The sequence below is a fragment of the Pseudoliparis swirei genome, chromosome 12 (assembly GCF_029220125.1).
Source record: "Pseudoliparis swirei isolate HS2019 ecotype Mariana Trench chromosome 12, NWPU_hadal_v1, whole genome shotgun sequence".
Taxonomy (NCBI): Eukaryota; Metazoa; Chordata; class Actinopteri; order Perciformes; family Liparidae; genus Pseudoliparis; species Pseudoliparis swirei.
Window position 1 is genome coordinate 10,148,670 of NC_079399.1, and position 243,793 is coordinate 10,392,462.

A 243,793-nucleotide genomic window follows, 5' to 3' on the forward strand; every position below is an offset into this window, starting at 1 on the left:
TTCAACAACAACTAAGACATACAGAACATGAGCACACCTGGCTTTGAATGGATGGAACTGCAGAAATTAAAGAAGCTATTGAGAAAGAACTTCCAAAAAAACCTCAGCAGAAAGAGAGACAATTAGATTAGTAACCATAAGTAGTGACCATAAATACACAAAAATAAACAAACATACAAACAAACAAACTGTGACACTTGCGAACAATATCTAGAAAAGAAAACAATTTTACACTTATATTTATCCCCTTGGGGAAATTTTTCTCTGCATCTGACCCATCCTTAGTTATTGAGGAGCAGTGAGCTGCAGTGAAGCGCCCGGGGAGCAACTGGGGGTTCAGTGTCTTGATCAAGGACACTTCGACATGCAACTAATGGGGAGACGCGGATCGAACCGGGTACCTTGCGTACCACTTATCTCCATGAGCTACAGCCACACTAGCAGTCATCAGAATTCAAACATAAAGCTTAAAGACAGTGAATAGTTGTAACAGTTTAGCTCCATACATTCCTTTTTTACCTTCGCATTGAAAATGCCGGAAGGTTATGTTTTGATCGCCGTGTATTTATTTATTTATTTATTTATTTATTTATTTGTATGCGTGTTATTCGCAAAACTCAAAAAGTATTGAACCGAATCGCATGCAATTTGGTGGGATGATTGTTTATTATCCGGGGACCAGTTGATTAGATTTTGGGATCGATCGGGTCAAAGTCAAAGGTCATGAACAGGTCAAAATCTTTCGCAAAACTCAAAAAGTATTGAACCGAATCGCATGAAATTTGGTGGGATGATTGTTTATTATCCGGGGACCATTTGATTAGATTGTGGGATCGATCGGGTCAAAGGTCAAGGTCAAAGGTCATGAACAGGTCAAATCTTCTTGAATCACATGGAATTTGTTGGGATGATTGGTTATTATCCGGGGACCATTTGATTAGATTTTGGGATCGATCGGGTCAAAGGTCAAGGTCATGAAAAGGTCAAAATCTTCTTTTTACCATAGCACGGTCAATTTTTATCCAATTGGCATGCAACTAATGCCAACATGTTCATAACTCAATGCCCAATCTTGTGATATGCGAAGGTATGCGCTCTACCGAGTGCCCGTTCTAGTTATTAGTTGTTTTCATCCTTTCTCACTAACTATCATGTCATTCCAGATCCTGCTTCCCATCTCGTCAGTCCAACTCCCTTCACCTGCCTCTGATCACTCCCTCGTTAGTCCCTCATTACCTTCACCTGGTCTTCATGCCCATCTCACCTGTTGCCCATTCCCTCATTAGTCCCCGTCTACTTAACTTCCCTCACTTGCACTTGTCCTCTGCCAGATTGTCTTGTGTTCTTCTTGACCAAGCCCTCCAGTGTTACAAAGTGTATTATTTATCTGTTCCCGTCTGTTTTGTTCCTGCCGGTACTTGGAGTAAAGTTAATTATTTTCCAGTTCTGTCTCCTGAGTCGTGCATTTGGGTCCACCTTAATACTCCCGTGACAATAGTACTATCATAGATTATTTGAAGAACCATTCTAATGTTATGATCTCTTAGCGGTACACTTTGGTTTGTGTGTTACACAGACCAAAAGCCACCCAAGACACTTTACCCCATAAACTCCTAAACTGCTATGTGAGACAACTCCAAAAGCAGATTCAAATAAATATGGTAAAAATGAGAGAGAAAAAACAAGAGATTAGGAAACATAAAGCCATCTCGGTATGACAGAGAAAAATACCTCAAAGAACAAACATTGTCGATTTAGCGACAACAAATATGTGCTTTGTTTTTTGCAAAGCTGGTGCCAACACACTTTGATGGAGTCACAGCCATAATGTGGATGTGAAGGATGACAACTTGTCTGCCAGAGAGACAGAGAGAGAGATCGGGTCACGGTGGGTGAACAATAATTGAGTCTGTAGCCAAAGCTTGTGGAGGATGAAAAGGATTTAGATAAAGTCTTTAAGAATCAAATGATCTCAAAAGAAAAAGCTTGTAATCGCTGTGAAGTGCTCCTTGGTAAAATACCAAAGAAAACAATTTCACATTCAAATGAACAATATCACATTTTATGCAGAAGGTTGACTTCACAGAGCAAAATATAGAAGTAAATAGATGCACTCTACAGTTAATATATGCATTCAACTTCACTGTTTCAGTATTTTTACATATATATTCCACTAAATTATATGACAATAAAAATATTGCGGCGTACAGTCCTAATGGGATTCGCAACAAATCACCCCTGTGGCGCAATCTATCAGTCAGCTCTGCAAAAATGCATATGTTGTGAAGCCTGTTGTTTATCCCCAGGCTCCTTAAAAATTCAATCATGTTTTGCAGCTCCCAAGGTGGGAGAGAAAAAATAGATATGGAAAATCATATTTTATGGTTTCCTGGGAGGAAATCCGTCCCAATTCTCAATATGTTCCAGAAATCGGTGTTGGCTGCTGCTGAAAAATAAACGGCTCTATTGGCAGCAGACACACTACGTCCCTCCCGTTCTCATAAAAAGACACCAGCTCGTGCTCTAAAGTAAATGCAGATGATTATAGCACCAGGAATGTGATGCCAAGACACCATTGATCTGGCATATGTGAAGCTTTAGCAATGGTCGATCATAGTTGCTGTCCACTGAGGGTAATTCATGAGGGCCATATTTATCTGATAACATCACAATCAATACAATTTATCATTCTCAGACAATTATAATACGAGCCAATGCTATCCATGCTGTAAGAGCCTGGATTCATTACAACTTCAATCAGTAAGCCTATGAAATGTACCTCAATCAATTCAATGATATGGGGATATGTTGATGGAAAAAGGTGATCGAATATGATAACTCATAAGCAGAAAGTCAAATTGACTGGAATCCTGTTTTCAGTCAGTAAGAGAAACAGATCTCAGGCACATAAACAAACAAATATGTAAGTTACTTGTTGATGATTAAAGTTAATTATCATCTTGGTGTTTATGGGTGAATGAACACACCATAATGGTAGAAATAGTAGTACATTTATGAACTTTTATTCAATGGTTTATTATCTGTTTAGCTTCTTTTCTTTCTTGTCTTTTTACATTGACGTTCAAATCTGATTTGGATAAAGATTTTAAAGAATCCTCTTGAGCCTGGCTCAGCTTCTGACAGCGGTTTGAAATAATCAAATGCTTAAGCTTTCTAGAAGCAATACAATGTAGGTTGTGTAAACATTTCTTTAAAAAAAACACAGTCTGGACATTGCATTTGAAATATTTAAAGATCTAAAAAAATATATTCAATAGAAATGTCTCCTCTAGTCAAACAACGGCTACTTTTTAAAAGTCGTGTCTGCTTTGGATGCAAAAAATATCATAGCGTCATGTTCCATATCACATTATTACCTTCCAAATCTTATCCATAACTTGAATTAGTCTTATAGAGTACAGAGCAACGTGTTGTTCAGCTCTGAGCTGCCATATGGAGAACAGAGATGCGGGTTTATGACATAGTATTTTAGTAAGAATTCTCTTAACATCGGCTTAGATAAAGTAAATCGTCAGTCATCCCTTAAATCTTTCATAAACGATCCGATTATGTAGCAGCACGAGCCCATAACCCATCTGATTACTTAAATCAGATGGGTTTAAATGCCTGACTCCCCCTGGGGAAAACAACGCGGGAAACAAACTTTGCTCTACTCAATATGTTAGGCATCAGATATTAGTTTAAAAGAAACGTATAAGTCAGAGAAAAAGATTGGAGAGACTGCTGCCCAATTGGTGCCTCCTCTTTAACATCAATTTGAAGAGAGCAAGGTACAGCGGATGCTCTGCTGTGTGAGTTTCTAAGAGGAGAGGGGGAGGACAGACATCTGGATACAGTGTCTTTTAGCCTGAAGAGACCATAATAATAATAATAATAGTCATACGCTGTAAATCATCCCATAGGGGTCTGAGTGTCCATTTGCACCAAGCTCTCTTTCTCCCCATGGAGTAATGAAGTCAGTGGGCCAGGGTCCTGATGGCCCCCCTCTGTTCCAGGACAGTAGCTGTGCTCTCGCACTGAAGCCCTGAGCAGGATCTCTTTATTCCGCTTGGATCCTCTTCTCTTTGCAGACAGCTGCTGCCCTGCTTGGCTTTCTCATTCTGTGCCTATGATTGCCCCCTCTGCTTAAAGCCTGTGCCACTTTCCTCAGAAGGCTATTTGAATCCATTCCACCTTGAATAATGTTGCAGGTCAAAGCTCTGCGTGGAGGCCCACAGTTTGAAAATGGTTCGTTCTGCAGGTCTGACTTCGGTTTCAAGCACTTCAGTAAAATGGTTCATTTGGACATGCTACATGTACAGCAGATATGGTCTAAATGACACACATTGAGACCTTTCTTGCAAAGTATTTCTCATCCTGTGTTTTTAGCATTCGGTTTGGACACCTCGTGCAGTAATTGAACCTGTTACATCAGCATGGCCCATTAAACATTACTCAGGCCGGCATGCAACTCATCAGCAGCAGTGGAGAGAATGTTGAAAAAGTGATGACGCAACGTGTTGCATTTATCATAAACACAATGATTCAGAGGGAAAAGTGCAGGTTATATAATCCATGTTATGAATTCTGCACCAGGCAGACATACATTTTTACATTTAATGACATACATTCTGTAAGACGTCAAGACGACCCTCATTAAAGCTCTCGTCCATGATCATTAGTGAATGTGTAGCTGGTAATGGATGTGGCTCTGTACTCGTTAGGCAACCTGGTGTCCATCCGTCAGGATTTCACAGGTAACTGTGTTCATTAAGAGCAGATAAGCTCCGGAAAGAAAGAAGGTTCACAGGCAGACAAAGGTTCTCCTCTTCACACAACCATACGAGGGGTTTAATGGGTTTTTGCTTCTCTCATAGTTAACAGTAGTTTAAACTACTGTTAACATTTGTAACTTGTTTATGAGCATTTGTCGAGACAAACACAGATGACAGGACAAGTGGTGACACTGGTGAGTCTGGTGCACACAGACATGGACGGACAGGAAGAGCAGTCATGAGGAGATGCAGTCATTCTTTTCAGTCCCGTTCGTCCTGTATTGTCCGGCCCAGATGCAGTGATAGAGACACAGAGCTCCTCTCCTGCATAATCAGCACCTCCAGACACTCTCTGCCGAAAATGTTTTCCCTAATCTCTCATTTTGTGATCGTCAGAGTGCACACCACTTCTCCCTTCCCTCTTCCTATCTCATGCAGTTTGCTTCTATAGTCGTCAGCCGAGGGGCCCGGCTGTTGATGGTCCTCCGGTAACTCTTAACATTTACACGCTCCTTGCAGACGTCTGTGTGATTATAAGTTCCAGATGTGACAGCAGTGGACAATATGTGTCTCTGTTTTTCAATATGTGTGTATTTTGTTGTGTGTGTGTGTGTGTGTGTGTTGCGTGAATGGAAAAGGAAATGGGCAAAATTCAATAGCTATGCTGTAGATGACCTTTCCAATAAAAGCATTCCTTTTTCAGGCCGAGGCGGGATAAGCAATTCATCCAGTCAGCTGCAATGAAGCAAACTTAAAGTTTAACTGTGACTTTAAGTTTACTTTTAGCCTGCAGGTAAACATGAACTCAATCTCTGTGCGACCAAGCTTAAACACAATGTACATTCGCGCACACACACACATACACACACACACACATGGTTATTTTATGGACCAAAATAATGTAAAACCTGCTATGCTATATTAGGTCAATATATTAAACTTAGCTCATGTCCTTTTCCAAGCCGACCTGCAGGAGGGTTTGTTACGTGGAACCATTGGAGAAGGAAACATTTAACTTTTTCGAAAAGGGCAGGCACTTAAAAAAATACTTGGCTGGTGATTGGATGAACCATCCATCTATCAAACTCTTGCACAGCCAGATGAGAAAAAGCCAAAAGATCATTTCCTGTGGGAAAAACCTTTCAGTGCATCTTCTTTACTATTCTTTCAGTGAAGGAATACTTTCCAGTTCTGACTAGCTGATGCTATTGCAGCGTCTACACTCGGCTCCTTGAAAGCTGCCATTGTTGTTTTGAATTGAGTGAAGAATTGAGTGAAGATTTGGGACCTAAAGCCCAGTGGAAACCTTCAGGTTCCACCTGCTGCATTGGAGAAGTGGGGGATTACCAAATAACTGTAACTCTCACATACTTTCACTTGATTTAGTCTAAAAATTAATGTTGAATAATATAAGATAAACCCAGCAGGGAGATCCAGTTGTTGAAGCAGCACAAAGACAGCAATCAAATAGATAAATAGGTAAATAAAACAAATATGCAAATCATAATAAGTATTTCAAACTAGAATAAGAATATGGCTCCAGTTTCCCTTCAAAATGTTTCATTCTATTTATGAAATCTTTACCAGCTATTATCTCCATACCTCACTTCATTTCAGGTCAAAATATACTTAAAATATGGTGCATGTCAAATAATATATTTACCGTAGGATAATGTCATTGGCTTATGATTATTAATGCATTATTCGCTTGATTAATTGTTGCAGCGGGTAAAGTTTGATCTTAAATTAGCTTATAATTAGCTTATATTAATATTTGTGTTTATTTGTCGATTTCAAAGTTTAATAAGTTAAAAGTATATTATTTCCTTCTGTGATGTATTGGACTATAATTATTAAGTTATATAAAATGGAAAAACTCAAATAAAATGTACGGTAGACTTGTGATCTACTTTACTTAATCTCCTTCCTGTCTACACAGGGCCGGTGGCGGCAGCCAGAGAGTAGAGACCTATCACATTAGATTATTAACCCAGGAGGTGTTGGATGTCTCAGAAACATTATAGACTTAATTTAAATTTGTGCACGTATGCTACTGTGTGTGTGTGTATCAGCGTGCAAATTCAATTTCCCCATAATTTCCCCATCACGACACAAACGATTCCAATAACTTATTCATGGGATTTAATGGAGGCCATCTATCTCACTCTAAATTGGATACAAATTGCAGTTGAGGATTCCTGAAGGAAAGAACAAAACTGATATTGCACTTTGCATTTTATAAACTCTCAACTTTTAGTGTACCTTTTTATAACAGGCATTGGATTTTTTCAACAAAGTGACAAAAAAACCGGCTTTCACACATAAAACAAGTGAAATACATTTTTCTTATTTCAGAGGATAAAAATGTCACAATAACTGAGTGTACCATGCAAAAGCGGCAAATAAAGAAATTGAAATGGGTATTGAGTGATAAATGACTTTTATGAACCTCTGTCAGTGCCGGTCAATAAGGGCACATCAACGGCCATTGGAAAATATATTTATTAATTCATTATAAGTTTAAAATGAGCTTTAGCTACTCGTGATAGAATCAAACGCACACGCCGTGTCTCAACTAGTCAGCGCACATAAAGGAAGTATTGGCCGGGATATCCGCTGGTTACGAGTCTTACGACATGACCCTAGAAACATAACCACTCGCCCCCTGAGGTCAGAGCTGCTCCGAGGTTGCTGTCAGTCAGCCCAAAATGTCTAGAAAAGTTAATTGTAACGGTTATTATTTAGAGCCACATTTAGAGGAAGTCAAAAGGACAAAAGTCACTTAAAAATTAGAAATGACCAATAAAAAATGTCACATTCAATATATAAATATTATAATATCATAGGGTATTAAACAAATCACTTGAATTGGCTGTTATCACAATATTCTAATTTTCTGAGACAGTCCTGTATTATGTTTAATTTATCAGGTGACTTTGGGAAAGAGTTTTCGAAGTGAGGGCACAAATGTCTGCGCTCAGCTGATACCGATACCGAGCCCCGGGCTTTGGGTTCCAGCCTGTGCTCAGTACCGCTCCGATGTCGGTGTTTAATTAATAATCTCCACGCCTCACTGTGTGGATGTGACTTCTTTTATGTGTACGGCAACATCTGGGTCTATATTAACATTCATTTCCTCACTTAGAAATAAATAAATAATGAATACTTATATGTAAACGTAATGGATTGTTATTAATTGAAATAATGGTGTCCGATACCAGATCAGCCTAATAGCCGATCCAGCTGTTTGAGTCAGTATTTGACCTAAAGCTGGTATCAGTACTGGTGCGTTGACCCGATGACTGGGACTGTTATACTGCGTCTGGGATTAGAGATGAACAGAAGTTATCTACTCTAGAGATGTTGTGAGGGTGTGGTTACTCTTTAAATCATTGTTCTTTAACAACGCTGCCACAAATATTAAGGCCAGAGAAGTCAATGCATATTTGTACCTTCAGTAATTTATAATGTTTGGAAGACCAAAAATGTTGAACAGCACTTTTCAGGCAGGACATTTTTTGAAATGTGATGAATTCTTCTCCTGGCTTCATGTCATTGACGCTTCATGCCAACTAAGAGATAAATACCTAATAAGCAAATGCTGGATCCTTATAGTGAAGAAGAATGTAATTTGTATTGATTTATTCTTGTTATTAACAGTAGTCCAGCATCAACAAAACCTGAAACTGATCCCTTGCAGATAAATTGTTCATTAAAGAAAAGCGCTCAGGAAATACAAAAATAAAAAGGATATATACAGAACAGGCAATATGAGGCCCTGATGTATTTTGGCCCTCTTCCATGGAAGTAAACTGGATTGTAAAGGCAAGCCTGTGCCTTGGGCTCTCGCTCCAAAGCTGCCACTGGCCTCCACATTTGTAATGAGTAGTTGAGCCGGATACTCAGATGGAATGAGTATCCGGTGTATAGATAATGTACTCTTACGAGCAAGAGTATCATACGATTAAAATGTGTCAATATCCGTACTCGCTCCCTTCCTGCGCAGAGTTCACTGCAGTTCAGCTGCGCCTCACACACACACACACACACACACACACAAATACGCACACACTGCTTCTAAACCGGTTAGTTTTCTTTCATTGGATTTGTCTCGTTCCTTCCTCAGTTTGTAAAATATCTAAAGCCAGCAGAGTTACTTGGAGAAGTTGGTGCAGTTACGGCTCACGACTTCTTCTACGGGTTAAAATAGAACAAAGTTGCAAGAATGAATACATATTTCCATGTGGGATCACCAAAATGAGCAGTGCCTGTTTGCATTAATTACCCAGCTTTACAACCTCAGTTTGTTTATAAGAAATTACAGTTGCAGTCCCCACTATGTAACACGAAGAAGAAGAAGAAGAAGAAGAAATGTATAGAAATACTAATTAGGAAGTCGATTACCATAGCAAAGCTTCAAAATATTTGGGTCAGCCTTACTTTAAAGACAGATTAAAAACACTGATCTGAAGCTCTATTTCATAAATATTAATACATATACCAACTTCAGATCAATTATCCAATCCAATCCAATCCAATTTATTTATATAGCACATATTAAAAACAGAGGGTTTAACGAAGTGCTTCACAGTAAGCATAGCATAATAATAAAATATAATATTACAGTAGTAGATAAAAGGCATACAAACAAAATAGAGAGAAATCAATACAAAACATAGCTCAAACTGACTCGAAAGCGAGGGAAAAGAGGTGGGTCTTCAGGCGGGACTTAAAGGTTTGGAGGGTGGGCGACAATTTGACCTGGGGGGGCAGGTCGTTCCAGAGCCTGGGGGCTACTGCTGAGAAGGCCCGGTCTCCTCTGGTAATTTTCTTAGTTTTAGGGACTACTAGGAGGAGCTGGTCAGCCGATCTCAGACCCCTTGAGGGGGTGTACACCTGTATGAGGTCAGAGATGTACTGAGGCCAGCCCATTAAGCGCTTTAAAACAAACAATAAAATCTTAAAATGAACTCTAAAGTGGACAGGAAGCCAATGGAGGGAAGACAGGACTGGAGTGATGTGATCGTACTTGCGGGTTCCTGTAAGCAACCGAGCCGGAGCGTTTTGCACGCGCTGCAGGCGGCCAGCAAAGTCTTGTTTAAGCCGGCATAAAGTGCATTACAGTAATCTAAACGCGTAGAAACAAATGCATGAATTACACGCTCAAAATCAGAAGCGGATAAAACCGGTTTAATTTTGGACAGCAGCCTCAGGTGATAAAACTGGACTTAACCACAGAGTTTATCTGTTTATCTAATTTAAAAGCACTGTCGATTTTAACGCCCAGATTAGAGACCATGGGTTTTGCATACTGTTGCAGGAACCCAGGTCAATGGAGGGGACATCGCCATTTGGTCCAAACACAATTACCTCCGTTTTACTCTCATTTATGTTTAAAAAGTGTCGCGCCATCCAGGCCTTTATGTCATTGAGACAGTCAACCAGGGGCGTCAGAGAGCAGGTGCGTTTCTTTAGGGGTATGTATATTTGGGAGTCGTCCGCATAAAGGTGGTAGGAGACGCCATGTTTTCTAAAAATGAGCCCAAGGGGGAGAAGGTATAAGGAAAATAAAATGGGCCCTAAAATGGAACCTTGGGGAACTCCACAGGATAGGGGGGCAGAAGACGATGCGAAGTCACCAAGCCTAACAGAGAAAGATCGCTGGGACAGGTAGGACCTGAACCACTCTAAGGCAGTGCCCCTGATACCCACACAGTGCTCTAGGCGAGAGATAAGGATGGAATGGTCAATCGTATCAAAAGCAGCTGTGAGGTCTAAGAGCATTAAGATAGCAGAGTCACCAGAGTCTGTAGTGACCAGGAGGTCATTGAACACTCTTAGAAGGGCAGACTCAGTACTGTGAAGCGCTTTAAAACCGGATTGAAACATATCGAAAATATTGTGTGCATGTATGAAAGACTGCAGCTGTAAGAGTACGACTTTCTCCAATATTTTTGAAATAAAAGGAAGTTTCGAGATGGGTCTGTAGTTAGCGAAGACAGAAGTGTCCAGATTTGTTTTTTAACAGAGGTACCACAACCGCTTGTTTGAAATAAACTGGCACAGAACCGGACTCTAGGCTGCTATTTATAATAGTATGGACATTAGAACCAATAGTGTCCCATATCTCTTTGAAAAGTCGAGGAGGGACTGGGTCTGTGGGACAAGACGATGGCCTCAATTTAGCAACAATATCACAGAGAGATGACAACGACACTGGTCCAAACTGTTGGAAGACAGCGCATATGATATCAATGGAGGGGTCGAAAGAAGGTGGTGAGATACTGGCTCTAATAGTGGAGATCTTGTCAATGAAATAGCAGAGGAATTTTTCACATACCTCAGTTGAAGCTTCAATACAAGTGAGTAAAGGAGAGTTTAGCATCGCATCAATGGTTTTAAAAAGAACACGAGGTTTGTTTAAATTACTAGAGATAATCTTAGAAAAGTAACTCATCTTTTCCAACTTTACAATGCTCTGATACTTTCTCCAGCTTTCTTTCAAAATGTCACGAGTTACATGAAGCTTGTCTTTCTTCCACCTACGCTCAGCCTGCCGGCATTCACGCCTAGCAGCGCGAGTGACGTCATTAAGCCAGGGTTCGGATTTAGGTCTGGGGCGCATGAGTTTCAGGGGAGCAACAATGTCAAGAGCTCCAGTGCAGGAAGAGAGAAAGGCTGAGGTTAATTGCTCAGTGTCCAAGGAGTCAGAGGACATAGTATCAGACTGGGCTAGGTTTAGAAATGCAGGAGAGAAACTAGCAGCAGTGGAAGGTTTCATCATACGGCCGTAACGGACAGGAGCGCACGGTTTAACCGTTTCACAAGCAAGACTCACATCAAATAATACAGGCATATGATCAGAGAAAAAGGCGCCACAAATCTCCAGGTTGAGAACAGGCAAACCATAAGATAAAACAAGATCAAGTGTATGTCCGTGTTCCTGCGTGGGGCCAGACACAGACTGCACAAGATTGAAAGAATCAACAAGGTCTAAAAAGTCCTTTGCCATAGGTTTGTCGGGGCAACACACATGAATATTAAAATCCCCAACAATAAGAACACGATCATATTTTGGCATAATTTCAGCCAAGAAATCGGAGAAAACATTTAAAAATCCCTTATTGTATTTGGGAGGTCGATAGACCACAGTACACAGCACTGTATGAGCGCGACCAAGCTCGAACATGCTCAGTTCAAAGCTGCCAGGTGAGAATGTCAGTGAAATCTGCTGGCATTTATAGTCACTCTTAAAAACAGTTGCCATACCTCCACCTCGGCCTGACGTCCGCGGAGAGTTAAAATAACAGCAGTGCTGCGGTACAAGTTCGGTGAACGCGCTGGACTCACCAATACTGAGCCATGTCTCAGTCACGAAGAGGAAGTCCAAGCCCTTGGACGTGAAGAAATCCTTTAGGACAAAAGTCTTATTAGTCAGCGATCTTGCGTTGACCAGGCCAAACCTGGTAGGGGCTGGCAGATTGGCGGCGTTAGAGGTCCGGGGAGCCCGACACAGAGACCTCAGGTTATGCGGATTAACTCCGCGGCAGCGGGGACGAGAGGAGCAGGTCCCGCGGTGCAGGAAAGCCACATCCGGGTCGACGGCAGGTACCAGCCAGGCGTCGACAGGGTCCAGGAAACGCCTCGGAAAAGGGAGACGAGGAGCTGAAGAAGCCCTCATTCTCACCAGTCGACCACTGCGTTTTCCCCGGCGGCGGTGGCGTTTACAGCGTGTAGGTGGAGCCGGGGTGCGGCACAGGTAAACCAGTCCCCCCGATAAAAACGGAGGCAACGTTCCATCTCCACCACGAGTAGTCCTTGCCGGATTAGCGGCAGAGAATCGGAGGTCCAGCAGTGTTTGGCGATTATACACCAGCAGAGAGTTGACGTTTTGCATCAAAAAAGACAGAAACAGTACAAAAACACACAACATCGGCAGACGGCAGGCCACACACACTGGCGCCATCTTCCTGATCTACAGTGTACGGTAAAAGCAGAGCTGACTGTCGTAACACTTTAATGTCATTGTCAGTCTTAAAACAACTTTTGCTTTAAGCCCCGCCTTCACTTTCGAGTGTGGATACTGTTATTGACAGTAACAGGTAATGGGGTACCTGCTCATCACATTGAGGCTCTGACAATAGATGGTTTATTATAGTGTGGCTATCTAGAGTTAAACAATAGTTTGAAAGCACTATCAACTAAATATAATCATCAACACACAGAAAGTACATCTTGTATTCAGACACATGTGCCATGATGGTTGCTTTTTATCTTGTCCCTTGTTTTATCAACGCGCGTCTTTAAATGTGAATGTAAGACGAGTCGAGTGCTTCGGTCCTGCTCCCACTTGGCTGGTTTGCTTTGGAGCTTTGTGAGTGAAGTGCTCCTGGACAATAACACTGGTATACTAAACCAATCCTATCTTCTCTTCATGCATACAATGTTACCCTCATATGTGGGTGTGCTGTGTCCTTGTGCATTCAAGCAGAGGATAGATAAGAATCTTATTTCAGAGAGAAACAGATGTAGCACATGCCACTATAATTCACGTCCGTCAGTCTGCTGTGCAACGTTAGCATGTGCTATGGTCAGACCTATTCATGGTCAGTACCCAAGGAGCTCCGAGGTACTTATGTAAACATGTAGATAAAGAAGGTCCCACATACTCATTCACTCTCACACACACACACACACGCACACAACTAAAAACAATGTTCACACCAGCCAACCATGACAAGCCGATATGTCATCTTGGGAGAGCAAAGAAAAGGCATTCAATATGTCTGTGCCTTGAGTCTTTGTGTGTCCAAACATGAATATTATAAATGGGTTTGGTCATGTTGGTGTGTGAACGAAGCAAAAGCCTCGCTCAGTGTACTGTAGAATGTGTGTTTGTATGTGTATATTGTATGTGTGTCCGTGCATTCTCCTGTTTTTCAATCTCCGTTCTTTATTATTTGGCATTAAATGTCAAACGTTATGACAAAAAAAACCATGATCGTTACACAGCTGGGCATTCAATAAAAGCTATCCTTTCCATCCTAGAATATCAGGTGATAGATAACCTGCTGGGAGAGACCGTCATTGAGGATTAGCGCAGATCAGTGTCAGCTGCTTGTCTGATTGAATTCAACTGGGCTTTCAGATGAATACTGTTTTCTTGGGTAAACAGTGATTTGTACAGTCTCAGACAAAGATAATCCTGTGCATAGGGAGGGATTAGCCTGAATCAATAATGACCTCATGTATGGCAACTGGAATCCGCCTCACAGAGCTGTCCGGGGGCATTTCTCACGGTTTTGTTTTGAAATCAAGGGTAAGAGCTTTCAGGATGCAAAGGCAAATCTGTGATTTATTGCGGAAGAAAGGAAGAGGTTACCCAACAGGAGAACTCACAATCTGATTTACACGTTCAAGCATCGTTTTTCACTTGTCTTTTCTTTCAAGTTCGTTCCAGAATTGCATACTGTCCCGCTTGTTGTCTGGCATCCAGTGACACTAAATATATTCCTCTCATTTACTCAACACTAAAGCCCAGTCGGTGACGCATCGCTCTCACAGGTCTGGCCAACTAATCGATTCACTTGTCAATCAAAATGTAAAAGCTTAGTCATAGTAGGATGTTTTTTATCATACATTTTCAAAGCTTTTTTGTCGTCTTTTGGCCAAAGCACATTGAACTCTTTGCTTGATTTGTTGTTGTGTCATTGTTTAGGAAATAAGGGAGACGGATGAACCTCCTGGGGCCTCCTGGATGAGACGAAGATACAGGTCGTTTAGGCGTTTCTGCCAATTTGGATTTAATACAATAAATAAACTTGAAAAACGTACATAGTCAGATGGCTTGTGTCAACTATCAGATGTCTTGTGTCAACTATCAGATGTCTTGTGTCAACTATCGGTCGATGGCACTTGTGAAAATTATAGGATGGCCGTCTCATTTTGACCAGCTTTCAGAGCTTACTCATTTAGTTTCACTAAAATCCACATATTCTTGCCCTGCTGATAGCTTGTCTTAAAGAAAAAGGTTTAACTGATTTAGATTTAGATTGAATGGACCTAGTAGTAGAGGAAACATGCTGACCTCCTGTTTCTTTGAGGCATAGAAACTATGCACCACATTGCACCTTTAAGAATGGCCTTGAACAAAGACAATCAGATATACCGATTGTCTCCTCTGTGTTTTTATTCATGCATGCAAGAGCAAGATGAAGGCATGAGGAAGAAAAGAGCAAATGGCAGCAAGTGAGGCAGAAAATGAAAGTGTTTGAATAATAGAAAATGAATTGAAGTGATGGAATCAATGCAAAACATGAGAGAAATATGGAAGAATCAACACAATTTCCACTGATATGTGATTTTAAAAAGGTGGTGGTAGGAAGTGAAACAGGAAGTGAAAGAGGTAGAGACTGATTCATCTAGAGGACGGATATGGACCATTAGGTGATTGTTGCAATGTGAGGCTCTCATGGCCGGCCATTTATCTGCAATCCTTTACCCAGCAGTAGTTTTGAACACAAAGGCCGTCTCTGCTGAATACCTCCAGAAACACATGTGCACACATCGATTACATGGCGCAGGCACCATTATCCTTTTCTCTTCCTCTCAGTCTCTCACTCGAGCTGTCTCAAGGTCATCATCAATTTTTGTTTCCTTCCTGCTTTGCTATTGGTGTTTCTTCCACGCATTGTGATAATTAACAATTAACCTTTAATCGAATATGCTTGTCGGAGCTCACACTTAACATGTCCATTAGTTTCATGTCGGTGCCCAGCTGATATTAGGCCGCACACACTTAATATCTCCCATAATCCAAAGTCCACAAAGTCTGACCTTCGAGCTATTGAACAGATGATTAACCTTTATGCCCATTTAGCCTCTGGTTTGCTTCATTACTTCATGAAATTTTAATTACAAAGCTGAAATCATGTTCCGAGAACCCTCCCTAGAACTCCATATCTAAGCTCTCCCTTGAAGACTATCAGCTAATGTGCTAATTGAATCCATCCACACGTTTTGTCTTGGTTTGCGAGCTACTAGGGACAAGAAAACGTGTTCGCTGGAGTTAAAGGAATGTCAGTTCAAACTTTTGTCTGAGAAATCTCCTGGCACCCAAAAACATGTCAAGAAAACCTCTTGGCCATCAATATTTGTCATTTTGTGAAATCCCCAATGTGAAAGGTTTTGCATTATGGCTGTTCAGTGGCAGCAGGAGCCATTAATAAACACATCTTCAAGCCTCTATGCTGCTTCAGGATCCAGAGCTCGACATGGAATTCGCCAAAGCAGATGTTGTTTGCAATACTTAATGGAAAGACTTAACACATCTCCCAGAGAAGAACTAACAAACCCCAAAGCTGTAGACCTGGACAATATTCAGGCGCACGACACACAGCTGAACTGAAAAGCTCTGCGCTGCATCAAAGCACACAACCTATAAGCGAATGCGACCGCATTGACATTTGTATTAATTCAGATAACACAGCGAGGCAGTGTGTCATTGTATTCACACAGGGGCACACTGCTGATCATGGGGCAGGAAACAGGTTTCTCGTATATTTAGCAGCACTTTATCTTTTCGCTAGTCAGCAGGAAACAGAGGAGGCGAGGTTGGCATGACTGATTCAGCGGATGCCGTGTACAGCGCTTGCTTTGTTCACCTGAACAAGGTGTTGTGTCATCCCTGGCTTCTTCCTGTGAAAGGATAACCTGCTTTTCAACCGCAATCTGTATCACACAAAGAGGCCTGATTCCCAGCTAATTGTGTTAAGACTACAGCAATAGAAAGAGGCTACGAGGAAATTTAGAGAGGGCCTGAAGCCGGATTGGTTTCAGCTATATTTCAACATTTGCCAAGAGTGAGAAGTGGGGCAACACTTTCCCTGGCAACTCATGTCATCCATGAATAATAGAGTACAGAGTACAGGGAGCAAGGAGATGATAGTAGGAAACTGAGATTCAAACCATTGAGAAATTCATTTTGGAAGCTGTTATCGCACAAAAAAAGTTGCGTGTCACAGGACTTTGATACTATAATACCTGCCTAAAGTATTGATATAGACCATATAACAAAACCGCAGCAAACACCTAAAACACGATGAATTGTTATAGAATAATACATTACAGATCATGGATCATTTAAAATCTCTTTTTTTCTTGAATGCATTTTGCTGCCCTTTCCGGTCACGAGGGCAAAGTTTACACAAGACCCGAGAGCTGGCACACGGCGGTGCACTAAAAACATGAAGTATTGCTTTGTTGCGAGCAATGTCGGGTTGAAATCCTACCGTGGTGTTGTTCAGCTTACTGCGAGATGCAGCGATTAAAACCAAGAGTCGGAGAGCTGCGAGTCAGGAAAAGTCTCCACGCTGCGAGGCTAAATCATGCAGCGTGAGATGTGGCAGGCCTTCAGCGCTCTGCGTCGGAGTTCCTATGTGAAAACCATATTTGTTGTGAATTACAGCACACTAGTAATGCTCTGAAGAATGATGTATGTGTTGTAGTATTGATGTAATGTACTGAGGAAGGTCACACAGAAACTGGTATTGAAAAGAATGCAGCTTTTTATGAATTACAGACTGTCTAAAGAAAAGGGACTTCAGATTCTATCTGATGGAAAAATTAGACGTGCAGAATTATGGAAAATATATGCAATGCATTGAGATGCATCAAGAATTGTTGGACCTTATCAAACCGTGTGGCGAGGCCAGTAAAGATTCACCTTTCTTTACCTCGACGGCTATATGCGGCGAGTAGAAGCGACACATCTACGTAACTCATAGATACATTCTGATTAAAACTGTCATCCCTAAAGTATCTTTACTAAGAAAAAGGGGTATTGCATCATATATTATATCATTATTATATCTGTTTTAATGACAGGGAATTTAACTTTTCTTTTACTATTATTGGTATATCGTGCAACACTAGTGCATTTTCAGAACCCCCCCCACACACACACACACACACACACACACACCTTAGGAGGGAGATACTGTCGTCCAGTACTGAATCCCTGAGATCAGGGACCTCAACTAAATCAGTTCATATGAGCACTGAATTCATAACAAGTTGTCCTTCAGCTGCCATACGACAGCGCAGATGGCGTAACTCGAGGAGGCCATGGCGAGCAAATGTAGCAGGCCGTTCCAGCCCAGTGATACGACAGACTTTGAGTTTATTAAGAAGAAACCAAGCCATGAGTGCATTTAAAAATGTCATGTTTTGGACATCAACAATATAGCGTCAAAATGCAAGAGTAAAGTAGCATGTTTTCAACATTTCAACCTTCAGAGGGCAGTATTTCACAGTGTATTGCTAAATGTGGGAATTATTCCCAGATGGAGAATCGCTCCCCTAAATGCAAGGCACTAACCGGTTAATGATCAGTTCATGAGGGTCGGACATCATCAGGACAATACATTCTAAATCAGCATCCCGGGTTGGGATGTAAGAAATTAAATGAGGGCGAACATGGAGGAATACAGAATATAAAGAGGGTTAGCAGCTCAGGTTGCAGAAGGAGGCAGAATCACTTCCAACCGGCAGCCAATTAGAGGAAATGAAAACAACTCAGGCCGATGATGGATAGGTCCTGTATAGACGAGCAGATAATTGAAAGCATTGCTCCTTTAGTTATGATCTCAAACTGGCACAGAAGGCTGTCTCTGTGTCATCTTACAGAGTGTGCCATAAAGCCTTGATTATGAGTGAGGAATCATAAGTTATTCAGTATTCAGTTATTCACAGTAGAACTGATTACGATGGGCTGAATCAAAAGTGTCTGTCACCAGCTGACAGCTTGATTCTCTGTATCTTTATTTCCTCTTTTGCTTCAGCTAACTTATTCTTTCCGTAGACTCATTGCTATTTGACTTTCTGTTTTTCTTTCTGCCCACGTGTTCTTCTCATTGTTTCTTTAATGGAACTGTGAAGTCAGCAAGTTGTTTCTCAACAGCCTTGAGGACCATTATGCTTTGTCACGCGTAGTCAGATGAGCTCATTGAGAAGCATCGTCTTTTTGATGAATTTATAAAGAAATTGCAACTTTGTACACATTCAGCTTCACACACACAAGTCAAGTGAGCAAATCAAACCACTCAAATAAAACTACTGCCGCTGCCATTATCCACTGGCGTGGTGGTGGTGCTCCTTTGACACATGACATCTCCCCTTCCGCCTATCAACCTGCCAGCTGAATGTGACAGGTTCTCTAAAGGCCTCAGTGAGCTGCGTTTTGATCGTCAGCTCCCCGTTTGTCAAAAGGAAAATGATGTGCAGATTCTAAAAATAATTTTGGGGGAAATCTGAGTCCCATGCAGCCTCTTCTAGCACGTTCCCTGGTCATGTGAAGGAGCCAGATACTCGCAGTGTCCTTAGTGCTGTCGTCACACATCAACTTTCAGACTGCAACTGTATGAATAAAGACTCCTGCTTCTTGCTCACATGTCGGATGTTGCAGATTAATGATGAAATCGATATTAGAGGATTAAGGAGACGATCGCCTCGTGCCGATGTCTCTGCTGATGTATTTATTAATTTACTGGGTCAAAATGTTATGAATTGTAAAGAAATCCGGATTCAATTTCTTCCTAATTACATAGATATATATATTACATTTAGAACTAAAATATAATATGATCACCTATAATAGAATATAAAACAACTTTACGGCCTGCCGTCTGCCCTCTCCTCTTCCAAAGTGATGGAGTCACGTAATGGGGCGGTCGACGAGGCGAGAGTACAACGACCAGCACGAGAAACCTCTCGACTTAACACAGGTGTATTAATCAGTGGTGCCTCTACGCGATGGGATGCAAACAGACAACGCTTTTTTTTCTGTCACAAATCCAACTTTTAGTTTGACCGCAGTTCGCCGCAGCTTTGTGTGTTTCTGGCTTTAATCTTATGGAAAGGCTTACATTCTGATATTAAATATTAACCATATACCGGAGATGATTTAACGCCGAGTAGAAGTTGTTGTATCTTGGAATTCATCTCCAGGGGCTCTGGTGGGAGTGAACTGAGCCCAACCATCTCGGGTACCGACAGTCAAATACAATGATGATAGGAAGAGGGATGTCCATGATCAATCCCTTATTGGTTGATTGCTGTCAATAATTTAACCGCCTATGCATCAGGAAGGTATTTGTAAGCGTTTTTTAGACTAAAATGTTGTATGCAAGTAGTAAACTCAGTGAAAGATAAATTAAGCTGGAGGTCATACGTTGGCAGTCTCCCCCCCCCCCCCCCCCCCCCGACCCACTCCTGTAAAACCAATGTCTTCCTGCATTTTGTTCCATAAAGATGATAAACATTGTGTAAAGCCAGGGTTTCAGTCATTCTCTTTCAGGGCGTTTGATGAAATGATAAAACACCTGCGGGCACAAATAGCGTGCCAAAAGTTCAGCCTCATTCAAACATCGGAAAATCATCTGCATACCAAACAACTATCGCTATGCAAAGGAGATTAAAAAGCACCTGCAGTACCCCAAACATATTTGCAATGTCCTCTCTAATGTCTGAATATGAAACAACTGTCATATTTCTCTTCAGGGGCCCATCTGAAATTCAACCTGTCACTCGGTGGATACGACAACATATATTACTCTCAACATATTATTGTCAACCGGGCTCTGAGCAGCATGGCCAAGGGCCATCTTTTAATAATTCAGTGTTTTCTTATTCACAATTTGCAGGCTTGTGGCAGACTGTTGTTGTGCGTCAGCCGCACAGGTGTGATGAGTGTGGATCAGCTTTTGGCAGATGGTTTGTCGTGAAAGTAAAGGCAGGAGGAAAAACACATCCGACGACTTTCTGTCTCAAACTGCAATCTTTTGGCACAAAATGGTGAATACTGTGGTTATTATTTATCATTATTATTGTCCTATATGCAAAACATGACAACAAATCATTCGATATTTGCCATGAATATTTCAGCCAATTGAAAAGGTCCATCAGACTTCATTGGCGCCTGTGGTCTGTGTTTACAAGTGGCCTGATTGGTTCATAGCGGCATTGTGGCAGCAGGGCTCTAAACATCACGACCTGTCAGCCGCTAATGGCCCATGCTGTAATGCGGCTGGGAAGAGGCCGAGGGATTCCCTGCACACCTTCCACCGCTCGAATTTCAGACACACTGATTTGGGTTGTCTGCCTTCATCAGTCCTCGGCCCTGACGAGGCATCGTGGAAGAGGAGTGGGGAATTCTGCCCGAGAAAGCTTGGAACAGGAATGTTGGCTTTGCGAGTGCATGTGTAGAGGATCTGAGCTTGTGTATTTGTATTCGCCAGATGTGGCTGTGATACATGTGTACAGATGGGTGATTATTGTTATCATATGGATGAGGGCAAATGACTGCAATAAGACAATCAAGCGGCAGCAAGGCAACTCATAACTCGGCCGTGTGACAATAATATCGAACGACTTATTGTACGATGTAGGGACATGACCGGAATCATTTATGCCGACCTCGACATTACCCGTTATGTTTACATGCATGTTGGTTTACATGACAGGATGCCAGAAAAAAAACAAATTAAATGTTAATTGCCCCGGCAAAATTTTTTCTTAAAATCCCAATAATACAGCTTATTGGAATTATTTCTGGGAAAATATATTGTCCAACCAAATTAGCTATCAAGACAAGCCTTACTGATAACTTCTGTAAATAGGGAATCAAGGATAAATTAGTACAAATAAAAAATTAAATTCGGAAAAATAAATGTAAAGTTCAAACTGGGCTGTTTACCAGAAGAGGGTGAGAACTTGAAATCTGCGGATGCAGTGTGCCGTACTAACGCTGGCTCTACATGAAGTACATAAAAGTGATTGACGGAAGTATACTTAATATATCAGGTTTCGCTCTCTATTTCATTTCTTTAAAGCCCACAGAGGAACATGCTGATACGGGACAAATGCCCAGAATATTCCCTGAAGCATCCAACATTTAAAGTCCAAGTCGATGCCCTGCCAGGAGAAGGTCCTCCTGTGGAGTTAGATACTTAAAATTAATCGTCAGAGAGCTAAAATTATGCTAATGCTAACTCACCATGCACACACAGCATATTCTGGAGATCTGGACTGTACTGAGAACAATAAACTTCAGCAGATAAGTACTGCAAGGGAATTATTAAAGCCGGGAGGTTCATTAAGACACAAGTTTAACTCAAGTTCGTATGAGCTGGAACATTCACATCGAGGAGCACTGTGTACGCATAACAGATTCAACTGCTAACATAATAGCAGTAATAAAAAAAGACGCTGCCTGGTATTCTCCTGATCGGTTTTTCCTTCTCCCGTCTTGGTTGCCTTGTTCTCATCGCTCCCTCTTCCCCTGACTCTGGAGTCCAGCCTGTATAGTGTATACCATGCCGGACAGGTCCCGCCTCCCCATCCTCAACATCTGCTCCCCGTCCTCTGTCCCTCTTGCCAGGGGCAGCGAGCCGCCAAGACCCCGCCCCACCGGCTATGTTGCTGCCTGCCAAGCTCCGATCAAAGCGGACAGCTGTCAGACGGATCTCCACGCCAACCAGCATTGATGCATGAATGAGAAAAGGGCTGTGGAAGGGAAATAACTAACCATCAGCACCATCAGCACCACCGCGTCATCCAGAAAAGCAGGTTGGGAGCCTGGAGGAATCGATGTGGTCTGTTTTTACCCCACGAAATAGAATTATCAGATGACAGATGGTGATGCTCGCAGGAGTTCAAGGACATTAAAGAGATGTGATACTGTGGGTTGTCCTCCGTGAGAGCCTGTTGTGTGTTTGTACTCTGCATGTGGAGCACAGAGAGGCTCAGGGTAAATGTTTCAAAGAGGGCACCTAGACTGAAGAGGACTCAGGGTGTTACAATAGATGGAGAATAGGGAAGATATTCACTGCACTCGACGTTTTGTTAAGTTTAAGCATTTTCAAATATGTGCCCTTGATAGGCATCCACGAGGGTACTTCCATGCAATAAATACAATTCTGATTCTGATTCTGATAGTTACTTACTTGTGCTTGCATGTGTATTTGGTGAAGTCGTAAAAACCGCAAAGCAGAATCCGTTGTTAGAAATGTGGAGTTGAAAGAAACCAGAGGAGCTGCTGTCGGCTTGTTGGGTTTCATCGAAGTAAAGTCAAATTAAATTAGCACAGCGGTTCCAGACATGCATACACGCGTCTAAGCTGCCTGAGCAAACATAGTTTGGGCACGACCGAGTTGAATAAAATATTAAGCAGTCAATTTAAATTGTATAAATAAATTAGTTCTTACACAACAAACCAACATATAAAGGCGACTGTGACTCGTTCGTGAATCCATGAACAGTTGTCAGAAGTTACTACACAATGAACACCAACCTTGGTTTATGGAAGGAAATGAAATTGTTGCCGTTTGCACTTCAAAATGTTTTTTTTTAATTTCAATTAATTTTGTAATTACTAAATAAAAAATAAATTTATAATACTGCTGGGGCGCAAAACCACCAAAAGGGGGGGCAGGATATGGGCTGTGCCACTGTTACACTTTTAGAAAAAACAACAAAAAAGCCAACAACAACACCGAGGGTGGTGGTGGCGAGCACTGCAAGAACCGATATATATATATATATATATATGTTATAGGTGAAATTTTTTTTTTTGATCATAGCAGCTTCAGCCTCGACCCTTTCGGTCAGCCGCTTTCTTCTTTTGTTGAATTCTGATTGTTGTATATTTTGCTGATCGAAATGAACTAAACTAAACTAAACTAAGGGGTTAAATAGGGCCCCATTTGTGAACCCACAGAACCAAACCCACCCCGGGATGGGGTGTAGGAGTAATCACACGAGGTGATTCTCGCCAAACCGTCCCACCCCGTTGGGGAGGTAGGCGATTCATAATCATACTCGCCTATGAATCGCTCCTCCCGTGTAGGCGATTCTGAACCGCCTATCGCCCACCGCTCCTGTGAGATTCACAAATCCCTGCTGCTTTGCTGGAAATCACTTCTACTTATAGACTCTGGTCCGGGGCTCCGTGACGTCACGAGCACCAAAGCGCTTAGATGTCATGTGACAATGTTTCCATGGTGACGGACAAGGCCACGGAGATCCAAGGCACTGACAAGTAGTGACTTCCACCAGACAACCTGGTTATATGTACGTATGTACATGTTGTGTATGTATATAAGTACTTATGCGATTACATACTACTGTTTATATCTGTCAGGGGACACAACATGTAAACTATCTAATCTTTCATGGAACAATGTAATTCTCAGGCAGGTTACTGATGCCACAATGGTGCTAAAACGCTAGCTCGCGATTCTTAATTAACTGTCTTCTCCTTAACTACTACACACTTAATAACTATCAAAATATAGCACCGCCGAAGTGAGCGAACATAACTTGTTTGTTTAAGACAAGAATTACGGCGCCAGTCATGGAAAACCCGCTACTGCCCCTACTGGCGAACACAAGTATCGCCCTGCAGCTCCTTCAGGTGAAAGCAGGATAAGGAGGTGAAATAAGGATGATGGGGGCAAGGTACTAACACACTACAATACAATAACAATTCTGATAACAATATTTGCCCTTAAAATATCCAGGGTGCCACTTATGTATATATGTTCTTATGTGTGTGCGTATATATGTATGTATGAATGTATATATAAATATATACTTATGTGTGTGTATGTATGTACATCTATGTATATATGTTTACCATTTTAATTTCCTTTTACACCGAGGGACAATATTTGCCATTAAAATATCCAGGGTGCCACTTATGTATATATGTACTTATGTGTGTGCATATATATGTATGTGTGAATGTATATGTATGTATATATATATATGTGTGTGTATGTATGTATGTACATCTATGTATATATGTTTACCATTTTAATTCCCTTTTACACCGAGTCAGGCCTGTACACCAAGTCCATTGTTCCTGCGAACACTCGCAGCAGAAGACGCTACGCCAGGTTCACGAACTCTGTACCGGACTCTGGCAACAGGAATACAGCCAGGAAACCACATGGGGACCCCACTGGACCACTGCCAAGGGGGACTTGGGACCACTAAGGACCAGTGGAGGGCTGAACAGGAGCCGGAGCGAGCTGCATACAATTCATAATACAATACAGCAAAGAAATTAATAAGAAAGTCGTAACAAAGCCATAGAATAGTTGGGAGAAAAGTGATATGTGAAAAAAAAGAACAAATATAGTACATCCTAAAAAGTCATAGAAAATCTTTAGTAAAGTTCACCATATAAAGGCATCAACAAGTCATCATAAATTAATTGATTAAGAGAAAAGTAATAGTTTAGTAAGTCAAAGTAGTCAGAAAAGAGTATCACATGAAGTCACAAAATAAATTATAGTTTAAATTTGAATTTAAAATGTTTGCTTTCAATATTCAACGACATCAAACGCACCACAGAGATGTCTCCGTTTGTATAACATTCATTTTGCCGCATATCTAGAGAAGAGGAAGAGGGAGAATAACACCACCTTTATTAACAAGCGACACAACAGAGAGTTACATGTATAATACACAATAATATCCTTAAAACCAATGTAAAGATTGAGAACCTGTGACCCACTAGAAGAGGAGGCGGCGCGTCTATTTCTGTATTTCCCCTTTTCTTTTGGGACCAAGCTGAAGCCTCTTCAGTCGTCGTGCACCTGCAACCGTCTACACCAGGGGTCCCCAAACTTTTTCCTGTGAGGGCCACATAACTTTTCCCTTCTCTGATGGGGGCCGGGGTCAGTTTGTAACAGAAAAAGTGTGACGATCGCAGGGGTGCCTAAATGTAAACATTTATTGTTTTCCAGAAAGCCACACATAACCAAATATTAATAACCCTTTCCGGGATCTTCACACGTTCTATTTGACAGCGGCTAGTCTAGGATTTGCGTGGCCAGACTGAAAAGAAGAAAAAAAGCGTCTCTGGTATTTTTCAGGGGGCCGGGCCAAATGTGGAGGCGGGCCGTATCCGCTAGTTTGGGGACCACTGTACTAAATGGATCTTAACCAATATTAATTTCTTCAACTTTTTGATTCAGGTTGCAGCCGAGCTTACACCCTCAAGCCAAACACACCTCATAGTCCGTTACTATTTGGATAGTTGGTGTGTGACGACCACGACAGCCACGTGAGGCTGCAGGACGCTGTTGGTCGAGTTGGTTTTGGTATCTTCTGTCAACAAGCTTCTTCTTCACTAGGGCTGCGCTGCTCTGCAGCCGAGCCTGACCTTTGATCTCCAGGGAATTTCACATCCTTTGTTATTGTATAATTCTTAAACTTGATAATTGTGTTTCTGTCGAACTGCAGAACACTAATCTTTGCTCAGACTGCACCTCGCTGGAGCTCGACAGTTTAATGCACTAATTCCCAGAGAGCTCCGTCTGGCCAGGATTAAAATACTTTGGAAATATGGCTGATAAATCATGCAATCTCGTTTCATATGAGCACGTTAGATTGTTCCAGTAATTAAACCAAATGCTCCTTCACATAGACCTATATTGTCACATTAATATTTATAACAATACCAGTCCACTTCTTTCTATAATGGGATCCAGCGAGCAATAAGTTCACATCTCTCTTGTGTATGCTAGTTTGTTACTTAAACTTTTTTGCCTTTACAAACAAGCTGATTATTTAAGTGCATTATAGAAATGGGAGTGGCCGCCTAATTAAAGCACCTCAGGGAGCCCAGAGGAGGATATGAGTCAGACCCAATTAGGGTGCACTTCCACTTTGTGTTATTGAAGTGTGTTATAGGAGGATGATAGATGGTAGGGAGTGATATTAAGACACAACCTGGCATGCATAAGGAACTACTTTCATTTGTGTTATATTTGCACAGGTGCCACAACAACACAAAATATTGAAACAATCAAAGGATTGATAGATCACTTTTTGACATGGTTACAACTCGGTATTGGCTATACAGTTAAAAGTAGGGAAACGTCCCATTTGTGGTCTAATAACTGGAGCCCGAGTTCAGACAATTTCCTGTCGGGACATATTGAACTCTGACAGATTGCTCAAATGATCAGATTTTACATCTTAAAATGACTTTTCCTGTGAGATTTCATTAATAACAAGCGACAGCAAGGCCAAGGGAAACCACGTTAAATGTCTTTAATCGAACATTGCACAACCTTTGAGAATAATCAATGCATGCAGCCACCAGAGAGGAATGCTGCTCATTTGAGAAGAGAAAAAAAATAAGCGGCAAAAAGGCCAATTACCTTTCATCCTTCATCCTCAGGAGCAGCTCGGCATGTTCAGAGTGAACATATAATAATGATACAAACCCTCAAATAGTAAAGCTGCGGTCCTGGCTGGATGACACTGGAGAGTTGGCAGTAATGAGGCCCGAATTCCTGGATAGCAGGTGTGGGTGTACGTCCTGCTTATAACAACACTTCAAGGAGTGGAATTACATTTCTGATCAGTGTTTATGAAATTATATCAAGTGATTAATCTATATTTACTTCAATTTACAGCCTCAATCTACAATTACAGTCCCAACAATTAGATGAACTGAAGTAATACAGAGGGGAGACGCACTTGTTATAAAATTTTTATTTAGAATAAAACGTAGCCATATTACACGTAGTGTGGTCAATCTACTTTAAATACCTCAGGAGGAGCGACACAGTTCTGCTATGGTACTGTCCATCATGATTGGAATCATTAAACATCATCATTAGTCGACAGTCAGAGGAGGTTATAGTCGTGTTGTTCAGTCGCACAAGTTTTACAGGATAGCATGTAGCACAACAACACGACGCAGTGAGGGACCAGTGCTCGTGGGCCAGTGGGAAAGCAACACCAGATAAAGTAATATTGGTCATAGCGTGCGGCTCGCTTCATCAGGCCACAGACCCGTTGTGGTACAGTAACAGCTTTTCTCTTCTTTTTTTACTTGGCATCTCCTCGTTGCAGTGTAAACCAGTACGCTGACGCTTAGAGAGCTACACCAGGTTGTTCTTGTCCTGTAAATGATCAAAACTGTGTCTATGAGTCGGAGGTAGCAAGGCAATCGTGGCTTTCCTCTGATTTCTGAACATATATCTTTAAAACGAAAGAAGATTATTCCAAATAATGACGGCGGGCCTCTTACAAACCCAACTTCAGGACAACTTTAGATTAAAATCTTTATTTTCCAAACCTTCACTCTTTTATACACAAACCCACTTTCATTGATCATCTCTGATATCTTGTCTTCCACACGTGGAATGACAAACTGTATAGGCACAGGAGGGGTAACGTTTACATCGACAAATCGCAGTGGACACAAAGTCGCGTTAAAGGGGAACTTGACATCGAGCATGCTACGAGATCGACTTTCGAAACAAAACGGAGGCTTGAAAAGTGACAGTCTTCACAACAATAATCCTTTTGGCCACTATATATTATTACCCAGGAACTGTGCGTGCTCCCAAACATGGAAACCTGTGGCTACTTCCATTGACAAAAACAAAAAAAATGCAAGTGGGGACTGGAGGGCACGAAGCAGTGGAACGACAACACGTGTAACAGTTTGATTCCCAGTGAGGGCAGAACTCAAACCACCCTCTGGAAAAACAAAAAAATAAGCTTTTTTTTTTTTTTACTATACAAAGTCCTTATACTCATCTGCATATCTAAACAAATCACTGACAAATGTTGAACCACGTTCAGGTACAATCTACAGTTCAGAAAATGTACAGTTTGCATAGTACAAGACAAGGTGGCAAAAGTAGTTAAGTTGTCTGGTCCTGTACGCGTCTTTGGGATCGGGGGGGAGGAGGGGGGATTGTTTGTTTGAGAATGGTCCTGTCTCCTCCAACACTGTGCACACACACACTCACATTTGTGCACACACACACACACACACACACACACTCACACGGCATCCTCTGTGGTGACTGTCCTCACATTACCTGCAAAAGAGAGAAAACAAATCTGAAATCATCACGTCGGATCAGACATCCAAAGAGAGAGCTTTCAAAAACACAACGGGGCAGCAGGTGACAGGTGTGTGTTAGTCCTCCTGTCTTTTTTATTGATAGCGAAGGAGGTGAAACCGCCTCATTTCTTCTCGTCGAGACGTCTCTGTGTGGACTTATCAGATGTCATCGGGTTTGAAAGCTGACTGCAGTCCCTCGAGCCAGTGACTGTGCATTAGGAGCTCGGTGTGGAGGAAAGGGAGGAGGTGGCCGTGGATGACGGAGGGGAGACTTTACAAAACACAGCTGTCTTCCCAGAAGCAGAATTAGGCACTCAAACCTGTTCACCCATGCCTTTGTGTGAAAACCAATATAAAGTGTATTGCACCGTGTTCGCCAAGGACAATGAAACAAAAAAGTGAAAAGTGAAAGGATGATTCCACTAAATACCAGTAAAAGAAGACCGAGGAGATGTAAAAAGTATGGCTCACTTCATCTCCCGAGTTCACGGAGTACATATTGGCTTTATAAGAGTCATGCTGAACTTGACTTCACTTCAATTTAGACGCGTTAAATGCTGAAAATCTGAAGAGGAAGTAGAAATAAGGCAACGTATGCGTCGGGTAAAAGCCACCACTAATAAATTAACAGAAAATGAGAACATAACTGGCTGGAAAAGGTATTATCTGTGTGTTGAGAAACAAGCCGAGCAGTAAAGATACAGTGAGAGAAAGTAGAGAATGGGGGAGGCGAGAAGCACCAGAGGGGGTAACACATGGCAGTGGGAAGAGCTCAGTGGCAACGGTTTTTAACAACACCCGTGTCCCAAAATGCACCTTGGTTCTCGACTGTGGGGAATGAGAGGAGCCTCTAATAGCGCTCCGGAGAGATCCAATAGTTGTCTCTTTCTCACCGGCCACCAGATGTGGAGGGCTGAGGCAGGTGAGCGCCACCTAGGGGGTTGCCGTGGCGACCGCCGCTGTAATCACCTCTAGAAATGTAGCCTTGCTCAAAGTTCCCTCACCTTTGTCCAATTACTCAAACTCGTGAAAACACACATGGGAGAGCAGAACGCAGCTCACACACGAGCTGCAGGTACAGACTCACAGAAGGATTGTGGAGGAACCTCGACTTACCTGCGGTCTTGAGGAGAGGCTTGAAGCTGTGGGAGACAGAGCAAAGAGAGAGGAGTTTAACGCCTGGATTCCCCACTTCATATCCGTTTGAATTATCAGCCCGCCACATGTTCACGCACACACTCGTCTGTGCCGCCTCGGAGCCGCGCAGTAACATAATGCTCATCATGCCGGAGCGTCTACTCGGAGATTAGAATGGATTTTTAACTAAAGCCCTCATAGGAGTTTTGATTCTTAAAATGCGAATGCATTTTAAAGTCAGTGAGCTTTAACTCGCTTTTATTCAAACCCTTTTCGTTTATTTCCCTCTTTGATGAACATTCCCAGAGGTGGATATTCCTTCAGATTTAGCTCTACAGAGTGATGAGCGCCGAAGGTTTTTCCTGTTCGTATAGAATAACACATCTGAATGATAACCAACGGAACCCTGAGGCTGTCATTCAAATCTGTGTGTTTGAGCAAAGCAACCAGCATGCACTGCACACACCTTGATAAGTATAGGAAAAGCCCGCTCCATAGACCGCTCTAGAGACCACTCTATAGACCACTCCATAGACCACTCTGTATACCACTCTATAGACCACTCTATAGACCACTCCAGAGACCACTCTATAGAACACTCTAGAGACCACTCTAGAGACCACTCCAGAGACCACTCCAGAGACCACTCCAGAGACCACTCTATAGACCACTCTAGAGACCACTCCATAGACCACTCCATAGACCACTCTATAGACCACTCTAGAGACCACTCTATAGACCACTCTAGAGACCACTCCATAGACCACTCCATAGACCACTCTAGAGACCACTCTATAGACCACTCTATAGACCACTCCAGAGACCACTCTATAGACCACTCTATAGACCACTCCAGAGACCACTCTAGAGACCACTCTATAGACCACTCTAGAGACCACTCCAGAGACCACTCCAGAGACCACTCTATAGACCACTCCAGAGACCACTCTATAGACCACTCTATAGACCACTCTAGAGACCACTCTATAGACCACTCTATAGACCACTCCAGAGACCACTCTATAGACCACTCCAGAGACCACTCTATAGACCACTCTATAGACCACTCTATAGACCACTCTATAGACCACTCCAGAGACCACTCTAGAGACCACTCCAGAGACCACTCCAGAGACCACTCTATAGACCACTCCAGAGACCACTCTATAGACCACTCTATAGACCACTCCAGAGACCACTCTGTATACCGCTCTATAGACCACTCTATAGACCACTCCAGAGACCACTCCAGAGACCACTCTATAGACCACTCTATAGACCACTCTATAGACCACTCCAGAGACCACTCCAGAGACCACTCTATAGACCACTCAAGAGACCACTCTAGAGACCACTCTGTAGACCACTCTATAGAACACTCTATAGAACACTCTATAGACCACTCTATAGACCACTCTATAGACCCCTATATAGACCACTCTATAGACCACTCTATAGACCACTCTATAGAACACTCTATAGAACACTCTATAGACCACTCCATAGACCACTCTATAGACCCCTATATAGACCACTCTATAGACCACTCCATAGACCACTCTATAGACCACTCTGTATACCGCTCTATAGACCACTCAAGAGACCACTCTAGAGACCACTCCATAGACCACTCTATATGCCACTTGTCAATACAGGACAAGACATTTTGTATTCAGGGGTGCAGATATGAGCACAGCTGCTCCACAGCCGTCATTTACAACCCAATAACAAACAGACGTACATCCACATCAACACAATGACAGCATGAGGTAAAGAAACTCAAGCAGATGCAGCGCCGCAGCCATGAGAGGTGGGGACGGAGGGCAGAGGAGACAAAGGGATCAACACAAGCTACAGAGAGGAAGTAAAGGAGACAATTCGATGCTCAATGATGAGTCAAAATGAAAAAGTAGATTATGTTTCCTTGCCTCAGGACAGTAGCACCGTCTCCCGGCCTCAATTTCCTGTTTCCATTTAATTTATTGTCGCTGCAACGTACACGATGAACCTCATCGAGGATGACGAAGTACGAACGTGGATAAACAAAATAAACTACTCGATGAATTTTGAAATGGGATTTTTGATTTTCAAGTCATCGATCTGAGATTTTATGAGATGTATGTGAATGAAATCTATAGATTCCAATTTAATATTGATTTAATAATAACATCATAAATGTAACATAAAAGTAGAGAAGGTTTAAGCTTAAAACTGACTTTATTTTTTATTTAATGATTAGTCCATTAAATCAATTAATAGGAAGTTAATCAGGTCGGGCTGGTCAATATAATGACAACATATGTATATCAGGATGTGAAACTAGATATCGATTTAGGAAATGATTATAAGGCATAAGTGTCGTATTATCCTGGTTAATTACTGTTAATTGATGTCATTTTCTGAATTTACAAGTTTCCTTTACCCAATCAGTCATCATATCAGCATTACTGATGACATATTAAAATGTGTTATCTCATTAATATTTTGTGAAACAATATCATTGCAATATCAATGTTGAGGTATTTGGTCAATAAAATCTTGATATTAGATTTCTTTCCATATTGCTCAGCCCTAAAATTAGACTCAGCAAATATTTTGATAACTGATCAATCAGCTCAGTTTAGTTGCAAACCCAAAAGTCAAACATTCTACTTCCAGCTTTTCAATTATGAGGATTTGCTGCTTTAATTAGTCATGTTGGTATCTTAAGATTGTGAACTGTTGGTAGAGCTAAACAAGTAATCTGAAGGTGTAATGTCGGATTTTAGGAGGTTTTTCTATTATTTTTGACTTTTAAAAAACACATTTAGAGGAAAACAAGACTGCTGTATAAGGAGGGTAACAACCTCTCATTCACACATCTGGTCGGCTTACATTATGTCTCACCAGATTCCTTGTGGTGAAGCACACATTTGCCTACAGAGGCAGAGCAGACATGTGGGAGAGAGGATGAGGAGGAGGAAGAGGAAGAGGAGGAGGAAGAGGAGGAAACTTACGACTGCATGCAGGGAAGGAGTTGTTAATCTGCTCCATAACATCTGCCAGGTCAGAGCTGCTGTGGTGGGAATCTAGCAACTCATCTGAACACACACACAAACACATTTACTCCAGATGTACTTCGATATGGTTCCATACCACATTGAGCAACAGCGTCGGAGCAATATTCCTGCTCCATCCCGTTCTTAAACTCCATGTCATCACATATCAACATCAATGGGAATTATTGTCAGAAGTAAACACGTCTTTTTAAGCTCCAGTGTCTCACCTGAGTTTTCAGTAAGTGGCCCTCCATCTTGCACAGTTGGAGAGGAAACTCCATTCACCTTCAAGTCCATCTCCGGCTGAGAGAGAATCAGAAAAAGAAAACTCCATTATTATCACGTAACCATTCCGTTTGACAACTTCAACATTAACTGAGCTTCACGGCGCCAGGCGGAGACGAGGGAAGACCAGAGGTCGGCCCGATGAGACGGTTGCTGTGTGCATAAAACACGCCTCTGCTCGTTTCCCCCGACTAGTTCAGTGTGCCGCGGTGCCAATCCCATCACAGGACCCCAAAGGACATTCAAATAGTGTTCTCGCTCTTTGTGGTTCTAGGCCGATGGGAACGGATAATCTAGATTAATCCAGCAATGTTTATATTCACTGCATTTTGACCAGGCTCGTCTGTGAAAGATGGTGTCACTGTTCTTTTGGTTTCTTTGACTATTCAGTGTCGTCTGCACTATCATTTTAGGATAACTATTGTGCCCCAAGATGCCCTGAGTATCAATGAAAAGACCACTTCAGGCCTGCATACGGAGATACACTGATGGTGTTCATTCTTTACCAGACAAATTAAGCTTGAAGTTCTGGGTGATAGCAACGGTGTGATGACAGAAATGTGAAGAAAAAAAAAGATATATCCCACTGACAGTAAAGAAAATAACTAGTTATTCTGAAAAACATAACCAAACAGTATCTCGAACTATCAATTAGAGATAATGATTGTGTGAGTAAAATTGGGGGGAGGGTGATCAGATGGTGACGCTCCACTGCTCTGATGCACAGAAGAGGAACGCTTGATGTCTGCTGACATTTACGGCAGACTCCCAAACTCCCCTCAGCTTTTCAACTGCAACTCAAAGATGCCCACCTCCCCTCCCTCGTCACCCCTCTCCTTATTCTTCTCCTCCGCCTCCTGGTGCCGCCGGCGTCAGTAAAGGCCAACATGTTGGAAACGTCTCCCGAGCGCAGCCGGCGTCTTGAGGCCGGTCTGAGAAGAGCTGAGGTCGGGGCTTTGGTCCGCCTTCAGGAGGAGGGGGGATTTAGTGCGTGTCATCAAGCTGGCTGGGTTTGTTATTCTGCAGCTCGGCAGTCGTGACGCAAAGACATGTGGACGTATTGTCACGACTCCTGGGACTTAAATGTCAGAAAAGTTCATATTCAGTGTGGGGGGGGGGGGTTAGTGGATGCAGGTCGTTGTCTGATGGTAATCAGCATCGCACTCCCTTCACTTCACGAACGCCATCGACTCACAGGAGGTGATGACACACAGCGTCTTACTGAGCTCACATGGTAGACGTTACTCCGCTTTTTATAGATTATGCCATATTAATGCTCAGAATGTCGTATTATTGCTCCTTCAATTTCTTAGTAATAATAAATCAATGATACAATACATGATCATCGTACACTGACAGGGGCCATAATAATGCTTCACGAGAACGTGACACTTTTAATGACGTTTTTTCTACAACACATCTAAAAATCTGCCGAGTCACGTCAGCCGCCGTCCTCAGGCCGTATTAGTGGTGAGTTATGACTTTGCCTCTACAGAGCCGCCGCTACCAGAGACCGTATTGCTCCATCAGATTTGTTTGGCTTGAGGATCGTGTGTTTCTCACTTTGCACAGACAATCCTTCCTCAGTGAGCAATTAGGCATAAATAAATCAGCAAGTTAATGATAGAAGGACTATTGACAACTGCTGGACGCCTGTGTGGAATGGAAATGATGTGATTAGGATCTAATCTGAGCGTTGATGACCAGATTATTCATTATTCACAGGCACAAAAACGGGCTAGCAAGTTTACAGACAAATATGTGTGGACATCTATGTGGAGGCTAATGGGGGCAGAATTACATCTTTATGGTGATGATCATTTAAATGACTGAAAGAATATTGTTTATTGAATCAGCAATGCACTTCTGTGATGTTTTCTTCTATGTCGTGAGTGGCACTGAAGCTGATGTGTGTGTGAGTGAGTCTGAACTGTGAGCACTGCTCTCCAACAATACGCCTCATGAACTTCACAAGGAACCAATATATTGATTGCATTTACTCTTGATGAGCATACACCAACATTACGACTAGACCAGCAGCTAGAAGGATCAGTAATCATTATTATTATAGGGGCAGTACTTTCAAATGCCACATACTTTATGCTGACAATAGCATTAAGTATGTAATAAAGAATCCTTAATTATTCAACATGTATGTTGTTTTCTGTCTGCTAAGCACATAAATAACAACCTCTCTTTCTGCAAATGGCCACTTCACAGCCTTTCTACCGCTCAGTCACAACCTGTGGTTTCTTTTGGAGAAAACTGGCCAACAGACGTGTGGAAGTGTTCCTTCACCTGGTGGAGGAGCTGTCGGAGGCGGTGGAGCTGGGACTCCAGCTGTTTGTTGTGTTCCTCCAGGATGTGCATGCGGCCCTCCAGCCGGCCCTTGTGTTGTCGCAGCAGCTTGGCCTCCGCTAGAAGATCAGCCTCATCGGGATGGGCAAAAGAACCCTCGGAGTCCCAGGGGCTTCCAGCAGGGGCCCCTCGCTGGCCGTGCTGCTCCTTTAGCTGCTCGTACTCCTTCTGCAGGCTCCTGGGGAAGAAGGGTTACAAACACGGCTCAGATCTGGAACACGCAGTGGTCAGAGAAGTATTCATATCATCACTGTGAGGAAAAGCAGCAACACAACAATGTGAAGACACAGCTTTACAAGTAAAATCCTGCAATCTAAATGCGACTCATGTAGAAATGAGGAGGTCGTGTCAGCGAAAGATCTGCAAAAGAAAAAGGTCGAAGTATTTGTTCAGCAGAAAGACGGCAGCTATAAAAGTTATACTATTATTACTATAATTATGATTGGATGATTACTATTGATGCATTAATGTGTATTAATATGTCACATTTAAAATTGATTTTAATTACAGTAGTTTACAGCATCTCGGTTATGTTCACATGTTTTAAATGTAAAATCTTTATCTGTAAATTCATTATTAACTCCAGCTTTCAGATAAATGTAGTGGAGTTCTCTGAATTTCATGATGTGTGTTGTGGTATCCCTCTGTGCTGCGTCATCATCCTATGCACCAACCGTTTCCTCTTTGTGTGGGGGGAATTATCTATTTGTTTAATTAATCTACTTGTGCATTTGTATTTGTATTTTCTTCTTTGTCCTAACTTGTTGTGTAATTTTCTGTAATGATTAATGTAGTGTGCTCTGCATGTTCCCTTGCATTATAAACATATTTAGAAAATATCAAAATGAAATAATATAAATGAATGCAACACAGAGCCCCATCATCACGATCAAAACAAGGAGTGTGGTGTGTTCCCCTGGTGACTGGCCGAGGACCAACACCGTATCTACTGACTGATTGACTCTTTTCTTTTGTTGACAACACACGGCCTCCATCACACACGCACCGCCTCACCAGGAGCCACCAGATCCTCGGACCATATTTCTCAAAAGAATCAAATTCAATAAAATCCAAAGGCTTATCTCTATTGTGATCCTTAAAAAAACCCATCTGCTCTGTTTACTTCTCTATGTGTCGTCTATCTCAAGGTCACGGTGGAGGTTACCGTCATCCTCCCCACACACAGCACTCAGTGCAAAGGGGAAGGACGTTGCTGACGCTCAGTGCTAAGTTCAGTCTGTAAACATGTGTGTGTGCTTTACTGGATGAACATGAACATAGGCGTCAGTGTGTGCATGCTCGTGTCTACTCGACAGGAAGTTCATGCTCATGCTTCGGTCACTCAACTGTAGGTACAGCATCTGTGCAGGCATTTGACTTCATGTACTATATAACGCATAAATAAGCAATACCTCATGTTATGTGTGCATGCACAGTCTGCTTGTACATACAGTATATGTAGTAACTTATACATTATTTCCTTATGCTTTATAAGGGTCCATGTTATAATATTGTGCATGCCTGTTTAGTACTAAGACCTGTGTTGTATTCCTGGGAGCCTCGTATAAATAGATCAGAGGACGTGTGTTCCTGGGAGTCGGGCTTTTATGCTATTATTAGATATCTTCGCCATGATCTTCATATAAAGCTCTTCCTTTTTAATCAGGTTGCAACGGCTAGACCTGGATGGCTTCCTGTGCTACTTTCTAAAGAATATCTATTCTTGTTTTTAAAATAAAATATTATTTTGTATCACTGAAAGACTCTGGAGCTGAGTGTTGGAAATCTCCGTTCACAGTGTGATGCCACACACAAGTACCACACAGTCATGTTTACCTCTGCTTTGTGCTGAGATGGACAAACACAAAGTCCCCCCCACACACACACACACACACCAAATCTCTTTCACTGTGCAGAACCATAAGCCGCAGTGATTTACTTAAGTTGGCATTCAAGAACCTGTCAGTAAAGCCCTCTCTCTCTCCGAGTGCCTGTTTATGTGTGTAATCAGTGTTAAATCACTCCAGTCAAGCCACTGGCTTTGCAAAAGTGCCACGACAACAATAGATTGCAGAGTGACTATGTCTCCAGTCCCCAAGCCGTCTCCATTTACTCATCAAAGCGGGGAGGGAGTTGTTGTGTGAGACGGACTGGGGGTCCGGGAGTTGTGTGGGTGTTTATGTACTGGACTGTGATGATGAGCACGTGAACTCAAATGACACCAGGAAGCTCAACGATGACATGATGGCGGGTCGGGCGACCTCTTATGCCACTGGATCCTCGCTTCCACGGCCTTACCTCTGCTCCTCCTCCAGCCGGGCGACGATCCGCTCCAGCTCGCCGCGCTCCTCCCTCTCAACGGCCTGCAGGATCTGGGCCGGGCTCTGGGGCTGACTGCAGGGGGAGCCCTCCCCCCCCAGCGTCTGGCAGTACTGGAGGATCAGCGCATGCTCGTCGTCCCTGTGGAGGCGAGTTCGGAGAGGTTTGTGATGAGCGAGGAGCCCAGACATCTTGTTCCTGTTAGTCAGCTGTTCAATTGGGGAGGAAAGACTCTGTGCACTTCAACAGAGGTATGATGAATCACTTATTGAAAATCATTGTGTTTGGAAATATCTAGGAATGGATGCCTAGACATGATCGTATAACACAGTGATGCTCTACAAACTGCAGAACACTTTATACCCGTTTATACCTCAGGTAATTAGGTTTTGGAAGGCGCTACGCATAATATACGTTAATTTTTTTTTTTTTTAAAGCGGTTTAATAATAATCAAGTCACTCGATGCTAATTTAATTTTCAAAGAAGATAAACTTCCTTCTGATTAATTACACTCCATTATTATACGGCTTAAACGTATGTCAATGTGTTTCTAGTTCCGGTCTGCTATTTAAAACAAACTAAAACCTATACTGCATGAATGGATATTACAGATTACAGCTGGGGAACATCGTGGGGAAATGGACCTTTTGTTTTCAGCGTTTATTAATTATCTTTTTTCAAGAGGAAAAAAGTAATCTCACTGTAGAAACGTCAGCTTCAAAAGAGCCTAATCTAAAAATAGAGCGTGCGTGCTGCTGTGATAGGCATGATCTTTAGCCGCGCTGGGAGCTCCACAACCCACGGTGCCTCCACTATCTGATCACTGCAATAAGGGAGGGCTGCGTGGAGATGGAGGGAGCAGAGAAGAGGAGAAGCCTGGCAGACAGATGGAGAGATGTGGAAGGGAGAGGAGGAGAAATGGCTGCTGTTGTGTATGTGTATGCGTGTGTCAATCTCTTTACGCGTTATCTCGGTAATCTGAAAGGCGTTGGCAGGTCTTGCCAGAGCTCAGCTGCCACCTTCATTTTGAAAAGACCTGAGCCTTGAACACTAAACCCTGACATTCACAAAAACACAAAAAGGAAGATTATTATTTAATAATCCTTTCAATTTCTAGAGCGACTTTAATTTCCAGTCAGTTCGACAGGTCAAAATGAAGTGAAGATGCATGGCGCCTCAACGTACGGCTTCCCATCTCGATTTTAACATTTGTATTCATGGTCCCAGCTTCTTAATATCCAGCAGTGCTGTCATTCAATGACGTTAACATCCTGTGGTTATGCAATATTAAAATGAATGTATCTGACATATGATGGGCTAGTACTTTCAAATGAAGTTAGAAATAAAGAATTACAACCTGAGATATTTCTGCAGCTCTGACCATTGTTTCTGTTGGTTATGACAACAGAACACAATCCAACCATGACAGAAACACAGGTGTGCAGATCATAAACTAACCAACAATACGACCAGATGGTCAAAAAGATTTCATATGAAAGTGAAACAATGACCAATGAGCTGAAATGATCCATCACTGCACAGAGAACAGGGTCCGTGGAAGTGTGGTTTACACTTTGTCATTTGCAAGTGCCTTCATCACTTCACTTCATCAAGTGTTGACTGTAAAAAATAAATGTTATTTTTGAAAGTATCGACGAGAAAAGACATAAATCGTGGAGGCCATTTTCGACAAACAGTTTGGGTAAACATGGTGCTGTTTGGAGTCACATGACTGCTTGTGGTGCTACTCCAGTGGACTCTTGAGCGATGAACAATGATACTAAAACATATAGTAACGCCACCCTTTAAACAATAGGCAGGTGATTTCGTTAAGTTGGTGCAACTTTCTTTCCATCCCTAATAGTAATGACCAACGAGCGGTGTCTTATTGGCTCTCCGCGTTGTGCAGTCGGCTGTTTCAATGACAGAACGCTGCCTTGACCTCTAAGAGCTGAACCCTCTGCTGTACTTTAAGTCATAACTCAATCAGTGACATCCAGGCAGGAACTCTTGGCACCTTTTAAAATAAGCCGTGACTCGCTATGAACTTGGTTCAGACTCTTATCGAGGCCAGACCATAACTCAGAGCATAATCCCTGAATATAATGAGTAAGTTAATTAAATACACCCTGGAGAGCAAGCTGGAAAACTGAAATGTTTTAAGTTTTTACACGAGACACCCTTGATTTTCACCAAAGGAGACGATCAATGAGTATTGAGAAAATATTCAGAATGCTATTATCGCCGCATGTAGAACACCAGAGGGATGAATAGGAAGCTTTCTCTTTCTCAGAGACGACAGTCATTATACTAGTTTACGACCCAGGACTGGGGCGACCGGACAGATATGAAAGGTACACAGAATGAGGCTTTCACCTCTTTTCACATAAATAGAACAATATACCAAGCCAGTCATTGTACCAGAAGAAAAAATTTCTTTTATCATTCTCCAGCCTAAGCTCCCTGTATGATTTGAGGCATATATTTAGAAAGTCATTTTGTTTTTAGGACAGGATTTGCATCAAGTTTAACCTTTTCATATCGTTTACTAGAAAGAAAGGCACAAAGGATGAAAGAGAGACTAATTCAACTTTTTATATAAGGAACCCATCCACTCTCAATTATAGACATTACATTGTTATTCCACTGCTTCTTTATCTCGTGTAACCAGTAGCTCTTCCTTTACTTCTTTTTTGAGAGGTTTTTCATCCAGTCTTTGGATTACACATCTAACTTTTATAGTATTTCTGAAAGGTCTAAACAGAACATCCGGCATGTGGCTGCAGACATACAGTATTTACGTAGTTATCCATTCATTCACTATCTCAGAGGGAAGCCATGCAACATTCAGCAATAAACCAACACACACATTTGAAATGTGGATATGCTGCATCAAGCGGGACGGGGATGATGAATAATGGCTGAGTTCTTGTGGAGAAACTTGACCATTAGTGTGTGCTGGGTGACGGGACCGCAGTCCTGCACAAATGGAGTGAGAAATTAGTCGTGGCCCTGGCAACAGGAAGCTGCAGCAGGACATTATGAGTGGCAGCGGGAGCCCAGAGGACAGCAGGAAGGGGATCGTTACATGCAGAGATGGGCACGACAGGAAACTAACAACATGCTCTGGAAGATTGGGAGGAAGAGGAAGTGCAGTGAAAGGATATAAGAATGTGCATAATGTGATGCCGAGGATATTTGCGACATTGTGAATTGTGAATACGAGTGTGGTGCTTGGTGAGGTTGAGCGGGGACTTGGCTTCGGGTACTTCCCCAGTCTCATCTATCCAACTAGTGTCCGGGCCCTGAGCCCTGCTGAACCATCACAAAGCAAGCCTCTCCTCTCAAGCTGAAGAACACGATCTCCAGCCTCAACCGAGCTCAGGGAGACATGATGAGGGATAAAGACGAGTCTTTCATTCCCTCTCTGGCGAGATGTTTAAACCTCCCTCCCTGTGGGACTTCCACATTTTTGGACTGATCACAGTAAAGTCCAGGCGTATTGTTTATGAGCAGGGCTTCAAAAAGAAAAAAGTCTTTCAATGTTCACCTCTGTGCTTATTGTTCAATCTGAAGGTTTCCAGGGCCCAGAGGTAAAACATGAGAACTAAAAATGATGAAAAGATGAGATGAAATAGGGGAGGAGGCGGAGGATGATTAAAGGAGGTTAAAAAAGAATGCGCTAGAGAAATTAAAAGGAGGACAGACAGAAATAAAAGGGCAACACATCAAAAGACAAGAAAAAAGGGACAGTACTGGGAGAAGAAATTAAAAATAATTTTAACAAAATTAAAAAAAATGATTATTATTAAAACTGTAAAGGGAGAGATAACCAAACAAAAAGCTGGGCTCCTGTGTGACGTCCGGAGGCATCGATGACGACATTGTGCTTCGCTGGAGGTCAGAGAAAATGGCCAACATTGACTCCCTAATCAAGGATTCTCTTTTAGATAAAAGCAAGAGGACACAAATTATACAAGCACTGAAACCACGAACACACACACACATTTTATCTCTAGAGCTTTCTCACATACACACACACTAATTATTGATATCACTGCACAGCTGGCAGCGAGTCCAAATCAGTGTTTGCTGGCCACGAGCGATCAGAAAATACAAGCCAAAAGCCAAACACGCATGTAATTGGCAAACGCAGTCATCCATGCGACACTGTGCATGTTTTCAGAAGCTCAAACACCGCCAGGAAGGCACCTTCTACTATCGCGCCAAGCACGGGTATCATGTCTGTGCGGGCGTGTGTGTGCGTGTGTGCGTGTGTGTTTATGTCCTCCACACAAACAACCAGATGGAGCGGGGTAATAGACAATGAGGCTTGGGTGAAATCAGCTGCAGGCGGAAAAGAATAAATCTTAGAAAAAGAGCGAAAAGAGAGTCAACCACTCCAAAGCGAAAGCATGGAAGAGGAAGGACTCAGCTGAGGAGTCTGATAACACAATGTACCGCCACCTCTTGAGAAAAGATAGGACTGAGAGGGCTGTTTTACTTTGGTGCGATCTACAAAGCACAATAGTGCTGGAAAGTAGCACTTGATGGACATGTTGCTGTATAAAGATTTCTTTTAAATCAGCTCATCCTTCCTTCACAAATATTGCAAGTGACATTTCAGTGAGCGTTATCAAATATTTAACACGGCTGACTTGCAAATACCTCGAATGTAGCGTGCTGTAATTATGACTATAAGCACCAATTGTCCTTTTGAAGATCTCGACATTTTGGTCTCTGTAAAGATTAAGTGCAGGACTCCACTCTAAAATGTTAATTGCCCTGGACACAACCAACAAATAATAACCAACAACAGCAAACAAATTGGATTTTGTTCCAATTTCTGCCTCATTAGTGTGTATTGTATCCTAGGCCATAAGTGTTTTTTTATTGAGAGCATTGTTGTTGAGCAAATGTGGGTTGATTAGATTAAAAAAGGATGTTTATATGTTTCTTAAAATGTGACATATGTGGTATGCACACAGGTGCTATACTCGACTGTGCTGATAAGTAGAAAGAACATTCTTGTCAAGGATGTGTGCTGGTAAAACGCAGGTCAAGTGTTTGAGAATGAACATTTTAAGTAAGAGTATTCTTCTCTTTGCATAGTGCACTTGTTCCTGCACAGTTACATTGAGGCTGTTGTTTTGCAGTAAAGCCGAATGAAAATCTTCCAGAAGTGAAACTGACGTGAAAGTGAGTGAAAGCACAAGAACTATGATTATGTTCTAAATGTGCCCTGGTGGGTGTATTTTTCCCCTGTTCTGCTAAAGCCATTAGCCTTCATCAAACCATCGTCTCCCTCACGTCGTTAGCTCTCCACACACACACACACACACACACACACACACACGTGTGTACGTGTGTTGTTTCAGAGCCGGCAGAGATAATGGCTTCTCCTCTTAAATAAGCCCCGAGTACAAAGCACAAAAGACCAAGGCGGAGGGCGAATAATGTGTTAGTCCCTCGTTACGAAAGCTTGGAGAGGAAAATAAATCCATCTTCTCCTCGTGCCCACCGACACATTTTGTCTTTCCTCTGCCGTCGTCGCATCAGATGAAGAGCAAAGAGAGCTTTTGGGGGCTTCAATAGAACACTTAGTTTCTGAAAGCGCTCTCCTCCTCGCTGTGGTTGGAGGAAGGTACACATCAGGCACATCAGCAGGGGGTGCAACCTACAACATGCTTCATTTCATCTCCACTCACGATCCTCAAAGGTTTTAACCGTCCCCCCGTGTGCCTTTTCAAGTCTGTGATGCACCTTTTTTTAAAGAATTTTTTTAATTTGAAAATCTCCAAACTAGTTTTTTCTTTCCTCTATATGCTACACAGGGAATCACTTATCTCTCTCCCGGTGGACACGTTACAACAGTACGTTTGTGTAAGAAGAAACATTTCATTTTGGGCTTTGTGCTACTACTCTGCATCAGTTACATCGTCAAGCACAAATAAAACGTATTTCCAAAAGGACAATGGTGATCTATGATCTGGGAACTCTTGTGATCGACACCTGTCTTATCTAAGCAGGCAATCAGAACGGAAAGTAATTTCCTCCAAAGACCAGAACAAAGTGAAAAGTGTGTGCCTATGTGTGTACTCATGTCTGAACACACACATTAGTGTGACCATGAGCTCAAAGGGCGTTTGAACCTCAAGAGCTCATTTCCCCGATTAGGATCTCACTTAGGTTAAGGGAAAAATAGATCCTTCAACTCAAATGGCCTGCAGGAGACACACACACACACATGCATGCACGCACGCACACGCACACACACACGCTTCAGTATGGAAGAAACTTCAGAGATCGTGCACCTAATGAGCTTTCCACCCATTTTTGGTGATTTCTTCTTTGCCATGTCTGGATCTCCTTTGATCAAAGATAACTGATCGTTATCAGAGATCCTGAGACCAATCACTCTCACTCTCCCTTCCCATTGTTGGCACTCTAATCCATTACATTTCTCCTAAAGCCGTTTCCTTCACATTGAATTAAACCACTTCACATCGTCTTTTTCCTCTCAATCCTCACTTCCTTTGCTCTCTCAAAACCACCCAGTCTCTCTCTTGATTTCTTTTCAGCCATGCTGGAAGCCACATTATTATTTCTTTGGCTGGTTGTAATACTCTAAAAGCGGTGGAGGCAATATGTTGGGCTGCCCTGATAGGTTACCAGGGCACAGCAAGATGTCACCATGTTGTTGGTGGGACGCATTAATCATCGGGAGGAAGATTTTCTGATATGTACTGTGTATATGAACATAATTAAAATGGATGAATGTCTACGGCTTTTGAAGACGGACATCTGTGAAACAATCATTGAAGGAAACATAGAAATTCATTTTAAAAAAGTAAAAGACCAGTGGTAACTTACATGCTGCCTGTGGCTGAGCTGCTGTCTGTGGGCAGCGAGCCGTTGGAGCGCTCCATCTGGGCCAACCTGAGAAACAAACCATCATCAGTGGTTGACACTTAAATCACCAGTTAAAGCAGACGGTTAGACGCTGACATCATCTCATCAAGATGCAGAGCAACGATGTCAAAAAATTCGGATCTCAACGCCACAGGACCACACCAGTAGAAATTTAAAAGAATGTCAGCGAGATGACGAATGTCTAGTATGTGTGCACACAACCATATATTTTGAGATGATTAGCAGAGATGTGTGAGTATGCGTGTGTGTGAGTGTGTGGGTGTGTGTAAGAAGCCATGCTAATGAAGCTGGGTCCTTAGATCTAAGCCTGTATTTCTATTTACTGAATGGAGCCGGGAGGCAGCAGCGTTGTGCAGCAACTCGATCCACTAAACTTTAGGATGAAATTGAACTGTGCATAGAGGGAGATATGTAAAGTTATTAAACCACTGGTGAAACCTCATCACGGTGTGCATTTCTCCATGCAAATCTATAAGCTACGCTATAATCTACAATGTCAGCGTCTATATTTCAGTAAAAATTGTAATTCACAAGGCTCATGTCTGTGTCATTGCTGATAAAACAATGCAAGCAGAAACGCTGAGTCAAGCTTAATGGTGTGTGACAAATGAAAGGTGACCGGGCAGCGCGACAGCAGAAGAGCCTTCAGGATTAAAGCGTTTTATGGAAGGATGCCGAGTTCTGGTTGACCAAAGTAACCCTTGTTCCCTTAAGAGAAGATACGTTTTGACCAGATTAGAGATTCATTCCAGGGGATTAATGGGATTTAGGATACTTTGAGATCCTAATGATGAGAGAACATCAGACATGACCGGTGTTCAGTCTGCTGGTGATGAGTAACTGCAGATCACATGCTGTGTACATGAATGGCACGTACACAGCAGGATCTGAAGGAGGCGGCACAATGACATTCATCTGACCTTTAATGTGTCCAATCACCATAACATGCACAATGTTCAGAAGTGCATATAATAGTGTGTATCTTCACTAACACAAAAGTATGCAATAGTCTAATGAAACATAATGACACTTATCATCACAGCATATGTCCACTGTACTCACAGTTTATATATATATATATATATATATATATATATATATATATATATATAACATGTAACATGGTTCATTGATAAATACTGGAACCTAGATAGATAGAACATTGTTTCATAGTGTTATGAGAATAAATAGCAAACATCTCCTCAAGAAGCAACTAATGAAAACCTCCGACATAATTAGTATTTGTATGATTGCCTGAAAGCTTTTCAGTCAAAAGTAACCCTTTTACAATGCATAATATATTCTACTCCATTTATAAATGTCATATTTCATCACTTCGACGACTATCCAGTTATCTCACGACTCAGTCGGGTTGAGCATTGTTAGGTTGTAATAGTTTATTTTGATAACATGTGCAGAGGTCTTATGCTTTAAATTAATACATATAGAAAGATATTGTAATAGAAAATATTAGGGAGAATATTGATATTGTTATTAATGTATTATGAAGCATAGGGGTAATGTTTACTCTATGCAAATGTAAATGGCAAGAATTAATGTATGGATAGATAGATAGATAGATAGATATATACTTTATTAATCCCCAAGGGGAAATTTGTCGAGTCAGTAGCAGCAACACACAAGAATAAAAAAAACAAAACACAAAATATAAGAAGGGTTAGGGTGATCTGGCAAGAGGTGAACTGTTGTAGAGCCTCATAGCCGTCGGCAGGAATGTTCTCCTGTATCTCTCCTTGTGGCAGCGGAGCGTGAGGAGACGTCTGGAGAAAGTACTCCTCTGTCCCTGTAGGAGGTGGTGGAGAGGGTGGTCCGGGTTGTCCAATATGGACACCAGTTTCTTCAACGACCTCCTCTCCACCACCTGTTCCAGGTGCTCCAGCTGGCAGCCGATGATGGAGCCAGCCTTCCTAACCAGTTTGTTAAGACGGCTGGTGTCACCGGCTCTGATGCTGCTCCCGCAGCAGACAATGGCAAAGTGCAGCACACTGGCCACAACCGACTGGTAGAATAACTCCAGCATCTTGCTGCACACGTTGAAGGATCGAAGCTTTCTCAGGAAAAAGAGACGACTCATCCCCTTCTTGTACACAGCGTTGATGTTGGCCTTCCAGTTCAGTCGGCTGTCGATGGAGACGCCCAGGTACTTGTACTCCTCCACCATGTCCACGTCCACTCCCAGGACACTCAGAGGTGTAGGAGCTCTTCCTCCTGAAGTCCACCACCATCTCTCTGGTCTTGGCCACGTTCAGCCGCAGGTGGTTCTCATCGGCCCACTTTACAAAGTCACTCACCACTGCCCTGTACTCCTCCTCCCGTCCATCCCTAATACACCCGACCACTGCAGAATCATCAGAGTACTTCTGCAGATGGCATGACTCCGTGTTGTACTGGAAGTCACTGGTGTACAGGGTGAAGAGGAAGGGAGACAGTAAACCGCCACTACTGAAACAAGCAGCCGTTGGCACAGCGCTTCCTCTAACGGGTGATATTTAAAGGTTCATGTATGTTACATGAGAGTGACTGTATGTTATTTTGACGAAGCCGGTTGGAATCCGTGAAGTGACTTACAATAATAGACGGGACTTTTATTGTGAAAATACTTGTTTCGTGACTTGACCGGAAGTGACGTTTTGACCCGGGGTTCAGTGACATTCGACCCCCCCATTGTTCTAGCGGGACTTTGACCCAACCAGAAGGTGTTAAAGGCTGGACTCACCTTTGAGAGTGAGGATTGGCTGATTTTGAGACTAATACTCTGTACTGGAGAAATAGCTTTCTCTTTCGTCGCGGCCCCGTGTGCTTCAGGCTGGACCTGAGGAGCCTGGACCTTCACGGAGACCATGATCGTGAGGCCTTGATTGTTTTGTTTACTTTTCTTGCCATTAAATATTGTTAACTTAATTCACGCGCGTCCGGAAGCCTGTTTTCCATCATTTGTGAAGTGCCCAGTTTCAGAATACCCTTATAGCATCAACATCCTGTCTGCATTTATTTTAACAGTCCAAGAAATATTATTGTTGAAGGGGAGAGCTCTTTGGGAGGAAAAAGTCATGATAGGTGATTTTTTTTAACATAATCTAATCTAAAACGGTCTTTTAAAAGTAAATTTCTCATTCTATAATGAAGCTTTTTAAATGTGCTACATTTAAATGCAGTTAGCAGCTATTTATGTGTGTGGGATGTGGCTGGGCATGATGATGATTGGGCAATGCAATGCGTACCTGCTGGCATACTGCTCTATCCGGGAGTGGGTGTCGTCATGAGAGAGCTGAGGTGACTGGGACAGCCTGGAAATGAATGGGGGTGATGGAGATGAATGAGATTCTGCATGCTCACACAACCTCATTAACAGAGTCACAGGCACACGCACACGCTTGCACGTGCACAACCTAATTCAGAACATCACCGAGATAACAAATCTGATGATTCTAGAGAGAGAAATAGGAGGGCGGGATGATCTACGGAGCAGTTGGATGGTTTTTGACAGCCGCTGCTGGGATGAGAAACCGAATGCTAGTTGGATGCTTTAGGGAAGAGGAGGTGACGGCGAGGAGAAAGTGGGTGAGTTTTTTTTTCCGGTTGCATGTTCAACCAGTGGATCAGGCAGGCGAGTAGGCAGGAAACATGCAGTGCAGTCATGGTTTAGTTGGATTGAGAACTTTAAGGGGGAGGTGAGTGAGGAGAGAAGGGAGCAAAAGGTGTCATTAAAAAGCATTCCGGTCCGGAGAGGAGGTGTTGTCGCTGGTGGCGTAGATACTCACTCATACTGCTCCGGACACATGCTGATGAGGGTGACGGGACTGTAAGAGAATCGGAGGGAGGGAGGGAGGAAGGGGGGGAGGGGGGGGGTTTAGGTACCACAAAATGTTTCAGGTTCCAAAACACAGCAGGTGGAAGGAGAAGTGGAAGGAAATGTCTGTGCAACATCTGGACTCCACCCAGAGCAAATGCATGTAAAACAGTCACCAATATATACACCACATGTGGTTATGATTATCCCCTCTGACAGTCTCTAAAACCTGCATCGCAATAGACTTGGAAGGAAGCCTGTTGATTGATTGGTCAGTTTTGATGGGTGAAGATGAGCATGTGGTCAGCAAACGGTGATATACCCGGTCGTGTGTATGAAGGCACGCACAGGAAAGGATTGATGGTGTCAGTTGGCTTTGTCGCAGTCGCATAGATTTCATTCAAATGTTGTCTTTTCAAAGCTCCTGCTGCATAGAGGTTGATATGGACCAAATGGGATCTCATTTATTTCCAGTAGGATTTACTGAAATAACATGCCAGCAAAAAACCTACAGAACCTATTTTGCAGTTCATTTTCTGTTGAGTATGTTATACAAAGATGTATTCGCTGCAGAAGAACTCAGGAAATGAAGCTGCTGTTAATTAGAGATTTTGGAAAAATGTCACAAACAAGGATGCTAGAGGCATGAAATCTTTTTAAGTTACTGGTTCCTAGTCCATGATAATTGCAGCTGTTAGAGCATAACATGTTATTTGTAATCAAAGCTCTTATCTCAAGAATACAAAGGAATGTATCTTTTTCACAGAGAAGGCTTGATAGAAATTGGCAGGATATGGTGGAGCTTGACATTATTTTGCCTCGCGCTTTTATCCCCACATTGAAGCAGTGGATTTAGAAGGAGACGTGTGTCTTGGTGCTTATGTTCCTCCCAGCGCTGCAGCCAGAGTGGTCACACTTCTGTAGCTACGAGGCAAATTAGAAATACTGCGAGGAAGAAAAAGAGAAGAGATCGGGGTCGGCAGGGCAGACCGAGCTAACTGTTCAGAGCCTGTGGCGCTGCATTTTTACACGCCCCCGCCAACGTCTTTGCTCGAGGGAAAAGTCAGTCTGCTCATTTTGTTTTGCAGGAGAGGGATTTCCATCTTTGCCAAAAATGTATAGCTTTTGTAAGTTGCTTCCCTTCACCCGGCATTAAAATGACACACATGAAAAATCAGTTGAAGGTAGAAAATACCAGGTACTGACAGAGAGGGAGAATAAATTGGAAATGAGGCATCAGGGAAAGGTGACTAAAGGAAAAAGAAGGAGGGGAGAAATCCCATCAACAGAGACTAAAGGAGTATTTGGGTCCTGACAAATTTGGCTGCTGTAAAAGCTGTGTTTTTATGGAAGGTTGTTTGTGACTGTTGTAATACAACAACAGAGAGCAGAACAAACTTCATAATAGATCACTATTAGTCAATCTATAAGGAATGGTTCATTGTATTGCCCCGATCTAAAAGAAAGTTGCTTTCCAGAGAGAATGTGGCCGGTGACAAGTTTAACTGTCTGGAAATAGTAAATCGTATCGCTAAAGGTCTCATTTACTTATGTAGGTCACATAGAGGCATTCAAATTCAATTTAGACTGTTTCCTAAACAGTTCAAAGTGCCTCACAATACCTTTAAGAAAACTAAGAGCTGCTGGTTTTCATCTCTTTACCTATTTGTAAAAATACTGAAAGGTTTAGTTCAACCTGCTGTGGTAGTTGCCCTGTCACCGTTAGCACTGCTTCCCCGTGTTCTACTTGTCCTCCTTTTTGTGTGTCATGGATAAAAGACGACGAGCGCTGTTGACACCTCGAGCTGTTTGTCAGGTAGACGGTTGACTAGAGTACACGCGTTTCATGTGGCGCCTCCACACGAAGATGCTGCATCTCACGACCTCAAGGCACAACTCCACCATCAGATCACTTGGAAACAAAAAGGTTGTGCTTTCACCTTAAACTGATTTACTTGGGCTACATAGGTATATACATGTAATACACATGGATACATTAACTATTATTTTTATGATGTAATGAAAAAATGTGCTGACAACAGAACATTTAAAACATTTTTTTTCTTTTCTTTCTGTAACCATAACAACATTTTTTGGTTGCAACTGGATAATTTTTCATGAGCCTCTGCGAGGCCCAATGCAGCAGAGCCTCGTCTCCTGGTTCGGGTTGTGAGGTGTAACAGGCAAGACTGAGTGGGAAACTATGAGAGTGGTTCTGTCACATTATCAAACATAGCTGTGACAAATTAAAATCCCATCTGCCCTGAAAAGAAGCAAAGGTATAAGTGAGAGGGGAGAGAGGAGGTGGTGCTTTGCTCTCTCAAGGGTGGACAGAAACAAGAGAGGATGGAATTAAAAAGAGGAAAGATACCACAGTGGGAAAGAAAAAAGACAGCGAGTGAGAGCATCTCATTTTCTCTTCTGCTGCTATGGTATATTATACATTTTTTTATCTTAGACGTTCACTTTGTTAGGACCAATGAAGCCTGACAATGCATTCAAATAGTGTATTTATAATATTTCTAAATATTATACACAGCAAGAGGAACTGTAAAAGTTGAAATGTTTAGGTGTGATATTCAGGATGATGCGAGCAGTACATTTTCTTTAAATTTCCTGATTTATCAGATTTGTATTAGAGACAAATAAAACATGTTACATATACTATACAACACATTGGGAGAGACCACCTTTTTATTACCGCAAAGATGAAAGCAAATGTTATGTTTATCTAATCAGGATAATTCCAGAATTTTAAGCAGCGACCTTTATCCAATTACAGAAATATCCATATCAAATTCTGACACATATTCATTTTAGTGACATAGAGAAGTCAAGAGCCACTAAAGTGAGTTGAAAATGAATGCTGAGTGTTTCATAACACTGATCCTATGTTTGAGCCACATCTTATAGGCAGTCCAAAGGTTTAGGCTTATATCAACACAAGCTGTGCGCTAGGTATTTGAGCCTGTTGCAACATGTGGAAAGCCCAGAGAGTTCAGAGGAGGAATCCAGTCCAGTAAGAGAGATGGGAATATGATCACCATGATAAAATGGTCCTACGTTTCTTGAGTCCACATTCCCTTCTGACTTTTTTGGAAAAGATCTTTGCATTTTGCAATAATTCCTCCAACCGTTAGAGGCATTTATCAAGCAGGCATCCCTGCAGGAGTCATTTTTCAGAGAGGAGGGGAAGTAAGAATGGAGCAAGGTGGGAGATGAGGGGGAGGACAGGCAAGGGTGGGAGGGATGAAGGAGGGGGTGCAATCCATCTGAGAAGTGACTATGTACAACTGGATGTTGAGGAAAATCTATCTCGAGTGAACCGAGTCATTGTGAACGCACGCACAGACGACTTGAAGAGTTGTTGGTGCTAACGTGATGCAAAACTAGGTTGTCGAAAAGTACGAGAACCCGAGTGGGAAATGTGTGACAGGCAGAGAAAAGGAATGGATAAATGAAATGAAGAAAGAAAACACTAAAGCATGTACAAAAGAGTCTCGGAGCACACGGAGCCAGTGGGCTGGTATTCGCAAGAGCCCAAACTCAGAGTCACACTTCGATGGGGGGGGGGGTGAGGCGCCCGCATGAAGCGTCTGCATTATGTGGGCCGAGTTAAATGGCTCTCCGGGGGGATTTAAGGCTGGCAGGAACAGGGACATAAATCAGGCGTACTCACTGGGCAGGTGGTGCACAGAGAAGATCTACAGTGTAACGACGGCACTGGTAATGACTGTAGCGACAGGTAAATAAACACATAAACTGAGTGTGTGTGTCTGTGTGTGTGTGTTTGTGTGTGTCAGGCCACAGACTTCTCATAACCGGTGACCAAACAGCTCCATATTCACGACGTTACATAACCAAAGAGAACATCCCCGTTACTGTGACTTTAGAACCGCTGTATAACATTGCGATGCATGATAGACGTGGATTCTGTTTCAGTCAACCTGCAGATGAGAGCTTTTTAATGGACTTCAGCTCACCACATGTGAGTGTTACTTACGTTTCCATGTTGTCGCCCTCTAGAACCGTCTGGACCGGTAGGTAACCGAGCCGAGGATGTTTGGCGAAGTACTTCTTCGATCGGAATTTGTTCTTCAGCACTTTGGTGAAATCACGCATGTCTTCACCTGACGTCGTCTACAGAATGAGGGAGAGAGTAGAAATGAGAGAAAAAAGTTTGGTATTTATTGCATTGTGTGTCTGTTGTGCACAAAACAGCAGCATATGCATTTGTGTGGAAGAGAATAAGTTTTCTTAATTAGATACTTAGTAAAGGTGTTCCTCGTGCAGAAGCCGTTTCTGCCTTGCAAGCAAACAACAAATGAACACAACAGTGTGACCGGAGGGGAAGACGATCCCTTCACAGAGGATTGAGACCCCACACACACACACACACACACACACACACACACACACACACACACACACACACACACACACACACACACACACACACACACACACACACACACACACACACACACACACACACACACACACACACACACACACACACACACACACACACACACACACACACACACACACACACACACACACACACACAATTGAGTTCACTTGGCTTACTAACTAATCCACACAGTTTAAGATGGTAGCTTGAGCGAACGAATAGCAATTACTGAACAATAATACTAAAGACGGAGACTAATTTATTATATTTGAGTGCGTTTCTCCTTTTGTGTGGTTTACTGCCTTTTTCAGTGTGACAGTGTAGTAATGGACAGAAAACAACGAAGGGAGGGAGAGCAAATGGGTGTTTGTGAAACAAAAGCCATAAGAATCTAGTCGGACATGTTGAAGTGTGTGCATCATAACCACACCAACCAGGAGCTCTCTGACGGATTGTGACAATAAAATGACTAAAACCACCGGCCACCAGACAACATCTACACTGGAAATTTAAACGTATTGAAGGTACAGTAATCCATACAGCATAGCACCAAATGTAGCTACTTCAGCACTGAAAGTTCCCATTGGAACGATGAAAATGTCACTCCCATAAAAATGAAAACCTAATAATAAAAAAAAGCAATATTGTGGCCATGAAGTACACGGTACGCAGAAAAAGAGCGAAGGAATCTTATTAGACTCACAAACGCTGCTATCGGTCTTTAAATCCCTGCAAAATCTGTCTTTTGGCGAATCATTATTCGATATGGACTCAATAATATCAAAGGTATGAAACTGAAACACAATTAAGGGAGAAGGGTAATATAATTACATACGCTGCCGATATTTTCAGAAGAAACAAACAAACAAACGGTTCAAGGATTCAAAATGTCACAGTAAGTGGATTGAGATGGGGTTTCATTTCATTTTATAGATTTGGGTCTTGGACACATCGAGCCGCTTGGAACTGAGAGTGGTGATGTGCTTTCCTCCTCGTCTACAGTGCAGCTCAATAAAGCTCTGTTCAGCCGCAGTGATAAATAACAGCAAGTGTCTCAAGATATAAAAACTTTTCAGCGGGATTCAAATGAAAGCTTTTTCTATGTTTTTCTTGCTTTTCTTCTCCAGACATTTCAGTAATAATCTCATTGTATTTAAGGTCAGTTTGAATAGAAAATAAGCTGTTGCACCCGTCTTTGATGTTTGACACCGCGAAGAAGGCCGTCCTCAATAAGTTGCTCGTATGTGGCTCCATGCAGTAGATTCACTGATACTGTTTATTTAGATTTTTCTTTTAACGTTTATTGGCCATTAACTGAATTAATCAATTGAATTAACCTTAACTGTACTTTAGGGTTGTTTGGGTTTTTTATTAGTTGCAGGAATTGGGAATACCAGTCGGGCCTTTACAGTCCAGATACCTGGGCTTTGAGTATCGGCCGATACTGAGCACTGATCTGAGACCAGTTTTTATTTATTACCCTGGCTAGAATGGGCTCAATCTCTTATGTGTAAGGCAACATCAGGCTTAACTTAAACATCCCTTTCCTAACTTTGTAAAACGAAATTTTGTAAAACGACCGATATCCAATCAAGCTATCCGAGTCAGTATCGGACCAATATCTGAGATCAGTATGGGTCCACCATCCCTGAGTGACAGACTTTCCTCTTATGGGAATCCACTGCATGATTTTAAGAAGTGGCACTAAAGAATGATGAATGGCAGAAGGAATTGCATTTATAAAGTGCCTTTAAAGTCTTCCAACCACTCTGCTTACATTAAAAGTCAACATTTACCATTTCATCGACATGCATGAATGCAGACTGGAGCAGCCGGGCATCGAACCATCAGTCTTCCGCTTCCTGGACCACCCGCTTTTACTCCTGAGCCACAGCTGCCCAAGTTGAGGGGAAATGTAGAATCCTCTCTCAAGTCAGGGTTTATTTGCTCCCTTCCGGTAAAGCAGCCAGTAAACACCTGAGTGATGACTGGACCTGATAGCTGCGTAATCATCTTTAACCGCCATTCTAAGTGTTGGTTGCTGCAGCACAAATAAAGTCCAGCAGTTGCTTTGTCATGCAACTGCTGGGCCTCTTAACTCAGGGAAGAGTGGTCACGACTCCCGACAGCTACTCTCCGAAAGTCAATATCTATCCCAATTGCAACATTTCAAAAGAAAATTAAAAGACAGAAATAAGAACCGTCTCCACTTCAGTCGCTCAAAGATGGACGTTAAGCAATATTGAAACGAGTTGGCCCACAAGTGTGCGATCCTAATTGAGGGAGAGGGCAATGTTCAATTTCGCCAAGCTCCCTTTTCTAATATTCTTCTCTCTGCGTAGTAGTTAAGTCGAATATTGCTTTCCGGCAGAAATCATTAAAAGACCTCAGAGAGCCAAAAGCATTTTACCATGTGTTCATGGCGGGAGGGTTGGTTGTTGAACATGTTTGAGAAATCAACTGCATGGGAAGTAGGATGTAGAGGTGTCAGGAGGCATGTCAACTGGCTTCATCTGAAATAAATCTGTTCTACCCTTGGAATGCTGAATATGAAACACCTTCACAACAACACAGTGAGGCTGAATGGTTTTCTGAGAATTGACTCCTTTGACCTCAGAGTCCTGACGGGCCTCGTGGGCTGTCTCACCGAAAACAATCGACCATAAAAAGGTTTGAGTGATGGATTAATGAGTTCGAAGGTTTAGAAGACCTCCAAAAAATACACGGCTCTATGTTTTATCACAAGTAAGGACTTTACTACTTGTGAAAGTCATCTTATCCTTTCTTGACACTCTATTTAAGACAGGGTTCATGCACATGTTGAACAATGGATTTCCATGCCCTTTCCATGACTTTAAACCAAATCTCCATGACCAAACATGATGTGAAATCTCAGTGTATACATGAATGAGAGACAATAGTGTGATTAAAAGAATAAATATTTATATAAATCTTTATTCTTTTAAGTAAACTGTGAAAATGAACATGAGAATATTAAAAATGTCCATGACTTCTCCAAAACTTTTGGGATCAAATTTTTTTTAAAGGACTTTTCCAGGCCTGGAAATAACCATTTTTAAATTCCATGACTTTTCCAGGTTCCACAGGTTTCCACAATCACGATGTGTACTCTTAACAGGTACCCTGTTAAGAGTACACATCGTGATTGTGTTACACATGTGCAGTGCATGTTAACTTGCACATATTCGAACAAAACCCTCAGTTTGTGGTTTTACAGCGTAATGATGCTCGTGATCTTCTCACGAGATGTTCGTCAATCACATATGGGTGAAATATTCAGCTGTCAAATAACAATGTGTGAATGTGCCTTCATTAAAACGGATAAGTGAGGAGTGTGAGCAAGTGGAAGAGAGATAGCGTGCGAGATGGGCTGCTGAACGACGTGTGTGTTGCTCCCTCACCGGCGTGCAGTACTCCACCATGGGGTAGTTGAGCTTGTGGCCCTTGGCGGTGCGCCCGGAGAAGAAGCAGCTCTGACACACGTCGTAGTTGAAATGCTTCAGACTGCGATACCTAGAGACAGAGAGAGAGCCAGAGACAGAAAGAGAGAGAGAAACAGAGAAAAAGAGAGAGAGAGAGAGAGAGCGAGAGGAGGTGTGGAAAGGAAAAAAACACAAAAGTGAGAGAAGTTAAGTTTAGCAGTTGTGTGGGAGGATGCAACTTGTGTGAGATGGAACTTGTGTGTGAGCGCCTGTGCAGCCCAACACCACGATACATCATTCTCCAGGCTCCAATGAAGTCTCCCGGGGAGCTGTCGAAATACCACGTTACTCCCCCACAATCCTCCACACACACACACACACACACACACACAGCCTTCTCAATATGCTGACAGTGTGACAGACGGTTGGATTTCCACAGAAACACAACACCAGTCAGGATGTTGTTCTCCGCAGCAGCTGTAGCCACAAGGCCATTTAACAGCTCAATCGAGACAGGACCCATTCAAACATGAAAGCCTAAGTCTTTAATCTTTCCCTCTTCTCCTGCTCTCCCAAGGTTAGCTGACTGATGAGCTACGAGAGACCGCCATATATCAAAAGTAGCAACAGCGCCATTACATACTGACATGAAGCATATTACTATGAAGAGGGGGCATTAATTCACCTTCACAGCTGGAGGTGCCGAGACAGCCCTCACACATTTGATGAATGGACGCTCCTGTATTGTCTGGCTTCATTAGGGGACAGACTCTTGTTCATAATGACTTCATATTTAGTTCCTTATGTGAACATACACTTTGTGCAGAATCTGTCAATGTATGATCAATTCAAGCCGTGTTTGAAATGGGAACAAAGGAGTTAGGGACATCAATACAAATAGTAAAAATAACAATGTTACAACCGAGTCTGGTTTGTGAGATGTTGCATTCAGCTCATTGTGGCTTACTTGTTATTGTGACAGCCTCTCAGACATATTGTTGGTTCTATTTTGATGTTTAATCTGCACGACACAAATATGTTGATCATTTTCTTCTCAGTAAAATCATAATTTAATTGTCTGCAAATGAATCCTGCAGCTGTCAAAAGGTAAACACGGTGTGTAGAAAACACATTTTGGAATAGCGAGATTCATTTGTTACATGTACCCCTGGTTGGAAATCACTGATTTAACCCTCCTGTTACTTTAGGGTCAATTTGACCCCATTCAATGTTTAATGTCGGTGTTCTTTGGGGTCAATTTGACCCCAGGCTGTTTTTCACTGTGTCAAACATATAAGAAATATCAACTTTTTTATATATTTAAAGGGCTATTTAGGTAGTCAACAAACAAACATAAAGTACCTCACACTTAAACTTGGGAAACGATATTGATTCTAATAATTTTCTGGAGGTTTTAATTGCTGGGGTCAAATTGACCCCGAGGGTAAAATGTATTAGTAAATGTTAAGGTAACAGGAGGGTTAAATTATGACAATAAGAGGATATATGACCAAAGAAATATAACTGCTATCAAAAATAAAAGGCCAACATCTACCTTTCTATTATTATTATTACTCAAATTAACACCAGAAAGGTCTTTTTTCTCATTGACATTTTGTAAAAGAAGCCATTACATTGTAATTATTGTTGGCAGGTCCAACACTGAAAGTAAGTACACAAATGTAGCGCATGTTCAGGAGAAGCTTGCTTTAATAATGGTGCATATTGAATGTGGCTCTGACGATCCCACCAATTTGTGGAGGTTGAGTTGACATTTATCAAATGTAAGCATATCTGCCGACACTTTACGCTGCTTGAGTTATTGGCTGATCCCATGTACCATGCTAGTTTGAAAACTACAACTACTTGCGAGGAGAGAAAAATGAAATCTACAAAATGCCTGCTGTGCATTTTCCTCCTCCTTTCTCGCCGCCATTCCCTCTATTGCTCCCTCTCATCGATCAATGACAGAACTTGGCGGACGTGTGCTTCATCAAATGTCTGACTGTATTTCTCTTTTTGCTGGCAAAGCAAGGAATTGAGGGGACAATCCAGCAACCCGACATCACTTGGCATAGTGTTACACATACAGCCACGGAAAAAACATTTTCCCTGCACAACTGGTCAGTGGAAAAACTAATAGTATGATAAAGTGACTCCAGCTGTTGAACAGCAACACATCTTTGCTCACCTGTTGTTACAGCGCAAGTCCAAGATACGATCAGGAATCAGCTGAAACAAAGGCAGCTGTGTGTGTGTGTGTGTGTGTGTGTGTGTGTGTGTGTGTGTGTGTCCGTCACAGTATCAGAGGGTGGTCTGGTATGGATTATTGCCAGCCAATCAGCTCTTTGTGAACTTTGTGAATGTTGAAGTGCACCGCACATGTGTGTGTGTGTGTGTGTGTGTGTGTGTGTGTGTGTGTGTGTGTGTGTGTGTGTGTGTTGCAGCCTTTGTGAGGATGTGTGTATGTTTCCTTGCAAACCACCGGTGGTATTTAGTCAGTGGTGTATCAGCTGTTGACATTTAGGTAAATGCCTGCCCTCTAGAGCAGATCTGCCCTTTCTGTGTAACAGGAGAGAACAACATGGAACACTGCCACATCTAGTGTTTGTGTGTGAGGCCCGTCACATTTTGCAGACTTGTCTCTATAGTGTGTGTGTGTGTGTGTGTGTGTACCTGAAGCCAACAATAGGACACTCCTTGCAGATGTTACACTTGGCCTGATGTTTCGCCGTCTCCGCAGCAGCCACTCTGTGCAGGACAGGAAGCCAAACCATGGACTGGGGTTCCAGACGCATCCAATCAACAAACTGCCGAGGCTCCAGCTCCACCTTATTGGTCACCTGGGTGTAAAAGGAGAAGAGGCCGAGAGTTAGCAGCATTCCAATCAAAAGTTCAGTTCATGGTTTCTATTAAACACCCCACAAAGCTGTTAAAGTGTGAGGACACTTTGTGTCATGAAAGAGAAATCTCCACAACATCATTCACATTAATGGAAAACAGGCTGTAACTCTTCGCTTGTTACTGAAGGCCTAATAAAGATGCAGATCAATTTAAGATGACTGTACATATAGAAACGACAATTCCCTCAGGCACATTGCAACCTTGAATTGTGGCCCAAGATCAAATAACTTTTACGAGCTCTATATTCAGGTCCATTGTTTGAAATATCAAACAATAAACATTGATATTGCTCCGTACAAGTAGCCGTAAAACGCAACCCAAATCTCCCACCTGCTGCTCGAAACTTTTGGAGATGTTAATGTTTTTCCAACCTACACTGGCTCAGTGTTACATCTATTGTTTTTAATAGTCTGGGTGTGAAACAATATCGATGCTTCTCCTAGAACAAACAGCTAAAGAACAAGTGCCCACGTTCCTCCAACATTTGTACCTTTTAAAAACAACCAATTCATCAATAAGAAGAAACACGACAAGATTTCTTTTTTCACAAATTCTACTTCAGGAGATAATTTGCTCGACTGCAGATTATAATGAGCTCATTGGAAAAACCAACACAGGCTGATAAACTTTGACGTGGCTGTTGTTCCCGCGAAACAATCAAAGACGACCTTTCCATCAGCCCTGACACACAAAAAGGGCAGCAGATGGAGCAGAGGGCTGAATGCATTTGTAACCGAAGGAGAAATAATCAGGAGGAACAGAGTAAGTGTGTATGTATGTACGTGTGTGTGTGTGTGTGTGTGTGTGTGTGTGTTTCCTGATCCCTTCACAAGGATTATGGTGTGCAAGACTATAAATGTCTCAATATTCTTAACATATCCTCCTGAAAATAAATTCAAGCAGCACAACAAGCTCCAGGAACTGGAAGCACATTCAAACATTGAAATTGGAATCAGGGATTGGCTCACTTATTCAATATCTGCAGTTGGTTCGCAGTTACAACATTCACCAGTGAGCTTTAATTTGTCATAGGATGAATGTGTTGAAAGCACAATAATATGTCAAGCACCAACAAGATGTATTCAGATGTGTGCTCTTCTTCACTGATGAAAAAGTTCAAATTTGCAAACTTCAGACTGTAATTCATGAGGTAGGTTCTTGCACAGCTGCCTTTGTTTAGACAACATTGATCATACAGTATGTTGATGACTAACAATAGGCATCAGTTCTGAAACTGCGGTACCGTACCGTGTACCCAGGCCTGAAGATCGTCTGGGTAAATGCATTTCAGGTCATCAATCGCTGATTATCTTTAATGTTCAGTGAATATAATGGACATTTCAAAAAGTTGAAGACCATCAAATTAATTGTTAATTAAGTGTGGGTTCTTTCAGATGAGTTGAAGGGCATACTATAACTTACTTGTGTAAGTTACTGGTAGAAAAATGAGAACACTTACAATTAAACATCCATCCTGAAGACCTCTCAAATCATCTTTACAGCCTTCACCCTTTCATTTGACCTTCCCCTGCACGACCAGAGCACGTTTCTGTCTCTCCTTTCCCAATACGATAGTTTCATCATCTCCTCCTGTCCCGCCTTCGTGTCATCCAACGGCAGAATTATAGCATTTACAGATTAATTACTGCAGGAGAGATGGCTGAAAGGATGGCGAGATGGATGGATGGATAAACGAACGAGAGTGACAAAGGAACAGCGAATGAGGCCATATTTATGGCTGCGCACCTCGTTCATCACCGGCCCATTAAAACAAATGGACTGGGTGACTGCAGTGTCACTGGCAGGGCAGACAGGAGCATACCTGCAAACTCATGAGGGGTGAAAAAGGTGACAACGGGGGGGGTGCAGGTGACTTTTTTTGTTTTTTGTCACCACATCCACGTTGTTTGAAGCCTCAAAGCTTTTAGAACCACAACTACAGTCATTTTATTGTTCTGACCACAAATCTAAATAATGATAATAAACAGTTTAAGACCAAAAGGTTCTCCGCTCTGACTCAGCCCTATAATGATAGTAATAACAAATATACATTGTCATTATATTTAATATGGTTAAAGTCATTCATGAACCAACGTCCTTTTTTTTTTTGCCTGAACAGTCCTCATGGACTTCTCCCTGAATCTGTTCTGTCTCTACCTGTTTGTCACGATACTCATATTATAACTTCTATACATATTACATACCTGCCATAAATATCATGATACCCGATACCAGAATTCAATACACCATACAAACAATATGGTACCATAATTACGAGACTGGTATATTTATCTATAATAGTAATAAATAAAACATTTGTATGGTTCACTTTTTACCAACTTTTTCAACACTTAACAAATGACAGTAATATGAGTATTCATACAGCCAGATATGAATGAAACTACATGGTTCCATCATAGCATTGATGATACACTATGAGGCCGTTAGTCTCTGACCAGATGATACACAGTTCATCAGGATGAGCAGCTGGAGAGTTACAGAACTTTACAGACTGACACATTTCACTTCTGGCATCTTTTTATTTTTTAAGCCGAAGTCTCTAAAGCTGCGCCACTTCTCTCGCTGTGAGCTGCGCAGCGCAGTGTGCGCAGACAGCTCGACACGGAGCAGCGCGTGCGCTCTGATCGCTCTCTTAATGAAGTATCGATACTAAAAATATGCCAAATCACATTGTGTTTAACGTACGGGTACTTTGTTAGCATCGCTACACCGTGCAGCGTGACAGGAGTAGATGTAGCGGACTAACATTCAAGCTAACCTGAACCCCCAAACGCTGTGGACATCTGAACGCTGATTGGCCGAGACGCGACACGTCCATCAAAGATGTTTTATTGCGAAGAGCAACACTTCACACTTTTCTCCGCGTCTCACTGCAATCTCAACGGCAGCGGGCCAGGTGACCCCCCCCCCCAAAAAAAAAAAAACTCTTCGGATCTCCACGATTCACGTGGATGACCTATTTTGAGTTCAAAACGGTGAATTTCACCGAAAGGTGACAAGTTTGCAGGTATGCAGGAGGCTCGGCTTCCATGTGTGTGTGTTTAATAAAAGAGAGAGAGGGACTGTGGGTGACGGGCCTACCTGCCAACTTGGTTTGATAATTGAATGATTAATAAGCTCCTGAACGACAGATGGCACATCAATCCCTGATCAAGTCGGTGCACATGCGCATGCTCACCTCTCCGTGTTGCATGTCTATGTAATTCAGAGAATTCATTGTTGGAAGGATGTTTTTTTCTCATTATTTTGAGAAGAAAAGACAAACAGATATAAAGTTCAAAACAGCCTCACTCTGCGATGTTGAGAGGCGTGTGACATTTATAGCTTCCCAATTTTAATGTTTGGCTTCCATTTATGACATGCGAAGCCCGAGCCAGGGAAGGAAAAGTGAGAAAAATGAACCGGGCGATCCCCGGGGGATAAAGACGTCATTAAATGCCAGTAACGTCGGAGATAAACCAGAGGAAAGTGGTTAGCTGGCTGCTGTAAAACACGAGAGGACGGCCGGCAGAAGACTGGAAGCCATCTGAGGCTTCATGGTTGGTCAGCAGAGCTTAAATATTGAAGCACTTTTACAGGATTGAGAAAGACACGGAGGAGTCCGGGGTGCTTAATGACAATTAACTTTGGGAAGATGCACCGAAACTTAATCTCTTACATCCTGATTACCTGCCACAAACTATTACCAGTAATGTGACTCTACACTGACTACTTTGAGCTACCTTTGGTGACTGTGACTCCAAAACTTGTTCGCGTACATAAAGCCAGACAAACACACGTTTACGAGCCAGTGCAGAGTTTTTGGCAGAGACCGCTGAAGCTTTGTTACAATACAGCGGAACAGAAACAACACGACATATCACCTTTTCGAAGAGTTCAGCTTTTTTAACACTGTATCACATAGATTTGTATTCATGTCAAAACAGAGTGTGACAAGCAGGGTTTTATTTGAAAAAAAGTCTTCTTGGGATAAAAGTGGAATACAAGCCATTGTTTTTGTTGCCATGTATTTCAGCTGCAGTCACCTGATCCGTTTGTAACAGATACAAAACTGCAAACTCTGAGCCCGGGGAAGTTCTTCCATTCTGTACAACATATTAAACACCTGAATATGTGGATATGCTCTTCAGTGTTGTGCCCTCGTGGTTCTGGTGCAACATGGTCATCATTAACTAGCAATGAGCTGCGTTGGTGCTGCAACTATGATTTCCTTTAGCAATTAAGCTGCTAATTATTGTCTTCATTGAGAAGCTTGGTCTATAAAATGCCATAAAATCATAATTGTTTGACCAACAGTCCAAAAATCCTAAACTACTGACGGAGGGCGAAGAAAACCAGCAAGTATTCACATTTGTGAGGTTTGAAGCAGGATGTTGTTGTTGTTTTTGGAGCATTTTACAATTGAATTTGATGATTAAATTCAATTATCAAAATAGCTTTTAGTTAATACATTTAAATCATCTTTTTTAGTTTTATATCGCAATTTATTTCTCTTCCTCATGATCTATCAGGTATTAAGACTATTAAGTGAGGATGTATGCCAGATGTGTGTATACTGACGTGTATGAGTTCAGGGCCCACGACATGCTTGTGTGTGTGTCTGTGTGTGAACTTACGTGCTGGAAGCAGCTGCGGACACTGGGTTCGATGTTGGAGCCTCCGAAGGCGGCCACCTCCCCGAGCTGCCTCGGCACCTGGATGGCTTCATGGAGCAGCAGACCGAGCTGCCTCTGGTCACATGTGTCACCTGCTGACGCTACCTGGCTGAAGAGGTCTGAGGAGTGGGGGGAGGGGAGAGACAAGAAAGAGGGAGTGAGTGAAAGAGTCAACGCGTGGATGTGGGTGATATTTAGAATAAAAGATATCGGTATAAATAGATGAAGAGGGAGAAAGTGTGACATAATAGCACAGAGTGGGAGGGAAAGTGTGACTGTGTGTATGTATGGGTGGGCGGTGGTAGTGAGGACACAGAATAAATCAGAGAAGAGACGCATATTTAATCCAACTGTTTTAATTCTTGCATGCCAGATTCATCCTCCTCTAATCTCTCTCTCTGTCTCTCTTTCTCTTTCTCTCCATCCTTCCAACTCTCCCCCACACCATCCCAGAGATTGACAGAGCTGTTACTGGATATGGATGCCTGCCCGGTGACATGCTGGCTCCGGGCAGTTAACACCTTATATTTCAGATGAAGTTCTGGAACATCTCCAGGGCTTCATGCAAAAACTGAGCAAACTGAGCAAAGAGAGCAGAGATGATAATCCATTGAAGGAGGAGAGGGGGAGTGAGGGAAATGAAGGGCATGAAACGTCTTTCTGCTCCGCTTGCAGTCGGCTTTGATCGCTGTGTGACGACTGGCCCCGATGCCAGCTCCTGTTAAGTGTGTGTGTGTGTTTGTGTGTGTGGTACATACAAATGCCAGCAATGACGCATGTTTGTGACCCGCTTCCGACACACACCCCTCGAGTTGTCTGACTGATCAACGCCCACGTCTCCAACTCACGACCTCTGCCACAAAATCACATTTGACATGCACAGCTGACGCAAAAAGAGTGTGGGATGGCATCACGCCCGGTTTAGTGCACGTGTGTGTTGCACCGCAGCGACATGCATCGGACTGGCAGCAAAAGAGACTCCCAAAAGAGTAAAGGAAGAACGACGCAATCAAGCATGGTTGATACCCTTCTCCGGCTAATAGAAACTGCCAGTGGAACGAATGGGCTCAGGAATGCACTGGCAAGAGACAGGGAGGAGGAAGACAAAGAGGGAAAGGAGGATGAAGAAAAGAGGAAAAGTAAGAGTAAGTAAGACAGGACAGAAGACAAAGGGGCACTGTCGGATGGATGAACAATGGCGTGAGCAGTGACAGCAGTGGAAGATAGACAGAGAGAGATAAAGAACCAGAAACAAAGAGCAGGAAGCCAGGGTGACATTCTCCTCCCAGTGCAGCGAGCCTCTGTTCACGCTTTGCTAATCCTCAAAAATAAATCAGAATAGAAAATTAAATAAAGAACAAGGGAAACGCGTAGGAGGTCTCTCATGCAATTAGACGACCCGCTCTCCTGCTACTCTCTTTCGCTTTCTCCCTGTGCGTTTGATTAACACAGTTGGGATTGCAGCTTTGCAGCTGGAAGAGTAAAAGATGGACTCGCCGCAGACCGGCCTGGACAGAGCGCCGGGGAGCAGCGCACGTTCACATTGGTACTTACGTTTGTATTTGTCCTCCAGGTGTCCCTTGGAGAGAGAGAGCAAACCGATCTTCATGGACAGGACGCGGATCTTTCCACTGCGGCCACTGCAGGGACCCAGAGAGTGGCAATGAGACAGTGTTATATATTGTGTGTGGATATTTGTGTAAAAACAATATGTTTATGCGTGTTCAGTTCAATTCAAATCTGAATTATACGCAACAGCAGTGATGGAAAAGTATCAAGTGCTTGAAAAGAGGATTCTTCAAATGTGTGTGCTTTTGGACTTCTATCATCGTGGGTGAGAGCTGGTGCGATTATTATTCCATTCTCTGAAAACTAAAAACTGCCATCGGTATGCCAAATAATGCACTTGCCTGGGCACATTGCATGTTGACATTGCCATATCATCATATGTATACATGATCGTGTAACTCCGTATAACATAATCATTCTGCCACCAACGCAGATGGATTTACAAACGCCAGAGCAGAGTGATGATGAACTGCATCAGTTCTTCCACTTTCATCTGATTGTAGACATTCCACACGCTGCATTTCAAAGCGCATGTTTACATGTGTACACAAACTCGTTATTATACCAACCCTGATTGAAATGATTGGTTACATTTTCAAAAAGCCGAGGAGGCAGGTGGCGAACGGTTTTGTCATAATCCGTGACAAATCGAGAAAAGAAAGCGGCTGGTGCATAATCCTCCGTCCTAAATGCGACACAGATGGCGTACGTACGTGTCGTAAACGTTGAGCAGCCAGTTGAGACACATGTCGACGCAGAGCGGCACGTTGACCAGGTCTTTGTGCTCCTGCTCCAGGCCGTCGTAGATGGACGTCAGGCAGTTGATGACGTCGGGGACGGACAGCAGCTGATTGTTGTTGGTGAGCTTGTGCTGCTCGAAGGTGTTCTGGGCCACGCTGAGGTCCAACAGATCCACTGCAGAGGAGAGATGGAGGGGAAGAGAAGGAGAGGAAAGTGAAGAAGAGAGGAGAAAAGAGGAAGGTTAACGAGAACAAAGAGAAGGAACATAGAAAAAGGGGTTTTGTAAAAGCGGTGGTTAGAACCATGAGTAACCTTTCCGACTTGTTCAATGGGGCTCTCAGCAGCGGCACATACTTTTCTAAAAACGTCAAATCTGAAGAGGATCGAGGAGCTGAAAATGGCACAGACTATATTCATAGAGGCACTTGTAAACTGCTTGACTGATGTTTTGTCCAGAATAGTTAAAAACAACTGACAACTGTGAAAGTCTGCAGGGAGTACAGACACACAGCAGGCAGATCAGTGTGGAGAAATATGAATATCGGGGAGAAATCGCAACAGAAAAAGACAAACGAGGAAAAATTGTCAGACTTTGAGTCGAGTTTTCTTGTCATTGAATTTGTTGGCTATACCTTTAGAGACAAAGGAAAATATGTGATGTATTAATATCAATATCTCAATTAAACTTCCATCGTCTTCGATAATGCAGCTTTCGCTGATGTATCTCGACAGTAGAATATTTAAGAAAACCGGCTCAGAAAAACTGTCTCCAGGTGTTGATCTCAGTTCAACACCTGGAGACAGCAGTGCAAAAGAAAACACAGGAGCAAATTCACAAAAAGGATTGCACGGGTTTTGCAGCTGCTAAACCTGCACAATCAAAACAAAAAGAAACCACATATTTCTCAAAGCAGACGAAAAGGATGAAATGCATCCTGTGCTGCCAAGAAATGTTGCATCTCGGTGCTCTTTGCATTTATTTTAATTCGGTAATGGGAATACATTTAGCAGAAAATTGTCCCCTTTCAATGCAAATTTGCCTCATTGAAAAAGGTCCAATTGGACTATTGTGTCATGAAAAAGAAATGGATAAAGCTGTACTCCATTTCATTATTGGAAAACATGAGGAAAAAAAGGACTGAAAAATAAGGATATTATAAAAATGAATAAAGCATTGTTTTCTATCCTCTCCCTCCTTTTCCAAATCCTGGGCTCTCCCCCTCACAGCCACTGCCCAAGGCCTCAAGCACATTCATACTTTGCCATATATATTATATTCATATATTTGCAATCAGAAGCAAAAGAAGGGCAAATACCACTTTATGGGGTTGCTGGCGCTGTAATATTAGCGCCATACAGTAAATTGGAGCATGAGACGGGGCAGGTACTGGTTGCAAATGATGCACATTACCTGGTGCTGTCAGCGGCCGTAATCCATTCTCTTGTTGTGTGTTTAATTAGCGGTTAAATAACAGGATTCAGGGGTTACAATTCAATATATTCCCATACATTATTGGAGGCATGGTGATACATTTCAAATGTAATTAGAAAAAATGTCATAATATGACAAACATTTGCACAACATTGGAGTAAAGAAAGGTAACTTCTTTACGCAATCAGAACAGTGGGATCTGCGTTTGTATTCATCACAGTCTCTGTAATGCAATGTGAGGTAAATCATTCATATTTGCCTCTATTAATTAAGTGCTTGCAGGATTTTTTGTTCAACCAATTAAGTATATTTAAAGAGTTAAACAGAATGTATATTGTTTCATAATATTCACAGAACCCTCTATTGATCTGTATGAATCTCTCCCTCTGACTCTTTTCCACAAACATTTAGACTCCCTCACCTAGAGGCTGCATCCCGCTCACCTTCACTCCTCACCTTCACTCCTCATTTGCCCTGTTGCATGCTCCCTGCAAAGCCCTCGACGGCTCCTTCCCTTACGTTACCTCCCGGTCCCCAGAGAGCAGTCATTAGTGTGGTGTATCCGCGTGGAGCTGTCACAGCAGTGCAGCCAACGCTGTCAGAAAGCAAAACATTGCCTCCGTCTGGCTTTTTCCCTTCACACGCCGATAGGAAACTCTGAGATATGAGAGGCTGTGACAAGTTAGCGAGATGCCACGCGAGCTTATTTGTGCTGTACCAGCCCCCTGGCACAGACTTAACCCAATTAGACGATTGATATAAACCCTGTCATGTGTGAGTGTTGTAAATGTGTGTAAATGTGTGTGTGAGAGGGAATGACACAAAAACATTAATGCAAGCACACAAAGTTCTCCAAGCAAAAATTTCACATGAACCCAGGCTAATATCTAATAACTACTGACTGTTCTGCTGTGTGGATGTGCTGGCGTGTGTGTGCGTGCATGTGTGAAAGTGTGAATGTGTGACTGTTCTAATCTAATGAATGAAATTGAATTGCCCAAAGTCGAAATCACTCAGGCTAAAGCGTTCCCATCAGAAACACGCGCATGGGATCAGAGAGCCAATATGAGATAGCCAGCTAAAACCTCCGAATCCCTCAAACTCATTTACAACCAACTAATACAAAAACATTGTTGATACCCACGGTTATACACACACACACACACACACAGTCTGTGTTCCATCACACCGTCGACAGCTGGATGACAGTCAAACTCTGTCAACATTATTACACTGCGCTGAGAACGAGTAGCTGCTGTCGTGCCGGATGACTCCGCATGCACCTGCAGTGTGTGCGTGTATGTGTTTTGTTCATGGGCTTGAAAGCCACCTGAGACTGTAGGTTATCGCTGCCTTTATCAAAGCTTTCATTATAAACGAGAAGACAGCAGCTCTTTTGTTGAGACATTTCTTTTGGGGGACGAAGCAAAGCCGAATAAAACCCCACCTGCGCACACCAAATGAGGCTATGCTCAACAGGTTTCACACGATCACCAGCTGTGACTGTGCATGGTCAGAATCATGCCCATACATACACACACTGCGTGTCATTTTAAAGCCAAAATATCCTTGGCTTCTGCACTGTTCTGGCACAGCAGCTGGCAGAGCGTCAAATCATGACTGCAGCGCCTCGCTGCACTCGGACTTCAAAAGAAACAAATCACGACTGCAGGTACGACGGTGTGTTCAAGTGTACGCGCGCCTTACTTACAGCACAGTGCTTTCTGGAGTCTGCGGATCTTCATGGCTGTTCGGTATGCGGAGAATCTGACGTTGTTCAAGTCCGCTGCAGACGGGGAACAGACACCGAGGTGAAAGGCGTACAGACGAGAAGCAAACGGAAGCAGGAAATCACAACCCTGAGAAACATAAGCCGACCTTCGGTCTTCAAGGACAGACGACTTTTTTGTTAGTTATTGTCTATGGAGATGACTGGGGGAGGTGGACGGCGGGCTCATGTGGACTGTGTAATTAGGTTAGTGAGTTCTGTCTCGGAGGAGCTCGGTGCTATTTGTTGAGCTCGTGGCCTACAGCGTATTACTGATCCGGCTGCTCATTAAAGAACGGTCGTACTGCCCCCCCCCCCCCCCCACCGGGACAGACACGCACATATGGAATTTGTGGGATTGTCCTGATTGACAGGGATATTGTTTCTGGACAGATATATTACAGTTGAATGTTTTTTTATTACTTAAAAATACTTGGAGCACCAGAGAATGAAATAAAACTATTGACTTGATAATAATCAAGGTAACTAGATTAGTAATTAGATAAACTTCCCCTTTATCTCGATGTTTGAATCGATATTATTCAAGATACTGCAGATGCTAAGCGATCGTGTGCGTTTCTTACCTAGCGACTGGTAGAGCTCCGTCATCTTCGGATGGTCCCAACAGGTTGTCTGTGTCTGGTGACTGAAACACAACAATAGCAGAGGACCGTTAGTTTGAGAAACGCAAAGAACACACAAGAAGAACAGGAGCCACTGACACACACACACTGAACTCCTCTCATCACCACAGCATCGTTCTTTTCAACCACCATAGGACATAAATATAAGGGGACCTAGTCTCAACTCCCTGTTTGCATCAGACAGAATCCTCATAAATACACACACACACAAAACAACAAACCAAATCTACTGAAAAACCACAGCTCTAAAAATAAATAGAAAAGGCTGAGCGACAACTGATCAAACATGGTTGACTTCACTCGAAGGACAGCAAAGAATCGGACTTTTCTCAAGCTGCGGCTGCCAGTCCGTGCATGGAGTTGAGCTCTGCCGGTCGGGCTGCAGCTGTGTGCGTGTGTGTGTGTGTGTGTGTGTGTGTGTGTGCGTGCGTGTATGTGTGTGTGTGTGTGTGTGTGTGTTTCATCTGTCTGTCAGAGAACGCACTCAGATCTGTGTGGAATGTTTGAGAAGATTTCTGGAAGACATTTTTGGAAATAAAAGTCTGTTTTTAAATGCAGAGGCTCCCTTGACAGGCAGCAGGAAGTGGAGTGGAGCGCCGACAGTAAAGTGAGATGGCGGCGTGGACGACCGGAGACCTTCTCCTGCACAGACCTCTTCAGAGCCCTTTCAAAGGCATCGTTTAGGCCCGGCTCTTCCGGTGCTGATGACAGGTACACATGAAGGAGGCTGGATTTCCAAGCCATAATTGGCCAAAAATTAATGGCAAAAAATCTTTTTGCCAGTGAAGTGTAGAAGGATACATTAGGGACCCAAGAGAAACACGATCAATTGGCGACAGGCACAAAAAATCTGTATCGAATTTATGTCAACACACACACACGGTATTGAGCATCACGAAAAGATGAGAGAGCCTGCGCTTTCATCCACAACTCGTGAATGTCATAATGATTCCGCCTGGGTTCCCCGGTTCAACAGTACTCAACGCTTTGCCTTCAATGGAATCCCTTTGTAATGCCTAAGCAATCTTTTTGTTGTCCTGTCAGAAGAAAAATATCTTACTGTTGACACATTTAATACAAAGCTGCTGCAGGTTTGATAACACAGCAAGAAACAGTGTGAGGCGAGAGGAGAATATTAAAGAGCACGGGACAAACACAGATTCATTAGGAGACATTTTAAAGCTACTTGGAAATTACAGAAGTACATCCTCATTGAACCGCAACCCAGTGTGACGTCTTCTCAATCAAAACTTGCTTTCATATCAGTAATTTGGTTTGAATTAAGACTGGTTTAGTGTAGTTCTTTAGTCAACTACAGAGTCTAGTTGACAGCTTTCATCCCAGCTCAAACTAAGCGGCCAATTATTTGATTGTACAAGCAACAGAAAATAAATAAACAGCATTTTTTCTCCGTTTTATATGATTGAAAATGTAACATCAGAGTTGTATACTTTATATTTGCCCTGCATATTAAAATAATATTGTGTCCGTAAAATGTCCTTTAATCAGGAGCACGGGTTCTCCAGATGTTTCAGGGGGCAGGGAACTGTGAGCTTCTGGGGACTTTTTGCCCGCATGTGTGACATTTTCCTTCATAAAAAGTAATTTAATGACCTCTCAAAGTAAGCATCAACAAATCAAATGAGGTCACCAAAGGCAACACTGCGGCAGGCGGAGCAGGAAGGATAAAAATGTGTGTTGCCAGAAGGGCGCTGTTCGGGTGTGAAAAAAAAGATGTTTATCTGATGAACATCCGGCAGAAGTGCACGGTCAGACCCTCTCAGGCCAACAGTTCATCATGATAACAAGTAAGCTTTTAAAAAATAATCTATATTTCCTCTGATGTTTTTCGGGGTAGCGTCGCCATTTATCGCTGCTTCCAACAGAAGTGCTTTTGCTCATTACTCACTTCTCTGCTGCCTCATAATTAACCATATCCGCAAATGTCCCCGCAACTAGTGACTATGCCTATCTCTGCAAAAGCACAATAAAAAAAAATCACAAACTGCCAATTCCCCACGGCCCAAGAGGTGGACGTATCCCATCAACACGTCGTCTCCAAACCCTTCTGCACTACACCCTGTGTCTCCTGACAGCTTGTCATTGTTTCACACCCAGAATAACCACGAGTGTGCAGATGAAGGACTACTTGTTTATCTGGATATCAAAAGAGAATTAGTGAAACATCCGAGCAAGAGAAAGATTTTGAAACTTATTTTAACCGGTGACAGCAACCTGCCAGAATTCTCCCAAAGTGTCGGTGACAAGTCAGAAGAGGCTGCGGTTACCACCTGACATCTCCTGTCTTTCACGTCTCCTCCTCTGCTCACATACAATAAAACCCAGCCTCCCAATGTTATCAGCATACTGCTGTTGACATACAGTTTAAAATGCTTTAATTCTTCTTTCCACAAACTGTCACCTCCATAACAAAGAGATGCATCAAGTCCACAAGGATGTCCGTTTGTTTCTGTCCAACCCATCCCACGAAAGGTTTCCTGAACAAAAACACTTTGCAGAGATGCAGTCTCGCTATATTTCCCCCCACTTGGCATACAAGGGGCGTGTGGTGTGAGCCCTCCCCTGAAGTGCCAGAGTGGGTGAAATGGGACAGCATGCGAGGTTGCCAGCATGAGATGTCGGGCACAGAAGTTTTGCAAAGCCATTTGATTTCCCCCTAATACGTCGCCCAAACGCATCACAACAGGAGGTGGACATGCCGCAGCTTCCATCAGGAGAAAAGAGGCAGAGAATGAGAGCAGATGGAAGCGGAAACAAGGATTGGTTTGGGGTAATAAATGTGTCAGAGACTGATGCAGGTGTCCCAAGAATGCCACGGCACTGAAAGCGACCTGTGATTAGTCCTGGAGATGGATTTAGAGTTCACTTTCCAAGCTGCAAATGAAGTGGATGTGCATGAGTGTGCAGCAGCCTGCATGGATATACAGGACTGTCTCAGAAAATTAGAATATTGTGATAAAGTTCTTTATTTTCTGTAATGCAATTAAAAAAACAAAAATGTCATGCATTCTGGATTCATTACAAATCAACTGAAATATTGCAAGCCTTTTATTCTTTTAATATTGCTGATTATGGTTTACAGCTTAAGAAAACTCTAAAATCCTATCTCATAAAATTTGAATATTTCCTCAGACCAAGTAAAAAAAAAATTTATAACAGCAAAACAAAATCAAACATTTGAAAATGTGTTTCCAGGTGTTTCGAGTTAATTAGACGATTCAAGTGATTTGTTTAATACCCTACTAGTATACTTTTTCATGATATTCTAATATTTAGAAATAGGATATTTGAGTTTTCTTAAGCTGTAAGCCATAATCAGCAATATTAAAAGAATAAAAGGCTTGCAATATTTCAGTTGATTTGTAATGAATCCAGAATGCATGACATTTGTTTTTTTAATTGCATTACAGAAAATAAAGAACTTTATCACAATATTCTAATTTTCTGAGACAGTCCTGTATGTGTTTGAGGGAGGATCAGTGAGGGCAGTGTACAGCACAGTCGACTATCTTCATTTTAGTATGAAACAAAAACCACACATTGAGGACATAACCGAAAAGGGATTGATCCTTTTCTTCCTGTTTCTGAGAATCAATTTAATGTGAAAAGGGCCCGGCAGAAGAAAGCAACACATGGTGCGTGTTCACTATGATTGCTGTGTATGTTTGATTGTTGAGTTTGAGCTCGTTTCTGGTTGCTGTTCATACAGTATGCATATTTGGATGCGTGTGCAAGCGTTTACTTGCCACTGAGAAGATGGGAATCTCATGCATGCGTGTGTATTGGTTGACGCGAATACCCTCGTGCACATGTGCTTTGTCTGTGCGAGTGGGCGGGTGCAGGTGCAGGTTCATTGGCGAAGCACCTCTGTGATCACAGGCTGTTGTTGATGCTAAAGTTAGAAGCCTGTCCTCCGAGTCGTTGCCCGTCTCTGGCTTTCATGTGACGCCCCTCTGGTGCCGAGCTGCACTTCAACACAGTGCAGGTGTCTTTATCGTCTGTCTGAAAACATTTGATCTTGACCTCCTTCCAAATGTACTGTTTTAATTAGCTGTATCATTTGGGATACCAGCTTTCCAGAAACTCTGAAACGCACCACCGAGCTAAAGTCTTCAAAAACAGTCCCAAATGTACACCACCGGATTGTAATTTAATGTTTTCAATCTTAAATCTAAAGTCGCTACAAGTTTAATTTCGATCACTAAACATAAATTGATGCAGAAAATATTTCTTTAAATCTCTTTAAAGACCGGTAGGGATATGTTTTAGCTTTTATGGTGGATTGTTCTGTGAGCAATGGCACAGGGGGGATTTGTTTTAATGTCTACTATTTAACTGATCCGGTGACATCTTATCTCCGGGCAAAAGGAGATTTAAGGGAGTCCTGAAAATGACCATCCTAAATCCTAAAGTTAAACAGTAACAGTGTCCAACAGAAACCAGAAAGAAAAACGATGACAGCATAACTGAAAAATAAGGGTACATTTAAGTTTGGTGAGTCAGCAGTTTACTGACGGTTACATGACTTCTGGATAATAAGGTCCTTCAAACTTTGAGAACTGTCGTTCGCTGAACCACGGAGAAGCTGGCTTGTTTGCCAGCGACACAGATATTCTCTCCACCTGCTTTAACAGAAAGCCGCCGGTTGGGCTTGCAAGACGTCAAGCGAAAGTTGTTATATTCACGATTACAACTGTGTGAAAGGCTGCCCAGGGATTCAGCTGGTATTCATCAATTCAAAAGGAAGTGCAAATTAGACTGAATGACAAATGTGGGGTGGAATTTTAACACACACACACACACACACACAAGCTAATGGGCAGAACGAACTTTTAATTGTGAGTAATATAAATGATGTACGTGCATAGAATGCACATGGAACAATGGCTAGCTGAACACTCGTGGGTGATGTATGTGCGAGGTCACTAGAGGTCAGAAAGGGTATGGGAAAAGGTTGAAAAACATTAGATAGAAAAAGATAATAAGCTATTTCACAGTCAGCTATGAACATTGAAATGCAAAATAAAAAATCAACTATCTGCACCATATTACCCACATTTACTCTACCTAGAGGGGGATGTAGCAGATGGAAATCTACTTCTCAAACCATTTACCTTCCAAAGAAGCCATTTAAAATCAAAGATCATATGAATATTCAGTATAATAGGGCTTATTCTGATAGAATTAACCTGCATTTTTATAAAATCTTCTATGGTAGCTGGAATCTCAATTATAGGGCAGCAGTTCCCGGCCTGGGGATCAAGACTCCAACTGCAGTCACACATTAGTCAAAAGATGTTCTGTTCCTCCAGAACCTTCGCTTTTATTTAAAAATACAATCGGAGACAAGAAAATCACTCTTCAATTTAAGTGCTCACAACTCAAAGACCTTCCCCCGGTGAAGACACATAGACAATGCATTGGTTGAAAAGGTCACGCACACAAAACACATTTGAAACCATTACTAAAGATGAAAGGTATGAATGCAGCATTTTTACAGACAATACCCTGACTGCTCCACCTGGAATACCAATCCCTAGAGAACAATCACTGTCACTCACACACTAATGTACACACACACACAGACATGTACACACACACACACACACAGACATGTACACAAAGGCGGAGTAATAAGACACGCAAAGATGGCTTTCGAAAGCCATTTTCCGACACTTACTTGATGTAATATGGAACCTTGTTCTGAGATACGGCACGTTGCCAGGGGAGCTGGACAGAAGCTGTAGACAGAGAGAGAAAGAAAAAGATTAAGAGAAGAAGTCAAGAAAGACAAAAAGACAGGCAGTCAAAATGGAAAAAAACATCTTAATAAGCATTGCACAGTTTTACTAATGACATACAATCATCCATTTAGTGTTTGGGGCTTGACTTGAATATAAATCTCATGTCTAACACTTCCATAATAAGAATAAAAAGGGGACAATAGGGCCTGAAAGGACAAATACATTAAACAATAGAGAAAGATACTGTTGAGAAAAAGGTTTATGTTAAACTTCATGGAAAGGAAACAATAAATAGTGATAGACAAAGGACATGTTAAACATGGCACGCTGATACATCTTTCAAATGAGCGAGATATAAGACTTTAGAAGCTCTTAAGGGAAATTCAAGGCAGAAATGTTGCTTGATTTATTGCTTTCCCACTTTCCCTCCTCCTTGACACAGCTCTAAGCTGAGATAGAGAGATGAAAACACAGTAGGAGAAAGAGATTAAGCGAGATTGGGAGATGTACGAGATGGAAAGACAAGATAATAACGCAGTACTTTATTGATCCCCGAGGGAATATTAAACTACAAGTGTAATGAGAGCGAATACGTGATGGAGTAGATAGTGTCATAGATAGCGCCAGGAAGATGAAAGAAGAGACGGAGTTCTGCTCAGCTCTCAGCAGGGCTTACTGGGTACATTCTTGTCTATGGGTGACATGGCACGGCGGGCCGAGATTACCACCCGCCTCTGAATCACACACCGTCCATTGTATCTCTGTCTGACAGCCAGCAGAGCAAATGGAGAGGGGCAGAAAGAACACTAATGGCCAGATGATCATGGTAAATGACATTAGAAAGAGAAACGCAGGGGGAGAGAGTCTGGCTGATTTGTTTAATGTTCACACTTGTGCATTTATTTTCTCTCTCTAAAGCTCTGTCTCCAACTCTCTCCGTTACTCTCTCTCTCTGCTAATGACCACTCTGAAGAGCGGGAAAGCGAAAGGGAGACAGTGGAGAGCTGTAATTAAGCCGTGCATTATTCAGGAGTGAAGTGCCTCGTCTGCAAACTGTGTGTGTGGCTGTGAGTGGCTGTGAGTGTGAGTGTGAGCGTGCGAGTGTGCGTGTGTGTGTGTGTGTGTGCGTGCATCCACACACATATTCCCGAGCATGCATGACTGGGAAAGCATATGGCCGAAGATTAGAAGATGGGACATGGAGAAATCAGGGGGATATAAAACAGTGTAACTGAGTGGAAACAAACAGAGTCCCCCCCCCCCCCGCCCATATCTTTCTCATTCTCCACTGGCCTTGAACTTACTGGAGAGGAAATGTTGAGAGGACGGGCCGAAGTCTCTGTGGGCTTCTTGAAGCAGCTTCAGTCTGTCCTCCACCGCCACCTGCAAGACAGACAGACGGAAGAGAAGACAGTGAGTTGAGGGCCTGAAAGTTGTCCTTTAGAAAGAGAGCGTCAAGGTGGCTGGACTTGGCCTAATGTTTAGAAAACATTCAACTGCTGTGCAATTAAGCTGAAAGTAGAGTTGCTGGAGGAAGTTTATTTTTCTTTTAGAGGTCTAAACATATACTGCATCATATCTTGAGTCTCTAACTAATATACTCGGTTATTTACTCGTGTATAGCCGTTTAGCAATGTGTATAGCATCTATAAATTATATAGCACAGTTCAAATCACTTTAACTAACTGAACTGAACCAGTTTGCTCCAACAACTCATTATATTGTTTCTATCCCGGAGACCCGAGGGAGCTAACACACAGTGTGATTACATACACACTGGTATCCTGGTGACACCCTACCTACACCAGAGCATCAGCAGCAGTCCTCCATCAATATTAACAAAGGAAGTAACATAACCACGGAGCATTCAGAAGTGTCGGAAAAGGGAGGAAAGAAAGTTCTCAAGGTCATGGATGCGAGCCATTACTTGGCCGGTGTGGATAGCTGCATTGATGACTCCACACACTCGCTCCCGTAGCCTTGTGAAAACTGTGTCCTGACCTCTCAGGCTGTGCACCTGTGCCCTCTGAGGCGGTGGTGGTGTTGCTTTGCTCCATGAGGCTGACAAGCAAAACAGTATTGGCAGACTGTAATATTAACACACACACACACAACCCTCAGGTGGTATGGCAGCCAGACTACAGCTGTCCACACAGGGATCTTGGAACTGGGCATAGAAGGGCCAACAGCTCAGTGTCTTTCTGGCCACTAATGGCTTGACGGCAACTGCCCCACAGAGAGGAAGATGGGAGCTGTCTGCATATGAAAAGCAATCCTCAACCTGCACAGCCAGATCTGGCTCGTTAGTAAAGCTGCCGCCTTCCTGCAGACTGAAAGAAAATGAAAGTGAACGGACAACAGAGAGAAGTGTGCAGACCACTGAAACTTTGCTCTCCTCTGACTCAGTATTTTTGAGAGTTATTTTCATGCTCCAGGCAGAAGGACTGTAAGTGAGTTTCTGTCCAGTACAGGAGAAATATCACAAGGCCACGAATTAGCCCAGCTACCCAGTGTCGCACTTTAAAAAGGCTTGACTTAAGGTTTCCATCCAAGGTTTCACTTTTTTCTCAACAAATATCCCTTTTCCTGCCCCAACTCATTTATCTACAGCAACAATGCCGCATGACTGCACAAGAGAAAAGCCTCAAAGGAAGTGTGTAAAAGTTTCCATCACATTGTCTTTGAAATCCCGGTCCATCGTTGGCTGCTTGGTGTCCTTTGACTTGATGCCATCTCAGCTGGGCGGTGTGACCTGCATTCACTTCTACCGCCACCGAGGAACACAGGCATCACCGGCCAGCTGAGCTCGGTCAAGGTCCCCAAAAGCGGAAAGGGTCAGTGAATAAGGAGGAAAATACTTTCACGTCACCTTTCTCTGCAACTGTACGATAGATTTAGAAACGATGCGTCACCCAAAGAAAAACAGAGCCAGATGAGGACACGAGCGTAAACAAATTACCTAGAGAGGGACAGTGGACTTCGCTTTATGGGGAGAACGTGTCTGAAAGAAGTGACACAACTCAGGCGCTCGTCGTTTTGAATTGCAGACTGAACCGAGGGGATTCCACTCCCCAATTACAAAACCGACATCACTTCTCCTCTCTTTTCTTCTGATGACTCGTAAACACGCCACACAACTTTTCCTCTCGGGCTGAGCCACGCTGCACTCTGACAGACAACACAGCGAGTCCCCCAGCGGATCCCGTCAAGACACTCAGGTGCCTGGAGATCCGACAATGTGACTGGTGTTCTGTGAGAATAGTGGCCATTGATGTGCAGAGACAAAGTGTTGCAGTGAGCACTGGGCTGCGTTTAATAAAAACAGGTACACAGGTAGAGGGATGACTCTCAGTCTCCTGTGTGTCTGGCTGACAGGAAGGGGAATCAGCACACACACACACACACACACACACAGCGAGAGAGAACAGAGAGAGAGAGAGAGAGAGAGACAAAGACAGACAGATAAGATAAAAACCTGATTGCAGATTGTAGGAGAATAGAGGAAGTGAAAGATAGAGGATCAAGATGTATTGAAAGCAGCATTCATTTAGGCAAGCGGGGACAAGATGCTGCAGCATGAAAAGGGGAAGAGAAGCCAAGAGAAAGGAAGAAAGATATCCGTGTCTGCTACAATGTCTGCATAGGATTTTCGGAGGATTTCAGTTACCTGTAGTAGTTTCCATCTAATGTTGAGCTGGTCCAGTTGTCTGGAGGCAGTGGAGGACAGCTGGATGTCCAACGGCGTCAGCTCTGCAGAAAGCTCGTTGACGATTCGTACGTCCTGACTTAACGGGGCGATCTCCTCTCTGAAGGTCTGAACACAAAGTTTACAGAGTGACATTTTTGTTATTGGAACCGTATTAGTTTTATTATTATAAACGTAGGTTGTTTAATTACTTTAATCGTGTGATGTTTGTGCTTTCACAAGCAATAATTGACTTTCTGATGCATAGAACGTTGGTTATTTTCTGTTTTTCCAAATTGCTGTTTAACTTTTCCTTGGATGCTGTGTTGAACTCATGACGTCAAATTGGAGATAAACCAAGTTTTCAAATATGTTTTGTTGTGCTATAATAACCATTTTAAGTCTCAACTATAATATCAATATAAACGTGATGCCTAGCTACTTTGTGTGTGTCAGATACTGTGGACATGTGTTTCCGATGTTCCCAGATAGATTTATTCAGAGTGGATGCTTACATGATGAGGATATTAAGACTGTCCAAACCACAACAGATTATAATTTCATGTTGACTATTTTACTGCCACCATTTCTCATTGACCACGACATTTATTTATTGTTGACAGTTTATGAAGTCGTCTTTCTGCCTGTGAACTAAATGTGCTGCTTGCTTTTTGTGTCCTGGTGTCGTTGGGAAAAGACACCCTCACACATGAGTGACAAACACGACTCATCAAACCCAGTGGCATTTTGCTCTGTAAAGAAAAATGTGGGAAGTGGAAAATGAGAAAGGAGAATTCACAGACACGTCTCACTCGTGTTATTGTCGACTTATTTCCTGGATGTGTAGTTTCGGCTCATAATACTGAATCAAACCCCAATTGACAACAACGACTTCACTGTTAAACCAGTTGGTCTTATATGAGATCCTGCAAGAAAGACTGCATCAATTATCCATGTTGATTCAGTTCTGAAACCTTAATGATGAACAGAGGGGTGGAGCGTGTAAATCCTGACATGATGTCTTGATGATGAAAGGGCTTTGGCAGTCGTGCCGTCAGTCTGACTCACCACGGTCTTGTCGATGTGGTCCTGCAGAGAGTCGATGAGCAGATCCCCCACAGGCTGCCAGGTGACCTTAGCCTCCTCTGCCCGGGTCAGCCGCAGGTCGAGCTGGTCCATGGAGCTCTGCAGGTCCTGGAGTCGCTCCAAGGCTCGCTCCACCTGACTCTGCCAGCCACTCATGTGTCCCTTCAGACGCTCCCATCGCTCCCTCACCTCGCCCGTCTGCTTGCGGATGGCCCGGGCCAACCCTCGAGCCTTCTCCTCTGGGGTGAGGTCTGGAGGAAGAGAAGAGAAAAGACAGGTTAGGAAAGAAGCTTTTTTTTTCCTGACAAAGACGGTTTAAATGACTCGTTAATATATACTTAGGCTCCATACCACTACATGGTAGGCAGGAATATCTTTCTACAATCTTTAAAATATAATCTCCTCCACCAAAAATGAAACCTATGGAAATCCTTTCATCGAATTTAGAACATTTAAAGTCATTCAATATTCTGATCAAATGTTTTCATATATGTTCTTTTATATACAAGTTACGATTCAAAGAATAGACACATTCTCCAGTCAGTCTTTATAAGATATAGGGGTTATACAAATGTTTTCTTCCTGTACACTACTTTCCTTTCGATTTATTTTAGCTTGCGGAATAAGGAAAGGAAATGTCAACAGGAGAAGGGAGAAGAGAAGGACAAGAGATGATACAAAACAAGGATGTCAATAACAGTGAGGGGGAAGTGAAGGCAGCCAAAGCATGAAGAAACTAAAGGAAATAAAAAGGGTGAGAGCCACAGAGAGAGGAAAATATGTGTGAAATATCAAAGGCTGCAGACAGAAAGGGAATTTGGCAGGAGAGAAAACTACTCCCCAAATACCCATGTTAACAAGAAAGAAAGCTGAGTGGCTTTTATGAGAATTGAAAACAAGCCATCAACAATAAATGTCAATTTAGTGGCAGAGACAAAACTCAATTACTCAACGACATAATGTAAGACGACAGAAGTTGTTTGACTTTGTTGCAGTGTCACTTTACAAAAGCCCATCTCCACTGGTAAAACGACAAGCACAGCATCCCAATTTAGATCAGCTTTCGATCTATTTATACAATGAGGCGGCGCTTTGATATCCGTATCAAAGATCATAGACAACAAGCCTATCAGAAGGCACTCTGAAATCTTACCACACCCCTACACAGCAACTTGGGGAGTTTAATTATTTACACAGTGGAGTTTTAGATGGAAGAGAAATGTGCTGACTTAACCACAACTTCAATGGAGCATCCGACAGAGACAGAGAGGGAATGCTGAATGAGTCTGTGCATATTTTATTGTCGGATATAGATATTGGCATTACTACTTGCTCAGACTTTAGTGAATGGTGTTTTAAAAGCACTTAACCTCAAAACTAGCCCAAATAAGTGCACGTGTTTAAAGACAACCAGACAGAGTGCTTTTTGTTACAGGATGTACTGAGTCATGTTGATCTGGTACTCTGTGCTGATTAACAAGAAGTCTATGATGATATTCTGATGACCCAGGGTTAGGGTGAGACACTAAATATGTAACTGTAACATATAGAGCACCATTTTTACCCTCCGCCATTTTCACACACAAAAAATGGATTGTCCATAGCATGTTCACTTTCAGGTAACAATCCCACAATGCAATAAGTTACATTTTATAGAGGCATTAATTAGAGTTGGGCAACACTACACAACACAGAATCCACACCACAGTGTATACCACGGAGTGTCTAATACATATAAGGGATTATGTAGAGACTTTCTTATGGAGAGTGTAAACATGCCTGTTTTTGGCTGCATGGTCTTGCGTGGCTCTCCGGGACCCTCGATGGGCTGGTCAGCCAGAAACATCCGGGCTTGATCCAACGTACTGATCACCAAGTACTCGCGCTCCTTCAATTCGGACCGTACTACCTGCAGGAGAAATGCAAAGCAATGGGTTGAAGTGCGCTAGGAAAAAAGTTAGTGTTACTAAAAACATCAAAAAAGGACTAATTGAAAAGTGTGTTATCCAGTAAACCTTTTGTGCAGTCATAGAAGACAGAACAAGCCATCTCAATGAGAAAGAAAGTGCATTTGAGAAACGGATAATTCATTTATTCCCTTTGCAGGTACGTGTATGTTTATCTCTTTATCTCGTCTTAGGGGCAACAGCGGTCGTCCATTAATTAGAGGATCGGCAGGCTGTTTCTGCAGTGTATAAATGGTGAGATAGTCCTGATGGACAGGTGGCACTTTGCATGGCAGCCCCTGCTATCAGTGTATGAATGGGTGTGAATGGAAAAAAAGTGGTTGGAAGAATAGAAAAGCGCCATACAAGTACAGTCCATTCACCATTCATCTGCACCAGTGAACTCCAAATGAACCTTCGGAACAAGGTGTCGTATCCAGATTGCTGCCCCCCCCCCCCCCCTCCACACACACACACTTAAATACCTCCAATCAACCAAATCTGTTTAAATCTGCTCTAACTTTCCTTTTCTTCCAAATGAGACACTTATGATTTCCTCGCACTCACTCGTATGGCAAATTGCAGAGTCTTTCCTCATTAAGGGCGAAGGCGAGAGATAAAAGCCAGAGAGCAGCTATGTCGGGGGGGGGGGGGGCAGCGGCAGAGAGAACGCGGTAAACAGAGCGCCGATTTAAAGGAGAAGGAAAGGGCAAATAGGGCATTTCTTTGGGGTCGCTAGGAAATTAGCTGAGTGATCTGCAGAGTAAAGTGAGATGCTTGGAGCTAATCATCATGACAAGTGATACCACATATCGCAGCCATCTTCTCACACTGCGATACACACATTACGACACATGTAGCCATCTACACACACTCCAAGTCCTCATGAAAAGTCAAAGAAATAAGAAATGTCACCTTTCTTAACCTCGTGTCAAGGAGTCATCCTCGCCACAGCCGGATTTAAAGCATGCCGTGTAACGATATAATTATTCTGGCTTTAACACAAGTGTGACCCCTGGGGAACTTCATTGCCTATCGGAGTGTGAGATTGCTTTGTGAGGAGGCAATGTAGTCGAAGACGCTGCGAGGAAAGTTGATTAGATTGGACCACTCGCCTTGATAAAGCCTCACACTTGTCGGACTCATCAAACGGACGAGTGCGGCTAAAATGAGACGGCAAAAATTCAGTTTTGTAGTCATGCATACGACATTGACTGAGCGGCAGACGTCAGACATGCTGGGTTCATTGGGATCGTGTATTCAGTACCATCTGGAGAGTTGAAACGATGTGTGGGAGGAAATAGCAGGGTAGGAGGATGGGAAGTAACAGTCTGCGGCTCTCGGGCCTTGGAGATTCAAGATTCAAGATTCAAGATGTTTTATTTGTCACATACACACACAGGGTGTGCAGTGAAATGAAAGTGGCAATGCTCAGCAGGAATGTGCAAGGGCAACAAGTACTTTTTGTTCTGGTTTTAAAATAACAAAGCTAATTTCAGGGAGTGAGTTGCTGTCGAGGTAAGTTTAGACCAGTGCGATGACATTTTCAAAACAGCGTCCTGTGGACTAAAGTAGCCTCGCGTTGAAATGGAGCATCCAGCTGAAGACCAATTAAATCACACCTGCTAATAAAGGAAGCATAAGGGCACTCAGAGAGCGGACCTTGAGAGATGAACGAGAGGTGATTGAAGAAGAGGAAAAGAGGTGTGTGTAGAGTCCAGATAAAAAAAAGGAGGGTGGGAGCCAAGCGGCCAGGACAACTACATTGGGCTTTGAAAGGGATCACATTGACAGTATTTGCATAATAACATGTAAAATACCCCGATATCAATATTTTTGTTCCTGCAAATCACAGATAGCGGCGCATGTGAGCGCTACAACATCCCTGTTGGATAAACTGGAGACGCCCGATTACAACCGGATAAAAAAAAGAAACTCAAATGGCTGCTGCTGCGAAAATATTTACCGACTTTGACTTTTTGTGTGTAGTTAGTATCATGATTCACAGATCAAAGAGTACATTGCAAAATCTCAGAACTATCTAAGGCTACAACAACAAATATATATATATATATTATAAGGGAAGGGGGAGTAAGGGGATAACAACAGACAAGGAGGGAGAGTGATGCCATGCTCTGCACAGGTAGACATCACTCTGCATTTTCCTCACAGCAAATAGCTGTCTACTGCTAAATCAACATTCTGATGTTAAATACAGCTTTTCTAGTAGTGTGACAATGATATAAAAACCATATCACACAGCCCTAGTTTGATAAATGCGGTGTTATTGAAACTATTCCAATAGATGTTGAAATGTATGACAGTATATCATCGTTTACAGTGAAGTGGCACTTAGATAGCACTTACTTATGGTACTTTTGTAGTTCGACTATGTTGAGGAAATGTTACTTCCTGTATTCTTGTTGTTCTTAGTTTGTACTCTAGGTTGAAATGCACTTATTGTAAGTCGCTTTGGATAAAAGCGTCTGCTAAATGACATGTAATGTAATGTAAAGTGGTTTCAAAGAGACACAGAAGGCTGGAACAGTGGCAACAACAAGTCATTCCCTCTGTTAGAGACAGCCTCTGTCTGCCATCCAGCCACTGGGTATCCGGGCAGTTCAGCCAGACGACCTCTCCAGAGACCTTTCCCCAACACTCAAACAAATCTTTTGAGAGATATTTCACACCTGCACTCACATTATCAGAAAGACAAACAAGAGCACACTTCAGAGTATGATTGCATGAACGTAAATTTCAAACAGATGCAGAGCTTTAAGGCTGAATAAATGTTTTAATCAAACCCCAGGTGGCCTGTGAGTGGTCGTCTATGTCAAAGATAAAAAGGACCACATGTCTTTCCGATGTTCAATATGGTTTCGGCCGCTGTGAATTGTGAAGACCAGAAGAAGACGGGGCTTCTGTCAATCCCACATTACTTGATGAGTTTCTGTGACCTTGGTTGTGTGTGCTTCGTGGGTATAAAAATGATTGTGTCCATGTCTGTGATTGTGTGTTGCCGTAGTAACACAGCAAACTCTGATCACCGTGTGCCCTGTGCTGCGGTGGAGATAAGATGCCATCGCAACGCCGCTACTTTCCGAGCTGTGCCAAACATCCCTCTTTTCCGCTCTCAAAACCCTGCAAGCTCAGCCTCGCCGCAATATTGCCGCACCCCTAATCTTCAGGAGGAAAATAAGCCTCCGGAAAGGAACACTACAATATCCCAGATGTGAATATCAGAACAGGAAGCGACTGAGGCTCAAGGAGCCTTCGAAGAAATACAAAATGTTCAAGAAATTCTTAATAAAAATAAATGTAAAGAGTTTTTTTTTTAATGTATTTTTTAGTGAAGGCAAAACTTGTAGTCTGACCCGATTTCAATTCACAACAGAATTCAGTGATATGTTTATTTGACAACGTTGCTGCCACTTTAATGATCTTTCGAAGGAATTTATTCAAACGAAGATACAGCGTCTGTTGCTTCTGGCAACAAGTATTATATTCAATTCCCAATGCAAATTCTTAACATGAAAACATGACATATTTTTGTAATTTGTCGTCACAGTGATTAATGAATGTCTTTGTTGACTTGTTGTTTCACATGTTGTCTATGGCCTAAATGTACTGGTGTGTTAGTGATTTAAGGGCAGTGGAGGAACAGCCCTGTCTATACTCTGTTTCTAGGTATGACTTATCTTTCTTTTTAGTTGCTTCACTGTGAGTTATGTCTGCCATGCTGGACAGGTGTGGTGGAATTGGTTTTGAAAATGCATTTGCTAAAAGAGCCGCACACTGTAGCTGTAGATGAGGCTGATGAGAGGAGTGAGAATTAATCAAAACAGCCACGCTGCGGGGCAGCGCCACCAAAACAACGAGCTGAAAGACACGAAAATGCCCCGTTGAGGTAAAAGGAACTTCAGATTCAGGTGATAAATATCTGTGTTTTTTTTACAGTGAGCGACCGCATTCACATACATGTATTGCTTTTAGCCGTTAAGACAAATATATTGATCATAGCAGCGTTGATGGTTTGTGCTGCTGAGCAGGGAGACGCACCTTCAGGACACAAGTCTGCCATCACAATGCAAAGAAGAAACAATAAAAAGTTACTCAAAATAAGGCAATTGAGTATTTATAAATAGCCGTCCTGTCCTGAGAGATAAGGGTCCAGGCCGGCACTTTAATTCATTCCATTTCCATTCTCATTTACCACGTCTCTGTTCAGGTACAAATGATGCTCATCAATCACGCTGGCACAATGATTAAAATAGGTTCTCTAGCGGAGTATTAGACCCTCCTCACTTTCAAATGCGTAATGGTGCCCTGCTTAAGCATATTATGCATATTAAGAGACTGTTAAAGAAACCAAGTTAAATACAATTAAATTGTTTGCTTAGTTATTCCCTCTGAAACATTTGGAGAAGCATTTTAAAAGACTTAATTGTCCTAACAATATAGACAAGAAGCCGACTGTTGCTGCACGATCAGAGTTGTCGAAAATACCCACAAGCCCTCGGTGCCTTGTTCCCGTTTCTTAAAGCTGTTCATTTAAGAGAGAGATTGATGAGTTTAATCAGCTGGATGCTGACAGAGGCTTTTTATTGGATAATTGAATGTGCAATTAATAAAGGCAATTATGGCCATTTTAGCAAAGAAAAACACAGACACAAATCAATACAGAGTAAGAAGCACAAAGTCTATGAAGTAAGACAGGACAACGCCTTTACCTCTCTCTCTGTCTCACACACACGTTGTAAATTCCTCCTCCGAGTTGCCAAATAAACAGAAAGGCTTCCAGGCAGAATCTAATGCAATGTTGTGTTAGAAACTGAATATCCTGAAAATAGACAGGAGCAAGTGCCCCATGTTTCTACCTCTAATAACTTTTTTTCTTCCACACATAAACCCCTTTCCTCCTCTGTCTGTCCATCACTCCCTTCAACGGTTCGGACAACCGCTCTCTCGTGTTTTTCTCCCCTCTGATTCCTTAATAACAGCAATATCAGTTGCTCTCTGTTGGGCTGAGTGGCTCAGCCTTCCCTTCATATTTATTTAAGTCTCCCAGAAAGAAAGAGTGGAAACAGACAGGTTTTTCCACTTAGCCCTCCGTACCTATAGATACCTATTCCCATATAGCCATGCACTTTCCCCCCATCGCACTGACCGAGTAGCCTTGTATCACTGAGTGAAGTGTGAGCGCAGGGGTATAGCATACATGTGTGTGTGCCGGTGTAAGCAAGTAATAGAGCATGACATGTTCAAAGGCCCAGCTCTTTGTGCTGCTCAGCCCCCTCATCCCTTTCAGGGTCGGCGAGACCCCCAGGCCAATCTAGTAAGAATATAGTCAAAATAAAAAGCGAGCCTTCAACTCCCCCGTTCCATTATTTCCTATTCCAGCGCTCTCAAAGCTGGAGACGAACAAGGAAACGGAGAGAGAGGACAGAGTGAGAGAAATACTGTAAAGAAAGGGGATACAATGGAAAGGGAGAGCAACTGCAGGACGGACACCACGGAGGAGAAAACGAGTTAGCCGAGCTGAGAGAGGGCAATGAGAAAAGGGAGGTGAAAGTAGAGATGCAGGAAGATTGTATTCTCCTGCAGTTATTATGTGCTCGCAGTCCGATTCCTTATTTAATGGACCTACACTGATCTGCTGGGTTGAGGCCTGTCTCTGTTTTCTGTCAGTTTCTGAGAACAAGATACAGAGCGACATCTCAGACCTCGTTTTGATTAACCTGGGCATTTGTTTGCCTCGTGGCTCAAAACATAGACAGAACTGAAGTCCTTTATTCTAGGTCTGGCAGGAGTATCGCTCTTTCTTCCCATAACCCTAAGCATGAACATGTTCCTTTTAAATTCATACATCTTTTCTTCTCAGGCTGAATATATAATGGGAGCAATATTATTGTATTTTTTCTCCCTGAATACATTATATTGACATGGTGTGGGATTTTCCTAGAACAGCGTAGTTTAATAATATAAGATTTTAGCCATTCTTTTGTAAAGGACTACTCTTTTACATAATCAGTTCAGCTCTTGAATGATGATTCTCCATTAATTCATTTAAAGTATACACTTAGCAGGCATTATATCCACCAAGAAATTGATTGTCTGCCCATGCAAAGAGCCCCACTCTGTCTCTATAATCGCTACGTTATCTGTCAATGTTTGGTCTTTGAAATTAAAGGGTGTAAAAAATTACATTTTTCTGATGTTGAAGCCTTAGTGCCCCATTTCTTTGTTGGGGGTGAGGATGAGGATTAATATTCTTCAGGTTTCTAGACTTTTAAATGTCAAATCTTTTCTTATTTCCCTTATTACATGTTCTTCCCCTTCCATTTATTAGTATCGAAGAGTGATTGATTTCCCTCCTTCCGATAAAGGACATATCTTATTTCAGCTTTTTGCAAAACTGATAGTGTTTCTGTGTGCAAAATTGCTTTATTAGTTTTGACTAGTATAGAAGCGACCAAAATGAAATAAAGAGGATGTGATGTCAAATCTAGTTACATCAAAATGTAGAAATTGCGCTTAGAATTGTCAGTCAAACTCTAATAGCACCGCACACGTCCTTAAAGCAGATACTCTCTTATCAGGAGACGCACACAAATGGAAATGTTGTGTCGTCAGTTTTGTAAGTGTGTAAGCATCATAGATGAATCCTCTCCTTAAAGTCATATTAATTCTCAAATTCCTCGAGCCACCGGCTCACTTGCTATCTTTCGTTTCTTTGGTTCTGCCATATTTGGTCATCTGTGGAAAAACTTCCTTGATTTCTTTTGTTTTGTGGAGAATCTGCCTTGTTGAAGCCAGTAGACCACCTAGTAGTGACCCTAAAAGAACTACACTACACTCAAGTGCAGGTTTCATGTGTGGGCTATTTTCAAGATATTTTTAGAATATGAAATGTTCCAGGGGCCGAACTTTGGAGACCCCTGATATACCCACATGTGATGGATGTGTGTCCCAGAGGGTGAGAGGCTGTCGATCCGTCCGTGTGTGGTTGTGACGCTTCGCCTACTCACAACAGCACGTGTATTAACTCTCGAAGGCATAAAGTAGGAAAATAATAGCGTTGAGAACGGTGTGAAGAGCGACGTCAACAGCGGCAGCGGCCGGCAGACTGGGAGTTAACGGTGGCCACAGGGTGAGCCGTCTATCGGAAGGCAATTACACTCCAATGCACCATCACAAAAACCAGCGGTTACAATAAACAATACAGTGGGGAACACGGAGGACAAATAGCAGTATAGACAACGGTGTGAATGGGTCGGCACAGAAAGATATTGATCTTGTTAGAATAAATGATAGTGTGGCATAAGAGAGACAAATAACAATATTTCTAGGAATGACACAGAACACTTATCGTGTCGTCGGGATTTTGATATTGGTCTTGAACTCTGCATTGACACGAGCGCTGTGCATGTCGACTGCCGAGTGACCAGAACAACACTGGTTATTAACCATGGAGAGGTAAAACATCCCGCTGTGGATCTGCTCGACTGCTGCAATCTGTACTTCTTCCAAGTGTACTGCAGTCAGCGTGCTGACCAGCCTCATGTAAATGATGTCGGGGTGATTACAGCCACTGCTTTACAGTAACAGGATCTTCTTGTGGTCTCAGTGGGGACGGTGTGCCAGTTGTGTAGACAACATACAGTGACTGAATGAACATGAACACTTGCACCGGCACTATAAAATACTGTTCAGCTCCCTGGATTATCATCTTTGCGCCGGATCATTACAGAGTAGAGGTAGAGGACAAGATTAGACTAATCCAGCGTTGTATTGCCTCGTCTAGTCTGGGAAGTCATTCTCAATTAAGCAGGACGGCACAGGGTGGTTAAGATGAATGAAGGCGTAATTCAATTTAAGTGATGCAGTCAAATATAATTAAGTCCTAGTAATGTTATGAACCTGATGGTTATTTATATTCTTAAAGACTTAAAGGCACTGCAAACCCACTCAGGTATGTTTATGTATTCTGCCTCATAAAAGCTGCTCAGTTGAGGTAAGTCTGTATGCACCAAGGAGCCTTTAAGAAAGGTCAGATGAGGCAAGAAGAGTTAAACTCCTTATTACCCATTAAAGTAGGGTTTTTTAATGAATGGTTACAACATGCTAAAAACCTATATAGCAGAAATGATATATCTTCTGTGAAAAACTCAAACCTTTAAGAAACTTGGAGAAAACAAAGTGGGACGAGGAATAATGAATCTCATACAGAGTGGCGGGTGCGTTGCCTGTGGCGACGGAGCCTACCGTGCAGTGGTTCTGCTGTTGCAGCAGCGTTGGCACATCTCCTCCAATTGGCATCTGCTTGGCCAGCTCCTCATCCTTCATGCAGATCCATCTCCACAGCTCCTCCAGGAGGCCCAGCAGACGAGACCAGCGCTCAGCACTCGCCTCCAGGTGGGCCCTGCCAACAAACACAATCCGCTCACTCTATTATTATCCTGTGTGCATTTTAAACTCAGTCTTGTTCAGACATATACATTTATACAGAAGTAATGGCACATACTCTTTTATTTTTGAGAAACTGATTAGATAAAGAAAAGAGCGCAGCTCACCTGGTATGGAGCTAAAAATCGGTGTAAAATCATTGTTGTATAACGAGCTCTTGCTCGACCTTCTTCAAAGTGAGAACCAGGTAACTGATTATTTAAAAGGGTTTATAGCTTGTGCAAATATAATCAACAAGAAATCAATGAAAAAGCCTTTGTACTACAAAAAGCCTGTAAAAACCTGATCCCTGACCGCTCGAGTGGGAGATTATATTCATAAAGGGGAACACAGTTAGACGCTAATTGTGTGGGTGGTAGCATGCAAGCAATATGTGTTGATAAGCACTTTAGTTTTCCTCCTCTGCTCTAGGCATAATGTTTTTGAACATTGTGTACAGAGACCTCCCTTTGCCGCTCGCTGAGTTAGCCATAATTACACATGTACTGCAATTAAGGCATAATGGGTTATATACAATCAACAAACCTGCTACCTCGTCTCTCACCGTCCATTTCTCTCTCGCCTGTCCTCTGTGGAGCATGTCCAGCAATTATGTCTGCACTGCTCGACCTTGACCCAAGAACTTTCCAGGGAAGAATCTTCCCCTGCACCTCTGGTTTCTTTCCCCTCCTCAGCCTCTCTAACCCTTCCCCTTCCCTTTGCCCCTGAAGCTTTGTCGTGCTCCTCTGCTGCTTCTCTCCATCTTCCCTCCTCCTCGTTGTCTCCATCTCCATCTGGCCCCGTCAACTTCAATTTCACCTTCATCATCTTCACCCTCTGCATCGCCAACCGTATATATTTATGCCGAGGTTGCAGCTGACACGGCATTGTCTCCGTCCTCAGATGTTTACGTCGCCACTGTGGCAGCTATGATGTCCATTTGGATCTCCTCCATGTGCTTCATGGCGGACATGTGGAGCACAGCAGCTACTGTATCCGCACAGCTGACAGGAAACAACAACCTATTTGAATATTCCACAACATGCAATATGTCACATGTGCTTTTCCATGAATCCAAGACATGTGAGCGGAGTGTAGGGAATACGCCAGTCAACAGGGTGGGAGATGTATTATTAGTTAAATGCGGAGGTAAGTGTAAGTTAAGAGTTGAACGTTAGTGTTTGTTGGACTATTTTCTTCTTCCCAGGGTTGAGGGCAGAACACTGAAATCCGAGCTGCCTGACTACAAACACTGGAGCAAGCACAAGTATGCGATGAGGTTTTACTGACCGGATGTTGGCAGATTTGGCCTTCAGGTCACTCCAGCGTTGGTTCATGTCATCCAGTCGATGTTGGAGGAACACAGCTTCATCCGAGCTGCCCAGAGCCTTGACCATCTTCGACTTGTTCCCTTCCACATTCTTGTAGATGTCATTGTGGGCATCGATCTCAGCCTGGATGTCCTGCAAATACACAGACAAATGAAAGAAGTGTCAAAAGTGAACATTTATTGAGGGAAATTGAAGTCTCTGAGAAAATTCACAGTCAAGAGCAATCAGTCAGGCAAGTTTATTACAAAATCATCCAAAAGATGGACATCAGAGTATTCTCGGCTGTAACAGCCTTCAACAGTATTCAAGAACCGAAAATAACGTTGTATTTTATCTTAACAGCTTGAGGAAGTTCACAGCGAGCACACAGCATATCCGGGGGGCGGAGAGTTTTATGAAATGTCCTCAAGGTATTTTCTGACATATTTAGCATCTACCCTTTCACTGACTTCAAGGCCGACCCGGACCACAAGCAAATCCCCAGGCAATGTTGGCCTCCATGTGATTGCTTCATTAGGTTAAACCAGGGCTTCACCCAATCAAGCTTAGTTAATTTTATGCTGGGATACAGTTTGCAATAGTGTGTTGCAGTGCTATTCCAAAACAATGTGATCGCGTGTGTGTGCGGCTGCAAGATGGGACAAAGTACAATGTTCCCATGTATACAAGTGTCCTTAACAAGGCTGCACTATTACACAACCACATCTCAAAGGGTATGTGAGTGTTTGTGTGTGAGGGTGGAACCACAGGAGGGGATGACGCAAGAAGAGGATCCTGTCAAATGTTTTATTTTTAGATGTGTGAAACTGCTCCATTTTCTCCTCTCTCTCTTGGTAGTGGGGCTCCCTTCAGATCAACCCATTTGAACTTCAGCTGTATCATATGGATGAGCATTACTCTGCCTGCAGCAGAGACAGATTTGCAAAAGTGAAGAAAGGAGTGTCGATAAGAGCAGTGTAATTAGACATATAGCATATAGAATGGTAATAACAAATATTGTGCTCATTGAGTGTGAAACAACCCCTCTTTAGTTCCTGCAGTTGTTGCTTGTGTATCCATCTCGTCGTTGGATTACAGATTGGAAATGACTGAAATCCATCAAACTTTTCATTTTACAATTCCTGTAAAACTGCTGTATCTAGGGAAATGAAATGCATATTTCTGCACTGTTTTCTCGTAGCCTCTGCGATATGATAATGAATATACATCACCAACAGAGGTTTTTAAAAGGCTATTAAGAGTGTTTAGTTTGCCAATGTGCCTGGATAAAATGACAAATCACACACATAGCAATATACTTATGGAGATAACATATATTAGAGGCAACATAACGTGGAAACCAACCCCTCTTCCCCCCATTATCACACCGATATAGACACAAACATCCCCATCAGCAAGGGATTCAAGGCTATTAAATGAAGGCTGAGACAACACGAGATGTATGGTGTAAGTAACTGGAGCTGCAATGCTGGAGAATCATGTTTGTGTTGAGCCTTTCGGAAAGTGCAGCCTAGGATGCACTGATCTGACTTTTTCAACTCCAATACTGAAAGCGATGTCTGGAGTTTTAGTATAGATACCGAGTACCAATCCAATACCTGTGTTTAATTAAAATAAGCTTTGTGGAAGTGACCCTTCTTTTATTTGAAAGGCAACATCAAGCTCCTTTTTCATCATTACTTTCCAACTTTGTAAAAAAACATGTAACAAATAGATAGATATAAATGCACTGAATTATTATTCATGAAAATAATGGTATCCGGTACAGATGGGCATATCACCTGTACCAGATCCAGCAATTTGAGTCAGTATTGGACCGATATCTTTATTTTTATCGTTGCATCTCATTTTACTGTGCATGTATTGATATGACGCTGGGAATTCTCTATTTTAACGTCCTTAAAGGGATCGAGGACATGGCGCAGCACATTGGAGACGGAGTGGATGCAGGTCCGGTGCACATAACAACATGTGGTACAGTCAGTGGACCGTGTGAACACCGCTCAGCTTCTCTCTAAACGGTGTAAAAACAAAACAATGGGCAAAATACAATCCAGCTACAGTAAAACCAGACTACTCTCAAAACAACCATCAATTACCACAGTCATCCGTGGCAGCGCACCGCAACTCACTGAATGCCAATAGCCGTTTCACAAAGGATGAAGCAAATGCCTCCGCTGTGATCTGCAAGGATAATCACCCGCTGGCTTATTTTACACAAATCAAATGCCTCTTAAAGGTTATAGAAGAGAGGAAGAGACAGCAAGCAGAAGGAGAAAGAGACAGTCAGAAAGACGGAGAGAACGCCAGATGTATAGGAAAAGAAAGACAGAAGGACAGACAGAGTGACAGACAGTCGTTCTGTCACTTCGCCAGCTGGCCGTGTTTCAAGTCATTACCCAAGTGCTTCCCTTTCGTTTTTCTTTGCACTTCTACTTCCACTAGAAGTACTACTGGCTACACACAGACCAGCAGATACTCTCACATGCACAGAGGGCAGACAGAGGCACATATTCTCATTTACAAAGCTCCCTTTAAATTTCATTTCACCCACTGAAGGACTACTTTGAGCCAGTGGTTTACGTACGTCAGTGTGTGTCCTGGGGCGCTTTAAGTGTGGTGATGGATCACTTATTGTCTCTTTCTCTTTAACACACGCACACAGAACAGAAGACATTTGTGTGCCACAGGTCACCGTGTCAGCTACAAAAAAATCTCTGTTGACATTCTATGATTTATTTATGAGTTATTAATAGAAACGTACTCAATATGGCGTATTCAGTCCGGGCTAAGGATTTAAAATGCACGTCAATAATTTAAGGCTAATCGTAAAGATACTAAAGACAGTGGAAACATGATATATCAGCACAACATAAAAAGCACACATGTACATTTTCCAAACAGACAGCTTCTGAATCAACTGAACCATTACTTCAGGGAGGGAAATTGAAAGGTTAATGGGTTCTGAATCGTGTGCACACTTTAATGAGTGATAAAGATTTGTTGGCAGGGGGCTGGTTGGAGCACATATAAGATGTGACCGACTCTCCTACGGTAACTGAGGTAATACTGAAGAAAAAAAGCCTTAAACACACAATTAAGCCGTGGCTGAAGTTAATTACACCCCAACAAAATGACCCTTTGATGATTATTTTGCCCAGAATAAGTCATTCACATTGACCAACAACAAGGACCCTGACTGGGCAAAGCCATGTTTGTCTTTAGCCCTCAATAAACACACTTACTGTAAAGGTTTGCTTGGACAAATTAGACCTAATTCAAGGCTATGGGTCTCATTCGATACTAATTCTCTCTCTGCACGGTAGCGTTCTCTAATACCTAGCAAAGCAGACTAGAACAGATCATTCCATTGTAATGAGTGCAATAATGACCGTTGAGACCTTATAAAGCAGACTACATTAGGTCCACAGCCACACACACAAGGGGAGATGGAGAATCAATGGTGACTGTGTTTGTATTCATGGTGTTAAATACTTAAAAGCTACTGTGAGACTGAGATCAAGCTGTCATCAGAAATGCATCCCACGATCAGTAAATATATACCTGTTCAAGCTTTCTGAGCATCTCCTGCAAGCTGAAGTTCAAGCCAATCATATTGGAGCGTGTGCACAGACTCCTCCCGCTCCTTCCAGAGTCTACATGTTCTCCCCTTTCAAACAGGTGGAAGGTCGGCAAGGAGTCAGCACAGGTTGGTAAGTCCTCCAGCGGTTTTGGTCAAAACAGATACCTTCAAGGCTTGGATCAATATTATATCCAAAGGTCGAACAAACTTGAATCCAACCACAGAGAAACCCGGCTGTTGGTAAGAATTCAAGAGCAAGAGGGTCAAATCCGGGTCGCAGTCGCAAAATAGGCAATTCACACACCCCTCGGCAGCACCTGGGCATGCGTAGCGGTGTGTGTGCTCGCCCAATCCCGCCACATGTTCGTAGCATCCTCTTTGGAAAGGCAGCAGGGCTGAGAGTTGGGGTGACAGCTACCCTGCAGTCATGCTTCAGAGCTGGAATTAGGAATAACGGGAAGATTGGTGCCACTGGAGGTTTGACAAAGTCGAGGCTGGAGGCTGACAGCTGATTTCCTCTGGCCAGGAACGGGGCACTACGACTGGGAGAGAAATCCAACAACTCTTGGGTGGACGTCTGCAAAAGGGATACCGGTTTGTGTCTTGAGGGCCGGGCCGGCTGATGAAGATCTCCCGATGGCCGAGGACAGGTCTGGCTCTCTCCTTCAACTTTGCTTCTGGGCATGAAGAAAGCTGTTTACAAGATGTCCGGCAGTCCAACCCAGAGCAGGGCTGTGGGATTTTCTCTCAATTACTTGGATAAAAGGCACTCTATTCCTGCGAGTCACACTACTCTACACACCTCAAGAGGAGCAGCACAAAGAGGCACATGGTTTGCCTTCTCGTTCTCCTGAGAAAAAAGTAACGGGCTCAAAGAGACAGTCACCTTAGTGTCTGCCTCACGACCCACCCCTCAGGTCTCCAGCCCCGGTCTGGCCTCACTCTATCACACCCTGTTAATCACTTCCATGACTGGGCCAGTTAGTCAAAGAATGCCTTCTTCTTCTGGAGCCACGTGTTCGCAAGGAGCTGCCTCAAGACTTGGCATCCCGATCCCGTGTTGGTAGCCGGACTCGCCAGCCGATTATCTTCTCTTTACCTCTTGAGAGGGAGGAGAGGTCGATTCGTTGGTTATCCTGTTTGCTCTCAACCCCTCCGGAACGAGGAAACTTCCTTAAAAAGTTATGTTTCTTCTTTGGCTTTTTGTTCCTTTCGGGGGTCACAAGCTCTCAGGCTGATGTCCACATCCCTCTCTCCTCTTCTTCTGTTGCTCTCGCTCTCTCTGCCCACTGGCCCCACTCTTTCACACAGCTGTATTATTTTGATCAGTATCCTCCCTTTCCCCCTCCTCTGCCTACCTCTCTCGCTCTCTCTCTCTCTCTCTCCTAAACTAACTCAACACACTACACACCCACCCACTTCCTGAGGCGTGTATGGGCAGAGAGCATGATATAGAGAGGAACGTTTAGAGTAAACTGTATATGTAATTGATATGGAATGCAGTGGTTACAAAAGGATTACAATGTAAGAACGGCTAAAAGTTAGAAGTCAAGTGTGTGCAAGTGGAAAAAAAGAAAGAAAAGTGTCTCTGGGAGGGTTAAGAGAAAGAACGTGAGGGCAGAGGAACAAGTGAACAAAGCTCCACCAGTGAACTCTTCTACCCATCTGTCTCAGGGGGGATGACAATCTGGCTGTTTTGTAAAAAGAATAAAAGATAGGGCAGACCTAACCTTCTGTACAGAGGACATTTTTCATGCATTTTAATCAATGTTCAACACCTTTTTTTGACAGCTCCAGGAACTACTGAACTACTAAAGCAGTTACAGTTCAGGTCCCATCATTTGAAAACCACCAGCCTGAAGACGACTGCCTTACGATTCCTACTACAGAACAAAGTGGATGAATAACATGTTTGGAGAGGCTTGTGTACGGGCTGTCCTCTGTAGGGCTATGCAATAGAGATGCAGGTATTACATTTAAAATGCATTCCATATATCAAACCTGTATGCGGAAGTCTTTGTGTTTAAGTGTGTGTTGGCATCTTGAACAGCAGGGTAGACATGTGGTGTTCATCAAAGACTCGCAGACAGATGGCTGTCGAGTGAGAAAAAAAGAAAAGACACAATACAATGTTGCATATTCATAAGAGAAAGACTTTGAAGTGCGCTGAGCCGATTAAAAATATTGACATACTCGAGGCCCTTAAGCAGCTTTTTAAATCAACGCAGACAAATATATACTATTTGAGGGCTTTTCAGCAAAGGATGTGCAATTACCTGTGGGAATTGCCACATTTGACAAGCATAACTAATTCAACAATGAATGGAAACTGAGATTAAGTAGAACAAAAGAGATGAAACAACCACTTTGATGGCATTTTTGGCTTACCAAAGGTTTTGAACTTCGTGCAAGCAACTTCTATCATTCACAAAAACAGCCACTTATTAAGATTGCAAACACGCACATATGTGGAGCTTAAAGCAGGAGACTGTGGGGTTAACGCTGGGTAACATTACTAAACTAAACGGATTAGGACCATTACAGGGGTAAGAATGGAACGGTTCCAATCCCTCAGGAGAGGAGTAAAAAAATGGACTGATTGAGGAGCGAGAAGCAGCGACGACAAGAACTGAGGAGTAACACGTATACCGGGGGAAATAAATAGTAAAAGTCATCAGTGAAGAAATCATGAGATAAGAAAGAGAGAGTGATGAAGAGTTGAGAGAGACAGAGAGAAAATCAAAAGATGGCGGGGAGAAAGAGATTTATTTGAGGTATATTGGCCGATAATTAATTGCCACTAAGAATCGGAGCTAAGAAAGGGGAGAAGAGGAAAGAAAATGTTGAGATATTTAATTGGAAACTCAACCAATTATACTATGTAAAATCAGGATAACAGAGGGAAAGAACAAAGATCTGAGTGTAACATGTTGTACAGGTCAGCTCAGTCAAAAGCGTCATCTCCATCCCAGATGTGGCTGCTGCATCAGGGCTGTGACTCACTCAGACGTCGTGGCCTTTGAATCTGACAGAAAGCAAACCTTTAAAGCTGTCTAAATCAATATTCCTATTGATGCCGTTAATAGACACATTGGACAAATAGTTCAGGTTGAGTGTGATGCCTTTATGTAAAAAATAAATATAGAAAAAGGAAGGCCACTTACACGAACAACAGCCTCAGATGCAGCTTACCTTTGGCTTTCAAAAAGATAACCGCCAAAAGGGAAAATGTAAACGAGTCAAAGAGCAACAGCAGAAAGCCAGGAAGAGAAGAGTGTAGCTGTCTCCAATTATGTCAAGAGGGAGCAGAGGCCATACTGTCTAAATAAAGTTGGGCAACCATACCGCAGGACCGCAAACAGAGCACATTATTCCCACAGTGAACAAACACAAATATGGCCGCATGAACACAGATACACAAATACACCCAGAGCCCGACGAGAGGACCTGTCGGCCACAGCGGAGGCTATTCCCCAGTCGGATCACTTGAGATTCATCCAATCCCGTGTAATCCAGACTTCCTACATCTACAATGTATAATGCCAGACAGAAATCTATATAGTGGCAGCATTCCACTATAATTCTCACAAATAGGCCACATCCGATGAAATCACTTCCTGTGCCCCAAGGTTATCACTGACACTCCTCTTCCTGTTAGGAGGGCAGCACCCATCTGGGCAGATTAGGGCCCCGACTGTGTTTGTATACACAGTTTGTGGATGTGTGTGTGTGTGTGTGTGTGTGTGTGTCACTGGCAGACAGAGGAGCTGGAGCAGTTCTAGTTGGCTGCTGCTCTGGCGGTACAACAAGCCCGTTAAACTGTGGCTCAAATCACAGCAGGTTTGTCTAAATGAAAAAGCTCTTCATGTATGTAATAGGGGCATTAGTGCTCTTTAATCAAATGTGTATACACACTTCTATTGCAACACTTCACAGGTCTTTAAAATTAAGTGGCACTTCAATTTCAACACTCAAGAATGTAATCCTTTATTTTATTCAACATGATTACAGAGCGAATAGTAGCTTCAGTCGTCACAACCTGAACACAAGGTTAGTGCAGCTCTCTGTTTGAGTGGTCAGTAGGAGGAAGAATAATGGAGGGAAATAGTGATCAATAGTGTGTGTGCCTCAACCGCATGATGTTTCCACATGCTGTGGAAAGGACCATCTGACATACCTATTCTGAGACACACACACACATATATACATGTACTGTATATATATATACATACACATATATATATATATATATATATATATACACAGTACATACATATATATATATATATATACATAAACTACACATATGTATACACATATATACACACACATATATATATATATACATTCACATACACAAACATACATAAATACATAAATGACAAAGGCTGTCCATATGACTCAAATAAAGGACTTACTGTCTAAATCTTAAGTTTTGTACATCAACACAACTACAGATCTAAACAAGAGTGAGTAGAGTGTGATGGAAATGGGCACAACGCTGACCGCAAACTTAAAAAAATAAAGCATTTCCCTGAGTCTGCACACTTTATTGTGCACATGAGATTGACAGAGTTGCCACTACAGGAGACAACTGGAGTCAAAGGTCACACGCATCATAAATCACTTTTTCCAGGGATCCAATAATGGAACACGAATCATCCTTGTAATCATTGTGAAAAAGGACATCCTGAAATGTATATGTAACTCCTGAATGGGGAAATTAAAATCGATTAGGAGCGCAGTGTACTGTTGCCCAATAATCAGCTATTGATTCTGTTGGCTCTGCTGTGTTTTTGCGCGTCTACAAAACACTTGAGCCCTTAAGACTGAGGTGAGGTTGAGAGGCTCTTGGAGACTAATCCTTTACAAGAGATGACCACAGTGGCTTCGGGGTAGTGTGCATGAGACCGACCAGCACTGACAAATACATTGTGTTGCTTGTGACTGTGTAGTGTTTTATTCCTAAAGGTTTCGCCAGATGAATGATTTGAATGTAAACTAGCAGCAGTAGAAAGTGTTGATTTTGTATCAAGAATAACTTAAATATGTAGGAGTTTCCTAAAATACAATGTAAAGTAATCTCTCTCTCAATCACACATGAGTGTGTGGCGGTGTCTGTACCTGCAGAGACCTCGTCCTCTTCCTGTATTTCCATATCCATATTTTGCTACGTGCAAGACGTGAAACAAAAAGTCCAAATAGCGAGGCAAAAAGCAGAGCAGACACAGCTCGTTCTAAAATGAAAGTGAACGTGGCGCTGGTTCTCACTGGTTGGCGGGCACCCCGAACCGAACCACAGCCAGGGGGCCGTTGAGCCGGGGAGAAGAGTTCAACTTCGACTGCTGTGTTTACAAACCACAACAAAGCAATCCTACTTACTCCGTCATTCATAAAGCTCATATAGCGCTGATGAGGCTGTTGGAAAAGGGAAAGTAAATCACTATAGGAAGATATAACGGAGACAAAATCACAATCAGCAATGCTGGACTGCAAACACAAACCGAGAAGTAATGCAAATACGTTGAATGCCCTTTCCTGGAATAATGCCGTAAACAGTATCAAAACGAGGTTAGATTTCATAATAATCTTAGGTGTTGAAACTTTTAACAGTTTAAAAACTCAAACTGAGGTCTCCAAAATGACAGGAAATAATGAATTCCTGGATAACACACCCTTTTAGGCAAAAAGATTTCCACTCCCTGCATTTTAAATCTGCTGAATGGATTGGATTATAAAAGCAGAGGCCCGCTGAGCTCTTATCAGCCTGCTCTTCACTCGTGTTCAAAGATGACAATTGCCTCTTTCCTTTTATCACTGCTTTACTCCAGCAAGGCATGTCTTCCCCTTTCTCCCCAGTCCTCAAAACTATTTGAAGTGGTGTGGCTCATGGGAACAGAAGCTCTTGACCGTGGTAGGTGGTCCGTCAGCGAGCAGGAAGCAATAAAAATGTCTCGCTGACGGGATTGCTTCTGCCGTCTCCGCGGCGGGCGGCGATAGGAGGCGGCCACCTGCTGCGTTGGATGGGGGGGAACGGGACCTTGAAAGTGTATGTGACTGCAGCAATTAGACTGTCGAGCTAACTGCGCTGTTCCCACTGGGTAGCGTCAAAAATAAATGAACCATCACGCATCATAACTAAGAGTTGGAAGAGGATAAACAGAAGCTACAACACATCAATAACAATATATTTTGCCACACAATCTCAATTTAACCCAAACACACAGAGGGTCGAAAGAAAATTAAGAAAATGACTAGTTCTGTCAATTTACGAAAATAAAATAAAAAGAAACGGCAATGGTATTTGGCCTGGCATGAAACAAGAGAAACTGAAGGAGATCGATATATAATAAAGATGAATGAAATAAAACAGGAATGGAGAAAAAGTGAGAAAGAAAGATGAAGCGTTTAACTATGACAGGATGACCTCACCTTATTGGGTTATTTTTCAATCATTTGAATGGTTCGTTTTGGGACCAGAGAAAACAGATGGATGCATAACAGGTAGTGTGGGAAAGGGCGTGTTCCTCCACTGCCCGCCCCCCCCACATACACAAACACACACACACAAAAACAATCCACTGTCGTGTCTGATAACAGCGCCAAAGTCCACCTGGTACTCATACACTTTCCTGTGAACTCTCATATTCATCAACATCCCCACCCACACATCCTCTTTCATATATCCACCCTGTATAAACTCAATATGGGTTTAAAAAGAGGAGAATGTATTCATTCATTATTAATTCTGCCCTGCGTTTGCCCCTCAACGTACACTGCATCTTTGCCTTCAAGCGACAAACAAGAGGAAAAACAAAAGCACCATTCCGCGATAAAAATAGGAAGACCTTGAAGTCTGGACACTGCTCTGCACGTGTTGTTTACAAATGCCTTTTGAATTGACGTTAAAGACGAGCTGTGGCGAGTCTGAGATCTTTCATTGAGCTCACATTGTTCTCTGGAGGGCAAGAGTTACCCAGTCGTAGAGACCCTGCGGCTAAAGGTTCAGCTTTGAGCGTGAAGAGATAAAACAATCGGACCGTTTCCGTGCACCCCTCCGTTCTGCCTCAGTCTCCGTTTAGTGAAAAGTACCATGTCGATGTAATCAAGCACTCACAACAGCGGAGAGAGAACAAGCAGCGGCGATTTCATGTCAGATGATTCCCGTTTCCATGACCTGAAAATCAAACGGCACAGGGGTGTGTGTGCCAGATGCTACAGACACAGTTCCTGTCCGGACCCACGGGGACGATCCACGGGGTGGGACTCACCACAGCAGTGCAGCTGAGGAGGAAAGTTTCCAACCACCAACTGCTACGATGAACACTCATTCCTAGGGACTTTAGGGAATAGCTGTACACAAGAAAATAGTCGATGGAACTGGGTTTGTATCAAAGACTTAAAAAAATAACAACAAACGATTGGGGATGCTTGGCGGTCTGAAGGTTAAAGGCACTGACCATGAACAGCAACAATCACAGTTAAAGGCAATACAGAAACAAACTGTCTTTTTTAAATACATGTGAAGTTGTAGAGGACACTGAAGAGGTATTCAGGGAGACTTTTTTGACCAGGTAAAAAAACGGTCAGAGAGAGACGGAGGAGGAGAGACTCAGAGGAGAAACACCAAACAAACACTCTGCCTGACACACATCACACACCCTGTTGGATAATAGTTGGATAATATAATATATAATATAATGCTGGGGGCATCAGTTGCTTGGTCTGCCCACTGTACTGTTATTTTAACGTTACTTTGAGGAAAAAAACAATGATATGTTTTACAGCTTTTACATTCCTCCCCTCCCACCTCTCTGCTTCTCCACCCGAACCCCTCATATAAACTGCTCACGGCTGCTTTTTTCTCTTTGTCTCTCTCCTCCTGCCTCTGTTAACTCCAGCTCTTCCCTTTCCCTCCCTCTCTCCTCTCTTCTCAGCACCTGTATTTCATTCAACTCAACTGTACTCTCCTCCTTCCCAGTTAGTTTATTGCTCAGGCAAGGCGAGTGACCTCCTCAGGTCCCCCTCTAACCACAACAACTGGCTGGCGGTTGGCTCATTACTTCCTGGAGTGTTTACTGTAGGAAAGCCGTCTCGGTCTACATCACTGTGTTTTCTGTCATGCTGAGATACATAACTTCACCCATCATTCAAGCAACACTCTGGTTTCAGGTTCTGTCTTCATGTGTCCTCCTCCCTCAGCTTCTCTCTTCAAGTATCGCTCTCTACTTGTTGACACCGCATGCTGCCGCTTCTGACCGCAAGCTCGTAACCATTTGCTAGTGTGTGAAATTTCTCATGTTATGGTCTGTAATCCCTAATATCCAGTGTACCAATCAGCTTTAGAATAGTTTTTACGCTAAACTGATTGCATATTGCACAAAAGGCTATCCTTAAACTTTGGATTTCTAAAGAAAGATTGGTACAAGGGGATTTTGGAAGTTCTCCCTCTGGAAAAGTTGACCCACACCCTGCATGACAATGTCAAGAGATTTGTCAAAATATGGAAACCGGTCTTCGACATGGTGGACCCCTCCGGGATGGACTTTGCCCTGCCAGATTAAAAACACCGATGCTGACCTGATTTGATGATATAACCTTAAATATGTACTTATGTTAGACTGGTGGTGTGCGAATGTGTTATTTGCTGTGGTTTTTCGAATTATTTTGTATCTATTTTTTGGTCTGTTTTTTGTTGTTCCTTACCCTTTTATTCCTCCTTTCCCCTTGTATTGTATCCTTAAAGTCCTGTCTTGTGGATTTGTAAAATCAAAATAAATATATATATTTTTTAAAAGAATAGTTTTTTCTTTTGTACCTTAGTATAAACTGCTTCAAACGTATACGACTTCAGTTCCGTGTTCAGTCTGCCCCTGAGAATCCATTACAAGTGTTGATGAGTGTCACTCGCGTACTCTCCGCTCTGAAGATGGTTTGCACAGTGCAACATTTTAGTACATGACGTGGACACCTGAGCTCAATTTGCTTCCTCTGTACAAACACTGAGACACTTTAACTCCACTGGGTATACGGTGAGAATAAGAAAATTGAAAGGAGAGCGTGTGTCCTGTGTTCCCAATGGGGTTTCTCTCTAAGCTCTTCATCTCTAGAGATGCATGTCTCCTTTTCATCGGTTACAAAAGCAATGTTCTCTCGTGTCACCATAAAAATATAATCCTTAAATAAATCATCTTTTCCTATGTTTTTCCCCATCTCACAGGTCTTGGTGGTTCCCTATTGACTTTTACAAAAGACAGAAATTGGGGGAATAACTCCAGTTCATGTCATATTCTGTGTCTTTATGACCTTATCAGGTTTCTCTCCGGGGGATCAGATCCAGCTCTACGATTGTAAACCTTGAAGTCAGGATGACACGCTCTACTCCAAACCCGACTGTACTACTACTCCCTCCAGAGGAGGAATCAGGACCACTTGAAATAACTTTTTTTTGTTTCACTTTTCAGCAGCATGCACACTTTCACTAGAGTTTGAGAGGCGTCTTCTAACAACACCAGGTGTCTCAGGGCTCTGCTGTCACTGGCAGTCTCCAGCAGATTTCATGAGCTCCCAACACAAAAAATCTACCAACAAGCACAAAAGAAATGCCCATGGTGTTCAAAAGTCTGAGTACGAATCTCCAACGCTGTCCGTCATACTGGTTGGCCAATTACTGAGATATGTTACATTTAGTAAATATAATTAAGCCTCAGCACTCCTTCACAGATCATAATAAACTCCTTTTGTCAGACTGAGATACAGGCCGACGCAGATGTTATTAAATCTATTCAAAGATGCATGCCGTTAAATATTTCTGTGTGCAGTAGAGATGCTTTATCACCTCACATGAACATTAAATGATCTCAATTATTCATCACAGTGATTAGCTTGAGTCTTGACTCCATATTGTACACAACTTGTTCCTGAGACTAATGAGACGGACTCTGTCACGTCACTGAGGCTCAAACTGAGGTCACTGGGCTGGAATGAGTCCTCACATTAGTTCGGTACCCCCAACATTGTAACCGCCTACATACTCTAATCAAGAAGATGAGGCCAAACGTCAGTGATGTGGCCCATTGCAGATCATTAAGGGCCACGAGGGGCCAAAAGAAAGGGTGAGACAGGTCGTCATTAATCTGACAACCAATCAGTTTTAACCCAGTGAGGGATGGCAGTTGAAAACAAGCAGGTGTCAATGTAACAGTGGAATAGTGTCATACTGTGTCACTATAGGTTTATGTGAACATTATCTTTTAATTGTTCGAAGAGTTGTATCTTAGTGTGCTATGTTTATGTGATGTTGTTTTGGAGCAATATACACAGAAAGTATCTCAACATGCTCAAGTTATGGAATATATATATACAAGTGTGTGCAGCCATCATTCCCTTCAATGACATCACACCAACACAAACAAGAACACACACAGCTGATCGAATGCGTTCTTTCTGGTCCCGTTGTGCCGGGTCTATCAAGGACAAGCAAGGGGAAGACACAAACATCCCAGATGTCAGATCAGTATGGCAGCATGCATTCATCCGACACCCAATTCATTCAGATGACGAGCTGTGATGCAACATGCATCTAGTCTGGAACAATATCATCTGTCATCTGTTGTAAGGGTTTCTTCACAGACATTTGTCATTATTTGAACTCCTGAGGAAAAGGAATGTTTGGGGTTTTATAACAAAACAGCGCAGTAGCCATTCAAGGTTAAAAAAGAAAGTTGAAAAAGATAGTCTGAAAGAAAAAGGACGTTCTTTCAAAATGACATGAACTATTAAACCCCTGGATATGGCCGTGAACCAGGATACGACACCAACAACAGCTTTACTATGTTACGGCACTTTGAAAGAAATTGGATGTTCATTATTACAATATCTCTTGTCTTTATATTCTATAGTGGATGGCCACCCATTTTCATACGGCACTTTGAAAGAAATTGGATGTTCATTATTACAATATCTCTTGTCTTTATATTCTATAGTGGATGGCCACCCATTTTCATATGAGGAGAAGCACACATGTTCATGGCTGTACATGAAATCATGAAATGAGCCACAACTACTCATTTCATTCCACCCACTTATTTTCGGTGACAATCTGCCTTTACACAATCAAATTTGAGGAGAAACGGTCAGGCTGTACATGAGATCTGGAGGGGCCACACATTGGTTGACGGGGCCAATTACAGAGGATTTGCCTTTTCTGTGTACAAGCACACCAAGACTGATGGCATGACATAAATCTGTTCTAAAGTTACATGCGTCGTCATCAGAAGTTACACAACCCTTTGAGTAATCAATGAGGAGAAGTTCACTCCTTCCCTGTCCTCACAAAGTTCATGCTGTTCCACGAATAAGAAACCCGACATCGTCCATCTTTGTTGTTTCCAAACACCTCAGAGTGGAAATCAGGGCACATTGCACCCAAACAGGTCATGGTGACAGCTTTGAACTTGCACTTGCAAGTCTACCAGAGGGTTACGCAAGTTCACCTGGGAAGGTGGGGAGAGCGACGTGAAGATCAGAGGGACAGTGTGTGGCCTGGAGAGACTGACATTACCTTTTCACCTCGATTTGTACTGAAGGAAATCGTTTTGAGCCCGTACGAAAAAATACACTCCCCGTAGTTTGACTCGTCTGTGCCTCTTCTCTTCCTCGGACTTCTCGACTGATCAAACAAAAGCTACAATCTGAGGAGTGATGTCGCGAGATGAGTGAGACTCTTCAGAGCAAACTAAATTCAATTGCTCTAATTAGACGAATAAACACAGATAATGAGTGTGCAAAAAGCGAGATTGGAGGGGAGAGAGAGAGAGAGAGAGAGAGAGAGAGAGAGAGGTGTGTGCTAAAAGTAAAACAAGGTGTTGGAGTTTGTGTGCGCGCGGCAGAGTGTGTGTGAGCATGTGCGGTTGCGCGGGCACACCCTTGAAACATTGCGGAGTATGCCTGCTACCTAAAAGAAGTTAATGAACAAACAACAGCTGCTGCCATCACTGAGGAGCCGGAGCATGAGGAGTGGGAGGGGAGATGAGAGAGACGAGGAGAACTGCTTGTGCTCATCTGGGCCTCTGTGTTGCCTGCCATGGCTCGGAGCCTCACATGAAGAGGGGGGGTGGGTCGGGTGAGAACAGGGGCAGACACGCTCAGACTGGGCCAGCCCCGCTGAGGTTTCGCTGCACACTCCTCAAAGGAGACACAAGTGTTATGCGAGCGTGCCTGGTGACTTCAAAGCCACGGATGGATGCGAATGTACATGTTAAACATCTTTCTGCATGCCTGGGAGATCTGTGTGAGTCATGCTGGATCAAGAGGTGACATGATGAAGTGAGGCCAGCGATGCAGGCTTTGAATGGACAGGAGAATAATGAGGCAGTGAGCATAACTTTCAGAAGCCACATGCTTTGTAAATATAGTACATGACCTATTACATATTAGGAGTCTCAATAGATGACCAACTGATTCGTAAATCAGCCCAGCCGATGACCCCAAATTGTTTTTTTATGGAAAAACACTACATTAAAGTGTTACATGTCCTCATTTCTGCCTCCACTTTGGTCCTCACTTCTCACCATTACTCATCACTTGAGGTAAATGTTCTTGGTCAGTTTCCCAGAAGCAGAGAAAAATCCATGAGCAGACGCACGAGCAGGAACTTTGAGTTCATTATTGCATCTCAACTATATATTGATGTAGTGTTATTCCTGGCCTGTTAAACATATTGTGCGTGTTGACGCAAAGCATATTTACCAATCACTACAGAAATGAAAAGCAAAGCACTAGACTACTGGGATTCAGAGCAACCATGAACAAAAAGCAGTAGTTTTATTATATAATAGATTTTTTAATTTTGTTTGCACATCGGCTTTTGCTGTATTTGCTAAATGGATTCACATTAATGCAGTCACGTCTCATTAACCGGCGGGAACAGTGGAGTTCTGTTACCAGGCAACCTAACTCAACGTCGTCATGTGTTTCCACTCACTTTATCAGTTTAAAGTTGAGATTAAATGAACAAATACGTTTTTTTTTTATCGTTTTAGATCACATCCCAGGCCACATTATGCACCTATTAAACATTTTTAAGCAAAATAAATTAAATTATTCCGTTTGGCTGGGGACTAAATCACAGTCCAGAAGTTAAAGATGCTCAAACATCTATTTCACTGGGAGTTCAAGGCACCAGCAGAGCTGCTCAGTTAACATTACAAAGGTTGTTGTTGCTACTGATGATTCGACTGAGATTCTATAACCCATCTACAAATTATATCCACTTTCAAAACTGTGGGCAAGCGCCTCCATTCATTGAAGCTTCATTCATTATTTTTTTGACATCCAAAGGTGACATAGCTAGTAAAGAGAGATGAATCGGAGAAGCCAAAGGGACCAAAACAGGGTTCAAATGAGTAAATGTTGGACTGGATCTCCAGAAGCAGCAACGACACACATTAAAAAACAGACTTTAATGGGAAATCTGTGTTTCTCTGGTTTGTTTTGGAGTCTACTATTACAACTTAGTGGTCACGATCACTTTGTGAAGCTTTAAAGTCCAAACAAGCCAAAGTTGGATCTCTGCATCAAACCTTTAAAAGTATTTCAGATGTGTCAAAATTCAAAATGAATGCTGTGCTGTTAACTGAGACGAGGATTAAGACCAACAGATAAAAAGTGACAGAAAAGAAAAGAAGAAGCTGACATCCGTGCTCTCTCAGATGTTCTTTTTGCGTATTCACACACACACACATGCATAGTTGCATCCACATGTGCACACACGCACATATTTATGCCGTCTTCTTTATAATCTGTAAGTGCTGCCTTTGATCTGCCGAGATGAGGAGACACATAATCAAAATCAGCATAAGCAAGAGATGAAAGGCCTGTTCAATTATGGTGAACTAAAGTGATCCTTGAAATATGCAGTTGTTCATAAAACACTTGTACACATTAGTTTGATACGCTGCAAAAAGTCCATATGCCAACACAGACATAGAGAGGCAGTTTGACACAGTATTAATATATATATAAATCTATCTATATATATATATATATATATTTAGAATCCTCTACTCACACAGTAATGTCCTTGGTTATGCTTAACCACAGCCTCCATCCCACCATACAACACATTACCAGAACACATTTCCTCAGAGATTCTTAAAAATACTGAAAACATGAATCCAGTAGGTCATTTGGGTCTACCACATTACTTAGAGTGTTGTTGTCTGTAGTTAACTTTATGTTGGTGGCATCAGTTGTATGATCATTTGAATGGATTGGTCTTCATTCAAATGGTTTGTGTGGATTACTTGTTAGCGTGTCTAATCATTGAGGTTTCTGCTGAACATGGAGATGCTTTAAATAGAGCAAAAAGCTGACTTGCCAATGACAACTGACTCAGCCCCGTTTTTAAAGGACATTTTTTATTTAGTGATCCCGAAGCACCAAAACATAGCAAGTTTCTTCAAAGCAAGGAAGTTTGCATCTTATTTTTGCTCTGAATACCATATAAATATCATCTATGATGCAAACTAAATCATGACGTCCGCACGCTAACAAAATAACCGACCGATATTGCCATCTCTCTAACCATAGAGATATAAAAACATGCAATGAATTAAACAGTTGAACTGGTGGGTAGTGGTTATACTCAAGGCATAACCTCATTTACTGAGAGCTCCTTCCAGTGGAGGCAATCAAATGACCTTTCATGTCGTCTAAAAGTTCAAACAGCGACGCGAAGCTCTTAAATGTAAAACACCCTAATAAATGCATCAGCATGTCTCATGCAGTCATGTTGAAATGGCAGTAATATCCATCTTGGGTAAGTGCAAGATGATCACAAAGATCCATTTTCATGCCTACAATTTGCATCCGTTTAGTGCTTGCGGGCGTGAGTGTCAGCAGCTGCTCACCTTTTAGTCCCCAATTAACCCTTCGCTAACCCACTGTACATTTAGCAGCTGCATTAGGAAGAAGAAAAGGGAAGAGCGTGACTGATTCAAAAGGAAAATACTGTTCCATTTTTGTTTGTGGACTTGATGGATTCAGTCGCCTCCAACAGACGGTTGGAAACAACAGAAGCCAGAACTTTATTCAGCCAACACTGATAAAACAGCAACAAAGTAAAACCATAAGCACTGAGGCTGCAGTGGCTGCAATATGAATTAATTTTTATCACACACATAATCAGTGAGATGGAACCTAAAGAGAATGAAATGCCAAGTCCAGAGTTACTGAGTAATATGAGGTGATTATTCATCTGTGGGAGGTCTGTTTTAATATTCTCCAACTATCTACTCGTGCTGAGCAAATAAGTGTTGAAATCCACTTCACAGATTCATTTCATGTTAATATAAAACTGAAGACATAGTGGGTCTGTAGTTCTGCTAAAGGTGTTTGTCCACAATGTCCAGCAGCTGAGGTTTTCCTCAATATACCGTGAACCATAAAGGGTCGGTCTGCTTCATATGATTAGAAATGAGTTTTTACAGTGGAAACAGCCGCACAGCTCCATGTGCATATGTGTACTTTATATTAGCATATGCCTGTTCCTGGCTGGCAGTACTTAAATAATAATAATAATAATACAGTTCCCCTTGTTTTAATGAAGCCTGCATTGTTTAGCTGTCCACCCTGATGATAGCAGCCCCTGTAATGGAGCCTAGTATGTGGCTGATATCCTATTTTTCCAGGCTAAAAATAATGAAAAAATAACATGCTTTGAAGAATCCAGGACATCCTGATAATAGATGTGTACCATTACGAATCTTCCAAGCTCACAACAACAATTCCATTCAATGGGCGATGGCCTTAAACCGATTTCGCTAAAAACAGAAAGAAGATTGAGCACAAAAGAATGTCCATGTGAAAAGAAAGGAAAAAAAATGTATTGTAACCAAATTCAAGGTTCTAATACTGCTCTTAGTTTCCACATTATTCTCCCTCCGCCACCATGACAGTCATCAGACCCGCATGGAGGGTAACGGCGGGATGTGATTTACGCCTCGTGTCTCGCTGTTAGTTCACTTAACCCTGACTGGGAGAGTTGTGATGCCGTAAATTAATGGGCTTAACGCCCAATCTCTAAATCACGTCGCAAGCAAAGTCCAAGCCGCATGCACACACAGCTTCACATATCATCTGACATTCATCTTACTCGACTTGACCACTTCTCCGTGACACTGCCCTCTTTGGACACATTAAGATTCTCCACATTACCACAAAGCTAATAGCAGCCCGTGCTGTGAGCTTAGAAACATACAGGTACATGCAGGCATGTGCCCAGACATTTTGGGGGGCAGGTGCTCAAACCAAAAAAAAGGGCACCCAATGCTAAAAAAAAATTCTGACAGAGTTGAAGCATTAGCAGCAATACACTGATGATGCAATACATCCTCGACCTGCGTTTCCTCTGGGCAGCATCAGACCACTAGCTTACATTTTCTTTATGAATAAAGATGAATTATTATATAGCAACAACAGTACAAGCGTTCTGATTGGCTAATGGGCGTCATGCCAGCCACGTATCGCCCTCCTCGCTGGTCTGATACGGATCCGTATTGCCCTCTGACGTCATTTTCAAAATGAGCGATATTGATAGACATCAACAGCCAAGAGCAGTGGTCCTCAAACTAAGGCCCACGGGCCGGATACGGCCCGCCTCCACATTTGGCCCGGCCCTCTGAACAAGAGAGGCCTTATGATTTTTTTTCAGTCTGGCCACGAAAATCCTAGACTAGCCCCTGTTAAATAGAACGGAATAAGAATTATCTCTCTCTCCTCTCCTCTCTCTTCTCTCTCCCTCTCTCTCTCTCTCTCTCTCTCTCTCTCTCTATTCTCTAAACATAACTAACGTTATTTATTTCTTCCTACGTGGCTGTGATGCACTGCTCACTTATACAATCGTAATCGCCGAAATGGATATGAACGGGGGCTTGAAGATCTCCAGCAATATGTTTGTGAATGTGTGACGAATCTGGTGAGCGAGACAGAGCCCCGCTGCAGATGTGAAGAGAACACAACACACGCACGCGTAGGGAAACCAGTAGGTTTGAAAACCAGTAGGGGTGTAACACCAGCGCCTGACGAAAAAAAGTCACTTGCGCTCCCCCCCCCCCCCCCATCATGAAGGAGTTATGCTTAGGACACCAACATGGTTAGCAGCGGTACTGGACATGGACTTTAAAAGCAGTGTATATGGTTTGGCACGGGCATATTTTGAGTTCTGATATTGGGCTGGTTTTAATTGGCCATTGGGCTGGTTTTGTCACACAGACCTGGCAACCCTGCGGCGCTCACGAGCCCCCCCTCCTCTCCCTCCCCCCGCCGCGCTCCTCCCTCCTCCACTTCCTCCTCCGCGCAGGTCTCCTCGCGCCACCAAACGGGTGCACCTCCTTTCCCTCTGACCCGCAGCACCAGACACACATTCGGGGCTAATGACGTCTTTTTATAAAAATATGTGTTTCTTCATGTGTGATGTGTAGTGCTCACTTGTACAATCGTAAATAAATGTGACATGTGGCTTCAAGAGCTCCAGCAATATGTTCATCATTGTTTTGTGGATAGAACATTACTAGTATTCCATTCTTCCTGTTGTTCAGTGTTCGCAATGTTTCTAATCTCTGTTCACAGTACCATCGTCATTATATACTCGTCACGAAAGTCAATTAGTTGTTGTCGGTATTGTGTGGCTGTTGCGTTGCGAACAAGCATCGCTAAACATGTTTCAAAGTGTAAATATCCGAACAAGGTAACCAGTTGTTTCAGATCCCCTCCGCCAAACTGTTCCATGAAACAAAAGATGTGACGTAATGGTTGAATATATCAATTACTTGAGTTGAAACTAATATCTGGTGGCGCAGCGCACAGACTGCGCGGCTTAGAGTGCAGTCTCATTTTGCGTGACAGAGATCGAAACCAGGTCGGGCGATCTTTTTATTTTTATTTTTTATTAAATGTATTTCTTCCTACGTGGCTGTGATGCACTGCTCACTTATACAATCGTAATCGCCGAAATGGATATGAACGGAGGCTTGAAGATCTCCAGCAATATGTTTGTGAATGTGTGACGAATCTGGTGAGCGAGACAGAGCCCCGCTGCAGATGTGAAGAGAACACAACACACGCACGCGTAGGGAAACCAGTAGGTTTGAAAACCAGTAGGGGTGTAACACCGGCACCGGAGCTTTGCGGCGCGCACGAGAGACGGAAATCGGAGTCGTGTTAACGCGACACGTAGAGACAGAATGACGACCAACAACAGACGTATTGGAAGCTCATTCTGCACATGCGTTAAATGCGGTAAAAAAATTTAACTAATTAATCCTGTAATTTAATCATAACGCGTTATTTTTCACAGCACTAATATATATATATATATATGGTTCTTTGAAATAAGTTTTTTTGAGAAATCATAGGTTAGGGCACTTATAAGCTAGATAGCTTCAGCCTCGACCCTTTCGGTCAGCCACTTTCTTCTTTTGTTGAATTCTGATTGTTGTATATTTTGCTGATCGAAATAAACTAAACTAAACTAAAATAAACTAAACTAAACTAAACTAAGGGGTTAAAAGGGCCACATTTGTGAACCCACAGAACCAAACCCACCCCGGGATGGGGTGTAGGAGTAATCACACGAGGTGATTCTCGCCAAACCGTCCCACCCCGTTGGGGAGGTAGGCGATTCATAATCAGACTCGCCGATGAATCGCTCCTCCCGTGTAGGCGATTCTGAACCGCCTATCGCCCACCGCTCCTGTGAGATTCACAAATCCCTGCTGCTTTGCTGGAAATCACTTCTACTTATAGACTCTGGTCCGGGGCTCCGTGACGTCACTAGCACCAAAGTGCTTAGATGTCACGTGACAATGTTTCCATGGTGACGGACAAGGTCGCGGAGATCGAAGGCACTGCGCGGATGTGTCGGCGTGTACGTGCTGATCTGGAGTCAGTTTGGTAGGATTTGGGTATAAATTAATTATTTCATTTAAAATATGGATTTTTATTTAAAGATATTAATGTAATTTGCATGCAAAATAGGTCTACCCGAACCAGCGGACAAAAAATTCAACCCGCGGCAACAATTCAAAAGTAGCCCAATTCCGCGGGAAAACCGCGGACCTGGCAACACTGGCCGCGGAGCATGTCGGGGCGAAATTCTCACAATAACTCAAATAAATGCCCCGCCGGATGATAAATTAAATTATTAAATATACACTTTTATTAATCCCCAAGGGGAAATTAGTTCTCTGCATTTAACCCATCCTTAGTTATTAAGGAGCAGTGGGCTGCAGTGATGCGCCCGGGAAGCAACTGGGGGTTCAGTGCCTTGCTCAAGGACACTTCGACTTGCAACTAATGGGGAGAGCGGGGATCGAACCCACAACCTCGCGGTTGCAGGACGGCCCTCTTACCCCACTGAGCTACAGCCGCCCAACACATTTGGGGGGACTTGATGACAGAGAGGGTAACTTTTATTCTTAAATACGGATGAATAAAAAAAATGTTTCTCCAGCAAAAAGGGCACTTTTCTCATCCAGGGCAAAGGGGCTGGTGCTTGAGCACCACTAGGGCTCTATCTGTGCACGTGCCTGGGTACATGTACTAAATGCACTGCGCCAGTGTGATGGTCAGCGTCACAGAGCTTCTATTCCAGTGAAGTCCGTATTCATTTGAATTTAAATGAGGCGCTCTAAAGCTTTCGGACAATTGCAGCGAGGCTCATTTCTCTCCACTCGTTTACATATTGTGGTCCTAAAGAATCAAAAGGTTCAGCACTGCAGCACAGTCAGTGCGTTTACATGATGGTATAATTCGAATCTTGCTTTAGTCGGACTATGCTATCTTTTGGGGGATCTGCTGTTATCCCGATATACATGGCAGTGAGTAATTCGAATCATTGGCCTTTGAAAGCATGTCATATCCGATACGATAGGTGGCGCTGTTTTCATTACAACTCGTGGTGATACAGCCATTTCCGCTTGACCTCTTCACCACCACCAACAACAACCACCAACAACAACAACAACATTTCGAGAAAGAACCATGAACTTTAGTATGTTCAACTCCTTCAATACATGAAGCATAAATTCTGTCTGCTCTTCGGTCCAGAATGTGTGGCTCTTGTGTTCTCCAGAGCGTTGTTTGCAGCGCCGCCGCTCCCATAGCGCACGACGCGCTGCGCGTAGGGCACCAAGTCCTGAGGGCTCCACAAAATAGGCAACTAAAAAAATCCTCATAGTTATAATCATTATAATGCCGATATTATTTCAGTCTAGAAATAGTAGGCGCCTTTTAGGCATGTATATCACAAAACAGGCAGAACAAGAGATATATTTAATCGCTCAGCACCCCGTTAACACTTCTCGGGTCGCATCGCTCTGCCGTGATGCGCCGACACATCCGCGCACACAGACCCGATCTCAGGGGGCATCATGAGGAGTTCTGCTTAGGGCACCAACATGGTGAGCAGCGGGACTGGTTGTTTGTTTGTTTTCTGCCAGCCAGGTTGCCGGCAGTGACAATTTATCGTCACTTTCGACTTCCGGGTCACGACATGGGAGGGAGGGGGGAGGAGGGCGGCGGGATCTGGAGCATGCGCAAAGACGCAAAGTCCAGTTCCGAATCGAATTCAGAGTTACATGCCGCGAGAGTCGAATTATCAACTGGATCGGACCGAGCTATCCAGGGTGTTAATCGGACCGAAGTCGGACCGCACATAGTCCGACTAAGGTGTTTACATGAAACGGATAATTCGATTTCAGTCCGACTAAGCCAATAATTCGATTGCATGTAAACGCACTGACTGAGGCCAAATTACAAGCTCCCAGCTCCACCTGTGAACACACATTAGGAAGAAAATCATCCAGACAGGGAGCATATTGTTTGTTAGGCAGTGTCTACTGTGTGCAATTACAAGACTTTTAGAATCAATCAATTCAAATAAAGCAAGAGCTGGCAACTCTAATGTTGAGAGGCACTCAGGAAAAAGAGACTATTAGCAACACATGCTAATTTGCTATGACCTCCAAAGTGCCTGGCACAAGAGACAAGGACATGGCACGAGGGAAAAGGGAATATGTGAAAAAATAAGAAATAGCTGCATCGATGATCTTCCACTTATTCTGCCCTCAGGCACCAAAACCTTTGTTTTTGTTTTCATGGACTCAGATACAATTTATTATTTAATTTATGTGCAGCAACTAAGTAAAACATGGTGAGGGGAAGGAAGACGAGAAGCCTGTGACCTAATTACAACTCTGGCTGAAAAGCACATGCAGGTGACTGTTTTGCTGGCTTCAGCAGGAAAGATGAGGACGTACAGCAGAAGGTCATCATAAGAAAATGTACCTTTGCTTGACACGATCTAAAAAGATGCAGTTCATGGAGCGTGTGTTGCCTTCCTGCAGGAGCACAATGCGAGTGCGATTCATTTTAATGGGTCATTTCTCCTCCTTTTAGTGCATTTTACTCAGATGACCGGTTCATCGTGTAGAAATGTGATTGGCCCAGCTGTGACACGAATAGAGAGGTACATCCTTGCGGTCGATGGAGGGAGCCGACCTCATGTCCGAAGACTTAATAACGTCTGTGCCAGTTGAATATGAAAGTCTCAGGGCACTGCTACAAAAACCACATAGGGCAATTAAGGAAATACTTCAACTACTCACATCATGTTACCTTGAATTATGAAGAAAATGTTGGTTCCAAGGTGAACGGGAGATTAAAAAACAGACAGAAGTCATGATGAATTGGAGTAAATGCTTTCCTGAACATGCAACGGTTTGCATACATTGTGTAGAAAAGATGTTGAGTAATTCTGATCCTGTAAAATACAGTGAGATGAACTCAAGGCACGAACACAAACATAACCACTTTGGTCACTGCCTTGTGTATAGATTTAGTTTCGTCTGTATATTTAGTATTAGTATTTAGTATTGTTATTGTGTTTTATTTGTATCTTTTATTTTCTATTAATGCTCTAATGTGCACCCGCTGCTGTGATCATGAAATGTCCCCACTGTGGGACTAATAAAGGATTATCTTATTTTATCCACCATAAGCATGGAATTGCTGCAATGACTTCTGTATGCTGATATGTAAATGTTTACTTCCAACTAAACTGAGGTAACATCACATATACACTTCAACCTTTCCGATAATATTCCTGTAATTTGTCTAAAATGAGGTTCTGAATCCATAAACAGGCAGTAAGTGCATCGACGGCTTTTCTAATACAGATTACAGTGGTTTCGAGTTAACACTCAGAGATTCATAGATCAGATGTTCTCACCCAATATAAAATGCAACAAAAATGTTAATAAAGTTAATACACAAATCAATTGCCCTGTTAACAGCTTGATGGTAATGCATTTCTAATATTAATCAATAAGCATGGAAATTGATTTGTACCCCCCTCAGTGTGTAGAAAACAAGCAGACACCATCCATCTCATCTAAAATATGAAAATCACCATGTTAGCAAGTCACCCACCAACAGAAATATGCAGCACATAATATTATCATGAAGGTCATCTCATAAAACTAGACTGCATCAATTAAACTAAATGCCACAGAGAAGCAACACGGCAAACCATCTCAGCACTCAACCTTCAACATCAATAAAAAAAATGTAAGATAACCTCGGCTGCAATGAAGAAGAACATAAAATCATAATTGTTCCTCTTGATATCATAACAACAATCCTGTACTGAGCGAGGGATACGTTGATGAGCTGGAAGGTACCTCTAAGGATGGAGAGCAGGAATAAAACAAAAATCTTTCGCAGGAAAGTTGCTCTCTTCGAGAACTGCATGTCTTTGTACAGTCTGAAAATGTTCCTCGTATATTTCGTTGTAGGAGTGAAGCAACAATGAGTCACCATTGCAAAATGAACCAATGACACATGCCACTTATAATACGCTAAAATCAGTTCAACTCAAACTAAATGACACGTTCTCGTTCTAATTATTTTATTTCAGAAACATATTGCTACGAATTGATCCACTTTCAGTACTTGAAAAACATTGAAACGGTGGCTTCCTGTTTGTATCAGCAGTGTTGTTGTTTCTTTGTGAGGGAATGGGCCGTTTGAGATGCATCCACTTATGACGAGAAAAACATTGGAGATGTTGCTGACGGCATTTAAATCACATTTGGAAGTCAGATTCAATCACAGGAGTTTCCAAACAACACATCTCAGTGCATCACAGACATAGCCCTCATGAATAGGAAATACATGTAAAATCAAGTTAACATGAATGTATTAGTTTCTTTGATAAACTGAAAGTGTGTGTATTTTATCAAATATAGCTAAAATGAATAATGAAATTACTGATTTCCTTTGACTATCTTTTTTTTTTTTTTTTAAAGCCCTTTAAGCGACGACTATCCAGGATATATATTCACCACTTTAGTAATCCCAGTGCATCATGGCCTGAAACCATTTAATCATTATAAAAGGAAGCAGCCACTTATAAATGTCAGTTCAGCCTTAACAAGGCACTCGGTACAGTGCGGTGGAGGCAGGGAAGAGGAAAAAATACAATTGAAATTGGGAGTTGGAGACAGTGTGTGTGTGTGTGTGTGTGTGTGTGTGTGTGTGTGTGTGTGGCGTCTTAACTGTGCAGCTAATCAGCGTTACAATCACAAACACCAGTCAGCACCTCCAGCGTTAAAGCCATTTATCAATGTAGTCTGCTCGGTGACTAACTGGAAAAACTGTGTGTGTGTGTGTGTGACTGTGTGTGCGTGTGTGCATTGGTTAATTGAAGGATACTCGTGAACTGAGCAATTAGGTGAAGAGTGACATGCCTATGGAAAGGTCGGAGCCCTACATGGATTTCCCACCGAGCTTAAGGGGCCTGTCAGTTCTCGTATATAAACGGAAACAAGTGGGCTGAGACAAAGGAAAAGTGGAATCGCACACATACTCCCTCTTTAAAGGCACCGGGGCACATCAGGCCATTCCCAAAAAAACTTCTACGAAAAATGGGAATGAGTAGACAGAGACGAAATGGAGAAAAACTGCTCCGTGTTATTGCTCTGAACTTAAATTGGAAAATAGAAATGAATAAAATCCACGATAGCCTGGGAAAAACTGAGTTATACCACAGACATAGCCGGAGGCCATCTTCCATTACGGCGGCTATTTGTCCCCTCCAATTCAGCCCCTTAATACTCGCAGTTTCCAGAAGCAATTCAGCAACACAGAACATCATCCCAATATCCTTCACACTGCTGGGAAAATACAATCCTAGTGTTGGGAGCCATTCAATCAGACTTACATCTGTTTCAATTGATGAAAGGGCACGGCGGCAGCAACATCGCCTGCAATGCCCAAGAGAGCTTTGGCTGGACATTAAGATTCAGCGTGAATTCACATCAGAGTTCTAACTGCATTGTTTTTACGGCTCTTTTGTATTATTGTATTTGTGTACAAGCAACACAGAGCCACCTCATTAATTTCCATTCTAATCTTGCAAATCAGTCCCTTCACACAATCATCCGCTGAGTGTTCATACACACAACAATGGGGAGAGCAGCGGGAAGCGTTTACAACTCCTGCTGAACACACTGGCTGAGCAGCAGAGTTTCTAACAACCACTGAAACCACTGCCAGCCAGGTTAATCATAATTGAAGGCATTATCATATCTGTAGCAGAGATTTTAATGGCTGGGAATGAACAATGGACACCCTCTTGAAGCCAGAATATAAATGAGCACCAACGCTGACTCCCCTCTCTAAAATACTTTACTGCCGGTCTGGCCTTTCTTTCAGCTTGACTGGCATTCGTCATAAAAATGGAAACGTTCCTATATTTATTTGGCTTATAAATCACTTTCCTTTGATTGAATCTATGCACTCAGGTCTTCTTTACTGAGCATTCTGGACCCTGTGCCATGTCTTGCAGGTTATTCCGATTAGCCTCCGTCTGTGCCATTAGGGACCGGTCGGCATTGTAGTTATTGCCAGTAATGCTTTCCGATAAGATAAAAGTCAAACAATCACAGCCTGTCTCAGCGTCGTCTTACTTTAACCTAACCTCAAACTAAATCACGCAAGTGCAAGCGACATCATGCTGGTTTATGTTGTTGTGCGTGAGTCGATGCTGTCATGCCAACGAGCATCAATATGCTGAGGAACAGGAGTAAACACACGAGACCTGGAAGGACCGGTAAAGAGGGTCAGTGTACGAAGTACGCAGTGCTTCATGTGGAAGATAAGATGACATGTCGTCTTCATTCATTATTTTTCCTTTTCGTTGCCTCTGCCCACTCGGCGGTCCTTTTTCTCTTCCGGCCAGGGACACTGTCATGGCAACCAGCATTAGCAGTTGTGGCTGTATATTATTATAGTATGTACACCTCTACACAATGAAGTCCACACGTAACGCGAGCAGTCTTTTCCTACAAAGACGAGTTGTTTTGCGATGGAGGAGGACACAACTACCCTCTTTGTTTACTGACGGTAGATGCTTTGGTAAACAATGCTCTTAAAAAATATATGAATTAGGTTTTTCTAAAAGTCTAAATGTCAAAACACTCAAGTGAAAGAGCGAACAAATATTTAAGAGAACACTGGGGAAGGGAGGAAAGCTGCAAATAATTAGAATACTTCAAACAGAGCAACAACAAACATCATCAGCATGATTCCCAAAGCATGTACTTTAAGGTAGCCACGACGCCAAATTCAGAAAGCTACTTCTGCCCATCTTGAGACAGTAAGCTCAACGAGCTGGAAAGTTAAAAGTATAATTAATACCGTTGCTAACAAGAACCTGAGTGGTAGCTTTGCTGCAGAGTTAGTGGCGAGCACAGCGACGCTCCAGGGCACCGATTCATCTTCCTGACAAACAGAGGAAGACAGATAGACTGTGAAAGTGAAGCCGCTGTGAGTACAAAAAGGGCCTAACGATAGAATTTAGACTGGATGTAATATTTATGTTGCTGTACGTGGGAGAATGGGAATGGAGCACCATGGCTGCAAATGTGGAGGAGAGTTTCAGAGTGGCGTGTGCTGGAGATAACGGGGACCGGTGAGGGGGCATTCAGACTTGGACCAAATAACGATTAAAACTGATACGGTCTTAAAGTCCAAGACTTGAATGTGGCTTGCAATTGGTGTAACATACTTAGTATTTTCTTGTGACAGCATTTTCAGATAGTTGATGCAAGTTTATGTTTTTTGCAAGTGTTGCCGTTTCCTTTGAAAGTTCAGCTATTTCCGCTCATTTTCTCACCATGACATTCTTGTTTTTCTCAATAAAACACTGTTGCTGCTGCAAATATAACACTTGACCTCCTGTGTGCCGACTCTGGAGGCTAAGAGCTTGACTGCTTACGTTCTAGAGGATTAGAAAGCATATTTCATACCGAAGATAATGTCAAAAGCTATCGCTTATTCGCTTGTTAGAGATATATCTCAAGTATACGCTGTGTAACCATTATTGTTTTCCGCTAGCTTCACTCGAGTGATAACCTAAATGTTCGACATTGTGTAATGTGAGATAACAGCCGTACCTTTATCCACACCACGATTGTTATGATTAGTCAATAAGCACAACTGATAACTTCATTTCGTCCTCACTTTCTAATGGCAATTCAAACTTTGAGAAAAAAAACTGCCAGCTCAGCTAATATCCAGGCACCGAGGTTGAGATTAAGTAGTAAATGTGATGACGTCCAGTGAAGGTGTGTGTGTGTGTGTGTGTGTGTGTGTGTGTGTGTGTGTGTGTTTTATGAGCCGCATCCCCTCCGTGAGTTGGGTACTCTCTTCGTGAGAGGGGGCATTTGGCAGAGAGGTGTGAGGACGTCCAAACTGAGTTACGGTCTCACACATGGGCGGTGCGGAGGGAAACTAGACAGTCAGACACCAGTGATGTCACAGGGAAGGTCACCAGGAGGAAGGAGAGTGCCAGATGGGTTGAGCATGCCTGTCGATTGCCCTGTCAATCATTTGGTTGCCATGCCACTGTCTGGCAGGGCGGGGCCTAAAATGGGCTATAAATAGAGCAAGGCAGGATGGTAAGAGCACAGAGGACAATCACGACACATCAGCCAGGGGTGGAGGTGTCTTCCTGCGCACGTGCGTGTGTGTGTGTGTATTTTCCCAGAGAGGTTAGTAGTAATTAATGGTCACTCTACAGGATAGAAAACATCAATACAAAATTAAATCTTGATGAACTACCACAATGCAATGAACTTGAGGGCACACACACACAAAAATTAACCCAAACCGTGACCCACTTCTTAATTAATAATATACCCAAATAGAGGAATAGTTCACACTTCATTTGAAATTTGGAGGCTTCCTTTGATTTTTTCACAGAACACACACACACACACACACACACACACACACACACACACAGAGACTGACCACGCCTCAGCTAAGAGCAGGCTTCAGTAATCGGACCCGAACCCGACGCGTCCAGGCGACGGATCGTGTGTTGGGATGGTTTTGTTGCGTAAAGCTTTTGGATAGATTATTTTCTAATTGAATTCAATATGAAAATGATCTTCCTTTTCTCTGCGAATCGATGCGAGTAATGTGTTGCAAATGGATACACAATGCCCATCGGGAAGCAGCGAGCGCCAATGCGGTTGATCAGAGCAGACGGCACTAAAAGCCTCTTCAGTGGAGCGTTTATCTTCCTCCACAACTCCTCCACTTAAAGAGCAGTTTGGACTTTTGACCAGTTCAACTGAGAAAGACATCGAGTTTACAGGCCACATTCCCAATACGGGGAAAAGGCATGGTTGATCTATTAATTGTTACGGCAGATTATTTGAGCTCCTTTTGTGATACATGCTGTTGACTAATATTTGTGTATTGCCACTAAACCTGTTGCTCATCAGCTCGTACAAGTTGTTCTATTGCTGAGGTCAGTTTAGGTATTTGAGTTTGAGTTTAGTTTAATTCGATCAGCAAAATATACAACAATCAGAATTCAACAAAAGAAGAAAGTGGCTGACCGATATATATATATACATATATACACATACATACATACACATATACATAAAACAAAACAAACAAACCAGAATTTCAAGAACTTGTCCCAATTAACCGTGACTTATTATGCTTCATCAATGCTGTTACGTCTATACTTCTCCAGTCATGTCTTTACATTTTTTCTTAAATATCACCAGATTTTTACTTTCGTTGATGTCATCAGTTAAAATATTCCACTGTTTCACCCCACTATTTACACTCAAGGTTCTCAAAACCATGACACACACATAAATCTCTAGTTTTACAAGTGAACACAAAGCATCCTTTGCATTCAGAAAGATCCATCAGTGTTACAGGAAAGGAAACACACACACACACACACACACACACACACACACAGACTTCCCTCTGTCTACCGTCTCCAGCATGCAGGGTTCTTCAAGGGCACTCCGCAGTGAGTCTCAGAGAGATGATCTAATTACTGCCATCAGTAACATCTAATTGAAGCATGAAACGATTTGCTCTGGTGCTAACTGTGCTAACCTATTTTAGGATTTTAGAGCGCAAAAACACAAATACGCCAGAGGGAGGGAGGGAGCATGCGAACTGGCCCATCAGAGGGCGTATCATTTGCCCCTTCAACCTCATAAACAAACACACGGCGGCTGTAAGAGGCGTAGGGGAACGAAGCCCCTTCCCGACCATCTTAACCTCCGCCCCTCTTCTAATTAACAATCGTTTTAATCCTCCTTGAATGCAGAAGACAATTGCACAATTTGTCCGCGTGTTTGTGTGCGTGATGCACGCAGAGGGTCCCTCACACCGTTCACCAGCTTAGTCGAGCTACTCCTCGCCAAGCGTTGCCCACAGCGACCAAAGGTAATTGCTTTTTAATTAAGCCCCCGGTGCTAATCCCAATGATATTTAGCAGGCACGAACTGGCACACAAACTCAAGCTGCGCTGAAGGCGGGACGGAGATCAGATGAGGGAGACGTTCAACACGACCTACCTGGGTGTAAAATGCACACATGTGTAATAGGCTTTGCTGGTATTTTTTTTTTTCCAGCAGTGGTAAGCAAGGCAGTTGGTGGAAATGAAGTCGATGTACTGAAGCAATAAATGAATTTTCACCACATGTCCAATCCAAGAATATGCTTCGACTGAAAATGAGCACTTGGATCGATCCAGCATGCGTGTGTGTGTGTGTGTCGTTTCTCCAGTGACCCTTGAATCAACCCTGCAAACCTCAAAGATGTAAAAAAGAAATTGTACACGTGTCTCTACCATTTCTTCCTCGCTCAGGTTTCCCATCTTTCCGACTCTTTCTCCATGTCAAATTCACACTTCTACTTCCTGTCACAATATCCCTCTTCTTTTATTTCCCATCCTTCTACTAGCGTCATGTTCCGTCTTTCCTCATTTCAGTTCTTTTCCCACTTCCTGTTCCTTTTTTACGGCGGAGCTGGACTCATCCCCTCCGGGTGACGAGTGAAAATGCCCCTCTTTTCAGACATTTGGCTGATAACTATGAAATGTGCTGAACTAATGAACACCCACACTTGCAGCCATGTCGTGAATCTAATTTGATTCCTCGTCACGTCTTACCGGCGAGGAATGTTCTTTGATGTCTCTGGTCCGATGTGTGAAGGTACCTCTCAGGCGGAGTTAACGCTGATGTTGGACCGTCTTTCTCAAAAATGTTCGCTGCTCACACTGATCCGTTTGCTGTCATCTCTGATCCCTCGCTCAACTTTCTTGAATCTCACACATTTGATAGAGCCGTCTCGTGTCTAATCATATAACCACGATGTGTGGAGAGGACATTTCTGATTTTGAGTGTCTTTTTAGCTTTGCGCACAAACTTTATGTCAACAGCTGGAACTCCTTTGGGCAAAGTTAAGAAATTATACTAAATGTAACATGCTGACTACAGATCATATGACTCTGGCTCCTCTTGCAGGCTGTACCCTCCTGCAGATTACAAACTATATATAGGACGATTTATCTTTAATCTCCCTGTGATTTAACAGAGGAAACATTTTCAGTAACCCTTAGTTTTTGCGCACCACTGTATTTACTATCTCCTGCTTTAAGCAACGGACACTGCTCTTTCCTTCAACACTATACCTTCTAATAGGTAATATGTGTTCTGTTGTACTTCTTCTGTATCTCTTTTTGCTCGTTTGATCCCCCGACTATCTTCATATCTTTTTTCCTCTTCATTTAGGCCCCAAGTCAGGGGTCTCTCCATGACAGAAACATGTAAGCTCAAATTTTAATTGAATTTTGTTCAACAAAGTATTCAGAAGATTGACTAAGTGATGTCTTCTTGGATTAATTGTGGACATATTTCTTAATTGTATCATTAACCTGCAGATATTTACATTCTCTCATTCACTCTAAAGAGGCTGCAGAAGCAAAACTGACACATACACAACCTCGAGCGGGTAAGGGGGATCCCATATGATGTGGGAGTGGGCATTTCAGTGAGTTTCAGTGATGGAAACTGGCCCCCAAAGGATCTGACCGTGCATAATTAGATGTTGCAGTGTCAGAGAAAGCATTTGATCAATGTTTCATTAGCATGTAATGATCTGCTTCATAAGCGGGATGTCAAAGCATGTTCAAGAAGCATGGTGGAAGCCATCCGGCTAAAACTTGAGGAAGAGATGGGCCGAGGGTTTTCGAAGGATGGGAGGAGAAGAGGGAAAGCATGAATGATTTAAGAGTGACATGCAAAGAGCGGATGACGACATAAATGGAAAGAGGATGAGCTTCCTGGTTTACTGAGGGATGGGTTTATAACAGCCGAATAGGTAAAAGACAGGTAAAGCCAGGCGAGAGTTTGGCTTCATACTTTTCAGCTAAATAAATGATTTAACATAAAACATTACACTCAGAAACAGCTAAACAAAGACTTTCACTCCGACGTGAATACAAGATGTTAAGAGTGGTAAATCACTCAAATGTGCCACAAAACAGAGGATATTCAAAATGGTTTTGTCACCACAGAAATAAAATGGCAAACCACTGAGACATAGAAGGAGGAAACTTGACTCTCAGCAAATATGCCACTTCTTTTCAAAGAATTAATTACCCTCGACATGAGAGAAAAAATGGGCAGAACAAATGGAGAAAAAAGGAGGAATGTAACAGGAAGTAACGGCGAGAGGATGAAAAAAGTAAATGATTTCTAGGTCAAATCTGCATAATAATGAATAGGTCAATACTCTTCTTATCATTACTCTGGCCTAATGTTAACAAGTGTGTGTGCGCGTGTGAGTGTTCGTGTGTGTGTATACACACCACAATAACTCCAATTTGAAACTGATCTCTCTCAGCACCACGGAGGTACGGAGGCTCACGTACTGAGAGGGAACACGATATGGACAGTGAGTCAGCACTGAGTTTGTGTGCTTACCATAGATATTGGCAAGGAGGGACACCGGTGGGCTGAGGAGCCCAGGCCTTGTCCCCCGTAGATTGATCGTCATGCCAGGGATAGAAGAATGATTGCACCCCTCGTTTTATTTCCCCCATTTAGGCTGACACCAAACTCTGTGTGGCAAACCGTCTGGGCGATGTAAGAGGTGTGTGTGTGTGTGTGTGTGTGTGGGGGGGGGGGTTGGGAAGGTCAGAGACTTCAAGCTGGCAACATCACCGCTTCCTGCCTCTCAGCCTCTCTCTCGGTCAACGTGTCCCCGTCTCTTTTTCTTTTTAATGCCAGCCTCTCTGTACTTTCAATTTACATTCATTTTTACAGCGATTCTCCTCCAGAGGGAGAGGTGGTCATGGCCGGCAGGAGAGAAAAGAAAGGAAGGCAAAAACCTTGCGATGGAGTTGAATGGAGTTGAATGCTATGTGCCTTTTGTCCACAGAGCCTGAGGGGCATCGTTATCTCCATCCTGTCTCAACGTGGTGTGATCTGGCTCTGGAAGTTTGGGCCGGCCATAGATCATGATGTCCGGTGAGTCAGAGAGTTTGGGACAAATCTGCTGTCTGCAGACAAACAAGTGTTGTTGTATTGGACTTCAATACATTTAGTGCACACCTGAAATGTGTCTGTAGTACATTATGTATAGCATTGATTACTTTGTCTTGTTTAAATATTTGTTATAACTTTGACAGTTTGACACTATGACAGTTAATGTATGGCTGTGTGCGATGAGTTTGGATTTAAAAGTGATTTACAGGATGCAACTACTTCATAAGTGAGTTTTTCACAATGCTGTTTGTATACGAACTAAACAAATTAGATACAATGAGTAAATTAATTAATTTCAGGGGTGCTTATCATGATATTTCTAAACTTTCGGGAGAGCCAGGCAATCTGTTTCTGTTTCTCTCCGTTTTCAGTCTTCAGGTCTTGAGCTAAGAGGCAATTAGCTTAGCATAAATAATTCCAGTAAAAATCAAGCTCTACTTGCCAAAGGGCTGCATCCATTAGCCCACACTCTCTCTCATGTAATAATTAATTATACTAAATAGTTATCATCAACATTATCCAATGAGGGAAACAAATATAATTGTGTTTACTTAATCGAGCAATGGAGTGTGAAACAATATTCATGCACCCATAAAACTACTTTCTGCTGTCACCCTGACCGTCGCATGTTGAGGGGCTGGCGGTTCCAGAGCTTCCAGCACCCTCAAATTCCATCTTACGATAAACCACTCATGCATTAGCAGGTTTAGCTTGCTGCTGCCTGAAAGCCACTAATGGAATTGTGTGCACAAAATCCATCGCCCACGTGCAAATACTGGCTCAATAAATGGGTTTACTGGATATTGGGAGACAAAAGGAAAGAGACAGAGACAGAGAGAGTTTGAAAGACTTTCTCTCCATTTATATTTGCATCTAATAATACAGTTTATTGCAGCTTTCATCTAATCCCAGGATGACATTTGTCAATCACATTGTGAATTTCTCCTCCATCAAACAGTCACTTGCTACAGAAATGCCCATTGACAGGACAGCAGCTTAGCTCTGGGCTGTGTCCATGATTTAAGTGCTTTTTCAAATCACCACTACTGCCATTATCAGGTCCGTCTGCGGTGATTTACATATAATGTTGATCGGGGGTAGAATTTTCTTTTATTGTCCTTGCTCTCACCCAATATTGTCTTGATGAATGTAAGTTATCTACATTTATCTGTAAACATATCACTCCCCGTGTCTGGGACTCATCCCACTAGCTTGCTGTGGAGTGAGTGAGTGAGCGAGCGAGCGAGCGTGTGTGTGTGTGTATACTTGTGGCTGAGCGATTGCGCATGTGTGTGCGAGATAGAACAGAATGCATTATGGGCATGCGTGTCCGTACACTAAATTTGTCTAAGCGTCCGTGAAATAAATAGAAATCTGTGATTTGAGTGCGAGCCAGGTAACAGTGGGAGGAGTGGGGGCGAGATCCGGCTGCACCTGAGGCTCCAACTGTTCATGCTAACGCTTGCTAATAACCCACAGGACCACGTTGAAGCTCAAGGACGAGGAGGTCAGACAGCTGGGCTGCATGCCCATGCCTGAGTCACCTGTCCTGGGGTAAGAGTGAGCCACAAGCAAAGGTGGATGGAGTGTGGAGGCCAAAGGCCAACGCCTTTGCCAGAAAAACAATAGGAAAGAGAAGGCATGACGACGATCCGTCAATGCTTTGGGGCTGTTTCTGAAGTGGGTCTTGGCTGGAAACACTCACACACACAGCAGGAGCCAATGCCACAGTAATGAGAGTAGGAGGACACTCCTCAGGAGGGAGGTGGGTCCTTCAGCCAATTCGCAGCTAGTGATTACAGACAGAGAGGCAGAGCACAGCAAAAGGGAGGAGATGGGATGAGCCTTGGTTTGCCTCAGTGTCAGCCAACCAGGCATGCTCCTCAGAAGTGCTCTGAACCAGAACACTACTCACGTCACCGATCTGCATGCATGCAAAGAAGAAGCGGGAACACTGGAGAAGAAGGACCACGAGGTGCGTGAACGTGAAAAGAAACAATCAGGACGGTACAACGATTCACATTTCAGGAATTAAGCTGGTGTGTTCAACGGTAGTGAAGGTGGTTCTGTGTGTGGCATAAATACACGATGAGAACACGCACATAAACAAAGCCTTAGGGAGCAGCACTGTGTAAAATATCACTAATTAAACAGCTCATTAAACAGTATTGCTTTGAATTTGAATGCTGGAAAAAATAAATACAAATAATAGATGCAATTCTAAAAACGGCTGAATGGCTTCTGCTTGCAAAGTCTGCTAAGTGCAGTATTGTACATCACATAATGGATGCTGTCTGTTATTAATGAATGCTGTTAAAGGGGCACACAAACACCCAAAAGCTTCCAGCGAAACACGATTAACACGAGGAAAAAAATAAAAATGTGTTGGTTACGACTCAGGAGACTTTATAAAGTTCCCATCGCTCATAGCTTGGTGGACTGGCACAGCGGTCACCCTGCTTCATCCTGCCAGTTGAGAGGACCAATATGATGGCGGTCATTAAGTTTTAGAAGATAAGCTTGGCTTTGCGGCTTAATTAAACTGCCGACCGTAAAATAAAGCCTGCATGTACTAAAAAAAACTGGTCATTGACATGGTCAGACAGATCTGCTGATGATTATTGATATGCTGATGTCCAGGATGGTCCATGATGGTCCAGGATGGACGCTTTTCATAACTTCTCTAGTTATTTCTCTTAGTGGTTGTATATCATTGAAATCAATTATTAGAGGGGCCACTAGTTTATTAAAGTTGGCTCAAGTACTTCTCATCCTGAGTACAGCCATGTGGGCTGTTCCAGGCGCCGTCCTGAAGCAGGAAGAATAGCCCGAGAGAGTGAGCCTCGACCAAATCCATCACGCAGAAGTCACTGTTCCAGTCTGGCAGCCAGTGAGCGCGCCCCAGGGAGGCAGGACAAGCCCAGCATTACTGATTCCCCCAAGGGAAGGCCAAACGAAGCTGGAATGACTGATGCGACCCAGGGGAGGGTAATCGAGTGTGGAATGACTGATGCCTTCCAGCAGGGACGCAAACCAGGAAGGTGTAACCTAAGGATGCCGATCGCAGCCAAATAAGCGTGTTTACACATTTAACGAGAAACAAGAAAACCGAAGTGTTGAATGTGCAGATTTTGTACACCTGCAGGGCAGCAGGAAAGATCTGATTTCACTTGTTCTCCCCAGAATTGGTTAAATAAGCAGAAACAAGCAAAGCATCAACAAGATAAATAACTGAGACTGAGCAAGAAGAAGAAAGTATTGATGCCTAAAGATCCGTTTATTTCTCCCACCCGCACAAAGGGCACTAAATTGACCTGTATTCATAGAAAGTAAACTGACAGACAACCAAACACATGCACTAGGGGGGGAAAGGGTGGAGCCCTAACGAGCGCTGGATTCATGGATTAAAGATGGATTAAAGATAGATTAAGTCCAACCAGCACATGTTTGTTGGAGCATGATTGAAGCTGGCACGTAATCAGAACCTGGTCGGATGCATTAGTCTCTCACACTGTCAAATCTCAACAGCTGGTCCCCTCTGCCCTCTTAACGAGAGCGGGCCAATGTTACGCAATGAAGATCAGCATCCAATGGTGATCGACAGTGGTAGAAAACGAGCACCACAGAGCAGCAAGCGCTTCCTCTGAGGGGAAATCGACAGAGCAAAAAGATACAACCAGTTTATTTTTTTCTTCATTAAACTTAAAGAACATAACTCCCGATAACTCTTTTCTAATTAATTTGCTGTGTGTGATTTTAGCTACGTCATTTATTTGAGAGAGTAAATCCTTCATTACGGCCGTTATGTGGAAAACTCTCCTCAGTCGTGTGAGGAATGCGGCTCTCCTTTCAGCAGGAGATCTCGTCAGGAAGCCGGAGACGACACACTCACTCAAAACCAGCACATGCTCGGCTCTACCTTGTTAGTTTGTTTACGCCGGCACCGCCACAGTCAAGACTCACTTCAGAACAGACAATCCACACACACACACACACACACACACACACACACACACACACACACACACACACACACACACACACACACACACACACACACACACACACACACACACACACACACACACACACACACACACACACACACACACACACACACACACACACACACACAGTATTTGTTATGCAGAAAAAGTCCTCATGTCGGTTTATATTCATAGATATATCTGCTGGGAGGCAAACCCAAACAGGCGTCACATTAGTAGAAAGAGTCTTAAAAACTAATTAAAACGCCTCAAGCAGACTGAAAGTTTCATTAAAAAAAAAAGAAGGGTAAAAATGAATTTCCAAGAATCGACCTCGCACATGTTGAAACTTCAAACTAAATTCCATCCAATTTAGTCAAAGGAAAGGAAGAAAAAACTAAACCAAAAACTCAGTCCTCCAGCCGCTCTCTCTCTCTCGTGGAGTCCACGTACCTTGCAGAGTTTCTGGTAGCGCGGCGAGGAGATGGCCATCCTCTGGAGTCTGTGTAGGAAGACCACCACTTTCTGGAGGGAGGTCCGGACCATGGCCATCATCTTAGGACTGCTACAACTCTGCAGCAGCCTGTTCCTGGTACGCATGCTAGCGCTGCCCTACCCGCTCATATTGTTCTCCCTCTCCTCCCGAGCCCGCCGACCAGACCCCAGCCAAGCTGACGTGATGCGCGCACACACACACACACATGCACAGAGAGAGAGAAAGAGAAACACACACACACACTTACAAGCGTACTCAACTCAGCATGCCCCCTGTTTTGTCACACACCCACTACACAGCCTCAGTTATCCCTCTCTCTCTATCTCGCTCTCTTTATAAACTGTCACTCTCACACAACTCTCAGAATGCACACTCACACACACACACACACACACACGATGATGCAGCCGAGCGGGACAAGACGAGACACTCACTTTATCCTCCACGCGGACATTCTCACGCGCCCCCCCACCCCCCTCCCCCGACTGCAGAGCCAGAAGAGAATCAAACAAATCACTTGAGACGGCAGAGTCGGAGGAGGAGGGTGACGAAGAAAAAAAGAAATGAAGAAGACAAAGAACGAGAGGGGGAGAAAAAAAGAATTAAGAGGGAGAGAAGAGTGGAAAGTGCCGACAAGCGGGCTGGAGAGGAGAAGAAGGAAAGCACGAGTTGAACTGGACGAGGAGGAAAGCTGATTGCACGCGGTTCACTTTTTACTGCCAATGATCCGGAGAGAGATGGAGAGGAAGAGGGACACAGGACTCCTTTTGGATCAGAGAGAGAGAGAGAGAGCGAGAGCAGGAGAGAGAGAGAGAGAGAGACGGAGAGCCGGATCAAAAGCAGCAGTGGAAGGAAAGATAAACACTGCCTCTGCCGTGAAGGCAGAACGACATTACGCAAGACAACCAGCGGATCAATGAGCGAGAGACAGGCAGAGAGAGAGAGCGTGCAACAGAGAGAGAGAAAAGAGAGAGCGCAACAGAGAGAGAGAGAGAGAAAAGAGAGCGTGCAACAGAGAGAGAGAAAAGAGAGAGAGCGCAACAGAGAGAGAGAGAGAGAAAAGAGAGAGCGCAACAGAGAGAGAGAGAGAGAAAAAAGAGAGCGCAACAGAGAGAGAGAGAGAAAAGAGAGCGCAACAGAGAGAGAGAGAGAGAGAAAAAAGAGAGCGCAACAGAGAGAGAGAGAGAAAAGAGAGCGCAACAGAGAGAGAGAGAGAGAAAAGAGAGAGCGCAACAGAGAGAGAGAGAGAGAGAAAAGAGAGAGCACAACAGAGAGAGAGGGCAACTGAGCGAAAACTTGGTGCACAAATGAGATGCACACATACACACACAGGCACACACACAGGCACACACACACACTAAATAAATAGAGTTACGGAGAGAGAGGAATTATTTTTACCGGCCAGGTTCCTGGAAGTAAACGTCTCATTCATTTTCTGCCTTGGCAACGTCAGAGACTCGGGCAGACATGAGCTCTCCTGGTTTACAAACCCAAATTACAAAACTGTTACTTAAAAAGAGATAAAGAGCATTTGGGAGACATCCAATCGCAGTTTAAGAGTTTAAGTTTCGGACGTGTGTGCGACTGCTTTGCTTTCAGATTAAGGGTCGATTCGAAGGGATTCAGAAAATTTCCAGTTGCAACAGCGATGCATTCAAAGCCCGTTCTCCATTTGGCAGCCGAGGCTCATTGGTATTGTTGTGTTTAAAGACATCTGCCTGACCAAACTATATTTATCACAAAGTGCATAGCTTTTATTTGCATCTCACTTTAAAAATACAATCTACGTGTTTGTTTCTATGTTGACAAATACTGAAGATTTGATTAAGAAAGGAAGATACAACGGGGGAAAACAAATATTTCAGACTCCAGCAGCTCCTCCTATATTGCAACCGTGGGGTCTATGTGTGTGTGAGAGAGAGAGAGAAAGATAGAGAGAGAGAAAGAGAGAGAAAGAGAGAGAGAGCACGTGTGGCCCAAATTCAAATTTCAAAAGATTAACTGAGAGGGAGAGATGGAGGCCTTACTGGAAAACTGTAGATAAATGATGATGAAAAAGAAAAGTGGGAGGAAAATAGAGCAGCAGGAGAGAAGGTAAGAGGGCGAGGGCAAGAGAAGATAAGATAAGAGGCTTTTAGGCAACTGTTATCGATGCGGAATAAATCTGAGTACCGGAGAGATGACATCAAGGGGCGGGAGGAGAAACAGAGAGCCACGTAAGAGCAGCGAGAGGTGACCAACGGTGCGTCCATAGGGGGCGCTAGGGCGCCGCCCCGCTTAAAATTTTGAGATGGGAAAAAAAAAAAAAAAAAAATCCTGTCAAAAAACATTATATGCCAAATCATTTAAATAGTAAATATACCTTGTTGACGCGCTAAATGTGTGTGGGAGACCGTCAGCCTGTCAACAACCACTTATCGCCACTCATTATCACCGAGAGAAGCCCCTCCCCTTTTTCGGGACACTGGCTCAATGTGTGTGTAGCGCGAGCAAACATTTCAGTCGTTTCGGCAAGGACGGCTTCTCATTGGCGGATGAAACGTGAATCTTGGGGCACAAAAATGTGCGCTCATTGGCCAATGACATCGTTTTATTATTTCACGTGACTGGACTATTCGGCAGATCAGAGACGTATCGTTCCCTCAGCCAGAGAGCTCCACGGAGCTACGGGAGCAGGTTGCTAACGGAGCTGTCAGCTGGTGCTCAGTGAGTAATGCACTGTTTAGTTTCCCCTGTCTGTTGTTCCAAAGTCCTGGGACTGAAACTCTCTGGACTACAACGGGGTGAGGGATCTAAAGAGCTGCAGACAAGTGTAAAGCACGAATCTTGCCGCAGTTATCTAGCTAACAGCATGAAGCTAACTCGCTAACAGCATGAAGCTAACCCTGTTTGCAGAGCAGCAGAAGGAGACCGAACTGGCATCGAAAACACAACGAAGAAGTTCTGAAAAACAGACACATTCCCTCAAGAATAATGGAAACAGGCTGGTTACAGACATGATTGACTTTAACCAGAGAGTTATTGAGAAGTTTGACCACTTTAAAGAGAGGAGGCTACTTGTCTTTACAGTAGTGGGTCTGCTCTGTCACCCAATGTAACATGTGATCTCTTTCTGACTCTATTCTGCTCTGAACCTCTTTCATGTGAGGGTGAAACTCTTTTATTTTGCAAACCTCTGAAACCCAACCCAATGTTCCTTAAAGCTGCTCTGAACCTCTCATGCCCAAAGTTACAGTGTGTTGATAGTTGTTATTGGACCGTGTTGAGCACGGTGTGTTCTTTAAATAAAGCTTTGTTTTTTACAATATTCTACTCAAAACCTCTTTTCTTCTCATTGTTGAGTGCTATTTAAACTGCGCCCCCCCCCCAAAAAAAAAATTCATGTTAAACACCGACGGGTCCCGGTAACTACGGCTCGTGCATTTAAAATGAGCACACACTGGCACACAAATGCAAACGGGGGCTTTCAGTGCAGCATTATGGGATGCATTACAGCACTCGGTCCCCGCTCGCCTGGTCTCTTTATGCAGAGGAAGAGACTCCGAGGCGGAGGGAGAAATAAACACAAACAAATTCCTTTAAACCAACATGCAGCTTACCTGCGTAGCCAGCTAGAGTAATCAGCATTTACCGTAAGGCTCGTGCACAGACACACACACACACACACACACAGACACACACACACACACACACGCAGTCACTAAGAGAGGGTCTCATCATGAGCTTACTGGAGAGCTCTGTTTAGTTAAGGTTTTACTTGCTACAGCATCCACTCACAAGGTATCAACTCAGTTTTAAGATGTCGTAGTAATGCTCACATTGCTATGGTCCACACACACACACACACACACCATGAGTTTGATAAAAGCAGGTCCTCCAGCTGTGTGCACCTCTGCACTTCTCTGCTGATGCCATTATTACAAGACCTTCCAGCATGTGTGCACGTGCCAGGTGTGGTGTGATGGGGGGGGGGGGGGGCTTATATAAGATAAACCACACATACCGGCTCCAGGGAGAGTTAGGAGAAATGAATGAATGTACTAGGAGATGACAGAATTTGTCAGAGGTCTTCTTTGTTATGGTTGTATTGAACTATTACAGATAATTAATGAAGACGGCTTTGTGACAAAATTGGATTTACACATAATGTGTTCAATCACACTTCCACTCAGTAAATTATACCCCATTGTACAACACATGCAATTTAAATATTGCATGTACTTTAATGAAGGATTGTAACCAGATTACCCACATGCAACTCAAATGCATAGAACAGTATTACAGCGACGGATCTGTCTAAAAATGTGTTTTAACTTAAAGTATTTATTCTATGAGAGTCTAAAAGCAAACGTAATAATGGAATAGTTACAGTATTCACTTTTCTTGCTGAAGGTTAAAGAGAAGGTCGATCACACCGTCATGTTCTTTCATGGGCAGTAAGTCGTGGCTGGAGCCAGGAGGTCGATCAACTGGCTTAGCTTTGCACAAACAGTAGTTAGCGTAAAGATAGAGTAAAACAGGAGAGGAATACAAATCATCTCATTCATAGAAATACAGGTAATCATTGAGTACCAGTTTATTTAATGTCAATCCCACGTCTCAGTTGAGAGTTGATGAATATCCATTCAGCCTCGATGTTTTCAGGAAGTTTCAGTCAATGTGCCACATTTGTATTCGTCACTGCTCCTAAAACCACTAACCAACTGTTAGGTTGAATATAAAAACGGAAATCAGAACGATAATGACTCTTGGACAAATATTGTGATTAAAGAAACCAGACACTTATCGGTGGCAGAGCAATCATGTGAGTTAATGAAAGGGTTGTGGACACACACACAACTCTCCACGTCAACACACATCCTCAAAGGCTCAAAGGTTGATTTATCATTCCACTTTCTACACACGAGTACCTTCCATAAATCTTTACTCCAACGGAGACGGAGCGATGGAAAACATTTAAATAAAAAAAGAGTATGCGGTGACCAACTCAAGAAGATCTGATATGTTAATGCGCCAGAGATATTAAACTAAACTGTTGCATAATTTACATTTTTCTTGATTACTTTAACCACTTTGAAAGGGCTTAAAATGAGAGATCAGGTTTGACACAACAAATAAAGATCACTGTAACGGACAGATGAAGGTGATAATAATAAGAACCATGTTTTCAAATAGTCAGAATTGTATTAGACCAAATCCAAACAGAGCTTAACAATGAGCTGCACACATCTGTTTGCCTGCACCCATACCAAGATAATAAATCCTCAGAAATCTTTGGAGCCATTCATGCAGTGTTTCAGCGTCATTTTTCTCTATAACCATGGCCTGCTTTTAACTAATTGGATACTGGAACTGGGAGTGAGTGAACTGTGGCATTCAAGACAATGAAACCAAAAAGTGTTATTGGCCTTAAGCTTTCGTTTTCTAAAAGATGTACGACACTGCAGACATTTCTCAGGGCCGAGGAGTTTATCCAAAGACCAAGAGGAAGCTGCGATACACACGCATTAACCAAATCTTTGATGTCTCGAAAGAAGGTTGTGCAAATGACAGCCCCTCAGCGTACCATCCCAAAAAAGGTGAGGACGCAACTGACAGGTGGGGGCAACATTTCTAAAAACGTTTCATCCGTTGTACGGGTGAGGTGGAACGATTTGGGGATTAAAACGTTACATAAAGCATGAGGTGATGTGTGTCAAAAGATCCCTGAAGGGAGTTCTGGGTAAATGGCAAGATGGTGGGAGGAAGAGCAAGCAAACACACACACATCACACACACACACATACATACACAGGCACTGAATTCCTAAGCAGTAAGAGACAAGAGGATCGATCAATGAGCAGCACTCAATGCATACATGCACTCACACGCCCTCTGAATGCCCTCTCATTCACACACCTTAAACCAGCCACTTACAAATGGATGCACTCATACCACACACACACACACACACACACACACACATCTGCCTCAGTCCTATTCGTGAAGGATGCCCTAATGGAGGATGACACTGAGATAACAGGCTAGCAGCTGTGCACAGATTCCACACACACACACACACACACACACACACACACACACACACACACAAAGTGTCTCTATCTGTTCATAGCCCTACCTCTAGTTGTCGCCTCAGCTCTTTCACATGGGCGGAGTCCTGCGACAGGTCTTCCCTCTGGGAGGCGTCGGCCAGAACGTTGACCGTAGTCTCGGCCTCCTGGAGCCATTTGAGGAAGGACTCCAGCTCCCTGAGAGACATCTGCAGGCCCTTGAGCTCACTGTCCAGATGGGCATGGCGGTCACTTGCCCTGCGAATCAATAACGATGAATCATCCACGTGAGTTGTGAGTTCAACCACTGAAGCAGGTAGTGCGCGATTAAATTCTGGCAGCAATAGCAACCCCTCATGCAAACACAATCAAACTGCAGGTAAACAGGTGAGTGTGTGTGTTCACCTGTTATTGATGCTGTTCCAGGCAGTGTTGTGCTTATCTGTGACCTCTTTGATCCTCCTGGTGTCGTCGATAGAATACTCCCGCAAAAGATGATTGGACAGCTCGTTGAAGCCAACAACTGTAGCCTGGCCTCGGCCCAGGTCTTGGAGGAACGCCTATCAAACAATCACACGGTGGCATCAGGATCATCATGACTGGAAAAGTTACAAATGTGACTGAACAAGTATGTGTCACTGGGAAGGGCCCTGTTGGCACTGCCTGTTGGCTCGGTATCAGCTTTAGTTAATGACCTTTTCTACAAACTTTATAAAAATCTAATTAAACTTCCGGCACTGAAAACTCAAAGACATTTGTTATTCTGCTGCTCAGCAATCTGACATTGTTATTTTAACCTCTACTTAATCAAGCAGGTTACATAAGACCCAACTGTTATTCATGAGGCCATATCATTATTTCCAATTTAGCATTAGCACATAAGTCATCCAGATTTGACCCCTATGCTCCTGTTCTTTTAACAAAAAGGTACACATCACTATTTTAAATGGATGATTACTCATCATTACAAAAGCCCAGAAACCCAGAGTAGATAGCCGTGTGTCTAACCTGCTGCATTGTATTAAACTCAGTTGCCCTCTAGTGGTTGGTTCTTGCAATGCGTCCGACACACTCACGAGGCAGAATTTGTTTCCAGAAACTCTCGGACAAGTCATCCTCTCAAATTAAAATGATGGATGATGTAGAGTACCGAGGTTATAGAGGATTTATTCATTCCCTCCTTGCACAGACCTATACAGTCGTTAAGGGACCTCGAACGATTATATAAAAGTAAAGTTTGGTTGAGTTTAAGATGTTTCTCTCAATTAGGAAAGCGAGCAGACAAATTCCCTGCAGTATGCTTCTCGTCTACCGTAATGACGCAGATATGGAATCACAAGTGACCAACGGAGGGACGGACGCCCAGAGGACGTGGAGAGAAAGTCTAGCAATGACACGTGTCCCTAACCTTGTTGTCAGCAAGCTGTTTGGTCAGGGGGTCGCTCGACTGCTGAAGGAGGTTGTGGAAGCGTCCTTCGTTGTGCCCAATTAGAGCGTGCGCCTCCTTCCTCTGCTCCTCCCACTGGTTGCTGTGGCCAATCATGTTATCAAGCTGCTGAAGCCGCACCTCGACACCATGCTGAGTGCTGTCCCACTGGCTGCGTACCTTCTCCACTTGAGACAGAGACACACGCCGTCACAAAAACAGAAAGTAACGACAGCCCCGACACGACATTGTTTTTGTTTACTTTGGGAGCGGCTAATCCGTTATAAACTGCTTTCGACATACGTTTCTCCGTAATGGATGTGCGAACGTCCAGATTAGAGGTCTTGTTCTTAATGTTCTGTGCCAGCGTGAAAATGTCCTCGAGCTGAGGGTGACGCTGTTCCAGGTCTCTCTTCGTCACCTGCCAAGGACGAGGCACAAAAACACACACCGTCACGCAAAGTGGAGCGCCCATAGGATTTGATCTACTCTCCCATTAATAAGCGTTCACCACACAAACACATCCTCGTCTGTCCTCTCTGCTCCCCGTTTCTCACCTGAAGACGTCCCATCGTCACCCTGATCTCCTCCGTGTCCCCCACGGTGACGATGTTCGACTTGAGCATCTGTGTGATGAGGAGAAGCCAGTCTGCCAGTTCGGTGGCCGTCTCGTTGAGGTCGGTGGGCGCCACGGTGTCTGGTGTGTGCGGGCTTTGGTGGTGAGGCTCCTCGCTGACCATGCTGGCCATCTGCACGGCTGAGGGGACGGCAGACACTGGAGCGGGGACGAAGGAAAGGCAGGTGATGTTGACGTATAGAGCTTCTTTACGAGGAAATGATGCAATGAACATCCATGAACAAGATGTTAGAGCGAGAGAGGAGGTGCTTCTGTCAAATGGCTCTCACAGGATTGTGGCATCTCACTAAATCATGATGAATGAGGCATCCGGGTTTGTTTTAGTGCTCAGGATGTTGTTGCTCACCTCCTATTTGTTATTTTATCCTGCATTTTCATGCACCAGATTAAGCCAAGCCTATAAGGAATTTGATATCTGCCACCTGAGAAGTTATTACCTTTAATACGAGTACATATTAATATGTTTTTCGCCTCCTTTTAATGATCCAATATCGAATTGTTTCTGTCTCATTAAGGCTTAATACTTAAATGGGACTGCATTCAATGTTTATCGATTTACCGCTGATTATTTATAAAAACAGAGCTAGGGATACAGAAATTAGACAAATCATGAGTTCAAATAGGTGCAGTCCGAGATAACTTTACCAAGCTGCTGGTGCTGGACGACATGTTGGTGCTGTTTCCATGGGGAGACGGGTTGCTGCAGAGCTTCCCTCAGTCGACCATCCAGAGCTTTCCAATCCCCTGCCAGCTCCTCTACCTTCCCCTGTCAGCATGAATCCATAGAGGGGAATGTATAATTAATGACAAATCATTAACTACAGGAAAACAAGTGCATCAGCTTTTAATAGGACAGCCAATTAAACTTGTGGCATCTTAACAAGCAATATGGCATACTTCTATGTAATAATTAGCAGTGTGTCATTATTAAATCATATTGCTCTGCAAACTGGGACCTTTTCCTGAGGCAACAGCTGCTGGTGTCTCTGTAGCTCTATAGAATGAGCCAACAGGTCCTCCAGGTCCTTCTTCCTGTCCTTCATGGAGGCGTCCAGAGCCTACAACGGGAAAGAACTCGTTTTAAGTACAAGATTTACGTTTGTGATAAAAAACGCTTTCCAGTGATGTTCGGTGTCGGGATTCTTGTGATGTAATCAGATGATCTACCTGCGCTTGGCCAGGGCTCAAGCCTCTGGTCATGATGGTCTGGTGTGTGACAACGACCCAGTCAGTGAGCCTGTTCATCCTGTCCTGGAACTGGGCATGACTCTGCAGGTTGGTCTCCAACTCCTTGACTTTGTCCATCAACTCATGTGTCACCTGCAGAGGAAAGAAGGTGAATCAAACATGAGTAAAAGCGAGAGGAGAAAATGTCAAACGCCAAATGAAGACAACGGGGAGGACATGACTTGTTGCAGCTGGCATAGTGTTGTGAAACATGGTCAATATTTCAGTATTACAATGTTTAGAGTATAAAGTTACTTTCACTTTTCCCCCAATACAAAAACTTGGGAAGACGAGGCAGAACAATATCCTTATGAAAAGTTCGTACCCTGCTCCAGCTGAGGTTGATGGCTCTCAGTTTGCCAACATGCTGGTCTCTGCTTTGAAGGCTCACACTTGGACTGGCCAGGATCTGAGGAGCGTGCTTGTTCACCCATCCGAGACGTTCATTCTGTGCATCCATTTCCTCGGCAAGGACCTGCAAGGGAAAAAGCACTGACCATTAATCGCATAAAGATGGACTGATTTGTTGGTGAAATAAATAAAGAGAAATCAAGAAGTAACACTGTGAAGGTCAGCAGTAGCACATAGAGTTCTTCCATAAAGCCACAGAACATCTTTCTTCCTACTCTTTACAAAGGAAAGATCTGGTTGAGGTTGTTGTCAGGAAGAAATCAAGACCGAAAACACTGCGTGATTGTATTTTGTTCAAAAAAACGGTGTTGTTCAAATCAAGAGATGTGAGTCTATATATTTACTGGTTTTGTTTGTGGTTGAGATACAGAGAGCAAATAAAGGTGAAAAGGACAAAGGAAAAAAACAGCGCTGGCAATAAAAATTGCTGAATCTTCCAGCTCTGGAGCAGAAACAGAAGTCCCCGTGCTCCCATGAATCACACCAACATGAGCATGTTTGGGCCTCTGTGTACCTTGAGTTCTCTGAGGTCGCTGTCGGTGGCAGTGACGGGTAAGGAACTGACAGCGTTTTCTGCCTGCTCCAACCACACAGCCAACGCCTCGCGTCTCCTCACCAGCTCTGACAGGGCCGGGTCCCCTCTAACCAGTCTACAAACACACACACACACACACACATTATTTACTCAGATTAGGATCTCCATTTCCTGCAGGTCGCAGGACTATTCCTAGAATTTACATTTAAATGACTGCTATAGACTGATTGGCCACACTGATAACGTTAACCTGGCAAACACTGATAAAGAAACAAAGACTGTCTGTGATGGAGAGAGACCTCTCTTCTACATTATACTATAAAAACAAATATTATACAGTCAAGACACAGCAATGATATTTATCATCTATCAAAATGCACATTTGACCACATCCTTCTTAATCTTTTCCATCCATTGGGTAAGTCGTATCCTGTGTGTTTGACCAAGTATACATTACCTGCGCTGTCTCTCAAGGACATGGCGGTTGACAGCTCTCCAACGCTGACTTAGGGTATCTAGCTTCTCCTCAAGCAGAGGTCCATCAGGGGAGGACAGCTGCCCAATTATCTGCTCCCCGGTGCGGGTCAGTTCAGCCAGGACGGGCTGGTGGCTGACAAGACCCTCCTCCAGCTCCTAAAACACATAGAAAAGAAAGAGAGCATGAGCACAAAAAAAAGTGTGTTCAATAAAACAGCGTAAGCCGATTCTCTCGGGTCCAAATCCCCAGCTCAAGTCGGTCTCTCCAAACAAATCTCTGATTGACAAGGAGGCATGACTTGTGGCACATCAAGATTTAAGCTGCTAAATCTCTACTTCCACCAAGAGAGAGTTAACTTGCTAAGACAGACCCCTAAAGCAAGCTGAGCGATTGTGATGTCCGCTAAAGGGCGACTCAGCTAATTGATCTCCCGATGCCCATCCACTTGATCCCTCACATCAATCTCAGCAACTGTGAAAACGTGTAAAAGAGCAAGACAAATGGAGTGGAGCTCAAACTTTACAAATGACACCGCTAAAGTTGTTCATGGCAATAGTGCAGCAGCTCTAGAAAACCTAATTCTAAACCATGAAAACTAAATAAACGTGTTGAAATCAAACAAAGCTAAATGAGACGCCTTCTTAGTTCACCTCTCACTCTGCAAAATGGAGAAGTAGATAGGCAGTGTGTTTGTTTATTATATACTCATTTCCCCCTCGTGGAACAAACTGTAATTATCTCTGGTTTAACGTTTCCAAACATCTTCTTTCTAATATATCAAACAATTTACTAGTGCACCCTGGGAAGGTAATAATCTTGCTTTACGCTTGGAAGCATACTGCATGGGATATTGTGAGTCTATATTTGATTTATTAATGTTATAATGACAACGTTGGAAAACCATGAAAGTTTTCTATGATGAAAAAAGATATGCAAGAACGTATAAAACTCTTAGTGAGGTCTTTGTGGTGGTGTGAAGAAATGTGAAGATCATGGGAAAAGATCCCAGTATGCATGTAAATTCAGGCCATCACACACACTTGCACGAAACACACACATGCAGGTGCTCCGTCACTCTCCACCGACCTCTTGGTGTCGTCGTGCAGAGTTCAGGTCCAGCTGTCCATCAGGGCCAAGGCTCTCTGACAGCAGCGCCTCTGTATCGGTCAGCCACTGGTTCAGGTCATTCTTGTCACAGTGGAACTGCCTCCACTCCTCTACAGCGCGGTCAAAACTCCTGCAGCAGAACAAACACACACACACACAATGTTTGTATGGTAAACATAATAAAGTAGAAGGACTGATAATAAGGGGGGGGAACTAACTACCCCCTGTTACATACATCTATAATGAAGTATGTAACAGGGAATCTGACAAACAAAGGGAAAGTGTGTAAGACTTGCTGGTATCCAAGTGTGTGTGGTTGCAGATTGCAACTAACGGATTACTACTTTGGGACATTGAGGCAAGATGAGCCGCCACATGCAAAACCGTAGTAACGCCTTTTGCTTCGCTCAGAGGCAACATTACCATAATTACACTACTTCTATTCCTGACAATAGATCCCCCAAAATGCTGAACACTGTCCCTTTAAAGAAATCTCATCATATGGCAAACATTGGTTGACATGTGAAACATTTGTAGAGGAAACTATTTATGCGAGACTAATCATCCAACACACACAATAAAATCCCAACACCGTGGAAGTTTAATTCACATGGATATCAAGCATCATTTTATATTCATTCGACTACTTGAACTGAAAGCTCAGTTCATTTTGAGGTTTCTGGCTTTAATTGCTCCGAAAGAAATATGACAAGTATTTTCTTCTTTAATCTTGTTTGGGAGCGAGAGGGTTAAATATAGACCGGGATGAGAGATTATTGAATTCTGATCTCTCACGGTACAATTTAGTTTGACCACTGGGAAATTTCTTGATTTATGATGAGGAAAAATGACACAGTTGACCTCTATTAAACACTGGAACGTATCATAATAGTCAGGAACCCCTGACAGCACAGGAAAGTTCACAGAGATGTGATTGAATAAATCAGCATGAACAGACCGATTACTTAAAATGCCCAATATAAAAAAACAGATATTTATCGCATTGATGGTCTGCATGAGGGCTATTCCCTCTTACAGCTCCGCTCGGAGCACAACCAATCTGATGAGAGGGACAAAGTGTGGGAATTAGTTTTGGATGAGCAATTTTACAAAATAAACTTCATTCTTTAGATGTTTGTGATGCCCAAAGGTTATTGTGATTGCAGCCACAGTGTTTTAGCTTTTGTGTGCATTCTTCAAAATTAGCTGACGAGTTAATTCTATCATTCGCACATCCTGTACTCAGCAAATGAAGACTGTTTACGCCAAAGGAATTGTTTTAGTGGTAGTCAAGGTCACCCAGTGTGTGTGTGTGTGTGTGTGTGTCAGTAGTTAATGAGTGAGTGAAAATGTGAATAGGCATGAGATTGTTTATGCCCGAGGAATCGTGTTGATAGTAATCAAGGTCAGAGTGTGTGCCTTGGTCTCTCTCTTTATCGGTTCCTGCTGTCTCCTGACTAGCGGACAGCTGGCATTTAATGTCCCTGCAGCTTCGACAACATTTCCTGACACACACATTCATTTGAAAATAGAAGTTTGTTCCCGTCTCCAAAGTCGCACGTTTTCTTCAGGTATGATTCTACACATCATTTCTAGTCGGTGAATGTATGTACAGTGTGATATGTTGCGTGTGTGAAGATGGCGCACGCACCCGTTGCGGTGGTTGTACATGCGGTTGAGGCGGTCCCACTCGGCGTTGAGCTGCGTGAGGCCGTCTCCGATCTGGGCAACCTCAGCAGGGGACGCATCGCAAACGGCGTCCGGCTGTCGCTCGTGGATCCATGTGACCCGCTCACCAACACGCTCCAGATTCTCTTTGATATTCTAGAAAAAGACAAAGAGGACAGTGCAGCACCGTGAGAACGTGAAGGGGCGAGAAATGTCCACACATGTCAGAGTTCTTAAGACCAGAACATTTTGTTTTCTAAATCCCCCCCCACAGGGGGCAGAACGAGTCAATCATTTCACTACAAATAGTCCATTAACTTGACCTTTTGTGTTTCTTTCCTGTTAATTTTGTAAAACATGTTAAACAAAAGCTAAAACAATATCGAGTAATTGTTTTGACGTTTACAATGACAATCTTTGGCAACACACCCTCAGTGTGTCCTCCTGGCTGGAAAATTCTTCGTAGAGCCCGCCGCAGAGCTCAGAGGAGTTCAGAAGCAACTCGTTGTCGGCCATGGCCAGGAGCACTTTGTTGATGTCCAACAGGTAGTCGGAGGGACTCAGTGAGGCAGCGCTGCAACGCTCCACTGAAGACATCTCCTACACCGCAGGAGAGCAGGAAACCAATCAGAGCCGAAGGGAGTGACAGAAGGAAACTGTATTCACACATATTGTGCCACCTTATAATATAGAACGTCACACTCTGCTCAATTAACACTAAAGTCAAGACAACCAAGCAAAACACGCAGCGTGGTCATGAAAGTGACATCTGAGTTTGTGTCTGTGTACAGACCATGTGCTTATCCATGTGCGAGTCCCTCACTTCGGCTCTTATCTGCTCGGTGAAGATGTGAGGAGACGACTCCGCGGAGAGTTCGGCCTGCCGGACTCGGTGCACCCTTAATTCCTAAAACAGGCAAACAAACACACACTGACTTGAGAGCTGCATTTTCTTAGAATAAAAAAACATTCCCAAATAAATCTGGTTTATGGAAGAGACAACATATTGTTCATGCTTCTTACCCTGTGAGCAGAATATTGGCTCTGCAGCCGGAGCAGTAGGAGCCTCAACTCCTCCCGCTGGCCTTCGTCGGAGGTTTGCTGCAGCAGTTCGTCTCCTCTTCTCAACAAGTGTTCCACGCTGGCTTTCTCCTCATCCATCTGGTGCAGAGAGGCAGATAACATGAAGAGTTCAAAAGGCTGCAATTCAAATCCAACTTAATTGCAGATTATTTTTTTGTAAACCACAAAATTTCAGTTGCCGTAAGTAACAACGTACACACCAGAAGCTGATATCAGCTGTTAGTTGCTCGCTTGCTTCACAAGCAACACATTGTTCAGAATGGAGACCATGCAGACGCTTCTCAGGAAAATACTGTTTCAAACACTCAGAGCTTCCCGACTGGAGTAATGACCTTGCTTTGGACTGGTCAGGTCTGTTCAGGCTGTGTGTTTTACGTCATAAACCTTGATAACAGAGTGAATTCCGGACTTGTTAGGCCTTGAAATGCCCAATCAAAGCTGGTTTTATCAGGTGGCAGCTTTATATAGCCTGTAACCTCACATGTTAATCATAGAAAATCCCATAGAACTTCAGAAAGAGAATAATAGGAAACCTGGGGCAATGTTCTGTGCACGTTTTCAAATATCTGTGGAAAATAGCTGGAGATGGCAAACCGTAATACTAAATCTTGGCCGGACAATAGATAGAGAGCCCTTTTCCTTATCCACAACACGACAACATGTGATCAATTTGAAAAAGCTATTACTGCTTTCCTGCCATATGCCTCGTGTATGTGTACATATACATCTCATGATATTAACATCAATATGATTCTGAGTAGGTTCTATGAGAATTTTAGAAAACAAAAAGGAACTTGTGCAGGAGGTGACCTTGTTTACCTCGTCGTCATCCAGGATGGTTGTTGCGTCATGCTGCTGCTGCAGCGCCCTCAGCGTGCCCTGCAGCACAGCCTGAAGGTCCGTCACCTCACTGAAGACCAGAGTCTGACTCCGACTCTCTTTACGGATCTCCTGGCTGCGAATGACCTGATGACAAAGTCAAATACACGTAACTACCTGATTGCATGCTTCAGTATTAACAGAGTGTTCCGCTGTGGTAAAATCTGTGATAATACACAGACTCAGACTAAAGTCTTGCAGTAGTGTCACTCAAAGGCCGCTGTATGTAGTTTGGATGAAATCTTTGTACCTGCCGAGGTATCTGCTGGTTCAACTCAACACCAGCTGATTCCAGACTTGTCATCATCTGAATGCAAAAAACAGACAAGAAGCCGATGAAGTGGCTGTACCAACTATACCACATGCTTTCCATTGCACAGTTAAACCTCTTACGGTAGAGCAGAAGTTCATTTTACACTGTTTTGTTCATTAGTAAATGCGTTATACAATATTGGCTTCTTTTATGCAGTGTTTCTAGGTTGCATGCAGGGCTTTTGTACCTTGGCAGTTTTGATGTGTTGGGAGACTTTGTCGAAGTTATAGTTGAGATCAGCCAGTTTGGGCTCCACCACGTCTCGGCAGGCGGGCCCCCTGCTGGTCATCAGGATGATGGCCTGGTCCCTCACGTTGTCCACACGCAGGCTGATGTCCTCCAGCTCCTCGAGCATGCGCTGCAGACAAACCACATAACAACTCAAATTAGTTTATGCCATCCGTCCTTCTCTCAGACCGGATGGCAGTGTAGCCTTGGTACAGAACAAAGAGCTGAGCACAGCATGTTCTGATCAAGGGTAGCAGGGCCACGCCGCAGCGGATATTGAGTGGAGACCTTCTCGTCAAGGACAGCGGTAAAATTATTTCATACAACTGTAAGATAAATTATTTTACGCTACGGCAAAAAAAGACTCTTTCCACATTTTCTCACTGTGTTCTTTCCACCGTACTTCAACAAACCTCTCGCTTTCACTCTTTCCTTTTGCAAGTGAAGCATGGTGAAGTTGGGCAAAAATGGTCCATTCATGAATGATTTATTATAACCTTGCTACTCCTTTCATGAAGAAACACATTCAAACCATCTATATACTACAAGAAAGTCATTTAAGCTCAGCAAATTCTTACATATTTTCACAGGTACAATCTAATAACTTTGCAATGATAGTATATGGAATATATATCTCCTTTGTACAGGGTGTGCTCTATCCTCCCTTTATTGAAAGTGACGCTTCTCTCTCTCGCTGTGAAAACCTCCTGCCTCACCTTCACCACCTTCTCCCTCTCCTTCGAGGCGAGCCGCTCCGCCTCGTCCAGGTGGATCTGGGTCTGGTAGAGCCAGGTGCTGATGTGAGCCAAGTTCTCGTCAAAGATTTCCACTTCATTCTGGTGACTCTGCTCTCATACAATAGAAAATGAGAGCACAAAGTTTCCATTAGAAAATAAAGAGGTAAAGGTGCCCCTGTGTTTTCATCTCAAACAAAGACGTTTGAAAGAGTCTCTGAGGGTTCCTTTACCTTTATATGACTTGCTGCAATGCACAATTACAAGAAGAAAAACGTCAAATACTATATACAGGACTGTCTCAGAAAATTAGAATATTGTGATAAAGTTCTTTATTTTCTGTAATGCAATTAAAAAAACAAAAATGTCATGCATTCTGGATTCATTACAAATCAACTGAAATATTGCAAGCCTTTTATTCTTTTAATATTGCTGATTATGGCTTACAGCTTAAGAAAACTCTAAAATCCTATCTCATAAAATTTGAATATTTCCTCAGACCAAGTAAAAAGATTTATAACAGCAAAACAAAATCAAACATTTGAAAATGTGTTTCCAGGTGTTTCGAGTTAATTAGACGATTCAAGTGATTTGTTTAATACCCTACTAGTATACTTTTCCATGATATTCTAATATTTAGAGATAGGATATTTGAGTTTTCTTAAGCTGTAATCAGCAATATTAAAAGAATAAAAGGCTTGCAATATTTCATTGATTTGTAATGAATCCAGAATGCATGACATTTTTGTTTTTTAATTGCACAAAAATAAATAACTATATATATATATATTATATTGAATAGGTGATTTGCATGTCCTTGTTTTGTTCTTGATTTCCAGGTGTATTTCTTTACCAGACTTAGACAGTAATAATGAGGAATTGTTTATTTGGGTTATAAAGGGCGGCTTTAGCTCAGTGGGGTAAGAGGGCCGTCCTGCAACCGCAGGGTTGTGGGTTCGATCCCCGCTCTCCCCATTAGTTGCAAGTCGAAGTGTCCTTGAGCAAGGCACTGAACCCCCAGTTGCTTCAGCGCTTCACCGCAGCCCACTGCTCCTTAATAACTAAGGATGGGTTAAATGCAGAGAACTAATTTCCCCTTGGGGATTAATAAAAGTGTATATTCTAAAGAAATAACCCTGTAATGCCTTTTGGTAATTTAATAATTTAGTACTGAATTTCAAAACCAAAACTGAAACTATTCCAGGACATTGGATGTGTATTCTAATTGAAAAAATAATTCTCAATAACATGTCATACTAGAAGGCCTAAGACATAAATACATTGTGTTCGCCTTTGTTCATTTGCAAATGATGGCAAATAAAAATAGAGTTTAAGCATAAAACCATAAAAAGCAGGTGGGAGTTGTGACTTACTCAGAGAACATAAAATAAAGAACACAGCAGCTCTTTGTTCACGAAGCCTTACTGTATGAAATAAGTGCACTCACCAGCACAACACTGAGCCAGTCCTCGGTCCAGGTGCGGACACGCCCCCAGGCTTCATTGAGGCCACAGAGTTTGTCCTCCAGCGGAGCCTCGCTGCCCTCCACCAGAGTCTGCAGGCCAGCACTGGTCTCCCTCAAGCTGGACAGCTCCCCCTTACGGCTCTCTGACTCCTTCAGCAGACCCTGAGGGAACAATTCAGTCGACAGTCATCATGTGACGAGTATTGTCATATCAGCTAGCTGTGCACACAGTCATGCTTACCAAAAATAAGGCATGAATCAAGTCAATATTCATATTTTCAACTGCACATACATTTGAAAAGCTGAACATGTGTATATGTTGAAGTGCATTTCGAGACTTGAAGAATCTTTCTAAACATTTAAATGTCCTGTACTGTAAACCTGTGCCACCGCTTCTATTTTATTCCTGTAGCTGAATCTTTTGTGAGGGTCAAGAACAGGTCGGTTCAGTGAGTGGCATCGTAGTGACGTCCTTTTTACTGAATTGGGATCTCAGAGAGAGAATAAGGTGGATGAACCCTCTTCAACACAGAAGCACTCAACAGCCTGTTTTCAGGAGCGTCTCACCGTTGCAGCGCTCCACCTGCTGGCCACAAGTAGAAACATTGAGCAAGGGCTCTGATGAAATGTTTGGACTGCTACTCACATTAGCCCACGCTACTTCAGCATCGATGTCAGCTGGCATGTCTCCGCAGCTGTTCTTCTGCTGGAGCTCGGCCTCAGACGTGGTCAGCCACTCCTCCAGGGCGGCGCTCTCTTTTTGGAACTTTTGAGACAGCGACAAAGCTTTTTCCAGATCCTGCTTGCCCTCCGTTACCTGTCAAGGCAGGGAGACAAAAGGTTTCTCTTGAATTGGTCTCAGAAATATGGAATATTACTTAAAATCCAACATGAGCTGCATTCAGAACAAGGAGAATGAAATCTAAAGAAGTGACCTGCGCCCCCAGGTCATTGTAGAGCAGTTTGAGAGCAGTGAGCTGTTCGTCCATCGCCTTGGGGTTCTCCGTCTGCTGTTTCTGCACAATCTGTCGACCGGTTTTTATCACCGTCTCCACCTCCAGCTTCACCTCACTCAACAACTTGTATAGTTTCTACGATAAAAAAAAGAAAAACAGAAAGGACAACGAGCCTATGAGGTCGCTAGGCTGACAGATATGTGTGTTTACGTATGGCCCGTAATGGGCACACAGAACAGTTCACACACAATCTGTGACGAATCAAACACTCGTGCTTTGAGACGTGGAGAAAGCTCTCACCATGCAACCACTGAGGTGGGACTGGAGTTTTTCCGGATCCACGTCCATGGCATCCAGAATGTGAAGCTCGTCCTTGGCACCGTCCAGAACTCTCTTACAGTCCAACATGCGCTGCTCAAAGTTAGCCGGCTTCTGGAATAGCTGGTACTTAGTGGATATCTCTCTCAGTTTCCTCTGCAGTGGGTTATGGGAGAGATATAGTTATACATCTGTGTCACTACACAGATAACACACACACACGCCTTACCATGCTGCCAACATTGTTTCTGTCACTGCTTTAAACATGTCAGTATTCATGGTATTCCAAGCTGATATGACTTCATGCCGTTCCTGATGTTCCCCAGTAGAGGTCAGTGTTACCTGTAGCTGGTCCAGCATAGTCCCACCTCGAGCAGCTTTGCCATCAGCGGTGGTGGGAGGCAAGTTGGCCACGTTCCTCTTCCTCATCTCCTCCACTGTCAGCTCGTGGGCTGCAATCTCTGCCCCGATGGTCTGAAGGACCAGCGGGAACAAACACAAACACCATGAGTACATGTGCACTCACACAGACAGCCCAGACTGATGCTGTTAGAGATGAATGACCTTCCAAAGCATCTGTGGACAACCTGATGTGTACGAGTGAATATATCACAGCAACACTTTGTATTAATATTGTACTCCTATTCCATGGGCCTCTAGGTGAAGGAGGGCCTTCCGGACAAGAGAGATGACACTGCACGAAGGAAGATTCATCAAGTTCGGATGCTTTCTTGAGTTTCACGTCTTGTCTGGGAACTGTGCGTGAGTGTGTAATGTACCTGTGCCTCCTGTGTGAGCTGGATGGCGTCGATACGGTCAGTGAGGTAGGACGTGAGCGTTTGGTCCAGCTGGCTCAGAGACTCCTGAAGTGTTTGGAGCGCCTGCTCGTTCTCCTTCAGAGTCTGCAGCTGCTGCTCGAGGCTGACCTGCCGGCTGACCGCCTGGAAGGGGATACGTACAGTGTGTAATGTGAACATCGCACAATTTCAATATCAAGCAATTATGGGGACATGTGCGTCTTAGAAATATTGCCGGAAAAGGCTGATTATAAGCTGCTATATTCACATATTAACGATATACTCGGTAACATGAATACGACAACAAAATATGAAGGAAAAAAAAGTGTTGTATCTAAGTCGTAATAATGCAAAGAGTACATAAAATGATTAAAGAGTTGTATAAATATACTGTGTCCTAAGTGCAACAATTATAAAATACAGTTTGTGCTTTTAGAAACAAAAATATAGTGAATTTGACTATCACAATATGATAAAAGCTAAATGTTGTCTGTATCATATCAATGTAAATCTCAATATACATTCACTGGTGACAATTACCTACAAACAACCAACGGATGTTTGGCAAAAATTATATGGTTGCATATTTGCGAAGGATGCATTCCAATAACAAATCTCTACAGTAAAATAAAGTGCATATGTCTGAATTTGGTGAAAACAAAATCCAAACAAAAGACATGATGGATGCCTTCTTTCTACAGTAACACACGCACACGTGCATCACACATTGTCTTCCACACAAAGCCGAGGTCCTGACCTGGTGGTTGAGTTGCTCGTAGCAGGAATTGAAGGCCTCTAGTTTCTCACTAATGAGTTCGTCCAGAATGCCCCCGTCTACCAGCGTCTGACCCAGCTCTCTGATTTGCGTCCGGTTGTCCCCGGGGTGGCGAAGCGCGCTCTCCAAACCCTGGTGGCGAGTGACGAGATGGACAAGGTGGTAAAGTTATGAGCAAATCGTTATAAAAAACAAGCAAAAAAGAAAAATATAAATATTCCATAAAACGCACCATCGTGCCTCTTAACCCTTGTGTTGCCTTCGGGTCATTTTGACCCGAATCAATATTACACCCTCCCCCCGCCTTAGGATTAATTTGACCCCATTCAATGTTTAATGTCGGTGTTCTTTCGGTCGTCAACAAACAAACATAAAGTGCCTCACACTTAAACTTGGAAAACAATATGAATTCTAATAATTTTCTGGAGGTTTTAATTGCTGGCGTCAAATTGAACCCAAAGGGTAAAATATGTTAGTAAATATAAAGGTAACAGGAGGGTGAAACATTGAATCGGGTCAAAATGACCCAAAGGCGGGGGGAGGGTGTAATATTGATTCGGGTCAAAATGACCCTAAGGCAACACAAGGGTTAAAGAATGAGATCATGAAATGGAGAGAAAGATAAAAAGACTAACGGTCTATTCGAAGATGACCGATGAATTTAATGTGATTGCAGCGTGTGTGTTTGTACCTCCAGAGCTTCATTCACGGCCTCACTGCTCTCTGGTAAGTTCTCAGTCGCTTGAACCTTCTCCCCCAGCGTGTTGAGCCAGATCTGCTCCATCTCCAGATACTGAAGCAGCTCCATCCAACAGGACCAGACCTCCTACACACAAACATTGAAGTAAAGCTGTGCACAGCCAGATAACATGTGACTACAAAGTGACGGCTGTGTTACGCATGGCCTCGCTTACAGTCTTAAAGGTCAATATGAATAAAAAAAGTAATTAGGCAGCAAAGTTTTGCGGACAAAGAGAGAATAGTGACAAATGGACTTCAGGCAAAGAGTATACGCAAACATAAACACAGACCTGCAGTCTGGGGGATGATAATCTAAAACTGCCCCAAACTATGGCTTTACACTAACAGATGAGCTCTTAATATCAGAACAATTGCCCTTCCAGCTGCTCCTGCTCTTTGCATGAAAATGAACAAAAAGGAGCCAGAGAAAGGACACATCGTGTAAACAAACATGTCATTCCAATACTGAACCATGGGAGTTGCACGTTAGCGGCCAAATTGGGGCATTCGTGCATAGAATTATGATTGTATTCTCATTTCCATGGGAATATGTGTGACCGGAGTTTTTTACACTGGAAAAAACTCACTAAAAGCCAACTTAAATCTACAATAACCAGGTGCTTCTTATTCTTCTCTATTTTTTACAACAAAAAAAGCATAGGTCGACATCTCTTTTGACTGAAGCCAGTAGACTTCATCAGTCAGACAGACATCAGGACATCACACACACACATTACCTCCAGAGTGTGACACTTGCTCTTGAAGCGGTCACAGAGCTTGTGGTAGTTGGCGAGAACCCCCTTGAGCTCAGAGGTCAGCTCCTCTGAAGCGCCTCGACCAGGGGGCGATATTCTGGCCACCAGCATGTTGATGCTGTCCTTCAGGATCTTCACCTTCACCTCCTTCTGCAGCACATCCTCTTTAGCCCTCTGAGAGGTGAGAGGACCATGGTGACAGTTACAGAGGAAGACACTTAGACCCACATTCAAATTAAACAGTGACATTTGATTTCCCAAAGTTTTGCAAAAGTTCCTAACCAAGCATCCACCCCCCCCACCTTCATCTCCTCCAGCGACGCTTCCAGCTCCTCAGGACTCTTGTATTCAAAGTCTCTCATAAGAAACTCCTCATCGACCTGGGTCATCCATTCCTGCATCTCCGCCAAGTCCTTCCTCAGGTTCACCTGCCTCTCCCGACTCTCTGCCACGCGCTCCTGATGTTTCAGCAGCTGGAGTCACATCATCTTTCTCATCAAAACGAGACACTAAAATCTCACTGAAATGATGTGAACGAATCCAGGCGTACACATACAACCGGACGCCTTATTTCTTCCAAACATGAACTGCAGGACATAACAGCACACAATGCAAACAAGAGAGAAGTCATTCCTCACCTGTTGGCCCAGCGTGTCCCATTTACTCCGACACTCGTCCAGCGTATCCTGACCCCACTTGGCGAGCCCTGGGACTGCTACCGACTGCACAGCGCTCACATTCTCTCCCATCTGCCTCAATGAACCTTCCACCGACTCCAACTCAGTCACATACTCCTTGTGAGCAGAAACAAAGAAAGATAAAGAGTGAAACTTCAAATCCAGCCTCAGTCTTCACATGAAACAACTCTTTACCATTAGAATGTCAACATGTGTACAATAGTGTTTTCATATTTCGCATTGTCCCCTAACCTTGCACTGGTTAAGCTCTTCCTGTAGACTCTCTTTGTTGCCCAAACCTCTAGCATCAGGAGACAACAGCTCCTGAACCGCATCCAACCACCGCTCGACATCCGCCGATCGCACCTGACGACAACAGCAAACAAATGTATCGCAAACATTAAAGTTAAGACAAAATACACTCATAGGCTTTCTATGTGACTGATTACAGCGACTTTACCTGATTATCCTTCATGCTACCCAGGATGCACTGCAGTGTGCCCAGCTCCTCACGGGCCCTGGAGGAGAGTTGACTCCATCTTTGTAGTTCTGTAGTATCAGAAGCGTGCTGTGTTTGCTCAATCTCCAGACACAGGCCCTGAGGGGAACGAGAGATCCGGCTTTAAGGGACACGTCTAAGCTCCGTGTGATGGGCGGCCATGGGAACGCTTTTTGTTCGTGAAGCAATTTGTTACGCAACAACAACAACAACAGTGCGGCGTCTCTTGTTGAGGGGAAGATAAGAGGTCCCTCATCTCTTTGATTGACTGAGGCTTCACAATTATGTAAACATTTATGCCTGTCATGTTTTACATTTTCCCCCAAGTAATTTGTTTGTGTGCCCCAGAGTGATGCTATATTATTAGAAGTATATAGTACTGTTTTGTAAACAAAGACAGTTATCCTCAACAAAGTTCCTCAGCAAAACATATGCAGCTGTTGTTTCCTACTGATTGGTCGAGATGAGAAAGATTCTCCCGTTTATGACTTTATGAGCATTTAATTTACTGGACGACTCGTCACAGTTGTCTGACTGCAGAGTTGTGGTGTGAGGGTTAAAACTACTGAGACTTAAAAATATAATACTGTAACCACCACATTTGGGATTAATTATCTTAACAACTTTGGTAGAAATGAGGCATTCGTTTTGTTTGGTTTTCAGGCCCTTCAGAAGGATTACGCCGGAAATCAAACTTTAAAAAAACGTTTCCACTTGTAATTAAACTTGGACATTGATGAGAATGCTACTTCAGCTGGAAACTGGTCATTACAATGACTCCAATCTGACGTGAATGCGGCATTACAATTTACAAGCAAAATAGTGTGAAACTGAAATGGACATAATATAACTGTGTGCACTGGGACCGACTCCTCAAATCTCCACAATATGCCTTTAAGAATGTCATTTTAAAAACATACTGTTCACGATGTGGAGAGATGTGTTCAATGATTTAACGCAAAGTGTTTGCACAGAAGCAATAATGTTGTTGTTTTAAAAGATAGCAATCACATTAACTTCCTTAAACAGAGGTTAACTCACAATTTGAATTTTTATTATGTAATTATAATGAATTGATCATTTCATAAGCAATTAAAATGTGTGTGTAGTGAAAGATGAATCTATTTAAACTGGGCCAATCAGAGGACTATCACCTTCATCATTCATCATTATGCTAATATGGCTATTGGGACTCAGAGATGTTGTCACGGGGTTGTGTGTGGTGTTCGTCAGGCTGGATGACTGGTTGAGCGGCCCCTCACCGAGCTGTTAGGAGCTCCGTGCGGCATGCTTGGGCACGCTGCCCAGAATGTGCAGAGTCCCCGCCCCTTTCCCCGGCACTGTGCCCTATCTACCATGATAAGAAGAGCTCAGACGGAGCCACATTTCACCAAAAGAGAGAAACACACACAAAATACGACAACGCATATCACAAAGCTGCATTCCAAAACACACACACACACACACACACACAACACTACACTGAGGTTTGATACAGTGCAGAGGGAAGTGACTGGCTGATAAAGGGAGCCTATTGTATGCTTGAAAAAACACACACTCTGATACAAGTGGAGACACACAGACAGACACAACAATGACATTATTGTAGTTTGGATGTCAGTGGGCTACCAGATAAAACACAAAGACAAGAATTTAAAAACAATGTTGTTGTTTCTTTAAATCTCTATTATCAAAAATATCTTTAATGGGGTGTTGGCCAACCAATAAAGGCGAAAATGAAATCATCTTGACACAAAATATGTTATAAAATGAGCATTTAACAACAATGTGGATTATAAAATAATAAATATAATTGCCAATAAATAAGAACAACTGAAGTGATGTGTGAAAACGTATTTGTTTGCTGTGGAAATGTAGAGACAATTGAATACAAATAATTGAGCAATACGAATATTATAAAATATTGTATCCTAGAGACAGCCTCAACGCATAACATGTTAGCTGATTCTAATACTGCCAAACATCAATAATGAGTATACTTTATATGCTAACCTCCTCCTGGAAGTTCACGTCTTTGGTTCCTGGTGATCAGAATATGTGTACTTTACCAATTTCAATGTAATTTGGTGCAAAGTTGAGCAAGATTTTCCCTCATGGTTTTCAGACAGTCATAACTTAATTCATCAAGACTATGCACGACTCACCTGTGCACTCTCTACTGCTTCCTCTGCTGTCGGGATGTCTACTATTCCTTCGCTCAGAGTGGCCAGCCTGGCCGTTAGCCCGTCCACCTGGTTCGACAACACCTGGTTGGCCTCGAGACTCGTCAAAGCTGGAACAAGTAGGAATTAATACGTTATCAGTCATTTTGCATTGGAATTTAAGCATCAAGACTAAAGCCACAAGGGGGCAGTGAGTGGGTTTGGGATTCCCCGTGTGTGTGTGTGTGTGTGTGTGTGTGTGTGTGTGTGTGTGTGTGTGTGTGTGTGTGTGTGTGTGTGTGTGTGTGTGTGTGTGTGTGTGTGTGTGTGTGTGTGTGTGTGTGTGTGTGTGTGTGTGTGTGTGTGTGTGTGTGTGTGTGTGTGTGTGTGTGTGTGTGTGTTTTCCAGGCTGCAGGAGGATCCCTGATGTTTGACATTCTCAAAGTATGTTTTGCTGTGCTCTTCTACCCAACTCATGCATATGTTTAATCATCCAAGTATCAATGCCACAAGACAAACAGCATGGAATTTTATCCCACGAAGAAATTGTTATTCACATCTAATTCAATTTAATATCTCATCCATACTATCTCGGACACATATTCAAATGCAATCATTCTTTTAAAAATACCCTCCTGGTCACTAACCAAAAGGAAACCATTCAATCAACATCAAGACGATATAATAAAATGGTAAATGGACTGTACTTGTATCGTGCTTTTCTAGTCTTACGACCACTCAAAACACTTTAACACACAGCATGTCACCATTCAGCTATTCACACCCGTCCATACACTGAAGGCAGGAGCTAACATGCAAGGTGCCACCTGCCCATTAGAACTCTAACTAACATTCATACACAATCCGGTGTGAATGCGGGAGCAATTTGAATTTACGTGTCTTGTCCAAGGACACGTCGACTCGGACCTGCAAAGCCGGGGTTCGAACCGCCGGTCCTCTGATTGAAGGACGACCCTGCTCTATCACTGGCCCACAGTGGCGACCATCTCCCCTGCCCCCACTGCACTTTCACATTCTAACGCCCTGACTCTTTAGACCTACACGGATAATCTAGCCATTCAATTGTACTTTCAGATCCAAACCAACGACTCCTTACTGCTCCACTTCTAAGACGCAACACAAGACAGGAAGGCATCACGAGATCAAAGGTGCCTGCACCTATTCCAGGACAGACTCACAAAACAATTATGGTCAGAGACAACAAGCCATAACATCTACTACACATTTCAAACAGACATATAAACATGCAAGGACGTGCCAGATCTCATAATCATTTTGCTCACTCAGCAAAGTCTTTACAAAAAATATATGTTGTTGTTGTCTTGTTTGTGTCTTTATAATATATTGTCAGGTCATTGTGATTCTGTCTTATGTGCTGCAATACTAGTTTTAACTGGGTCACGCCAGTTTAACGTGAACACATTAAATGGCACTTTTAATAATAATAAATAATAATAATATATGAAAAATGAAATAAAAATAATCTAATCATGACAAATGCATTTAAAAAATACAAAACAGTTCAGTGACTTCAACCTAATTTCTTTTAAATGATGATATTATTTTCTGTTTCTGCTCATCTTACTGTCTCTCGTATCATCCCCTTCTCTGTCAGTGTTTTAATTACCAGGTTATTTAATGCTTAAATAATATGGCTATGTTACATACACAAAGAGCAGAGGTGGAGCGGAGCGTCACTGGGAGGGAACTAGAGAGAGGCACTGGTGGGAGGCAAACTGCCCTCAAGCAGAAACAAAATGGTTTTCCTTGGCCTTCATCCAAATCCTCTCAGTCATAAAAGCCAAGAAGGCACAGTATGAAACACACACACACACTCCCACTCTCCCCCACCCCCACAGACACACACACACACACACACACCTGTCATCTGGAGTGGAAAGGATCATTCAATCTCTATTTACAGACTAATTTTGTGCCAATAAGAGTTGATGTAAATTCCAGGGTTAAAAACAGTGACTGGTTTTTAGGACGGCTCCGAGTCCAAGTCACGCCCTCAGGTAGAGATGGGGCTGGCACAGAGCGAAGACCTTACACTCACGCTTTTGTGAGCTTTAGGAGGCCATATAAGGACATGACCCGTTACTTGTGGCTGTCCACAGATTTATATAAAAGCTGATGTCAAATGTTTCACAACCCCTATAGCACAGAGTTCTGCTGATCTGAGCTATCGCTCTTTTAGTCTCCCTATGAACCTGAAAGCTTTGAGCCAAGAGCAAGAAGAGAGGAAAGAGAAATGTGTCTTTGTTTTAGAGATGGCTTAAATCTCAAGTACCGCAGCTCTCTGAAATGGGAGGATGCCTCAAGGCTGTCGGGCTCTGTGAAAAGCTCATACGGTTAATACCGATAAACCTCCTGAGAGTTTCCTCTGCAGCCAGTTAAAAGATCAATATGATGTAGTTTAGCAGAAGTACCTTTGTTGACCTCTTGCTCTCTGCTCTGTAGCCGCTGCAGTGTGGAGGCGTGGTGAGCCGAGACCACCACCATGTTGTCTTTCAGAGAGGGCAGGGCGCCCAGTGGCCCCGCCTCTGCAGAAAGACGCTCCAAGCGGGGACTCGCGGCCGTGACCTGGAGGAGCCGGGACTGAAGAACACAAGAGGAAGACGCAAGTTCATTCATTTATAAGAGCAGAATTGTTCAAGGAGAATTCAGTTGGGAGATGGATGCTGTCAACTCCACACAGCAGGAAGGGTTTTATCTTAATCTGTACATATTTTACTGACTTTGTAAAACATATGAGGCATTTGATCTGTGAAAGAGTTTCATCTCTGACGTGAAAATGGAAAACGTTGATGAAATAACAGCACGAGCTGGATGTAAGAGGACTGAGGAAAGGTTTAGAGGGGAAATGAAAGATGAATCTCACACCAAAGAGCTCAGGGTGGATGTGGACGGGGACGATGACTCTTACCCGACATTCTCCACTGAGGCTTCGGAGCTCAGCCTCGTCACACTTTTCGACAGCCGCAGTGGAGTCCAGCCACCGATCCGGTTCCTCGAGGGCTCGGTCCAGGTCTGCCAGCTCTGCAGACACCGCCTTGACACGGCTTTGAGTGTGAACCCGCTCGCGGGCTGCGTGCAGCTCCCTCGCACACACATCCCACTCAGTTTGGGTCAGGTCTATGTCGGCCCTCGCGGAGTCCACACACACACCCTCTACAGGGAGATAGAACCCAACAGAGATGAAGGCCAACTTCAAATGTACTAAACACACAATTAAGTAGACTTTAAGTGGGTTTACACATCTGTCACAGTCTGTGTTGGGAGTTTTCGGTGTGAGAAGAGTGTACGAAAAATTGGAAAACAGACAGTCAGGATGAGAGAACAGCAGATATGAGGCAAGAGATTACGTTCAGTTTAATGGAAAATGTTATGTTGAACAAACATAGTCCCACTTAGCAATGCTAATCCACCGCCTCCAGAGCAGTGTCAACATAGAAAAGAGTGCCTCTTCATGTCACTGAGCAGTTATATGAAGTCTGCAACCCACCAGGCTGACAGATTTTACTACTCTGTCCACAAACAAACACACATGCAGAGTCCGGACATTGAAAACTGAAAAAAAAACGTATGCTTGTAATTACCCACAAAAATACCAACCAGCTGTGGGAAAGTATTTAAATCTTATAAGAAAAACACAATTTGGGAAATTAAAGATTTCCCACGAGTCGGGAGCATCTGTGAACTTGGATGGGTTTGTGTCACATTGTTTTGGTATTCTGTGTATCGCATTGAACCAATTCAGTGTCAGGGAACAAGGAATCGTACCTCTCTCCAGCTGGTCCATCAACACCCGTCCCTCCTGGATCACTTGACTAACTGCAACTTCCTTTGCAGTGAAGTCCAACTCTAAACCCTGCAGTGATTGGTCAACACATATTTACATTGTGACTTTAGTGCTCTGACTTTAGGTTGGAATTGTTTGTTTTGAAGGCGTATCAACTTCACCTTCAGTGTCTCCTGCGGGTCTGGTGTGGTCGGCGTAGCGTCAGGGTGTGTGGAGGCCAGAGTCTGAGTGGACGTCTTCCATGTTTTGATCCAGCTCAGGACCTCAGAGAGCTTCATTTCAAACCTGCAGAACCCAGAACACAATGTGGTTTGAATTCTGACACTTTATAATGGCAAATGCGGTAAAAGTGTGTAAAACATGTCCCAGAACAGTCCCAGTTCTTACAATTGTCTGACTTCTGCATCTGTCTCCACCAGTCGTTTCTTAGGTGGAGCAGGTGGGGCCAACTCCTGGTCAGCACTTATAGTAACTGCATCCACGACGACCTGCTCTTCCACCTGAGTCATCCCAGCATCCGTCACGGCTTCCATCACCTGAGCAGAGAGATGGAGCGACCGTGAGAATGGGACGGAAATCAGCAAAGAAAAAACTAAACAAGCTGGAACAAATTGAGAAGGATTCACATTGCAACTTGACTTGAAACTTATTCGATATACTCAACAACATATTTAGCACTCTTGAATCTTGTTCCGGATAAGGTCAAATGTTACACCCGTAACAGTGTTTTGGTTATCCCGAGTATTTAAATAACAATAGAAAAGATGGAAGATTTGTATGTTATCGTTTTCCCGTGAACTTCCACCCATCTTACTTCCCCTTATTGTTTTTTATTCCGAGACCACAGGAAAGACTAAATCAACACAATCACACTGCCCACGCAGCGCGAGTCTCTTTTTACAAAGTAGGTTTGGTTATCTTTGGTATGAAGCTCCAGTTACAGATACAACTTTTTTCAAGGCAAGCTTTGTTCTAGTTCATCTTCTTCCAAAGCGATAGCTTCCCCAACACTGACCGCTACATGTTTAAATTAATCTAGCAGCTGTGTGCTTTATGCTTTAAATTGCCTCAGTGAGTATCCGTGTAGCTCTACTAGCTCAGGTGCAGGAAGAAGAATAAAGTTACTTGCGAATACAGGATGAAAAGTACACACACACACACACACAGAGAGAGACAGAGACACACACCTGGAAGGAGCAGTCCTCCAGTTTCTGCACTAGGTTGTCCCATCGATGTGCCAGCTCCTCGGTGTTCGTCTCGATCTCGGCTCCCGCCTCAGGGCTCTGCAGTAGCGATATCACATCCTGTCCTGCATCAGAGAGCTGGTCGAGGGTCCTCCTCTTCTTTTCCATATCGTCCTTTAAAATCTACAGAATTGAATCACAAACAATCAATGGCAACGCTGAACATAGAACTGGTTAAAGTACTGGCGGCAGCAGCAGGGTGACTGCAAAGCTCGGCAGACGACTTACTGCTAATCGCCGCACATTGGTATTCATTTCACTTGGGTCCTTAAAGTTGCTGGTCTGTACTTCACTCAAGGCCTCCTCTTGTTCTGCCAGCCACGCGAGAAACAAACTCTACAGAAGAGGTGAGAAAATAATATGCACTTTAAATACAATGCAAATATGACAAAGAGAGAGTGTTGGTGTTTTGGAGCCGTGTTAATGTTTAGACCATTTTGAAGAACAATTTAGCAATCATGGGAAAAAAAACTAAATTCAAGAACTGAAACATTTGTAACTCAAACACCAGAACATGAACATGAAGTGATTACACTCAAAATAGTGGATCTGAAACACTGAAAGGACTTTACAGAGCAGTTTTGAAGATTCAACTAACGTATTCTACAACACAGTGCAGGAGAGATCGCTGTGTTCCATTATCTTTGATTATTTAATGAGAATAAAGGAAAAGAACACCGTGTGCACTTTTGAGCTCGTGTGTGTTTGTGTGGGTTTGTGTGTGTTTGTGTCAGCAGTATGGAGAACGTGCTGCATGTCCAACCTGGTCTGAGAGAAGCTGCTGCCACACCATGAAGACTTCCTGCAGCTTGTGCCACCTCTCCTCGGTCCAGCGACACACAGCCGCCCAGCGCTCACCCAACGACTGGAACGCAGGATGAAGAGGAACATTAAAACAAACATGGATGCTTTAGAAACACAATGTACAGGAGAAGGAACAAGTTGAATACATAGGATTTATTTTTATTATACATCAATTTGTTGATTATTTTCTCGATTATAGGGTAACAGGTCTTGATTAAGAAGGTAGCAGAAGGGAAAGCATGTTTAGAACAATTGACAATGTTATTTTTCCTGATGTTGTGTTATAAGGTCGGCACAATGTATTAGACTCTCCTCCTTCAGCTGACAAATTCACAAACACATGGGTAACTCACTTGTAGTTGCTCCTCCAGGGCAGCGGTGGCACTCTCACCACTGTTCTCATCGACCACCACCACCATGTGCGTCAGAGAGTTGACCTTCACCTGCTCCGCCTCCAGGTCGTTCTGAAGCTCCTGAACAGAAACGCAAATAGCTAATTCAGCATGGTCGCACATTACCCATTAACAGAGCCGGCCGAGAAGCCACTGAGTGAATCACTCCTGGAACTTCAGGACCACGCATGTGACCAAGTGGTGACAAGACTGTTTCAGTGAGACTGAATTATTTGTATGTTCTACCTCATTGAATAGATTTAGGCTTTCACAGAAAACATTTGAATGGGAAACCATATTTACTTTGTGCTGTTCTATCTGTTCTTTGTAGAGCTCCAGATCTTTAGCCCCTGGTTCTGTCTCTATCTTTTTGATTCGCTCTTCTGTTCGCGACAGCCAATCAGAAAGCTGCTGTAACTGCTGCTGCTGAAGATCCATCAGGACTTCATGGAGCCTGGAGAGGAAGGGAGGGAGGGAGAAATAACATGAAAGCTATCTGTTTAATAATCTTTACGATAAAACTGACTAATCAGCTGCCTCACAGTAGCACAATCACTACAATAAGGGACAATGCTGTATCGAGACTTCACGGCCAATGAGTCGTGGCATGCACAAGCACATATACTTTATATCAGGGTCAACAAATGCTCTGTTTCTAATCCTTGATAACATAGATTAAGCGTTAGACTTGTTAGGCCTTGGAGGGCTCAAGGTTTATCAAGCGTCACCTTCCCTCCGTTTGAGGCCTTGCACATTCTTCACAAGAAAAACACAAACGTATGAGGTCAACAGTGATACGGAGAGAAAATGACGTCTGCTCGGCAATTTGTGGCTCGTGATGTGAAGGGACTGCACACTGCACTGTAAATTAGTTTTTTTTTGTTGCAACCTTTTTAAATTATAGTACAATTCTCGGTTAACTGTTTTTTTAAGGCTATCTGAATACCATGTTGGGGCTTTGAATACGGAGGTGACAAATATTTTAGAAAATTCAACAAATATGGGGCGCAACGATGACAACACAGGCTGTCATACTTTCCTTAAACTTGTAGTCATTATTTACTTTCTTGTGTACTTTACTTTGCTATTATTGTCTAATGAGGACGACAATTGGACTTTAAGGATTTTCCATTTTATTGAAACCAAAATGTGCAAAAATCACGTCAAATAAATTAAAACAAAGCATTAAAAGGCTTATAAAAAAATGAATTCATAAATATAATGCGGCCTATGGTAAAATAGAAAATAAAAGACCTGGCTTTGAAGTGACTGTCTATTGAACTCTTCAGTGCCCTGGAGAGCACAGACGTCAACACACAACAAACAACTATTTGTCTGAGATAACTCTGAATAATTAGTGTTGATTTGTTATAAATAATGTGGGATTACTCTTCTTTAATTCATGGGCTATTTTAGATTTTTTTGGGTAGCATACATAATAATATTTGTTTTCTTCTGACTGAAATAACATTGCAGCTGTCCGTACTTCAAGCATTCCGATCAACCTTACAGGTTTTGACAGAATAAACTAAAATCATGTAATATTTTCAATGAACAGCAGCTATTGCAACACCTCGATAGGACTGAAGTAGGTGTACATGTATGCGTATTAACCTGGCCTGGCGGTCCATGCTGGCCACTCGGAGGTTCTCCCAGCGGGAGTTGAGGAGGCACATCTGCTCTCGGATTTCCTCTTCCTCCTCATCTGTCAGATTGCCCTGAGCAATCAGTTGGTTACCCGCTTGGAGAACATTACCCACACTGCTCTGGTGCGCCGTCAACTCCATCATGAACACCTTTTACGAGAGGAGAGGTAAAAGAGTGACGGTAAAAAACATGTTTTACAATTTGAAACGTTGGTCTTGCAGCAGAAACAAAACAGCCATTGCACCTCCATCTGTACGTGCACTACGTAGAATAACATTCCCTTAGCATGACTCAGATTCAGCCTGACATGGAGACCGAACATTGCTTCTATAATCTGAGACAGCATGTCGGCACTTGGCATCCAAATACTAAAACCTGGAAGTGTTTCACTTCCACCCCTTTCCCTCTGGCGTCACGAGGTAGAACACTTAATAATGGCCTGCAGACGCGCAGGGCATCACCTCTGCACTCTTGCATTAACGAGGGTTGCTGTGGCAACAGTTAAACAGGCCTGTGAGCACAAACTGAAGAGCAGAGTCTGTCAAGCAGCCAAACGAGGCCAATTACAAAACAAAAGGAGGAGGAGAGATGCTTCAAGAAGGAAAGCAAGAGCAACTTTTAAGGAGTGAAGTTGCTTCTCAACTCCTTGGAGGAGATTTTGTGCTGGTAATTGTTGTGAGCAATATGAAGCCCAATGAATGGAGTTATTGTCAGTTTTCCATGAGCTCTCTGGATGAGTAAGCATGTCCGACTGCACCTCTGAGCACATTGTTTTTGATGAGGCTTTGCTGGAGAAGTTGGAGTAAGTATGTGAACAACGAGGCCGAAACAAACTGGAGTGATTTGTTTAAGACCTCCTCAAAAGCTGTTAAAGAGGCTTTGGGTCTTGTTGCTCAGTCGCACTACCAGCTTTCAGCTTTGACCTGGATTCCAGTTATCAAACTTCACAAATATTCACATGTCAGCCAATGGAATGCGGCCAAAGCCCCTTTACACACACGCACGGACACAAACCACGCTGCTACGCCTTCTCAAGCAAGCTCTGTGCCAGGGCTCCATGGGGTGCTGTGCGCCGCTGTTCACAGCAGAAGTCTTGGCATTCCCAACATGTACGGAGCATGTACAGTTGGTTGTGGGAGGGCTTTATCTCTGGGATACTATATCTAGGCTCAGCCATGGAGAATAAAAATTGAGCATCTAGCTTTTGAGATTTAGACAGTTCTGGACTTTTCATATATTAACCTTTGAGAAGCGCCACACAATGTGTCACTTTGTCATTTTCAGTGTGAGAGGTGTTATTTATTGATTTAGTTATGTTGATGATCCTGAGCTCATGTTTACATCTTTGCAAGCCCTCAGCCAGTCTGCAGGTCTCCTACCTCGTGCGTGTGAAACTGCTCTTTGACTTCTTCCACATCGTCCGACACCTCATCCTGGATATGTAGGGCATCCTCGGCCGACAGCAGCCAGGTGAGGACCTCCTCCAGCGTGGTCTGGTAGATGTCCAGGTCCACTTCCAGCAGGCTGCCCTCCGTCGGCCCCTCTGTCTCCGTCAGGCTGCTGGGGGTCTCTGGCCGGGGGCTGCTGCCTGCTTTCTCCATCTGCACATTCTGTAAGACAAGAGGAGGGAATGAGGACCCTGGCTGACTTACATCTTGGGTTATCATTACTGTGATAATAGGAAAGGTATAATAGTAAAAGTAATTAATTTACAAGGTAAAAACATCCATTTGTCTTTTCATTTGGTTTTAATCTGAGCTGAGATTAGTTGGAACAGACATGGCCAAACATCTAGGAGGGGCCAGTGTTGCTCTGGAGCACGCAGAGCAACACTGGCCTGCTGGTTTGAGGAAACAACATGATAACTGCAGGCCGATTCTAGGATTCTAGAAGGAGCCTTTTGAACGCTGGGCAGGGCAATTCTCATCCTAGGAATAGCAGCAGGTTTATCCTGGGTAAAGTTGAGTGTACAGTCAGATATGAATGGTGAAGGAGAAATGGCTTGAATTGCTTTAAGGACGAGAGGGAAAGCATGTTTGACAACTTTGTTGTGTAAAGACAGCAGTCACGTCAGTGCCGTGTTCCTGAATAAATTTATAAATCTAACACCATAAAATAGAGGCAGTGCATAGATATCTTTAACATAATCTCACTAAACCAAAAAAATAACTTAATTTTCTGAAGGAAAGTAGGAAAAAGTTCAACAGAGCTGAACAAATATGTCTGGAGCTGAAATAAACGAGAGATAAAATCAAAGATGACAGAAATACTCATGGTTTGTGTGGTGCAGTAATAAGTAAAATGGACCTTTATTTTCCAGGATGAAATTACACAACAAAGTCATGTGTCTGTGTCGCAAACTCAGAAAAAGGTCACCTGCTGAAAATCTTTGATGACCTTTTGGACACTTTGGTGAAAGTAAAACAAATATTGAACAACATTATGTTTGACATGGAGGCTGGCAAAGACAAGGTAACAACGACGTAGGGAAAGGGAGGGAGGAGAGAGGGAGAGAGAGGAGAGAGGAGGGACAGAGAGAGAGTGAGATAGAGAGAGAGAGAGAGAGAGAGAAGACTGCAGCCTTGCTCGATTTATAACTGGCTCAACAGAACGCTTGATTATCACCAGATGATGCATTCATCAGATTTGCCGTTGAGGTTCTGGAACATGAATTGCATCATCATGCATACGTAAATCCGTGATATTCCAACCTTGATGGTAAGGCAAAAAACTTTGCTTAGATCTCAAGCTGTCAATATTGAAAAACAATCATTATCTAAAATTGCCGTTAAGAACGCCACGACAATAGCATGACCCAGTAGCATGAAGTTCCAATATCGAGAGGGAACTAAACACAATTATCAGAAATAAAGAGCCGGACATTTTTCCTCCACTCTCTCACTACCAGCAGCATTACACATCACTTCCTATGGAGAGAGGAACTTCGCCAGGAAAGCAAATCCCTTTTGGACCAATCAGGACATTATTTAAAAAATCTTTTCCAGCACTCGTTCCAGGACGTGTGAGGTATGCGCCCATGAGCAATAAAAACGTAAGAGGTTGTTTCTGACTTCTGCCTAAAACCCCTCTGAAACACCCCCACCAGGGGTGTGTACATACAGGGCTGCAGTTTGATCTGCTGTCGTTACTAATCACAAGTTAGTCAAACAGCGGGAAAGTCCAACTGAACTAAGGTGTCGGAATAAGACTCTGAAAGGCTCACAGATGTTAAAACATGAAACAGTATCGGTGTGTGCATGTAAAGTCTCCTGCCCACCAGCACACAGGCATCTGTAATGCTCAAACAACCTTCCCCGTCACCTCTCTGCACACACTCCCATTCTCACCAATGTAATCCCTCATTTCCTTCCAGCCCTTTACAGCTCGGTCTGGTGGCTAATGTCAGAGGGGTGAGTCATGGCTCCGCTCCCTATTTGCCTCTCCGCCTACTGTGCTTTTCATGAGCAGCGCTGGAGAGAATGAAGGAGTTGGCTTCTTCAGGCTGGGAGTGGCTCACACAATGAGACACTTCACGATATTCCTTACGCTTGCACATAACGGCGTCGGTGGCCTTCAAACTGAATGTTATCAGAAGCGCAACATGGCAGCAAAGGTTGAAGCCGTTATGGGTTCAATTATTTATTTTTGCCCCTTCAGCTTTTCAGTTGTTGAAGCTGACATTAAGGGGCTGAACTATCATCTCTTCGTTCATTGGAAGAGATAACGGGTTGTTCCCACGGGGACCGACAAGGGGGGTTCAGACCGGCAGCCACTGGGGAGCACTGTGTCACTCTTCAAATAACTGAACCATGTGGATAAAAGAGATAGATTACTATTTTGTTTATTTCTTAAGGGGTGTATTGATACATCGCATTATCATAAACAGGATGGGGCGAGACATCCACCATGCTTTTCACACAATTGTACGTCCTATGAACTAAATAGTTACATTCTAGTATAGGACAATATATTTGCAGGAAATCGTATACTCCATGTTGGCATTTGCAGAACATAAATCCAAATATTCAAGTCAAATAAAGTCTTGGAAGGGTGACGGATGATCGACTGTTTGCTAACGCATGATAGTGAGGTTAGCCCAGCTCATATGAAACCGAGCTAGCCACAATCGTTATGTCACGAAGGAGAACGTCTCATTGACGTTTTTAAAATAAGCTCTTAATATTCAATAAAATAATCCTCACAAATTAACTGTTATGATTTCTTAAAGGCATAAATGCAATCATCAGAAGTAAAAAGACGTACGGAGATAATAAACTGTACCGTGGTCTTATGACTTCACGTCACCACCCCTAAATTAAAGGCGGACTAGTGTTCGACGTAATGACCTTCAGTAACCTCCTTTAGCCACTAACCTAGGTTTGTGTTTCCACAATCAGTTCTGAACGGCTGTTTTTGATTCTAGTTATACATTCCCAAAGTTTGGACTCAATGTGCGGTTTGTCTACATTGCCGGTTACCAGCTGTGGGTGTTTAGGGTTTACACATAAAAGAGCACCTGGGATTCCTTGAAGAAACAGATGTCTCCATGGACACCATGGCGGTTTAAAAGTTTGTGAGAATAGTACAGTCAGGGTTCTTACACATTTTGATCAATGGATTTCCATGACTTTTCTATGACTTTTCCATGACTTCAAACCAAATTTCCATGACCAAACTGAAATCTCGGTATAAACATGAACAATTTTGAAAATTGTGCGTATTGAGAGCGTATGCCGGCGTATATTTTGAGCGTCTTTCTTTAAAAAACATACTAATTTTTTCAAATTCGGCGTAAATAAACATGTGATAACAAATTTCCATGACTTTTCCAAAACTTTTATGATTTACGGTTTTTCCATGAGTTTTCCAAGCCTGGAAATTACCATTTTAAAATGCCATGACTTTTCCAGGTTTTCCATGACCGTACGAACCCTGACAGTGACTTTCACCTTAGTGTGGACTTTACCCCACAATCGTTGTTGGTGGTATATGCAAGATATTGTACCCTTCTGTATCATATCAGTACCAGCATACTTTGTGGTGTGTTTTACCTGAGCCCTGAAGTCTGGACCTGCGCCCTCAGGCTCCACTTTGTATTTGCGTGGGAGGGTCTCCACTTCTCTGATAGCCTCCATGCTCACGTCTTTGGGCAGCACGGCGAACAGCGATGTCACGTACATGATGATGGACTTCTTATCCGGTAACTGCACCGCCACATCTGAGAGAGAGCGGGCGAGGTGGCGGGAGGGAGGTGGATGTGGGGGCAGAACAAAAATATCAGAGATAGAAATTAAGCTCAGGAGAAGCAGGAGGAGGAGCAGAGCAGGGGATAGAGGTGAACAGTGCGTGTGGAGAAAAGCAGCATGGTGCAGTTAAGGGTGACAGGAGGAGATGACATGGGAAGGAAGGGGAGAGGGGAGAGAAAAGGGCAGGTTGAGGCAAGTCGGACAAATTAAACAAGGCTTTGACACAGGTCAGGTGTGACTGCCATCGGTCATGACATAACAAGAAGGCTCTGAACATAGACGGCTCGAGTACATCTTCAGCTGCTCCTTGAACTGTTCAAAACATTCTGCACAGCCCAAAGACACCTCCAAGGTATTTGCTCCACCGTGAGCTTATCCAACAGCTGGCAGGACATGAAGGCAGGCTCCATGAACACAGGCCATGTGTTCCACAGCCAACCAATCTTTAAAAAGGTAGCCCCTTAGGTGCCTTTGCTTTTGTAAACATTTTTTTACAATTTCTAAAAGAATCTTTCTGCTGTTATTCTTGTCCAAATAATTACAGTGGGTGTGCAATGTGGTGCCGTGTTTGAAGCCGCTGGATCAGGCCGTACCTTCGGCGTCCAGGAGCCGCTCAATAGCCAGCTGGTCTTTGGCTACGGTGAAGGCATGGTCCAGTCTCTCCACAGCGCTCAGCCCGACGACCTGATCCCAGCTGAACGCATTTGGCCTGAAGACACAGGAGAACAGCGGCGATGAGAGCAGCAACATGGAGACTTTAACATTTAAAATGTCCAAAGTGAAGGAGACACTCTCAGATAATAAACACAAACATCAAATCCGCATTGCTGGTGCTGTTGGAGGGAAGGGAAATCACTCTACCTGAGCTGAATGCATCTCATTCGTGGGTTTTTGAAGAACACAGCTTCTGTTTTATGCTCACTCGTGTAATGAATGTGTATACCAAAAACTGCATAATTCAGAGGGTGGCGGTTTCTAGATAATGTTTGGACAAAGAAATGACCTGAGCATTTGAAACATATAATCTGTTCTCCGTACAGAACAGACTCTTCCCTTAGTTGTACAGGAGGGACTTGTGTTGAGGCCAGTTGGGTGTGGAATGTGTGTGTTCAGTTATCCACCTAAACCCTGGCCCAGGTCTAAACCAACACTGGCCTTTCTCACAGCTCACAGGCCTGTGGGTGTGTGTGTGTGTGTGTGTGTGTGTGTGTGTGTGTGTGTGTGTGTGACTAGTAAAGACAAGGGGTTTGAGAAAACGGGGAAAACCGCCTTAATGCTTCTCCCGCTCCCTTTCTTTTCACACAGCAGCTTACACACATACACCAAGCGTGTGTAAACAGCCGCATGGCAGGCGTAAACAGAGCAAGTCAAGCGGTGTACACACACCCGGCAGGCGCTGACCTGTCAACCTGACCTCCTGCCACTTAGCATGGGTAATAATGTGCGCGCACACACACACACATGCACACACGCCATTCAAACTCCAGGAATTGGTATTTGAAGCTGTTGGTCTGGTTTTCAGATGATTTACATTCAGTCAGAGGACGTATGTGAAATATGCAAAGACTTTAAGTGGAAGATTCCCTGAACAGCAACAGATATCCCAACATGGCACATAAGAAGGTACGGAAGAAGTGTTGCCAGATGTTAATGCAATTTGGACTAAATGTACCGAGATACAGGGACATGAATGAAGACAGAGGACGTTGTCCATTTCATCAGATCACTGCAAGAACATGTTTGTGAAAATGACCCCATGTTGCACACCAGCAACCTCCATGATCTAAGATCTCTCCTCACCTGAAGTGATGTAGGATGCTGTTGAGAGCCAGGCCGTCAGCCCAGCTGGTGGTGAAGTTCAGCACATTGACTCCTGGGTAAGAGCGGGTGCACTGACGGACCCAACTCAGGAGGATCTTCTCACTGTTGGTCTGCTGCAGGTTGGACATGATATCCTTCATGATATCTTTCACCTACACAAACATGGAAAAACAAAGACACGGGTGAAAACAAGCAGATGTTGTTTTTTTGCTGATATGGAAAGTGATAATTGTTCGAATGATCATTTTACTAATCAGGGGACGATGGCAGATTAGAGCATCATGTGACTAGCTTAGATTATTCAAATGTGTCAGTAATTATATCACGATTTAAACTGTGGTTTTATGAAATAATGTTTGCTTAAAATGATGCATACAGTTACATTAGTGATATTATTATTTACTACGAATGAAAACCTATTATTGAAAACTTATTCATACAATATATAATAATGTATAATAATATATAAAATGACACTTTTAATAAAACTTTTTGATCAGCAGTTGTCCTTCAAATGTTCGACCTGCTGACGAAGCAGTGGATGATAAGCATGTTTAAATGCGTGTACACATCATTAGTGATTTTCCATCATCTGTATTTTTAATTCCTCTGGGTGATGAATCGTGAGTTCACGGTCAGAGAAAAGTGTGTGTGTGTGTGTGTGTGTGTGTGTGTGTGTGTGTGTGTGTGTGTGTGTGTGTGTGTGTGTGTGTGTGTGTGTGTGTGTGTGTGTGTGTGTGTGTGTGTGGAAAGAAAGGAACGGCACATGTGTGCTCACCTGCCAGTGGAGGATAATACTCCAGATGAGGCCCAGAGTCAGCTTGCGGTTCCCATCCACAATATCTGTCCCTCCTATATTTACCAGATCAACCTGTGAGAAATGACAGACGATGAGAACGAGGCTCAATGGAAATAAATAACTAATTATGCAGGCAATGGCACAAAGTTGGGTACTAATTGTAAAGTTATTATGATATAAAGTATTCCTGTTTTGAGCAGATTAGTTGAAAAGCCAATCCAGCTGCACACATTAGAAAATCTTTTATTTGCTGTCATGGTAAAATATTTTTAAAATGAAGCTGGTGATAGCGTGAACCCTTACAGTAAAACACAAAGTAACATCTGAATGTCTCAATCAAGTGGTGTTCTTACTTTTGGTTTGAATATTCATGTCCACAAAGAAAATATCTGATCTATGCATATTCACCTAAAAGTGGATTTTACGACCCTAATTACACCTTCCAATGGTGCCTATAGAGCGTGTCTGCAGCCTTGTCAGACACCAATCACATGAGGAGAGTCCAAGTGAGGACTGATTACATATAAATATTGAAGAGAGGATCAAGGCACAGAGTGGAACATGAGGTCAAGTGTCTGGTCAAACTAAACATTGACCTTGTCTACGGCAGAGTTGACCTCTGACCCTTCGTCCCAATGAGCTCCATCCTCCACACTATCCCTGCTCTTTCGTTCTGCGCTACACATACAGATCGTTACACTTCTGCGTGGGTAAATGTTTCTTTGCCCAACTTCTAAACTAGGACATATTGTCCTGTGGACTTGTATTTTCCCAAAAGTTTGAATAAAGCAAGTCAAATCAGCCAGCAACACTCTATCACACAACTTTAACCTCTCGTCATTTGACGGCCATAAGGGAGGGAATGACTACAATAACACTCCAGTTCCCCACACCTCCAGTTCTTTAGATGCAGCTCTAGAAACATGTTACATGTGCAGAGTAACATTTTTCAACAAATAGAAAATCAAGGAGAACAAAGTACATGTCAGCAATAAATGTGGTTTCTATACTATAAATAAGTGTTTTTATAATATCTATTTATTTCCAAAAAGCTTCCAAGGCTTTGTTTAATTTTCTGCTCGCATTAGACTTGAAAGGCTCGTGGAAACTCTGGTCTTCACTGCCAGCTGACGAGTATCTGGCTCCTGAAGGAGAGAAACCAGCAGGGGTTGCATGCTATCTCCGGCCTCTGTGACTTCCCATGAGCATTCCCATTATCTCCCAATGCTAAGGTCACGGCATTAAGAGCAACCAATGTACACAGAGAGGAGGAGGAGGAGGGATGAGGGAGCGAAGGGGCGATGCAAAAAGAAAAAGAAAAAACTCAGTGTCACCTCAATGACACATTCAAACCGGACGGAAATGTACAAATCTATGACGGAGTGTGACAATGTCAAAAGTACCACAGCTAAAGCATTTGTGGATTTTCCCTTCAGCAAAACAGTAGCAGGTATGTGTACAGTTCATTATAGTTCATTATTTATGGCTGTGCTATGCTAAAACAAAACCCTGCAGACTCTTTGCGCTCAATAGCATCTGGTGAAGAACCACTGACGTACGAGATGTGGCTAAAATCATCCGTCAACAGCTGCTGACGACACAAAAAGACTGCAGAAAACACCAGATACTCACATTATTTTGATGCAGGACTTGAAGAACTTTGTTGACGTTGTTGAGCGCGTGTACTCTGGTTGAGCCTCTCTCTTTGGTCTGAGGAACAGGAAACACAACGCGGATCAGCTGACGGCACGCTCAGTGTTATCATGAGCCTGCAGGAATCTTGGGCAGTTTATTTAACTCATCAGAGATACACGGAGCAGTTCCGTGAAAAAATTGAGTCTGTGACACATTTATTCATTTATTTATTCACACTCGTGAAAAAATGTGAGGTATTGCTACACCGAGAAAAGGAATGCCATCACTCAGCAGAGTGTTTCTCTCCATACGTTAATCACACCCATTACCCTATCAGCAGTGTCCACAGGCCGACTTATGGAAAGAATGGCAGCATGAATAGCTGCCAACTGCAAATCCTTTTTAAGTCTCCACATAACTCAATCACTCATTTGCACCCCATTATAGAATTAGTATTCTGGCATCAGAGCGATAGTGTGTGCACATGTATGTGCCTGTATGGATGGCATGGAGGCAGTTGGCACTTGGTGTGGCTGCAGGTGCTAGAAAGCAGATATGCTGTTGAACACCGAGGTGCCACTGCTAGAAAGGGAACAAGAAAACTGCATGGTAGGTCACTGAAGATACACATAGAGACGGACACTGACTTTTTTATATTTTATTCTGTTTCTTTACAAACTCTTTTTTAAGATAGTGTTTGTTAGAGTACAATATTAATTTAACCCCGTTTTCTTCTGTTGAGCAAAATCTTTGGTGAGATGAACTGAAATGGCTTGCTGAAAATAACTAACAAGCCGAAAATATGACAATCAAAAACAATACATCTATCGTTGATGAAATGGGGGGAAAGTAGATCGTCTTAAATTAACAGTTTCTATTCAAGCATCCAAACTATATCTGCTGAGATCCTCTGTGAGGCTCTAATGTTTGCATTAGATTTAACGTTGGGCTAAAGTATTTGCTTGTACTGTCCTGAGTGGCTGCAGCAGTCACGTTACAGCGACTAAACACTGCTCTCCTGTAATTCCATTGCATTGCATTTAATGGTGATACAACCCTGGCCGAGCCCCCCAAAAGAACTTTGAAAAAGTATTAAAGAAGTCAACCAATACGAGTTAAGCAAAAGAAATATCAGGAATTTTAGGGTCAAATGACAACTTTCTTTATATTTTGTTGCCTACTGTGTGAAACGATGTCTGCAAACCTTAATACACAAACTACAAACTCACCAGTGCAGTGCTAGTTAGACCCTCCAGCAGGTCCAGCAGCTTCCTCCCATCCCTCAGGTCAGAGAACATATCATTGATGGCTGCCTTCCCCGTCTGATACAAGAAAACAATACAACAGTTGAGGTTGTGTGTACAATGTGTCGGCACCATTGATGAGCGCTGCAGTGAGGCTACAACTCAGAAATAATAATCCAGATGTTAATAAACAAACCAATAACACTCAGATATTGATACTTTAAGGTTGGACGCAAGCAGGACATCTCAGCTAGATTTACTAGCTTTAACTGACCTAAAAAAGTGCCACATGTTCTCCTTTAAGGTATTAACTTTGAATCAACCATGTGATCGGCTCAAGGAGGATATTGACTGACTGTCAGATCGGCACTGAGAGGAATTGTACATGACAAAGGCCGACAAGAGAAGACAGTGAAACTTAGGCCAGGATGTAACAACTGTCAAGTCTGTACGCTCCGAGATTGGATCCTTCTCACATTGGGATCTGATCAGCCGGACTACATACTGAGGCGGCCTGGTTCCGCACTCTTGAGGTGTGGAAACCAAGGAAAATCGATCTTGTCAATTTCAAACGTAAGTTTCACGTTATCTTCACCGCCTACGGGAGTTCCTCTCCCAAGGGAGAGCAAAGAGAAGAAAAGAGGAAAAACAGGGCGGGAGCCTTCCTGAGACCCGCGGTATAAGTTACTGCTCAAAGCTTTTAAACCACGGGGGACTTTTATTGTGAAAAATTTTGAGCGATTTATGACCACAAAATATATCCCATCACTATCTGATCAGCAGGTTGCATTGAAGAGACGAGGGTAACGCTGGCATGAGAGCATGTAGGAGCTTCAGAGAGCATTTTGGCAATGTTTATACAATCTACTAAGCATATTATTTTGTTAAACACAACTGTGAATGATGAGATAGAAGAAGAGGACCAGAGACTTAAAGCCAATAGCACTCTGAAGAAAACTGTTGCTGGGTAGAGTAATGAAAACAAAGTAATGTTTACTTCATTGTTCTGAACATTTGCAATTACAGTTTGTGCTTTGTTTTACCAGATTACGATTAAAGTACATAATATAAGAGTATCAACAACATGTTCACAATGCAAGGTTAACATTTCAACAGTTATGTCTGCTACCCTGCTAGCAGCAACGCTAAACTGCTGCAGGCCCGTCGCCTCATCACTGTGGGACACGACACAAAATCAAACCTTTCTTCAGAATTAGACAAAACATCTTTGGACTGAAATAGCTTCGATATATATCCCGACCATTTCAGTCATTCTATAAAGTATCAGGCAGATGAAGTTTTTTTTTTAAATCAATAACTCTTTCTGAATACATTAATCTGTTTCAAGCCGTGCAGGAAAAGTTTGTCACTTGAACTGGTCTGCAGTCGTTGGCGTTACCTTGGATAACTGTGCATTTATCCATTTGGTGAATGTTTTCTTCTGTACTGTATCATGCTCATCTGTGGAGGACAAAGAAGAAGAGTTGTTAGAAAGGTGGTTAAACCATTAGACATCAACAGCCCATCGTATGACGCCAGGATAGAACATTGTTAACACTCAAAGTCCATTTGCACTCATTTATTTCTGAGAACACACAGGCCAAACTCACTCTACCGCTGCCGTGCTTGTGGATGTGTTATGCATCTGGTAGCGTCACAGCTTCAAAGCATCATGATCAATGTGGCTGGAACACCAGAATATTACAGCAACACAATGAAGGCGAGAGCGGAATTTGATCATTTGTAGAACATGTCTTAAGGGTGTGCCGCGTCAGTAAAGGAAACCTTTGTGAAATCTGTATCTGTGCACAAGTCGTTGCCTATTTATACTGTTCCCCTGGTCTCTAAATCCAAATGTACAAATATTTCACATTCTCTTCCCGCTTGACTCCCTCGCTGCTGCTCCTGCTTCAGTCTCCCAACATGGCTCCCCAATAAGGCCTCATCGTGTGTCAGGCAGAGGGTCAGCTGCTTTGATGTGCCTGGCCGCCTGACGTCACGGACCAGAGTGGCCCATACGAAGCCTTGGACTCAACTAAGAACGTTAGTTTTACACATTGTCCCACATTGAAAAAAATTTGGCTTAAAATTATCCATTTAATTATTAAGACTTTATTTCAGATTGCGACATATCTGTGAAAATTGGAAAACATTTGTTAACAATTATAAAAAAAGATTTGGTGGCGCAACCTTTGTGAGTAGAACACCGTCAAAGAAGAGGCCCCTGCAGGTGTTCTGTACAGTGTAGATTAGTGATAAATGAAGCCGACAATCCAGATCTATATGCTCAGGAAATGATGAGAAAATGTATCAATGAACACCTATCGTATCGGATATGACATGCTTTCGGCCAATGATTCGAATTACTCACTGCCATGTATATTGGGATCATAGCAGACCCCCCAAAAGATAGCATAGTCCGAATAAAGCAAGATTCGAATTATACCATCATGTAAACGCACTGAGTGTCATTCAACCAGCCGCTGTGTAAAGTACCATGAACTGAACAAAAGGTCAGAGGTTATGATCACCAGCCCCAACAGTCGTCGGCTTCTTTGTTTGGGGTGTGTGGAGTGTGTGTGTGTGTGTGTGTGTGTGTGTATACACACCGCCGCTGGCTGGGTGAGAAGGGGCATAAATGCAAGAATGTCCTGCAAGCAGAGGCCAGAGGTGAGAGGGAGAGGTGAAGAGGTGAGAGCATGAGATAAATGGTGGTGGAAGAGACTAGACCAGACTAGACCTGAGATATGATTCTCTTAGAACTATGAAGGGTGTACGTAGAGAAGGCGCTGTACAGAGAATTAAGTCCTTGGAGGGAAATTTGTGATTTTGGGCTTGACCAAAAAAGATAAGATAAGATAAAATATTACTTTACTCATCCCCAAGGCGAAATTTGGTAAGTAGACAAGACAGGTTTTATACATATTTGACTGAATGTGGAGACATTTTAGTTGTCAAACAAAGTTGCTGTCAAGTATTCTTAAGAACCAGTTTCACAGTACACATAAATATGCATACATGAATGACAATGTGTGTGAGGAATGAATAATCTCACATGATTCTAGTTCATGTGTAGCAGTCAGTGGGAAATAGGCCCACGTAATGTATCTCGATCTGAAAATAAGACCAGAGAAGATGAGACAACATGAGTGTGGAAAGAGACGACTGGAAGGGTGAGAGTTGTAGGTGGAAAGTAAAGCAGGAGAGACGTTACTCGTATACACTCGCGCTGTGTCCTCTTCTCTGAGCCATTGTCTTTAAAGGCCTTTGAACCGGAACACTGTAAAAGGCCCTCCTGAGTATGTTGACCTATTTTTTCACATAAATCTCGGGCAGCAACAATAAAACCTAAAGAATTCGTTCTCCGGAGGTGAGGAAGACAAAGAGGGGATAGCTGAAGGAGGTGATGAATGAAGAAGGTGATGGAGAAAGGGATACAGGAGACAAAGACGGTCTTGGGGTCTTTCAAAAAATCAAACGATAGCATGATTGACAAAAGGGTAGGGGACTCAACCGAGGGCCCAATAACTGTTGGCAATCAATCACGGTGGATAAGTTACCGGTGGAATGGTTCAACGGGACCTGACAGGCACGGAGAAAAGAAGAATGAAAGACAAAACAACAAAGAGAGAAAACAAGGAGAGAGAGACAAAAGATAAAAAGAGGCAGCCAGAGGGGGAAAAATGCTGGCAAAAACATTGAGACAATAACTCACAAGGAGCAGGACCGGAATAGGACTAGCAGGCTTTCAACGCAATGTACATTCTCCTTTCCTAAAAAAAGGCCATGCGGCGGCCTCCTGTCCTTACAGTCATAGCAGCACCCCGTGGAGGGCCTCTGAGGCCCGTGGGGAGCGGGTCCCTGTGGGCTCAGGTCTCTCCACTTTCGCACCTTGACAAGACAATACACTCGATTCATACACTGCTCCACCTCAATCTGTCTGCTGCTCCTACTCACCACAGCACAGGAATGTCTTACTGGTGGACGGATCAAAGCAGCGGCAGGTCGGTGTGTGTGTGTGTGTGTGTGTGTGTGTGAGAGAGTGAGAGAGAGAAAGAAAAATAGAGAGAGAAAGAAAAATACCCTCATCCAGCAGGGTCTGTGTAAACATCACTTACACACCATAACATATGTCCACTTATGTCACTTTGCTTATGACCGCTTACATCCGCACAAACAAATCCTTCAGCCATGGATGTCATACATTCCACTTTACATGCTGACTTTTATATGACTCTTACGGTTAGTTGTGAACAAACTGTGGTCTAACGTGTGTGTCTGTGTGTGATTGTGTTTGAGAGACCAAACTGGAAGTCCTTTAAGCTTCAAAGCTTCAAACTGACAGGGTTTGAGGGTCCAACGTTACACACACACAACATTCATTTGAACAACTACACTAGCTTCCAATGAGCTGTCCGGCCAAAGAGATGCTGACAACTTGGGTTATATTCAGGGGGGAAAAAAGAAAAAACAACTTAAGGAACATTGTTTCTCTGGTCTCTTTGAGGCCCTTTGCCATGTAGAGTATTGAGCTGTGTCCAGCTCACTGATTTCACACACATTCCTTGGTGTTTAACTTATAATGTAAATGAACTGCTGTTGCTAATTGAAGCCAGTCAACCTCTCATCTCGGCCTGGTGTGTATATTCAAACCAACGAAAGGCATCAGTAGAAGCATTGGATATATCGAATGGTGGATTCCTTTCAAGATAAATACTCTGCCTTCTAGTTCTGTTCATGTTTACTGAGGAAATAGAACCATCACTGAACTTGAGGTCCTACTAATATTAAAAAGTTAAGTTTTTTGTCTGGTCCGCAATTAAGTAATGCTTTTCCGAGAGACCCATCTTTATGGGTCAGTTGGTCATGTGATAAAGATCAGCCCAGTGAGTCGAACTAACTACAGCCACATTATTAAGTAGTTAACCCCTGTCAAATAATCATATATCCCATTACTGTTGTGTCCAGTTAATGTGGTGAGAAATAAATGATTTTCTTCCTCGACAGCAGAACAGGAAGTAGTGATTACATCAGGAATGGTAATCCCACTGGTGTCCTCTCACAGTTCACCGAGCACACACATGCTCTCAATATATTGTCATGTACACGCTTGCACGCTCGCACCACAACAAACTAGCTGTTGTGTATCGGCTTCCCTTTCTAAAAAAGAGGAATGATCTTACTTGTGCTCGCAGTCGGTTTGCAGAGCTTTCGATTTCGGTTAAAAAGATGAATGAACGCAAAAACTACCAAAGCAATAAATTCAGGATTTTTTTAAAATGCATTTAGATATAAGTACACTTTTTTGAGATATGATCTACAAAAAATGCCCTGTTCCTCTCTGTGTCCTTGACTGAGAAGTTTGAGAAAAATGAAACGCCAGCAAACCTCAAGCGAGGACATAAGCAGGCAAGAAACACACATGTTCTTCAGAGCAGCCAGCTGGGAACACACAGCAGACACATAAAATATACAGCTCCAGTTAGTGTCTCCCTCCCTCTCACAGGTGGAGAGAGGCTGTGACCACACAGCGGGGAGACGGGGGAGAAGGTGGGAGGCACCGAGGTGAAAATCAAACAAACCGCCAGGGTTTCCACGGCAGCGTCACACAGTAAACATGAGCGCTCCGAGATTAGACAAATAGAGATGTTTACAAAGTTTAGCAGCAATTACTTTTAGCTCAGTTATACCTCACAAACTAAAACTAAATGATCCCAATCAGTGATATGATAAAGCTTAAAGTGCATGTGTGGCCACTGAATGTGTCCCCAGTATCCGCTGAAGTAATTGAAAGTTTAATAAGCAGAAAAAAACAACTGGAATGTTTGTTTGAAGGTTGTCACAGTGTTGAAATAAAACTTTTTTTTTGCACATGCTTTACTGGGGTCATTGGAGATGAAATCAAGAGAGCCTCATGTCTTGGCTATAAAAGGGACTCAAGCAGAAGGAGGCTCAGCTGTCGGCTGTCTTGTCCATCAGTCCTGCCCCAGCAGCAGCCCAGTGGAGGGCACTGATTCTTTAAACTTTGTTGATACTCACGCTTGGCCTCCGCGGAGCTCAGAGCATGAACGAAGGTGTTTATATTCGATGGCTGCTTTATTCACCCAAACAACAGAGGGCGCACAAAAGGAATCGTGAGGAATCAAAAAGACAACGAGATTTAAGTGTAACTGGCAAAATGCCATAAATCAACCTCCACAATGCAGAGGAGTGATGGTAATTCTCTGTAAACTCATATCTCGTGTTTATGTACAAGTCATGGAGAAACATGTCACGTATCACATTCACTAAAGGAAACACAGGTTTAATATCCTGTAAAGAATTTGATTTGGCTTTGTATACTCCCATGACATTTAAATAGAGTTGTTATCAGTGCTCGTGTCCATCACTTAAAGTTTGAACTTTTCCTCATATATATTCACGCAAAAACAGTGCACATAAAACTCAATCCATTTCACAGTAAGATGGCAGAGATGTGCTTTATTTTGACTGTGTACGTTGAGTGGAATGCATCGAATTCCTATAATTTCCCCGTGCATTCCTCCCTCCAGTGGTCACTTGTCTAAGCTTGTCCCAGCCGGCGCAGCCTTGTTGACAATCTTTCCTCGCCAAGATCTGGGAATTTGGAAGGTCAACATTTCAGAACGTCCAAAAAGATTAACCCATATCCCCACTTAGCAGCATGAAAAACATCCCTGTGGTGTGTGCTCGGGAAGGTGAGGGGTACTGGAATTTCGTGAAGTCAGAGCGAGATGAACTGTAAGAAGTGAGCCGAGTCCAGAGACACAACGTGAAGAGGTACGAGAATAAAGCAAAGAGTGATGAAGCTGTAGCTTCCCGTAAAGGAGCATCTTTAAGAACACACTTGTAAAGTAACGCCTGTCGTAAACACTGTGGCGTCTTCAGTGCCTTTGCAGGAGAAAGTAAATACAATAGTACATATGACATGACAATACACTTTAAAAATATATATCTTAATTTCATAGCATGAACGTCCTGCTGTTGCAAAGCGTGCATTCACCTTGATCGGAATCTAAATCGCTGCAGCATTCGTCACCATGTCTGGAGTCTGAGTCCACACTAAAGTGCCCCACCTGTAGCCATGCGTCACTCACACACCTGTCAAAGGTTCCTACCTCTGAGGTTGAGCCCACACTCTGCCATCATTTACCAGAAGCCACCACAACGCTGAACCGAAGAAGCAACAAAAGCCCCCCGAAAAAAAGAGATAATCCAAGAGTTGTTGCACCAGATAGAGTTTGACATTCACGCCTCACTCTCCTCCTCTCTCGTCTCTCTCCTCTGTCTCCGTCGCTCCTTGACCGACGAGGGAGGAAAAGATCAGAAGAATGCTGCGGCAAAGAGAGAGGGGAGGGAAAGAGGGACACTGCCAATGAAAGGGAAACAGATTGGGGGCAGAGCAGAACACGACAGGGCAGGCCTAGTGTGGGGAGTTGTAATGCATCGTGGGATCGGGAATGAACGCAGGTAAACACAGAAACGCTGTTCGGCACCATCCCAGCGTGCAAAGGGGCAGAGTGCACGGGCCGTGACAAGATGGGGGCAGAAGAGACAAGGAAGGTATCGCCCAGAGATCACCCCAACACGTGCTGGTGGGGCAGAGGCTTTCACTTTCAGATCTGCATCTGCTGGAAATCCTCCGAAACGTGGAGACCTTTAACTCGTGTACACAACGGAGCGGTCGCAAGGCAACACAACACACGGGAGCCCGAGTGCGAGTCATCTAAGATACTCGTGATGTTAAGAGAGATAAGCTCAACAATGTGGCGAGGTTCACCAAGAAAAGCTGTCGCCTCGTTTCACTTTCACACACCTTTTTTTTGCATCGACAAACATTCTAGCGTAGTACAATAATTGTTTCTACATGATGAAGGTGAGAAATCTGTCCGTTCATTTAATTTAAAAAACAAAGTCTGATGCCAGTCACACTAAGATGCTAAAGATACAGGTCAGCAGACTCAGCACATCACTAAGAAGTGTCCCATCGCTGAGGTTCTCACTGCTCTTCGCATAAAGCGTCACAGATCCAGACTGAAGGTCTGTGGGTATGAAAGACCGTGACCAGCTACTGGCATGTTGAGAGCATCATTGGGACATTCAGTTTTGGTTTCACAGACTTTTCAACTAAAGATGATAAAGTGCCAGAATACGTTGTGAAGTCTGTAGACAAGTTAAGTGGATAGACAGCTTAATTTCCTGTGATGCTTCTTTGAATTCATTGTTAAACTCCTCCACAGCTGGACAGTAATACAGATGTGCTCATCCACTTACCGAGATCAAGCTTTCCTTTCCTCTTGGCAAAGTTACGCCTTCGCCACGACATCCACTTACTCAAATACATGATGGAAAACAAGTCTAGATACAAAAATAAAAAGAGAAACAAAGAGAAACAAATCCGGAACAGGAAGGCAAGAAGGTTGTGGTGGTGAGGGGGAGAGAGAGAGCGAGAGAGCGAGACAGAGAGAAAAAAAGAGAAAAGAGAAAGAGGAAGTAGAGGTGTGGGAGCATTTATCAAGTACACTAGGTCTGATTATTTGGGGTGCTGGGCCGGCACTGTCAGAAGTGACTTCACACACACAAACACACACACACATGTTCACACTCGACAGGAGGCGGAGACGAGTGAGTGACAAGACCAGGGGCTGCTTCAGCAGGTCAATTAAAAGGTAAGTGACGTCGAGGTTTTGCATGTAAACACAATGCTGTAACTGACAGCTGATTCTCCCCTGAAAAAACTACGTACCGACGTGGTCAACAGCTCTCATTCTCCCACGCCGCAGAGTGACAGCGGATAGACAAGACCCAGAGGGACCTGGATCCTAAAACATCCTGCCGGCACCTACGGGCCTCAGCAGCCACTTCCTTTGCTACCGTTTAAATGAAAGGGAAACCTTCGACAATCAAAGAAATGAGTCGGATTGAATGCAGGACATGCAGTCAGAACATGTAATGCCAGTCTGAGAGCCAGTGTGGTGGAACAGGGAACAGGGCAAAGGTCGGAGTCTGTTTGCTCATTGACATATTTAGTCAATGAGGGGCAACTGAACAAACAACTCTCCTCCCACCGAGAGGGTGAACTAGCGACAGATGGGAGCAAGAGTAGAGCGGGGAAGGGGGGAGGGCAACAGTGAGAGAAAGTTAATGTCTTTTGTTGTCTCTTTTTCCTTCCTTCAAAAGAGGAAGTAGAGGAGGAATACCAGCCCGGTCCCCCCGTGACCAACTTCCCCCAGTCTGACATTTAAATCCACTTCCTTCCAGAGAGAGTTGTAGCAGCTGGTCACAACTTGGGCTGGGTGGGGCTAGCTCTGCTGGGGAATGAAGGATTCAGAGAGCAAAGGGGACTTTCCACTCGGCTGCATCAGTCCAGGACCCAAAGTCAGGCGTCCCCCTCCGCCATTCCATCCTCACACACTCGCCCGAGAGCATCCGTCATCAAACTGCTTGAATGAAGCCGTGTGAGTGCATATGCACATTGCACTTCCATAAACATCTCTGTCTGTGTAACACACACAGACACACACACACACACACACTTCACGTTCTCATGGGAGCAAAATCCCATGTCTGTCTCACCACAAACACTGCTTGAGTTTACATGGCATTTAGAGCGGCTTGTTTACTGGATGGTTGCTATTGGAACTTGGGTAAATTGCAGGACTCTCTGTATTTATGTTGCTATATGAATCCAAATAACTAATCCTTGTCACAAAGCATAACAAAAACAAATATGTCGAGCTACAAGGTTCAGAGTTGGGAAAGAGAAGTCCCCCGACTGTGTATCCTCCTCTGGCTGACCGTCAAAGCCTCCTCGCACACAAGCTCAATAAACTGCGCAAGATTTAGACATCAAAAAATAAATAATTTACAATCCAGGATAGTCACATGGCCATGTCTTCGACTTACACCAATAGGCTTCACTGTTCTCCACTGACAGAAACGTCCATTGTCCTGTCACTCTTTGATGGCCTGCAGACATTTGTAATGAAATAATGTAGTTAATGTTATAGTTGTGCCAGCTTCCTCTTTGATTTCTGTTTGTGGCCTCCGCCGGTCACCAAACAGCAGTCGGAGTCCCACACATCACTCAAACTTTTGCTGAAACAACCCATGGTGGTTGAGACTACTGATTTACAAGGGACTTCTCCTCCAGTGACAGATGTCTTTATGATAGTTATCTCAACATACAGCAGCCAACAGGACCACAACATTGAGGATGCTGAAAATGGTTGCTGTTAAATGTGTTTGTCCTTTGAAAATACCGTTCCAGAAGTGGCTGATGTGATCAGGTAATCATGGCTGTGCGTCTCACAAACACACGAAGACAAAGAACAGACGGAGCATTATCTGAATCAATTATATCACATCTTCTTACACATATCTGTTGCACTTCTGTCCCCCCGGGGAGAGGGACCCTCCTCTGCTGCACTCCCGAAGGTTTTTTCACTTTTCTTTCTCTCCGTTTAAGGTTATTTTTGGGGGAGTTTCTTCTGAACCGATGCGAGGGTCCTGGGAAAGAGGATGTCGTGTGTACAGGTTATAAAGCCCTCTGAGGCATATTTGGGATTTTGGGCTACACTAAATTAATTGAATTGAATCCTCAAAATCTCTTGGTATTGGTGCATAACATGTACAGTAGCCACACTGTCCCGAGACCCTTTCTCACCCAGTGTGTCCTGTTCATCTTTACCGACCATTTTATGTAGTAGTGGAAAAACAAGTTGTGATGGATCAGTTTTTGGTTCTGTTCTCAATTGTCAGAACTGAGAACGCTTTCAAATGTTTGCACAATTCACTTAGTATTAGCCCATAAATAGTAGAACAAGTAACACAAACCTATTAAGAACCAATAGACACAAATAAAACCTCAGCAATATAAGAAAAATGGCATTTGAAAGAATTCAATCTATTATTTACTCAATGGTGAAATATACCACAGTATCTTTTAAAGGGTTAATCTAAACTCTCTTTGGTTTTAGTAAATCCTGTAATGCGAGGGGTTAGAAGTTAGATTGGGCAACATGGCGTTGGAAAAGGGACTGAAAGGGGGATTCAAACTAGAAGGACTAGCTTCGGAAAGGGGAGATTCACATTAAAGAGGAGATCGGTTTGTATGTGCTCAACAACCACAGGAACATTCAACACTGATCATATTCTGCCATTTCCAGCCTTCTCTAGAGGAGTTTAAATGTCAGCTGGGCGTGGTGTCTGAATGAGCACACACATTCACATGGACCAAAGAGGCAGAGTCCCACAGACGACCACACCCAGGGGAGATGTCTTGGCCAGTACTTCCATTCCCAAATTTCCAGGCTGAATTTTGCAGAGCTTGTTTCCTCCCACTTTCCAGGCAGCCAGATCTAGCGAAAAGCAAAGAGGCGAACACCAACAAACACTTTGTGTGTGTGTGTGTGTGTGTCTATATAAATATATATATCCAGCTGCATTCCCTGCAGACACTTTGCTTCCTAAAAAGTCAAAAGATGCGCATACGAAATCTCACTGACCACAGACCATAGGCAAGAAAGTGAAACTCAAACACCAGAGGCATAGAAAAATAAATAATTCAGGTCATCACATCTCAGAACGTGAGGGCGGCAACAGTCAAAGCCTCTTTGTTTTGTGTTCCATGCTTCCCACACATGCAGATGTACACCCATCATTATGTATTTGCATAACACTGCATACCACTGCACTCCCTGACAGACCGTTTTTTCCTGTCTAGCATGAAACTTGTGTTCACACTCAGTGCACCCTGCTGCGAGCAGCCAAGGTGACAAATAAGGATCAATGACGTGTATTTGAACAAGTATGGTGCCAGATCTTCAGAGCAATCATCTTACCACACCTTCACATTCCCGTTCTCACAAAGCTTAGAAATTAGCACCAGCATGCTTCACTCAGCAGCCCAAAAAACAAAACAATGGAACAACTATTCACTAGGTTGACAAAAAAGTTTCCAATTCAACAATATGTAGTTCCATCACACAGCACGTCACACCTAAACAATACTGCATAAGGAGATGGTTCTCTGGAAAGTTTAACGTGTGAAAATTACAGAAATATAAGACTCTAATTCAACAAAACAAAACCCTTTTAAAGTTGCATAGACTCAAGGAGCTGGAGTCACACACCAAATCTTTAGCACATTGCTTGGGACTGCTGCCGGTATACTCTCACATTCACAAACGCACAGTCACTGAATAACAGGGTCGAGTCCTGAGTGAGCGGAAGACAATATATTAAACAGCAGAGAATCGAAAGATGAAGAAGAACAAGACCAGTTCAGGTTACCAGTCTCTTCCCCTGCAAGCTCTCAAGTGACAAATATACCCAGAGGAAATAAGGTCAATACTGGGTAATGGTTGTTAAACGACAGTCCTTAACCCTGTGGATGATATATGACTTTTCACCTTTGTTTGCACTCTGGAATTTTGTAGGGGGAGGGGAAGTGCACAGGCAGGATAGGTAGATAGGGCTTCAGGGTGTTATCGGATAATTCAACCAGGACTTATTTAAAAAATGCTTGTAACTACTTAACATCTGTTTCAGCCCTTTAAAAACAACTGTTCCATGACCCAAACCACACACACACACACACAAAGCTGGTTCTCAACCGAGCCTGTTACAGGTAATAGTTCTTTCACTGCAGTCTGTCTGGAGACGATTTCTGTACGATTTAAGTGTGTTTAAGACAAGTTGCTAAAGCTCGAGGTTATGTCTTCAGCAATGCAAATACTTTGCAGAGCAGGAACCAGTTAATCTGTTTGATGAAGGACTCAAACAGGTTATTCATGTTATTTAAAAAATAAAAATAAATTTTTAAACGCTACGTCCCACCAACTCGCCAATGGAGCAACGACAACCAGCACTTGAGTGTCGGGCTTACACGACGGGTACAAGTTGGGCTTTTTCTTTTTTAATGCGTAAACCCGTCAATCACAAAAAGGTTCACACCTAAACAGAGTACGTTTTCCCAGAAGCACCACTTTCTCCGGCTTCACGCGATTCTACCCCGCACATTTTCTCTCTCTCCCTGGTCCATTGCGAGCTTGCATAACAACTTGACATGCTGGAAAACATGAGCCATGAGCCACCCGCCACCCTCCCTCCCTCCCCTCCACGCCCCTCAAGAGGCACAAGTGTGCATGTGTGTGTGAGTGGAACAGACTGTCTAGCTTGATGACCTCCATCATTAGTGGTGATCTCGCTCGTCGTACTCGTTTACAGATGGAACACACGGGAAGCTGAAATAACTGAAACAAAAAGGTTAAAAATGACTCATTCAGTTTACTCTCTCCGCAAGATCGGGGTGACCGGTGTTAACTTTCTCGCAGTCAGCAGTGATGACGAAACGGAGAGGAGCGAGCGGCGTGCGCGCAGGCTGTTGGAGCACACACGCCACTGTTGTGAATAAAGACTTCACGCCTTTAGACACGCCCCCACGGCGGCTGGAGAGCAGATGAACAAGTGGGCTTTTCTAACAAGGCTCCTCTCAGCTGTGAAAACATCTTTCCACCTGCCCACCACACACACACTTGTCAATCACCTCTGTTAGCCTGTTTCAAAAATCTTAATCTCTCGCATCGCAGGTTTGTTCAGCTTTCACAGGATCAATAAGAACAATCGGCGTCTCCAGCTGGAGCAATGCCTATTCCATGTGTCCTGGTAACAAATAAATTTTTCCGCATTTGCCTCATTATGAGGTGCTCTCCTTGGTTTGACCTGGATTTACAGAGTCCACATACTCTGAATGAAAGAATAAAACACCGCTAATTTCAGCCATATTTCCGTGAGGCCAGAAAGAATTTGGTGAAGGCCTCGACACGAGTGTGCCCTGGAATTTTCGGCGGGTTGTATTAGTGTGCAGCTAAGCTACGTGCTGAATGTTCCCCTCTTTGCCAGAAAAGAAAACATTACTTTTGGGGTTGCTAGGGAAACCTGAATCTTTGTAAGAAAAAGCATTGTGGTCTGGAGCCAAGCGTTGTAAATTACAAACTCCTGCCAGCACGGAATCTGCCAGCTTTCTCCAGGCTGCACGGACGTGGAAAGCTGGCACATGGACTGGACAGGGTGGATGGACCTACCCACCTTTTCTAATAGGACTTTTTTCTCTTTCACAGTTTACAGTAACGAGAGACAAACAGCGAGGATGAGGAGTTGGCATGGGGGACTGGGGAAGGATGTCAGGCCGATTTAAATAGAAGCACATGGCAGACAATCACTTCTTGATGCCAACAAAAGCATTTATGTGATGAATTCCAGGAGCACATTGCAGTGAACATGATCAAACTAATGGAAAAACACGCCGAGTATCTGCTGCTTTTAGGTTTAGTTGTTGCTATAATTCCATATGACATACATGCCTCAGTTTCGTTAAAGAGATGGCAGTGTTGGATGTTCTGTTAAGTTTATGCCTGACATTACCGTCTTTGACACTGATGAATAAAGAACCATATGTGTGCTTGTTTTTTTCAATTCCCCTCTGTATGTAATGTGATACAGTAGCAAGACTCAAGATGTGGGCTGGATACCACTTGTGTGGATGACACTTGAGTTTAGTTCATTCAATAATTAACTTTTAAAAATCATCGTTATCAATATCATGAACTAACCATGTTATCTACCAAGCAAGCATATCCAATTTGGAATAGTTTATTGATTGATTGTTTTAGCTTGATATACAAGTATCGCTATATATACATATATTATTAATTTATAGTGTGAAATGCCTTTGTCAAGTTTTAGATTAAAGTCCTGTTTGTTACGTTATTTGTTATCATTGTTTCTATGTCTCCCTCAATCACTTCTTATCATCACTCCAAAAGCCATCGAGAAATTCCATCCGTGAGCAGAGATGGACCCACAGTAAGTATCAGGTTCTACATATGATATAATGTGCTAATCCTGAAAGTTGACAGTTTGCTCCTCCTGCCAACAATGTGTTTGTGCGTGTGTGTGTGTGTGTGTGTGTGTGTGTGTGTGTGTGTCTCTCTCGTGCGTCAACAAAGGAGTAACCTATGGAATGCAATGAACCACAGAGAAAGGGATCCCAGGGTGTGGCTCCTTAGAGTAGACCCATCCCTGCATTCTTGTCCTCTGTTTTCTCCGCTGTCATTGGCCATCTTGCCAGTGACTTTCTCGTTTTCCTTGCGAACAGTGTGACAATCAGCCATTTGTTGCTTCGCTTTGCCTCCCTCTCTCTTCCCCTGCCTCCATGGGAACGGAGGTTAACCATGCACAACAGAATTTCTGGCTGTGGCAGTGTTTCATTTTCAGCGACTGCTCTTATGCACGTACGACATTAAAGTTCTCACAATATACGAATAAGAAGACGTCATTTCGCTAAAGACCACGAAATGATCTGACAGCTTTCGGTTTAGCACACATGTGCAGACGCTCTAGCGGCAGGTCCAATATGGAGCATCAAACATTAAACATAGCCTCAACAGGACAATCGAGAAAAAACATACCAGATCTCCACTTTATGATGTCATTGAACTCTTCGTTGGCTCCTCCCTCTGCGATGTCCCCGTGCGACGACATGGTAGCCGATAGATCCAATGTGTTATCAGCTGGAATTGTGTGCAATACAGTTCCCGGCTTGTTGACACACAATGCAACAGCCCACTTGTTCCACCTGAAAGTAAGAATAAAACATAAGCTCCTTTCTGCTTTACAGTGATCTTAAACAGAGAAAATAATCTTTAAAATGAGGCCTGGAGAGACGATGGGTCACATGCATTTGAGAATCACACACTAAACATTCAAACATGGTCACATAGCGCGCAGGAACCCGACGCTTCATGAGGATCGACGCAGGTCGTTAAAACACTAAACAGCTGTTTGAGACTTCACCTCCATGTCCACCAAACAATTCTGGGGTAGAAACAAACTGGTGTCGTGGCCTCCGCTGACAATCTTGGCATTGAGTTGTGTAAAACCAATACCATCAGTAATTGATGGTGTAATAATAGACAATTATAGTGTACACTTGTGTCCAGGCTCGTAAAATGCCAGCCAATAACCTCACCAGCCAATAAGCCAAGAAGCATTAAGTGGAGGTGAGATGAAGTCTTGGGTCAGCCACCATAGAGATGTGTTCAGTGTGCTTATTTTTCTTTGGTTGGTCGACACAAACCATCATAACAGTCAAAGTTTCGTCAAATCGAATGCATTCGTCTGACGCTCAGTTCTGCTGATCTTCATGCTGAATTATAAAGTTGTTCAACTTCAGCGTAAGAGTTTCAAATACATATAGTCTAACTTCCTTGGGATGATTTGCATTTAGTCACTAGCTGCTTAGTTCATTTAGGACCCTGACAATGATTTTAGAGGTATCTGTGGAGGAAGGGTAATGGGGAAGGTTTATCATCATGCAACCCTGGTACAGAGCAGTTGACCCTGGATTGGGAATTCTTGCAAGTGGTGCGAGTTCCAAGTAATGAGCTTTAGTGATGGAAATTTCCTCTCTTGGGGATTAATCAAATATCATATTACACCAAAATTTTAACATCTTGTCATGTGCTGGTATTTGCAAATGGCACGGTGTCTTTTGTTGTTTTTAAATCATGGGATGTGCGCTTAACTTTCAATAAAGCTCCAAAAGATGAAACAACATATGTCATAATTTCCACAGTTCAGTTTGACCTTGTGAAGAGGTCAGCTGGAGCTGCACTGGTCCTTTTTCAGCACCTGCTTTCTAGTGGAGGGTTAATGCTTGTGTTTGTGGTCCGTTTTGAATCAGGGTATCCTTCCATTAAAAACTCAAGCATTTCCACTGCCAAAATAGCTTGCTTTTACCATGAAAGGAGTGCATGCACAGTGTTATCAAGGAGTGCTCGGTGAATTATATTTCTTGAGAAATGATGCAAGACCCAAAAATAACATGTAAACTGAAGGAAAAGACAGTGACATATCTGGCTGTACAATGTCGGTTCCTCTCGCTGTGAGTAAAGTAGTTTTGACAACCACAACTTTAAGATACACTCAACCGGCTTGATCATAAGTCATTGAAGCTGTTCAACAGGTGCAGTTTCAGTGTTTTCTAGTGTATTTTTAACAAGAGCAGTGTCAATGCTTTGGTTTGAGATCAATACATGTGTTGTATCAATCTGACGAAAATATCGCTTTCCTGGCAAAAAAAAAACTCACACTGATAGAGCCACACAACACACACAGGGACTTTTAAACCGTAAACCGATCGAAGTTAATGTTTCATCTCGTAGGTATTTAGAGCCGACTGACTTTTCATCAGGCAATTTCCAAACCGGTCGCAATGTACACGGAGAGCCCACGTTACCTCCGCACAAGACCTCATGAACGTTTTAACTTGTAACGGCCACTTTACACCCAGAGTCGGACTTCTAACTTCCCACCAAACATCGTTTCCCGTTGACTCGATGACGGGTCCGGTGAATGTTTCAGGTCTCGAGGCGTTTCATGGATCCAAATCAGACACTCACCTCCGCTGTCACCAAGGAGTCAGAAGACGTGCTCCCTCAAAACAAGTCCAACGCGTGCCGAGTCTGGATACACATATGACGTCAAATGTATTGGAAAAGTTTTTTTTGTAACGTTACATTAATCCAATTAATCTAAGGCATTTTTTCTACTCGGTGCGAGGTACTCTTCTTCTTTTTCTTCTTCTTCTTCTTCTTCTTAACTGCGTTAGCTGACTAAAAAGAAGCGTCCTCAAGCGCATCCAGTCTCCACAATGTGCCAAAAGGGACGCCTCTTTGCAACGTAACGCACAACTACGGTAGTCTTTAAAAAAACACGGCAGGCTGTCGCTTGGAAACTGAAAGATGGTTATTACGTTTCACGGGTGAACGCCGCGGTACTGTGGGACTCGGGTCCCACAACTTTGTTCCTGTTGCTTACTTGACTCGTTCTCCCTGCTGCCTTGCAGCGACGTTAAGCTCGCCCGAGTTAGCTAAACATGGCGGAAATGCTTAGAACAGGTTCTTCGAAATAAAAGCTTCGTCGTGACTTCTAAAGTAAACAGGTACATTGGCTACCCATACATGACATGTTAAATAATGTACACAACATGTATTGAGATTGTAACAACATAAGTGATGATTACATTTCATACGGATTTTAGTTTTACTCTTAATAGTCATGATTTGAGGAGGCTACTCCATACATGTAGCGCCAACTACATTTATTGTGAATGTTTCAACCGGAAACACGGAGTTCCCTCTGGGTGCTTCACACTCATCTCAAGTTTTTTCCTGTAAAAGTTTTCCTGACGCGAAGATGGAAACATGGCGCGGTGGGCGTCACGTGACGTAACATCAACGAAACCAGTGATTCCCGCTGAGAAACAAAACACTTTACAAGAAACCTTCACTGTGGAATACGAACTGGAATGTTAACTAGCCCGATGGTCTTCGAAACCTTTCCACGTAAAGACTCCACAGCATTCTTAAATTGACTATTTACACAATGTCATTTGATCCATGGTATGTGTTGTATAACAAAACACCACGTGTATAATATAATGACAACGATTATTTTATTCACTCCAGCCATCAAGGCCAGCTAAACTTTATCTGCTGGCCTAAACATAATCACAAAGTTAGAGCTATTTTATCTTCTTTTTTTTGTAATTCTCACAAATACACTATTTCTAATTATTAAGTATTATAACTATTGTTCCCTATTTGTTTATAAGAGCTTTTATCCAATCAAATTTCACCTATATGTCTCTATGTAAGACGAGAAGCCCGAACCTTAGCAAATTAAAGTACATGGGGATTAGCGTTGATTGTCTTCAACCAATCAAATCTTTAGTTTGCCTATTATTTGACCTGCCAGGGTGCTAGGTTAGCATTAACGAGCGCTGTGATTGGTCAGTGGGCCAGCGTGACTTTTGTCCAACAGAAAGCTAGCTAGCATAACTCAGTCATAGCAGTAAGAATAGTTCAGATTGAAACACGTGTAAGAGAAGTTAGAACAGTTTAAGTGTTTTGCTTGGTGTATTTTTTTACCTAGCTGGCTTTTTTAAACATTGAATGTCTAAAGGAAAAGAAACGGACTTGGTTGGGGATTTATTGACGACGCCTTTCTCACGAAGGACGTTTCAGGAAAAGCGGTAACGAGCCCCACAGCTAGCAGCCTTGACCCAGCGAGTTAAAGCATGTGTTCGTCACTTTCAGTCCACCAACTAAGAACGATTTCTGGCTGTCAGCATCTCAGAAGAGTTGCAAATTGTTTTGCGTCATCTTTAAGGACGGGCATGTTTGGCGCTGGCTATCCCAATATCGACTGCCACTGTCCAGCGGACATTAATAGGCCTACAACGCAACTTTGGAGACTCGACTGACATCAATGGCGTCCATGCGTATCGAGAAGGACCTGTTCCTGGAACTGAAGCCACCGATAAACTGTAAAACCGCGTCATTGTTAACAAAGAGTATGTTTTTTTCTTTAAAGTCAACAGCATTTTGTGAGTGAACTGCTTTTTTTTTAGCTTGTGTTGATTGATCTATGGTGTTTTTATTATTTAGTAAATAGCGTTCCTTATGTGAATAATATGTGAATGTATCGTACTCTTGAGTGTGTGTGTGGTGTTTTAGTGCCTCAGTTTTTATATGAATAAATGTGAATGTGTTCTTGTCATTGTGCTAATTACGTTGATGTGGACGAGCTGCATGCGCGTCTTTATGTGAAGTTAGTGTCGGTGTTGCGCTTCATGTAACATTTTATTTCACTTGTCCAATGTTGCAGTTATATGAATGAGGTGTTAACACGAAACAAATAATTAGCTGTGATGTCACAATACGGTTGTTGGGTTGTTCAGCTGTAGTAAGAGGCGCAGGTATAAAATGCAAGGCCTGCTACTATAATATTGCATAAGAGAATTAGTACATTTAGAAAACGCTGGTATTTTGCTCCAGTTGAAGTAGCTTGATCACAGAACAAAAAGCTTTTATTAAAAAGAAAAAGTCCTACATTCAAAACGGTGTGAATGATAATATATCAGATATGGAATTTAATATCCTTCACTTTAGAATAAGCCCAATACATATATATAGGGAACAGGTCACTAAATTACGAATCATGCTGTGACTCGTGGCCTTTCATCCTCTTGAAAGTGTGTAGTAATTGGCAGCATCTAGTGGTGAGGCAGCAGATTGCAATCAATCAGTCCCATGTCCCAGGAGTTTAGGAGAACTACGGTGGCCGAAAACATGGCCGCAAATGGCCCTGTTTACTGCCAGTTTGGTTTGTCCGTTCTGGTTTACTGTATCAAAATCACTTCCCTTTTGGTACGAAGCTGCAACACAAATGTTTAGATCTCACACAAAAAACTTGTTAAATACACGCCATTTACTTTCCATTATTTGAGAATTCAGGTATTTGAAACATAAAATCTTTCACTCAGTCACAATAACATTCTTTTATAGAGCACCTTTTTATATATGACATGCAAACAAAAATAAGAGAGCAGACAACTTGACTGTTAAATGGGACTAAACGCAGAAGGAAGTAACAACTTAAAATAATAGAAAACAGTGCTAATATAAGTGACCTTAATGATATTAATAAAGGCAACAGATGTCTTTACAATCAAACCTTTCACCGCCTCTTATCTCAGGTTTCACCATATTGTATTGAGTGATTTGTTGGCCTGAAAAGCAACAAGGGGACTGAATAATAGAGTACGGCCCATTAGAAAGAGTCTGGGGCTTTGGGGAAGCAGAGATGTTGATCATCCATTGTAAACCCTCATCCTTCCCCCTCCCTCATCTCAGTTGCCAGGGCTCTTTTGTGAATGCTTCCTCCCACAGCTCAAAGAAAAAAGCTCAAGTTCACAAATTAGTGCTCTCTTGGGCCTCAAACACCTATCCAGTGACAGCATATTTATTGAGCGGTGAGAGGGGAATGCTCAGCTACGGTTCACTGACATTTTGAAATAGTTTAGTAAGTAAAATAAGGACGTCTGGAGTATAAATAACCCAGTAAGAAACAGCCTTATACTCTATAACAGAACAGCCACACATGTTATACACACTTTTTTTTTTTACTCTGCAGTGCAAAAGACCTGTATGTGATTTCATTGGGTGGAGAATGTTTCAAAATGCTTATTTTACATCCACACCTTGGATCCATGAGACTACAGTGCAAACAATGTTTGAATGCTACTTTCACAGAGCTATTTCGAACTGTGAAGCTCTTCCTGTGGCCGATGCAGATGACTGGGTTTCCATGAGCCCATGGCGTCGCCCTTGCTGTGAAATTATAGGTGTTAGAGTTTGTAGGGAGGCCTTCAATGAACCAACGTTGGACTCAGCCCAGAGACGACAAGACAGGGTTAGAGTGCCCTCTTCTGCCCCAAAGGTATAACTACTCCAAAAGGCCACGTTCCCCTGGAGGACTTGACTAAACAAATACAGCGTACAATGACATATTCATAAATGTATAAACATGTTCACCACAATCAACATAGTTGAACATTATTTGGTATAACACAAACATATTCACCAAATATTGCAAATGTATGGATACTTTATAAACCAGCAGGAGGTGGACTAATGTAAGATTATTCAGCATTTGCTTTGTTGCCAGTCTTGACTAATCAAACTAGAAAAAAAATGATTTAGACATATCATAAATGAAAGTAGACGTCTTTTTTTATCATAAAAGAATTCATCAGTAAATTAATATTTTCACTTTTGGTACGTTACCATTATTTGTGGATGGTATTTTTCTTATTTTATGTCTACCAATTATCTCTGAACTAGGTGCGTACTCTTTAATTACGTGAAGGTTCGTCTTTATTAAACACTTTCCCTAAAATGAGTTAACATGCAGAAAAAGCAAAAAGCTATACCAGGAGTGGGGTTCGAACCCACGCGGACATATGTCCATTGGATCTTAAGTCCAACGCCTTAACCACTCGGCCATCCTGGTGTATACATCGCATAAGGCTTCGTTATTCCTATATGAATCCGGTAGCTGCATCTGTATGACTGACGTAATGCCAACGGTGTTGGCAATACAACATTTATTACAATCATCTAATATAAACAATGTATCGTCCTGGGTAGAAGAACCACGTTGTTCGCGCAGCTAGCAGCTAATCTGGAGCGAAGTTGCTAGAATCACGATCGTTGACAACTAGCAAGCAGCGATCATTCAAGATGAGCCACTATTCAGCTGGGATCAGCGCGAGCGACACACAGGACGGATAATAAAAAGCCACACAGCTCATTTAGAGAGGCGTAAAATTGTGTTTTATCGCTGCAATTATGAAGATGTGTCACCAACGCGAGCTAATCTCAGCTAGTTGGGCTGACGTTAGGATGCTTGTTTCGTGAACGGTGTGTCTAACTTCCGTGTTTGTAGTTTCCAATATCGAGACTCGTATACATTTTGATGTAATGGTCAAACATGTCTGTTCGGGCTCACAGCTCCCATTACCCCTCCAAGAAGAAAGATGAAATAGCCACGACAATGTAGAATAGGGCTAGTGGTCATATTCAGTTCTACCATGTTTTACTTTGCACAAACATTGAAGCAAGATCGTATGTGACCTAGGAGCATGGTGGCGATGACGACATGAGAAGACTACAACGTCATTGCTGATATTCATAATGGACTTCAGCAAAACAAAATTGTATTGGCAATACAAGAAGAGGGTAGCTGAATATGGAAGTTAAGAGGGTTTCTAGTCAGTCGGCACACACCTGTAAACAAAGGGGGAAATATAGGTAGTATGAACAATGTGAAATCTGAATCACACTTTTATATAATTATGTTTTCCCCAAAATGTGATGGCGTTCAAAATCAAAACAAAAATATTAACATTTGAAACTACTTTTGCTCGATATAAACTTTTTATTTGTGTGTATGTGTATTTCAGATGAATTTACATAATTAAAATACAATTTAGAAGGCTACACCAGGGACATGAACCTCGACACGCACACACAGTGATTTGGTTGTTTGTGCACATGATGACATCGTTATGCAGCCTATTTAAAAACAGGTGCGATTTGTTTACCTTCTATAAATGTCTAGCAAAATATCTGTCGACAAGCCACAGAAGAGCCACAATGTGGAGAATTTCCTTCTTCTTTTGATGTCAACAAAGTAACACAATAAGTACTCGTTAACAAATAATACTGACTCGCATAACAATAAGTTATTTAAGTGTAGATTACATTTTAGACAGCTGGTAACTCCAAACCTTTAACAATGTTAAGCCTCACACCTCGTGAGTGAGATACAGTGTGCTGCTCTTCAACAGCTAAACGGTTTGTTACATGTTGTCCTTGAGCGGCGTGTAAAGTCTCAATTGTTCAGAAGATTTACACATTGTATAACATCTCTATTCAGCCAATGACTTTTTACAAAGTTAAACATATATTTTATTTTTCAATCATCCATAAAAAATACCTAAATGAGTTAGTTTGGTTTACAACAGGATAGACAGGGACAACATTGTTGGAAAGGACTCTTCTTTCTGTACTTCAGGGCCTTCTTGATGTAAACATTAATTTTCTCTGTATATTCCTCTGTGCCACACACAATCGCCTCAATGTTATTAAGCATGGACCCCTGCTCCTCCACCAGCATGGCCATGTCCAGGAATAGTTCATGGACCTCCTTCAGCCGGGCCTCCAGCTCCACCAGTTCCTTGTGTCTGCCTTTGATCTCGTGCATTGCCCAGCGGGACGAGTGACCGCCTTCGGTCTGCAGACTCTGGGACAGCTCGGCCCATCCCTCACCACCTTTGTCCACCATCACGTCCAGCTGGTCATCTGTGATTTCAGTCCCCAGTATGGAGGCCTGCCTCTGGATCCTCTGCCGGCACGCATCCCTCTGCACCTCCTCTGCCTCATTGTAGTCGCTCATGGCCGCTTGGAAGGAACGGGACAGTGTGTCGTGCTGAGTTCGGGCAATGCGACTAACAGCAGAGTTGAGACCTTCCTTTGCCTCCAGCTGGCTGCTCTCCCTACCCAGGGCCTGCAGGCGGACGGCCAGAGCCCCCCCGTGATGCTGGATGCCCCTGGCAATCAAGTCGGAGTCCTTCTTGAGGAGCGTGAGACGCCGCATAGAGGTGCCAAAGCGTTCGTTATTTATCGCCAGATGCTCCACCTCTAGGTGGAGCAAGGAGATCTCCTTGCGTATGGAGTGGGCCTCCCTCAGGATGTTGTCAATAGTGGAGGAGTTCTCAAACATCACGGCCTGTTGAGACAAAGTCACCTTGTCTGGGTCATCCTCAGTTCCATAAAACCCTGGCTCGTAGTCCTCTTGCTCCTCGCTGATGGTCTGCAGCCTCTCCAGCATGTCCCGCATGTTTGCCTGAAGGAACAGTGCAAAACAAGATCTTGGTTACGATGAAAATTGGTTAAATTCATAATGCAACATTGGTATAGCATGTGTTCTACATGTTGGGCTGCAGGCCCCACTCATTATGGTATAATCCTCCTCAAAGTGATGGCACAATGTTGCCCATAAAACAAAACAAATGACATGTACAGAGTCATAGTTCGTTTACCCAGCCAGAGCCAACAGGTCAAGTGTTATACAACTACAGCAACAAAGACTGCTCAGCTTATCTGCAGTAGGTTTTCTTTCTGAGATGAATGACAATGTCAGTCAAAGCTCAAAGGAGTTGTTGTTTTTTCAAACCAGGAACAAGGAAGACATCATGTTGAAAAACAGACATTTCCTTTGAAAGTGGGGTTACGGCAAAAGATACTGTTGTTTGTTTCACAGCATTAATTTTGTCAATCACGCACTGCACAACATAAAAATAATATCTGGTGCTTGCCTAAATTTCTGCGATTAATTATTCCATACAGTGAAACAGAAAACCCATTTGCTCAGACCGCATTAGTACAAAACCAATATTTCAGAAGCAGTCACAATGTATGGACAAGCAATCGAATGGCATCTTCTTGAGTCATTGAATCAGCCCTTCATTTTTGCACCGATTGGGTCCAATTATCCACTTGTCTCCAGGTGGCTCTGCTCCACATATGACTAAGAACACCATATTATTAAGAAAACTATCATCCAACTATCACCTCAAAGTGCCTTACCTCTTGTGACCGGCTCCCTCAAAATCAGAAAGCAAGTAAATCCCTTCCAAGGTTATCAGGCTGATTGGTTTGGTCCGAGGAGGGAAGAAAACACATCTTTTATTCTGATGAAGGGAGTCGACCGCCTGCTGTGCGTTCGGTGTGCATGTGACTGCCGCCCCTTCCCAGGCGACGGGCGTGGGCAACATGCAACACTTCCTTGAAGGAAGACCCATTGTTTTTGGTTCTTGTCATTTCAGAGAGCATGTGCGATTAAGTAAGACTACATTCCTGTCAAACGATGCATTCAGGACAAACATCCACAAGAAAGTTACTGAAAGAATGTGAGGAATAAGATTTGATGGTTGATCATGGTTAAAAAAAAGTTACAGATGAAACTGCTTCCAGCAAAGTGTGTGGATTATAGTGAGTTAGCAGGTCATGATTTCCAGAAAGAGACGTTACTGTTGAGTTTTTCACATGTATTTCTTTTTGGCGGCATTTTGAGCACCACAAGCAGAGTGCCGTAGAGTCCGATTAATATATTGGAGGGAAGGAACATTTCTCCAGACAAATTAACAGATTGATAAATAGCATTACCTGTCAGGAAAAACGTACATTTCATTTTTGGGAGAACTTTCACTTTAATTAATCGACAGCACTTCACCGGACTAATGCAACACAAGCTGCTACATGTTCGGTCAGTGATGACCACCTAGTCCGTGTCAGTAGAAGTGTGTGTCCGAGGGGACCAGGCCTGGCTGGTATTAACACGTCACACCTTTGAGTGAGCATATTTAGCCCAACACTTTGTGAGTCAGTGACTGAAAACTGAAATTAAGACATGTGTTCATGTTTACAAAATGCTTTCTTCATCAATACATTTTAACATGTTTTTATTTTCATATATTGATGTAAAATGTCCCGTTTTCACCAAAATAAAGCCACACACAGTGATTTTAATAGAACCGTTTATGTAATATATGACACCATAAAATAAAGGAAATAGTTATAAAATAGCAGTGAGAAGTAACATCACATTCTAGTGTCCTCAAACAAGACAGTAAATATAAGAAATAAAGTTGGGGCTTTTGAAAATCTGAATGGCTGGTTACTTTCAACCAAATGTTATCATGTATACGTGTTTATATTATTGTAGAAAATACATACAATCGAATCAAGAACCACTGAACTACAATTTCTTTGAGCCATACCTCAAGGGCATCCATTATTACATGTACAAAATAATCTTTGGGAACAATGGTCTGAATTTGAATAGGATTTAATTTAGTGCATCTGAAACCACCGGGTCAGACCTGCATCTCTATGAATGTGGCTGCAAATTTATAAACAAACACAGAATATCAGCAGCCTACAAAAACAACTATTTTCAGAGACCATTTGTTTCAGGTCCGATGACAACGGCGGGATGAATTCTGATTTTTAAAACCTGTCATCAATGGAAGCAATTAAAGAAATTAATTGTAAAAAAATTTTTTACCCCTGTCTCTCAATCTAGACACATAGTTTTAACCTTTCTATGAAACCTTTATTTGACTTCTTGGACAATATGCAATAGCTCTACAGGCCATGTTGATAAAGACTGTGACAAGAAGAAGTTATTCTCATGATACACAGAAAATGCTCATTGTTTTTTTGGTCATCTTTGTCGTGACAGCACATGGCATACGCTCCTGTCCCTCGACCCTCTCTGTCCAGTCATCAGTCCACACACGGGAAACAGCTGCAACACATCTTTTTAAAAGGGTTGTTCTTGTCATGACGTTTGGCCCTGCCCAGTTTGACGAGGGCCTCCTGTATGCCTTCGTCGGTTTTCTGAACGTTGGTTTGGATGGTGGTCAGCATGGGACCCTGCTCCTCCACCAGCAGGGCGACGTCCAGGAAGATCTCATGGATGCCACTGATACGGGACTCCAGGTCCACCAGCTCCTGGTGGCGTTTCTCAATCTGGCACAGAGCGGACCGAGCCGTTTTACCTTCGGCCATAATGTTGTCATTAAAGATGTTAAACTGACCTTTCTCAAGCATCTCCTCCACCTCCTCTCCCGTCACCTCACGTCCCACTATCTCCATTTGCCTCTGGATCTGGGCTTTACAGTTCTCCCGATGACTCATCTCAGCCGCATTGTAGTCAAACATGGTATCGCGGAAATTGTTGCTGAGGCAAGCGTACTGGGTTCTAGCAATGCGTGTGATGGCCGAATTTGGGCCGTGTTCTTCTTCGAGCTTGTGGGCCGTGCCTTCCATTTCCCGCAGGTCTGCCAGCACACCCTCAGCCCGAGCCTTTATATCAGCCCCAATAGCGTTGGCGTCCCTTTTGATGGTGCTCATGGTGGTGACGCCCTTGACCATGCGAGAGTTCTGCTCACGAAGCCTTTTGATCTCCACGCGGATGAGCTGGATGTCTCTGTGGATATCCTGCGACTGGGAAAAGACCCCCTCCAGTGCAGGGCTGTTGTCGAACACCACGGCCTCGTGGTCCAGCTCCTCCTCCAGGTCCACGTTGCTTAAGGTGTCGGAGAGAGTGGAGTCGGCGTACTCCATCTGCTCCACGTGGTCCATGTGGTCGCTGGACATTTCCTGCAGGGTGCTCAGTCTGTCCCTCATGGTTGGGCTGGAGGATAAGTGAAGGCTACAGGTGTGGAGAAGATTTGCTTCGTCCGGTTATCTTTCCTCTTCCAACACACATTGGTAAAGGCGACTCATTTAAAGACGGTTGACCTGTAAGAACAAAACAACAACAGCAGATCTTAAGATACAAAGCTCATGAATGAAGATTGTTTTCCACCATATACGTCTTGATAAAGCAAAGTGCAACAGATGACATTCAAGATCCAAACAGACAAACAGTTGCATGTTTTAACACACCCAGTGTCTAATTTAAGCTGGCATACCTGTTTAAAAGCCTTTTCCTTCTTCAGCCGTCATCCACCCAACACTGGCCTAACAGGTTCTCCATGGAATAATCAAATAGTGTGTTCCTCACCAGGCTGGTTCTTTTAAATTGTCTGTCTGACGTCTTTATCTAACAGGCATTTTGACGTTTTACCAAACTAGAGCATAAGACTCATCAGATACAGAAAGATCTTGGCTCTCAAGTTTGAGAAATACTCTTTAAAAAAACATTTCCCATGTGGCATCATTAGGGTGGTGACATCATTAGAAGGTTTATCCAAAGGCTACAACCAAAAGTTCCCAAACTTCAGGGACTCCCACCTGATCTTGTTGTAGTCTTCCTATTTCAGCTAGGGATGATAGTATTTATGTTAAAAACAGGCCTTAAACAAGTTATAATGATTACTCAGATGATCTGCAACTGTCTAGTTAAAAAATCTGAATAAATGGTAGCAGGCTACATACAGGCATGTTGTGGGCACCTACAGTCAGGGTTTAATGTATGGTAAACAATATAGAAGCTACGTTTTTATAAGATACATTAATGTAACGTAGAAATATAATAACATTATATGCGACCACAACACTCACAGGGTATATAGATGCATTATTCCCCACAAGCCCAAAGGAAAGCTCCTTACCTGAGTGTCTGATACCAAACAATGTCCTTTAATGTGCCCGTGGTGCCACAGCAGCATGCTACAGTCATACAGTGGACTGCTCCGGACTGTGAACACGAACAAAGAGCCCTGCTCGTAATATCGTTGGAGCCAGCGCTGGTCTTCAGCTGTAGTTCTGTGAGGGTGGCGGATTGCGCCACGATACGCGACTGCGCTGCTGTGACTTCAGGAATGAGAGCCGGTCGGTTTGGCCTTGCGTCACCTGGATCCGACGAGGTGTGTGTGTGCGTGTGTGTGCGTGCGTGTGTGTGTGTGTAGAGAGAAAAGTGAGTGCCAATTTGAACTCGCAGGGTTCTTTGTTCTAATAAAGTTGGATTTAATCAAACGTAAAAGGAAAGCCGAAGACAACTGTTTTTTACGGGAGCCTCAAATGCGACACTTGCGCCAACGTTGTCCCTTGGGCAGCCTCAATGGAGGCATTTATTTGCAACTTTGGAGGAGAGTGATACTAACATATTCCCACCAAGGCGTCAAATAACGTAGCCCGGTAGACAAATATGTCACAGTTGGTTTAATATTGTTCCACTGAGGCAGATTTGAAATGTACTTACGGTTGCTTATATATATATATATATATTATTGCCTAATGTAGTATTACATTTAAAAAATAGTAGTGTATCTGTTATGAACAGACAGGGTGGCACCTTTTTCAAATTATGGTTCATAGGCTACTTGGATTGCAGCAGGGAGTTGTGTTTGTGTGAGGGATGCCTTTTTGTTCTCTCTTCATATACATGTAGCGAGTATTTCATTGTAATTGGGAATGTCTTGTTTGTTTTGCGTCCTGTGTGTTGTAAACCCTGACCAAAGAAAAACTGTACTCAACATCAGTCAATCATAGGGTACATGTTCAATCGCATGCTATTGATTCCAATGTGACTGATTTAAAGCCTTTGTTTTTGATAGTGTGCATCCATTAAACTGTTATATACGTTAAGTTGTATGCTGATATGGGAGATCCCGTTTTAGGCGGTTCCTGCTTCTTTTTTCCCAGCTGTTGCTTGTCATGTTAATTAGGCCCACTTAAGAGTAATTGAGTACCTGCAGTGTTCTTCCTGTGTAGAGCATGTGCCTTAGTTTAAACATTCAATGTAACGTAAACTGTTGGTTATCATTCGTAAACGTGTTGTATTCACATGTAGTCCTTACCTTTGGTATGAACAGTCACTAGGCAGTTAGGTGCATGACATTTTGTTCCTGATAATTCCCTAATGATTGGGTTGAATGGCATCTTACTTTGGCATCTGACACACGTATCCTCCCAAAGACCAACTTAAACTGACAAACATTTAATGCCAAGCCACACAGCAACTCCGTTTTTTGTATCCACGATTAGGCTTCTTTTTTTTTACAGCAACAAGACTTGATGACCACCTTTTTAGCAGCAGTGTTTCCAACGATTTATTCCATACATATTTCTTCCATGTGGTAGTAGATGAGCTGATACATATTTTACTTTGGTAAATATTCATCATGCATAAATTGCCATATACAGAAATGTTACTATAATAGGGTGTGTCCCTGTGCCCATATATAGACAACATACTTTTTTAAAAAGTAGTCCTAATTAGTGTATACAGACAGAGTTTTTGAACCCGTCCTAAACTGACATCCCTTCTTTCTGTGTCAATAAAGCATGTTGATGTCCCTTCTTCTGACGCCTTCAATTGTACCTCGGAATTTCAAATAAACTCGGCCAGGGTACCTGGTGGATAACAAAACATATAGGACATGTGCAAACATGTTCATTGCTTTCGGTCTTCCAACAACAGCCGAACTTTAGAAATTACATTTGGACAGGAAAGGCAAACGCACATTACATTATTTTGGCAAATTGATAATTAAATCATTACATTACTAAAATGTTGCTGAACAATAGGCTAAATCTGGGCTACAATCAGAGAACGTGGTATCCACATTTCCGCGCCCCAAAGTCAGCTTATTTACATACAGCGTCACATTTGTTCCTCTGAGTGGTCACATTTCCGACTGCCCCTGAAGACAGCATACCTCCATCAGGACCCTGTTGCCACTTCAACTGGATGTTTTTTTCCCACCCGGAGGTTGGATCCTCAGCTCCTCACTAACAAAGACAAAGTTGGACGCCACAATTGAAACACTTTTAAAAACCTAAAAGAAACGGCCATGAAGTTGTCTATAATTCGGAGTGCTTGTGGCAGCCTTCGGATGCATCCAGCCCGCCCGGGGAGCAGGGTCAGCGGCTTTACTCGGAGATGGCAACCGGTGGGTCCTGTCAGCGGCCGCTTGGTTATCCGCGCAGCAAGCGCTGCTAGCAGCGGCGGCACCAACCCCAAAGTATCCGTCAACTTCGGGAAACGGTCCCGGAAGGATGATGGGTTTGAATGCGACAGTTCATTGAGGTAACGTTACGTGTGTGTGACCTAACATCTCGCTACTAACTATTGTCTTTGTGTGTTTCAAACCGAAATAAAGTAAACTGTCGAGTAGCATTGTTGCCGAAGTGAAGAATGGTAAGTATTTCCTGTCTCGTGGACGTTTTTCTTCATGGTTAGAGCAGTCAGTTCCGCACGTGTCCCCGGTATCATCAGATGGACTCCAGCCAGCTGATGTAACTTTTCTCTGTTGTTACCAAACACACCAACCTGTGTTTTTCGTGGTATTAATAATGCTAATAACCACGTGTGGGTGAATGGGTCGTGTTTTACTGTCACGTTATTGAACGTGTAACATCACCAACAGCATGTGTTTACGGTTTGTTAATGTTTAAACGGTGCGTTTATTTTTTTAAACTAACGTTACTCTATACCATACTCTAAATGTGAAGTGCATTGCATGATGGAGATAACTAAAGGTGAATTTGGTCTAGACATTGTTTATATTTTGGACAACAAAGTAGGTCAGTGTGTTAACTGGAGACCTTTTATATAGTAGCTCCTCCCACAAACTGATACATGCGCAGTAACACTCACAATTTGTTTTTAATTTAATTATATTTTAATGATGGCAGTTCTCGTTTGTGGTATTCCTTAAACTGCAGCAAAAGTCGTCAAACAATTTACATGTTTTGACCGGCTTCCATTGGGTGGATTATTGTTTTATTTCAATTGTGCAAGCGAGAGCATTTGAGGCATAATTCCCAATTAAGTTTAAAATTCTAAATGCTGTCTCGTTTTCTGTTGGTATTACCTCTTCTGGTATTTGTTTCATGTTGATTGAAAACCAAAACGCATGGATGAGTGAACATTGCTTACCAGTTTATTTTCTCTCCTAGCGAGGTGGTTCAGAGCACCAAGGAAGCGATGCTGGCTCTGCAGAGAAGACATTCTACAGTCCAACCTTTGTTAGCCATTGTACAGGTATTGTAAGCAAACCCGAACAAATGTGTAGGATTTGTGTTTCCTATTGTAGAATTAAAAATACTGTGGAAGAAAATGTGCAAGATCCGATTTTGTAGAAGTTTGCCTTGGAATATTGTCAAATGTACCATGATTTATTTGTGTTGTGCTAGTAGCGACATTTTAATCTGTTTAATGAAGCCATTGAAGATGCTTGTCATAAGGGGTGTGTGTGTGTGTTTTTGAAATTATGCAATTTTTTTCTCAAAGGCAGGTGAAGATGACAGCTTGTTGGAGATCAGTAAGAAAATTTCAGGAAGGGTAAATTTCTTTCTTGCTGTTTCTATACGTCAATTTGAGCCGTGTTGTCGTTTTCTTTTACAAATACACAATGATTCAAGCAGTTAAACTTATTTTTGTTTGTCCCATTGTGTCCACAGATTGGCCTAAACATCACCCAGATTTGTTTGACAAAGGAATGCAGTGAAGATGAAGTAAGTGAAGCTCATACACAAGTTTGGTGATTTCCCCTGAGAGCATTTCACAATACAAACTCTTCCCACCCCCTCATGATTTAGTCATTCAGTGCATGATGTACCCTTCCTGTTTGGCTGTGCAGCATTGTGGTTGTAATAAACATCCAGGTAATTGGTGCTCTCGTAAGCTTTTATACTATTCAATCTTTTCATAATGTATCCACTGTTTCGTGTCTAAACCCTAACTTCCTAATTGATTTAGTCCTTTCTTAGGTTTTTGTTCATTTATTTTTTACTTCATAGTATTTTCCAAAATGGGATGCAGCCTCTCCGCTGTGCCTCTCTTTGCCCATATTGAAGAGGAATCCTGTGAATAGCGTTTCAGCTGAGATGACCGGATGATTTATTTTACCATTATAGATCTAAAGGGCTAAGCCTCTGCTCTACTTTCACACATCTTTATTCTCTTTGTTCCCAACACCCTCTTCTCCCTCTGTCATGGCAAGTTCAATTTGATGGTTAACTTGTGCAGCCCTTTTTAACTTTTTCTTAATCAGTTCTTTATTCTCAAAAGATCAAAGATAACTTTACATTTTAGATGTGAAGTGCATCGTTTTCTGGAGGCAAAATACAGACAGAACTCATCCCAGCACATGCGATATTAACAGTATAGCATGTTGCATTTACTGTATCTACTATTGCAACACTGGCTTATAAATACTATGTGTGTTTTGTCTTTGTGTGACTGCGTGTAGATCGTAGAAGAGGTGTTGAAGCTGAATGAAGACCCACGGGTGCACGGAGTCCACCTCCGCCTCCCGCCTGCTTCCCTCACCAGTCGAGTGTTAAACGCACTCAAACCTGAGAAGGATGTAGATGGGTAAAAAACACGCTCACTAGCTAACTAGGATCACACACTATAATCACGGCATATAACACCTGAGTTTTCTGTTCTCGCATAGAGAGACAATAATAGTGAAGAGCATCTATATCTCTTCCAAATAGCAAATGCTTGGGTGATTTTTGCTTTGGTTGTTTTTGTATTTCATCTTTTAACATGACGTGACATATTGTTTAATGTCAGCAGAAGACATTTCTATGGAGCGTTCTGCATGCATCAGCTGTGCGTGTTTCTCTTTACCAACAGAGATTAATGTATTTACTCACATGGTTCACTCAATTAAAAAGGCGCTGCACATAATTAAGAATGTCTGAATGCAGCATGTGACTTCAGCACATAAGTGAATTTGAGTAAAATGGGCAAGGCACCCTTGATAATCAGCACAAATTGAACAGCACTGGTTGAACTGAGCAAATTGTGTAGAACAAAGTGATATAAAAACTGAGATATGAGGTCCTTTTGCTTTACTCCAGCCAGCTACGTGATATCATTTTAGTGTTTGATCAAAATGTTGTTTTTTACCTGTAATCCGAGATCTCTCTTTAGCAATAAAACTATACTAGTTACTTTAAAATGTTACTCAGCCATGTTGAGCTTCACCATTTGACTCATAAATGATGTGTGCCTTGTGTGCACCCCATTTAAAAAAAATCTTCTGAATGACCTTAACACTGTCATTGCACTTTAAAAAATAAGTGCCCAGTAAGAGTTGATTGCTTCCAGGTATTATAATTCCTTATGTCTTTTTATGTTATCTATTTGTTTCCTGTTATAGGATATCCGATTTGAATATGGGCCGACTGGTGCGTGGAGACCTCAGTAAAGGCTTTGTGCCCCCCCGAGCCAGCGCTGTCCTGGATCTACTGGAGAAACTCGGTATACACTTGGATAAATGTAGCTCACTTTTCCTCCTGAAGGAACTCTTTTAAAAGACGTCAAAGCATGCAACATGCAGGTGTAGCTGATCAATTTATGTTTGATCAGCTATAATAGAGGCAAGCACTGATAATCAGTATTATTGTGGCACACGAGATCGTAGGTGTTAGAATGTTAGAAGCAGCTGTGTCTACCTGTGACACTGTTCCTGTGTCCCAAATGCATAGCATCACATTATTCCGACTGTTTGGAGTAGGTTGGTAAGTTAGATATGTTTAATACATGAATGCTCAATGACATTGACACACATTATACTTGGTATGCGATTGTTTGTTGCAGAGCAGAAGATTATATTTTACTATGTGTTGTGCCATGTCAAGCAAACTGCAGTTTTGGAAAACCCGTGATAAATGTGAGAATTTAACAAAGCTAGAAAATGATTACATTTCTTACCGTTGAAACTTTTTTCAGTTTAAACACACAAAGAGCCTCATTCACAAACAATGTGCACGGACACATCTGGGCTTAAACTATGTGTACACATGTTATACGCACAAATCATCAATATCTGTCTTACCTGAATTTGTTCTCCTCTGAATTCTAGAACTCCGTCAGAATATGTATACTCGCTTCATGTAAACACACACCGTTTACCCTAAATGCTTCTCACATTTAAACCGCAGTCATTAAAAACAGACTTCTAAATAAACAACAGTTTCAATCAGAAATTGACACATTTTAATGTTTGGAGCAGTCAAACAATGTAGCTATGACTAAAATCTAATTCTTCAAATAGTGTAATATTAATATATATTAATAATGTAGCCTTGATCTTAATGCAAATGACTTGCCTGTGGGTGAAAATCATTGCTAGATTTTCCTACTTCATCCTAATTTCTTTGACATATCCCACTTGTATGTTAGTCCAATGATTGAAGGGAGTCTCATTTCAAGCTGACGGATCAGTTGGAAATTGTTCTCCTCCACCTGGTGCCTTTTTGTTCAGCTAGGTCTTCTTCTTTTTTTTCCCACTAAAATATTAATATCAAACCTTTTTTTCCATTAATTTTTAACCTGAGTAACAGTCTGTTTCTCAGCTGGCATAACATTCACCGCCTTGCAGCACAAGCCTCTAGTTTCATCATCGGCACTCGTTTTTTTCGAAAGTTGTTATTCATTTTATTTATATTCTCTCACGACTTTTTCCATGATAAACCTCTCTGTAAAAATGTTCTTCTAGATAAATGGTTGCTTGGCACTAAGCTGAATAAAAATGATTCTGAATCGCTAACATACACTCAAGGTGCTAAGAAAAAAATTGGACGGTGCACACGTCACGATTCCAACGATAATTTAACCCAATGTGCTTAAAACTAAAAAAATCACAAGAACATAAAGTTAGTGAGTCTCACTGTTTTTATAATACATGTTGGCAATTATGTGAGGATCTGAAACTGCAGTGCACCAAAAATATTGTGTCATTAGGACACAAGAACAAAATTCTGACAGACCAGACTAACTATTGAGTTTGGGACCAATTTTAGACTCGAGTTCAAGAGGTAGGGGTCAAAGTTCAGGTGTACATCGGGTCACAGTTATTCTGAGCCTCACTGACAGTTAGTTGCTAACATGTGATCCAGTTGCAGTAGTATATGGGGTGGTGCATTTCTAAATATAAAAAGAGCAAACTGTTGCACACCAGTAGATCAAGAAGTACGTCAGAGAATACCTACGACCGACGATATAGATCCCAAAAACTCCTGGACACGGACTTCTTCACATGCATTCAGAGATACTTTAACCTAATGTTCTGTCTACTGAAACATTTTCACTACATATCTCTGAATGCTTGTTTATATATCGGGCGCAGGTGCAACTGACAGATAAAATAATGCATGGGTGACTGAGAGATCACACGTTTTTTACAGCGAACAAGACACACCAGAAGGAGACCAGGAAACTAATATCAAGTTGTATTGTCAGTCGTGAACTCTAATTAAACGGCAACCTCACCCAAAGTAACAAACGGCCTGGAATCTCTTTGTAAGGAACAGGATCTTCTCCCGCGCCCAGCCGTGAGGCTAGTCCCGGAAATCAGTCGCTGTATCCAATGTTGCATTAAAATATTTCTGCAGATGCTCCTTTGGAAGGGAAAACGGTGTTGCTGGTCGGAGGAGAGGGACCCTTTGTGGTGGCCCTGCAGTGCCTGATAGAAAGAAGTGGACTGGTAGCTCTCAAGAGTCATTGGAGCTCCAAGAGCCTACAGAGTCAGGTGTGTGTGTGTGTGTGTGTGTGCGTGTGCGCGACTCAACATATTTTACTCCAAATTATTTTGTTGTATAAATAATTGTTAACCACTTACTCCCAGTGTGCTTGATGGGTAGCTCTCAACAGTTTGTAGTTTAGTCCATGTTGGTGGTCAGCTTTTATATTATTTTCTGTGTTTGATAACTTTTTGGTTTGAGTATCATTTGTTTGAAAAAATAGTGCCATGGCTTTAATAAATGGAAAGCCTTCTTATGCTCCATGTCCTCAAAAGTTTATCGTCATTATTCCGTTGTGGCAGCTCCGGTATGTTCTGTTCTCGTGGCCGACCACAAGGAGTCTCTGCTTTACAAATGCAAAGTCATATAATGGGATTAGTTGCAACAACATCTGAACAGTTTTGCCAGTTAAGTCATTTTCTCATGACACTTTTCTTTAGAAATATTTGGGGTTTTATTTGTCTTAAAATGTATTTGAGCCTGTCATGGCCATTACTACACTTACAATCTACACTCGATATTCACTCAATTGTCTTTTTTTCCTTTTGCTTTGATTCTTCATATCTCATTTATTCTCTTTTCCTTGATCCCAAGGTGATGCAGGCTGATGCTGTGGTCCTATTAGGAGCTGAGAATATGGATGTTCTACCCACCTGGGTTCGACCAGGGGCTGCTGTCATCCGCTGTGAGCCCACCCTGGAGACAGGTATTATGGAGTATATTGTGATGGTCATAAAAATCACCCTGTATGGGGCACCCAGGTATCTCATTTGGTTAGAGCGGTTGCCCCACGTACCCAGGCTGAGCCCTTACTGCAGCAGCCAGGGTTCGAATCTGACCTGTGGGCCTTTACAGGCAGGAAATGGCCTGAAAATGTATCTTAAAAAATATTTAGAGATATTTAGGGAAATAAAATTGTATTGGCTTTTTTTGCATTGTAGAATTAAAAGATTTGCAGTTTCATGTATATATCCTGAGCAATGTTGTCCTTCTCCTTGTGCCGTATGATGGGACAGCGTGTTTATTTTTTGGTCTCTGTCCCACTCAACATGTTCATTTGTCATACAGTGCTTGTTTTGTTCCAGATGACCACACCATTGAGATGTCCTCAAAGTCTGGGTTAGAATACCTCACAGCTGCTTACAGAACACGGGTGCGCCCCTTTTTTACTGTCTCTGTTCTCACTCCAGGTGCTTACGACCTTTCCTCTTGACCTACCTACCTGCCTCGTTGTGTCTCTTCTTCGTCTACCAGAACGTAGTGCGCAGTTGCAGTCGGTGGCTCCAGGCGCAGCAGTACCAACCCTGGCATTTGCACTGCCTCAAACTGCAGCCCCTGACCCCTGTACCAAGGTATAGACCACCATCTGTGAGGCTATACGCCACGTATCTCCACCCGCCTGGACATAGGATCTGCTGTCATGCCACATTGTTCTTCAAGTTGATACAATGTCCATTTGACACTTTAAATGAAATGCATGTGAATGATTTGTCATGCTTTCTGTATTTGATAGTGACATAGAGATTTCCAGAGCTCAGACGCCCAAGCCAGTGAACCAGCTGGCTGAGGAGATTGGTTTGCTGCCAGAAGAGCTTGAAGCCTATGGCAGGAGCAAAGCCAAGGTCCGACTCTCCCTGTTAGACCGCCTCCACAAACAGCCCAATGGGAAATATGTACTAGTAGCTGGGTGCGTGTGACTTATTGATCAACTGACTTCTTTTTCTTAACTTTCTTCTTTCGGTGCCCCATAGTACTTTGATGTGTTATATAAAAGTAAGCCCAACTGTTTCGGTAACAAAAGCAATCCATCACTCAATCCCTGCTTCCTTTATGGTATTACCGTAAAGCTATGTATCAATTATCTGGCTGCAAACTGAATATGATTATGACTTTCAGTTGAATACAAATGTGATATTACAATGTTTCTATGTGTTCTGTTTGTCTAGTATAACTCCCACTCCTCTGGGCGAAGGTAAAAGCACGGTGACCATTGGCCTCGTCCAGGCGCTCTCTGCTCACCTTAAGCTCAACTCCTTTGCCTGTCTCCGACAGCCTTCACAGGGACCCACTTTTGGGGTTAAAGGTCAGTAATGAATACTTGAGTCCTTATGCTCATTGCACATGGCATATCCTGTACTTCAGTACAGTAGTGTCTTCTTATTTTGAAGGTAATCCTTCCAAAACTCTGTTTACTCTAGAACTTTGTTTCACAAGAAAGCTAATGACGACTTTAGTTCCACTTTGTACAGAGATGTATTTACATTTTTAGAAAGGCTGGATGTTCTTTTGGAATTCAACTCTTAATTTTGTCGTTCTGCGCATTGAGTACATCAAGTGGAATTTGGACATGGTCAGACAGGCGCCCAAGCAGGCAGTTAGGAATGTCTGAACTATCTATGTGATAAGCTATCTTTGTCAGCATTTCATACCACGCTACATTTTGTGCCGGGGTGGAGTAGTTCACTCGGAGTACACCGCTCAGCATTCCGCCTTTGTGTGTCCCTGTCCTGTTGCTCTGCCTCTGACTGTGCTACCTCTTCTCTGTGCCTAGGTGGAGCTGCAGGAGGGGGATATGCCCAGGTCATCCCTATGGAGGAGGTAAAACACACAGGCACTCTCATTGCTCCCTAGCAGGACTAATGCAGGCTTCAAAGAACTAAGATATGCAGAGACTTGCAATATTTTTTCACATGCACAACCCCTGGAGCGGTGGCATAATATTGTCTGTGACTAAATCACTGTCCGTAAAGGGAGGGAGGGCTGAGAGGGAAGCAGACAGAGTTTTAAACTGCAGAATCCTAGTCGTCTTTTCTCATACAAAAACATCAGCCTTTTTCATCCTTTTCCTTCTACCACCTTTTCCTCACACCTCTTTACAATATTTTGTTTAATTTACATTTAACAGGCTCATGCCGAACAGACTATGGTGTAATATTTCTAAAGATTTAGTCAAAACCATAAGAAGATTACTCAGTTTGTGATTTCATCTGAACCCCCATTGTTAGAGGTTTTAATTCCACCGGGACCATCCAAACACACAATGTGTGCATTGCATTACAAAAATAGCACTTAGATTTTCTTCATTTCAACCTTCTTTGTTTGTTTTTGGTTCATCTTCAGTTTAACCTCCATCTGACTGGTGACATTCATGCCATCACAGCAGCCAACAACCTGGTGGCAGCAGCCATCGATGCCAGGATGCTTCACGAGGCGACGCAGTCGGACAAGGTGACCGTGGGATCGGGATCTTGTAATAACTTATCCTCACAGAGCAAGAAATGTGAAACTGTGGTTTTGACCATCCCAATGGTATATTTGGAGTTGTGTGCAACATCTTTGTGATTTAAGAGAGGAAATGATAAAACTATTTATCATCTTAATATATTATGTGTACATTCTGCTATGTTGTGATGTCCCTGGATATTCACAGGGAAGCCATACACATGTGTCAGAGACAATTAACTAATCTATGTAAGAACATGCTTGTTATGTCCCAATTACATTTAACGGGCTTAGTGTGTTTGTGTATTTGGAGTGATGCCTTCTATTCAACAAAACATTTTAGTCCTCTGAGGTGCAATTAAATGTATTTTATATGCATGAACACACACAATATAATTATGTGTTCTTATTCTATATTCCTTCAAGGCCCTGTTCAATAGACTGGTTCCTTCAGTGAATGGAGTCAGAAGATTTTCACCCATCCAAATCTCCAGGCTCCATGTAAGTCTGGAAGTGTCATCAATCCTTCCGAGCCAGAAGCGCCGTTGTGTTGAGCTCTGATTTTAAAAAGACACTTTTATCCAACGGGACCTCAGTGAGCCCATCTTAAAAAGTCACTTCTTTCTCTCCACCATATCCTCATCTCCAAGTATTTATCTATGTGTACAAGTAGTGCTGTTTTTTTTGGTATTGATGAAGAATGCCTACTTTTTGATAGATAAAATGGCACATATATGGAGATGAATGTTAAAGATAAACCAACTGAATGTGTCTCTGTCCTGTTTGAAGAGTACTTAAACTTATAAAATATTCATTGGTCTTAATGGACAGACTGAGATTAGAGTCGTGTTTGTGTGTTTTTAAACGGAGCACTCCCAGTGAACCCTTTGAACCCGACAGTGAGTTATTACCATTTATTCTGGTTTGGTTTATACATGCTGGGATGATGCTGTGTCCAGCTGATGTAGACTTAACAAGAAAAGAGCCACTACTTGTGTTGGCAAAAATATAAGTTCAACGATGTCAGATTATCCTAAAATAACAAATGCATTACTGTATCTAGCAGGAGTGGCACAGCTGGGACTGAAGCCAACATTAACACCCAGCATCACATCTCGCTCACAGATGACCCTCTAATCGTCTTTCTCTCTTCAATTCCAGCGTCTAGGGATCAATAAAATAGATCCTGCGTCTCTCACGCCCCAGGAAGTCAGCACCTTTGTTCGGCTTGACCTTGACCCCTCGAAGATCACCTGGCAGAGAGGTAACTAATAGAAGTATAGGACCTGTTGTCTGAGAAATATTCACTGGGATTCTTTTCTTCTGGATGCAGTGGGCTGTCATCCTTTCAGTCTGACAACATTATCATCGAACGTGACGTATTAATAATGAAAAGGTGATGTTGTATGGCATTGGCACGGTTACAGTAGTTTAGTTTTTATTTTATTTTAGTCTTTCCTTCCCTTTAGTTTTAAATAGTCAGTTATTTTTGTTTTAAACGATTGGAGAAATGTGTAGGTGTGGCCATGATATTAGATGCTTAATCTTCGGCCCACTTAAATGTCGATGCAAATCAATACAGTCTTCTTTTTTTCGGATCGTCATATATTGTAGCTAAGAAACCTGGCAATATTTTCACTGCTTTCTTTTCATTAGTTTTAAATGATCACACGTTTAAGAACTTTTTTTTTTTTTTTAACAAAAACTATAAACAAATGCTCAATGCTTGCTAATCATCACTCGGTATTTATCATGCCAATCTAATTTCTCACTATCCATAAACAAAAAACATGTGGTGTTCTTGTCAATGGAAATCTGCTATGAGAGCTCTTTATGGCCCCTGTACTCCTATGGATTCAACACCTCTAATGTGAAGGTCATCAGTGGTGTGTATGGTGTGAGTGGGAGCAGCTACCTCAGTGGTAGCTGTGTTTGGTTTGAGGTTGTCAGTGAGTGCCACCAGCTGGGTGCAGCTATGACTGATGTGGTATTTACACCAGTGGCTCCAGAGGGCACTCTTAAAAGACGGACCCGGGAGATTAAAAAATGATTTACAGCCTAATGTTATGCGGGTGTGACTGTTCATGAAACAAACCGTGGTATTTATTTAGTTTCACTTTTCAATACATCAAACAAACAGGAGGGATAATGTTTGACTAATGTGGTCTCCTGGCTCATTGTAACAACCATAAAGCCCCAGATTTCTAGCCACATTATCAGAGAGTCGGGCGAGTGCTGAGTGAAGAAACTTGAAGTAGCAAATCCCTCATAGCATAAGCACTTTCACTGTGTCATCACCTACTCTCAACTGATAATAATCTCTCGTCAATTATTGGATTTACGTGTGTTTGTGTCTGTATGTAATCTGGTGGATATGCATTTGTGTCTATTTAACATGTGTGGAAATGGATTTTTACATTCTGGCCGATTCAGCTGTAAAAACTAATCTTTTTGTGTGTCTGAGGCATCTACTTTAAATACATTTTTGTTCTGCCATTGATGTTCTGCCAGTTTTCCTGCTCAAAGTTGTGATTTTTATGAAAAATGTTGCCGGAAGATAAACTTCTTGTCTTTGTTCTCCAGTTGTTGACACAAATGACCGTTTCTTGAGGAAGATCACAGTCGGACAAGCGAGCACTGAAAAAGGACAGATAAGAGAGGTATGCCGCGCTCATGCCGTCACAATCTTCCTTCCTCTGAATTTCTGACGTCCTTTTGAAATATTTTTCACCCACCAGCTTCGTTTTTTGTATTTTATGTATGACCAGAAGTTTATCCACGAACCGATATGTTTAATTGCAAATATTTTCTCATTCACTCAGTGTGACAAACGGTGATGTCACTGCAGGTTGTCTATTGCAGAGTGATCCTTTGCTGGTTGCTGTCAATAACATGGGTCTAATGTTATTAAAGGGATAGTTCAGATGTTTTGAGTTGAGGTTGTGGGGTACCTAACCAGTCGGTGGCTGGGAGAAGATCAGTTAACGTGTACAGTACATTTTAATATTCTTTCCCGTTTTACTTTACCATGAAACAGCCTTTTCCAACAGGGAACTGAAGTACTTGTAGCCGTCTATGTTCTCGCCTGTTTTCCAGAGTCCATTGGAGTCCAGCGTCATTTTAACTTGCGGACTATAGGGGTTGCTGGTGCCTTGTATGGTTAGTAAGTTTGTGTTATTGTGAGACTTTGGTGAATCTGAACTAACCAAAGTTTCCCAATAACACAAAAGCCGGTCATATACTGTAGCTAATGCATGGATACGTAAATCTGTCTGAACTATCCCTTAAGTTGGCATGATATGCATGTGTTTTAGGTACTCGTACAATACAACTATTAGTGTGTGTGTGTGTGTGTGTATATATAAACTTTCCAACACACTTGCACAATCCCCTCCATATTCCCTCTCTTCATAATAAAGGCCAGATGTATTCCACCCATACGTCTGTAGTAATGACAGCTAAATGAAAACCTGTAAATAAACACTTCACCTCAATGGGAAGCAAGCAGGCTTAAGTGAAAGCAAATGTTTGAAGGAGAAAAGTGATCCACACACACACACACACACACCTGGAACCGCCACTGAGCTAGTTCAGCATGTGTTTACATTTACCGCCATCAGTTCATCCATTCTCTTTCCTTTTTCATTCCTCTGTCCTCCAGTGCTGGATACACTATAGCCCCTCAGGGCATTATCACTGGGAGAAGAAATATGTTCCTTGGTGGATTGATGTGGTTCAAGTTATATTTCTTTTTTCCTTTGACATGGAATGGACACTGCTTTGGTTTTCCATTCTCTCCCCCGTGGAAATCCTTCATTCCATTGTTTTTTCTGTTTTAGCTTAACATAAATATATACAGAAAGTCACATCAAAGAATAGTTAAACCTGTTAATAGTAATTTCCTTCCCCAAAGTCATGACTCGGCCATAATCATATGACTTGTATTCTCTTGCCCATGTGATGAAGCTGGTGACTTTCACAATGTGCCTTTCCATGCTGGGTTGTGAGTCTGTCAGATTTCAGACATTTGATTCACGCTCCAAACTGTTATTCTTCACTAAGCCGTCAACACTTTAATATAGAGTCAAATTAATTCTGATGTGAAAGCCTGGCGGCAAACTTTCACATAATGTCACACAATGGCTATAAAATCTTTGCTTGCCTGGTTGGTAAATGCATCTGGATGTTCTTCAGGCCGGTGAACACATATTGCAGTTTGTTGCCCTTGCAGTTCACATTGCGTATAATTTTTGTTTTTCTTCTCACACTCCAGACTGGGTTCGACATAGCAGTGGCCAGCGAGATCATGGCCATCCTGGCTCTGGCAGACAGTCTGGAGGACATGAAAACCAGACTGGCGCGCATGGTGGTGGGCACCAGCCGCTCTGGACAGCCCGTCAGCACAGAGGACCTGGTGTGTGTTACCGTGTGGGACTTTCATCCCGAGTGTGAGAATGTTAAAGCTGACAATCTCACAGTTGGCTTTTCATCACTACATCTCGGTAATGAAGAGACTTTGTGCCGTTGTCATTGGGCCCTTGTGGGTGTTTTTAGTGAAACGTGTACAAAACAATGTTCGTAATTCATCATCATCGACATTTTCTGTCAAACTTGCAGCTTGAACATTTTCCAAATTCCCAGCTGTCCCAGATTAATTTAAAGTACCACTTCCCCTCTTCAAAACAACACGTCTAATATAGGTGTAACCAGCTTTTAAGATGTTACGCAGTTTTCGCACCTCACCAGGTCTTCATGTGTGGTCAGCTGGTTCTGGTTTCCCACAGAAGAGCCGAAGAGGAGGATCCACTATCGCGTTCCATTAGTCTTCTGATTAGGCTCGAAGCAAAAACATTACCACACCTTTCAGAGCCAGCCCCAGTGAGAATATGCCGTACGACTGCGTGTGTATACTAAATGTGTGTGTCGTGTGTCGAGATTGCTGACGAGGCATCTTTTTGGGAAGCGAGCACGGAGGCCGACACATAGTGTAGTGCCATTTATCATCTGTAGTGGAGAACCATTTAACTCTTCTGTGCATAGATGTTAGGTTAAATATTGTTTCTGAAACCGTATAACGTGTTCTTGCTCCCCCTCCCCTTACATGTCTTTCTTCCTGCCTGTCAGGGAGTGAGTGGAGCACTGGTGGTGTTAATGAAAGATGCCATCAAGCCCACGTTGATGCAGACCCTTGAGGTGAGACACGCGCATAACTCCACTTAAATAGTCATTACCCTCCTCGGCAGAGTGTTTTCAGGTGAATATCTTGTAGAATAAATAGGCTGGCAGTCCACAGGGATGTTGAGTGTGTTCACTACATCTGCCGTCAGAGAGAAGAGGGCTTTCCACTGAGGGCTTTTAAGAAGGAATGATAAATTGACTTTTTCCTCCCATGGCTTTTTATCTTATCAGTTTAGCCGAGCGTCGAGGACAGGTGGAGCTCTCACAGGCCGTCCCGTCCAGATTCATCGTGTCCCTGTGACGACTTAAACCATAACTCTGCATCTCGCAACATCTGGCTTTCATTTAGCTTTGGAAACGTTACAGTTGGATGACTGGAGATGTGATCACACGGGAACATAAACATATATATCTCGGTTCTAGAGCAAAAAGCCCAGCCCTCAATGTGATTAATGGCGAACTGGAGAGTAGTGGACTTAGAGGTTTAAAGGATTCAATGTACTAATAACAAATCAGAAATCTTGTATTGATCTTTGGCCTCTCGGGGACAGCAAAAGCCCACTTGAAAGAAGCACCAAGTTGATAGAAGAATGGCCCATTAACGAATGTTTCCACTTTAAAATCATCACTGGTGTCATTCACTTTCTGTGCTCATAAAGGCGTAAAATAAACCCTATTATTCACAGAAAATTAAACTTAAATACCAGTGCAATGTGTTATATTGATAACCTGGCTGGTGTGAACCCCATTAAGTTTTCTGAATTGTTTAACTGGAACGTGGTTAACTCTATTGTGACATTTCCCTGGACCCGAGTTCCCATTTCCAAAGTAAATGAAACGTCACTTAATCGCAGATTTTCTTTCCTCATCCCTTTAATCATCCTGTTAAATAAACATAGGATATGGAATTTGTTTCACATTTAAGATTCTGTCGCCGCAATTCCCTCTTATCTTTGAAATTGGTCTCTTCTCATCTGACCGTGATGCTGCATTACTGGTCATCGTGGTGTCTTGGTTTGTACACGCGTCTAACGCGTCTGGTTTATCTCTGATTTTGACTTTACTAGCTTAGAGTCTGAGACACTGGGCTGTGGGCCCAAGTGTATTCTTCTGTCTGATTGATTTAAGTCATTAAATTGAACAACGTTAGCGGTCATGCCCCTGCAAACAGGTTCTTGTTTTATTTTTTGTTGGTTTTTAACTGAAAGTTTGGTTACACATGGCAATTGGTTGGGGAACATAAACACAGGCTTGGTGTAGAGGGGGAGGAGTGTTGCATGCAGCAGATATTTGATTACTTTTTGTAGGCGTTTTTTTTTTTTGAGGAAGCATTGCGGTCATGTTGTGTGAAACCATTTCCTGTGTGTGTTTCCTGTGATTCTGGTCAGGGAACTGGTATCGGGACCGACCGGGTCTCTGAGCTCCATGAGAATTTTCCATGCAGCGTGGCCGCCTGTGCCCTCCGTGCCCTCTTGGCTTGCGCTTGTTTGTGTTGAATACAGATCCACACATGAGAATGGAGTTGGCATATGGAAGTTTGTGTGTGTGTGTGCGTGTACATGTTTCTTTGTTGATTCAGATGGGGCTTGGAAGAGACAAAGCACAACAAAAAAAGGGATGGTTTTTCAAACATCCTGTCTCCGTGGCTTTCCTCGAACAGACGGGACGCATCTTTCCTAGCGAGATGCAGCAGACTTGGCGTAGACTCTCGGGTTCGGATCTGTGTGCTGTCTGAAAATCTACACTGGGACATTTTATTATTGTGTGGCACTGGTCAGCAGCTGGTTTAGTGGACCGTACAGGAGATGCACTAGAAAAGAAAACGGTGACATGATCGCCATCTTCCTGTTTTTGTTCATTTGCCCTGTCTTCATAATCCTTGTCCACGAGTTGAAGAGGTGACGGGACCCAACTTTTAATGTCTTTCCACTTTCATCAACCTGCTGTGGCTTAGTTATTGCCTCCATCTCTTTCCCTCATGTTCGGATGTGGAAAGTGTAAACTGGGTCTTGTTAAAGTTCAGGAGTTGAAACACCGATGGGAATTCACGTAATGGATGACGTGTGTGAACTTTCCTTTTTGAATGAAGGAAGGACAAAGTTAGTGAAAGGTTACGAAACGGATGTTTTTTTCCGTTTTTCCTCTTTGCTGCCTCTTTTCCATGTCCACCTTTTCTTTTACTTGGATGCTGCTGTGATCTGTTCAACTAGTTTTCATCGACGCCATTTGACAGCCTTGTTAAATGGCTGATTTACTCCTCTGAGGGGAGGCTGTTTATGCAAGCAGAGGGAGAGGTATGCAAACAAAAGCTTAGAAAATCCTTCCCTTCCTTCCTTTTCCCTCCCCCTCAAGGAATTCACATGCAGCCTAACATTGGGTCGGTTGGCTTTTCCCAGTTTTCTTCTTGAACAGTTTTCCAGTAATTTTCCTTTTTTGTCTTCTTTTTTTTTTTAGAATCTGTGCTGAGTGCAATGGAAGGATGGTTATCTTGAGCAGTCGACCTTTCCTTGTATTCCTTCATTCCTTTCCGGGAAATCTGGATACACAAAGCAAAACATCTTTGGATGAATGGAGCCGAGCGGTTGCAAACCCTTCAGGATGTTCCTCTGTTGCTTGTCGGCGAACAGCCGCCGTGGGTTTTAGTCCCATATGAGAAGGAAATGTCATTAGATTCAATTGTATGAAATCAATAAGAGTATGATATTAATAACATTATTTGTATCTGCTTTTTAACGCCTAAATGCAAACAACCCCAACAATACGAACAACACAAAGTGGCAACAAAACCCAAGGTACAACACCAGTGTGCCATACATAACTATGTTGTGAAAGTATCATGGCATAAATATCCATCCATTAAGCACATTTCTGTGAAGTATCTGGTTATAATAGGGAAAACTAATCCATTTATAGGGCCAGGTGATCAATATTTCTGAACTCGTGACCTGGAAGGTTTAGTTCTGATCGAGAACGGGTCTCTTCATCTCTGGAGAGTAGGCGTATAAACTGATATCCAACAGGCTTTTACAAATGAGACTTTTCACATTTATTGCACCTGAGCGAATGACATGTTTGTCGCAGGTGCTTCACTTAGAGCTGACTCACTGAAAGACACACACACACACACACACAGTACGTACGTAGTCTTTGAGGAGGAAGCTTGGCCCAGTCGGGCTGCCATGCCAGTTGAGTACCTCTTAACTTGTGCCGACTGTTTAGATGACACAGTGCCAGCCAAGTGCAGCCACACTTCAACATTTATTTATGTTTCTGAACGATATTGGATTTAGTTTGAAAGAAGGAGTTGGTCCTTTTATTAACTTGGTCGGGTGAGTTGCTGTGGGTCGCTCTGTTTCCCTCAACTCCTCCTGCATGTTTGTGTTTTCCCCTCCTTGTTGTTTCAGGGTACGCCAGTGTTTGTCCATGCTGGGCCCTTTGCCAACATCGCCCATGGCAACTCCTCTGTGCTGGCAGACAAGCTGGCTTTGAAGTTGGTTGGACGGGACGGCTTTGTCGGTAAGAACGCACAATCCGTGCATACAGATCACAAGCCGACGCAGACGCACAACCACAACGCTTTTGACGATAACGGACAACATGACGTTAACTGCGGAGTCTAGGAATCCCACATGTGGAGGAATTTAAGGCCTAAACTTCCTTAGCTGGGCAGATTAAACGACGATTTACACCAGCCATGAACTTCAGCCTGCTCCCCTGCTGTTGCAACCTTTGGCCCACATTCATCTCCGTTGTGGTCCTGCCTCTGTTCAAGCTGCCTCCGGTTGACTCGTGTGCTGCTCTGCCGTCTTGCCGTGTAACTTTCTAGGAAACGGGTGGAAAGATTGCGTTAAAAAAAAATACGAGCGAGGGGAAGGAAGCTGATTGATAATCTTAAGGGCCCCTGGAATGCTTTAGAGTAAACCACACAAATCCTTTCAACGTCAAAGCATACTTGACTATTCCCATTTGTATCCGTCTATTATCCCGCTGCCCGTCCTCATTTACTTTGGCTGCAGAGAAATGTTTGGAATGCACCCGTGTGCGTCGTGGAGTTCGTCAGGTGGATTTGATGTGCACGTCAATCTCGTCGAGGCTTTTGTGTGTATGTGGGAGAGTTTTCCGTGGGAGCGGTGACGAGGTGAAAGGAGATGAGTGACTCTTTGGTCATACACAACATTTACACGAGCTGTCATCTGTGAGCCGGGCAAATGTGTAGTCGGCGCGAGCAGAGAGTTGGGTTTCACAACACGGGAGCGGAGAGGCTTGTGTGTGTTTTTATTCTCAACCTCTCCACCCCACTGATTCTCCATCTGTCCGTCTCATTCCCCCCCCCCCCCTCCTCCCTGTGTGTTTGTTACCTGACTCTCAGGTATGCAAGGAACTCTACCTCCCTCATTTCCCTCCCTCTGCAGCTGGGATGCATGTAACCCCCTCACTCCCACTCCCTCCCTCTCTGGCCCTTGTTTTCTGATGCTACACACTTTGCCTTATTTTAACTGGCACCTCCTGAAAGGAATAATCACAGCGGGATTGAAAATATTACCGTATCTTCAAATACATTCTGGAACGACAAGTCGGCCCTTTTTGTTTAATCTAGTTTGATCATCACGTTTAATAATGGTCATTTTTGATTGGTTATGAAAGCATTGTAGACACTGAAGTAATTGTTAAGATGGGGGGTGGATGTACCAGTAATGACGGTAACTTTAATATTTAAATCATGTTGCTAATGCACATGATAATATCGTGTTAAATAATATATAACATGCAGCTCCGTAAATCATTTATTGTATACAGTTATGGAGACAACTCTCCATCCCTCTCCCGAAACTTGTTTTTTCAGTGTAATTTATTTACCAAAATAGACATAACGTACAATAAAGTAAAAAATGAACTTGACCAACCGCATTATTCGCAGAACCACAAATGTTCTCAAATTTAATAAACCCTATATCGGATAATAATCCTACATCTGATGTTTATATAGGAATGAATAGGACAATTAAAAGATTAAACCCAAATTGACTGTAATGGACTGTAATTATTTGTTCCGTCTTTGATACGGATGTAACCACAGCATAATAATGTCTGATAATGTAATAATATAATGATGTAAAGGAGTCATTTATATTGCAGATTGATTATCTCCGCAAACTCCGCTCTTGTGGCAAAGGATGCAGATGACCTCTCTGTGAACCCGGTGAGGGCTGTTGGGGTGTGTGAGAACTCACTCTCGGCCGTACTTCATCACGCTCCGTATTATTGTGGGTTTTTCAGGTCGGTTTGGGATCTGGACTTAAAATTGGAGAAATGCTGCTATTGTGATGAGGGGGCTGCCGGGGGATGAATTCCACATGCCAGATGTGAGGGATTCCTGTATCATTAACAGTCTGGAGTATGAACGCAGATAACCCCCGAAAACCGCTTTACTGCTAGATTTCCCACACGGCAGAGCCTCCCTAAACCAAAACAACAAATCATTTGGGCCGTATGATATGTTCAGCATGGGGAACATTTAAAGCTCTAATACCTTTTTGTACACCACTTTAAAAAAAACAGAAACGCATTGCCTTTTTTAAATTCTCCATCCTTGCAATATGCATAGTTATGCTCTAGTTAGTGGAATGTAAACATATTCATAATATAGTGTACACTTAAATTGATAGTTGTTAGTTATTTTAGGTGCCTAAAATATGTTTTTGTTCTGTTCCCGTCCTCAGCAGTACATTTTATTGCTTTTCTTTCTCAAAACTATGGGCGTGCCAACCGCCATCGACTAGTACAACAAGTATTGGTAGACTCATTGAGTAGTAAATAATAGTAATAAACGCCTAGTTTTAAGATCACATATCAATTTAAAGGGCTCATTTTGGGTGTTTTGATGTGGGGTTGTATGAGTTGCATATGTATATTTCCTTTAGTAGATTACGGTACCTCATACAACCTCACTCTAAAACAACTAAATTATCCATTTTAGACAAGCCATAATAAAAATTAAAGGAATTGGACCTTTTTAAAATACAAAGATTTCCTGCTTTTTATATAATTCTATATTGAATATATCTAGTTTTGTAACATTTTAAAAACTCAATAATTGAAGAAAACACAATACTCAAAAATGAGATTAATCATTAGTTGCATCTCCAAATGGAAAATAGGCAGTTGTGTAGATCTAGCCCACTTTCCAGCCTTCTCTGGTGGTGTTTTTACTGGCATGGGTGCCGATACTCATACTTCGACCTCCTCTTGCTCTCTGGCCCGTTCAAGGTCGTCACACAGAACAGGAAGCTCGCACGTGTTTCCTCGTGACACCCTGTGGGGTCAGTCCCCTGCTTGGTGGAATGTCAAAGCGGTTCTACTTGCTGTCATTATGAACTCGCAATCTTTGTTTCCATCCTTTTCCCTCACATAATTCTCGGCTCTGCATTGCGAATCCTCCTGTTTTCAGTTGGTAGGAGATAATCACACAACGTATGGGAATATCAACGTATCCTGATCCTAAGATTGTGATTTCCATTGGCAGGCTGGTTCAGGTTTCAGAGCCAACGCGCTAGTGTACGCCAACGAGAAACACGACGCGCGCTGTCAGCGGTCGAGGCCACACCAAGTCGAGATGCATTCTTGTGCTCATCCCTCAGGCGTAATTTGTTGCCCTTTACTCTGAAAGACTTTAACGTTTGGAGAGAGATGCAGCCAAGGCCCCACAAGACGCTATTCCTGCTTAACGTCAATCAACATTGTCATATTCTTAGACGCTGTTAAGTCGGGGCAATACAACTATACTTTTCTTCCTATTATTTCACCTGAAGATATTTCTTGTCTCATTTACTGCAGCACTTTATCTCTCTCCCACTTATTTTCTCTCTCCTCCCATCCTCGCAGTGCTTTTGCGCATCCCTGGAAGAATAAATCTTATTTTCCCTAACGCAGTGAACCGCAGAGTGACTCATTTCTTCATAGAAACACTTTGTTTTTTTTACCTACGCTTCTGAGAAATGTGTCTGCCACAAGCACTGTGGGCTACAGTGATAAATCCATTTCTTACTGGAAGCCTCGTGCGTAACGTTCCCTTGAAACAAAACAAGGGATTATAAAAATAATAAGAATCATTTCTTACCTTCTACAATGGATACCATGATATATTTTCCATCCTAAGGGAACTGATCCAAATAATTCCTTATGGCCGCTTAACTGCACTCCATAAATGTCACATTTTAGTATTCTCCTTTTTAAGTATTCTCCTCGTGGTGACCGAGCTTTTGAGGCAGTAGCACCAAAGCCTTGCAAAGTTCTGCCTGCACCCCTCAGGTTTGCTGATTCCACAGCATCCTTTAAACTCAATCTCAAAACATACCTGTTCACACTGGCATTTGGTTAAATTACATATTCTATGGCCTGGTTTTTATCTTTTTATTATTATTTATCCTATTTGTATTGTGTTTTTTATTGCACCATATTTTACTCTGTTGTACTTTGCTCTTTTAACTGTTGAATTGTTTTGGCCCACGTTATTGACTAATTGTTTTAATTAACTATTGTACTGCACTGTGACCCTTAGTCTGTGATCAGTGCAATACACATAAACCGTACTTACTTTAATTGAGTTGCATGTTGAGAGGGTTAGCTGATGGCCACTGTGTCCAAGATGGAGGCTTCCCTCACAAAGATTATACGGAAGGTGATGCGTCTGGTTTGTACTCGCGGTCGACATCGTGTAGCTCACTGGTGGAAACGCTTGTGCTGGGCGGCCCAGTGAATTCAGAGTGAGTCAAGTTTTGGCCGGTTCACTCTAGTGGGATATCATTTAAAAAAACAAATAGATCTTTATTACAATAATAAAATAATCATAACTACACCTGGCTACAACATGGCTGTTTAAAACGATAACAAATACTGATTCTCCCTCTCATAATTGATTGTTTTAGTTTTCTTCTAAAATGTACGTAATTTTCTGACTGAGCATCCTTTTTTCACACAGTTGATTTTGGTCATGTTATATTGATTTAGGGTTTGACTAACTTTAGAGTCCATTGAACTTTTAGTTCTAGTCCGTCACTTTATAGTCATGGATATCATTAGTTAATCACAATTGAAAACCGTATTTGTCTGAAATCTGACATCTTTTTTTTTAATGCAATCATTTATTCCCTTTCAGTTAAAGTGAGTGTTCCCGCCAGGCTGCTTTGACGAAGCCTCAGGAAACGTGTTCGGCTCAGTCAGCCTGAGCCTTCCTCTAAATGTCTAGCTTAGCGCCACCACAATGGAGCCACACACACGATGCGTAACGGGAAACCTTATCTCAACAAGGCCGTAATTCCAGGTGGAGTATTTGCTTTGTTTGGAGCCTGTTCAAGAGGAGTGTCGGTCCGTCCATACGAGAGGCCTGGCAGTGAACCCATTACTCAATACAGGGTTACAGTCAGACTCGCCCCGTGTTCCCATGATTCTTTAAAGATGTCGGACTGAACTTGTGTGTGTAAAGTTGGGTTGAGGTCAAAATGGGATTAACTATTGAACAAGAGGTAGGTGACTCGTTCGAGATCGGGTCAGCCTGTGTCGGCAATCACCATGAACCTCACTCCCCTTGATGTCTTTTCTAAGTGCTGCTGCAGTTCCTGTCCGGTGGAGAGGATATCCTGTATTTGGCAATTCCTAAGTCTTTTCTACAGAGCACAAACAAAAGATGAGAAAAGGGGATTCCTGTCCGCTTGCATTACGATTGTATACTGTCCAGAATCTTAACATGCCCTCAGTAGATTGTGAGATTTCCATTTCAAAAATTACTATTTTTGTTTCCTCACAGTGACGGAAGCTGGATTTGGAGCGGATATTGGGATGGAGAAGTTCTTCAACATCAAATGTCGGACTTCAGGGCTCAGGCCAGACGTGGTGGTGCTGGTTGCAACTGTCCGAGCGCTGAAGATGCACGGGGGTGGACCAAATGTAAGCTGACGGAACAGAACAGTCAGCCAGTTAGAATGAAATGAAGGGGTCTTTCCGTATGTATTGCTTTCACCCATAACAAATTCTGATTTGGAGGAATTAAACAATCAATGCACCGATGTTTTGTGTGGGGGTGTGGGTGTGGTCAAATACGTAAAACTAGATTGAAATAAATTCCAATATATAGCTAAATGTTACCCAATACTGAAGTGTGTTAATATATTTTGTCCGTTTGTTTTCAGGTGTCGGCTGGGGCACCACTTTCCAGAGAGTACATTGATGAGGTATGATCCATATAGATATGCTTACATTCACACAAATAAGAAGCATAGCCACTTTGAAAAATATATAAACATTAGGGAGACATAATAATGATAATGATACGTGTCGTGACATATTTGAGCAGGGGAGTTTGGGGCTGTTAAATCTCTTCCAATCAAGTTAAAATAATTAACCACGCCCATTTTTATTAAATTTAGTTGTTAAGGTCAGGATGTTTACAGGAAAATGAAAGCCATTTAAACTCATTGGCTAATGCGAGGCTTCAATTATAAAACAATCATGTGCTCATATTCCGCTTGGTTGTTTTCTTCAGTAAAGATGTGAAAGATCAGGATAACTCTGAGTTGGATGGAAATGACTTGTTATCCATTTATGCAACACATCCTTTTAGCTGGCCTTGTCCCTTTTTGTTGTTTTTTATGTTTAATTTTAATTTTTTTAGAATGGTATCGTATGGTCATCAAAAAACCGGAAAAGCATTTTTTTTTTAAAATACAAATTAACCCAGAAAAAGTAAAATCATGAACATTTCACTAAAACCTTTTATAAAACGGTGCATGCGGTTCAGTTAATAACAACTGAGGAACATCTATATCAATTAAACTGGGTAAGTCGGTCATGTCGCGTGAAGTCGTTCTCTGCGTGCGGCAACGCAAGACTCCCACCTGATCTGCATAACTTTTAATAACAGGAGAAAGCAGATTAAAAATGTCTTCGCCCGGTCATGTGATTTATACGGCATGGCTCGAGACTGACGTGGACTGTGCAGTAAAACGTTAGACATTTTGAACATGCCAATCGCGCGCTGCCAGCAGCAGTGCTTCCCTGTCGTCCGTCACACAAAGGGCCATGTCATGCACTAACAGGTTAAAGTCAAGACGGCTCCACGTGTAACGTGACGACACATGGCCATGATTCCCAACAGCCATAGCTTGTCCTGAATTCTAGTTAAGCTATAGAGTTACTAGTACATTTGAAATGGAATTGTATTATTTTTTTCATGAAGCCTATCCACGGATGTTTCAGAGACTGTATGGTCATAAAAAGATGTGTAATGGAAAAATCATGGACATTATTCAAAACACACATGAACCCTGTTTTCGAGCAGCATAAGCCAGGAGATGTGATGCAATAAATAAATGGATAATAAATCTGCCTTCGTCTGTTTTCTCACAGATATTTAATCCCTATATGCAGAAATACTTCGCACACTAACATGGTTAAGAGTACTTATTTGATTAACCGCACAAATACAATCTTTGAACGTGGTTTCCGTGAAGGTGGGTCTTAGCAAAGTGGTGTGTGTGTATGTTCATATCTGGCCCAAATCACTCGTCTTTCAGGCTGCTTCAGCTGAGTAAATAATGAAGCAGTATAAGTTAATTGTAAAGCCTGTAATGAAAACCAGAAGTACTGGAGAAAACAGCCATGGACATTAATTTAGGGGACCTGTATGGCCTTACTGCCTGGGGTCACATGCACATCTACACCCACACACACACACACACACACACAAACACCCAAAGTAAATGATTGGATTACTGCTGTCAAACTTGGGAGTAGCAACACAATATTCTATTAATGTACTCTGGAATAACTGGACTTCTGCACATGATGGTATACAATGTGAGACCGATGACTGAATAACAGCACACAGTAGGATACTATCACTCTTATAAGGGTTTAACACGCAGTGGGGGGGGAGGGGGGGCGCAGTTGCTCTGATACATGTCGTAACCGGTTGTTTCCAATGATACGTTCCTGACCTTTTTGTTTTGTCTGTTTCTCCCATAGAACCTGAGTCTCGTTGCAGGCGGTTGTCGAAGTAATCTCAGGAAGCAGATCCAAATTACACACCTGTTTGGGGTCCCAGTCGTGGTGGCCCTCAATGTCTTCAAGTAAGATCCACGCACATCCTCAAAAACATAACCTAGATTGAGTCCCCAAGTTTTCCGTAAGATGCAGTCGGTTAGAGTCCGGATGGGATTCCTTGCGCCCACAAAAGCACATTTTTTTTGTTCCATTTATTTTGTCTCTGAATAAGTAATTAATTGACAAGCACTGCTAACAATGTTTCCCTATGTGATCTTCTAGGACAGATACCCAGGCAGAGATTGAGCTTGTGTGTCAGATGGCAAAAGAGTGCGGCGCCTCTGATGCCGTGCCGTGTCACCACTGGGCGCAGGGCGGCCGAGGGTCCTTAGATTTGGCCCACGCTGTGAACCAGGCCGCCAGCAGACCCAACAACTTCCAGTTCCTGTACAACATCGAGGTGACTGACACTCTATAGAAATGTTGCTATTTTTTTTCAACTGATCATAATTGAAGTTCTCCCCCAGACATGTTTATGAAATATAAAAATACATAGTTAGTGTCTCATACGGATGTTATTATAATATTCGTATTTAATATTTATTTGCCTCGGCGCCGGCAAGACACGTCAGGATTGGACTCTTGGTGGAGCAGGGGGGCGGGGTAACTTAAAGACCCCAAACAACCCTCGAGAGAACAGTCTACAGTTCTCGGAGTAGAGGCCATTCTGTCTGAAGAGGAGGAGCCATCAGAGGCAGACCAGCCGGGTTGGACTCTAGTGTTTAACAGAACCTGTCTTTTGCTGGGGCTTTGTAGAAAGAGAAAATTATGTTTGCTTAAATCTCCCCAATCTTCAGTTCTGGCACTATAATAAAAATGAATGGAGTGTTTAGTATTTGCCAAACGGTAAAAGTAATTCCACTTGATTGTATTCACAGTCACTCTTATTAACATTGACGTCACACAGATGTGTATTCACTGAATCTAATTTCTTCAATATTTTCCTTTGGCTGGACGCCTCGTTTCTTTCTACCTTCCTGACACACTGGTTTTCCCATAGATGCCGATAGTTGAGAAGATCAGAACAATCGCAAAAAAAGTGTATGGCGCTGATGACATTGAGCTGTCTCCAGAGGCCGTGGCCCAGATAGATTACTACACTCAACAGGTGAGACCACTGCTGCAATAACTGACTCTCAGATCTTCTCCTTTCTGGCTCACTTTGTGTGTCTTTATCTCAACTTTAACACACACTCACTAACCAAGTGTCTTGGTTGATTTGTCCTATAACCAGGGCTATGGCTCATTGCCCATCTGCATGGCAAAGACTCACCTGTCCCTGTCCCACATGCCTGACAAGAAGGGCGTACCCACTGGATTTGTTTTGCCGATTCGAGATGTTCGCGCTAGCATCGGAGCCGGTTTCATCTACCCACTTGTGGGAACGGTACGTAGCTGCAGTCTGCAAGAGTTTACCACGGCTGGCTGTTTCTAACTTCAGTCCTTTTGCCATTATAGCTCACCATCACACAGCTTTTTTAAAGTGACTGGTGATTACAGTACATGCATTCATCACGTCTGCATAATGCATTTGTGACTTTAATGTTGTTCACCGAAACTTCACGGCAAACTCTAAGCTGTAGACTACATTGAGTAAAATACTACAAACTGTTGTGTATGATATGTTAAAGTGAACCTCGACTTTATATCAGGCTGTACAGAAGAGATTTGTATGTAAAATATATTTAGCTTCTTAAAGCATAGCATGGGCAACTAATGTCTAAAGACCCACTGTACACCACCAGCTCAGCACCAACAATCAGACGGATGAGAGACTAGCTGGGGAACTCAGTGGAGCATTTAGCAGCGACATTTACCTCAAGAGATGATGAAGACCAAAAGCAGAGCTGATAGGTGCTGTTGGACTTAGATTTACCAGATGGACCCACGTGCAACTCTCAAATAACTGATAATGTTTCCCCTTCACAGCTGAATATGTTAATAAGCAGCCGTTTGTTAAGTTCCATTTCAACTTGAAAGGTGATGATATTTCAATGTTGTGTTCACAAAGCCTTTTCACTGGTCCCAGGTGGCCAAAAGCAAACAGTTATTTTGGTTTAAAGTGAAATCTGGAACATGTTAGGCTTCATCCGGAGGGAACAATACGTGTTTTGGCTGAAAACCAGAGAGTTTCATTGTTGCACCACAGGAAACCATAGCGACGTGTTTACGATGAAGTTATGCTTTGACTCTGTGCACCTCGACAGCCTCTTGTATGTGTTCATGGATGTTTGTCTGTACATCTGTGTTTCAGTGGGAATGCTCTGAAAACCAGGCTACAGACATAAAAAGGCTATTTACTGCGCAGGATGTTGAATCTAATTGTACAACATGGAGCCCTTTCTTTTCCTCCTACTGTAATATCTAGGGATATTACTGATGACTCCAGCGGATCACTGTGATCTCACAGGGTCGTGGACATAATCAAAGTTTGACTGTAATTAACTTCACTAATTAAAATCCTAATCTGGACTTTTGGGAAACTACAAAGTCTGTGATATTGTATGTTGAGGTTTGTTGCTGTGAAGTTGAATCACAGACTTCCCTTTTCTGTTGTTGTCTTATCAATTTCTTATAATAATAATAATACATTACATTTCTATAGAGCTTTTCAAATTACTCAAAGATGCTTTACAACACATAGTTAAAATATCCTAAAAACTATGCAATACAAATAACTAAAATTACAATAAAAACAAATGATAAAAGCAAATAAGAACGTAAAGAGCACACAATTAAATTCTAAATTCAAGCATAGCGCGAAGAGACTTTATGTGGATCCTTCTTCTGACTGCACAAGTTTGTTTTTCCTTCTCCTGACTTCTTACTGAGCTGGTTAGAAGTGCGCTGGGCGAGCCGGAGCCTGGTGGTTGACGATGGGCCGGGGCAGGAAGGTGGCCGCTTCCTTCGCGTCCGACCCCCTGCTGTTTCACCAGAGCGCCCTGAGGGGATGGGCTTTGATACGCTGGGGCAGAGGTGTCAAACACCGGGCATGCTGGGAAGGCATGGCAGTGTCTTGGTGTGGCGTCTGTCCAGTCTCCCAACCTTTCCTTTGATCTGCTGTGGCCCGCGGAGCCACTGGCAACGTTGACAACCCTTGAACTGTGACTCCTAACCCAAAGGAAGTCTCCACATTTTTCTTTGAACTCTTTGGCTGAGCCGACCAGAGCGATCCACAGACCTCTTCAAAACTCAATTAGTTATCTGGTTAAAATTACATGGTTCACAAATGTTACAGTCCTCCAACAGTGTCGTAGATGCCCAGTAGAATCAGGAAACGGCACCCAGTGTCATGTTTCAGATTTTTTTTTGAATTTTTAGAAAGGAAGCTTCAACGAGAGAAGGGAGAGGCGAGCATGTAAAGGCACCCGACCCAATGCTCATTGAAAGAAATCATTCAATTTCTTTTTACCGTCGCATTGAAAATGCGGAAGGTAATGTTTTGATGATTTGTTTGTTATTCGCATAAGTCAAAAAGTATTAAACCGAATCGCATGACATTTGGTGGGATGATTGGTTATTATCCGGGGACCATTTGATTAGATTTTGGGATCGATCGGGTCAAAGGTCAAGGTCATGAAAAGGTCAAAATCTTCTTTTTACCATAGCGCGGTCAATTTATATCCAATTGGCATGCAACTAATGCCAAAATGTTCATAATTCAATGCCCAATCTTGTGATATGCGAAGGTATGCGTGCTACCGAGTGCCCGTTCTAGTTTATAAATGCAAAAATGCTGTTTTACAATCTATGTACAGTATGTGTTTTAATATATATATCTGGCAAAGCGTTGACAATATCGGGTCACACGAGACTCCGAGAGGAAGACGGATCTCAACGGCTAAACTCCGGAGGCGATGTGGGCGTGAGAGAGAGAGGGGGAGGTTTTAAGGGGGGTTAAGGGTCTTTACAGGGTGAAGAATCAGGAAGGGGCTGATGTCATTCTCCAGATATGTGAGGGAGGGGTCGCAGGCAGAACAATAGATCTTTTTAGAGAGTTCATATCCCGTCAGAGCTGCCTCCGCTGCAGTGTTAAACCCCCGGCTGCTCCGATTGGATGGATATGCCACATGGTCACAACTGGTTGGTTAATGCTCGACACTCTGTGTTTACATCTATAAGAGAACGCACACATGAGATGAAAGTCGGCCTGATTAATGTTCGCTAACGTTGGCCATGTAAATGACCCAAAGACCTGCGACAAACTCAAGAAATCATCGTCTTTGAGACTGTTGAACTGTAGTTTTGCTTCAGTTTCAGTCAAACCGATGCACAGATGTAAAGTTATGGGACTGGAATTTGACGCTTTGTCCCCTTCCATCAACACGGCATCTGTATAAATATGTAATTCTCTAATGTGTGACTGCCAAACATGCATTAAGTCAGCTCCTAAACAAGAGTAAATGTTCGCAACTTGTCACGAGGAAGTTCAAAGTGTTCTTTAGGGAAGTAATTCATTCTCACTGTTGAGAATTCAAACTACAAGCATGACCTCAACGGGTTGAATTTAATACATTCCCTTTTCAAACTTGTCTTGCAGCCAACAAGGCAAGTTCCCCAGATGAACATACAGCCCAACATAAGGAGCATTCCTTTAGCTTTTTCCCCACTGATTGTATTTCCACATTTCCTCTGCCGGTCCATTAATCTTAAATAGAATATACACTTCCATAATCTCCTCAATCCTTTTGTGTATCTACTGTGCTGTTGTTGACCGAGCCGCCTCTCCAGAACCAGTGGGGGGTAGACATCCAGCTACATTGTCTCCTCCAGGGTTTACCCTGACAAAGACGCATTGTGTTTGGTACAATAGAGGAGCTTATTTGGCTGAGTGGAGTTTCCAACTTTAGCCACGGAGTGTTGTGTCATTTTGCGAGTGCCAACTTGTTCTCAGACTGGCGAGGAGGACCAGAACAGCACCTCCTTTGTTGCTTTCAAAACCTCGACAGATGGACAGTTACACTTCACATTTTAGCATCTTTAGATATTTAAATGTGCAGCCTCATGTGAATCCAAACGGCAAAACACTTACTTTTAAAGCAGTTTTTTGTTTTTAAATGTGTGAGTTTTGAGTCATCTTTCTGTGATCCAATCTTCAAAGTCCACGTCACTTTAATTGAACTAAATGGTGTTGTCAGGGCAACGAGAGATTCTTCTTTGTTGCAGTCCTACTTGTGCATCGTCATGCTCTCTGACCACATTGTATCGTAATTATAGCTCAAGTCTAAAGTCCTCTTTTAGAAGTGTAGACTACGATACACTTTCCTGTTCAGGAAGCCGCTTATTGTTCTGCATAATGAAGCAACGCTGCTTCAGTTTGGACCATGAAACACAGTTCCTCTAAAGAACAGAATGATGGTATTGCAGCGTCCGTGAGTCTACGACGTCATGTCTTGCCGGACTTTTGTAAGAGGGCTGCGTCGGGTTCAGAACAGAGTGAAACCGTACAGAACACGACGCCATAGTTCACAAAAGTACCCAGAATCCAAAAGTAAATTGATTTCAATCTGCACATTGTCGTGCTAGTTTGCTGAAAATGATCTTAAGCTATCCATCCATCATCAGAGGACACATCACAATGCACCATGGGAGCTTTCTTGGCGAACGTCTTTGCTCCCTCTTCACATTGAAACCACCAACCGTGTGGCTACTAAACCACTTATTCACCAAACCACCATCTTTCATACGGATGATTCATCCGGGAGATGACATGCATCTGATCAAAGTCGTAGATTATGCTTCTCCTGTGAGTCGCTTAACATCATCTGTGAAAATGTACACGACCGTTAAAAAGTTTGGGGTCACTTAGAAATGTCTTTATTTTTCAAAGAAAAGCACTGTTTTTTTCAATAAAGATAACATTAATCAAAAATACACTCGACATTGTTAATGTGGTAAATGACAATTCTAGGTGGAAACATCTGGTTTCTAATGAAATATCTCCAGAGGTGTATAGAGGCCCATTTCCATCAACTATCACTCCAGTGTTCTAATGGTACATTGTGTTTGCTAATCACCTTAGAAGACTAATATCTGATTAGAAAACCCGTGCAATTATGTTAGCACAGCTGAAAACAGTTATGCTGGTGATATAAGCTATACAACTGGCCTTCCTTTGAGCTTGAAGTTTGAAGAACAAAATTAATACTTCAAATATTAATCATTATTTCTAACCTTGTCAATGTCTTGACTATATTTTCTATACAATTTTCAATTCATTTGAGAAATAAAAGTGAGTTTTCATGGAAGACACGAAATTGTCTGGATGACCCCAAACTTTTGAACGGTAGTGTACGTGAATAGCTTCGCCCACTAAGCAATTTGTTATGACATCATGCAATAGTGTTCGGACATCGTGACGTCGTAACTAAAAGGAGAAATGAAGTGCTCCCTCTGCCATCGTTTTTCTTAATGCATCCATTAGATTTAAAAGGTGATGCATTGATATTGAATTCCTTCCAATGGGCTCGACTTCTGAGTCATCTGTGGTTAAAGCTTTATCGGTGGATGTCGTCAGACCCGTGTCGCGTGACAGCGGTCACGGTTTGCATGAGACCAGTGAGCGTCAGCAGTTGGCATTAGATTATGTAAGCACGTTCTCCTCATTTGGTCCCCGTTTAAATGCAGCGCTGCGTTTCCTCAGACAGGAAATTGGCTGGTCACTTCCTCCCGTCTCATTCCCACTAATGGGGCCCATAAACCTGGCTCTGGGTCAAAAGAACGGAGGCACGCAAAGAATGTCGCTCCCCGTATAATGAGCGAGGTGATTTAGTCTTCATCTCGGACGGGATGATGCGGCTGAGCTTTTGGAGTTAAAGTTTGGGCTTCGGATGAATTGTTCGAGCTGACTTTTTTCCTGCTGTACATTCAACACTGGAGTATTGGAGTTGCACATTTATTGGCTTTAAATGTACATTCGGATTAGTTTTGTCACCTAATCCAGACGGGGAAAATAATCTTTCAATTCCACTGTCAACTGTGCCTATTGTCATCGTTATTGTGACGGCAGTGAGGACAAATTCAATTTTATTTAAATTCAGTTTATTTGTATAGCCCAATTTCACAAATTACAAATTTATCTCTGAGTGCTTTACAATCTGTACACATAGACATCCCTGTCCCAAAACCTCACATCGGATCAGGAAAAACTCCCAAACAACCCTTCAAGGGGGAAAAAAGGGAAGAAACCTTCAGGAGAGCAACAGAGGAGGATCCCTCTCCAGGATGGACAGACGCAATAGATGTAATCAAAGCTCCCACTGTCGCTGGCTAAGTTCATCCCAGCTAAAGTGTAGGTTGTCAACTCATTGATCGCCTGTGTGCCCAGACGTGAATGAGTCTAGATTATAGTCATTGAAGCCGGAGGGGTCGATCTCATTCGCTCGCCTTTACGCAAAGTTGCCTTTCGGTGCCGAGCAGCTGTGTTGTGGCTCAGGCTTTAATATGAGCGTTTACTTTATTAGAGGTTTGAGTCTGATGTTACTGATGTTTTCATGAGACTCTTGTTTAACCCTCCTGTTACCTTTAGGGTCAATTTGACCCCATTCAATGTTTAATGTCGGTGTTCTTTGGGGTCAATTTGACCCCAGGCTGTTTTTCACTGTGTCAAACATATAAGAAATATCAACTTTTTTATATATTTAAAGGGCTATTTAGGTAGTCAACAAACAAACAAAGTACCTCACACTTAAACTTGGGAAACAATATTAATTCTAATAATTTTCTGGAGGTTTTAATTGCTGGGGTCAAATTGACCCCGAGGGTAAAATATGTTATTAAATGTAAAGGTAACAGGAGGGTTAAAGGCTGACTAGGAACATGAAGCAGCTGCTAATATTACAGTGATTTAGAAACACTGACGGGGAACTTTGGGGAGTAAACGTGTTCACCTTTGCTCTTAATGAGGCGTCTCGGTGGGAAGATGTAACTCTAAAAGGTGCCTTATTGTAAACAACACTATGCTGTAGTCCCTCAAGTCGTCTTTTGGGTATCGAGTCATTTCAGATGGGTCAGTATATTTATTTAGTGTACATGTTGCATTTATTGTGAAACGTATTTGTGTGTAGCCGCGTTTTGTCGCACGCTGTTTGTGTTTGCAGCATTCTGTGAGACTGAAAGGCTGTAAATAATTATAAAGCGTCACACTGAGTCTTTTTCTCGTCATTCAACATAAAAACACTGAAATGGAACAAAACGGCAAAAGGACCTGGAAAAAAGTCTTTTAAAAATGACCATATGATTTTTGTCTTGTGTGCTTTTTGTGTCTTTATGATGTGTATAAATGGAGATGATAACTTAAATTGGAAAAACGAATATGGGCTGTTTTTCATTCTTAACTTGGATTGCTCCATTAAAAACTATTGTACGTAATGTCCCCTCGTCTTTTGTTTCCCTCAGATGAGCACCATGCCCGGCCTGCCAACCCGACCCTGTTTCTACGACATTGACCTTGACCCTGTCACGGAGGAGATCACTGGGCTCTTCTGAGCATCAATTGAAGAACGCATCATCCACATAAAATATTCCATCAAATCTATCAATCCAGCCATCTGAAAGAGCATCCATTGAGTCATTATAAATATTTTACAAGCAGCCATTGTCTCTGTAACTAGACTGTATTTCCTCCCTGGAGTTTTAACTTTACAACCTTATTCACTTAGTGCCAAGGCTGTAATCTGTGAGGAGTCAATCCACTACGCCTGACAGGAAATGCTTTCATACTTCCCAGTAGGCCAATTTCTCTCTAAATCATACATATGTGTAATATGTCTAAGATGACCTTCAACCAAATCCTGTACATCACATTTACTGTGTTTATGCTTTTGACCTCCAGTGTTTTTTCCCTTATTCATGAAAGGGTCAGTTTAAGTCTTAAAACTGTCTTAAAGAGTACTTTAATATTATGGTTTCATCAACTTATTTCCTTTTTATTTTGGAAAATAACCCACTGTCTGTTTTTGGTGCTGCTTTTGCTGTACATGTCATAAGTTTTTCAATTGATACATTTGCTTTTGAGCGCACAAAAAGCCGTTATTACCTATTCTCCAATATGTTGAATGTCCAAGATTCATCAGTTCAGAGATATTTTGTGAAAGCAAAAGTGATGTGTCCTTTATTGTCCAAATTTACAAATGAGTTGATCAAATAAAGCTCTTTATTTACTCAAATGTTGCGTTTCTGTTTTCACAGCCAGCAGTTGACTCTCGCTCTCCTGCCGTTGTCCCGTGGCTCCTTCAACGTGTCCTCTTTCGCTCTCGCTCCACTCGCATTTTAAAGCCGTTTCACATTTTCTGGCACTTCTAACCACAGTCAAGACTCCAGGAATGCTGTCATTCATATATATATATGTGTGTGTGTGTGTGTGCTCTTGTTTTGAGAGCTGAAGACAGATTTGAAGACCTGGTGTTGATGAGGAGGGGCTTCGTCACTGCTTTGTAATGTGCTGGAAAATCCATGTTTTGTCACATTGGAGTTGTTTATGTAGCACTTCTGACTTCACCTGCTGAAGCCTCCTGTTGCTTTTGCTCTCGACTGGCTATTTTCAGTACCAAGGACAGGGCCCTTTGAATTTCTTGGAAGTGTAACTCAAAAGGTTTGCTGGGAAATGGCTCCAATGATCCCAGGCTTGATAGCCGAACAGGCAGCTGACCCCGAAGCCTCAGACCCCCAGGGGCCACAGAAGTCTCAGATTCACGCACCGTTGCCTTTTGTTTGAAACCACATGTCAAATTTGGTCCAGCAATCAAGATGGCTGTCCTTTTTTTATTTTATTTACCAGTTGACCTTTTTATTTTAAAATATATCTTCAGACCCAAATGACAATCCAAGGGATCTCATTTCGTGAAGCTCTCTCTGAAGCGACAAAGAGGTTGTTGTTTCCACATGTGACGCTGTAACGTCGGCACTCCCCAACACCTGTAGCGTTAAACTGTCTGTCATCAAGACGTTTGAGAATATTTTGGGTTGTCAAGTGAAGTGTTCAGGGAATTAAGTCTCAAGTCTCATGAGCCGGCGCTCCTGAGAGCCGAGTCAGTGAAGGAAAAATGACCAGTTTCGACTTCACGTTGCAGTTTTTATTGAACGCTTGTTTTACAACACATGCCACATTTGATCCAGCGATCCAGAAAGCTGCCATCTTCTTCTTTTTTTTCCCCAAGATGTTCATGGAGCAGACGCCTTGCTGCTTAACAACATGCTACTCGTACCTAAACATGAATGTGTCAGCCCCCTGCTGTGTGTGAGCGGGCCTTCGCTCCGTGTCCACGCCAGACGTCGGCCCTCGGGGGGCCACATTCTTCAACTCGCCCCGTCTCTGTCCGACAAACACGCCACTTCCCACAGTTGCATTTAAAGAAAAATATGCAGTCCGTGTATCAAGTGGCAGTCCTGTGGGAATGTCTCCATAGACGTGTAGCCTACTATCCCTCTTGGTTCTCGCAGGCTGGAGCTGATGATGGGATCCTCCTGCGCCAAGAAGGGAGAGATTATCACAGTTTGAACCATCGGCTCTTGCTCTGCCGCCGCCAGGTGTCCTATGGTTTGGATGTCTGTTCCTTCTAAAAATCTCTTCACCATCTCCTCGCATTAAAGTCCAATTGGGATCTTTTACACATGGTTTGTCTTTTAACCCTTGTGTTGCCTTCGGGTCAATTTGGCCCGATTCAATGTTTCACCCTCCTGTCGCCTTCGGGTCAATATGACCCGATTCAATGTTTAACCCTCCTGTTACCTTTATATTTATTAACATATTTTACCCTTGAGGTCAATATGACCCCAGCTA

General features: G+C 42.8%; 5 protein-coding genes and 1 non-coding gene across 12 annotated transcripts; 1 reads left to right on the plus strand and 5 right to left on the minus strand.

Moving 5' to 3' along the window:
* Positions 1-10,354: 10,354 nt before the first annotated feature.
* On the minus strand, positions 10,355-12,735 carry LOC130203016 (uncharacterized). The gene is made up of 3 exons (XM_056428914.1): positions 12,296-12,735; positions 10,974-12,186; positions 10,355-10,419 (listed from the first exon to the last, which is right to left on the minus strand). Exons 2-3 carry the CDS (start codon positions 12,040-12,042, stop codon positions 10,355-10,357), a joined length of 1,134 nt encoding a protein of 377 aa, XP_056284889.1. The 5' UTR covers positions 12,043-12,186; positions 12,296-12,735.
* A 15,170-nt stretch (positions 12,736-27,905) lies between these two features.
* utrn (utrophin) lies at positions 27,906-194,885 on the minus strand. 5 transcript variants are annotated; one of them, XM_056428725.1, is made up of 79 exons: positions 194,512-194,884; positions 192,520-192,686; positions 178,428-178,489; positions 177,014-177,106; positions 175,782-175,859; positions 174,129-174,221; positions 173,330-173,502; positions 172,123-172,238; positions 171,335-171,501; positions 167,663-167,893; positions 166,251-166,432; positions 164,940-165,090; positions 164,598-164,717; positions 164,204-164,305; positions 163,669-163,776; positions 163,384-163,563; positions 162,584-162,732; positions 162,358-162,481; positions 162,178-162,265; positions 161,321-161,565; positions 160,824-160,992; positions 158,374-158,501; positions 156,170-156,307; positions 155,962-156,075; positions 155,671-155,826; positions 155,335-155,505; positions 155,015-155,206; positions 154,228-154,362; positions 153,519-153,668; positions 152,744-152,905; positions 152,307-152,438; positions 151,947-152,120; positions 151,626-151,781; positions 151,337-151,507; positions 150,673-150,852; positions 149,208-149,336; positions 148,451-148,621; positions 148,201-148,257; positions 147,891-148,037; positions 147,012-147,149; positions 146,812-146,895; positions 146,418-146,588; positions 145,972-146,144; positions 144,300-144,450; positions 143,193-143,368; positions 142,715-142,850; positions 142,115-142,264; positions 141,730-141,882; positions 141,519-141,620; positions 141,208-141,328; positions 140,483-140,700; positions 140,229-140,346; positions 139,908-140,113; positions 138,905-139,059; positions 138,568-138,757; positions 92,404-92,576; positions 90,934-91,090; positions 82,502-82,631; positions 80,705-80,973; positions 79,619-79,765; positions 77,256-77,334; positions 75,888-75,948; positions 70,127-70,188; positions 69,486-69,560; positions 66,315-66,516; positions 65,587-65,672; positions 63,994-64,151; positions 59,129-59,295; positions 56,432-56,543; positions 52,599-52,735; positions 48,567-48,605; positions 48,027-48,092; positions 44,725-44,790; positions 37,830-37,991; positions 35,472-35,709; positions 33,116-33,191; positions 32,847-32,930; positions 29,830-29,855; positions 27,906-28,687 (listed from the first exon to the last, which is right to left on the minus strand). In XM_056428725.1, the coding sequence occupies exons 2-79, from the start codon at positions 192,590-192,592 to the stop codon at positions 28,679-28,681; spliced, it is 10,590 nt and encodes a 3,529-aa protein (XP_056284700.1). In that variant the 5' UTR covers positions 192,593-192,686; positions 194,512-194,884; the 3' UTR covers positions 27,906-28,678. The 5 variants fall into 5 exon arrangements, with proteins under 5 accessions (XP_056284700.1, XP_056284699.1, XP_056284703.1 ...); XM_056428724.1 differs by having other exon boundaries at positions 146,782-146,895; XM_056428728.1 differs by lacking the exon at positions 32,847-32,930 and having other exon boundaries at positions 146,782-146,895; positions 194,512-194,885.
* Positions 194,886-198,884: 3,999 nt separating this feature from the next.
* Positions 198,885-198,967, minus strand: trnal-uaa (transfer RNA leucine (anticodon UAA)). Its single transcript has one exon. It is a non-coding gene; the product is annotated as a tRNA-Leu (tRNA).
* A 1,356-nt stretch (positions 198,968-200,323) lies between these two features.
* Positions 200,324-201,648, minus strand: LOC130202903 (syntaxin-11-like). The gene has a single exon (XM_056428756.1). It carries the CDS (start codon positions 201,356-201,358, stop codon positions 200,465-200,467), a length of 894 nt encoding a protein of 297 aa, XP_056284731.1. The 5' UTR covers positions 201,359-201,648; the 3' UTR covers positions 200,324-200,464.
* Positions 201,649-202,965: 1,317 nt separating this feature from the next.
* On the minus strand, positions 202,966-205,690 carry LOC130202902 (syntaxin-11-like). Of its 2 annotated transcripts, none has more exons than XM_056428753.1 (2): positions 205,644-205,690; positions 202,966-204,828 (listed from the first exon to the last, which is right to left on the minus strand). In XM_056428753.1, exon 2 carries the CDS (start codon positions 204,712-204,714, stop codon positions 203,809-203,811), a length of 906 nt encoding a protein of 301 aa, XP_056284728.1. In that variant the 5' UTR covers positions 204,715-204,828; positions 205,644-205,690; the 3' UTR covers positions 202,966-203,808. The 2 variants fall into 2 exon arrangements, with proteins under 2 accessions (XP_056284728.1, XP_056284729.1); XM_056428754.1 differs by lacking the exon at positions 205,644-205,690 and adding an exon at positions 205,002-205,042.
* Positions 205,691-207,653: 1,963 nt separating this feature from the next.
* mthfd1l (methylenetetrahydrofolate dehydrogenase (NADP+ dependent) 1 like) lies at positions 207,654-242,180 on the plus strand. 2 transcript variants are annotated; one of them, XM_056428737.1, is made up of 27 exons: positions 207,654-208,063; positions 208,936-209,020; positions 209,270-209,320; positions 209,440-209,493; positions 210,231-210,355; positions 211,152-211,252; positions 213,388-213,524; positions 214,111-214,222; positions 214,602-214,669; positions 214,771-214,868; positions 215,030-215,203; positions 215,463-215,599; positions 216,068-216,114; positions 216,637-216,744; positions 217,165-217,239; positions 217,900-218,002; positions 219,322-219,398; positions 221,012-221,152; positions 221,863-221,931; positions 225,321-225,432; positions 230,720-230,859; positions 231,102-231,143; positions 232,936-233,039; positions 233,236-233,413; positions 234,014-234,121; positions 234,248-234,400; positions 241,411-242,180. In XM_056428737.1, the coding sequence occupies exons 1-27, from the start codon at positions 207,828-207,830 to the stop codon at positions 241,498-241,500; spliced, it is 2,925 nt and encodes a 974-aa protein (XP_056284712.1). In that variant the 5' UTR covers positions 207,654-207,827; the 3' UTR covers positions 241,501-242,180. The 2 variants fall into 2 exon arrangements, with proteins under 2 accessions (XP_056284712.1, XP_056284713.1); XM_056428738.1 differs by lacking the exons at positions 207,654-208,063; positions 208,936-209,020; positions 209,270-209,320; ... (13 more) ...; positions 219,322-219,398; positions 221,012-221,152 and adding an exon at positions 221,165-221,240.
* The last annotated feature ends 1,613 nt before the right edge of the window (positions 242,181-243,793 follow it).

Bases quoted from the DNA above. Each gene is read 5' to 3' on its own strand.
- LOC130203016 (XM_056428914.1), bottom strand. From the start codon at position 12,042: ATGGCAACTGTTTTTAAGAGTGACTATAAATGCCAGCAGATTTCACTG. The intron at 10,420-10,973 runs GTGATATTGTTG...TTTCTCTGTTAG, and splicing joins AGTGTCGTTGTCATCTCTCT to GCTTGGTGACTTCGCATCGT.
- utrn (XM_056428724.1), bottom strand. From the start codon at position 192,592: ATGTCGTCGCACGGGGACATCGCAGAGGGAGGAGCCAACGAAGAGTTC. The intron at 141,883-142,114 runs GTACGAACTTTT...TTTCCTCTGCAG, and splicing joins TCAACCTCAGCTGGAGCAGG to GTGACACATGAGTTGATGGA. The intron at 140,114-140,228 runs GTATGTCGAAAG...CTCTGTCTCAAG, and splicing joins CACATCCATTACGGAGAAAC to TGGAGAAGGTACGCAGCCAG.
- LOC130202903 (XM_056428756.1), bottom strand. From the start codon at position 201,358: ATGCGGGACATGCTGGAGAGGCTGCAGACCATCAGCGAGGAGCAAGAG.
- LOC130202902 (XM_056428753.1), bottom strand. From the start codon at position 204,714: ATGAGGGACAGACTGAGCACCCTGCAGGAAATGTCCAGCGACCACATG.
- mthfd1l (XM_056428737.1), top strand. From the start codon at position 207,828: ATGAAGTTGTCTATAATTCGGAGTGCTTGTGGCAGCCTTCGGATGCAT. The intron at 210,356-211,151 runs GTAAAAAACACG...TTCCTGTTATAG, and splicing joins CCTGAGAAGGATGTAGATGG to GATATCCGATTTGAATATGG. The intron at 213,525-214,110 runs GTGTGTGTGTGT...CTTGATCCCAAG, and splicing joins CCAAGAGCCTACAGAGTCAG to GTGATGCAGGCTGATGCTGT.